The following is a 209,385-nucleotide window of genomic DNA, read 5'->3' as shown; positions in this document are numbered from 1 at the left end:
CCCCCAACCCGGGATGCCCCTCTGCTGGGCCCCTCTGCCAGAACCCTCGTGGACGCAGCTCCTAAGGCGGTCCGGGAGGTTCAGGCCACAGGTGTTCCCCTCTGGGCCCACCTCCTCTCCCCGAGTTAACCCTCTAGGTCTGGAAGGGAAAGGCTATATGTGTCCTAGGGACTCCCCTGCCTGTCCCAGAAACAAGCCGGCTTCTTCTAGGGGGCTGGGCGGGGTCACAGTGACAAGGATGGCAGTGCTTCGGGGCAGCTGGCAGCTGGTGGGAGGGGACCCTGGGTCCCGACAGAGGGGCATCCTGGTGAGGGGCCCATGGCGCAGGCCCCCAACTGGGAGAGGACACTGGGTGGGGGAGGGGCCGCTGTGCCGAGTCAGGCGGAGCCCTTCGCACCTCCAGGCCCCAGGCCGTGGGCGCCTGAAACACCTTCGCGGAGCAACCCTGAGCCCGTGGTCCTACAAGGCCTCCTGCAGCCTGGCACTTAGGGTGTCATCACCGGCCCTGCTTCACAGGCCCCGGGAGGTCAAGCCACCCATCCAGACTGCATGCCTGGACCGGGAGCCAAGACTCATGCTCAGGTCCTTTCACTGGGGAGTGGCCTCCTGGGTCCTGCCTGTCGCCTCTTCCTGCTTGGCCGAGCCTCCTTGCCCCCTCACCGCTGCCCCCCGGGGCAGGAGCTGGGAGACATCTGAGCACCCCCCAGAGCCCCTGAATGTTTGCTGTGTGGATGCCAGAGGTGCTGGGCGGCTTCCAGGGAGCTCAGTGGATGGGGCAGGAGATAAGGAAGCGGAACCATGAGGCTCCCCGCTGGCTTCCCAGGTTGAAAGGGCAGCTGGGCGTGGCCACGGTCCTAGAATCCCGAGGACGGGTCTCTCCTTCCCTCTGGCAGCCCTGCCCTGCAGCGGCTTCCTCGATGGTACCCAGATGGCGCACAGAGCAGGCTCACAGGGCCAGGGTCTGAATTCCTCCTTTATTGGTGCCACCTGCAACCCCCCCCCCTCCCACCCCCTCCCCTGTCCAGGCTCCCCGTGGGAGGTTGCTTCTTCCTCAGGGCCTCATCTGCATCCCCTCAGCAGCAGGGATGGCCGGCTCCGACAGCATGACCCCAGCCCTCAGTCCAAGAGGCACCTGGGGAGACCAGGCCTGATCCCCGGGGGGCCTCAGGGGCATCCTGCAGAGACAGACAGGTTAGGGGTTGGGGGCTTGGTGCTGGAGACCGCTGCCCACCTGGCGAAACTGGGCCTTCTCTGGTCACCAGCGCTGACGGTTTCACCCTCCCAGACCCCTGGGCCATTGCTGTGTCCAGTTGTGCCCGGGACCTAGGGTGCCCCAGGGAGGGAGGCTATGGGGCAGGGGATGGGGGCTGGGGGGCTGGGGCTGGTGCTCACCAGGCCTGCGGGGTGGGCGCGTCCGACCACAGCAGGCAGAGGTGGCCCTCCGCAGAGTTGGTCCAGGCTGTGCTGTTCTCTGTGTCCTGCTCGCTGCTCCCCACCCCAAGTCTGAGTTAGTCTGGAGTTGGGGAGCCCCCCCGGCAGGTCCCCCCCGTCCCGCCGCCCCTCACCTGCGCTTCCCCACCAGGCCCTGCAGCAGCCGCTGCAGCCGCGCGCTCTCCCGCAGGCGGCTGAGCTCGCTGGTGAAAGTCCCGTCCGAGTGTCGCGGGGCCCTGCGGAGGGGACGCGGAGGGGGCCGCGGGGGGTCAGGGCCGGGGCGGGGCGGGGGGGGGCGGGCGCGGGCCCCGGGGCCGCGGGCTCACCTGGGGGGCGCGGGGCGCGCGGCGCAGCCCCGGAGCGGCGGCGGCGGCGGCAGCAGCATTAGCAGCAGCAGCAGCAGCAGGGCCCGCGTGGCCATGGTGGGCGCCGGGCGGGGGCTGAGCGGCCGTCGGGCCGCGGCCCCTTTATAGCGGCGCCCGGGAGCGGGAGCGCGAGCGGGGCGGGCGGGGGTCAGCGCCGCCCCGGCTCCGCGCCGCCCGAGCCGCGCCCCATCGATCGCGCGGGAAGGTCAGGGCCGCCCCCCCAGCTGTCGCCCCGGCCGCCCGCCCGCCCCCACCGCCGCGGTGGCGCCCCTGGGCGGGCCCGCTGGGGTTGGGCGACCGGGGACAAGGGGACCCCCGCTGGGGCGGCGGGCGGGACCTGCGGGGGGTCGGCCCGTGCAGTGACCTTTCCCAGTCGCTGGGCGCGGGGGTCGGGGGAGCGGCGGGCAGGTGGGGCGGGGGGTGGGGGTGGGGGTGGGGGCTGATGCCGCGCAAGACCCGGGCCTGGGGCGCCTTGGCCTTTGGGTGCATTTTTGGAGGCGGGAGACCTGAGCCTGCTTCCGGCCTTTTACAGCCAGCACCCATGAAAGCCTTACACATAAATTACAAATCGAGTAAGGGGACTTCTTATAAACCAGTAGTTCTTGTGTTAAACTTTATATGCATTTTAAAGATAATTAGTATACTTTCTTTAGAGCAGTTTTAGGGTTACGGAAGAATGGAGCTGAAAGTACAGGAGCTCACACACGCACGTGCCCAGCCTCCCCAGCACCAGGCATTAGTTTGGGACATTCGTTACAATTGATGAACCAGTATTGTACATTATCATTAACTAAACCCATGATTTACAGTATGGTTCACCTTGGTGTTGTACATTCTGTGGGTTTTGACAAATGTACGATGACACGAGTCTGCTATTGTAGATAGTACCACCCAGGGCCCTGCCCTAAAAATCCCCTGCTCGCCAGCTGTTCACCCCTCCATCATCAGCCCCTGATCTTTTCACTGTCTCCATAGTTTTACCTTTTCCAGAATGTCATAGGGTTGGAAGCATACAGTCTGTGGCCTTTTCCTATTGGCTCCTTTCACTTAGTTATATGCATTTAAGGTTCCTCCATGCCGTGTCATGGCCTGATAGCTCATTCCTTTTTAGTGCTGAATAATATTTCATTGTCCGATGGACCACAGTTTATTTATCCACTCACCTATTAAAGGACATCTTTGCTGCTTCCAAGTTTTGACAATTATGAATAAAGCTGTTGTAAGCATCTGTGTGCAGGTTTCTGTGTGGACATAAGTTTTCAGCTCCTTTGGGTAAACACCAAGGACCATGATTGCTGGATCCCATGGTAAGATTATGGTTTGCTTTATAGGAAAGCAGCAGACTGTCTTCCAAAGTGGCTGCACCGTTTTGCATTCACACCAGGGCGTGTGTAGTGGTATATCATTGTTGTTTTCTGTACATGTAGTTGCAACAGCTGCTGTGGCCTCTTCTTGCACAAATTTGGCAAATTAAAACCCCTAAACTTTTTTTTTTTTTTAATTTTTATTTATTTATTTATTTTTGGATGTGTTGGGTCTTCGTTTCTGTGCGAGGGCTTTCTCTAGTTGCGGCAAGCGGGGGCCACTCTTCATCGCGGCGCACGGGCCTCTCACTATCGCGCCCTCTCTTGTTGCGGAGCACAGGCTCCAGACACGCAGGCTCAGTAGTTGTGGCTCACGGGCCCAGTTGCTCCGCGGCATGTGGTATCTTCCCAGACCAGGGCTCGAACCCGTGTCGCCTGCATTGGCAGGCGGATTCTCAACCACTGCGCCACCAGGGAAGCCCCAAAACCCCTAAACTTTAACAACATTGACCGATTAATGACATTCATGAGAACACTCAAAATTCTGAGTAGTCGTTTAACCAGTCAGATGTCTTAGCACCTCAAACACTTAAGTGACCAGGCAGATCTTCATAGGAAAGATCTTCCTATTAAAAAAATTTTTTGCATGCAGTAAAATTGACTTCTAAAAAATTAACATACTGTAAAAATTGAATTTCAACACATGTACGGATCCATGTAACCACCACCATAATCAGGATACAGAGCAAGTCCATCACCCCAAAGAACTCCCTCCTGCTGCCCTTTGTGGTCACATCCACTGCCCTGAGTGACTTCAGTCACACCTGCTCGAGGTCCCCAGCAGTCACTAGCATAGAAGGACAGACCCGGGTGGAGCCGAGGCAAGCAGAGGCGGGCTGTGTCCTGCATGTGCACGGCACAGAGGATTTTGTAACTAGCTGCCTCCATCACGTCTGAATGGCTGTCGCCAGTTGTCTCTGCTGCTCAGAATCTCTCCAGAGACAGTCCTGGCCTGTGTCCTCCACACCCACGTGTGGCTGCCTCAGCGTTTCCTGCTGAAATGCGACAGGTAACGAGGACCGGACCCTGATGGGAACTGGAGCAGGAATGGACGGGTCCGCTCACACCTTGCCTCGTTTGGACCCTACTTTGAAACACACAACACAAGCTACATGACAAGACGCCACGTTCAACCCACAGATTTCAGGGAGAGCCCCAGGGATTTCCAGGACGTCAACCCTGGCTGGGTCCTCGTTACAAACGCACAGAAAACAGTCAACGTATGTGAATAGCTATTTGAAGCCTCTAATCGGACATCACTCTGTGTGTGGGATCCTAATAATGGCCAATTTCAGGATTCAGGGTTCTGAGGAAGAATATGCAGCTTTATTTTTTCACAGTAGAACATAGGAGGGAGCATTTTCGAAGCAGAAGAATTTCTCTCACTGTGACACAGTTTTATTCTCTGAACACTAAAGCACAGAAAATATTCTCTACTCTTTTTTTGTTTGTTTGTTTTAACCAAGATTTAAATGTCAAGTTTAAGTTAATTGTATCTACTCTTAGTTCTACATTAGGAGTGTCATAGGAGGGTATTGAAAATAATTAATTTCTCTCAAATCTACGACCACTCTGCTCTTCCCCGCCTTCCACAGAACTGCACACTCCAGTGTGACTTAAGTTATGTTTGGCTGGGTGCTTTCACAATGTCAGCCTGGGACCCACGGTAATAGAGTGCAGCCTTTCTGTGGCCTTAAGGACTGGAAAAAGAAAAATAACTTTTCTTATTATAGAGAATTAAAAACATACAAAAGTAGACAAACGCCCATGTACCATTACTCAGCTTCAACAATTTATGATAAATCTTATCTATCCCTGTTGATTTTCTCCATTTTTTTCAAATTAATTTTGGAGCAGATTTCAGAACTTGTATCATTTTACCTGTAAGGATTTCAGCATATGTCTCAAAAACTTAAGGACTGTCAATTGAGATCGCCAAGGGAGCCCGTTGATCAAACGAACCTGAGTTAACAAACCCAACCCAGAAAGAGCATGGTCTGAGAATGGCTCAAGGGGTGTCGTTATCAGGCTTTGGGATAAGGGCGCAATTGCTCTAAGAAGGGTCCTTCAAAGCAGGAAACTGGCCAGGATTGAGAAAAGGTTGTAAATAGTTTAGGGCTGGTGAACACAGGGAGACAGCATTCTTAATATTAATATGGTGAAACTTACAGTGTTTTCCTATTTCTTGTCTCCTGCTTAATTAAGATAACAACATAATATATGGGAGATAACCCCATATATTACCTTCCAAAGCATCGTTATTTTATGTTCCAGATATAGATCTGGAATTTATGTTGCACATGGTGTTAGGTAGTGACTGAGTTTCGTTTTTTCTATGCGGCTGTCCAGTTGTCCAGCATTAGTTACTGAAAGACCATATGTCTCCACTGCTCTTCAATGTCATTGTAATTGTGAGCCAACCATCTATGTGCACTTAGGTCTAAGTCCACGCGCCCTGTTATATGCCATCAGCCTGATTGTCATCCTTCGTACTGTCTTAGCTACAATGCCTCAATTACTTCACTATCTTAGTTACAGTACTTTTATAAGTCTTCATAGCTGACAGATCAAATCTGTTCACCTTGTTTTTCTTCAAGAGTGTTTTAGCTATTTTTGACCCTCTGCATTTCCATGTAAATTCTAGGAGCTACTTGTCAAGGTTTACAAAAAGATACTGTTAGGAGACTAATGAAAACTTCATCAAATTGTTAGATCAATTTTAGAATTCTATGAAATTGTGCTTCTGAATCGTGATTCCCCAATGACGAGTGACGTAGGGCATCTTTCACGTGCTTCTTGGTCATTTGTGTACCTTCTTTGGAAACCATTGCAAATCCAAAGTCATGAAGATTTGCCCCTATATTTTCTTCTAAGAGCTTTATAGGTTTATTTTAATTTTTATTATTTTTCTTGTAAGACTCTTTTTTTTCCACCATACCATGCAGCTTGTGGGATCTTATGTTCCCAACCAGGATCGAGCCCAGGCCCCCGGCAGTGAGAGCACAGAGTCCTAACCACTGGACCGCCAGGGAATTCCCAATTTTATAGTTTTAGATAAAATATTTTAGACTTTGATTCGTTTTGAATTAATTTTTGTATATGATGTGAGGTAAGGATTGAACTTCATTGTTTTGCATGTGGATGTCCAGTTGTTCCAATGCCATGTATTGAAGAAACTCTTCTTTCCCCATTAAATAGTCTTGACACCCCTGTTAAAAATCAGTTGATCACACCAACACGCCACAACTAGAGAGAAGCCTGTGCGCCATAACAAAAGATCCTGCGTGCCGCAACTAAGACCTGACGCAGCCAAAAATAAATAAATAAATATTTTTAAAAAAGAAAATCAATTGATCACAGATGTATGGGTTTATATCTGAACCCTCAATTCTATTCCATTGATCTTTATGTCTGTCCTTAACACCAGTACCATATTGTTTTGATTCCTGTAGTTTTGTAGCAAGTTTTGGAATCAGCAACTGTGCCAACTTTCTTTTTTCCTTTTCAAGAATGTTTTGGTTATTTGGGTTTCCTTGCAATTCCATATGAATTTTAGGGTTGGATTTTCCATTTCTTAAAAAAAAAGTCACTGGAGTTTCAATTGGGAGCGTATTGAATCTGGGGATCATTTGGTGAGAAAAGACATCTTAACAGTATTAAATCTTCCAATCCATGAACATTAGATTGACTTATTTATGCCTTCTTTAATCTCTTCCAGCAATGTTTTCTGGTTTTCAGTGTACAAGTCTTTCACCTTCTTGGTTAAATTTTTTACTAAGTATTTTATTCTTTTTGATGCTATTTCAAATGAATTACTTTCTTAATTTCATTTTTGGATTGTTCATTGCTAATATATAGAAATATAACTGATATTTATATGTCAGTCTTATATCCTGAAACTTTGTTGAATTTGTTTGTTAGCTCTAACAGGTTTTTTTTTTTCTTCAGTATTTTCTATACATAAGATCATGCTATCTGCAAATAGAAATAGTTTTACTTTTTTCTCTCCAATTTTGGGTGCCTTTTATTTCTTTTTCTTGCCCAGTTGCTCTGGCTAGAACTTCCAGGACATGTTGAATAGAAGCAACAAAGGTGGGTATCCTTGTCTTTTTCCTGATCTCAAGGGAAAGGTTTCAGTCTCTCATCACTGAGTATGATGTTTTGTGTTTTTCATATATGGCCTTGATCGTGTTGAGGAAATTTCTTTCTATTCCTGGTTTATTGAATCTTTTTATCATGAAAGTGTGTTGGATTTCATCAAATGCATTTTTCTGCATCAATTGAGATGATTAAATTTATTCCTCCATTCTATTAATGTGATGTATTACATTGATTGAGTTTTGTCTGTTGAATCACCCTTGCATTCCTGGGATAAATCCCCATTTGGTCATAGTGTATAATCCTTTAAAAAGTGCTGCTGGATTTGGCTTAATCATATTTTGTCGAAGAGTTTTATATGTATATTTATAAGGGATACTTATCTGCAGTTTTCTTTCCCGTAGTATCATTACTGTTGAGTTTTGAGAGTTCTTTATGTATTTTGTATACAAGTCATTTGCTAGAAATGCAATTTGGTGATATTTTCTTCCATCCCATGACTGAAAGTTTTTAATTTTAGTGAAGTCCAGTTTATCTATTTTTTTCATTTGTAGATCCATGCTTTTGGTGTCATGTCTAAAACTCCTTGCCTAATCCCTGGTCACAAAGATTTTCTCCCATCTTTCCTTCCAAATTTTTTATAGTTTTAGGCTTTACATTTAAATCTATGATTATATATATATCACTTTGCTGTAAACCTGAAAATAACACAGTATTGTAAATCAACTACAGTGAAAGAAAGAAAGAAGAAGAAGGAAAGAAAGAAAAAGAAAGAAAAGTCATCCAGATAAGAAAAGAAGAAATAAAATTGTCTCTATTCATGAACAAGATCATTATCTATGTAGAAATCCTGAAGAAAGCCAAAGGAAAAAAAAAAATCCTTGAACTAATAGTGAGTTTAGCAACATCAAAAGATACAAGGTCAATATACAAAACTCTGTTTCTGCTCATTGGCAATGAACAACTGGAAACCAAACATTTTTTAAGTACCATTTACAATCGTACCAGAAAACATAAAATACTTAGGTACAAATCTTATAAAATATGTGCAGGATCTGTATGCTGAAAAGTACAAAATACTGATGAAAGGAATCAAAGAATATCTAAATAAATGGAGAGATATACTATATTCATGAATTGGAAGACTCAATATTGTTAAGATGTCAATTTCCCCCAGTCAAATTCCCAGCAGGACTTTTTTGTAGATATAGACAAGCTGATTCTAAAATTCATACATACAAAGGAACTAGAATAGTCAAAACAATTTTGTGAAAGAACAAATTTAGAGGACGCACACTACCTGATATTATGACCTACTATAAAGCCACAATAATCAAGACTGTACTATTGTTGAAAGGAAAGACATTTGGATAATGGAACTGAATAGAGAGTCAAGAAATAGCCCCACACAAATATGATCAAGTGCTTTTGGACAAAAGTTCAAAGGCAATTCTGTGGAGAGAAAACAGTATTTTCAACAAGTGGTACTGGGATAACTGGACATCCATAGGCAAGAAAAATCAATCAATCAATCAATCACCTCAGCTCATACCTTACACATAAAAAAAAATTAACTCAAATACACTGTTAGGAGAATGAAGAGACAAGCTACAGTCTGGGAGGAAATATTTTCAAATTACATATCTGACATTTTCCCCCCATTTTAGCGTGCAATGACATGTCTTTGTGATTTTTTTTGGGGGGGTGCCTGTGCCGCACGGCATGTGGGATCTTAGTTCCCTGACCAGAGATCAAACCCGTGCCGCCTGCAGTGGAAATGTGGAGTCTCACCCACTGGACTGCCAGGGAACTCCCTCGTTGTGATTTTTATTGTCATGTCCCCGATGGCTAAGGACGTTAAGCACTTTCTCATGTGCTTATTTGCTTATTGACCATTAGGATACCCTCTTTTGTAATGTGGGTACAAGACTTTTACCTTTGTTAAAATGGGATTGTCTTTCTTTTCTTGTTGATTTGACAGAGCTCTTTATATATTCTGGATCTGCATCCTTTATCAGAGATCTATATTGCAACTATATTGTATCCTTTCCCAGTCTGGACTACCTTTTCACTCTTAATGGTGGCAGATGTCTGAGGACCAGGAGAGACCCAAAGCAGATAGGAGGCTAGGCTGGACTCACCACTTGGCACCCAACCCAAGATCACAGAGCCAACCCTGCCTTAGATTTTTGTCTTGTGAGAGAAGAAACTTCCTGCCCTAGTCACTAGTATTGTGAGTTCTCTTGCTCAAGGCTTCAGAAGGGAAGGAAGCCTGCCTGTCCCTTTACTGATCCACATGAAAGGGATGGAGGTGTTGAATGCAACTCAGACCTGGATGCCCATATGCACCACGTCCTGCACACACCTTTCCTTTATCAGACCTCAAGTGATTTTGCCCCTTATGAGTATATCATGACATCTGTCTCTTCAGAGTCCTTGTTTTCTCTTTAATACACACACTGCCAGTCCATCAAGCTGGCCCCTGTGTCTCCTGATGTCTTTGAAATCAGGATCCTTGATTCCTGGCAGCACCTCTGCGCTTCGGGTGCATCCTGAGTTTTCTGGCCCTCCCAGGGTGGAGGGAGTCACAGATGCAAACGAGGGGCCAGGATGTGCATTAGATGGTCCCACCGAGTGATACAGTTACATAGCCCACTTCTTGGCTCCGTTAGTGACCAGGCTGCGGGTCACAGTAAGTCCATGATGAAAATTCTCACTGTACATTTTCCTTGCACGTTCTTTCTGTTCACTTTTATAATCTGAGAGAGACGGTCTGGGCTGACCTCTCTGTCATGCACAGCCATCTCTGCCAACTCTGTGTCCCATGGATACGATGCAGTCTTTCCTGCATGGGTCTGGGACCCGGTACCCAGAGCCCCTCAAGCTCCTACAGTCCTATGTTGGCAGGTGGAGGGTGATGGGCACATGGGGCCCCAGGCTCATCCTTGGCAGGGAGGGAGGGAGAACCACCCCCAGTGCTCCAGGGGGGCCCGGGGTCTAGTGAGTTTGTAGGAGTGGAGGGTGCAGGTTGAGAGGCTTCTCATTTGGGGCTTTTCTCTGTGAAGAAGGAAGCGACTCAGGTAAAACATGTCTGAAGAGCACGCAGAACTCTGGCAACTGCTAAGCCCCCTGTGGGCTTATCATGGCCTTTCCTCCTGTTACGGCCTTTCAGGCTCTGTGGGGTGAGCTCATTTTCCAGGCTCAGAGGGGTGCACAGCTTGCTCAGGGTCACAGGCTCGGAGGTGATGGAGCCGGAATTGAGGCTGACCACTCAGCTGCTGGGGGGAAGGTGAAGCGTCAGGCAGTGGATGTGGGTGGAGGAGAGTGACTGAGTGTGGTCCAGACTGGTGGAGAGGCTGCTTTGGGTGGGGGGAGTGCACGGCCCCTGGTTGGGGTCTGCAATCATTGCGGGGGGACGCAAAGGGGCCCAAGAGGCTGGGTCGGGTGGGGTGTAGAGGGTGCAAGGGTGAGCATGGAGCTGGCACCGCCGATCATCAGGGGGCCGCAGGGGGGAAGCTGGGCTTGGTGGCCTGAAAAGGTTGTCCTCCCCAGACGCTTGAACCGGATGGAGTGAGAAGTGGCTCCACCTCCGCCTCGAGGGCCTGCAGCAGGATCCCTGGGGAGGCGACGCCCAGCTTGGGTCCATGTAGGGACGCGGGGGCTCTCTGGGGACGGGCGGGATGGCGCTGGCATGGGCGACAGCGAGTCTCTCGAGGGATGGTCGGGCCGACCTTGCATTCCCGTCGGTTTCTCGGGGCTCAGACCAGCGCGTCGCCCCCCAACCCTTCCAGGCGCAGAGCGATGCTGGGCCCGCCCGTGCCAATCACATCGCTTCATTCGGGTCGCTTTGGGCCGTTGCATTTGTCCACCTTGCCCGTCTCTCGGAGCGCAGAAGTCCAAGATGGGCAAAGACTGGATGCAACTTAGAGCGCCCCGGGGTCCATCGAGCCGGGCGGACAGGGCGGGACTAAGACCAGGCTGGGCGGGCCGGAGGGGCGGGGCTCCGGCTCACGACCTGGGCACTGTCCGCGGTGCTGAGCGCCCGCCGGGGCGCGCGGGGCCGTGCACCATGGGGAACCGCAGCGCCGCGGACGCGGACGGGCTGCTGGCTGGGCGCGGGCCCGGCACGGGCGGCGGCGCGGGGGGCCCCGGGGCGGCGGCGGCGCTGGCGGGGGGCGTGCTGCTCATCGGCGCGGTGCTCGCAGGGAACTCGCTCGTGTGCCTGAGCGTGGCGGCCGAGCGCGCCCTGCAGACGCCCACCAACTACTTCATCGTGAGCCTGGCGGCCGCCGACCTCCTGCTCGCCCTGCTCGTGCTGCCTCTCTTCGTCTACTCCGAGGTGAGCCCGCGTCGCGACCGCACGCGCACCCTCACCTGCTCCCTGTTCCCTGTGCCGAGCCACACCGAGGACCCAGCGTGACCCTGCCGCTTGGCCTCTCAGGAGCCTCGAGCTGGGCGCCGCGCCTGGTCCCAGGACGACCGGAGCCGCCAGCACCTCCGAGCCTCACTCCCCTCCCCCATCTCGCTGTCCAGCTGCCCTCTTTGCTGTCTGTCCGCCCTCCCTCTTCTGCCCCTCTCTCCTCTTCCCCCTTTCTGTCTTGGTGTCTGTTACCCAAGAGATGCCTCTGTCCTTCAAGCAGAGACCCCAGAAACAGGAGACTTTGGCAGTCCAGCCCCCCACTCAGCCCCCTCAGCCGGGTTCCACTCCCCCAGGGGAGCCTGCTGGACGGACAGGCAGATTCAGGCTTACCCCCATGCCGGCTCCCCCTGGGGCACAGGGACACACACGCCACTGCACGAGGCTACACCATAGCCAGGCAGGGCCACAGGTGCGCACACACCAGCATGCTCCAGGGCAGGAGACCCTCACTCACGCACCGACTGGGCTCCCAGCAGGAGGGACGCTCAGCTGCCAGGAGCTGCAGGGCAGCGGGCACAGCTGGAGCGAGGGGACACCCGGGCCTGACAGTGGAACCAAGGGAAGGTGCAGGTGTGGGGTCCAGAGCCCCTGCCAGAACCTGGGTCCAGGAGCCTCCGGCCCCAGAGCAGGTCTGGCCCTTGGGTCGGTCCCCCTTGGTGCCAGCCATGTCCACTCTGCAGAGAGTGGGCAGAGAAAAGCTGCTTAGGGCTGAGTTGGGGACACAGCGTCCTGGGCTATGGGGGAGGGGAGGCTTGGTTTTTCTAAGGTGGACACAGTGAGTCTGGGCAGGGCTGGGGCAGAGGCTAGCAGGACAAGGACAGACATGACCTGCCGCTCCCCCGAGACGTCACAATGACAGCTCTTAAGCTCCTAATCGCCCCAAATCAGCAGGAGGGGATTTAGAGGGGGACGGCTGTCTGCTCCTTTGCCCTTGGTGGGACCGCCGGGCACGGTGCCGGGGACTTTACTTTGTAACAATGCTGTGGGTGCCATCCTCACCCTCTCTTACGGGTAAGGGGACAGGAGTGAAATGGCCCGTCTAGAGGCCCAGAGAGTGAGTTTCCGCAGACACCAACTCTTAGCTGTCTGCGGGGGCGGGGGCGTGGATAAGGGTGCTGGGCTCACACTCTAGGGCCGCAGGGTCCCCCCCTGCGCAGGGAGGGGCCCCACGGTACCCTGAGCCCCACAGCATCAGAGACCACAGTCCTCAGGTGACTATGCCCCCCAGGATCCCCCCCCAGGCCTTTCTCAGCTCTAAGAGAAAGGAAGGGGGGGCGCCTATTGGCGCCCAGCTTGAGGGGCGGGCAGGACTGCCCAGCTGCCTCCGGCTCACTCCCCTCCCCTCTCATATTCAGCCCCCTCCTCCGCTCCGGGACCACTGGGGGTCAGAAAGACAGCTTGGGCAGGCGGCTGGGGGAGGGTAGCGTCCTGTGTCTGTTGTTGCTACGGGGCCCCTCCCTGCGCCCAGGTCCAGGGCGGCGTGTGGCTGCTGAGCCCGGGCCTCTGCGACACGCTCATGGCCATGGACGTCATGCTGTGCACGGCCTCCATCTTCAACTTGTGCGCCATCAGCGTGGACAGGTAGGCCGCCCCCGCCGCCCCGTCCCCTGTAGGGCCGCCCCGGCCCCGCCGCCCTCACCACGCTCCCCGCAGGTTCGTGGCGGTGGCCGTGCCGCTGCGCTACAACCGCCAGAGCCGCGGCGGCAGGCAGCTGCTGCTCATCGGCGCCACGTGGCTGCTGTCGGCAGCGGTGGCGGCGCCCGTGTTGTGCGGCCTCAACGACGCGCGCAGCCGCGATCCCTCCGTGTGCCGCCTGGAGGACCGCGACTACGTGGTCTACTCGTCCGTGTGCTCCTTCTTCCTGCCCTGCCCGCTCATGCTGCTGCTCTACTGGGCCACGTTCCGGAGCCTTCGGCGCTGGGAGGCAGCCCGCCGCGCCAAGCTGCACGGCCGTGCGCCCCGCCGCCCCAGCGGCCCCGGGCCGCCGCCCCCCGACGGCAGCCCGGCCCCCGATGCCGCCGTGCGCCCGGACGCCATCCCGGCCCCAGACTGCATCCCGGCCCCCGACGCCACCCCGCCCCCCGACGGCATCCCGGCCCCCGATGCCGCCGTGCCCCCCGACGCCACCCCAGCCTCGGATGCCGTCGTACCCTCGGACGCCATGCCGGCCGAACCCCCGCTGCGGGCCCGCAGGAGGAGACGCGCCAAGATCACGGGCCGGGAGCGCAAAGCTATGAGAGTCCTGCCTGTGGTGGTCGGTGGGTACCGGCCGAGGGACGTGGGCGGAGGGGAAGACTGCAGCGCCCGGGGTGTGAGGCGGCGCCCGGGGCGGGGGGCGTGGCAGGGAGCCGCTCACGGCAGCCCCAACCCTGCCCCCAGGGGCCTTTCTGCTGTGCTGGACGCCCTTCTTTGTCGTGCACATCTCCCGAGCGCTGTGTCCCACGTGCGCCGTGCCCCCGCGGCTGGTGAGCGCGGTCACCTGGCTGGGCTACGTCAACAGCGCCCTCAACCCCGTCATCTACACCATCTTCAACGCCGAGTTCCGGACCGTCTTCCGCAAGGCTCTGCGCCTCTGCTGCTGAGCAGACCGCTGGCACCGCAGCCCCTCGTCAGCGCCCCGCCTCGCCTGGGGGTTTGTAGGAGTAATTAAACAGATCCCCAACACCTGCTGGGAAGGCTCTTGGAGGCGGGGGAGGGGGCAAGGAGGAGCCCAGGCCTCCACTGACCCTCATCCGGCCAGTTAACCCCTTCCTTCCTTCGGAGGAAGCCCAGAGAAGAGACCCCACCAAGCCAGGTCCTGGCTCTGCCCCTGGGGTGGGCGGGGAGGCTGCAGGGAGGTGTTTTCAGCTCCGCCCCGCCCCAGAAGCCTTGGGAACAGGGGCAGCCGTTGCCTGCGAAGACTGCCCCGACTCACACCCTCCCGTATCAGGTTCCCTCCCCCACACACCCGGCCAGCTGCAACCCACCGCGACCCGACAGCTGTTCCCAGGCCAGCAGCCTCCTCCCCTCGTCCTGGTGGCCCCACCCACTGTCCCTGCAAAATGCAGCTGAGCTGCCCTGCCACTGCTTTGGCAGCTGCCTCAAGGTCAGAGCACAGCTCCCTGCCAGCTCCTGACCTGCCGATAGATGCCCAAAGCCTGGAGGAACAGGGGACCTGGGTGCTGGGTGGGCTCACGGGGGCAGCCTCCCTCCAGGGAGGGCCAGCGCAGGCCCACAAGGCGCTCAGCCATCCTCTGCCCACTTGGCTGGGAGCAAGTGGGCAGAGCAGGGAGGGGCTGCCCCTCTCCCGCCCACAGCGTGCCCCCCCCCAACCCGAGACGGCCCCACTTGGACGTCACCTGGACCCTCCCAGTCCCCCGCCATGGGCACCCGCTGTTCCCAGTACTGAGGCTGAGCGCTCCTGTCAGGAACTGTGACCAAGCCGGCCACTGCCGGGTGCCAAGTTCGCCTCTGGACATGAGAAACTACGGGCTGTGAGGGCCACGGCATCAGGCCCAACCTCAGCGTGCTAAAATATTCCGTGGAGAGAGGGGCCGCCCTGTTCCCCTCCCTGGGTGAGCACCGTTTCCTGCTCAGTCTCAGCTGCCGCCTCCTCTGAGAAGCCTCCCCTGACCACCCCCCAGGACCAGCCTGCCCCTATCACCCTGGGAGAGACTTGCCCTCGAGGAACCGAGTATTGATGGACTGAGGGCCAGTATGGGGTGCTGTGTCCCTGCACCACACAGGGACCAACACAAAATGGGAGTGGGGGAGGGGGCCCAGGGCCGGACCCCAGGTCTGTTGGCTGCTTCAGCTTCCAGCACCTTCTTGCCTGTGAAGCATGAGGATGGCTGCAGCGGATACCCTGTGTCTCCTCCCGGGAGGAGCCCCAGATGGCACAGCCTCACCCAGGCAAGACACTTGCTTCAGAGCTGGGCTGGTGGTCCCTCCCGGGAACCTCAGACTTGAAGGGACCATCAGGCTGATGTCAGGGGCAGGGGCAGGGGCAGGGGCAGGGTCGGAGCAAAGGGCCCCTGAGTGTGGCCGCTGGCCCTGCCACCTGGCTCGTCCCTCAGGTCCACACCCCACGCCTGTGCCCTGCCACCCACCTCTGATGTGCCCCGACATGCGCCTGCTGGGCCTTCCGTGGTCACTCCAGGTGGTCAGAGCTGGTGTCTGCCACTGCCAAGAGGGTCTCAACTAGCAGCACCCCTGCCTGCCAGCCGTGGGCACCAGCCGCCATGCCCACCCAACCCAGCGGTCTGTGTGGAGCAAGGCCACGTCCCCATCCATGTACCCTTCTCATCTCCTATACTAGGGATGGGGTGACCGTGCCCCTGACAGGCCAGGCCAGTAAGTGCACCTCTCTCGGAGGTGGGGCTGCAGATGGGCTGGGATCTGCTGGTGTCCTGCGCCGTCCCCACTGGCCCTGTGGGCAGACTCCTGTGTCCCCCAAGAGGGGGACAAGGCGGGCACGGGGGGACAGGTGGACACAGGGGAGTGACAAGGTGGGCACAGGGACAAGGTGGGCGGGTGAGGGACAAGGTGGGCACTGGGGGAACAGGGGCAGATAGACAGAGCCTGGCTGACCCGGGGGCTCAGCAGGTGCCTCGAGGGTCCCAGGCCCACTGATGCCAAGTGTCGCCGCAGCCTCAGCTCAGAGGACCGGCGGCACCCGGACGGCTGCCGCACCGCACACTGTCAGAAGCCTTGGCCTGGCCCCCGTGGCTGCGTCTGGCAGAAGATGCCATCGCAAGTGCTGACACAGAACTGAGGGTGTCAACGCACCCTTGGCGCCTGGATGGCAATTTCCAGGAGCCTCCTGATGTCCAGGGTGATGCAGAGATAGCTTCAAAGGCTTAGAAACGATACACTTTGGAAAACTGCCCCCAACACGTGCGGTCCCCAGGCTTCTACTTTAAGGAGAAGGGGAGGAGAAGCCACCCCCGATCCCAGGAAACCCTCACCCAGGATGGCTTCCCTGCAGGGCCTGGCCCCGAGGCCGCCGAATCTGCTCACAGGGAGGCCGCTGCCTGGAGCTGGACGCCAGGGAGGGACCTGGAAGCCTTTCCCTGTGGGCTCTGCCCACCTAAGTCGCCATTTTAGCCTTTTCAGGTTTGGGGGGGTTCCTTCTGGGGGTGCAGCCCCTTCTGCTGAGGCCGACGTGGCCCCCACCCCGGTCCTCACTTCCCACCACCTTCATGCTGTGCAAACCCCAGGGGCCGGGCCTGGACTTCCCCAAGGTGGTGGAGAGGCAGGACGACAAAACAAATAAAACCCAAATAAACCCGCTTAGTCCGCAGAGGCCGATGGAACGGAGGCAGAGGGGCTTCTGGGGGCAGGTCCTCCCCCACCTGGAGCCAGGCTGGGCGCGGGGGGATGGGCGTGGGTGCCACCCCCTCGGCTCACCGGGGAGCCCGTGGCCCAAAAGGCAAGTCTCCCGTGTGCTATGAAGAACCTTCTGGAAGCAGGAGCCGGGAGGTGCGGGGCCGGAGGTGTGAAGGAGATGGAACAGTGAGGCGAGCGTCGGGGTCAAAGTCCACCTCTCAGCGCACAGAAGACGGGGCAGCGCAGGCTTTCCTGGAACCCAGGCTTGGAGACAGGCTGGGCAGGGCGCCGGGAAGGGCAGGGACGAGGCCCCCAGCCCGTGGGAGCTGGGCTAGCATAGCCGGGCGCAGGCAGGAGCCACCCTGGGCGGGTCCCCAGGGGTCCCGGGCGCGCTCTGTGCACAGGGAAGGTGGCACGTCCGGATGCCGAGCCATCCCCGAGACTGGACGGCGGCTCGGCCTTCCCGGCTGGCAGCTCTGGGGCCCCAGCTCCCGGGCAGCAGGTGCCGGCCTCCCGTCCCGCCGGGCTGGGCCCCGTCCGGTCTCAGCTTCCAAACTGCACGACCGGGCCCCCGGGCCTCGGGGCGGTCGGAGCTTGGAGTCACCAGTCCGCGTGGGGCAGGGGCGCCAACTTTACTGACAGACACATGTACGTACACGCGTGTTACAGAACACGACACACCCGTAGGGAAGACCGGACGCTCATGATCCAAGGGATAAAAAAAGCACCGTGAGCAGGCATCGAGGGCCCAGGCCGCGTCCACCGGCCGCCCCGGAGAGGCCCGCGCCCCCCGCCCCGCTTCGGGGCTTGGCGGCAGGAGCGCACCGCCAAGGGCGCCGCTCACGCGACGTCCACTCATAACTTGGCCAGCGAGTTCCTCCTCGTCCTCAGCGCCCCCGTCCTCGAGGGTCCTTCCTGGCCACAGAGGCCCCGCGGGCGCTCACACGGTGACCTTCTCGATCACAGCCTCGGCGACGTGGACGTCGTCCCCCTGCGCGGTGACGGCCGCCGACCGGCCACACACGTGCTGGTGGTCCTTCCAGTCCTGAAAGGAAGGACAGACGCCGTGTTACGGTTCCGAGTGAGAGGCCGTGCCCGCGAGTGGGTCCGCACGCGCTGAGCGGCCAGCCCTCCGGGGCAGGGGGCTCCCAGCCTCGCCCACCCTGCTGTTTAGGGAGCCACTCCAAAGGCAAATACCCGGGATGACCCTTGAGCCACGTCCACGCTCTGATCCTGCTGCTGCCTCCCTGGGACCTAAACAAAGACACTCACACCTGCAGAGGAATACTTGTCTCTGATGTTGCTGCCCACCGTGTTACTTATCATCGCAGAAGTGAAAACACCGAGCGGGAGCCAGCCACGTGTCCACAGAGGGGCTGGGAGGCCGTGGCCCCCAGGGAGGTCGGGCAGGACGTCCACCCGCCCCCCCCAGCGCCCCCCGTCAGGGCGGGAGCTGCCGTCGCCCGTTCACAGGCGGGAAATGGAGCCGAACTTGGCTTGGAGCAGGGCTCGCTCTGGGGGCCCGATGGGGCGTGGTTAGTGGAGACACGGACCCCAAGACGCACGGAGAGGTTAGGGTTTGGTGAGCCACGACAAGACTTGAATGAACATCACACACACTCGGAAGAACAGAGACCAGCGGTGACCCCCGGAGGGCAGGGTTCCAGCTGCCTATCTTCATGCTGTCCTATGTCTTCCGAATTTTCTACAAGTGTTGCCTTATTTTTATAATAAAAAAGTAAAATTTCAAATCATTACAGGCATACCTCGGAGACATTGCGGGTTCAGTTCCAGAATAAAGCGAATGTAGCAATAAAGCGAGTCACACAAGATTTCAGGTTTCCCGGGGCTTATACAGATCACGTTTACACTACACTGTAGTCTATTAAGTGTGCGACTGTACGAACCTAATTCAAAGACACTCTATTCCTAAAAACGCTAACCATCACCTGACAAGGCAGGATTGCCGCACACCTTTAATCTGTAAAAACGCAACATCTGAGAAGTGCAATAAAACGAGGTCTGCCTGTATATCAAAAGAATAAATTTTTTGAATTTCTTTTTTATTGAAGTTTAGTTGATTTACAGTGTTGTGTTAATTTCTGCTGTACAGCAAAGTGATTCAGTTATATACATATATTTTTTCTTTTTCACATCATTTTCCATCATGGTTTATCACAGGATATTGAATATAGTTCCCCATGCTATACATTAGGAGCTTGTTGTTTATCCATCCTGTGTATAATAGTTTGCATCTGCTAATCCCAATCCATCCCTCCCCTACCCCGCTCCCTCTTGGCAACCACAAGTCTGTTCTCTATGTCTGTGAGTCTGTTTCTGTTTTGTAAATAATTGCATTTGTGTCATATTTTTAGATTCTACATATAGGTGATATATGGTATTTGTCTTTCTCTTTCTGACTTACTTCACTCAGAATGCTAATCTCTAGGTCCATCCATGTTGCTGCAAATGGCATTATTTCATTCTTTTTTATGGCCGAGTAGTATTCCATTGTATGTATGTACCACATCTTCTTTATCCATTCCTCTGTTGATGGACATTTAGGTTGCTTCCATGTCTTGCCAATTGTAAACAGAGCTGCTATGAACACTGGGGTGCATGTATCTTTTCGAATTAGTTTTCTCTGGATAAATGCCCAGGAGTGGGATTGTTGGATCAAATGGCAACTCTATTTTTAGTTTAGTAAGGAACCTCCATACTGCTCTCCATAGTGGCTGCACCAATTTACATTCCCACCAACAGTGTAAGAGGGTTCCCTTTTCTCCACACCCTCTCCAGCACCTGCTATTTTTAGACTCAAAAAAATAAATTTTTAATTTGTAAATTACCTGACTAGATTACCTGACTCTGTAAGTCTATACAGTATGTAAAACTTCATGTGTGCTGGGCTCAAGTCCACAGTGTTTCAGGCCATACATAAAAGTTAACTCAAGATGGGTCATAAATCTAAAAATAAGAGCTTAAAGGGAGTTCCCTGGTGGTCCAGCGGTTAGGACCCGGCACTTTCATTGCCATGGCCGAGGTTCTATCCCTGGTTGGTGAACTGAGATCCTGCAAGCTACGCTATGCGGCCGAAGAAAAAAAAAAAAAAGAGCTAAAATTATAAATGTTTTAGAAGAAAATAGGAGATTTTCCTAACCTTGAGTCAGGCAAAAGTTCTGAGATATGACACCAAGAGCGTGATCTCCATTAAAAATGTTTTTTTTAATAAACTGGACTTCTTGGGACTTCCCTAGTGGTTAGGACTCCACGCTTCCACTGCAGGGGGCCCGGGTTTGATCCCCGGTTGGGAACTAAGATCCCATAAGCCTTATGGCACGGCCAAAAATAAAAAATAATAGATAATAAACATTTTTAAAAAGTAAACTGGACTTCATCAAAATGAAAAAAACTTTTGCCCTTCAAATGACACTATTAAGAAATAAAGAGACAAGTCACAGACTGGGGGAAAATACTTGGAAATCACATATCTGATAAAGGACTTGTATCCAGAACATACACAGACATCTCCACACTCGATAAGAAGAGAAACGATCCCATTTAAAAACGGGCAAAAGATTTGAATAGACATTTCCCCCCAAAAGATATACAACGCCCAATAAGCACACACAACGATGCTCGACATCTTTAGACATCAGGGAGATGCAGACTAAACGCACTGATGTCGCTTCACACCCGGTAGCAGGGCTACGAAAGGAAAGCAAGAGCAAGCGCTGTGGACGTGGGTGGACCCGCCGCTGGAGGGGGTGCAGTCACCTCGGAAAAGCTGGGAAGTTTCTTACTAAAGTTAAACACAAGTTTACCATATGACTCAACAAATCCATGTACGCATGTAGCCAAGACAAACAAAAAGCTGTCTCCACCCTGGAGCTGGCTCGTGAGTGTTCACGACAGCCACGTGGCGGGAACCACTCCGATGTCCGCGGGCTGAGGACTGGAGGACAAGACGAGGTCCAGCCACACCGTGGATGCAACTCAGCCTCCACGTGGACGAACCTCGGAAACACGCTGGTCAGAGGAAGCCAGATGCGGGAGACCGCGTGTTATACGACTCCTGCTACGTGAAATGTCCAGAAGAGGCAAATCTACAGAGAAAGAGATTCGTGGTTGCCAGTGGCTGGGGTGCGGGCCCGAGGGGGCTTTTGGGGGCGATGGAAAGTTCTAAAACCGAACTGTCATGTTTGCACAAATGCAAACTTACTAAAAACCACTGAATCGTACCCTTAAAATTAGTGGATTTTATGCTATGTAAATTCTACCTCGACGAAGATGTAACACATACACACACACACCTCACATGGGATTTGGAAAGAACATAAAGTCTGCACGTAAAAGCCAAAACAATTCATGGCCCTTGTCCAACTTGTAAGAAGGTGAGTAACATTAACTACCTTTCCAGGTCTTTGGGGAGCACACAGAATTCTGGGGAGCACAGTGGGCAGGCCCAGAAGCTGCAATGTCGGCACCACCATTTACTACAAGGAGCCTATGGCTTAGGTTTTTTCAGGTCCTACCGAGTGTTCATGATGGATCCCACGTGAAAACTACGGTTTTTGAACTTCACTGTACATTGATTTTTGTAAATATTGGGTTGGCCAAAGAGTTTGTTTTTTTCCACAAGATGGCTCTAGTAGAGCTTAACTGTCTTTAACTTCATTCAAAACAATTTTGTTAGACTGTATTGTGACAGCTGTCATATCAGCATGCATTTAAAAAAAGGGTATCAAAATTGGTGAATTTTTGTGTAGCCATTTTAATACTGAAGAAACAAAAGCAACATTTTCCGCACATTATGCTTTCCTATTTCAAGAAAGGTAAAAACGCAGCTGAAACCCCCAAGAAAAAGACTTGTGCAGCGTATGGAGAAGGTGCTGTGACTGATCAAACGTGCCCGAAGTGGTTTGCGAAGTTTCGTGCTGGAGATTTCTCGCTGGACGATGTTCCACGGTCAGGTGGACCAGTTGAAGTTGATAGAGATCAAATCGAGACATTAATTGAGAACAATCAACGTTATACCACGCGGGAGGTAGCCCCCATACTCAAAGTATCCAAATCAAGCCTTGAAAATCATTTGCATCAGCTTGGTTCTGTCCATCGCTTTGATGTCTGGGTTCCACGTAAGTTACGCGAAAAAAACCTTCTTGACTGTATTTCTGCATGCGATGCTCTATTTAAACGTAATGGTAACGTTCCATTTTTAAAACAAATTGTGACGGGCAATGAAAAGTGGATACTGCACGATAATGTGGAACGGAAGAGATCGTGGGGCAAGCGAAATGAGCCACCACCAACCACACTAAAGGCAGGTCTTCCATCCAAAGAAGGTGATGTTGTGTATCGGGTGGGAGTGGAAGGGAGTTCTCTATTATGAGCTCCTTCCAGAAAACCAAACGATTAATTCCAACAAGCACTGCTCCCAATTAGACCAACTGAAAGCAGCACTCGACAAAAAGCGTCCGGAATGAGCCAACGGGAAACGCATAATCTTCCATCAGCGTAACGCAAGACGGCGTGTTTCTTTGACGACCAGGCAAACACTGTTACAGCTTGGCTGGGAAGTTCTGATTCATCCGCCGTATTCACCACACATTGCCCCTTCGGATTTCCATCGATTTCGGTCTTGACAAAATTCTCTTAATGGAAAAAATTTCAATTCCCTGGAAGACTGTAAAAGGCACCTGGAACAGTTCTTTGCTCAAAAAGATAAACGTTTTAGGAAGATGGAATTATGAAGTTGGCTGAAAAATGGCAGAAGGTAGTGGAACAAAACGGTGAATACGTCGTTCAATAAAGTTGTTGGGAAAAATGAAAAATGTGTCTTTTCTTTTTACTTCAAAACCGAAGGAACTTTGTGGCCAACCCAATAAAACCAAAGCCTATGCCTTGATCAGGGCAGCGTGTCACAGGAGCACAAACCTAACACAATCAACAGAAGAAATGGAGTCTCTGTCAACAAGGTTATACCTGAAATATAACTGCCCAATCCACCAAGAGAGGTTCCAAGACTGCAGCTTGCATTTAGACAAAATGTTATCTGGCTAAAACGACTCCATCAAGAAATAAACCCACGAATCTTCCTCTGATGGTTCAACGTCAGGGAAGAGTCACCGATCAGCCGCCCTCTCGGATCACGAGCCGGCAGGAGCCCGTCCACCCCGCCGGCTCCTCCTGGCTGCCTGGGCTCCTCCCAGCGTCCCCGAGCGCAGCAGGCATGCGGGCCCTCTCCTCAGCACACGAGCCATAGGTGACACCAGGGAAAGCCGACCCGCGGGTCTCCTTCCCAAGTCTCCCGCCGCGGGAACGGGCCAGGGCTCAGGAGCATAGCTGGGGGCCCTTGGACACGCTTTCCGTGCTGTGCTGAGCCCTGCAGCCCCCCGGGACGCCCTGAGACGCAGGGGAGGAAGGTGTCATGTCCCACACACCCTGGTCTTGGGCGTCATTCCTGCCCACCTCCCACCCGAGGACATCTGAGGACGGGGCGCTTTGGGAAGCCGCCAGGCACAGGGTCCCCTGCGCGGCAGAGGCTGTGTCCGCAGATGCAGCTCCAAGTCACAGGCACCAGGGATGGGGTTTTTTACTATTTGTCCACCCGGCAAGTTACCTTTTTTAATCATGGAAAGTTTCTAAGAGGAGGGGATAACCCCACAGGCCCCAGTCAACGGCTCGGCCCCTCACTCTGAGTAAGGGTGAGAAGAGTGATAAACACCTGCACTAGCAACTGCCACTCCAGAACGCTCTCTAATCTCCTCAGAATCAGAGGCCTACATGGACGACTAGTCGCGCTGACTCTCCGGATCTATGACGAGGCGTCCAGGGCTGGGGAGCACTGACCGCGACAAGGTCAAGGCCGTGGGGGAGCAGCGGCCTCCATGGCCGTGGCCCCGGCCTGCGTGGCTGCCTCGGGGCTCTGCCGGAGCCCAGGGACAGCGCAGAGGCGGTGCGGGGGGCGCCTACCTTGCGCTGGCAGAAGGTAGAGCAGTAGTTGACCTTGTGGCAGCCGGTGCACTCGCTCAGGGCCTCCCGGCCGCAGTTGACACAGAACTGCTGCAAGAGGACACAGGCGTCAGTCGCGGGGACAGGCTGACCCGCGTCCCCGCCCCCCGCTGCCCAGACGCGGGGTGGGCGCCTGCTGAGCGGGAAGCAGGGCTCCGGATCACACCGATGCGCCAACCTTGCTGCAAATACCAGGGGATTTCATCGCCACCAAGTACGTGTCGGAAAGCAAACTGAGGAAGGCCTGGATTCTCAGTTGTCAGGACCGTCTCCTGAGCGGTCAGGCCCTGCAGCCCCCCAGCCGGACCCTCATCCACAGCCCAGGCGCCCCCGGCCCGGCCACGCGGCTCCGTAAGATGGGTCTTCTGTGCGCCTTCCCCACAGGACGTGAAGGAGCTGCTCCTTCTAACCAGCCCGGGAGGGGGACTCCAGTGGCACCACCAGCGCTGGTGCGTGCAGCCGTGGCCCGCGCTGCCCGGCGCACCTGGCTGCACCGACTGCAGGCCGGGCCCCTGCTCCCGGCCAGCGGGTGCGTGTGTGACCTGCACGCCCATGAGCCACGCCAGACGCCCGTCTAGAACACTGCTGGCCGCCCCCCACCGCCACTCCCGAGAGTACATGCAAAGCAGCGAACCGCTTCTTGGTTCCGGTTCTGGACTGCAGCTCCCTTCTCAGCCCGGCGCCGACTGACACGCTCCACCCTGAAGCCCCGCCACGCCACCCGCCTCACTCGCTTCCGGAAACATGCGCGTTACGGGGACCCTGAGGGACTACTAAGTTAGCCTGTCCCCTGTCTCTACTTTAAAGAACAAGATACTTACAGAAAAAAAACGAAGTCTGTAACCACACACAGCAATTCCTCCAGGGAGAGCAAAGGTCTCACAGTTAGTGGGAGCAGAGGTGCGGCTGCCCGTGAGGCTCGGGGGCCCCACGGACCCTCCTGCCTCTCAGCTCGGAAGCCCTCAGGGAAGCGCGAGCCCCGCTCACCTGGACCTGCCACGTCGGTGCTCCGGCGCCAGCACAGGTCTCGGAAGACAGCAACCACTCAGTAAATACCTCTTAACTGCACCAAAAGCCTGGGTCGTGACTAGACCTCGTGGGGCGGGAGCCGCTCTTGTGTGGCAAGTACTTCTGACCCCAGGCTCCCAACACATCCCCTCGGGAATAACTTCTTAACCCAAGATAACTGGGAGCAGGAGATCCGGGTCAGACACGCCAGCTACCGTACAGACGGAGACGGACGGGCACAGCCCTCGGGCTGTGTCTGCACACACCGGTCAGGACCCACTGCTTCCCTGCTGCCAGCCGAGAGCGCCCAGATCTTGGTTCCTAAGAGCACTCGTTCTCCAATAAAGGAACCAGGCTCCCTGGAGAAACGGCCGATTCCAGGGCTGGGGCGGGGAACCCCCAAGATGGGCCTGGAGTGTCTTCTAGCACCAGAAAGGAGGGAGGTGCTCTGAGGGGCAGGTAAGGGACGCGGGAGCCGACTGAGAGCTCCAGCCGCCAAAGCCAAACCGGATGAGCAAAACAAGTAACACAAGTGCCATGAGCCCATCTTGATACAAACAAAGGTACAAACAAACGTACAAGAGACAGATCCCCCGCGGAGAAGAATTCTGGAAATATTCCTAGATCACCCCTGTCCAGGAGGGGGACCCCCACCCAGGGTGACTACGGGAGGAAAAGGGGAAATCACTTCACAGATGGAAACCTCCGATCTGCCCCAAATGCGCATGCTGGGCCTTGGGCCCTGGGGCCCTGGAGTGAGATGAGTCTGTGAGGGGGGGCGGGGGGCTTATGAGAAGAGAGCAACCAGAGACCTCCCCCCGCCCCCCGCCCCGGCAAGGCCAGGAGGCACGTCTGCAGCCTGGAAGAGGTGTCACTGGACCGACCCGTGGGCACCGGCTCTCTTCCGGCGCTGAGAACAGTGTCTGCGGTGCAGCCAGAGGTGCCGCCCAGACCGCCCACCGCTGCTACTCTTCGGGCCACAATTCCCTCTTGAAAAGGAAGTTGGGAAGATCATCGAAGGCCTGAGAAGGAGCCGGGAGACATGAACTCAGGCCAGAGCACAGGGATGGGGCCCAGAGTGCGCGCGGTCCCCCAGCCAGGGGCCGTGGCAGGCGGCCCAGCGCCCTGCAGCCACGTGGCTGGCTTGTGCTGGACACGGCGCCCTTGACGGGAAGGGCATCTGGTCTTCCGCCCTGTTTAATCTCTGCTGAGCTAACTATATACACACAACACAAATGCCCCATGGTTAAAACTGGCAAAATCTCCTTAATAGTTCAGCAGGGCTAAAACTTGATTTTTCAAGAAATTCCACATAAAACGTCCAAGCAGGCAGCCCTGCTTCCCTCCCTGGGCCGCGAGCACCTGCGCCCTCACAGGGAGCCGGGGAGGGAGGGTCCAGCCTCCTCCTCGGGGTCCCGAGGCCTCGCTCGTCCGGTCTTCCCCACCAAGCCCCAGCGCTCTAAGGAGGACGCTGTGGACAGGATCCTCCAGAAGAGCTCTCCGGGGCGGCCCTCCCCCGACCATCCAGCTGGGGGGCTCCGTCTCACCCTGGCGACGTCAGGGTGTCCAGCAGCCTCTCCACAACAGCCACCGGTGCTCCCCACCTGGCCTCCTGGCTCATCGTCCCCCAGGCCCCGCCGGCCGCTTCTCGCTGCCATCACCTGCTTCAGGGACACGTTTTGCGTCCCCTCACTCACACGTGACTCAAGTCAGGGCCTCTCAGCCCCCCCGAGTCCCCTGAAGCCCCCGGAGGATCCTGGGGAACAGGCTCTCTGAGGAGTCCGGTTCCCAAGAACCCAGCGTCCAGGCGCTGTGGTCATCACGGGCCACAGGGATCAGACACACTGCCCGTTACGAAGGGTGAACACAGCGGGTGCACAAGGTGGCCACCCCACGTCTGCACGCAACTTAACCAGGTCACCCGAGGAGCCTCGCGACACCAGCACACACGCAGGGACACTGGCGTCCACCCACCGGTGGTACCCGGAAAGGACGGATGCCCAGCTTCCCCCCGCCATGTGATCGATCAGCTTACAGGAAAACTACTGGAGGACACGTCACACCTATAGCTCCGGAGAGAGGAGAAGCACACCTGTAAGAGCTCCAGCCATTTTCAAAGCTCAGGATGCGGGAACGTGTCGGATGCCTTGGCGGGGGAAGTGGGCTCAAGCCCCTCACTAAAGGCTGAGCATCCTTCCGCCAAACAGGATTTTAAGGATAAAAGGATTTCACGTTGTATTTGTTCCTTAAAAATTCATAAAATTACAAATGAAATGCAAAGCCCAACCTTTCATGGTGGGGACCTCAGCGATCCAGCTGCGGCAGACGCTCCTGGCTGACCCGACGGACACGCACGTCAGCACGTGTCCCACGGTGGGTCGAGGGGGAAGTTCTGCACAACAGGAATTCAGCTTCTGGACCCTTAAATGTGGGGTGAGCCTGGCCGTGACTGTGGGCTTTTCCTACGTGAAAAACAAAACCCACGCAGCTGACTCAACACGGTGCCCTGAAAGTAACCTCGGGACCGACCAGGTGGAAACGCCTCGCTCCGTCTTTTTCATGCCACCCGTCTTTGGAGAATTTTCATAGAGGGGAAGAGATGTGTCTAATTTACTTGTAATTTTATTCGGTGAAAGAAAGGTCCACAAAAGTTAATGAAAAATGTAAAACTGAAAGTTAAACCGTTTCCCCGTTGCACTTCCCTGCTGGGATGAGTTTCAGCTTTCTGTGCTGTCGGCGCCACGCCAGGCCCAAGCCGCCCGCCCGCCGTCCAGCCGGCCTGACCGGGGGGACACAGTGGTCTCCCCACTCCCACAGTCTCGGCAAGGGGGCGTCCTCGCCAACCCCCCGGGGAAGTGAGGGTCGCCCCCAGCCGTGCTCAGCAGGGACAGGTGGTGGTGAGGCCGTGGGCACAGCACACGGCACACACGGTGGTGGATGCAGGACGGGCAGCCGCCCTGGCAAACAGCCTGGCGGCTCCTCAGAAAGTGAACCCTGAGCCACCGTGGGACCCAGCGGCTCTGCTCCCAGGTACACACCCAAGAGAAGTGACAACACACGTCCACACAAACAGCTGTGCAAAAATGTTCAGGGCATTGTTCACAACAGCCAAAAAGTAGAAACAACCCAAATGTCCACCAATGGTCGAGTGAAGAAACACGTGGTGTGACGACTAATGTTAAGCCATAAAAAGGAAGGATGCTCTGGCCCAGGCGACAGCGCCGATGGGCCTTGACGACACTCTGCTCGGCGAGAGAAGCCGACACAAAAGGCCACATGTTGTGTGATTCCGTTTCCAAGAAACATCCAGAACCGGCAAAGCCACAGAGACAGAAAACAGGTTGGTGCAGCTGGGGCCTGGGGGTGGCAGGGAGTGACGGCTAACGGGTCCGGGCCTTCTTTGGGAGGGGAAATGATCTGGGATCAGATGGTGGTGATGGCTGTACAAGTTTGTGAACAAACTACTGGACTGTGCACCTTAAAGGTGTGAATTCCACAGTATGTGAACCATATTTCAACGAAGAAAAAAATGCCCTTTCGTTATGCATACTGGGGATTTTTCTAAAGTATATGATCAGAAACATGTGAACATATGAGTGCATTTTGTGATTAAGACGTTGGTTATAACTGCAAAAACCAGATACGATTAAGTATTTTAAAAACAGGACTAGTAAAATGTTTACAAACATGAAATATGCAGAAATTAAATTTTTAAAAAATTGGTCGCCAAGCAGCAAGAGACCACTTTTGCTCCGCATGTGCAGCCTCCAAAACCAAAAAGAATGAAGGAACAGTTGCCGTTCTGGTGACCAGAGCAGCCTGTAGGGCTGACCCTCCCAGACAGTCACCACGGGGCACAAGACACAATGACCTGAAGGCTTGAAAGCAACTAAAGCAAGCAGGAATGGGGGTGGGTGGGTACTGAACCCCGGGGAGGGGCGGGGAGAAAGGCCCAGGCAAGTGGGGCAGGAATGGGGGGGGGCGGATCCAACCCTGGGGTTGGGGAGGTCCTCGCAGGTGGGGCAGGAATGGGGTGGGGTGGGGTGGACCCAATCCCGAGGGGGAGGGGGGAGGGGGAAGGCCCCCGGCAGGTGGGGCAGCTTTTCCCTCAGGGCCTCCCCTGCCCACCAGGTGTGTGCGGCCACAGATGGCCACAGGCACTTGCTGCCCCCAGGCAGCCAGCACAGGGCTGAGCCAACAGAAATAGCAGCCCAGAAGGCGGCGCTGAGCAGGGACCTTGGTGGCCCCCCTCCCCCAAGAAGGGCCTGCATTCCCGCACGTGAGGGGGCAGCAATGCCCACCCCCCCCCCCACCCCCACCCAGACCAGGACTAGAGATGTGATGGGCGGAGGTAACCGAGACAGACCCCCCCCCCCCCCCCCCCCCCCCCGCCTCACACAACAAAGTTCAGGAGACCAGCCAGGAGCTCAGCTGCTTCTGAGAACCAAGTCCAGCACTTTTCAGGGGAAGAGAGAGAATCCAACAGAATTCAGAGCTTCTGCCGTGAATAACCCAAAAGGTCCAAAAAGCAATCAAAATGACTGGAACGTGAAGGAAGGAACAGAGCTTCCACAGTCAAGAGGAAAGGAGCGAACAGAAGCAGATCCTGAGCTGACCCGAAGGTCAGGATCGGCCAAGGTATTAAAGAAGCGATGATGAAGATGGTCAGTGAACTGCAGGAAGACGCGACCATGCTGAGCGGCTGGCTGGGGCACAGCAGAGTAAAGGAAGTTCCATAAAAGACGCACGTAGACTCTCGATCCACTGCCTCTTGGCGACGAAAGCCCCCCTACTTAAGATCCAGCAAGCCGGGTGGCGCGGCCAAAAAAGAAAAAAGAAAAAAAAGGAAAGTTGCACCTGAAAAGCTCTTCTTCCCCCTTACCTATAAAAAGTAGTACTAACTGAAATTCTTTTTCTTATATAGATTTGGTGGAAACAAACCAATTCGACTCACCTACAAACCAGAGTGACACTGAAGACGCGTCACTGTATGTTCTCCAGCCTCCAGCCGCCCCCAAGAGGGCTGTGGGCGCTGAGCAGCCCCGCCCGCCCTCCTCCGGCCCCACATGAGCCCTGGGCAGTGAGGACACACCTCCTCTCGGCTTGGGCACCTGCCCCGCGTCACCTGGAAGACTGCATCCCAAAAGGCGCCACAGGGCTGAGGGACCCCGTGCTGCAGGAAGCGCTCTGGGCGCAAGGCTTCCTGAACCACGGGGACCTCATCGGCAGCGAAATACCCGTGACGGCGCCTCTGGGGCTGAGAAGCCGGTCCCCGCGGGGCCAAGATGCGGGCACAGAGCTGGGCGCCTGGAGGGGCTGGTGACTGCAAGACACACACCTGCTCCGACCTCTGCCCCAAAGACACAGCAGAGGACGCTCCTCCAGATTTGATAACACACGAGACCCGTTTCCCCGGGAGGAGGACGGCCTGACAGGGTGAGTGACATCTACAACAGGCGGGCACTCAACAACAACGGCTGGTGTGTGTGAGGGACAAAAACGCCCGACAGGTAACGGTGGCCACCTGTCTATCAGAGAAGCTTCACTTGTATGTGGGCCTCCGGGTCCCCCTGCCCAGGAAGGTGGGCGGGCTCTGCAGGTGGCAGCCACAGACCCGCTGCGCAAATGGTACCTCTTTCCGCTCTGCATCCGCCTGGACTCTGGCCTGGGCCGCGGCGGCTTCTCGGTAGGAGCTGGCCTGCTTGGCCTGTTCAAACAACGTCTTCAGCTGCTGCGCGGTGCTGAGCAAGGAATTGACCATCTCCTCCAGGTACAGCCAGCTCCGCTGTTCCGACATCTCCAGCCCACTGACCACAGCGGGAGACACGGTTTTGGTGGGGGTGGAGGGCGGCACCGCCAGGGCAGGCAAGGATGTCAACACTAGCGTGTGGAAAGCAAAACACAACAAGAACTTAACCCACCTCCTGGCTTCGAGGTGCCTCCGCACGCCCATCGAATGTGGGAAAGTAGGGTGGCGAACAGATCACACCCACGGCCCCCCCTTCAAGCCGCCCGTCCGTGGACGACACAACAGCTGCAGGTGAGGTGACCACGGAGCTTGTGCAGAGCCAGTGTGGGGGCGGGGGCTGTTACATCCCACAGAAAGTAAAGCAGACTGAAGAACTAAAACCTCCTGGTTTCGTTTCTGCTCACACAGAAAGCCTTTGGGGATGTCTGTGGTCCCCGGGGGGGCTGATGAGGGATGCAGGAGACAGGGTCCCCTCAGCTGGAGAAGAAAGTCATGGAGGCGGGAGGGAACCTCAAAGGGACGCTGTTCTGGACGGGAAATGGAGACTCGCACACGCGGATGCGAGAGGGCTCCCCACCCCTGTCCCGGGGGGCCTGGGGGCAGAGACACCCAGGCTGTGCTGCTGAACGTCTAACATCCTCCCAGAGAAGAACCCCTGACTGTAGCGTCGGCCAAGTCCTTGGTGTAAAAGCCCCACCAAGGCCCGTTTCCAGCCCCCAGCGAGAGGCCACTGGACACAGGCTGCAGGAGACACACGGGCAGCGCTCAGGAGCCGGACAAGCGACGCCTGCCCCCCTCGGCCATGGCCAGACCTTGCTGTGAACCCTGCCCCCCGCCCCCGCAAGGGCAGGGCCCTGGAGCCGGACATAAGGAAACGGGCAGCGTGACAGGGTGGACAGAGGACGCAGCAGCCGCTCTCGGGGCCCCCGCCAGCCAAATCAGGGACCATCCCAATACAAATCATCCCAGTAGCAGGTTGCAACGCCCTGAATGAAACAGGAAGCCACGCGTCCACGCTGAAACAAGCAAACAAACAAGTAAGCAGACGGGGGACGGGTAGGCCAGGCCTCGCAGCCCTGCTCAGGGCACAGCCGACCACAGGGTGCGGACACTCCCCATCCAGGCCCCGCCCAGACCCCGCAGTCAGGAGAGCCGCAGCCCGGCCAGGAGGCTCACCGGGCCCGGGCCAGGGTCTGAGGCAAGGTGTGGGGAAGAGGCAGAACGGAGGCGAGCTTTAAGGGTGGGAGGGGTGTCACAGCAAGAGGAGACAGCGTGAGACAAGCAAAGGAGAAGGAGAAGGGGCGTTTTCTAGAACTCGGGGACAAGTTTCTATCTTGCTGTCTTGTCTCTGGCGGAAACTGTAAAAAACACAAAGGTCCACCAGCTGGGATACCGATTCTCCCCGTAAAGAAGCGTCCTAACATAGAAACGTGTCCAAAACGTGCCGTCAGTGACAAATCGCTCAAAACGCACACGCGGGGCGATGTCCCCGTTAAGCTTCAGGCGGGGCGAGTCGCAGACGTGCACACACCCTCTCACCTGGGGCCGCCCGGACGAGTGTCCCCACGGGACGGACCCCAAGCACGGCGTCCTGGTCAGAGCCTGGCCGCAGCTCAGGCTCTGCCGGTCACAGGTCGCTACGTGAACAGCCTCACCCCACACAGAAACGGGCGGCAGCTTCCAGTGGAACCTGCTTTACACACACAGGCCCGAAGCCCCACACCCCACTTCACCCAGGAAGCCTTTCGGAAGGGTGAATCTGCGCAGGACGGCCACTCGCGGAGAAGTCTTCCACACTGACCTATTTTGGGATGAGACGTTGGCAACGCGGCCTCCGGGAACGGTGCGATCTGACAGCTGTCCTGATACCCTGGGTAGTGGGGCTCCGGGTGGCCGACCCTGCATGGGGGCTGCACGCCTGCCTCTTGTACTGTCAGGGGAGAGGGACACGGTGGCGTGAGACCCAGCTGTGCTGCACGTCCCGCAGGGCAGCTCCTGAACCGCGGAAGTGGAGGACGTGAGCTGTCAGAGGGAAAGTATCTGGGACGTTCTGGGTGAAACAAAACGCAGCACAAAAGCCAGTTTCCACCGTTCCCTTTCACTTTCCTGAGGCGGCTACCAGAGCATTACGCGTGCACGTGGGGCGTTCCTGCCCCCCGGCGCCCGTCTAGGCTCCGCGAGCAGCCTCAGCCTTTCAGGTCCTGGTCCCGCCGCCCCTGCCCGCGGGGGTCCCCACAGCTCCTGCCCATGACCCCGCTGGGGCCGCGTCGCCAGGCGCTGCGACAACTCGCCTGTGGCTCCCGCGAAGACGTCGCCCTGGGCCGGACTCTCCGAGATGACCGCGGTGGCCTCCACGGTGGACGCCCGGTCGAAGGTCAGCGCGCCAGAGGTAGTGATCTGTCCTGAGGGGGTCACGGTGACTGGAAAAGCAGGAGAGCTGTCACTGCGTGCTGCGCCCACCGGGCACAACGCAGGAAAACCCCGGGGCCGGGGCGGGGTGCGCGGGGGCCAAAGCAGCATCCGCCGGCCCACCAGCCACCTCTGCAGGCGCGGTGCCTGGGGGGGACCAGAGACGCCCACCCCCACCAGACGCAACTCCTGCTGTGTGTCCTGAGCACCTGGATGTACTGTCTCGTCAGAAAGCAAGAAATAAAATTTAAAATAACGTAAGAAGGACTTCGTAGTTTGAATTAAGAAAACGATTTTCGTCAAAGCTGAAGAGAAAACGCAGCGGTGTCCCCAGCATTCTGGGGGCTCCGTCTCCTCCTGCCAACCAGCACCAAGGACACGGGGCGCCTCACCTGCAGGAGTCGTCGGGCTGCCGAGAGCCCCTGGCGACTGGGCGCCCCCCAGGCCTCTCCCGCCACCACAGCCCTCCGCCACCAGCCGCCCCACACGCCTTGCGGTCTCAGAAGCGGGCGCCCCCCCGTCCCCCCCTACACGTGCCCCCGCCGCGCCTGCCCCGGGGCGGGAGGCCGGGAGGGCCCGGGGGCTGCGCGGACTGAGACCCAGGCCTCCAGTCGCGAGGTGAAGCCCGTGCCGAGGACAGGCCGGGGCCGCAGAGGCCAGGGAGCCCCCGTGAGCGGGAGCCGCGCCTCCTTCTGACCCAGACCCCTCGGCCGCACGCGTGAGCGGGACACGCTAAGGGCGTGGCGCGCGACGACAGCTGCTTCACCGTGACTCACAGGTGGTGGCGGCTGCGGCGGGAAGCAGGGTGATGTTCTTGGGGGCGTCCTTCTTGACGGGCGTGGTGGGCAGCTCGCTCTCCTTCTTGCGCCTCTTGTAGGGGACGAAGAGCCTGACGGGCCCGCTCTGTGGCGAGGGGGGTGGGCGGGAGGCAAAGTGAGATGCGTGGAAATGCCACCCGGCCACCCGGGACTGTTCTCCGAGGCGACCTGCCTGGAGACGTGCCCAGACTGCGGCCATTAGACGGAACCGCGCGAAGCTCCCTTGGCTCCCTTTAGGCCCCAAACGGCTTAAAGTAACAGACAAGGGACTTTCGGAGAGAACATGTGGGTAAGAGCGCCTCAAACAGGAGACGGGTATCAACACCAAATTTTTAGGAATTCCCGGAAGACAGAAAGCAAGTGGGGACCAAGGAAGGAGAAGGGAGAGGGCCCGTAGGGAGCAGGGGGCGCCCCGCAGACCCCGAGGCCCTGACACGCGGGAGGAGAGAACCTGGAAGCAGAAACAGCAGGAAAACGTGAAGGTCCGGGGAGCCTCCCAGCTCACGCCCAAGACCCCCGCGGGCTCGCGGGCCCTTCCTGCTGCCCGTTCAAAGCTGCTGTGGACCCGAGAGCGAGCTTCCGTCCTACGCGCCAACCCCAGAATCTCCCTCAGGCTCTCCCGGTGGCCCCCCCTTTACTGATTCCCTCCACGCGATGAGACACTGCCGTCACCTTCTAGGCTGAACTGTGTCCTCAGGACCTCCTGTGAGGCCCTGCCCCTCAGGGTGGCCGTATCTGGAGTAAGGAGGCAGCGGGGGTCTTGAGGGCAGGGCCCTGACCCGCGGGGATTAGTGCCCTTGTAGGAGCAACTGTGTAAGCGAGAGCCTACAAGCCAGGAGGAGCCCCGCCAGGAACCAACCAGCACCTTGACCTGGGCCGCCTGCCTCCACAACTGTGAGAAAGTCAACGCCTGCTCCTGAAGTGCCCTGGCCTCCTGCCCAGCCCCGCAGACTGAGACCCGTGCTGACAACCCTTTGACATGTTTCCTTCAGCCCCGAAGACACAGAGGCTGCTTGGAAGCCTCGTCTGCTGCCCCCATGATGGGCAGTGCCTGCCGCGTGCTGCTTTTCTTCTGCGTGGCTCACACATCCCTGGCCCTTTACATGTCTCACGATTTCTGTTGAAACTGGACATTTTAGGTGCTGTACTGAGTGGCTGTGCGGATGACTCCCCCTCCCTCCAGGGCTTCCTGGCCACAGTCCTGGACAAAGTCTCTCTCACCCCAGTGTGGCCCTGCTGGCCTCCAGGCGGCAGTGACCAAGCCACCGCACCGGCTGTTGGACTCAGCCGACTGCTGTACCCTTTGCAAACTGCTCCACTGTCAGATCCAGTCACATGAGGCTCCTGGACTGGGTGGCTTTTAGGACAAACCTTTGAGGAGGCTCCTGTGGTCACTGGCCCGGTGCGAGGTTTAGCTGGCTGCCCTCCCGCACTGCCGGCCTGCTCCCCACGGGCTGCCCTGGAGCAGGGCAGAAACGGCACTCAGGCCATCAGCCCTGCTCGCCGAGCTGCTTGGTCTTCTCGGCTGGCCTCGGCGGCTGCGTGGACCTCCACCCTAGGGGCAAGCGGGGCCAGGACGACGGAGCTTCCCTAGGCTGAGCTGGAGGGATGCAGGGAGGGAGCAGGGCCTGACTCGAATGCCAGACTCACAAGATTTTCCTGGATAAATGTTTCTTTTTTTGTTGTATGCCCCCAGGACGATCTCCAGAGACCTTAAGTGGTTGCTTTTTATCATTTTCACCAGTTAGGGTCATTTATCGACTTAACGGGGGGGGGGGGGTGTCCCTGGAGCCCTGCACAGCACCACTCCTGAAGCAGAAGCCACAATGCTTCAATTTGATGAAGTCTGACCTATGAGTTTTCATTTCATGGATTGTGCCTTTGGTTCCATGTCTAAGAAATCCCTGGTCTAACCCTAGATCACAAAGATTTTCTTCTACAAATTGTAGTTTAGTTTTGGACACATTTGGTTGTATGATCCATCTTGAATTCGTGTGTATATAAAGTGGGGTGTTTAGGTCAAGGGTCACTTCTACGCCTGTGAGTGTCTGACTGTCCCCACACCTGCAGGTCCGTGTGTGGACGGTGGGTCTGCTCCTAGATCGATGGGTTCCCCCCCGCCAAACACGGTCTTGACCGCGGAAACAATACAGCAAGTCTGAAAGTCAAGTGCTTGATTCCTCCCGTTGCAGTCTTCGTCCTCAAAACCGTGTTGCTACCCCTTTTCCTCTGCCTTTCGATACAAATCTTAGAATCAACTTGTTGATGTCTACAAGATCCTGCCGGGGCTCTGAAGAGACCCGTGTTCAACCCACAGACCAGTGTGGGGAGAAGGACATCTGCACTGCATCAAGGCCTCCAGCCCGTGGGTCCACATCTTCTCGGAGTTCTCTTGCTGGCAGTTTCTAGCTTCAGTGCACACGTTCCATACATGTGCCGTCAGGTGACACCTGAGGATTTCGGCGTTTGGAGTGACCCTAAACAACCCTACCAGGTACTCCATGCTTCCCGATGGTGCTGACCCCCAACTCTGCTCCTCTTACCCTTGAAAGTTCTCCAAGGATGTCACCTACCAGTCTTCCCAAGCAAACTTTAAAAGTATTTTATTCTCACACAAATATCGTACTGGTCATTCTACTAGACTCATGTGTGATCTACACACGAACTAGACAATTTTAGAATATTTGGTTTTCCCACTCAACAACATCTCTCCAATTAAGTTTTCTTCCATAGCTGCTGCTAATTAACCAGGTGAGTAATCAAAATTAAAAAAAGAAATCTCATCATGCAGCTTCTTAGTTAATTTTAAGACATTTAAAAATAATATTCAACAACAGGAACATTGAAACAAAACTGGTACTTCACACATAACAAATTAGTATCACACTTTGAAAGCTATACAGCAACATACATTAAAACTAATGCAAATATCCCTTTTTTTTTAACAGTTAAGAATTTAGGATAAGAAAATACTTCAAAAGACATTAAAAGTTCTCTATATAAATCAGCTCACTGTAGTACTTTTTACGACGTGACGTTAAAAATGAAAAACATAAAACAGCACATATATACTTGTCACCACACACAAAAAAAGTGCGGTTAAGACAATGACATTATAGGGACTTCCCCGGTGGCGCAGTGGTTAAAGAATCCGCCTGCCAATGCAGGGGACACGGGTTCGAGCCCTGGTCCAGGAAGATCCCACATGCCGCAGAGCAACTAAGCCCCTACACCACAACTACTGAGCCTGCGCTCTAGAGCCTGCAAGCCACAACTACTGAAGCCTGCGTACCTAGAGCCCATGCTCCGCAACACGAGAAGCCACCGCCATGAGAAGCTTGCACACCGCAATGAAGAGTAGCCCCCGCTCGTCGCAACTAGAGAAAGCCTGCGCGCAGCAACAAAGACCCAACGCAGCCAAAAATAAATAAATGAATAGATTTATAAAAAAAAAAGACGGTGACATTATAGGAGCTTTCCATCATTTAAGAAAGTTTCCCTTAACGTTCTTTGAGCAGCCCCGGGGCCCACTTGAGGCCTCACTCATCAGAGTAATGTTCAAAAACCAGAATTTGAGGGAGAAGCTAAGCTGGAAGCAGCCCTGAGAGGAGCTGAGGGGAGCAGGGGCCCACTCACCAGGGTCATGTCATCACAGCAGGCGGCACAGGTGCAGGAGGCGGCATGAGGGTTTAGGATCCCGTCCTGAAGTTTAAAAAGTACCGCGACATGTGAGAAAGTCGGCTCTGAAGTGAGTCAACAGCCCCAGATCTCAACCAGTTTCACCCCGATCCCCCTGTGAAGCTAAAATCCCACCATTTCCAGAACCTTCTCTCTTGTACACGTCTCCGCTGGGGGCAGCGTCTACCTCTCCCCTGCCAGGGAGTGTAGGCTTGACTTCTCTATCAACGTCCTAGAGCTAAACCGGAAACAGCAATGAGGAGCCCTCGCCTCTCACGGATGAACTCAAGGAGAGAGAAGTCAGGTGTCTTTTAAAAAGTCACAGGCAGGGCTTCCCCGGTGGCGCAGTGGTTGAGAATCTGCCTGCCAATGCAGGGGACACGGGTTCGAGCCCTGGTCCGGGAAGATCCCACATGCCGCGGAGCAACTAGGCCCGTGAGCCACAACTACTGAGCCTGCGCGTCTGGAGCCTGTGCTCCGCAACAAGAGAGGCCGCGATAGTGAGAGGCCCGCGCACCGCGATGAAGAGTGGCCCCCGCTCGCCGCAACTAGAGAAAGCCCTCGCACAGAAACGGAGACCCAACACGGCCAAAAATAAATAGATAAATAAATTAAAAAAAAAAAAAAAAAGTCACGGGCAGAGTTACTCAGTTTTCCTCGGTCCCTCCCGTGTATACGTGTTAATTAAACTTCCGTTTATCTCCTGTTAATAAATAAACAAAAGTCACACGCACTCAAAGGGAAGCTGTTACGTTGCCTCATCCACTGCTCACAACAAGGTATGGAGCAAACACCCTCAACATCCCATTTGGAACATCAGGAAGCAGATGGAAAGGTGAAGTAACTTGCCCCAGGTCACACCGCAAGTGAGCGGGGGACTCGAATCCCATCTGTCTGACTCCAGCCTGTGAGCCCTGGAAAGCCCTGCGGCCGACGCCCCAGGAGCCAGGCCTGCAGCTTGCGGCTCTGGGCAGGGAGGGTGGGGAAGCGCGGCACCTGGGTACCTGGATGAGGCACTGCAGCGGCCGCCCCGCGTAGCGGATGCTTCTCTTCCAGTCTTTGCTGCTGGCCCTTCCTGCCATGGCTTCAAACTCGGTAGGGCTGTACCAGTTCTCCCCCTGCTTAATGCAGCGCCCCCGGCCTCCTGAAAGGACGAAGCCCCCCCCTGCAGTTCCCGCTGACACCGGGCCAGGCCCATCTCCCCTCCCGCCCACTCCCCCTCGGCGTCCAGGGCCTGCCGGCTCTCAGCCGCTCCCTCGGTGCCCCACGGCGAGCCCACATCTGCGGGCAGCGCTTCCCACCGCATGCCTGAGCCCCGACCTGCTGCCCACGGTCACCGCACACTCCACCACATCCCACATGGAGCTCGTGACCTCTTCCCACTTGCACAGCCTTCTGCCTACGGGCCACCCAGCTGACCCAGGACCTTAGGGAACATGGTCCAGCCCCGCCCCCACACGGGCCACCCCATTCCTCAACCTGCCCGTTTGCTCAACTGGTTTATGCGTCATTACAGCCATCCTTGGCCCCAACTTACAGTGGGGGATGCAAAAGGAAGGCGATCCTCGAAACAAAATAAGCAGCAGCCTGGGCCCACCCCACGCGAGCCCACCTGGGCCCACCCCACGCGAGCCCACCTGGGCCCACCCCGCGTGCGCCCACCTGAGCCGAGCCTGCTCTTATACAAGGTGCCACTGATGTTCCGACAGCGCACAGGCAGCTCACTGTCGTACACCGATGGGTCCCAGTTGTACTTAGTTCCACCTTTCTCTTGGCCGGGAGCCAGAGGAGTCGGAGGAGACTGAGGGCCTTGAGCAAAGAAAGCATCATGAGCATGAGACCCCGAACGCACCCCGAATAACAGAAAGGCACAACAGACCGCTTGATTCTAACAGGTTCTTCCCCCAGCTCAGCTGCATCGCCCCCTGCAACTCTGGGCAACTCTTCTGTTGCCTGAAAAAATCCACTTTTTATACTTAAACTAAACAGTATTTGAAATTTGAAATTCACCACAAGATAAAGTTCACCCCCAGGATAAACTCCACCAGCTCTCGGAGCGTTTTGCCCCCGAGGCCTGGAGCAGGAGGGCAGTACCGGGGGTGAGAGGGGCAGCGGGTGCCTTCAGCCCGGCAGTCTCCACGATGCTCCCGTCCGTGTGCACGACGATCAGCGTGGCCTTCTCGGTGTTCAGACTGTCCCCGATCTGAAGGGCTGTCCTGCCCGACTGGAGGAAAGAACACCAGTAGTCTCAAGTGACAGCAGCTGCCGCACACCTGCACGCTGGGATGTGGTCCTACAGAGAGGTTCCAGCTGACACCGCCACCGGGGGGCCCACCATGCCTCAAGCTTCTCAGATGCAGAGCCAAGGCCAAGAAGAGGTGACACTAGGTCTGCATGGCTCTGAGCGAATGCTCACATGGCTTGTCCAAGTTAAGGGATGAATGTGTTCCTGGAACAGGAAATGCCCTCCCGTGTGCCTGGGCAGCCTCTGAGGTTGCAGGCCTCAGGGGAGGGTTTCCGACAGGCCAAGTTCATAACCACAGCCAAGACCCAGTGCAGGACCCCTTCTCATGCCCGAGCCCACCCAGACACGGGGCCTCCCAAGCCACGCTGCTTACGTGCCTCTCCACTGGGGCTGGATGCTGCCGTGACTGCGCCTGCCTCCTCTGGGCCAGCCAGATGCCCCTTTCCTATCCCTGCGGGCGCTGAGCCCACCCCAACTGCCCCCAGGCGCATGCTCATGGCCTCACTCAGACAGCCCTGGAGTGGACTAGAGACCCCGGCGCACCCCGTCCACACCAAGGCCTGGGACACTCTCATGCTTTCACGCTGAGAGGATAAAACTAAGACAAAGACCTTTTCTTACATGTGAAAATGTGGCCTTCAAACCAGGGGAGGTGAGTAGAAGTTTATCGTGGGGTTGCGGGTCCCCCACCCGGCGTGCACATGCACACACCTGGCCTGCTCTCACAGACCTGCAGGGTCAATGCCTCAGTAAGGGCGTCTACACTGCTTGCATCTGAATCACTGAATTCGTACAGCTCTCGACCGGAAAAACAACGCTTTGTGTTCATTCGAGAACCACAGAGTATTTTTCTCATGAAGGCGTGTGGGACATGTAGATACTTGAGACCCCCTCTCCTTGTCAGTTTCCAGAAGGATCACACTAGTTTCTGGGTCTTCTTGTCCTCAGAGCCCGCTGACTCGGGGCCGCCCCTAACTCCCCGACCCTCTGGCTCCAGCCCCTCCTAGAAAACGAGAACGTGACAGAGTCTGCTGTCAGGCAGGACACCCGCTAGAGGCACCAAGTCACTGCCTGGCTATCAGCTTGTGGGCATCCTGATGCCGTAAGAGATAAACCAAGACTCTTAAATCTGCACCCCTGAGTCCTTCACCAACCTGCTGCCCTTACACTCAGCAGCAAGAGTTTTCTGTCCGTCACTATCTCAATAACAACCACTTTGCTTTCAGGTGTACAGCGTCCCAGGTGTGTGATCCAGGCTAAAAGGAAACCGTGCGATCTCCCCTCCCCTCCCCTCCCCTCCCCGGGCAGTGGGCAGTGGGCACAGGGCAGGCTCAGGGTCTCTGGGGGATGGGCCACCCCCCTTGGGGCTGGAAGCGCTCCCATGGTGGCTTACCAGCACGTGGCCCGAGAGCGAGGCGGCGTTCGCCACCGACGTGGTGAAGACGTTGTCCGCCGAGGCGCCCACGTTGGCCACTGTCACGGTGGTCACCTCTGCAACACAGGAGCCTGACTCAGGGCCCAGCCAGAGGCCACCGGGGATAGGGCGGGGGTGGGGGGCGGCCCACGGTGGATCCAGGTCAGGTACCTGCACTACTGTGGGAGGCCTCACGCTGTACACGAAACGCCCGCCCAACGTTTCTAGACCAGTCTGAATGACCTGGTCCTTCCAAGGACAAGAGGCCACCTCTCCCTCCCCACAGAGCCTGCCACACACAGTGAAGACCACAGGGCACGCCCGCCCTCACGCACCCACTGAGCCGGCCACGGCTCTGCCCTGGCATCTCGCTCCCTTCTAGTTAAAACCATACCCCAAAGAGGCCACTAAAATCCTACAGTTCCCTTCCTTCCAGGTGGGGATCTTCCTGGCCCCTCTCCTGCAGGTCAGCGCAGGAAGGCTCACGTCTATCCCTCCCTCCCCTTCCTTCACCTCCACCTGCCACGGACCTCTTCCTCCTGAAAAGCGGCAGACCTGCCTGTGCCCACCCCACGCGCCTCCCAACTCTAAGCCCGGCCCCTCCCAGCAGCGTCTGTACACGGGGGCGCCGCCGCGCCCCGCCGCCCCCGTGCTCCCCCAACTGCCCATGGCCCACTCCTGACGGGCTGCCCTGGACAGCCCTCCCTTGATGCTCCCCCAGCCACCAGGGGTGGCGCTGCCTTCTGGAATGTCCCAAGCCTAGAGCGCCTGTGACCTGGGGGAGGTGCTCAAACTGACCCAGAGTCCTGCACATTCCATCAGCCCGAGCTCACTAAACTGCTCTAAAAACACCTGCTCCCCATCTGTCTCCTCCACCGTGTCCCAGGGAGCCCGGGGCCGGGGGGTCTGAACACACGCTCAGGTCTAAAGAGCTCGCCAGCAGCCCGGGAGGCAGCCTCAAGCCAGCAACGTGTCCTGCTGAGTTACAGAAACCCGGGAATCACCTGACCTCGGTAATTCACAACCAACAAGTTTTAACACGCTGGAAAAACACAAGGATAAAACTCTGCAGGAAAGAAACACCTGATGTCAATACGCGTCTCCAATGTTGCCACGAATAGCATCACATTCCCTTTCTGCATTCAGAAAAACACGTGCAAAAACAACACAAACCTGAAGAAAAGCCTCACCATCCAAAATCTCAACTTTAAACCAGAGTTTAGCAACGAAAATAGAACCCTTTAAGGTCCACAAAGCCTTCTTTCTCTGCTTTTTGGAGGATCCCGGACAGACCACAGGCACTGGGGCAGCGAGGGAACGGGCTGCAGGCCCCACCCAGCTCCTCCAGGGCCGGAAAAACCGGAGCACTGGGTGGGGAGGCCGCTGTCCAGTTCTGAAACCCATGAAACTCCCTAGGGGAGAAGAGCCTTAGGATGCTCCCCAGGGGTTCCAGTGCCCAGCTCTGCCGGCCACACGGGAGCCCAAGTGGGAGGGAACAACGCTTAGGAAAGTCTCTCCCTCTTTCGGGACGGTGCCCTGGGGAGACACAACCTCTAAAGGGCACTTTGGGGCGTGGCTCATGAACCTTGAAAATGAGAATGTTCTGTGCGACACGAACAAAAGCGTGGGCCAGCAGCCCCGGTGGTGCCCGCAGAAGGGAAGATCTGTAAAGGAAATGGGGGCCACGCGGACAGGCCAGAGGGGAGACTGAGGAGCGCGGTGCTGGCTTCCAGGGCCACTGTCCCCAAGGGCTGCGGGCCCTCCCAGGCTAAGTGAGATGCCTTGCTCCTCAGGGCTAAGGTCACACCTGAACAGGCCCTCAGGATTCTGGGTGACCAGATGCACCCAACCCCGGGCTCCTCCAGGACAGGACCCGTGTCTGACCCCTGTGTCACCAGCACCCAGGACAGAGGAGGAGAGGACAGGCAAGGCAAGAGGCAGGTGCTGAGAAGGTTCTGGAAGTAGCGCAGAGCGCTGAAAGGAAGGAAGGGAGTTCAGGGAGCAAGTATGCGGCAGGGCAGGGCCAGGATGCTCCCATGGGGCAGGTGTGCAGGGACCACACGGCACACGAGGTAGGTGCGAGGCATGTGCTGGGGGAGGATGGGTGTGCCAGTCAGCCAGGCGTGCGCAGGGCAGCTGCGCGTGGAGGACAAGTGTGAGGAGCAGGTGCGCGCGGAGCAGGTGCCGGCAGGTCGTGCGGGAGTGTGCGGGGCAGGCGCGCAGGGCAGCTGTGGGGCAGGCGCGGACAGGTGCGCGGGAACCGCGGGCGGGCGGCACTTGCCTGCGAAGGCGGCGGCCGCGGCGGCCTCGTCGGGGCCGGGCAGGGCCTCGGCGCCCATGTCCATGTGCCCGGGCTCGGCGGCCATCACCGCCACGGCCGTCACCCGCCGCGTCTCACGCTCCGCCTCCGAGTCTCCGTCCTCCTCCGAGTCCTCGTCCCTGCTAAGCACCGGCTCCTCCGCCTCGCCTCCCGCCGCGGCCGCGGCCGCCGCCGCCACAGCGGCCGCGGCCGCCACCGCCGCCGCCTCGGCCAGGCCCAGCTGCTTGGCGGCCGAGTCCGAGTCCTCCATCCGGACTCCGCCGAGCCCGCCCGAAGGCGCCGGCCGGGGCCGCCCGAAGGCCGGGACGGAGCCCGAAGCGCTCTGCCCGAGGAGGCCGCCCGAGCCGGGCCGAGCCGGGCCGAGCTCGACCGAGGAGGGCTGCCCGAACCGAGCCGAGCTGAGCCGAGCCCGCCCGAAGCCGGCCGCCAAGCCGAGCCGGGGCTGCCCGAACAGGGGCCGAACCAGCACGAAGAGGCCCTGTCGAGTCGAGCCGAGCCGAGGCCTAGAGTCCGGAAACGAGGGGGGCCGAAGTGGTCCGAAGTGCGGAGCCGAGTCGGTCCGAATTGGTCCGAGGCCGCACGAGGGTTTCCGAGAGGCTCTGCGCTAGCCCTCCTCAGGGCCTAGAAGGCCGCGCCGGCCGTGGTCCCCAGACAACAGGGTCCCCTACTGTGAGACCGACTCCGCCGCCCTCCGACGCAGCGCGACCCGGCCTAGAGAACCTTGCGCTGCAGGCTCTGCCTGCACCCGCCGCCCGCGGGAGCCGAGCCCGCCCGAGGAGGAGCCGAGCGGAGCCGAACGCTCCCGAGCAGGGATCCTCACGAGCGAGCCTCGGCTCTCCGCTTCCTCCTGTCCGAAAGTGCCCGAGCGCTGTCGGACGGGCTAATCGGGCCTCGGCCACGGTTCGGAATCAAGTCCCGAAACGCGGCACCGTCGAGCCCCTTCGGGAGCAGAAGCGAAAATGGCCGAAGGGACGCCGTTTGCGTCCGGCGCCGAGAGGCTGCCGGGATCGCGGCGGGCGGGATCGCGGCGGGGCGCGGGGCGGGGGCGTGGGGCACGGGGCGGGGCGCGGGACACGGGGCGGGGCGCAAAGATGGCGGCCTCGCGGCGAGGTGAGGGGCTGGGTGTGGGGTCGCGGAGGCCTAGGGGCGTCTCGGAGGTCGCCCCGGGAGAGGGGTTCAGTTGGTTCGGTTCCTCCTGGTGCGGGGAAGGCCGAGCTGCGGGCGCAGCTCGCCGGGGTCGTTAACCGGTAGACTTCATGTGTCCACAAGGACCCTGGCCCGGAGAGCCCGTCCCGGGTCCGCGCCGCCGCTTCCCGTGGACGCGCGGGGCGGTGGAGCCACGGCGGTGCGGTCACGGCTCCCCCGAGGGGACGCTCGGCGCCCTCCGACCCAGATGAGAACCCCTGCGGGGCCAGTGGGCCGGCAGCGAGCGGGACGGGCTCGTCCGGAGCCGGCAGGAAGGGGACACCCCGGTTTGGAGTGGGCCCTGCCTGCGGGCCCAGTGGGACCGGCTTCTGGAGCGAAGGTTTGCATTCTCGCCGGGATTGCCGGCTCACGGGTTCGTCCTGTCTCGGTGGCGCCCTGCGCGGGGCGGCGGGGGGTCGGCCGGTCGGCGGCCCATTCGAAGTCCTGGTCGCTGGGTCTGTAAGAGACCGCGCCGCAGAGCTCGTGGAACCAAAGCGAGGTATGCGGGCGGCCCGGGGAGCTCACTCGGCCGGACGGAAAAGGCCAATTTCCACATCTCAGCTGTCAGGTTCCGAAATTACTCGTGCGAGGAGAGGCTGGGACTAGACGGGAGCGGTGAGCTGGGCAGCTAGCTGACAAAGAAGCAGACTGTGGTCTGAGCTTCAGACAGAGCTTTCCCGGCACCGGGGTTCCCAAGCGCCAGACCTTTGTGCAAGGCCACGGGTACTGAGGTTCGCGCGTTTTCATTTGGTGGAAAAGTACGTTTACACCAGAGCGATCCGCTTCACACCCCTCGTATATCACGCAAGGAAAAACATTCTTTCTCTTTGCTTTCACATTTAACTTCTGACCGCCACATTGTTATTACAGTGAATCATTGACAAAAAATGCGAAGTTCTAAAAGCCACGGTTGGACTTCCCTGGTGGCGCAGTGGTTAAGAATCCGCCTGCCAATGCGGGGGACACGGGTTCGAGCCCTGGTCCGGGAAGATCCCACGTGCCGTGGAGCAACTAAGCCCATGCGCCACAACTACTGAGCCTACATTCTAGAGCCTGTGAGCCACAACTACGGAGCCTGCGTGCCACAACTACTGAAGCCTGCGCTCCTAGAGCCCGTGCTCCGCAACAAGAGAAGCCACCGCAATGAGAAGCCCGGGCACCGCAATGAAGAGTAGCACCCGCTCACCGCAACTAGAGAAAGCCCGCGCACAGCAAGAAAGACCCAACACAGCCTAAATAAATAAATAAGTAAATTTATATTGAAAAAAAAAAAAAGCCACGGTTATCTTTAGTCAGAATGAGCCTCTTTCTGTAGGTCTGAAATCGTTAGAACAGCATATCTGATTGTAGCTACCCTTCATGTCAATTATTTAAATCCTGTGGCGCTGAAGGTTTTTCAACAGCATTTTTTCCCTGAGCCCCATCATCTCAAGCATAACAATGGGCAACTGGCAAATAGATCTGAAGTTCTGAAGCGAACTGTCAAGAGAAGGGTCAGAAGGGAGCAAAGTCCTGATTACCGTGAAATCCACCCAAATAATTACAGGTATCGAGGCAGCCTAGTTTAGCTTGGGCCTGGAAAAGAAGGGGTCGGGTTTAGAGAGCACCCTCCCCATGTCGCGATGGAGGTTTATTGAGGATCCGTGCTCGGCACCCTCCGAGGCTCCCCGTGCTCAGCACGTGCTGCCTCTCCATCACCCGTGTCCTGTGCTGACCCACGTAAGACCCCCACCCAAGTGAGACTCCCAGAGGACCTCGAATCTGCCGAGGAAGCAAAGGCTCACCCAGGCTGGGAGTTTCTCTCTTGCCCCCTGGGGACTAAGGAGGAAATGGAGTAGGAGAGGGCACCGTCCTACTCGCTGCTGGCAAATTCTGAGTCGTTATTGGCGCGTTGCCGTACACTGTCATCTGAAGACGTGGGCAGAATGTGTCACTGCTGTGTGGCGGGAGAGGGTCGGAAAGAGACTAGATTGCTGGCTTAGGAGATTCTTATTTGGGGAGGGATATTTGGGGCGATGAATAAAATTCCAGAGGAAAGCAAACATCTATTATCAATGATAGAGACTTGTAACCTGAATCAAAAAACGTTTTCATCTGTGTACGTGTGGCACATATGAGATGAGAAAAGCTGTGTGTCTGGTTTCTCTCCTGGCATCTGGCCTCAGGTGTGGATCTGGGCTTCGCCTGTGGGTACGCCCTGACTCCCAGCCTCAGGTTCAGAAAAGCAGATGGTCAGATCCTCCCTGGAGGGACAGTGGGTGCAGAGGTGCCGGAAAGGAACCTAGCTGCGGGCCATAAATCCGCGGCAACAGGAGAACAGGCCTCTGGAGCGTCCTGGTAGGACTCGGGGCCTCTCTGACTGTACCTTCTCTTCCAGGCAGAGCTTCCTCCACGGTGGTATCCCGCTGCTGCATCCCTGTGGCCCTCCGCCAGCCCAAGACCCAGGCCTCCCAGGCACCTGAAGTCGGCTCTTGGCTCCCGCTTTTTACTGCTTTAAGCCCCCAGCCCCCAGCCCCAGCTTCCCTGTAAGTTTTGAGTAGTCATTCCACCTGAGTGGGAAGGGCGTCCACTAACAGGTGGAGAGAGTTGATATAACCTCCTGCACTGGTGCCTCCTGCTCAGCCCCACGCCGAGGGGTGGCTGCCTGACTCCCTCCGGGCCCGGGGGGGCAGGAACACGAAAACCCCTCACTTGGAAAACTTACAGACTTGTTTTAGCATAAACAAATACGAAGTGTTCAGAGCTCAGGAAAGTTGCAAGTGGGTATTTAACTGCCCCCCAAAAGAGAGAAAGACATTTTCTTTGAAGAAAGTGAAAAAGGTCACTTTTTGCTCTCTGTTATAACTGGGACCTAGGTCAGGGTGATGCCACCTGAGGAAGCCCGGGGTGCCGAGGCCGTCCTGCCTGCAGTCACCAAGGATGTGCCCGGTCCTCTTGCTCCAGGCTAGGACGTCCCCTGGGGGGAAGCCCCAGCCCCACCCCGGAGCCCACAGGAGCCCTGCCAGGTGTGGTGACACCAGGAGGGGTGTCAAAGGAAGCCAGGCAGGGGGCCGTTGGCCGGGTCTCCGTGGCCACCCGCAGGTGCCTGGGCTGGACCCACGTGTTTGCAGGGCCTCTGGTCAGGTGGCGGAGCAGCCCCTCCCGTCCGTCCTCCCTCCCCAGGTGGGTGCCCTCGGGCAGGGCCATGTGCTGGGCCTGAGAGTCCTTAACCGCTGGCCAGCTCTCGTCGCTCCCTCTTCAGATGCTGCTCTATCTCAGTGGGACGTACTATGCCCTTTATTTCCTAGCTACGCTCCTGCTGGCCGTGTATAAAAGTAAGTCTCGTGTGAAAAGGCAGCTCAAAGGTGTGGGTACCCTGTGTCCTGTAACAGGAGCTCAGCTTTGTCGCCCGTTTTTCTCCAGGTCAGGTTTTCACTTATCCTCACAGTTACCTGGTCCTCGACCTGACTCTGCTCTTTCTGATGGGGATTCTGGAAGCAATTCGGTTATACTTCGGTGAGTTGACTGGAAACCACATAGTACTTGGGATTGTTGCTAGCTTTACGTGTGAACCTTTACATGTTGGTCATCTTGTAACACGGTTCTTAGAGACACTTTTGACTGAAACTGCTTACCCATGGTTTTGCAGGCCTTTCCTTACAGTGTCATTAAGTATTAATTTGTTTATGCAGAAGCTTCGTCCACAAGACGAAGAATATTGGCCACGTCCTTGGTGGGAATGCTCCCTGTTTGGAAGCATATCGTGCACAAGCTGCTGGGTAACAAACAGCACTGAGGTTAGAAGCCAGCTCAGTCATCAACCCTGGGGCCCTAAAACACTCACCCGCACCTCCCTCCTCCCCTTCCGTTGGCCTCAGTGGTCAGGAGGAGAAAGATCTGGAAAGTTCTGTCAGGTCCCCACCAGGGCAGCAGGGCCTGGAGGGTGGAAGGCTCCCCAGCCTCCCCAGTCCGGCTCCTGGAGGCCCCCAGCCAGAATCTTGCTCGGCCGACTCCCCTCACGTCCTGAAGCTCAGACAGTATAGGAGCCCCGAGAGAGCTCCCCCGCTCCCTCCACAGCTCACCATCAGGGCCCATGCCTCCCCGTTCCCAGTCACAGGCACTCGGACACGAGCACATCTCTTCTAAACGGGATCACGCTGTGGGTTCCGCTGACACGTCTGAGAAACGCTCCTGCCTCTGGAATGGCTGATAGGACAGCCGGCACGTCCCGGGCCCCTGCACATGCACACCCACGACACAGACGAGCCCGTGCCCGTGGGAGGGTGGCAAACGGCACTAGAGTCGCTGGGCATCCGCAAGCCCCTCATGCTCCTGGGGCACCCTGGGCACCCGTGGCCGGGACAGCTGGAGATCAACGTCTTCCATGCTGACCCATTTGTTTGTAAAACGTGCAGTTGCTTTGTTTTTTGTAAATATGCGTGAAATTTTCCACAATGATCTTAGCCCAAAGTGAACTATTTTTGGAAATTTTAAACAAAATCTTCTCAGTCAATGTGGAATTAGGAAAAGGTGTCAGAATGCAGTTGGAATTGTCTTTAGAAAACCAAATTCTGTCTCCCACCCACGCAACTGACCCAAAGACCAAGAGTAGAACATCACAGCCTCGGTTGGCTTTCTTCCTCACTAAGGAAGACATGCCCCTTTTTGCGTTTGCTTTCCGACACTTTGAAGAGTCCCCTGCAGTGGTCACAGTGGGATCTTTCACTCAAGTCCTCAAGCATCACATGGTGGTCAGCGCTGGCACTGGTCTCACGGCTGAGATGCCGGGGCCCTCCCGGGCCCGTGCGTCCCAAAGCCCGGCGCTCACCCAGCACGTCTGTTCTGCTTTCCAGGCACCAAGGGCAACCTGATGGAAGCCGAGGTACCGCTGGCCGCCAGCCTGGTCCTCACGGTGGGCGGTGCCCTGCTGTCCGTCTACTTCCTGCTCTGGCAGACCCTGGTGCTGTGGGCCGACTCGGCCCTCAGCGCCGTGCTCCTGGCGCTCCACGGCCTGGAGGCCGTCCTGCAAGCGGTGGCCATCGCCGCCTTCGATAGCTAGGTGGGCGGTGCCCGGCCCGCGGGACAGCCCTGGGCAGGAGACCCTCCTCAGAGCCAGACTGTGCCCCAGCCGTCACCTCCCCCGCTGACGGTTGCTGAGCGGGAAGGACATCTTCGTGCTGACCTGCCTCGGTGTTTGTGTTTGTTAGAGGGTCAGATGGTGTGGAGGGTCTATGAGGCGGAGGTGGGGTCGGGAGCCAGGGCAGAACAAGGCGCTGGGCAGGGGCTGGGTGCGGCGGAAGCAGGGGTGGGGCTGTCCCGGCCGGTCTGCGGGGAATCGCGGGGGCGTTTCTGGCTGGCGGGGATCTGGCTTCAGCAGCCACCGACATCCGGGGTGCAGAGGGGGACGAGGCCTTCGGAAAGCAGGCAGCTGGGCCAGTGCCCTCGCGGTGTCCGTGGCATCTCCCTCTCAGGCCGGGATCGGCCGTCTCTGCTCTCCCTGCAGCTTCGGGGTGGCACAGGGACCAGGGGTCCTGCTCTGCGGGCCGAGCCCCGGGCAGGCGGTGCACTCTGCCGCGCACAGGAGGCGCCTGCCGAGGGCCAGGCAGCTCGGGGCGGGGGGGTTTCCCCTCAGCCGTGACACCTTTCCCTGGGGGATTCTGGAGAAAGGCGAAGGTGACCTGGAAGCCCCAGCGCAGAGCCGGGGAGGAGAGCTGGAGAGTCCCCAGTAGGGGACCCCAGCCCCTCTGCAAGTGCTCCTGGAAGGAGTCTGCGCCGATGTTTTCTAGTGACTTCCCTTGGTCTCAATTTCACATTTTCTACGTCTGGAGTAATGTTGTGTTTGAGCATCTGGATATTCTCTCTTCACGGTATTTTTAAATAAAGAAGCTTCTCTACCTCTCTGAACTGCTCCTGACTGCAGCCACCTGTCTCCTCCAGGGTTCTCCCTTCATCCCTCAGGGCACAGGCCGCGTGCCCGCTGCGGGCCCCACACAGCAGCCCCGGAGCTGCGCTCCCCCAGCCTGGGCCTCCACGGGGCTGGCCTCAGCGAGGGGCACTGGTGGTGTCAGCCTCGTGGGTCTTACCCTTAGGGGGCCAGTGGGAGCAGAGAGCTGTCTGCTCAGCCAACTTCTCTAGCTCAGGACCAGTGTGCGCCTGTAGCCCCGAAGGCCAGTGGGGGCGTCCTGCTGTTTACCCTCTGTGCGCTCCGCAGGGCTCCACCCTCTCCCGCCCACATGGGCTCAGGGAGGCCGCGATGGGTGCACCTGCTGTCTTTGGGAACCTCAGCCCCTCCCCTGCAGACCCAGGCAGCAAGATACCTGTGTCCTCCGCGTTCACAGCCTGCCCGAGAGTCTGGGCCAGGCCCTTGACATCCGCATCGCTTTGGCCACGGGGCATACCACACTCAAGGTGACCACCAAGCAGCCTGGCACTCCAGGCCCCCAACTGCATTCTTGAGGGGGTCAGTGCTCCCGATCTGATGCCAATCACGTTGATTTCAGAAGCAGAGAGCGCCCACCTCGGCTGCTCCCCTCCCTGCGTGCCTCCCACGTTTTGCCCTTTCAGGCTCAGCCTCCTGGAAGGGCTGGCGTGCCGTCCCCTCTGCTGACGTTGTCAGCAGAGGGGAGACAGAACCAGGAAGCCAGGCCTCGCCAGGGCTCTGCGGCAGGGCGGGGCCGGAGGACGAAGGCCACTCCCTGCACCCCTGTGCGAGCTCACCTGTAACACCCCAGACAGGCAGGAAGGTCCTAGCGATGTGGGGAGGGACAATGCCGCTGGCCTTCCAGGACACTGTGTCTCCTTAGCTGGGGCTCCTGGCAAACACCAGCTGCGTGCCCTTCTAGGACCACGGACCTGGGACCCTGCGTCCTGGCACACCTCTCCTGCTCCCCCCACCCCAGGACAACAGCGGGAGCCTTGGGGTGCCTGGGGGTGCCCACCACCACCCGGCCTGACCTCTTCACCCAGCTTGGTGGGCACGGCCATCCTGGGGGTCAGTTCAGGAGAAGGAAAGACAGAACCGCGGGCAGAGCTTGGGGCCCGGCCTAAGGCGGGGGTCACTGCCCGGAGCGCCCTCACACCAACGCTGCCCTGGCACTCAAGGACAGCGTAGGCCACAGGCGTCCCGACACACCCCCTCCCCGGCCATGGGATAACCCCACTCCTCAGGGGGTGCCCACACTGGGCTTGGCGACACAAAGAAAGAGACTTTAGGAGCTCCTAGATCGTGGAGGAGGTACCCCCGCCCCGGACCTGGCAAGCTCAGGGAGCAGGGCTGCAGAGCCTCTGGCCCATGGTCCTACCTTTGAGACTCACTCAGACTAAAGCCTGGCCCTAGCACTCCCTCCAGACCCGAGGGGCCCCAGTGGAAGAGGATGGGACTCGGCCCCGGGTCCTGGGGCACCTGAGGCTGGGGGCACCTGGCAGGGGCAGGTCTGACCTCCCCAGGGCTCCACGCCACCCCTCTGGGGTGCAGGCAGCTGGGCTTGCCCCGGGAAGATCTCAGAGCAGCGTCGGGGCGCGCTGCCGCCCTGAGCACCCCAGCGAGGGATGGGCTCCCGGCCCCGCCCACCCGTCCACCAGCGCCCCCGCTTTAGGGGTGGGGTTTGCGCAGAGGGACCCGGGTGGCTGTGGGGACCGTCCGCGGGGAGCCGCGGTGGGGGCGGGGTCCTGAGCGGGGGCGGGGTGGGCGGGGCATCCGCGTCCCACCCCCGCCCCTGCCCAGTGCCCGGCCGCACACGGTGACTCTAACCTGCAGCTCAGGTTCCTCCCAGCGCCCCGCCCCGGCTCCTCCGCGCGTCCCTCTCTCCTCGGGAGCCAGGCTCCGACAGACGGGCGGACGGACGCGCGTACTAAGCGACCAGTGGGCGGCCAGGCGCGGGGCCGCGAGAGGAGCAGGTGAGTGCCCCGCCTGGAGCCCGCACCCGCTTTGGCCCTGGAGCCACAGGGGAGCCGAGCGCACGGAGGGCGGGCTGCCCGGGCCTCAGTTTCCCCAGGTGGCAGCGCGACGCGGGGCTCTGGCCTGGGTCTGCAGGCCGGGCCGGGGCGCATGGGGCATCGGGCGCGAGGGGCCTCGCCGGGCCCGCGGGCTTTCCCTGGGCTGGTGGCCGCAGCCGGGTTCCTGCGGCCTGGCCTGCCCCGTCCGGTCCTGGGGCGGCGCCGTGCGCTGGCGATGTTTGTAAGCCAGTGGCTTCTGAGTCAGCCGGCCGCCTCCCAGCCCTGGGGCTCGGTGGAGGGAACCCCTCCTCCAGTGAAGCGGTGTTGAGGAGCCTCAGCCCCTGCCCCTCAAAGGATCTGCACCAGTGTTGCCGGGGCGGACTGGGGGCTCCTCTGGCGTGCTAGCCGGCTTCCTGTGTGTCCGAGGCAGGCGGGAACGCAGGGCCAGGGACGCATCAGGCCGGGGTCAGGCTCTCGGTTAAGGTTGGGGTGTGGGAGTTTCAGGGAGGAGGCTGGGGGCCGAGCTGCCGGGGCCTGTGTGCCTCCAACCTGGGCTGGGCTGGGCTGGGCTGGCCTGGGGCAGCCCCTGTGCCTCAGGTGTCCCGGTGGCAGGGGAGGCGGGTAAGCAGGGCTCCCGGTGCTTCTGAAGTGCGCCACCGACCATCTGTGCCCCACCCAGATGTGGTCAGCCCCAGCTGCGCTGGGAGGCCAAGCCCAGCTGGCGCCGCCTCTCCTCCCTCTTCTGCACCTCCCCCACGGCCTGTGGCGGGGCCTCTCCTGGCCCTGCCCAGTGCAGTCAGGGGTCCAGCGCCGCCCAGCTCTCTGCCTGCCTCTGTCTCCCAAGTGCAAGCTCGGCGCCCTGTTCCCCACCTACAGCTTCCCAGGCTTTTCCCTCCCCCAACCCGCAGGGCCCAGACCTGGGCACAGCCAGAGCCCCAGAGTCTCCCCCATCCCAGGGCCCCACCTGGCTCCCTGGGCCTTAAGCTGACTCCTCCCCAAGGTCGTTCAGCTGCGAGCTGGAATTTGAACTTGGAGCTGGTCCCTCTGCCCTCCCTGCCCTGCTGGGCCTCCTCCCCCTCCCCCTGCCTGACCAGGCACCATACCCGGCCTTCCTTTGCACCCGGAAAATGGCCACAGTGAAACCGAAGTGCAGCCTGGGCCCTGGGGCCCTCAGGGCTAGTGCCATCCCCACCCCAGTCAGCTGAAGAAGCCCCCTTACTCCCCGCTGGAGCCGGCCTGTAAGCGGCCCCTCCCCCAGCTGCTCCCCAACCCAGATGCCTGGACCCACCTCCCTGGCTGGCCCTGAGGCCCCCCACCCCGCCCCCTAGGGGAGGCCGAATGTCTCGACCTAGGTGTCTGTGTGCTCACAGGCCTGGGTTTCGCCCAGGTGTGTGTGTGTATCTGGATGCACGTGCCCAGCACCCTCGGCTCAGCCCGCCAGGAATCCCATTAAGCAAACACTCGGGCTCACCCACTGAGGTCATGAGCATTCCGGACATTCTCCACGGACAGATGGACAGAGGAATCTGGCCAAGCCCGGACCCTCGGTGGCATGTGGGAGGGGGTAGCCTGAAGCCCCCGGGTCCCTCACACCTCCTGGGAGCCTTCCCTGTAGGTAGTACCTGCTCAAGCTACCAGGTACTTGTACAAGCTACCAGGTACCAGGTACTACCTGCCCTGGATACCAGCACCCCTGGCTTGCGACCCAACCCTGCAACCCCCTAAACACTGAAGCCACAGATGGATGGCATCACTGGTGGCATCTGATGCGGCACAGTGTGGACCCAGAGGTCCCCACGGAGCACAGAATCCCACAGGACATGTCAGCCTGGCCCAGGGGTACCAGGCTCTGCTCACCCCTCAGATGGTGGGCTCCGTCTGGACTTCACCCTGGGCTCTGGGTCCCCGGGCCCCCTACCCTTCACCCTGGGCTCCAGCCTCATCTTTTGCTGCCTTTCTCCCTTGTCTGGCTCCCACCTGCCTCAGGGCCTTTAAACATGCTGTTCCCTCTGCTTGGAAGGTGCCTCTTCCCCCGACCCCCCTTCAGAGCCCCCAGGACATCTTCCTCGCAGCCCCACTCCAGACAGCCTCTGGGGGTGGGACCCCTCTGCTGGCACGTCCTGGGGGTCCCTGTAGAGGACCGAGGGTCCAGGGGGAGATGGGGCTGCAGTGAACACCAAGTGGGATGTGGAGCAGGGGTGGTCCTGGTGTGTCCAGAAGGCAGGGCTCTGCTCCCTGAGGACTGCCTGCCCAGGCACCCTGGGGAATCTGGCCAGGCCATCGGGGCCCCAGGCCCTGCATCCAGGGAGGGATGGGGAGGAGACCCAGGCCCTGTGCTGGGGTAGCAAGGCCCCGGCCAGGTCACGATAAGGTGTCAGCTTGGCTCCCCTGTGCACTTAGGTGTGGGCCAGGCACTAAGCCCTGGACCCAGGCCACTCTGAGGTCTGCCCTCTCACCGCCAGCCACCGTCGAGGACGCCATGAGCCAATCAGGGTCTGTGAGCTGTTGCCCGGGTGCTGCCAAGTGAGCCCCCACCCACTAGGCCCCCACCACCCGCTACCCACCCGTAGTCCCCAGGGAGGGGTGTGGCATGGGCCCCACCCTCACCAGCCCCTCCCCTGCAGTGGCAGCCTGGGCCAGTCTGACGGTGTGGCCAAGATGAGTGCCAAGGACCTGTTTGGTGAGTGAGGTTTGAGGACAAGAGGCCTCGGGGACCAGCTCGGCTGGGAGGGTTTCGCCTACTCCCTTCCCCAGGGCTGTGCCAGGCCCCCACCCAGGGAGACGCGGGTCAGCCCTGGGCACCCAGAGAAGGCCCCTGGACCCTAATCAACCAGCAGGTGCTCAGGTCCCTCCCCCAAACTCTGGCCACTGAATAGCCCTCCCCACAGTGAGCCAGTAAGGGGAGAGGCCTTACTAATAATTCAGGGAGCATCAATATTGATTCTCTGTGCTCTTCTCCGCCACCCGATCCTCCAGGGGCGGGGGCTCCTGCTGGACTGAGTGCCAGGTGTCTACTCTGGGAGGGCGGGCCCTGGCCGGCCCCCACCTCCCCCAGCTCTGACCCTCCCCCAGCCATGCAGTGCCGCCTCTGGAATGCAAGGAACCCCAGGGAGGGGCAAGAAGAGGCAGGGAGATGGTAGCTGGCAGCTCTTAGAGTTGGGGGAAGCCCTGGACCAGACCCCTCCCCAGGAAGGTGGGCAGGGGGCCTCCATGAAAGGAGGCCGAGCCTCCTGCGTCCGCTCCAGGACAGACCCCGGACACAGTTGTGCCATCACCACTCTGAGCTGGGGGTCCCTCCTGGGGACCGAGGGAGCTCCGTGTTCTGCCAGGAGGGGCCGTCCCTCCATTCCGTGCCCTTGTGTCCTTCCTGGCGGCCACAAGGGGTCCACAGAGCAGCCCTCCTCGCCTGCACTCTGCCCTCCCTGCGGCCCCACCTGGGGTCCCGCCCTCAGGGGTGAGTGACTGTGTCTCCTTATTCAGCTCAGAGGAAGAAGTACTCCAACTCCAATGTCATCATGCACGAGACCTCCCAGTACCACGTCCAGGTGAGCCCCTCACCCCACAGGGCACTCCTGTCCTCTGTGCTCCGGGGTCCCCGGGCCTGTGGGGAAACTGAGGCCCGGGGAGAAGTGGTCCCACAGCAGGCGGCCTGTTCTGGGCTCACCGCCGGTGGGGAGCCTCCCTCCGGTCCTGGGGAGCTCCCGGTCTGAGGGGCACAGGAACCCTGGAGCTACATCGGGGAGAGGGATGCCAGGGGCAACACAGGAAGGCAAGGACAGCTCTGGGTGCCCCCGGAAGCCCCAGTGGGAGGGAAGCTGTCATCCTGGCCTCACAACAGGGAGCTAGATTAGGAGGGAGGAGGTGGAGCAGACGCCCTTTTCTAAGCTCCTGCAGGGACGTCCTCGATGGCTAATCCCACTAAGCCTGGACAGTCAAGATGGGTAACTGCACTCTAGACGAGCCGCCAGCTCCGGAGGCCTTTGCTTTTAGGTCACTTTTAATTCACACTTAGAACTCAGGAAATATGTTTTTAAAATGACCTTCCTGCTCCTGGCAGCCGGCCAAGTTCCTGGTTCCTGGTCATCGTCCAAACCTGCAGGACAGCAGGGCTGGGAATGGCTGAAGTGGGAGGAGGGAGGGGGACCCAGGATCAGGAAGGTGGGGGGCCTGGACCAGGAAGGTGGGGAGCCTGGACCAGGAAGGTGGGGAGCCCTGGACCAGGAAGGTGGGGAGCCCTGGACCAGGAAGGTGAAGGCCCTGGACCAGGAAGGTGAGGGGCCTGGACCAGGAAAGTGAGGAGCCCTGGACCAGGAAGTGGGGAGCCCTAGACGAGGAAGGTGGGGGGCCTGGACCAGGAAGGTAAGAACGTCCCTCCCCTTAGAGCCCTCCATGCCCACAGAAGCCAGGTGAGTCACTGCTTTCTGAGCCTCAGTTTTCTCATCTATACAGTGGGTGCAATGAGACATGGGAGTCTCTAGGGCTCTTGCATTGGGCTGTGTTGGTGATCAGCCCTCCCTGCCAACCTGGGCAGGCAGGGGCCGTCTCGTGTGGTCAGCTCATGACTGCTGCAGGCTCAGCGTCCAAGGGCAGCTCTGCCACCTCTCTGTGGGAGGGACTTTGCCCTCCTTGGTGAGGAGCCACCTGTGCCAGCGGGGCCTCCCAGCCCTTCTCCTAGACTTTGGTCCAAGCTAGCCTGTGGAAGGACCCAGGCTGGGGCCACGTCTCCTGCCTGCCCAGCAGCCAGCAAGGCTGGGGATGTGGGCAGGTTTGCTGACCCCTCCCAGATGAGGAAGCTGAGGCCAAGAGGGAGGGTGAGAGGTGGTGGCAATGGGAGGGGGGGCACCAAAGCCTTGTGGGTTTATTTATTTATTTATTTATTTGGCTGTGTTGGGTCTTCATTGAGGTACGCGGGCTTCTCATTGCGGTGGCTTCTCTTGTTGTGGAGCACGGGCTCTAGGCGTGTAGGCTTCAATAGTTGTGGCACACTAGCTCAGTAGTTGTGGTGCATGGGCTTAGTTGCTCCGTGGCATGTGGGATCTTCCCAGACCAGGGCTCGAACTCGTGTCCCCTGCATTGGCAAGTGGATTCTTAACCACTGCGCCGCCAGGGATGTCCCAGCATTTGTTTTATACAGTTGAATTTTTGTATAGTGATTGAGTATTCTGAGACCATGCTGAATTCATTTACTTGTTTCAGGAATTGCTTATAGATTCATTGGATTTTTTTATGTACGCAATCATTTTGTCTGAAAATACAGTACTTAATTTCTTAATTTTAGCCACTTTGTTTTTCTTGCTTTATTGCCCTGGCTAGAACTACCAGGACAGTGCTCAATAGAAGTAAGGATAGTGAACATCCTTGCCTGTGTCCAATCTTAGAAGAAAGTATTCAGAATTCCCCATTTTATAAGCTGTATGTTTTTGTAGATACCCTTTACTAGAATGGGGAAGTTCCTTTCCATTCTTTATTTGCTGAGAGCTTTTATCATGAAAGTTGTCGAATTTTATCAAATGCTTTCTCAATTGAAATGTATTTACTATTGTTAATGTAATGAATCATGCTGATTTTTTTAAATGTTGAACCAACCTTGCATTTCTAGGATAAACTTCATTTACTAATGGTTTATTATCCTTTGTATGTATTGACAAGACTAATTTACTACTATTTTGTTAAGGATTTTTTTTGCATTAATATTTATTAGAACATTGGTCTATAATTTTCTTTTCCTGCAATGCCCTTGGCAGGTTTGGGTATCAGAGTTATGTTGGCCTTATAAAATGAGTGGAGAAATGTTCCTACTCCTCTAGTCTTCAGAAAGAGTTTATGGAAGATTGTTGTGATTTCCCTCTTAAGTATTTGTTAGGATTCACCTGTGAGGCCCTGAATATAGGGTTTCCTTTGTGGGAAGTTTTCTTTTATTATGAATTCACTTTTATGCCTGTATGATCTGTAGTGATGTCCCCTCGTTCCTTCTGGTTATTGATCATTTGTGTTTTCTCTATTTTTTTCTTGATCAGTCTTGCTAAGGGTTTATCAATTTCATTGGTCTTTTCAGAACCAACCTTGGGCTTTGTTGATTTTTCTCTGTTGTTTGTGTATTTTACTAGTTCATTGGTTTCTGCTCTTATTTTCCTTCTTTTCCACTTACTCTGGGTTTCATTTGATTGTCATTTTCTAGTTTCTTAAGAGGAATGCCCAGACCATTGATATTAAGTCTTTCTTCTTTTCTGACATTCATTTAAAGCTATAAAGCTCCTCAAAGAACTGCTTTAGCTATCTTCCACAAGTTTTGATGTGCTTGCTTTTATTATTGTTCAGCTCAGAATATTTTCTTTTTTAAAATTTTATTTTATTGGAGTATAGTTGATTTATAATGTTGTGTTAGTTTCAGATGTACAGCAAAGTGATTCAATTATACATATACATGTATTCCTTCTTTTTCAGAGTCTTTTCCATTATAGGTTATTACAAGATATTGAACGTAATTCCCTATGCTACACAGTGGGTCCTTGTTGGTTATCTATTTTATATATAGTAGTGTGTGTACGTTAATCCCAAGCTCCTAATTTATCCCTTCCCCACCTTTCCCCTTTGGTAACCGTTAAGTTTTTTTTCGAAATCTGTGAGTCTGTTTCTGTTTTGTAAGTAAGTTCATTTGTATCATTTTTTAAAATTAGATTCCACATATGAGTGATATCATATGATATTTGTCTTTCTCTGTCTGACTTACTTCGCTTAGTATGATCATCTCTAGGTCCACCCATGTTGCTGCAACTCAGAATATTTTCTAAATTTCCTTGTGACTTCTTTGACCCATGGGTTGTTTAGATTTTTCTTCTTTTTAAGCATTTAACCATGTAAGCATTTATAGGTACAAATTTCCCCTTAGTGCTGCTTTTGCTGCATCCCATAAGTTTTGATATGTTGTGTTTCTATTTTCATTTGTCTCTAGGTATTTTCTTATTTCCCTTGTGATTTCTTCTTTCACTCATTTGTTGTTTAAAAGTGTGCTGTTTAATTTCTACAAATATGGACCCATGATTTATTTAGAAGTGTGTTGCTTAATTTCCAATTAATAGGGTTTTGTAGTTATCATTCTGTTATTGATTTCTAACTTAATCCCATTCTGGTCAGAGAATACACTCTGTATGTTTTCAGTCATTTGGAATGCATGGACGGCATGGCTGGGATGGTTTGGCTGTGCAGTATTTTGCTGACAATGCGCCTCATGCAGACAGACCAGCTGCCTGATAGTCACTGCATGTTTCTGCCCACTCTCTTTTCTTTTTAAAAATATTTATTTATTTATTTATTTATTTATTTATTTATTTATTTATGGCTGCGTTGGATCTTAGTTGCTGCATACGGGCGTCTCTCTTGATGCGGCATGCAGACTCTAGAGCACGTGGGCTTAGTTGCCTGCGGCATGTGGGATCTTAGTTCCCCCACCAGGGATGGAACCCACGTCCCCTGCATTGGAAGGCGGATTCTCAACCACTGGACCACCAGGGAAGTCCCTTTTTTTTTTTTTTTTTAATATTTATCTATTTATTTACTTACTTATTTTGGCTGCGCCAGGTCTTCGTTGCGGCATGCGGGATCTTTTTAGTTGCAGCATGCAGGCTCATGGTTGCAGCATGCTAACTCTTAGTTGCAGCATGCATGTGGGATCTAGTGCCCCAAACAGTGATCGAACCTGGGTCCCCTGCATTGGGAGCGCCCAGTCTTATCCACTGAATCACCAGGGAAGTCCCCTGCCCGCTCTCTTTTTTTTTTAGCGTTTTATTCATTTATTTATTTGGCTGCGTCGGGTCTTAGTTGCGGTGCTCGGGCTCTCAGCATGTGGGATCTTAGTTCCCTGACCAGGGATCGAACCTGTGTCCCCTGAATAGGAAGGCGGATTCTTAACCACTGGACCACCGGGGAATTCCCCTGCCCAGTGTCTTTCTAACCTGCCCATGGACATGTAGGCTGGCCTCCAAGAGTTGTGCAGGGAGCAGCCTTGTACCCGTGCCACATTCTACACGTGTGCAGGTTGCCTTGGGATTGTAAGAGGGAAGCATGTGGGCTGGTCCAGTGTCATCAACTCCTCCCCAGAGCAGCCAGGCGAGTGCGGAGCAAGGGCTCCTCCTTCTCCACGTCTTTAACCAGCCAGTGTAACCCACAAGGGCTTGTTAGTACTGCACCACAGAATAGGTGAAAACTCATTCCTAAAGTCATAGTCTCCAGCTTCAATTTGCAATTCTTGTATTGAATGAGTCTGCAGATATACGTGTGTGTGTGTGTGTGTATATATATATATATATATATATATATATATACACACACACACACTTTTTGGCCACACCGTGCAGCCTGTGGGATCTTAGTTGTGGGATTTTAGTTCCCCAACCAGGGATTGAACCCAGGCCCTCGGCAATGAAAGCACAGAGTCCTAACCTCTGGACCACCAGGGAATTCCCCTGCATATAATTTTCTATATTAAAAGGTTACTTATATTTATTTTCCTATAGACTCTCTGTTCATACCTTTTGTCAATTTTTCTATTGAGCTGTTAATCTTTTACTTGTTTATATATTCTTTCATTCTTTATTCATTTATCGTTGGTATCCTTAATTATTGAACAAAATAGAGCTTTTAACAAAGTAAGAACTATCATTGTAATGCATGTTGGCCTTTTCCTGTATCAAGAAAATTAGCCTACATCACCTCCATTATATCTATTATTATATCTGTGTGGTTTTTAAAATATTTTGTATGTGGTATTTTTTTCTCAGGCAGAAACTTTTTTTTATTAAGTCAGATTTATTGGTCTTGTCTTTTTATTCCCTTTTTTTTTTTTTCGTGGCCCCACCACGTGGCGTGCGGAATCCTAGTTCCCTAACCAGGGATCGAACCCACGCCCCCTGCAGTTTAAGCTCGGTGTTTTAACCACTGGACCACCAGGGAAGTCCCGGTCTTGTCTTCTGAGCATCTGGATTTTCCTCTTTGCTTAGCAAAGTCCCCCGGTGAAGCAGGCCTTCCTGAGATTATCAGAAATTACCTAGTATTTCCTTCTAGCACTTTCACGCTTCCATGTTCTGTGGTTAAGCCTTAACTGCTTGGAGTTGCTGTGAGTGTGTTCACCCAGCTGTCCCAGCATTGTTTACTGAATTCAGCAAAGGTCAGCGAGGACACGTCGGGGATCCTGGAAGGAGGAGGGGCCTGAGCCAGGCTTGGAGAGAGAGCAGCGGGGCGGGCCAAGAGTCCCCACGGGCTGCTCATTCATTCCCGTCACAGTCACTGGGCGCCTGCTGGGGGCCCAGCACTGTCACAGGCACCGGAGAGACAGCAGCCAGAAAGCAAACAAAGACGCATGTCATGTCCAGCATAAAGTCGGACGATGATAAACACAGGGCGGGTCAGGGACGTGCTCACAGTGAGGCTGTGGCCAGGCAGGCGGGGAGGTAGTGCCCGAGCACAGTCCGGAAGGAAGAGCGAGCTGGGGGAGACCGGACTCGGGCAGAGGTGGCACATGCCAAGGCCCTGTCGTGAGCCTGCACCAGGGCTGCTGGGGGGGCAGGGAGCCTGGTCCCGGAGCCCAGTGGCAGATGTGGGTGGGCTGGGGGCTGTGTGTGTAGGGCTGCCAAGGGGTTTGCCAGGGCATGTCCATTGCCCCCACAGACATCCCCCGAGGAGAGCAGAGAACCCCCCCAAGGTGGGGCTTTGTCTCTTCAGACCCCCAGGGCAGGGATGTTCCCCTCAGACCCCCAGGATTAGTTGTGACCCCCTCAGCCCCCCAGGGTTGGCCGTGGCCCCCTCAGACCCCCAAGGTTGGCTGTGGCCCCTCAGACCCCCAGGGTTGGCTGTGGCCCCCTCGGACCCCCCGGGGTTGGCTGTGGCCCCCTCAGACCCCCAGGGTTGACTGTGACCCCCTCGGACCCCCCCAGGGTTGGCTGTGGCCCCCTCAGACCTCCAGGGTTGTCTGTGGCCCCCTTGTACCCCCGAGGGTTGGCGTGGCCCCATCAGGCCCCCAGGGTCGGCCGTGGCCCCCTCGGACCCCCAAGGTTGGCCCTAGCCCCTCAGAGCCCCAGGGCGCAGCCCCTTGGCCCTGGTTCTTAGCACCAGGAGGGCTCCACCCAGAATGACCCCCTGCCTGCCCACCCAGCACTTGGCCACGTTCATCATGGACAAGAGTGAGGCCATTGTGTCCGTGGAAGATGCCATCCGGAAGCTGGTGCAGCTGAGCTCCAAGGAGAAGATCTGGACACAGGAGGTGCTGCTGCAGGTCAACGACCAGTCGCTGCGGCTGCTGGACGTGGAATCCCAGGTATGGTGGCAGCAGGAGGGAGGGCGTTCGCCCATCCTGCAAGGCAGGCACAGGCAGTGACCCAGACACGCTGGGCCTCTGTGGGAGAGGGAGCAGGACGAGTACAGGGGAGCCACGCCACGCAGGGGCATGTCCCCCTCGCCAGAGCTGCTCCACCGGCTGTACCGAGGCGGGGCCCGTCGTGTGCACGCTGCCCCGTGGGGTCCGTGTCCAGGCCACGTTCCTTTTCCGTGCCATATCCGTGGCGTGAACGCCACAGGCCACGCCCACGGTCAGCCCATGTCCCCGGCATCCGCTCCTCGGGTCTTCCCCGTGCCCATGGCCGTGAGCCCTCATCCGTGTCTGGGACTCTCGCCATGCACCGTGGCAAGCCCGGTCCCGGCCGCCTGTCCCCCAGGAGGAGCTGGAGAACTTCCCACTGCCGACCGTGCGGCACAGCCAGACCGTGCTGAACCAGCTACGCTACCCGTCGGTGCTGCTGCTCGTGTGCCAGGACTCAGACCAGAGCAAGCCCGACGTCCACTTCTTCCACTGCGACGAGGTGGAGGTGAGGGGCGGGCAGTGGGGGGCGGGATAGGGGCGGGGCGGGGAGCGCAGATCCCCCGAAGAGCCAGCCTGACGCCCCGTCCCCCCAGGCGGAGCTGGTGCATGAGGACATCGAGAGCGCGCTGGCCGACTGCCGCCTGGGGAAGAAGCTGCGGCCACAGACCCTCAAGTAGGGGGGTAGGAGGGGCGGGGGGAGGGGCCGGGCCTGGGGCTGGGGCTGCGGCCAGGCTCAGCCGCCCTTCGTCCCACTTCAGGGGCCACCAGGAGAAGATCCGGCAGCGGCAGTCCGTCCTGCCCCCGTCCCAGGGCCCGGCCCCCATCCCCTTCCAGCGCTACGGCAGGGACTCGCCTTCCACCAAGAACCGAGTGGGCCTGCCCACGCCACTCGGAGACCCAGGTGGGCCGAGGGGGATGGGCTGGGGGCGGCAGCAGGGTTGCGGCGGGGGGGAGGCTCAGTCAGCAGCAGCTCTGCGCCCGTCCAGGCTTTCGCCGTTGGGAGTCGCAGGACGAGGAGCCGAGGGCCGTGCTGGCTCAGAAGATCGAGAAGGAGACGGTGGGTCTCGGGCCGGCAGGACCTCCCACCCACTCCGGGCGCCGGGGGCCAACCCCCAGCCAGCACCCACCCCCTCCCCCAGGCCAGGGGCCAAGAGGCAGCAGGTGGGGGTGTCCCTGCAGCGGGTGGGGCGCCGGAGGCTGACCCCTGCCCCTGCTCTGACCCCAGCAAATCCTCAACTGCGCCCTGGACGACATCGAGTGGTTCGTGGCTCGGCTGCAGAAGGCCGCTGAGGCTTTCAAGCAGCTGAACCAGCGCAAGAAGGGAAAGAAGAAGGGGAAGAAGGGGCCGGCAGGTGCGGGGACGGGGGTGGGGGGCACCGGGCAGGGGAGGGGCATCGGGGCGGACACAGGAGTGGAGGTGGGGAGCACAGTGGCCACTGAGCGGAGCCAGGTCCGGTCTCAGCGGGTGGGCGACATCAGACTGAGGCCAGACCCACCAGGGCAGCGACGGGCCGGCCAGGCTTACCCGCCAACCCCCTGTCCAGAGGGCGTCCTCACGCTGCGAGCACGGCCCCCCTCCGAGGCCGAGTTTGTTGACTGTTTCCAGAAGACCAAGCTGGCCATCAACCTGCTCGTGAGTACAGCGGCCCACCCCATCCCTCCGAGCTGATATTGGGGGGGGGGTGCCTTGTCCCTGGTGCCACCCCACAGGTCGGCCTGCTCCCTGCCCACAGGCCAAGCTGCAGAAGCACATCCAGAACCCTAGCGCAGCTGAGCTGGTGCACTTCCTCTTCGGGCCTCTGGATCTGGTGCCTGGGGCTGGGGGGAGGCAGGGGCTGGGGTGGGGGAGCGGGGGCCTGGGGGGCTTGCCCCTGACTTGGTGGGAAGCAAGTGCCCACCTTGGGCAGTGGGCTGGGGCCGGCGTCTGCACTCTGAGTGGTGGGCGCAGTGGGCAGGCCAGTGGTGTTGCGGGCAGGCGCAGGGTGGGAGGGGGGGCCTCTGACGCCCCGCTGTGCCCCAGATCGTCAGCACCTGTGGTGGCCCAAACATTGCTCGCTCCGTCTCCAGCCCCCTGCTCTCCCGAGACACTGTGGGCTTCCTGCGCGGCCACCTGGTCCCCAAGGAGATGGCGCTGTGGGAGTCCCTGGGGGAGACCTGGACACGACCCCGGTAGGGCGGTGGCACGGGGCGCACACCAGGATGGGTCCCTTGGCGGGCGGGCTGGGGGTCCTGGGTGGGGCCAGCTCTGGTCGGTGGACACAGCTCACCCCAGGACCTCCCACCCCAGCTCCGAGTGGCCTCGGGAGCCGCAGGTGCCCCCCTATGTGCCCAAGTTCCAGAGCGGCTGGGAGCCACCCCTGGACGTGCTGCAGGAGGCCCCCTGGGAGGTGGAGGGGCTGGCATCAGCCCCCGGTGATGAGGTCAGAGCGCCCGCAGCCCCGCCTGCACCCCACCTCCGCCCACTGCCCTCACCGCCCTGCCCTCCTGGCCCAGCCCCTGCTTCACACCAAGCCCCGGTGTCCGCTTCCCCACAGCCAACTCCAGTGAGCCGCACGTCCTTCAGAAACTCCCCAAAGCATGGCCTCACATCTGAGCCCACACCCCAGGGAGACGTCAGCTCCCCACATGCTCACAGGTAAGCTCTGCTCAAAGTGACGGAGTGTGACGCCCACCCCTCAAATCCCGGAGGCTCCGCTGTGGGTACACTGCCACCAGGTGGCAGCAAATGCCTTTTTCAACGACGGTCAAAATAACGCTTTCCACACTAGAGCCGGGTTTCCTTTCAACTTTGTGGTGTACGATTGAGGGGAAAATGTCGAAAGCACCCATAAAGTGCTTAGATGACGTACCTAATACGTCATCTCTTTTTGTTTCTCCACGTTTATGCTTTAGAATCATGGTCAGAAATTTACTAAACCACTGAACTTAAATGGTCTCAATGATCCCAGTTGCCCTGTTGGGGCTGATTTAGGCCCAGCCGCAGAGCCGGAGGAGGAGACTGATGGTCTGGGTGGGAACGGCCTCTCTCCCTCTGGCCGCACACATTTCCACAGACCATGTCTTACAGCCCCAGGGCCTGGGGGAGTCCCCGTCCTTCCTCCCCTCCCCTCCTACTTTCTGTTCTCAGTCCTGGCCCAGGACCTGCCTGGGGAGCTCATTACCCACCAGACCCCAGGATTCAGTGTCAGGAGGGGAGGGGGCTGGAATCCATGTTTTGAATAAGTGTGCCCCTCCCTTTGCCCCACCAGCCTGATGCCCTGGTCCCTGGCCTAGGGCCACCTTCAAGAAACATTTTCATCCTTTTACCTCCAGCCCCTGACCGGTCCACCCTGGCCAATCCTGACACAGCCCCCCACCGGGGCCCCAGGGGCTGCCCCAGCCCCAGAGCCCCCACTTCCCCAGGGCCCCGAGCCCTGCACCTGTATGAGGGGTGCCCTCGTGATCAGGGGCCAGACTGACCAGAAGGGATGGCCCAGCACGGGTGGCAGGCACAGGCCTGCTCCGTGCAAGGGCTGGGACACCCTGGGACCCTGCAGCTCACGGGCGGCCCTGCGTCGTCGTGTCTGCAGTGCCGGAGGGACTACGGCTCTGAAAGCATCCGGCCCTCCCCCATGGTCAGCCACTTTCCAGGGATGGCCTGTCGTTTCTCGGGTACACGCCTGGCTCTAGATCCCCTGGGGGGCTGGGCCTGGAGACCCTTAGGCCTCCAGGGCTAGGGGCTAGGGCAGGGCAGGCCTTGCTGTGCCCACAGACCCTTGCATCCCATCCGCCTCCGCTGCCCCCCCACGCAGGGGGCCCCAGACGCAACGGGGCTGTCACAGTTTCCATCCCAGCTGACAGCCGCAGCCGCTGTGCTGCAGAACAGGACGCAGCCGTTCACCTGGGAAGCTGCTGCCCCCAGCGCTCCCCCAGGCCCAGGAAGAGACCCCAGCCCAGCCCTGAGCCTCAGCCCCTCCCATTCCACACAGGGGCTACGAACCCGCACCGGCCATGGCCAAGTACGTCAAGGTCCTCTACGACTTCACAGCCCGCAACGCGAACGAGCTGTCGGTGCTCAAGGACGAGGTCCTGGAGGTGAGTGGGGGCCAGGGAGTGGCTGGCGGTCCAGAGGAGGGGTCCGCCTGACCCCAGGGCTCCGCTCTGGGTCCGCAGCCTGGCACCCGCCCCAGCACAGCCTGGCTGAGGGGCCTCCCTGTCTTGGGGATCTCGGAGGGAGCCCAAGGGCCCCTGGGTTGGGCTGGGCTCAGGCTGAAGGGTGGGGTGGGCCCTCCCTGTGCCGAGTGGGGGACCCCCCAGTCCAGCAGGGGCTTGTCACACATGCCCACCCCGGGAGCCCCCTCAAGGCACTTTCTGAGTTTTGTGCCCGTCCTGAATCCAGGCCACCCACTGGGGGACAGAAAGTGGAGCAGCTGGAGGGGGTTGGTGATCTATATCCGCAACCAGGCTAGAGGCTTAGGGTGCTGCTGGGAGGGACGGGGGGGGGGGGGGCGGTGGCCCCTATGGATGGGTGGGAGGCCAGGTGGGCCAGGGGCACCTGGAGGAGGTGTGTAGAATGGGGAGGGGGGAGCAGGCTCAGGGGGGACTCCGGAACTCTCTCTGGCCCATCAGTAAAGAGGGGCTCACACCGGTGGTCCCAGCACCCAGCACTGGTGCCTATGGTGGGGGGGGGGGCGGGCGCTGTGGGTCAGGGGTGATGGCGGAGATGCGGCGCCCACAGGTGCTGGAAGACGACCACCAGTGGTGGAAGCTTCGAAATCGCAGCGGCCAGGCAGGCTACGTGCCCGGCAACATCCTGGCCGAGACCCGGCCGGAGGACGCCCTCCTGGAGCAGGTGAGGCGGAGGTCTGCTCCGTCCTGCTGCAGGGTCAGGCCGGGTGGCTGGGGGTTGGTGGGGGGGGGCGGCAGAGAAAGACCGGGCCCGGAGCCTGGACCACTCGGCTATAGGGGCTGGTGCGGGGGCTCCCTGGCTCCGGGCCGAGTCTGGGAAGGTGGGGGGCTGGGCAGGTCCTGGGAGGTGGGGGAGGAGGGGCGGGGAGGGGTGCCGGGAGGGGTGATAAGCTGACCTAATGGCGCCCCCACCCCCCCCTCTTGTTCACCCTGCAGGGGGTGAAATACTGGGGTCCTGCCAGCCCAACCCACAAGCTGCCCCCAGGCTTTGCCGGGAACAAAGGCGGTGAGGGATGGGGCCGCCAGACCCTATGGGCGGGGGGCCCAGAGCCAGCGGGGGAGGCGGTGGGGAGGGGAGCCCCGGGTACGCGGGTACGCGCGGGCAGGCCTGAGCCGCCTGGCGCCCCGCAGAGCTGATGCAGCACATGGACGAGGTCAACGACGAGCTCATCAAGAAGATCAGCCACATCAAGGCACAGCCGACGCGAAACTTCCGCGTGGAGCGCAGCCAGCCCGTGCACCTGCCGCTCACCTACGAGTCCGGCCCCAGCGAGGTCCGCGCCTGGCTGGAAGCCAAGGCCTTCAGCGCCCGGTGAGCGAAGGGCGCACAGGGCGGGCAGGGGGCGGGCGCGGCGGCCGCCACGCCCATGGCCGGGGCCCCGCCCTCACGCCCCCGCCCCGCCCCCTGCCCCCCGCCCCCAGGATCGTGGAGAACCTGGGCATCCTGACCGGGCCCCAGCTCTTCTCGCTCAACAAGGACGAGCTGCGGAAGGTGTGCGGGGAGGAGGGCGCCCGCGTGTACAGCCAGCTCACCGTGCAGAAGGCCGTCCTGGAGGTGAGCCGCCCCGCCCTCCGCTCCCCGCGCGCCCCGGGAAGGGGGGCTGGCGGGACACTGACCTGCGGGTTCCCCGGCTCCCCCAGAAGCAGCAAGGTGGGTCGGAGCTGGAGGAGCTCATGAGCAAGTTCCATTCCAAGAACCAGAGGCGGGCGGAGGAAGACAGCTAGGCCCGCGGCAGGGCCCACGGCCCGCGGCAGGGCCCGCCCCCGCGGCTGGAGTATTATTTTTGTACGTGTACGGATTTCGGACCGTGGACTCGGACGGAGAGTCGTGCCGGCTGGGGACCGGCTCGCCCGCCTCGTGGCACGTGGGGCCTGTCCTCCGGCTCAGCGGTGCCCCGGCCCACACTCCCCACCTTCCCCGACGCCCACCGTAGCCAAACTTGCCACCAGGTGGTGCCAGCCCCTCGTCCGCCCGCCCGCTGAGGCCAGAGCTGTGCCGGTCCCAGACCCAGCCCTGCCCTTCCCCACAGCTCTCCCTGAGGCCTCAGAACCCACGCACACACCCTGGGAGGGGGCAGGGACCTTTCCTCTGGCCGCCTCCGTCCACACAGGGGTTCCTCCCGGCGCAGGTGACTCAGGCCCTGCCCCTGTCCCCACGGCCCCCTGCAGCCACTGCATCCCCATACCTCCAGGTGGCCGGCTGCGGGCCACCAGGGCAGCAGACCTCAGCCACCCAGCTGCCCTTGGCTCTGAGCTGGTTGGGCTGGTGCCCTTTGCCCCCAGAGATTGCCCTCAGCGTCCACCCAGCACACGGCACCCCCAGGGTGGGCTGGGGGACTCCGGGCCCCACTGGGGTGGGGCGCATGCCGTTCTCCCTTCACCACCTGGAGGATCAAGGATGGACTGAACACCACTCACCTGAGTTCTGGCCTTGGGCACCCCTCACCCCCACCCCAGCCCTGCCCGCTCCCCCACCGCAGAGCCAGAAGGGAACCTTCTCTGAGCAAGTCTCAGGCCAGCCTTGCCTGGCGTGCTGTGTGCTGGGGGGTGAGTCTTGGAGCCCTGGACTCTGCGGGTCGCACCCCAGCGAGGAAAGGTGACCGAGGCTCAGAATCCATATCATTAAACCACTTAAGTCTCCCAGCAGCCCTATGTCTGTCTCCTGGAGGTGGGGTGGGGTCACTGTGGGTCCTGGAGCCCCCCGGGATTGCGCCTTTGGAAGAGCTCCTGAGCACAGACAGGCTGCGGCCAGGCCGGGCTGGGGGGGTTCCCGGTGAGGCTGCTCAGCCCTGACCCAAGTGGGGGGCCCAGGACACCCTCCCCTCCACACCCTTGTGAGAGGGCCCAGAGGACGCTCCTGGGAGCTGCGGCCTGAGAGGGGGGCCCTGCCCACTCTGTGCCTGGGGCTCTCCCAGGCCTGATGTCCGTCCGGAAGGCCCGAGTGGGAGCGGTAGGGAGCAGGGCTGCCAAACCTCCAGGGAGGGAGGGGGCATGAGTCACAGGAGAGAGACGGAAACTAGATTTAGAGAGCTGAGCCCAAGCTGAGGGAGTTGCCCCAGAAGAGGGCGTGGGCCTGCAGGGCCGGGCAGATGGCCAGCTGGGACGGGGTCCGTGCAGGAGCGGAGGGGTCCCTGAGCGCACAGTGGGCAGCTCTCCGCACCACGCAGGCTCCCAGCCACCTGGCCACGAGCGAACTTGGGCCCCACCCTTGGAGGCCTCTGGTGCTCTCTGCTGGCGGTGCTGCCTGTTGTGGTGTGTGACGGCCGGGGTGCCCTAGCACCTGGCCAGGTCAGGGGCGTCTGACCTGCATATCCCCAAAGCAGCCGGTGGACCCACCCTGGATCACGGTGTCCAGAGGGCTCGGTTCCGGGGGTCTCTACCTGATGGGCAACCACAGGAAGCTTGGACCCAGAGGCAGGTTGTGCCTTTCACGGTGGGAGATGGTGGGCCGACTGTCCCTCTCTGGGCCAGGCCTCGGAAGCCCCGACTCCCAGCTGGCACAGGCCACGCTGGGCCGAGTCTGTCCAGCAGAGCCCAGTCAAGGGCAACTGGGGGTGTCTGGTGCCTTCTGGGCCACACCGAGACTTGACCACCACGGGCCCCTCTCCCTGGGAAAGGAAGGTTGTCCCCCCCAACCCCAGGCCACGAGAGGAGGCTCTGTCCTCCCAGGCCTGGGCAGGACCCCACAGACAAGGAGCCCAAGATGAAAAGGGAGAGCTGAGGGCATCAGCCTTCCTCCAGAAACCCACAGACCCTGCTGGTCCAGAACAGCCAGCAGTGGGGAACCCGGACCGGACAGCCTCCCCACACCCTGCCCCACGCTCTGCTTGGCTGAGCCCCTCCCTCAGAACCCTCTCCCCCGGGGCCCCAGGCCAGACTTCACTACCCAGGAGCTGCTCTGAGATGCCCCGGCCCCGCCTCTCTGCTCAGGCCTCTGGGCTCCCAGGAGGGGCTTCCCCACCCTCCCAAGAACAGGCAGATGTGAGGGGCCCAAGTCACACAGCTGTCTGGGTAGGCATGAGGAGTCACTCTGCTTTCCACCCTGAGGGCATCACTCTCCAGGGCCCCCAGGTCAGGGGGTGACTGAGCACCACCTTCCCTGGTGACCCAGTGATCTCAGTACCCGGGAAGTAGGCGCAGACAAGAACAAGGCACAGGGCTTCCCTGGTATCACAGTGGTTAAGAATCCGCCTGCCAATGCAGGGGACGCGGGTTCGAGCCCTGGTCCGGGAAGATCCCACATGCCACGGAGCAGCTAAGCCCGTGCACCACAACCACTGAGCCTGTGCTCTAGAGCCCGCCAGCTGCAACTACTGAAGCCCACGTGCCTTGAACCCATGCTCCGCAACAAGTGAAGGCACCGAGGACCCAATGCAGCCAAAAATTTAAAAAAATAAATAAATTTACAAAAAAGAAGAAATTTCAAAAAAAAAAAAAGAACAAGGCACAGAGGGGCCAGGTCCCCCGCCTGGAGCCCCAGAGTGGGTCAGGGCCTGGGTTCACATGCAGTTTGGCCTGATACGTGTCCCTAACCACTCACGTCCCCACCTCCCACTCTGCCCTGGTCAAGCAGGGAAGAGGGAGGGTTGGATGGCACCAGCCCCAGTGGAGGCTGCGGGGGGTCTGACCATGGGTGGAGCGGGGAACGTCACACCGGGGAGCTGCCCGCCCAGCACCCGCTCCGCACCCAGCTGTGCCGCCAGCAAATGTTCCCCCCAACAAGGCCGTCTCTGTCTTGGGGACAAGCTCGTCTTTGTGGCCCTCCTCCCACCAGCGTGGCACGGCTCTGAGTCCCCTCCTCTCCTCCCGTACACAGGCCCGGCCAGGAGGCAAGAGCGGCTTCCTGTGACATTTTGGGTGGAGCTGCTGCTTTTTCCTTTCTTTTTAATGTTTTCAAAATATTTGATTCACCAAAAGGTTACTGCACAAAATAGCATAGGGTGTGAGACGTCTTCACACCTACATCACGCTGCTGGGAACAGAATAGAGGTGAGGGGTACACCTGTCACCTGTGGAAGGTGGTGCTCGGCAGGGTCGGCTTCCAGGTGAGGACGGTACCGAAAGCACGAAAAGGGTCCCTACTAACCACCCGGCCCCAGAGTGATTGACATCCTGAAGTATCAGGCTAACGCGAGAGGCAGAATTAGAGCTGAGGAGCTCTCGACCTGTTCAATAGTTAAACCGCACGGTGCGGCATTCCAGGTGGGGTCCACAGGTCCCTGGGGGGCCCTGAACACTAAACAAGCTGCATAACAAGACAGCAGTACATTACAGGTTGAATTGTATCCCCCCAAATTCATGTAGGATAGGGTGATTAGGGTGGGTCCTGACCCAACATGACTAGTATCCTTATAAATAAGGGACATTTGGACATAGACACACACACACAGATGTCTAACCCTAAAATGAAGATGGAAGCAGAGATCAGGCTTCTGCTTCTACAAGATGAGGAGCATCTAAGATTGCAGCAAGCCACCAAGGCTGGGGGAGGGGCCTGGACCAGATGCTCCCTCACAGCCTTAGACGAGCTAACCCTGCCGACACCTGACTTTGGACTTCCAGCCTCCAGGACTGGGAGACAGTGAATTCCTGGTGTTTAAGCCGTGCAGGTTATGATACTTTGTTACCGCAGACTCGGAAACTAACGCAAGGTGAGCTGCCTTTTTCACTGGGCTCCCGTGGCACAGACGGTGCAAAAGCCCCAGTGTGTAAAGCTGTTGGCTCCTCAGCAAGGATCCCGGCGTCGCCACCGGGCAGGGCGCCCCGTCTTCGCCACACACTCTCCCAGGGAAAGAAGCGCTTTCAGCAAACGTTCCTAATTTAACTGACTTCAGTCTGGGCCCTGGCGCGTGAGGAGTCGGGTGGCGCGACCGTCCCGCTGTGCTGGGCTCGGGCGACAGGCGAGGGGTGAGAACCACTGACCGACGGGCCGTGGTTGTTCACACCGGGGTTCTTGGTAGACGTTTTCTCCAAAATGAGAAAAACAGCGGACGGTCTTTGTTGCCACGGTAAACTCGAGCTCTCTAGCGGGAATGAGAATTTTGGAACCTGCCAGCATCAGCAAGACAGCTTCCCGACCTGAAGGCCTTTCTCTGAGCTTGTGATATAGGTGTGAGTTCCACGTGGACACGGAATGGGAGACTCTGAACCAGTGTTTTCCAAACGACCGATGCGCGATGTTACAGCATCACGGCGGCCAGAGACCCGTCCACGGGGCGAGATGGACCGAGGGTCCCCGGGGCCCCAGTGAGCCGTGCACGGGGTGGGCTCCCGGTCCAGACTGCAGCCGCCCCGAGAGACGCCACGTGCCGGGGTTTGGTGTCGGAGCAGAGGAGAAAGTCCGCGAGGATCCCAAAAGGCTGTTCACGTGCTCCTGCCTTTCCAGCTGCAAGTCTGGGCGAGGCCGGATTTTCTCCGGATGCTTCGACCAAGACGACATTTCCTAACTGACCAAAGGCAGACGTCGTGACGACGTCCAGCTGCTGCTGAGAAGCCTGATGTCAGGGAGATTCGCAGAAACGTGTATTCATGCCACTCTTCTTACTGAATTTTTAAAAAACTATTTCTCATAGAAATCTATGCTTTATGTGTTGAATGCTGGCTCCCCAAAATGCTACCAAGGGACAGATCGATAAAGCTACGCGGCTTAGCTACCTTGAGAGTCTTAGCAGGATCTGGGGGGCAAGGGTAAGGTGTGTGTGAGGTTTGGGGTCTGGTTTAGAATTAGGCAAATTCAAGACCTAATTCGTTCAGGATTGGTGAGCACTTAAAGGGTTGGAAGTGAGTTTAGAGGATCAGCTGAGGTAAAGCATGGTATAGATGGTTTCTACAAGTCTGTCATCAGTATTTTAAAAGGAAGAATAAATGCAGGTCTTTAAATTTTCATAGTTTTATTTTCTAATACAGTAAATATGGATGGATAACACACATAAGTAAAAGTTCCTTTGGGGGCCTTAGTAATTTTTAAGTGTTTAAAAGTGTCCTGAGGGGACTTCCTTGGTGGTCCAGTGGATAAGACTCCACACTCCCAATGCAGGGGGCCCTGGTTCGATCCCTGGTTGGGGAACTAGATTCCACATGCATGTCGCAAAGAAGATCCCGTGTGCCACAGCTAAGACCCAGTGCAACTAAAATAAATAAATAAATGAATAAATATTTTATAAATAAATAAATTTTAAAATAAATAATAAAAGTGTCCTGAGGCCCAAAAGGATAAGAATCATTGATATGGAATCTACTGGGAGACTGACAACCAAGGACAGAGCCAGGAGCTGGGCAAAGCTGGGGAGGGTGTCCTCTGCGACCACCCCTGAGCGGAGACTTGAACTCGGCCGTCAGAAAAGGCACAGAAACCACTTTCACCTCTCAGATGGGCAGAGTGGATGCGGGCTGAGTCCCAGGGTACCACCAGACCGTGCTGGGATGTCCCCAGAGGACACCCCCAGGGGCGTGAGGAGCGGGAGAGACAGAAGCCGCAGAACCCACAGGAGAGGTGCTCAGAGACGAGAAAGAGAGGCCCCACTTCAGCTGCCAATCCAAGGTCACCTGTGCTTCTCACGAACTGACTACAGATCGGAGGTTCCCACGACCCCCTCCTCTGGTTGGATTCACTTGCTAGAGCGGCTCACAGAATTCAGGAAACCAGTTTACTTACTAGATCGCGGGTTTATTATAAGGGATATTAAAGGATATGAATGAACAGCCAGGTGAAGAGATATGTATATAGGGCGAGGTTTGGAAGGGCTCCCAACAGAGGAGCTTCTGTCCCTGTGGAATTTGGGGCCTGGCACATGGAAGGCCCCAACCTGGAAGCTCTCTGAACCCCCACCTTTTGGGTTTTCATGGAGGCTCCAACCCTCTAATCGTGGTTGGTTTCCCTGGCAACCATATCCCCATCCTTAGGGGATTTCCAATAGTCACCTCATTACCATAAACCCAGTAGTGGTGGAAAGAGACTTGTTATGAATAATAAGACACCCAAAAAAAAATAAAAATAAAAAAAATAATAAGACACCCATTTCACTTCATGGCTCTGAAGGGATTTCAGGGATTGAGGCCAAAAGACCAAATATTGTAACAAAAGATGCTCCCATTGCTCTTAGGAAATTCAGAGGGTCTGGGAGCTGTCTGCCAGGAAATAGGGGCACAAAGTATGTATTGATTGTAAATCACAATATCATATACGGTTGTACCATGTGTCTTTTATCCATTCATCCGTCATCAGACACTTGGGTTGATTCCAATTTTTAGCTGTTGTGAATGATGGGTGAACATGGGTGAAGACATAGCTCGAGGCTCTGCTTTCAAGTCTTTTGGGGATTGTGGAAGGCAAATAAAAATGGGGTGGGGTTTGCTAAAAGCACACTTGAAAATTGAGCCGGGGAGCCATTGAGGTAGTGAGGCTTATGCACATCTCAGCCTGGATGGAATCTGACCGTTTGACCACTCACTGGCCTAATGCAGGCATCCAGAGCATCTGCCAGAAACTCACAATACGGATTGGACCCTCACCCTAAGATAACTCGTGATTCCTTAAGGACAAATATTTCCTGACTCACGTCAGAGTCAATCACAATTCTCAGCAGACAACTTTACAACCTGGTGGCTTTTGTTTTTATAAGGCCCTGACTCTCCCTCTTCCCCAGAACACCCTTTCAGTTTTACCCGAGTCTGTATCTCCTGAACTGCAACCCTTAAGACCCACGTAAACTCTCTTTTCTAATTTGCAGCTTCCTGCGCTGATTTTTGGTCGACAGGATACTCCCAGAAGTGGGATTGCCAGATCGCGTGGTAGCTCTATCTTTTGTTTTTTAAGGAACCTCCATACTGTTCTCCATAGTGGTTGAACCAGTTTACCTTCCCACCAACAGTGCAGGAGGGTTCCAATTTCTCCACATCCTCGCAAGCACTTGTTGTTTTCTGTTATTCTGAGAATAGCTGTCCTCATGGGTGTAGGTAATATCTCTCTGTGGTTGTAGTTTGCATTTCCCTGGTGATTGGTGACATCAGACATCTTTTCATGTGTTTATTGGCCACCTGTGTGTCTCTGGAGAAATGTCTAGTCAAGTCCTTTGCCCATGTTTGAATCGGGTTATTTGGTTTTTGTTGTTGAGTTTTAGGAGTTCTCAATACATTCTGGATATCAATCCCTCATCAGATATAGTGATTTGACATTTTTTTTCTCCTATACTCATGGGTTGCCTTTTCTTTTTTTTTTTTAACATCTTTATTGGAGTATAATTGCTTTACAATGATGTGTTAGTTTCTGCTGTATAACAAAGTGAATCAGCTATACATATACATACATCCCCATATCTCCTCCCTCTTGCGTCTCCCTCCCACCCTCCCTATCCCACCCCTCTAGGTGGACACAAAGCACCCAGCTGATCTCCCTGTGCTATGTGGCTGCTTCCCACTGGCTATCTATTTTACATATGGTAGTGTATATATGTCCATGCCACTCTCTCACTTCGTATGGGTTGCCTTTTCACCTGGTTGATTGTGTCCTTTGATGCGAAGTGTTAAATTTTTTTAAATTAATTAATTTATTTATTTATTTTTGGCTGTGTTGGGTCTTCGTTGCTGTGCACGGGCTTTCTCTAGTTGCAGCAAGCGCGGGCTACTCTTCATTGTATGGGCTTCGTTGTACGTACTCTTCGTTGTACGTACTCTTCGTTGTACGTTGCTGTGCACGGGCTTCTCATTGCGGTGGCTTCTCTTGTTGCGGAGCACGGGCTCTAGGCGCAAAGGCTTCAGTAGTTGTGGCGCACAGGCTTAGTTGCTCTGCGGCATGTGGGATCTTCCTGGACCAGGGCTCGAACCCGTGTCCCCTGCATTGGCAGGCAGATTCTTAACCACTGCGCCACCAGGGAAGTCCTGAAGTGTTAAATTTTGATGTAGTTCTGAGGCAGGAGATAGATGGGCCCCCGGCTGCGCAGCTGGAGTCTGTCCCCTGTGGACAGATACTCCAAGATAAAGAGAAAGGCTGGAGCAGAGAGGAGCTGAGTCCTGTCCTGTCTCAGAGGAGCTGAGACGGAACACACAGGGCAGAGATAAGAGATAAAGACCACATATTCCTCATTCTCGAGGTCAAGGAGACCTTCCTGACTCCACACGTGCAGAAAGGCTCCTCAGGGACCAAAAAGGGAGGGGGCGCCACCCCATAATAGGTGGTGTCAACCTACCCACATGCCTCTGCGCTAGAATCCATCTTGGCTAAGAGATGCGCACACAGGGGAGGAGCCTGAGATAAACCAAATACAGACTCAGAGCCAGGCAAAGCGAGATGACTGACCAGAGGAAACCCGGAAGAAATGCCCCATATAAGTGATTCAAACCACCACGCGGGCACGACTCTCACTCTCAGCCCGCCCGTGTGTCTATCCACACGCACTCTTTTTCCTCCTAATACACACTTTTCTGTACTTTCTGTCTCTTTGTGGAAATTCATTTCTACCAAGCAGACAAGCCAGGGCCTTTTCACTGGCCATTGGCCCTCGTGGTCTAGTGGTTCGGACTCCACACTCTCACCGAGATCCCACTTCAAGCCTCTGCAGGCCGAGGCCACCTGAGATCAGTTCCACTTACCTTTTTTTTTTTTTTTTTTAATTGCCTGTGCTTTTGGTGTTATATTTAAGAAATCACGGTGCTCCTGTATTCTTGGCCTGTAGAAACCGAGAAAAAAGAAATGTTTGCTGTTTTAAGCCACTCTGCTCCAGGACAATTTCTTAGGCAGCGTAGACAACTGAGCTCTGGTTCCTTTCCTTCGTTGTTACTACTGCCGTTGCCTGACTGACTCACCTTCCACACCCGCCCTTGCTCACCTGACTCTCAACCCCCCACCCGACCCCTCCCCCAGGACCTGCCCTTCTCGCCTCACCCGCTGTGTCCACACGGCCCTCCTCTCCCTGAGCAGCTCCCTTTCCCCCACTGAACCCCAGAGGTTAAATCCACCTTCCGGCCCGCCCACACCTGCCCGGCAGAGCCGGAGGAGGAACGGGAGGCTGCACCCACCAGCCACATCCAGGTCTGCCCCATCTCGCCGGCCCACACCCCGTCCCCCCTCCACCAGCGCCCCGACCATCTTGGCTGGTGGACTTGCTTCCTGCAACATCCCTGAGGATGCAGAGTGGTCTGCAGAGCCACCCCCCACCCCCTGTGCCACAGCCGTCTGCCCACTGCCCGTCTCTGCCCAGGTTGCTGCCCTTCCCACCACCCCTGACGTCCTGTCTGGTGACAAAGGCCATGCTTGCATGCGTGCCCTGGATTCCAGCCCTCACTAGCCCTGCTCCCTTCACAGCAGACCCCCAAAAGCCTCGAGGGTCCACCCCATCCCTCCTTCTCCCTCCCACCCTCCACTGCAGCTGCCCTGGGCAAGGTCAGCACTAAGGTCCCAACTGGAGGCCACACCCCAGGCTCTGGAGTGCCCCTCCCCCACCCCAGGGCATCCAGTTCTCCAGAAGCTCCTCCCAGGTCCAGGCCCGACCTTGCCCTGGACCCTGTCCTTCTCCATCTACCCCCTCCCACCCCTGGGTGGTCCCTCCAGCCTCCTGGCTTCGGATGCCCCACCCAGTGCCCCTCAAACATGTTTCTGCAGCCCAACCCCCGCCCTGAGCTCCAGACCACTAACCCCCCTGCTGCTTCGCATTCAGCACCAAGACCTCCCCAAACCAGAGACCCCTGCCCCCACCTGATGCCCTCCCTCCCCGACAGCCTGCGGGACTTCAGCAGCTGGCTGTCCTGGTGTTGCAGGGAGGGGGACCCCTTCCAGGGCCCGAGAGTGGGCTCTTGTCTAACACTAGGAAATGGATTGTCCGGGGAGACACACGTGCCAACAAAGCAAGAGACTTTATTGGGAAGGGGCGCCCGGGTGGAGAGCAGCGGGGGGAACGGGGTGAGGGAGCCCAGGAGGAGTGCTCTGCCACGTGGCTCGCAGTCTCGGGTTTTATGGTGATGGGGTTAGTTTCCGGGTTGTCTCTGGCCAATCACTCTGACTCAGGGTCTTTCCTGGTGGCGTGCCCAATGCCCAGCCAAGACGGATTCCAGAGTGGAGGATTCTGAGAGGGTGGTAGGACATGGGGACTGGAGTCTCCTCTCTCCTTTTGACCTTTCCCGAGGTCTTCCGGTTGGTGGTAGCTTTTTAGTTCCGCGTTCCTTACCAGGACTTCCTGTTGCAAGATAAGTTGTGCAAGTCGTTACTGTCATGCCTGGCCAGGGCGAACGGGCAGTCAGTGGTTGCCTAGAACACATCCTCTCCCCACCGTGCACCCACCCCATCATGACCAGCCTCTGGTCCCTGTCCCTGCCCCCAGGGAGAGCAGTGGCCCCTCACGGCTTCCAGTTTCCACCCTTGCCCCTAAGTCTGTTCCCAACACAGCACCAGAGGGATCCTTTAAAACCTGAGTCCTATCCCTCCTCTGCTCCCAGCCCTCCAGGCTCCTGACACGAGTCTTCAGGGAGGGCTGGGATCCCCCCACTCCTCCAGACCTCAACCTCGTACAGTTCTTACGACAGGTGGCGACTCTGGCCTAGGGCCATTGCACTGGCTGTGTCCCATCCTCAGCGCCCTGCCTGGCTCTCCCCCAGACCCTGGCATCTGCTCAAAGGCCAGCTTCTCAGGGGGGCCTTCCCTGTTGCCCCCACCACTCACAGGCCCACGGCCTCTGCCCCATGTGCTCCTGGTTGGCGTCCATGCAGCCACTTCTCTTGTCCCTGCCACCCTCTCTTTGCCTCCAGGCATCCGATCGGGTTCCCAGTGGATGGTGCCATGGCCCTGGCTGGGCCACAGGACAGTCCTGGCGCTGCTGGAACAGGAGTCCTGGAGCCCTCCCTGTACACGCCGGCCCGTACGGCCACAGTGAGGCTGGACCTCCCCAGGGCAGCCTCCTGCCCACTGACCCAGCCTGACCCTTGGCCTGTTCCCAGGGATCAGTGGGGTGGGCACCTGGGTGGGGACCCCTGGGGGGCACCAAGGCTCCTGGGAGGTTTCCTGCAGCCCATGCAAGAGCACCTTGGGGTTATCCCTACCTTCCACCACCTGGGAAGGGGCTGAGCCAGGCACCGGGCCCCCTCTGGAGCAGTCAGAGCCTGCCAGCTGGCCCCCCGAGGCCCTTATCCCCAGCCCCCGCTCTTGCTCCACACCTCGCTCCTTCTGTGACCCTGAGGCTTTAGCTGTACCTCGTCTCCCCAAACTTACACCTGACACTGGCCCAACGCGGCCACCATCTGGGTTTGCGTTAGAGCGTCCATGTAGTGGTACAGCACCCGTGGGTTCTCCAGGGCTCCAGAGGCCCCTTCCTGAGCCACACCAGCACCCTAAGGTCATGGAGTCGGTGGAGGGGGACGTCAGCCATCACTCCTCACCATCTTCACGGCCACCCCCTTGCTCCTGGCCTCCTGCTGGGCACACTCTCGGTCCAGGCCTGGCACTGCCGGCCTTCCAGCCGGAGTTCGGACCCACAGAGCAGCCCGAGGCCAACATACGTGGGAAGCGAGGTTCCCAGTGCCCCTGGGACGCGTCCCGGTGACTGGCAGTGTTGGTGGTGATTTGGGGGTTTTAATGGCAAAGCCGGTAATCATGGGAGGATGAGGGGAGCTGTGGAAGGCGTTTCAGGTTTGCAGACGGATGCATCCCACCTTCTCTGATTCAGTGCATGGTAAACACCGGCCAGGGTGCGGTTCCCTGGGCATCACAGCCCTCCACGTAAGTGTCAATGAAAAAATTAATCAATAGTCAATCTAAGAATGACATAGAAAAAGAAATTTTTTGAGCCAATCTGAGGATTATAACCCAGGACACAGTCTTTCAGAAAGCTCTGAGGACTATTCCGCCCATTAGAGGTCAAAGCACAGTTAGACCTCTGGAAACTTGAAACTTGAAACTTTGGCTCAAGTTTTTGAAACAAAGGGTTACATGATGTGTTGACAGTTTACACAACCCAGATCTGCACGGATAAAGCGTACAAAGCAAGTAATGGGTCATGGGTGACCCTTTACAAGATTAAGAAGGAATGTGGTCTCCTGAGGAGGTCTGGTTAATGCAGATGCACAACACACCTTAAAGGGGAGGGAGGAGGCCCAAGCGGGTGGAAAATAGTTTTATCTTTAAATTTTTCTTGTCCTGCCATAAAATATAGATTGTATTTCATCACAAGGTTGGAAGGAACTTCTGGTGTTCCCTGAGTCATCACGGTGTCAGGGGCCAGGTTCGTCGACACCTCCCTCCTGGCCCGGGTCCCACAGCGCCTGGAAGTGACCATGGCCCCGGGAGCCCCTGCCTGGCCAGACCCCCTCCCCCTGCCTGGCCCAGCTACTCATCTGCGCCTCTGGGAAATGGGCCGCCATCAACTGTTCTCAGCCCACAGAGACCTGAATCACGCTGAGGACCTGGCTGAGGCCAAGGGGGTGAGTGCCCGCTGGAGCACAGCCAGGGTGGGGCCTCCTGCAGGCAAACAAGCCCACGCCTTCTCCTGGAGTCTCCCGTTTCCCCCCTCCCCTGGGTGGGGCCCATGTGGGAAAAAGGCAGAGAGCGGGATCCCTGGAGAGACGCCCTGCCAGGCAACTGCCCAGCAGACTCTGCCCCACATCTTTGCAACCTTCCACCCCAGGATGTCTTGTATTGGGAACCAGTAGATGCCAGGCAGGTGTTGTTTCCGAGGGTCTGTATTTTGTTGTGTTTTGTTCCTTGCCTACACTGAGTGACCACTACCCTTTAAATATACAGAGCTGAGGTTCTCAGACCCTGGCCTGCACCAGAATCAGCAATGCCTTGTGGGCGGCTGGAAAACAGACTTTTCGGAAAGTTCCCAGGGGCAGGTGATGCAGGTGGTCCCGCCTCACTCCGAAACCTCGACTGTAGAACACTCCCACCACCCCAGAAAACTCCCTGGTCCCCCTTCTGAAACCAAGCAGGACCCTGCGGGGCCCTCCCGGGTACAAAAGCCCCTCTGTGTCCCTCATTTCTTGTTTGTAGAAAAAGGCTCTAGCCTCCCAAGCCCTTCCTGAGTTCGAAGAGCAGGGACAGGCAGTTACTAATTAGGGAAGTGAGGGAGAAGCAGCTAAACAAGAAGAGTAAAGACAACAGTCAGTTCAGGATAAAACTGAACCTTAGCTCCTCCTCAAGGGATTTTCACAACAATCTGATGGAATTCTTTTGAGTTGTTACCCGCAACCCGCAACCCGGGTGGATGGTGACTTACTTGCAGACCACAAGCTTGTAGACCCCAGACTGGTTGGAACCAGAAGGTTGATGACTGAGATTTCTGAAATGTCACCCTGTTACCTCATCACCAACCAATCAGAAGAAAATCTACACGCTGATCCTGCCTCCGGAGAGTTGGGGTCTTGGAGCAGGAGCTGCCCGTTCTCCTTGCTTAGCCCTGCAATCAACGCTGTACTTTCCTTCACCACAACCCCGTGTCAGGTGATTGGCTTTGCTGCGCAGCAGGCGAGCAGACCCAAGTTCGGCCGGGTAACGCTTCTCCTTCTGTTCTGGCCTCCCCTGAGGCAGCCACTGTGGGGACTGGTGTCACCGTGAGCAGTCAGCCCGTCCTTGAACTTCACAGAAATGGAATCTTTAGTGTCTGGCTCCTTTCACTCACCAGAACACTTGTGGGATTTTTCTGAGTTGCTGCAGGGGTCACTAGCCCATTACTTTTCATGGTCAGGTAGCTCCCTGGCATGGAGCTTCTGCTGATGGACATTTGGGTTGTTTCCAGTTTGGACCTTTAATCAGTGAAGCTGCTGTGATTATCTGTGTGTAAATCTTTGTGCAAATGTTTTTCTCTGAGGAGTGAGAGGACTGGTTCACATGCTTAACTTTTTTTTTTTTTTTCTGACCACGCCGCGAGGCTTGCGGGATCCTAGTTCCCTGACCAGGACCAGGGATCAAACCCGTGCCCCTTCAGTGGAAGTGTGGAGTCCAAACCACTGGACAGCCAGGGAATTCCCAGTACATGCTTAACTTTATGAGAAAACACCCAATTGTTTTCCGAACAGTTCTTTTTGTGCCATTTTGCATCCCCGACAGCAGTGTGTTCATTCCAGTTGCGCCACGTCCTCACCAGCACTTGGTATTGTCAGTTTTTAAAATTTTCACCATTTAAGTGAGAGAATGGAGACATCTCATTGTGGTTTTGATTTGCATTTCTCTGATGATTAGAATATCTCTTCTTCTGTGAATTGTATTTCCCATTTTTGCATTTTAGTGAAGAAAGGAAGGTCCTTTCAACGAGTGATAAGACAGGTGGAGAAAAATGACTCTTGACATCTACCTCGTAACACAGAAAAAAACAATTTGAGATTCATCAAAGACCCTAACATCAAAGACAAAACTGAAACGTCTCTAGAAGAAACCACAGGGGGACTTCCCTGGTGGCGCAGTGGTTAACAATCCGCGTGCCAATGCAGGGGACACGGATTCGAGCCCTGGTCCGGGAAGATCCCACATGCCACGCAGAGCAGCTAAGCCCGCGCGCCACAACTACTGAGCCTGTGCTCTAGAGCCCACATGCCACAACTACTGAGCCTGAGTGCCACAACTACTGAAGCCTGTGCTCCTAGAGCCCATGCTCCGCAACAAGAGAAGCCACTGCAATGAGAAGCCCGTGCACCGCAACGAAAAGTAGCCCCCGCTCGCCGTAACTAGGGAAAGCCCACGCGCAGCAACGAAGACCCAACACAGCCAAAAAAATAAAAATAATAAATAAATACATAAATAAATTTATTTAAAAAAAGAAACCATAGGTACATATTTTTGTCACTTTGGAGTACACAAAAGCTTTTTTTTTAAGAGAAAATACAAAAAAAAGCACTAACCATAAAATTAAAAATTGATATATTAAACTTCAGCAACAGTAAGACTCATCAAAGACACTGTTAAGAAAATGAAAAGGTAAGCCACAGACTTGGAGGAAATATCTGCAATACATACACATCTGACAAAAGACTTAATCGAGAATATACAAAGAACTCAATTCAAGGAAAGAAAGACAAGCAATCTCATAACAACCAGCAGTTACATTTCCTATGACTGATTTCGTACTTAATTCTCTTGGGACACCTTCTGTTGATGAAAAATTAATCAGTTGATCTAAGAAAGAAATGGAAAATTTTATTTGAGCCAAATTGAGGATTACAACCTCAGGAATAGTCCCTCAGCTCCAAGAACTGTTCCACCTGTTAGAAGTCCAGGCACAGTTTTACAAGTTTTTTGAGACAGAGGGCTGTATATTAAATGATGTATTATCGACAGTTTACACGATCCAGACCTAAGTGTCATTGTGGCCCCTTATAAGGTCAAGAAGAAATGTTATCTTTTAAGGAGTTGTCTTGCTGATGCTAGGAGAATGTTGCTCATTATGGTTGAGCAGGTATTTCGTTCTTTTTTTAAAAAAATTAATTAATTAATTAATTTAATTTTTGGCTGCGTTGGGTCTTCGTTGCTGCACACGGGCTTTCTCTAGTTATGGTGAGCAGGGGCTACTCCTCGTTTTGCCTTGCGCGGGCTTCTCATTGCAGTGGCTTCTCTTGTTGTGGAGCACGGGCTCTAGGCACACAGGCTTCAGTAGTTGTGGCTCACGGGCTCAGTAGTTGTGGCACACGGGCTCAGTAGTTGTGGCACACGGGCTCAGTAGTTGTGGCTCATGGGCTTAGTTGCTCCGAGGCATGTCGGTCTTCCCGGACCAGGGATCGAACCCGGTGTCCCCTGCATTGGCAGGTGGATTCTTTTTATTTATTTGTTTGTTTGTTTGTTTGTTCTTGGCTGTGTTGAGTCTTCGTTGCTGCACGCGGGCTTTCTCTAGTTGCGGCGAGCAGGGGCTACTCTTCGTTGTGATGTGCGGGCTTCTCATTGCGGTGGCTTCTCTTGTTGTGGAGCACGGGCTCTAGGTGCACAGGCTTCAGTAGTTGTGACACGCAAGCTCAGTAGTTGTAGCTTGTGGGCTCTAGAGCGCAGGCTCAGTAGTTGTGGTGCACGGGCTTAGTTGCTCTGCGGCATGTGGGATCTTCCCAGACCAGGGCTCGAACCCGTGTCCCCTGCATTGGCAGGCGGATTCTTAACCACTGCGCCACCAGGGAAGTCCCTGAGCAGGTATTTCTGCCTATGGGGGAGGATGGTCCATGCATAATGCGGATACACAATGCACAGTGGGGGGAGAGGGGGGGCCAAAGGGCAGAGAAAATTTTTCATGTTTAAATTTTTCTTGTCTTGCCATAACACGTGAATTTTATTTCACACTTCTGAACTTAGTACTACTTCTCTGGGGCAGATTCCCATATGTGGGTTCCCAGAATCAAAGGCCCATCCTGGGGCTCTGGATCTGCAGGAGAAAATGAAACCACAGGCCCTGATTTCAGGCCGCCTCACCTCTCCCAGCCCCTCCCCAGGCACCAGGCCCAGTTTGACCTAGGAGGGCTTGGAGGAGCAGCCAGGCCTGAGGGGAGGGCGTGCACCCTCCGCGCCCCAGGCCTCAGGAGGGCTGGGAAACAGGGGGGGGCAACCCAGACCCAGGCCCACACCCCCAGCGGCCCTTTTCCTGGTCCCCGAAGGCCGTGGCCCAGATGCAGGGTCTGGGGCGTCTAGCTCTCCCTGTGACTCCGCTTAACCCTCAGCCTTAACTCCTCGCGGGGGGCGGGGGGGCACCGCCCAGGGGGTGCTTCGCTCCAGAGGGGGCACCGCTCCAGGGGGGCGCATCACTCCGGGTATCACTGCCCCGAGGGGCGCATCACTGGAGGGGTGAATCTCTGGAAGGGGGCATCACTTCAGGGTCACAGCTGCGGGGGGCCGCATCCCTCCGGGGGAAACCAACGCTCTGAGGGCACCGCCCCGGGGGCGGGGCACCGTCTCCGGGACGCTTCTCCCGGCGGGACTCGTCGCTCCGGGGGCGCCGCCCTGGGGACACATCGCCCCGGGGGGGCGTATCTCTCCGGAGGCACCGCCCCAGAGGCGCATCTCCCGGGAGACCTCAGCCGCACAGATCAGGTACTGCTCCGGGGGGCGGGGCGCCGTCTCGGGGGCGGGGCCTCGCCCGGGCGCCGGCGCGCAGGCCCGCCCTCCCGCGCCGCGCTTGGATTGGCCGCGCACGCGGGCAGGGCCCGCGGGGCATTGTGGGCCGTCCGCTCCCGCCGCCGCTCGCCATGTCCGGGTCCCCGGTGAAGCGGCAGAGGATGGAGAGCGCGCTGGACCAGCTCAAGCAGTTCACCACCGTGGTGGCCGACACGGGCGACTTTCACGGTGAGGCTGCGCTGGCCCCGAGCTCCAAGAGAGGGGCTTCGTGCGCGCCGAGCGCCGGCCGGCCCCGGGGTGAGGGGAGGCGGGGCGAGGTGCAGGGGGCGCGAGCGTGCAAGTGAGGGGCGGGGGCGGGCCGGGCCACCAGGCCTCCCTGGCCGCGAAGTCGGCCCCGGTTCGCCTCGGCGCCTCTTACCCGATCCCTCCGCTCCCTTCTCCCTCGCCTCCCGCCCTCTTCACCCCGGCTCCCTCCTTCGCCCCCCCATTCCCGGTACCCCTTCTCTTTCGTCCCCCGCCCCCGGCCCCCTGTTCCCGGTGCCCCGACCCCTCTTCGCTCTCCGCCCCCGCGTTTCCCGCCCGCCTTCTCCCTCGCTCCCCGCCCTCGGCGCCCATGCTCGGCCCCCCTTCGCCTTCGGCCCGGGGCCGCCGTCCCCTCCGCGCTGCTGGTAGCTCGCGGGAGCCCGCCGTGAGCCGCCAGTGCGTCAGGGGACAGTGTCCAAATGCTTTGATTTGGGGAGAGACTCCAGGTCCGCCTTGGAGCTGCGGACCGTTTGTGGTTACACGGGGTAGTTTTGTTGCGCGAATGTTGACCGCTGAGCAGGAACATGAGTTAGTTCTGGGCCCAGAAAGACCAGAAACTGCGAATGACACCACCTGCTTTTGAAACCTCGTGTTGCACACACTTTCCACCCCTACCCAGGGGACAGCTGAGCACGCTGGTGCCTGCGGCCGGGTGCGGGCCAGTTAGACGTTCACCACGTTGGGCCAAGGAGCTGCGGGGATAAAACCCCATGCGCCGAGGAAAGCAAAGCTTGTCCCAGATTTAGATTTTCCTGACTTTGAATCATGTTCCTTGGAGGCAGCTGGGGGACTTAGCTTTTCCTCCCTCTGCAGTGGAAACACAGACTAGGTGAACCTCCGTTCTGTTAGGCTGTGAACAATTAAGACTTTCAGGAAAATCATGAAATTCTCTAGGTATGAGTGCTGTGGGGCACACAGTACGGAAAGGACTTCCTCTCTTTTCTGCTTTCTCATGGTGACTTGAGAAACAGGCTTTAATTCCTCTTTGGTAAGAGTAAGTCTTTATCTAGCAGAGCCTAGGAGGGTGAGTAAGCATGTTTAGCTGCTTCAGTATAAAAGCTGGAAACAGTGATCGGCTTGAGTCCAACCTGTACTTTAAACCATCTGCCAGAAGGTCCCCGCCTGGTCAGAGCTGGGGGCCCTGGGAGATTCCAGCTCCTGCTCACCCGGGAGGCCACGGTCTTCTTTCTACCCCCTCCCTGCCTCCCTGATCCAGGCCTCTGGCAATGACATCACTAGGATAGAGGGTGCTGGAAAAGTGGCTGCATGTATTTCTGCACCTTCTTAGCATGGAATATTTCCCATTTTTGTGAGTTGACAAAGCCCTGGTCTGTATTGTTTCCTGTCTCACCAGGCAGCAGCCGCAGGATGGCTGGTCTTGTTACACCTTCTGTCAGTGTAGGGCCAACAAGGCGGGGGGGGTCCTGAGGAATGCTTGCTTTTTTTTTTTTTTTTTCCCTCTTTCTTTTTAGAAATATCTAAACCCAAGTGCTGACATTTAAGATTTCTAAGTGAGGGCTTCCCTGGTGGTGCAGTGGTTAAGAATCCGCCTGCCAGTGCAGGGGACACGGGTTCGAGCTCTGGTCCGGGAAGATCCCACGTGCTGCGGAGCAACTAAGTCCCTACGCCACAACTACTGAGCCTGCGCTCTAGAGCCGGTGAGCCACAACTACTGAAGCCCACACGCCTAGAGCCCGTGCTCCGCAACAAGAGAAGCCACCGCAATGAGAAGCCCGCACACCGCAACAAAGACCCAACACAGCCAAAAATAAATAAATTAATTAATTAAAAAAAAAAAAGATTTCTAAGTGAATGTTAAGAACTTTATTAAAAAATACATTTGTTGATAATGTATATCCATAAATCTTACATAGTTGTAAATTTGTGGGTTTTTTGGTTTTATTTTTATTTTTTGGCCGTGTCGCCTGGCATGTGGGATCTTAGTTCCCCGACCAGGGATCGAACCCACGGCCTCCTACATTGGAAGTACAGAGTCTTAACCACTGGACCACCAGGGAAGCCCCTGTAAATTCAGTTTGTGGTCACTTTATGAACTGAAGGTTCTTACCTTCGGGGAGTCGTGGGCCTCTTTGAAAATACAATCAAAGCTGTGGATGCTCTTCCCAGAATGATGCCCCACACCCGGTTTTGCGTTCAGTTTAAGGGTCCGTGGAGTCTGAAGTCCATCTGTTGACCCCAGATAGGTCTTGGTTTTGTTTGTTTGTTTTTTAAATAAATTTATTTATTTTTGGCTGCGTTGGGTCTTCGTTGCTGCACGCGGTCTTCCTCTAGTTGCGGTGAGCGGGGGCTACTCTTGGTTGCGGTGCACAGGCTTCTCATCGCGGTGGCTTCTCTTATTGCAGAGCGCGGGCTCTAGGCGCGCAGGCTTCAGTAGTTGTGGCACACGGGCTCAGTAGTTGTGGCTCACCGGCTCTAGAGCGCAGGCCCAGTAGTTATGGCGCACAGGCTTAGTTGCTCCATGGCATGTGGGATCTTCCCGGACCAGGGCTCGAACCCGTGTCCCCTGCATTGGCAGGCAGATTCTTAACCACTGCGCCAACAGGGAAGCCCCCTTGGTTTTGTTTTTAATTTTGCTAAAAGTCAGCTTTATCAAGGTATAATTTTATATGATGAAAGGCACCAGTTTCAGTGCATTACTCTGGGTTTTAACACATCTGTGTAAGTTCTGCTCCAGAGTACTTTTTCTTAACTTGTCATTTTGAAATAATTATAGACTTTTAGGAAGTTGCAAAATTAGCCCATAGAGTCCCATGAATCCTTCACCCATTGTCCCCCAGTGGTGACGTTTTGTGTGGCCGTGGTGTGACATCAGAAGCAGGAAATTGGCACTAGCATGACACCGTGAACAGGCTTCATGCCGGCTCCGTGTCCACCGGTTTCCACCTGCACAGAGGAGGGGGCATGCTCTGTGGCGGTTTTATAGTGCATAGGTTCTTGTAGCCACCAGGACGGGTAGGACACGGCTGTTCCCCGGCCACAGAGACCTCCCTCGGCCCTGAGAGCCACCCCCCCTTCCCTGTTCCCGTTCTCCATCTCTGTAGTTTTGTCATCAGAGGATGCTCTGACAATTCTAACTCGCCCAATCAGCTTACTGAACCAGCTAATCCTGGAAGCTGAGGTTGGTGAACCTGAGCTCTGTGCTACCCCGTGAGCCTGGGCCGCAAGACTCCTTGGACTTCCTGGCCTGGTTACCAAGAAGGTGCTAGTGTGTTAAAGGAGAATACAGACCTGGGTGCCCACGCTGTCGGGCGGCCACCTCCCTTCTTGCTCCGGCGCTGGGCGGCCCTGGGCCCTCGGCACATCTGCTCCCTGGCTTTAGTCTCTTGTCGCTTTCTCATTGTGCACGCAGCTGCTTCTTGGCCAGCCTTCCGTGTGAAGTGCGGCCACACGCTGGCTCAGAAGACATGCTGGACTCTGTTTACATGTTTAGGGCTTACAGGGGTTGGCTCGGGTTGCTGGCTGGGGGTTGCTGGCTGGAAGCGAGCACTCCACTTACTTCCCCGCTTTCCACAATTATTTCCCTAGCCATCGACGAGTACAAGCCCCAGGATGCCACCACCAACCCGTCCCTGATCCTAGCCGCGGCGCAGATGCCCACCTACCAGGAGCTGGTGGAGGAGGCCGTCGCCCACGGCCGGAGGCTGGGCGGGTGAGTGCGGGTCCGGGCAGCAGCCCTCAGCTGGTCTGGTCGCTTCCCTCCCTCCCTGAGTTTAGTTGTCAGGTGTCTTAGACTCAGGGAGGGAATGCTGTCTGCTTTCCTGTTTCTTTTTGTCAGGAAAGAAATAGCCGACGTGTTATTTACACGTAGCAGGCAATACCCATTGTGCGTGTACAGTTCGTTGAGTTTTATTTGCAGGAATGTGTAGACACCACCCCAGAAGTCCCTCCCCGCTTTTGCAGTCAGTCTCCCCAGCCCTGGTGACCGTGGACCTGCTTTCTGGCGTTTTGTTATGTTTTAGCAGTTCTGCTGGAGTGAGATTCATTAAGTGCACTGTCCGATTCATTCTGGTCAGTTTATGCGGTGGTGCAGCCACAGTCACAACCCAGTCCTGGAGCCTCTGCACCTCCTAGAAGGTTCCCTGGAGCCTCTGCCAGCGACCACAGACTGGCTCTCCTCTCCGCAGATTGGCCTTTGCTGGATGTCATTTTAAGTTTTCATCCGGGCGATACTGCCCAGCTGAGAGTGAGCCTGCAGGGGTCAGTGGCCCCTGGCAGGAGCCACGCTGGGCTGGCCTGTCCCTTTCTGGCGCTCCTGTGTGCTGAGGTCAGGCGGTGTGCAGGTGCGTGTGTGACGGCTGCTCCGTGCACTGGGCCGCCCTGCCCCCACCATGTGCCACCCGCTGCCCCCCCCTGCCCATCCTGGCTGCTTCCCTGTCCCTTCTTGGTATTCCTGGAATTGGTGACAAGTTGGTGCCCTTAGTGATCACCAGACTGGCCCTGCTCCCGTGTCCAGCCCGTGACACGCGGGCTGGAGATCTTTCTGGTCCGTTTTGGAACAGCATCATGTACCTTACTCATCTGCCCAGGTGGCTCCAAAGAGGTTGGAAAGACTGTTTTGTTCAAGTCCCCAAAGATGAAGGGGTTCAGTTTGGGAGGATGAAAACGTGGAGAATGGAAGGCAGGGATGGTTGCACCACAGTATGCCCCTAACTAGTCACTTAAAAATGGTTAAGATAGGGCTTCCTTGGTGGCGCAGTGGTTGAGAATCCGCCTGCCAGTGCAGGGGACACGGGTTCAAGCCCTGGTCCTGGAAGATCCCACATGCCGTGGAGCCACTCAGCCCGTGTGCCACAACTACTGAGCCTGTGCTCTAGAGCCTGCAAGCCACAACTACTGAGCCCGCACGCCTAGAGCCCGTGCTCCACAACAGCAGAAGCCACTGCAATGAGAAGCCCACACACCGCAACGAAGAGTAGCCCCCGCTCGCCACAACTAGAGAAAGCCGGCACACAGCAACAGAGACCCAACACAGCCAAAAAATAAATTAATTAATTAAAAAAAAAAAACCCCAACAAATCTCATTTAAAAAAAAAAAATGGTTAAAGATGGGGAGAGTTCCCTGGTGGCCTAGTGGTTAGGACTCTGCAGTCTCACTGCCGTGGCCCAGGTTCAGTCCCTGGTCGGGGAACTGAGATCCTGCAAGCTGTGTGGCATGGCCAAAGTTTAAAAAAAAAAAGGTTAAGATGGTAAGTTTTATGCTATGTGTGTTTTGCCACAATTAAAAAAAATTATTTTAAGAAAAAAGATGGAGGGAAAAGAATTTGGGAAATGAATAACAGAATTTGTTTTGTAGAATCCTGTGCATTTAAATCTAACAAGCTTCTAACCTAATTTTTTCCCTGGAATTTCAGATCACAAGAGGAACAGATTACAAATGCTACTGATAAACTTTTTGTGCTGTTTGGAGCAGAAATACTGAAGAAAATTCCAGGCCGCGTATCCACAGAAGTGGATGCAAGGTAAGGACGCAGGGCTGACAGGTGACGTGGGCCGAGGGCAGCAGCTGCTTTTCAGTCCGTGGCTCCCCACGTGGCGCCCAGGTGCTGCCGTGGCCGCTGATCCCCGTGAGCTGCTTGCCTCCGGCCCCTGCTCGAATATCAGTCCTGCTAAGCTGCTCCGAGCCGGGCACGCCACGCACCCCCTGGCTGGCTGCCGGGCGCCCCTGTCACGGCCCTGCCCCCGCAGGCTCTCCTTCGATAAGGATGCTATGGTGGCCCGCGCCCAGCGCCTCATCGACCTGTACAAGGAGGCTGGGATCAGCAAGGACCGGATTCTGATAAAGCTGTCGTCCACCTGGGAAGGAATCCAGGCTGGAAAGTAAGTGTCCCCCCGTGAGGAGGGAGCTGGTGGGGACTCTGCCCGTCCCGGGTGGGCCTCGGGGAGCAGGCCCCGTGCGATGCCACACGTTGTCCTCATGTCGTCTTCCGTGTACAGAACATAAGTCGTTTCCCAGCAGCCGTGCTCAGGGCAGAGGAGGTAGAAGCAGGTGCAGACAGGGAGCTGCTCTGGCGCCGCTCCCCACCCCCCGCAGGGCCATGCTCGGCTGTCCTGGGAGCACCCCTTGTGCACCAGCGGGGTCCCTGTGTTATCTGTTCCACTCCTGCAACCTTCTGCCTCTGGACGTGCCTGTTCTGGACTCTTCCGCGTGATGGAATCGCGCAGTACGTGGCCTTTGTGTCTGGCTTCCCTTGCTGGGCATGTGTTCAAGGTTCACATGTGCCGTGCGTGTGTTGGGGCTGCATTCCTCTTAAAGCTTTTGTTCGCTCGTGTGTATACACTGCATTTTCTGAGTCCATCCTTCAAGGGACGTGTGGTTGTCCTGCCTTTGGCGCTGTCGAGGGTAGTGCTGCTGTGAGCACGTGTGCTCGAGCTTTGGTGCCGTCTCTGGTGGGCACACACTGGAGGGCGGAGTTGCTGCTGCTGTGGTCATGGTGTCGGCCATCGAGGCTGCCCTGTGCCCCCTCAGCTGCACTTCGTGACCACCTTCCTGCGGCCAGGCAGCAGAAGTGCCTCTGAAGCTGTCCGTTGGGACAGGGACACAGCTGTTGCAGAGTGGGGCCGGGGCCCTGTTCTCACGGTCGACCCCAGGACGTCACGTGGGTGACTGACTTTCTGCAGGGTGGCCCAGAAGGGCGAGGGGGAGCAGTGGGGCCGGGAGGCCACGGGCTCTGGGCGGGACCGAGGCAGGATGGCGCCGTGGTCAGAGCTGATGATGTGACGAGGTGAGGGACCGGGTCTGTGGCTCTCGGGGAACCTCTCGCCTTTGTCCCTGTTTTGAATTGCCGGTTTGATGAAGGAAGTTCTGGTCACCCACAACTCACTAGCCAGAGAGAGCCCTGGTGAATGTTCCAGAGTTGTTTTTTTTTTTTTTTTTAGTAAAACGAACTAATTTCAACTCCACACATTTTTGTTTTTAAATATCTATTTATTTATTTTTGGCTATTCTGGGTCTTTGTTGAGGCCTGCGGACTTCTTAGTTGAAGCATGCGTGCAGGATCTAGTTTCCCAACCAGGGATCGAACCTGGGCCCCCTGCATTGAGAGCGTGGAGTCTTACCCACTGGACCACCGGGGAAGTTCCTCCAGAGTTTTTTGGAGGGTTTTTCGTTTTGTTTTGTTTTTGAATTATTTTATTTATTTTTGGCTGAATTGGGTCTTAGTTGCGCGTGGGCTTTCTCTGGTTGTGGCGAGCGGGGGCTACTCTTTTTTGTGGTGCACGGGCTTCTCATTGCGGTGGCTTCTCTTGTAGACAAGCACAGGCTCTAGGCTCATGAGCTTCAGTAGTTGTGGCACGCGGGCTCAGTAGTTGTGGCTCGCGGGCTCTAGAGCCCAGGCTCAGTAGTTGTGGCGCACGGGCTTAGTTGCTTCGCGGCCTGTGGGATCTCCCCGGACCAGGGCTCGAACCCGTGTCCCTTCCGTTGGCAGGCGGATTCTTAACCACTGCACCACCAGGGAAGCCCCCAGAGTTGTTCTTAACGAGGGTGGGGCGACCCTGTTCCTGCCTTTTCAGTTGCTGAATCGTGAGCGTTTCTCGCTGTGTGTCCACTGCTCATGCCGCCCCCCCCCCCCCCCCCACAGGCAGCTGGAGGAGCAGCACGGCGTCCACTGCAACATGACGCTGCTCTTCTCCTTCGCCCAGGCCGTGGCCTGCGCCGAGGCGGGGGTGACACTCATCTCCCCCTTCGTGGGCCGCATCCTCGACTGGCACGTGGCCAACACGGACAAGAAGTCCTTTGAGCCCCTGGAGGACCCCGGTGAGTAGCACTCGGAGGCGGGGGCGGAGGAGTGCCGGAGTGCCGCGCCGTCAGCTCCCGGCGGCGGGCGTGGCAGCTCCGGGCATGTCCCCCACCAGGAGTGAAGAGCGTCACCAAGATCTACAACTATTACAAGAAGTTCGGCTACGAGACCGTCGTCATGGGCGCCTCCTTCCGCAACACGGGCGAGATCAAGGCCCTGGCGGGCTGCGACTTCCTCACCATCTCACCCCAGCTCCTGGGGGAGCTGCTCAAGGACCACAGCAAGCTGGCGCCCACGCTCTCGGTCAAGGCAGGTAAGAAGCCCCCCCGACCCGCTCAAGGCCCCCATGGGGACACCGGTGCCTCCGTCACCTGAGGGTGTGGAGCCTAGAGCCACAGGGCCAGCCTGCACTCACCTGCTGTCCAGCCCACCTGCCGTGGGGGCGGTGCCAGGCAGGGGCCTTAGGGCGGCTCTGAGCCCAAGGCCCCGGCGCGTGCCCTCCCCCAGCCCAGGCCAGTGACCTGGAGAAGGTCCACCTGGACGAGAAGGCCTTCCGCTGGCTGCACAACGAGGACCGCATGGCCGTGGAGAAGCTCTCAGACGGGATCCGCAGGTTCGCTGCGGACGCTGTGAAGCTGGAGCGGATGCTGACGGTGAGAGCCCAGGGTTACCAGGGTTACGGTGGGGGGGGGCCTGGCGGGGGGTGGGAGGGGGACGGGGAGGGGACGGCGCACCGGCTCACACACCACCCGTCTCTAGGAACGAATGTTCAGCGCGGAGAACGGAAAATAGCTTGGCACCTGAGGCTGGACCGCAGATATGCCGCCGACTTTGAATTGGGGCCTAATTGCACATGCATTGCGACGAATCTTGGATTTTTTTACTAATCGGAGCGGGGATGAATCACAGATTTCCGATTTTATGTAAAATTCTGCTCAGCGCATTAAAGGCGTCACTTTTCGTTCCCGTGTGTGCCTCCTTTCCCCTCCGCCGGCTGCAGCCTGGCCCGATGGAGGCAGGGTTGGGTCAAGAGCCCCCTGGGGGCCTCCAGGCAGGGGTGACAGCCCCTCACCTGCTTCTGGGAGCCTTGACACAGAAGGCGGGGGGAGCCGCCTGAGCACTTCCTCTGTGTCTGGAGCCCGACGGCCCCCGGGGCTTGCAGGCTGTGCTTGCGGAGTTGGGTGGGAGGGTGCCAGGGGCCCTCTGGAGCTGTGCGGGGGCCGGGCCCGCAGAGAGGAGCCTCTGCGTCAGCGCCTCCTGCTGTCGGGACGGCCCCCGTGCCCCTGAGCCTCTCCACGCTGCCCTGGGGCAGAGGCACAGCCGGGACCTTCCACAGGCCCCGGGTTCCTGTGGGGCGATGGCGCCACCTTGTGGGGACAGCGTAGCGTAGCGTGCGCTGAGCAGGGCTTCCAATCCTCAAACCCCGAGCAGAGGCAGGGCACAGCTTGTGAAGACACTTTACTTGCACCCTCTGGACTTTTCAAGCGACAGGTGTGCTGCACTGGGAAGGGGTTGGTGGGGGGCGGTGATGGGTGGTCCACAGGGCAGCCCCTTCCTCTCCCCTGGGACCAGTCTCTGTTCCTGGATCAGTGAAGCAGTTGGGGCGGGGGGGACGATGCAGGGTCTGGGTGAGACTGCCTGGGGGCACGAGGTGGGTGGAAGGGGCCCCGGCTGGCCCTCCAGGTCTGCGCCAGTGGAGCCAGGTGTCAGGACAGGCCTGTGGGACGCTGCCCTGGGTCTGGCTGAGGGTCAACGGGGAGGCCCTGTGCCCCCCACCCCTGCCCTGGGGGCCCCTGCTGGGCCGGGCTTGTTCCCCATGGCTCCCTGCGAGTGGCGCTCCCAGAACCCCCGTCTGCTGGGGTTGGAGCAGGTGGCTGGGGCTTGTGGTTCTGCAGCTGCCACCCTCCCCAAAGGCAGGGGCAGTGCTGAGCAGGCAGGGCTCAGGGGACAGGCGCCACCCTGGGCCACACCCCTCAGGCCACCTAGCCTGCCCAGGCTGCCCCACCCATCCTGGTGCTGAGGGGGTGGTCTTGGGTTCGGTGGGGGTGGGTGCCACAGCACAGGGACCTGCTGAGGTGGGCAGGGCTTCTCGCCCCCAGCCCCCCAGCTGCCTGGCCAGGTCGGGTCAGGGGGCTAAGGCTTCCTGCAGCCCCCTCCCCCTGAGCTGATCAAAGGGCTGTGTCCTAGGAGGACGTGGAGGTCTCAGCTCACCATCTTGCCTGGCCTGGGGCCTCAGGATGGAGACCGTGGATGCCAGTGACAGACATGAAGCCCACCTGCTCACAGGTACAACCCTGTGTAGCCAGCACCTTAGAACATGCTTGTCCCCCGATCTGCCCCCATTCCCAGCCACAAATGACTGATCCACTCTGAATTTTTGGATTTTTCATATCTGTCTGGTTTCCTTTGCTGAGCATGACGTTTCCAAGGGTCCACCACATGGACATTAATATTGTTCAGTAGTAAGAATGCTCCTTTTATGGAAGCTACAACTTACCGGGAAAAACACCACGGATGTTCACGCATTGTTTCTGTGGAGTTGTAGGGTCTTTCTTTCTCTTGGATAAACCTCAGGGTCTATTTTAAACACCCCGGGCATGTGGGGAACCCCCGGGGGCACAGGCACCTGCACCAACCCAGTGGCCACCCCAGTGCCCTGGACCTGGCATACCCAGGAGCAGCCAGTGGGGCAGACTCAGAGAGCACCAGCCACCAGGGAGCAGGGCTGTGGAGGGGCCCCCGCAGAGCCCGCCTGGGTCTTGGTCTGCACAGTCAGAAGGCGTCATCATGTGAAAAAAGCTTTTTGTCCAGAGATGTCCGTGACTCCGTGATGTGAGGACTGCAAGCACGGGATGACCGATGGGGCTGCCCAGGCCCCACGTGTGCACACAGCAGGCCAGCAGGCGGCAGGGGCCCTGACACGGGGCGCCCCGCTTCCTCCTCCTTTGTTCTGAGGGGTTGGATGCGGCAGAGCTAGTCAGGCTGAGACAAGGATGGTGACACACACGGGGCCAGAGCAGCTCCAGGAGGCCCCAGCCGAGGGCCGCAGGCCAGGACAGGTGCCCTGGGGAAGCTGGAGCGCGACCAGGCTGCACTGGGACTCGGCTGGCCGGACAGCCACCTGGCATCCCCAGGACTGTCCGCCGCCCCTGCCAACCCAGCCCAGCCAGCCACACTCAAGGCCTCCTTCCAAGTGGAACTCGGCTCCGTCACGTCCACCTTGAAACAGGCAGAGCAGCTGCAAAACCAGGCTCGGCCATCAGGACCCGAGGCCACCTGGGCAGGGCCGTGTGTTGTATCCACAATTAAGTGTTTCTCTCAACATCAGAAGGGACGCGGTGACACTGCAGCAACCACCCCAAGGTCCATCCCGGCCTTAACATGGGGTCGCCATCACGTTTGAAACCGTGCACTGGGCAAGGGTTAGGGTGAGAGCAGGTTCTTCAGCACCAGCCAGCGGGGCCCTCCCCACCCAGCCCCCCCCAGGGCCCAAAGGCCTGGGGAGCCCGCAGGGAGGCCTGGGAGGAGCCTCAGCACAGAAGCGGGACCCTGGGATCCCAGCCGGCAGGCACCCACCTTCCAGGAGGGCTCAGCCTCTGCTCCCCCCGCCAGGGTGAACAGGGATGGGCAGGGGAGCCAAGACCCCAGCCCGGACCCACAGCTGACCCTCTGTGGGGCACTCAGAATGCTCCAGGACCACCCGGCCGCCAGCGGGCCCCTTGGCGCTCCCCACCCCTCCCTGAGGAGACTCTGCAGGGTTGGGGGCTCAGCCCCTCCCCCAGAGCCTTCACCCCTCAGGGAGGATTCTCAGAGCCCCCAGCAAGCCAGGCCGGGGTGTCGTGGAGGCGGGGTCCCCGGAGGCCTGAGAGTCCAGCTGCCTCTGGGGACACCTGGGACATCTGGAGGTGGCGGCATCCGCTGGCGGGCTCAGCTCGGGGCCACCTCACTTCCTGTGGGACGGAGGCCGGGTCAAGGCAAAGGGGCCGGTCACAAGGCAGCGTCCCACCCGCCACCCAGGCCAAGCCCCTCACCGGCTGCCGCAGAGGAAGAGCAGGTTCTGCACGGCCGGGACGGTGGAGCCGGCGTTCTGGCCAGTGACCAGGTGGCGGTCCAGCACCACGTGCACGGCGTCGGGCTCGCTGGCTGCAGGAGACCCCCGGGGGCCCAGGCCTCAGGCCGCGTGCTGGGCCGGCTCCCGAGACGCTCCCGCACCTGCCCTCCCGGGCCGGGGACTCGTGGTCAAGGGCTGGCCCCCCAGGTCCTTGGGACACTCAGCCCCAGCAGGCGGGCCTGGCCAGGGCCCCCACTCACCACTGAAGCAGGCCCCCGCGTCCTTCACGAAGTCCTCCACAACCAGGGGCAGGTGGGCGAAGCCCGGCGCCCGGACGAGCTCGTACACGGAAGGCTGCGGGGGAAGGGCACCCAGGCTCAGGGGGCCACGCCCGCCACGTGGGGGCTGCTGAGGGTGGAGGGGCCCGCAGCAGGGGCCGGGGCTGAGGCTCTCCCGCCGTGGGGTGGCCTGAGGTGACAAGGCCACCGTGGGGCGGAAGCTGCCTGTCACCGCCTCGCCCAGCATCGGGGCACACGGGTGACCAGAATGAGCCGGGCAGGTGACCTCAGGGCAGAGCCCTTCAACGAGCAGCAGGGCTGGGGGTCGAGCACAGAGCCACGCGAGGGGTGGTGACTGAGGTCCCCCCCAGAGGAGAGCCCCTGCCCCTCTCCTCCTGTCCTCTCCCAGCCACCGGCCAGGCCGGCCCCGTGCAGCCCCCACGCCTAGGCCTCAGTCCTCGCCGGGCAGACCTCCCCAGACCTGCCCCAGGACCCGGACTCTGGCTCCACGTCCAGCCAGGCCCTCTGCGCAAGTGGCGGCACCGCTTCCTGGGCCCGAAAGGAGTGACACACTCAACAGGCACGAAACAAGGCCCCGAAGGACCCCTGCTCCCCACCCCCTGCCCCGTGCTGGTAACCAAGAGCCCCATCTGGGCAAACGACTGCTGCCACCACCAGAGGGGACCCTGGGCCCCCCAGCAGGCCCCCAGCCAGTCCCCCTGCTCTCAGATGCGTGTGCACATCTTCCATCCCCATCCACAGCCCAGCACCCCTGCAGCGCACTCACCCCCGTGACGCTGTAGCCTTGGAACACCCAGGACCTGTCCTCATTGGTGGCACAGCAGAGGGCAGCAACGCCGTGGCCCACAGCACAGATGGGCTCTGGAAGCAGGGTCAAGGCCAGCGTGAGACGCTGGAAGCCGCCCAGGCCCCTGCCAACACGCCCACTCCCCTGGCTCCCCTCCCCAGACACAACTCAGAACTAGGATTTGTTTAGAGCCCAGATCCCCTCAAGCCGTTCTCGTGGCCAAGAAACAGGTACAACAAGGAGGAAGGCGGGTGCCAGGTGCACCTGTCATACCGGAGCGCTGCCACCCTCTGCCCCGCAGAACCACCCGCCCGGCTCCAGGCCCCGACTTGGCCTCTAGGCACCGCGGGGCAGCCCGCCTGGGAGCCCCCCGCCTCCGAATGCAGCAGGGGGAGGCGCCCCGGCCCTCCTCTTGCCCCGCAGGCCCCTGGCTCCGAGCCTCCCTCTCAGGGCAGCCTGGCATGAGTGAGTTCCCACGGCCGAGGCGGCTCAGACAATCGCTGCCTGGGGAGAGGAGGCCCCATTCCCACGAACAAAGGACGCTGTGTGGAGCCCCTGGGTTTGCCTGTTGGGCCCTAACGAGCATCCCATCCCCATCGCGGCGACTTGCCCATCACCGCCAATGCCAGGCCAGGGCAGTGCGCCATGTCTCCACAGAGCAGAAGTCCTCCCAGCCGCCCCACCCCACGGGCCTCCGAGCCCAAACCCCACCGGGAACAAAGCCAGCATCCTGCCTGCCCATCTGGGGGGGTAAGCATCCCCAGCCATGAGCCCCCGAGGGAGCCAGGCAGAGGGACCACAGGGGCAGCGGCCTGATGCGCACAAAGTCGGGGAAGGAGGCATGGGGAAGGGATGCCCCTCCTGAATGTGTGTGTGTGTGTGTGTGTGTGTGTGTGTGTGTGCGTGCGCGCGCGTGTGTGTGTACACATGCTGACTAAACTTGTCTGCTCACTGGTCAGAATCATGGCTCCTGAAATGGCCTGGCAACTCCAGCAACAAAACCTGAACCCCGCAGTCCATGGCCATCACCTCCCACGCCCCTCACTGGGCATCTCCCCGCCTCTCCTCCCTGTTGGTGGAGCCCCACTCCCCGCGAATCTGCGTACACGCCCCAACCCCAGTCCCGGGGGCCACCTACTGCTCTCGGAGCGGAAGTGCTGCAGGATGCGAGCCAGGGACCCGCTGCTGGCCAGGTCAGCCAGAGCCCCAGGACAGCTGGGAATCAGGAGGGCGTGGTACCGGGCACCTGGCGGGAGACCACAGCCCCGTCAGTCACAGGCGGCAAGGTCGCCAGCTGGGACCAGGCCCTACACGGCCACCAGCCCAGCTCCTCTCTGCTCCTGCCAGCCACCGTGTCACAAGGATTGTATCACTTATCCCCACGTGGGCTAAGGCTCCCGAGGCCCACAAACCACCTCTGTGTGCCTGCCAACTCCCTCCCCCAGACTGAGCTGGAGAACTCTGGCCACAGGACGCAGGACCGGACACGGCCCTGGATGGCCACAGTGCTTCGTGACAAGCCCCTGGATGCTCCAGGAACAGAGTGAGCGAGCACTTTGGGGCCATGACCCCAGCTGGAACCACCCCCCCACCCAGACCCCCAAGGCCCCGCACCGTCGATGGACTCGAGCTTGGCGGGGCTGGCATAGGCCTTGAGGCGGAAGTCCTGCACCCAGCGCGCGTTGCTCTCGTTCACGTCCACGAAGTCCATGGTCTTCCCCTGCAGGAGCCCAGCATGAGACGCCCCGCTATTGGCTCAAGAAAATGCTGACAAGGGCTGGGACTGACAGCAGTCCCTCGGGACAAAGGGACCCGACCGCCCAGCCCCTCGGCAAGCCTCGCCACACCGAACCCCCTCCTGCCCCTGGGTGGCCTCAGTCTCCTGCTTATAAAGTGGAAGCAAGTGTCCTACCCACCTCAGGGGTGACCCTTAGTGCAGTGAGAAACACCTGATGGGTCACTTCTGTGACCCTGAGTTCCACACTATCGAGGGCCGAGAAGTCCTCCCAATGGTAGGTCTGTGCCACCCTCACTCACACGTGACCAAAGGTCTCAGAAAATGGGGAAGAGAACTAGATGGTGCCACTGGGGTCCTGGGCCCTCAGCCCAAGCTGGCTCCCGGCTCCTCCCGGGGCGTGAAACCCTCTCCTGGAGAAAAGGGTGGCTGGACTTACCCCGGGGGTGGCCACCTGCAGATTGAAGGCGGCGCTGGCCAGTGTGAAGCAGTGGAGGAAGGACTGGGCCGACACGCCTGCGAGGAGATGCGGCCCGGTGGGTGCAGGGCTCCTCCCGGCCTCGGACCACTCTGGGGAGCAGCCCCTAGCCCCACCTCCCCCCGGGGCCCACCCCTCACATGGCTGGGGTAGCAGCCCTAGCCCCCCGGCCCCCCTCGGGGGGCTGTCTCCCCAGCCTGACCACTAAAGTCCTTTCCAGAAGGCAAACCCACGCACGAGGTTCCCTGACACTCTGCTTGTCTGCGCACCGAACCACACGGGCTGAGCACCAGCCCCACCCCCGAAGGCAGCCACAGAGCAGCGGCAGTGAGCGAGGCCTGTGCCCGTGGAGGTGGGGCCGCAGCAGGTGTCAGCAGGAAGCGCGGTGCGTCTGGTCTCCTCTGCACAGGCCGGGGGACGCTGGCTCCTTTTCTCACCGAGTTCCCGGGTCCTGCCTACCGTCCCGGCCCCGGGGCTGCGTGCAGCCTCTTCTGCGCATGCCCGGTCCGAAGGCTCCCGGCTGCTGGGAGCTGAGGCCCCCACCAGAGACGCCTGCTTCTAAAGGGACTTGATCTGCATCCCTCCACCTTTATTTAATCGAGGGACCCAATCCCGAAACCTCGCCTTCACCTTTATTCACTCTTACAAATTAATACACATTCATCGTAAAGAGTCCACAAATAGGGCAAAGATGGTCTCCCCAGTTCTGCCCAGTTCCTCCAGCCCTCCCACCCCGACCTGCCCCGCCCCAGGGTCCCCTGAAGGGACTCTGGAGGGCCCGCTCGTCCTGCCCACAGAGCGCAGGAGCCTTGTCAGAGCTGTGTCCCACCCCATGTCCTCAGCACCCCTTCCCCGTGGCACAGCCAAGCCAGTGCGGCCCCTCCTCACCCTTACCCCACTCCGACCAGCCACCTACGTCTTCAGGACTGAACCCCACTCTCGATAGCTCACCCTTGAACTCCCCATGCGGGGGCGGGGGGCGTCCCTCAGTTCCTCCATCCCTCATTCTGGGGACAGCTCAGGGGCCCTGGGGCTCAGCACACTGTGACCCCATGACCCGCGGTCCTCACTCCCTCGCCCACTTGGGCAGCTACAGAAGTCAAGACGGGGACAGACTCCAGAGTCGGATCCTGGGTCCCAACCCTGGTTCTCCACCTCCCCGCCATTCGACTTTGGGCTCATCACTCCTCTGCGATGGAGGCAGCAAGGGGAGGACCCAGGAAGTGCGCCAGCCACCCTCACCGGCTCGTTCCTCCCCTGCTGACCCTGAGCACCCGGAGGCCTTGGCGGAGAACCGGGCCCCACCAGCCACGGCGCCCGCGAGCCCACCGGACTCGTCCCTCCCCAACCCTCGTCCTCCGGGCCGTGTGCCGGGCCGGCGGGCAGCGGAGAGGGTGCGGGGAGGAGACACCACTGCCCTCGCCGCCCCGCCTCCCCGGCTCCCCCAGGGCGGCGGCCCGGCGTACTGACCAGACCCGCGGCGGGCCGTCATCCCCGGTTCTCGTCTCCACAGAGGTTCGGCCCGGGCGGAAGCACTCGCGGCAGACGGCCCCCGGCCCCGCCCGCCCCGCCCTCTCGAGTCTCACCTTCGGCGGCGCCGCTGGCCACGAGGAGGCAGGCTGGCCGGTTCGGGAGCCGCTCGGACGCCATAGGCCCAGCCACGGCCTGTGCGGCCTGCGCGTGCGCGGAGCGTGGCAGGGGCAAGGTCAAGGGCCGCGGCGGCCTGGGGGCTGGGCTGAGCCGCGCCGGGCGCATGCGCCATCCCGCCTCCCGCCCCGCCTCTCCCTCCCAGCCCTGGTCCGGGTCGGAGTCCAGGTCAAGGTCTGCCCGGGCTACTCCTCCGACGCTGTCCGCCTCTTGGCCCCGGCGGGCCCGCAGAGAGGTCTGAGCGTGGGCACGGGGCCGCAGGAGAGGCCTCCGAGGGTCTTCTCGGGCCAGATCCCTCAGCAGCTCTGAGCAGACCCCTGGCCCGACTCCTGCCCGCGGTCAGAGGCACGGTTCCTTCCCCTTCCGAAGCCCAGTCCAGGGCCGCGCAGGCCAGCCTGCGAGGGTACGGGTCCCACGTGGCATGTGGAGTTGGGAGGGGCATCCTGCACAGAGGCAGCGGTGGTGGCATGGGGCCTTACAAGCCAGAAGCCTCATTCTGGGTCTGGCAGTGGCCTGCCTCTCCGTGTCTGCCCCCGTGTCCAGTGGGGAGGACACACACAAGATGACCTGTCATGATGACTGGGGTGCCCCCCAGGTGGGGTTGCAGTCTCGCTGCCCTTTCCTGAGTGGGTTCCCATCCCAGGGGGCGGCCCCTGTCCCTCACACCCCACCCCCTGTGGTTGAGGTGGGGCCTGTTACTCAGGCCCGGCCTCAGGACCCACATCTGGGCCAGGTGGCCGTGCACACCTGGGGGTGATGGCGGCTGCTGCAGGGGAGTGACTGGCAGGTGACTCCTCCTCTCGGAGCAGATGCAGGAGGGCCTGGGGACCAGACAGATCTGCAGCCAACAGCCCAGACCTGGTGACTGTCTCCTGGGAAGGATCTAGACCTGAGAGGTTGGGGCTCCCCCTTCAGAGCCCCCACCCGTCCTGCTGAGCCCCATCCCACAGCCCTTGCCCTGGGTCACACCTGAGGTGTAGGCTCACCCACTTCCCCCCGGCATCATCTACACGCTATTCAGGTACCTCCTTGTCCAATAGCGAGCGCCCGGGTGGGGCAGGTGAAGGTGGGGGAGGCCTGGGGGCTGGGCACAGGGGCTCTGCTGTTGGGGGTTGTGACGCCCTTGAACCTGGGCTCTTGCACTTGTTTGGGACCCTGAGGCACAAGGTACGTGGGGATCACAGGTCCTATTGTCCTGCACCAGCGTTTCACTCCTGTCTCTGGAACTTGCTCACCCTGGAAGCCAAGGCCGGGTGAGTGGGGGGCCATTCCTGGGGGGCTTGGTGACCAGTGCTTCAGGTCACCTCTGCTTTTGCTCCCCTGGCAGCTTCCTCTTTTCAGAGCACGCCTGAGCCTTTTCCTGGGAGCCTTTGCACTTCCTATTCCTACCTCTGGAATGCTGGAGTGCCTCTCTGCCCATCAAACTCCTAACCATCCGTCAAAGCCCATGGGCACTAAGGCACTGTCTACCCAGTTCTCCCGTTCTGAGAACACCCCATGCAAGGACTGCCCTGAGTGCCCCTTTGTTAGCTCAGCCTGACTGCCGAGTGGGCCTCCCATATAAGGACTTGGGATTGGGGCTCTCTCAGGGTGGGTGTGTCATGGGCAGGCCAGCTACCCAGGCAGCAGGCAGAGTGGCCCATGTCCCAGGCCCAGGATGCATCCCTCTTCCCAGCAGGGCTAAGGCCCCTCAGTTCCGGGTTCTCTCTTGGCCGAGGCTGGGCAGGGTGGGATCCAGAGACTTAGACCTCAAGCACCTGTGGGTTATGCAGACCCTGCACCAGCCCCTAAAGCCTGGGGCGGCTGAGGCCAGGGCAGCGGGCTGGGCACAGGGTCCCTCTGCCTCGGGTGGGGCTTCAGCAGTACTGTTGAGAGGACAGATCAGCTGGTTCCACTGTCTGACCCCAGGCTGCCAGGGCCTGGCCGGAGGACATCAGGCAGTTGGGCAGGCAGTGGCGATCTGTGGCCTGGAGTGGGGTGATGTGACAGGGAGGTGGGTTCTGTCTCAAGCTGGCCCATCCCAATGCCCAGGACATCAGGACGGAGCAGCGGTCACCTGGAGGATCCAGAGGAGGGTCTGAATGGGGTTCCCCTCAAACACACCTCCGGGTACCACTGGGCTGGAGCGGGGGGCCGACTTACACCCAGGCTTTGTTCCCACGTGCCGGGGTGGATCCCAGGGACGTCCCCTCAGCGCTCTCTGCAACACACAGGCGTGCACTTCTCTCCTGCCGGGACAGGTGCCTGATGCCTGGGCCAGGAGCCGGGAGCGTGGCATGTGGGCCGGGGGCGGGGGGCGTGGCATGAGGAGGTGGTGAGGCTTTCGCTCTGCTCAGCAGCCCTCGGGCAGCCAGCACTGGCTCCAGGGGCCGAAGGCACCAGACAGGAAGCCCAGGCACGGCCGGACCAGTCACTGGGGCGCAGGGAGCCTCTGCCTGCCCGGCCCTGGGACCTCCCTGAGGTCAGGGAGCCTCGGGGCCAGGGGTGCGCTGAAGGCCCAGGAATCAGAGAGGCCCGATGCAGCAGCCAGGGGGAGGGTCCGCAGTAGTGAGCCGCCCGCACCTCCGCCCTCCCCAGGCCTCGGTTGTTCTGCCCTGCTGGAGGAAGAGCGTTTCCAGAGGCCCCTACCTGGCCATGCCCATGTCTGCAGAGGGCAGGCTCCTGAGGCATTGGCATCCCCACCCCTGGGCACACCGAGGATGCGTACCAGGGTGGGGTCCCCAAAGGGAAGTTACGCTCGGGAGAGGAGAGGGTGCTAGAGAGGAAAGCAAACTGGATCCCTACACCTTTTGCGTCCCTATACAGTGACCCCATGTGTGACACAGCTTATCCTGGTAGCCCCTCCCTCAGTGCCCAGCCCAGTGGGGCCTCCGTCCCTGGAGACACTGCTGCCATCTGAGTTCTCCTGGTTTTCAGGTGTCCTTGTAAGTTCGAGTGGGATTTACAGTGTGTACTCTTTATACACTGAATACTTTTTATAGGTGGTATTTTGTTTAGACCTTAAAAGTAGTTCTGGGACTTCCTTGGTGGTCCAGTGGTTAAGCATCTGCCTTCCAATGCAGGGGATTCGGGTTCGATCCCTGGTCAGGGAACTAAGATCCCACGTGCCGCGGGGCAACTAAGCCCACATGCCGCAACTACTGAGCCCGCGCCCTCTGGAGCCTGCACGCTGCAACTAAGACCCGATGCAGCCAAATAAATAAATAAAAGTAGTTCTGTAATAAAAATAAAGAAATAAAAGCAGTTCTGTAATAACAGTAACTTAAGTTAGCCTGGGCATCCCCAAGATGTTGTTTTTGTTTGTTTGTTCGTTTTGGGGTTTTTTTCTCATTTTGGAAGCATGCCTACACTCCTCAAGCTTAGAGATGCTGTGAACGAGAAGCGGAGCCTCAGAAGAAACAGGAGATGGTTACAAAGTGATATCACAAAACTACAGTGTGGCCTTGGGGCAGGTGCAGGCAGACCCAGGCTCAGGATAGGCCCTGGCTGTGTGGGAAGTGACAGCAGGAGACAGAGTCACCGTGGGGCTAGGGGGACCGTCCACCGCCTGAGGCTGGCCCATCACACCTGCTGGTGAGAAAGAAAGACCACAAGCTCTCCAGCTTACTCCACACGAAACCTAAGGTCCAGATGCGTTAAAGGCCTAAATGTGAGTAAATGCCAAGAGTATTAGACTACAACAAGGGAGAATCCTTCTAACCGAGATTCCAAAACTTGCGTGGTAAAGGGAACAACAGTTCTGTGTGATAAACTGAGATTTTGGAACTTCTAGATGCAGGAAACAGAGTGAGGTGTAAGCCAGCCACTGAATGCAGATAAGTGCCATTTGATGAAGACTTGGAATATAAAACACATAAAGAGGACTTCCCTGGTGGCGCAGTGGTTAAGAATCTGCCTGCCAATGCGGGGGACACGGGTTCGAGCCCTGGTCCGGGAAGATCCCACATGTCGCAGAGCAACTAAGCCCGTGTGCCACAACTACTGAGCCTGCGCTCTAGATCCCATGAGCCACAACTACTGAACCTGAGAGCCACAACTACCGAGCCTGCGTGCCTAGAGCCCGTGCTCCACAACAAAGAGAAGGCACCGCAATGAGAAGCCCACGCACCACAACGAAGAGTAGCCCCCGCTCGCCACAACTAGAGGAAGCCCGCGAGCAGCAACCAAGACCCAATACAGCCAAAAATAAGTAAATAAAATAAAAATCTTAAAAAAAAAAAAAGAAATCAGAAAAGGCAAGGCCCAGATGGCCAAGAACCTGGTGAAAAGTAGCAGTTGGATCAGTGCAAACAGAAACAACCAGAAGTGGCCAGCTTCCCCCGTTCAGACGGACTTTATTTTTATTTTTTATTTTATTTATTTATTTTTGGCTGTGTTGGGTCTTTGTTGCTGCGCGTGGACTTTCTCTAGTCGCGGCGAGTGGGGGCTACTCTTCGTTGCGGCGCGCAGGCTTCTCACTGCGGTGGCTTCTTGTGTTGCACGGCGTGGGCTCTAGGCGCACGGGCTTCAGTAGTTGTGGCATGCGGGCTCAGTAGTTGTGGCTCGCAGGCTCTAGAGCGCAGGCTCAGTAGTTGTGGCGCACAGGCTTAGTTGCTCCACGGCATGTGGGATCTTCCCGGACCAGGGTGCGAACCCTTGTCCCCTGCACTGGCAGGCGGATACTTAACCACTGCACTACCAGGGAAGTCCCCAGATGGGCTTTAAAACCTTGAGTGCTTCACCTGCTCCTGTGTCACCAAGAGAGGGGAGCTCTCCTCTCGTGGCCGACTCATAGGCACGAGACAGGGCAGCCGAGTTTAAGGTGCACACACAGTGTGGCCTACCTCTGGGCGAGTCCCAGGAGAACCGCAGGGAGGGCCTCAGGTGTGCACACACCCATGTTCACAGCAGCCTTACAGGTAGAGGCAGCCCAGTGCCCATCAGCGAATGACGGACACACAAAAGGTGGTCCATGCATATGATGGGATAGTCAGCCTTAAAAGGAAGGAGATCCTGACACAGGCTACAACATGGATGAAGCTTGGGGACATTGTGCTCAGTGAATAAGCCAGACACAGAAGGACAAATCCTGTGTGATTCCACTCACATGACGTCCCCAGAGTCGTCATTCATAGAGACAGAAAGTAGATGGTGAGGGCTGGGGGTGGGGGTGAGGGAATGGGGAGTGAGTGTTTAATGGGGACAGACTGTCAGTTTGGGACGATGAATGATTTCCGGAGGCAGATGGTGTGATGCTAGCACAGCAGTGTGGATGTGATTAATGCCAAAGCCCTGTGCACCGAAAAGTTTAAGATAAAATGGTGAATTTTATATAATGTACATTTTACCACAATAAAATAAAGGTCAGATGTGCATGCAGGATGCCCAGAGACACAGGGCACCGGGGCAGGACAAGGATTTCCATTACTGCTTTGTCTAAAGTTGCAAAAATCCTGAAACAACCTAAACATCCTTTAATAGAGAATCGAAAAGTAAAATGAGGCAGCAACACGGGGAGAACATCACCGCGTCGGGAGGACCGAGCCCTGGGTGTCCAGCTGAAGGTGACAGAGCTCACCTTCACAGTCACCTCCGTCCTGCCCCAAGTCCCCTAAAATGGCAGAAGAATTCTCGTTTGTTTGCATTTAAGGTGCAAGCAGAACAGAGAGAAGGGGAGAGGGGGCTGGCTGGCTGGAGAAGGGAGGCAAGTGGCAGCCCTGGCGCCCGTGGGACAGGCGGGCTGGAGGCTGCGGGTGTGGGCACCGCCCGCCTGCTCTTTGTGGCCAAGCTCAGGCCAGATGGCTCAGGGCAAGGGTGTCAGGTCTGTTTGGGGTGTGTTCACCCCAAGGAAGGGCTCTGGACTTGTCTGGGCCTGAGGTATGGGTGCACCAGTGGGGGATGAGTACCTGGAAAAGAAGGGAGAGACGTGCCCCCAACCAGCTTGAGGAAGTCCGTGGGGCCCAGGGTGACAAAGCCCGCAGAGCACTTCTGGAGCCTGGGGGCCTTCCTCCCCATGAGCCCACGCCCGCCCGCGCGACTCCCCCAGTTGGACACCTGGCCATGGTGGGCAGGGAGCTGCGGGCGGAAGGTGATGAGAGGAGGGACCCCCCCCTCCCTGCAGCGACCTCCCCACCCCCCCAGAGTGGCGACCTCACCGAAGAGAGGGGTGGAGAAAGTCCCCAGCTGGAGAGGACGACCGAGGGCCAAGGTCCCCGTTCCCCTCCCAACGTGGCTCCAGTACAGCTCGACCCCACGCTGCGGCCGGCAGCCTGGGCCTGGGGGTGGGTCCTGCGGCCCCTGGGTGTCCATCTAGGGTCAGGGCCTGCAGGAAGGCCTGGCTGTGGCTGTCTGGGAGGGGCCAGGCCCTGGGCGGGGCTGTGGGTAGAGCCCACCAGGATCGAGGGCACGGAGGTGGCAGGAAGGGCTGGTGAGGGGCACCTGGGGGTCCCTGCCCCTCCCTGGAAGGCCCTCGGTGTGGATACATGACACCCCACACACCCAGACAGGCAGCCCCAGCCTGTCCCGGCCGCATGCAGGTGAGGACGCCAGCCCAGCCTTTAGATAATTAGAGTTTATTTCAGACTCGGCCTCCTCTCAGGCCCGGGGTTCCAGTGGCCGGCTGGCCAGGCAAGGGCATATCAGGCTCCCACAGCGCCCACTGCCACCGTGCCACGGGCCCAGCAAAGCATGGTCTCCCTGCAGGCACAGTGGGGCAGTGGACGTGGGTGATGGTCACCCGCCAAGCGGTTCTACTCTACCTGTGTTATTGCATGTATACGCTTGTGAGACTCTGAGGACGCTGGGTAAGGCAGGAGGCGCCGTCTGTGGGGGGCTAGGCCGGCACAGCTCCCTCCCTGCCAGGCCCTCAGCTGCCCGCAGGACAACTGCCGCAGGGTGGGATGGGGGTCAGGGCAGGAAATGTGGGGGCCCAGCTAGAAGGTAAACTTGGGGAGCCCCTCCCGACACCAGCCTTCGGGCTGTCTGTCCACCCAGCCAGGGCTCAGGCGACCGGGCAAGTGGCTCGGAAACTCCGCCCGCCTGAGGTCAGCCCCCCGGAGTCAGCCCCCCCAGATGAACGCCCGACCCCCGGCTGCAAGCAAAGAGCAGAAATGGGGAGAGTGAAACAGCCACACGCTTTAATGTCCCCACGTGGGCTGGACCCAGGTCAGAACCCATCCCAGACCCCTGCCCAGCCCTGGGGGCACCCACCCTGGGGGCTCATCGGGACGTTGCTGCCAGGAAGCCCACAGAACCACTGGGGCCCGTGGGCAGGTGGGCCACACTCGGCCCACTCCTTCCTCCGCCCTCAGGTGCCCTGGTCCAGGCTGAGCCTCCACCCCATGTCAGGGCTCCACCCGTGCTGCTCTGTAACCCACAGAGCCTGGGCTCCTTCTGCCCCCAGGTTCGGAGGGGAAAGTGCTGGGGACTGACCGACCGAGGGAGGTTGGTTTCCACTGTTGGCAGGGGGCCTGTCCCTCTCTCTCTTCCTCTGCGTGTATATGGGGGGTACACAAGTATATGTATTACGTATGTATAGATAGCTGTGTGTGAACTTGGCATGCACTAGATTCCCGAGGTCTGTACAGGAAGTGGCTGTGCCCCCACCTGGGCACCAGCCATCATTTCTTTCGGACCAGGAAGGCCACACCAAGAATCAGGGCTGCAGCTGCCACAGCCATGCCCCCAGCCACAAACAGGGGGGTCAAGTTCTCGAAAGGGCAGGGGTCTTGGCCCCCTGGGCCCCCGCTGGGGGCCTCGCCCTCCTCAGCCCCATCCCCAGGGCCCTTGGGCTCGGGGGCTGCATCGGGGCTGCTGGGGGCTGCGGGGGCCGGCTTCAGGTTGCTGTGGTTGTTGAGGAGGGCAGGGTCTGCCTTGGCCGGGGTCTTCTTGGCAGGTGGCAGGGTGGGGGCCGCCGGAGGCTCCTGCTTCTCCACTTGGGCCTCCTTCTTCCCTGGCTTAGCCGAGGGGGCTTTCCCATCTGCAGCGGTGGGTGCTCGGGCCTCAGCAGCAGCCTTGGTGTCGGCCTTGGGGCTGCTGGTCGACTTCCCTCTGGACTCCATGGTGGGTGTGCTGGCGGGCTGCACGGGGTGTGCGTGGACAGGCAGGTGTCTAGACCGCAGCAGCTCAGGACAGTTCACCCCTGGGCATCCTATGAGCCTGGGTGGGGGGGAGACCCAACGAGGCTGGGACAAGAGACTTGGCGTCCTGTCCAGCTCCCACCTCCTTGTCCCTATAGAGACCCTGTTCAGTTCTCTGGACCCTCTTCTTCCAGGGCTCGGCCTCCTTCCGGCTTCACCCACCTTCTGAGAAGCCCCTCCAAGCACACAAGCAGGGGCTGTGGGCCCCTTTGGGCTGGGGTGTCGGGATGAGACCAGGCAGAGGCTTCAGTTTCCTCATCTGTGACATGGTCTTGCCCACACGTGTGCCGTGTCCATCACGGTGGCCCAGCATGGGGAAGAGAGCCCACCCAGCCCTGAGAAGGGTGTGCGGTCAGGGGAGGTGGACAGCAGCCCCGTGGGCCTGGGCAGAACTGACTGTGTACCCTTCTCAGGGCTGGGTGGGCTGGGGGGTAGGCAGGGCAGGGTGGGAACCCAGAGTCTGGGCTCTCGGGCCTTGGTGGGGTAGGAATGGGCCCAAGGCCGCCAGGACCTGGATGTGACAAAACCAGGGTGTCTTCTCAGAAGGCTGGAGAAGCCAGGGTGGCAGTGACAGGCCTGTGCCTCCCAGCCAGCCATCTACTGCCCCCAGCGCCGGGCACCCACCCCCATGGCCGGCCTTGCCTGCTCCGGCCTAAGAGCGGGAAGTCCTCCGTGACCCTGAGGCCACGCCTGCCTCTGGGAGTGGAGGGAATCCCTGGTGTGAGTCTGGGGTGGGCAGGCCCCCTGTCATCAGCCTCAGCGTCCCCGAATCTGGGCCGGGCAGAGGACGGGGGCTCTGGGCTGTAGGGAAGGCCTGGCCCAGATCCTCAATGTCTGGGGAGGGCAGGGGGACTGCGGGCCTCGCCACTCTGGACCTGAGTCTTCCCTCCCTGGACACCCAGACACCGGCGGTCTGCCGCTTCTTCAGGAGGTTGAGAACTCCCACCTCCACCCTCAGGGAGAGGGAGCCTGCGTGGGGGGTGGCAGCCCCAGGTCCCCACCCTGGCAATGCACACTAACCACAGTGAAGGTCGCCTGAAGGTCACGGCGTGATGGGGGTGTCCTGATGAGAGGCCCAGCTGCTGTCCTACTTCCCGGGGAACCCCAGCAGCCCCTCACCCCTGCCATTCTGGAGGGGCACCCAGCTGCTGGGCATCAAGTTTGCAAAGGGCAGGGGGTCCACTCTCCACCTCCCCCAGACCCTTGGTTATTTCTGGCTCATACTAACGTCACCCGGCTCCCCCTCCCCCTCCAGGCCGCTGTGCCCGAGAGAGCAAGGGCCCCGGAGGGCCCCCGGTGACCTTCACAGCGGAGAACCGCTGCTTCTTCCTGCGGGGCCCAACGCCCCCGCCCCACCCCCGCCCAACGCCCCCACCCCGCGGAGTCCCCGCCGCCTTACGCTGCTGCTCCCGGCGCTCCCACCTCGGCGCAGCGCGCTCTCCGCGGGACCACGGCGGGCGGCGGGCGGCGGCTGAGGATGAAGGACTGGGAGTTTCCCACAATGCACTGCTTCCGGTGCAGGAAGGGGGGCGGGGACCGCATCAGCGCTGGCTCCGCCCACCTGCTCTCGGCCACCACAGCGCCCCGGGCTGGCTGAGACCTCTGGGGCCCCCAAACCCAGCTCCGCTTTTGATCCCAAGGGCAGCTTAGAGTCAGGGAGGTGAGGGGCCGAGGCTGGCTTTTCCACAACCCCATCCCAGATTGTGAGGGAGTCAGGAGGCCACTCCGCCCAGGACCCCCTCCAGCCAGTGTGCCCGTCAGTGGGTGGGCAGACGGACCCAGGACTGCCGGGTGAGGGGAGCCAGTTACCAGGAGGGCGCCCTTCCCCTCCTCACCCCTACCAGAGTCTCAGAGAAGAGGCATCTATTTAGAATATTTATTTATCTTCTTACATGACAAGACACAAAAAGTTACAACTTCTTAAAACTCTTGAATTTGAAAGAAAAAAAATATAATTCTGTAAGCAGCAGCAGCAGCAGCTTCCAAGGTACAGATGTGACGGGAGAGGGCAGCTCCCAGGAACAACCGTGAACTGGGGGGCCCAGGCCTGAGCCCCAGGTAGTGTCACTGGGAAGGGGCCTCCAGGGAGGGGGCCCGGGGGGTGGGGGAACACAGCACCGGCACATCAGATCAATCACCAACACGATCACGTGGCTGGGGACACCGCAGGGCAGAGTGAGCCTCTGCCTCAATTCACAACATCAGTGGGGGGGGGGGGCGCTGGGAGGGCGGAGCTTTACTAAGTGTGGGGGGGGGGGCCGTGTGCAGAGGCCCAGAGAACGAGGTGGGCCCTGGGAAGACTGGAGGGGCAGCTCCTGGCACCCCTGCAAGAGGAGCAGATGCTCCCAGGCTCCAGACTGGTCCTCGTGCCTGCCCTCCCCTATGGCCAATCCTGCACCAGGGTGGTGGTCTCAGAAGAGGGGTCTACTAAAGGTGCAGCAGGAGGGGGCAGGCCGGAGAGATAAATTTCTGGACGGGGGCAGTGGGGAGTCTAGGGCACACACAGCACACGTGCGTGCGCGCGCACACACACGCACGCACGCACGCACACACACACGCCTGGCCACGTGGGGAAGGGCAGCAGTCCCCCCAACAGCCCCATCCCTGAGGGGCCAGGCCAGCAAAGGGCTGCCACCAGCTGCTCCCCACAACATTCGTACATGCGCCCCGACGACTTCACACGCTCTGGGTCCCCAGCCTGGGGTGGAGGCCAAGGGGCCTACCAGGAGGGAGGCTGGGTCCCACAGTGCGGGCGGGGAACCTGTCCTGGGAGTCAGAACGCAGGGTGACCCCCAGCCTAGGATTCCTGGCTCAATATGGGGGGCAGGAGAGCCCAATCCTCCCGCAAGGCTGGCCAAGGCGAGAACAGCAGCAGGGGAGGCTGGACGGACAGACGGAGGGATGGACAGAGCCACTTGTGCTCAGCAAGTTAATAAATAGGTTTGGGCAGGGTCCCCTCTGTGGACTAGGGGCCAAGCCTCGGGGACGGGAGCTGGTAGACTGGAGGGGAGGGTCCAGCTTGCCCAGCCCAGGCCTGGGGGCCCCCAGTCCAGAGACCAGCTCTGTCCCTGGGGGTCAGGCGGGGGCAAAGGTGGGCAGGGCTGGCTCCAGGAATGTAAAGATTTCTGAGTTTTCTACGTAAGTAAGACATTGATCCCAGCGGTCGCGCAGGCAGGACCCCACCAGGCCCACGTGTGCACACTGTGTGGACCCTGCACCCCTTCCTCCCCCACCCCAAGCCCATGTGGGGAGAGACTCTCTCGCATCATCCGGGGGGGTTGCCTGGCCCTGGCCCTGGCCCCACTCTGGTCCCGCTCAGCTGGAGGGCGTGGGGTGGCTGCCGGGCTCAGGGCTGGACTCGCGGCAGCCCCAGCAGGGTCTCGGCGATGCCCAGGAAGTAGACCACCTGAGCAATGCCGAACAGCGGGGCAATGACCAGGGCGCGGCAGTAAGCACCCTTCAGGAAGGCTGTGGGCCCCTCGTTCCGCAAGATCTTCCTGTGGGGAGAGGGGGGTCAGAGCCGCGGGGCTGGGGCCGCCCCACCCCCGCCCCGCACCCCCCGGGGCCTCGCCCACCTGGCGCAGTCCAGGAACCCCGAGTAGGTGTCCTCGTTGACGCCGCGCTGGAGCGTCTGGAGTCGGGTCTTCACCACTGCAGGGGGCGTGCGGGTCAGTGTGGGCCCCTCTCCGCCGACCCCACTCCTCAGCCCCGTCCCCGACCCGGGCCCAGGCCTGGGCACTGACCGTCACAGGGGTTGACAGCCACGGCAGCCGTGCTCCCAGCCACGCAGCCGGCCAGGAAGGACACGTAGAAAGGAGACTTCTCCCCAGATGCCGGCCGGCCCAGCTGGTTCAGGTTGGCAAAGAGGGGGAAGTAGACGATGGAGAAGGGGACGTCCCTGCGGAGGGAGGGCGGTGGTGACTGGCTGGGAGGTGGGGGGCAGGTGGGCGGGCCGCCCACGACCCTCCCTGCCCCCCCACCTGAGCAGCGTGGCCCCCAGTCCCTTGTAGAGGCCGGCGATGCCGTGGCTCCGCAGCAGGTCCCGGGTCAGCTGAGTGGCTGTGGGCCGGGGTGCAGCTGGAGCCTCCATGGAGGGCTGGGCACCCCGGCCGCCGGAAAGCTGGGCCTGGCCAGATAGGGTCTTCCTCTGGGCGGCTGGGGAGAAAGGGGACGGCCTGCTGGTCTCCCTCTCGGCACGAGGCACGAGGTGGTAGCAGGGCAGGGGCCGGGCTAGTTCCCCCGCCCGGCTGCCCTGCCGCCCCGCGCCCTCACCAATGCGGCCCGCGTCCTGGAGCTGGATCTTTAGCATCTCCATGGGGGTGGTCACGATCACCTGGCAGGTGCCGGCCCCACAGCCCGCCAGCATCTCCTTGAACAGGGTCAACTTCTTCCTGTAGTAAAGAGGGTGGGGCTTCAGGGAAGAGTCAGAGGCCCCTGCTGCCCAGGGGGCCTCCCAGTGCGCCCAGGAGTGAGGAGGCCTGGGAGGGGTGGAGGCGGAGGCAGCCCTGTGGGGTACAGATCCCCACAGCCTCAGACACCCTCCAGGCTCTCCAGCAACAGGCGCTGAGCCCAAGAGACAGATGGCTCCTGGCAGGGCCAGGGAAGGGCCAAGGGGCCGGCGTTGAGCAAAGAGAAATGGAGTCGGGGGGGCGGTTCAGGTGCTCCAAGGGACTACTGCCCTTTCAGCCCCACCCTCGGGTGATGGGGAAAACTGGTCAGTGCCCCCCAAATCCCAACCTACAAGGGGCATCAGGCAGTGGCTGGGGGCCAAGGACCCCTGGGGCTTGGGCACCAATGACTCAGCATCTGGGGACAGAGGAGGAGGGGGAGGAGGGGGAGGAGGGGGAGCAGAAGGAGGGGGGGAGCAGGATGGGAGGAGGAGGAGGGGAGGAGGAGGAGGGGGGGAGGAGGAGGAGGGGAGGAGGAGGAGGGGAGGAGGGGGAGGAGGAGGAGAGGGAGGAGAGGGGAGGAAGAGGAAGAGGAGGCCCTGCAAGGTCAGGGAGAGGGGCCCCAGGAGGACAGAGCCTTCGTCCTTTGTCTGGAAGCACAGACCCCTCCCCCTCACGACCCTGGCCCCCAGCAGCCGGCCGAGCCCCTCACCCGTCCTTGGAGAGCTGATATCGGAAGAAGTCATTGGCTGCCAGCTTGATGGCCTTCTCGGGGGTGACGAGGGTCAGGTTCACGGCGGCGCCTGTGTGGCAGACGGGGGAGCACAGACAGGTCAGTGGCCTGGGCTGGGGAGGCTCTCCGCCGGCAGTCGCCTCCCAGTTGAAAAAGCCTGCCCCCCGTCACTCCTGGGCTGCGTCCTCCTGCCCTCTCGCCCACATTTGTGCCTGGCGGGGGTGGCACCAGCGGGCCAGGCAGTGCCTTCTTCAGGCACTCCGCTCAGCCTCCCACATAACCCTCCCAGTCCAGTGGGCGGCCTCCCTGAGGGACACCTCCCCTGGGCTACAGACGTGCTCGTGTTGGGGCTCTGGGTAAGGCCACGTCCGGCCTGGCGCAGGTCAGAGCTGGGGAGGCAGTGGCGAGCCCCTCTCAGCGGCGAGGACTCAGGGCTGCACAGCATCTGGGCAAATCCAGGCTTGGAGATTGTCTCCTAAGCTGCTTTGCAGTAATGACCCCATCCCTCCCGATCTCCTGGCACAGACAGGGTCCCACCCATCCTGGGAGGCAGGGGAGGGGGCTGCGGCCACTGTGGTAGAGTGTCCTGCCATGCTGTGCACTGGTAGTGAGTGGGGGACGGGGCTGAGAACTGCTGTGCCCCAGAGATCCCACCCCCTGTCCCCCCGGCACCCAGGGCCCGGCTGATGACCCCCGGTGCAAGTGCAGCCAGCCCCCACGGGACAGGTCCACACTGTCACACCAGGCCCAGGTACGCTGCCCTGCCCTGGCTTCCCACCTGCCTCCCCGCCGCTATGGTAGGACCCCTCTGGGGCTGCAGGAGGGTGCTACCCAGGTCTCCCCCGTGCCCAGCCTCACCACGGTACATCCCGAAGTAGCCCTCTGAGCGGATGGTCTTGATGAGGCAGTCAGACCTACAGCCCAGGGGGTGGGAGCGAGCAGGGGATCAGCCTGGCATCCAGCAACGGCCCCAGCCCTGACCCGGGGAGGAGCTCCCCCAGGCCTGCCCCCCCTCAGTTTCCCCTTTGGTTTAACAGGACGGGGAGGGGGGGGACACGGGAGCAGAGCGCAGAAGTCTGCCCCACACCCATGGCTCCACGCCCGCTACCCCCCCCGCCCGGCAGGCTCACATGCTGGTGTACAGACGCTGGCCATTCTGCTGGTTCTGCAGCCTCGTCTTGGCCAGGTCGATGGGGAACACGCAGGTGACCCCGATCAGCCCAGCGATGCCGCCATTGATGAGCTTGGCTGGCAGACTGTGTGGGCAGAGGGAGTGTCAGGACGACCTCCTCGGCCATAGGTCGGCGGGGAGGAGAGGGCAGGGGTGGGGTGAGGCTGGGTCGGGTTCTGACCTGATCTGCTTATCAGCCATTTAACTCGGGAGCACTCAGGTAGGAGCCGCAGAGGTGGATGCCAGACAGGGGAGGTGGCGCTGGAGGAGGGGGAGGGGCGGTCCTCTACTTCCAGGGGAGCTTGAAAACCAACACTTCTGTCCTAGAAGAAAGAGGGGCCTGGGATCAGCGGGGGTGGGCAGACCCACCACTCAGAGGCACACCAGAGGAGTAAGCCCCCCCAGCCTCCCTCCCAGGTCTCCTGAAGGGGCACCGAGCCCCTCCCCGCAGCGCCCCCTCCCAGGCTGGGGCCCTCCGCACGTCCTGGGCGTGCAGTGTGCGGTGAAGCGCTGCCGCTTGGCCCCATCCCTGGGCCACCCGGCTTCCCCTCCAGGCCCCCTCCACCGGCTGCGTCCTCCCAGCTGGCCTCGCTCGCTCACGTGCGCGGAGCCCTTTAAAGGGCCAGGCGCCTCTGGGGAGGCAGCAGCAGGGGACGGGGCCAGCACTCTGGTCAGGGCACCTCCACCCCTGGACTGGGCTGTGACGGCCCCCATCCTTGAGCAGAGGCAGCGGGCGCCTGCCCTCTTCAGGAGGGGGGTGAGAGTGCCCCAGGATCCACACTGGGGCTCAGCTCACAGCTGCCCGGTAGATGCTGCCCCCACTCCCGTGGCAACTCCACGCTGGACCCCCAGACCATCCGCTCCCCTGGTGACCGGAGAAGTGCCAGTGCAGCCACAGCCAGCCCTGTGCCCACCCTCCCAGGAATTTCACCCCCAGACTCACACCCACACACACACCCACACACGGAGGAAGCCAGCGACCAGGACCTCTGGGAGGGGGATGGCTGACCTTCCGAGGCTCCCTGGGGCTAGTCCCCCAGCTACTCCAGGGGTGCAGAGACAAGAGGCCCCTCTCTCTAGGGGCAGGGTTGGGGAGCCAGAGCCAGCCTCGGGGGCCTCCTATGGGGGGGCACAGCCATAAAAACTGGGCTGTGGGGTCCTCCCCCCCCACTCTGGCCCCCTCAGAGGCCAGCTGTCACAGGCTCCCACCCGAAGCTCCGCCACCCAGGGTCACACGGCTGGCTCACACCTGTCGTCCCTCCGAGGGCTGGTGACCTTCACCTCAGCCTTCCTGGGCCGGGATGTCCCCTGCCTCCTCATCAGCCCCTCCGCCCCCCGCCGCGGTCCCGCTCACCCCAAGGTGCACCGCACCGGCTCCTCCTCCGAGACTACAGCCCGCGGGCGGGCGGAGGAGATCCAGCGGCCGAGGGCGGCGCCGGCTGCGGGGATTGGCTGCGGGGCGAGGCGGGGCGGGGCGGGGCGGGGCGGGCCTGAGGGGGGTGGTGACTTTCTCTTTCACTTTGGGCGGGATGAGGCTCCCTGCCCCTGTGGGAGAAGGGATGAGAAGGGGGTGTGACAGCTTCTGGGAGGCAGGGACGGGCCTCGGAGCCCCCTCCAGCCCGTGGGGCAGTGGGTCAGACTCGGGCTGACCCAGCCAAGCCACGCAACCGGTTCACAGGGACCCCAGACCCTGACCACCGTGCCCCCAGCTGCCCCATGGGTTTCTGTCTGCAGCCTGCAGGCTGCATCTGCCTAGGGCCCTGGGACCCCAAGGATAGGGCTCTCTCTGTGCCCAGGCATGGGGAATCTGGTGCCATGGGGTGGAGATGGGTCTGTGTCCACTCGTGCCTGTGGGACTTGTGGGTCTTTTGGGGGAAGGTGAACTTCAGGGAAGACTCACGCTGGAGCAGAGAAAGACATGCTTGTCTGCTGGAAAGGCCAGGGAGGGGGTGGCTGGGCCTCAGAGGCCACTGGCTGCCACCCATAGGCCTGTTCACCTGGCAGGTCCAGAGGGCATGGGAACCAGCACTCCCAGAGCCCTCTGCCCTGCCAAGCTGCACCCCCCCCCCCCACTCGCCCAGGGCCTCAGTGCCAGGACCTGCTTCTCCATGCCCCACCCTGCAGAGAGGAGTCTGACCTCTGCACTTCAACCTGACCCTCTCTTCCCACCCCCACCCTCCCCCACCCTCCAGGTGTAGACTGGCCACAGCCGCCTCTCTCCGCTGTCCCAGACCCTTGGGGGCAAAGTCCACATCCTGCCCTATGGGGACTGAGTGAGCCCTGCCTCCCGTCTGGGGTAAGGGACATCTGGATGATGGGGGCCCCGGAAGTCAGACAGACTATCCAAGGTGGGGAGGAGAGCAGTTGTCCCAGGAAGACAGGCAGCTCTGGGGTCCCACATCACACTCTGCCGGCTGGAATGGGGAAGACGGTTGCAGAACTGAGAACAGTGGGGCGAGTGGGCTCTGCCGGGGGACGATTGGCAAGGGGTCCTCCGGACCCTGAACGCTCCTTTTTCTGTCCTCACTCAGTGTTCCCACACCCTGCTCATGAGACAGCTTGGAGGGCCCTCCCCTTGCGCCCCCATGTTGCCATAGAAACCTGGCAGCCACAGCCAGGCCTGAGGCCCCAGGGCTGTCAGCCCTCCCTGTACCCCCTCCGGTTCCCCGCAGCCTGGTAAAGTGGGGTTGCAGGCAAGGCTGTGGACATCGCAGCTCACAGAGACCACCCACAGGACGATGCTGCTGCTTCCAGGCCCCCCAGAGGTAAAATCTCCCACAAATGAAGCCGCTGAGCTCCCCCAACCCCCCAAAAAAAGGCAATGGGGGTGAGGCTCAGAGTCTGGGGCTGGCCACTTGCTCCCCATTCAATCTCCCCCAGCGCCTTCCCCCCGGGGAGGCGCTTTCTGTCCAGCCGTCTGGAGGGGCGCCAAGCCGGTGACAAAGGAGGTGCGGGGTGGGAGTTCAGGGCTCCGCTTGGAGGACGGCTCCACTCCCCGTCTCGCTGGAGGGGGTCCGGACGGGGCCCGGACGGCCACGCTGTCCCCCTCCAGGCGATGGCGACTCCAGCCAAGCACGTGTCCACATACGTCCAGCAGGGCCCCACGTGTGTCCCCCCTACGGCCGGGCTTCTGTTCCTTGGCCACCGGCCCCCGTCTCCTACCCCGCGGGGACACGTGTGCGCGGGGAGCGCGCCCGGCACCGCCCGGGGCCGAGCACGGCCTCCCACACTCCAGCGGCAGCGGGTCGCAGCATCCGCCGGCGCGGGCCCCGCAAGAGCCTCCTCGTCCGGGCAGATGTCACCTCCCACAGCCGTCGTGGTGCCCCTCGCCCCCGTAGCCGGGCTGCACTCGGGTGGGCGCCGCGGAAGGGAGCCGCCCCGCGGGCACTCACCGCGCGCTCTGCCGCCGCCGCCGCCGCCGCCGCCGCTGCCGCTCTCGCCTCCCCGCCGCGACGCGCGCCCGGCTTCACCTAAGCGCGGGGGCGCGTCCGCTCGGCGCCGCGCGCGCTCCGCCCCCGGTCCTCGGCCCGCTCGCGGCCTCCGGCTCCCTCTCCCGGCCGCCGCGGCCACTGCGCCCGGCGGGCCACAGCCCAGCGCCAAGCCCTCACCCTAGGTCCCCAAGGGTCTTCCCTGCGTGTCCGGCCTCGCGCCCGTCCATGGGCCGGGGACCAGGGACTATTCCCGTCGGGCCAGCGGGTGGCGAGGTGCGCTGGGACGAGGTGTCCTAGGGGAGGAGCGGTGCTGGGACTGAACTGGCCAAGCACCCGCCCCTCACTGCCACCAAAGGGCAGATGTGCAATCCCGCACAGGGTGACTTTGTATCCATCGGGGCTGCGGCCGTTACTTTGTAGCTGGGGCCCCCTCTCTCGCAGAGATCAGGACCAAGAGGAGGCGCTGGGCCGGAGACAAGCAGGAGCGAGGGCTGCGGGGAAGCCCGTGCACAGGCCGCCTCGCAGCAGGGGCCAGGCCTCTGACCTGGCCTCCGCGTGCCTACCGCCTGCCTTCCGCCTGCCTCTCCACCCAGCAAATAAACTGAGCTCTGAGACAGCAGCCAGGATGGTGCACGTTTGTTACACAAGGAGGAGAGGGTCACTGTCCCCATACCCAGGGAAGGTTTGAAAGTGGGCACCTCTAACTATTGGCCAAAGGATGTCAGGGACCAGCCCAAAGTCGGTAGGTTCTAGGCCTGGGCAGGCTCGGCGGATTGTGATGCTGAAGAGCCAGGTGGGCCAAGGTCCCCGGGGGCCAGGCTTGTGCGCTGGATGCCCTCCTGGTACTTGCGGCGGCCAAGCTCCAAGACAGCCCGCACCTCTTCGGCCACGTCCCGCCGGTCACTCTGCTCCAGGGCCTGCACGAGGAGCCCCACGGCCCCTGGCTGCCCAGCCTGGCGCTCAGCCCAGGAGAAGAGCATATGGCGGATCTGCCCATCCAGGTCGTCCCTGGGGGGACAGGGGAATGGTGAGGGAGGGGCCCAGCCCAGGACCACCCGCCACACCCAGGGTCTTGATCACCCTCCCAAGGTGGGTTCCTTTCTCCCCGGGCCAGGGGTGGCCAGACCCTCCCTTTTCTGACTATTTGCCCTGCCCCCACCTCCCCTGCACAGAACTTCAGCCAGCCTCCAGTAGGCAGGCCAGCAGTGGGAAGGGAGGCTCAAAAGAACTCACCGGAACTCATGCCGGATGCGCTGCAGCTCACGGTAGGGCAAACCCAGGTGCAGGGCCACGGCTGGCCAGTCAGGGCCCAGGCGGCCGGCCACATTTAGCAGGTTGCTCTGTGTCAGGAACCCAGTCTCGGCGTCGCCCAGGTTCAGAGGTGCCAGGGAGAGGCCAGCCCCCTGCCCTGGGCCCTCGGATCCCCGCAGTCTCTGTGGGGAGGACGCAGTGGCAGTGAGCCCTGGCCCCGCCAGGAGCAGAGGGCACCCGAGCGACCACCTCTGTGCCCAGGCACATACCCCTGGCCACCCCCTTCCCCCTTCACACACGCTCCCCCCGCCAGGCCGCACCGGCAGCTTGATGGGCAGAGTGGCCATCCACGGGGTGTCTGCACCCCTCTTCTGCCGAGCAGCCCCCGCCTCCTCAGGCACCTCCTCTGGCACCTCTCCCCGGTAGAAGGACACCTGTGGGTGGGATGAGGTGGGCTTCAGTGCTCCGGCCTCGGCCCAGGCAGCCCGGGGGGCCCTACCCTGTTGGCCCACCTGGCCCCTCACGGCCTGAGCCCGCCGGTCCAGGGTTGTGGTCACGTACACCTCCTTCAGGTTCTTCAGGTGTGAGTAGAAGACGAAGCACACCCTGCCCTCCACACAGTCTGGACGGTCTGGGGGCAGGCGGTGGGCTCAGCAGGGACTGCGGGGACAGGCCCCAGGGTCCCTTCTCCGGGCGCAGGGAGCCTACCGGCATCCACTTCGATGCCCCTCTCGAAGGCAGCGAAGAACTTCTCACCCTCAAACATCTCCACGGTGTCTGAGGGCTCCGGGCCGCGGTACCGCTCCAGCAGCCGCCGCAAGGTGCTATCCACCTGCGAGGACGACCCACTGGCTGGGAGCCCGATGCCCTGCCCTGGCCCCCGGCCCCCGCCCCGCCCTCCCAGCCCTCCCAGCCCTCTGCCCCCGCCCCCACCTTGTTGCGGGGCAGGCACTGCAGCAGGACCTGCTCGGGGTCCCGGCGCCTCTGCAGCGCAATGAGGTTCACGCGGTGCAGCCGCAGCCGCTCCCAGGCCTTCCGTGCCAGGCCCCCCACGCAGGTCTTGGTGGTGTACCAGAGCCAGTACCTGGGAAGGCTGGGGGTGAGCGGGGTGCGCAGACCGGGGCGGGGGTGGGGGACCGAGGAAGCGGCGGGGGGGGGCACTGACCAGGAGAAGCGCGTGACCTGGAAGCGAGCATACAGGTGGGTGAGCTCCAGCGCCACCTGCGCCGTGATGTCATCCCAGGTGGCCGCGGGAGGGGCCCGGTACAGCAGGTGCAGGTGCGAGCGGTCCAGACTCAGGCCTGTGGGTGGCAGGGGGCCACAGGCTGAGGCCTCCCTGCCCGGGGCCCCCCTTCTGAGAACTGTCCCCCCCACCCCGTGGCTACAAGTCCAGGAGGCCACACAGCCGCCTCTCACCTGTGACGCCGGGGGGCAGAGGCAGTTGCACGGTGACCGGCCGAAGGAAGCTGGGGGGGCCGCTCTGGGAGAGGTAGAGCAGGGGGCTGGTGGCCGCCTCAGGCTCTCCCAGCAGGGCCGGCAGTTCTCTGCTGCCCACGCGCACCACCTGGAGCAGAGGGCACCCGAGCGATCACCTCTGTGCCCAGGCACCACCCGCCACCCTTGGCAGCTGCCCTGCCCGTACCTGCATGCGGACATGACGGGGCTCCTCAGTGGCCCCAGGGGGGAATGTGACCTTGACCCCAGGATGTCCTGAGGAGCACAGCAATGTCCCCTCTGGTGGCACCAGGCAGGCGTCAGACACAGGGCGCGAAACCACGAGGAACCAGGAGAAGTGAGGCACCTGGCAGCGAGCCCAGAGCCGCTGGGCGTGGGGGGTGCAGAGGGACAGGGTCAGGGACAGCTGGGCGAAGGCAGAGATGCTCCCTTCCCAGATGGGCCTGGACAGCCCTCACCTTGGGCGCCTCTTCCTCCAGGTGGGTCTCCAGGTCACTCCAGCTATTGTCACTCAGGGTCCTGACCACCACCTCACGGCAACGCCGGGCCCGTGGGGGCACAAAGAGCAGCCACAGGCCCACCTCCTGCCAGGCAAGCGTGGTGTGAGTGCCAGGGTCACGCCTGGGCCCTCCTCACCGGCCCCGACCCGCCCTGGCCGTGCCTTCTGGAAGGCCACCCCGTGGGGCTGCAGCTCCAGGACACCACTGAGCAGAGAGTCATGGGGACCCAGGGGGACGAGGCGTGGCTCTGGCAGCCACAGTCGATAGCGGACGGTAACAGGGGTAGCAGTGGCTCCCACGGGGAACTGCAGGCGGACACCGCAGGCCAGGGTCACAGAGCAGCCTAGGGGGGTCACGGCGAAGCTGAGGGAAGACAGGGTGGACATCGGGTCAGACGCAGCAGGGTCCCATATGTCTGAGTCTGGCACCCTGGGCAACTCTAGGAGATCCCCGAGGCACGGGCAGGTGTACAGAGTGGACAGATGCTTCTGCAGCCCGGCCCCTCCTCCACACCATACCTGTCCAGATCTGAAGTCAGCAACAGTCTGGGCATTTCTGGGACCACGGGTGTCCCTGTGGAAGGGCAGATGGGTTGTTAGGATGGTGGCAACACCTGCGCCCTGTCTGTGGTCTGCCCCCGTCCCCACCAGTGAGCCTACCTGGAGGACTGTGGGGGGCAGGGCTAGGCCCACCCAGGGGGTTTCCTTGCAGGCGCACGAAGGGGGCATCCAGTAGCTCGGGGGGCACGTCCTGGAGCTGGTTGTCCCTCAGGTCGAGCCGGGTGAGCAGCGGGAGGCGAGCCAGGCCGGCAGGCACCGAAGCCAGAAGGTTGCTGTGCAGAACGAGCAGCCGTAGGGACCGCAGGCCCGCTGCAGGAGCGCCAGCTTAGGGCCAGCGGAGGACCGCACAGGGCCAGCCCACCCCTGGAGCGCCAGGCCAGGCCGCTCACGCTGGGGCCTCCCAGAGAAGCCCTTTCAGTCTCTGCCCTTTGCCTGGACGAGAGAGCTCGGGCAGGCCTGCGCAGGGAGCCTCGACAGCCAGGGAAGTGGGGGGCAAGCAAGGGCTGCCGAGGGGGGCGAAGGCTCAAGGTGGGCCAGCCTGTGCGCGCGAGGCCCTGCGGAGAGAGGGCTGCGGGACAGGGCAGGTTGGGCAGTGGCCGACAGGCCGTCAGGCCCATCAGGCCCAGGGGCCAAGGCTGCGACTCACCAAGGGAGGCAGGGAGGCCCTGCAGCCGGTTGGAGGCCAGGTTGAGCTCGGCCAGGCTGCTCAGGCCTCCGATCTCCGGGGGCAGAGCATCCAGCAGGTTCTCAGAGAGATCGAGGCGCTGCAGGGTGGACAAGGACCCCAGTGCTGTGGGCAGCGTTTGCAGGCGGTTGTGGGTGGCAGCGAGGAAGGTGAGGGCGGGGAGGGCCCCCAGGGCCTCAGGCAGCTCTGAGAGGCAGTTATGAGAGAGCAGGAGGGCACCCAGGCCACACAACTGCGGGACACAGGCTGGCAACGTCTCCAGGCTGTTGAAGCTCAGGTCCAGGTGGGCCAAGTGGGCTAGGCCACTCAGGCTGGCGGGCAGCGTGGCGAGGGAGCCCCGGAGGCAGGCACCCAGAGCATCCCGATGTTGCCCACCTGGGTGGGGGAAAGGCAGACATGGCCCTCAGAGCCAGAGTCCCAGGTCCCAGCTCAGCCCTGCCAGCCAGGGAAACAGGTGCATGGAAACACAGACCTCCACCCCAACCCCACCAAGACAGCGAGAGATGGACACAGATACTGGAGAGTCACCAGCAGACGAAGGAGGCAGCGACAGACAACACAGGCTCGACTCAGCTGACAGTCATCACCTGTGACCCACCCCAGGAAAAATACCCACACTGGGGTCTGCTGGAGACCCCACTGGCAGCTGCCAGGTCCAGGAGCCCAGGCTCAGCCACCTTCCTCTTGGGGGAAAAGGGGTTGGGTAGCGCTGTGCAGAGAACAGTGATGAGGTTGGGACCGGGGTTTGCCTTTCAGGACCAAGAAGCAGAGGCAGGAGCTAGCGACGAGGCTGGGACCAGGTGGGGCTCACCTTTGAGGACCAGGGAGCGGAGGCGTGGCAGGCTCCAGGGCAGACGCGCCAGGGTGGCCTGCAGCAGCTGAGGGTCCTCGTGGCCACTCAGCCGCAGGAACTCCACCTCCAGCAGCTGACGGACCTGCCGGGCACACAGGTGCAGCAGCCGGTGGCAGCCCCTGGGGTATAGGTCCAGGCTCAGCCGGTTCCCAACCAGGAGAGGGGGTGCCCCCAGTCCTGCATCCGCAGCATCTGTAGCATCTCTTACAGCATCTTCTACAGCCGCTGTCTCGGGCTCCAGCCCCTCCGCCACCGCAGCCATCGCCCACCGGCTGTCCTCGGGGGCCAGACATGTCCCAGCTCGCCAGGCAGGCCTGCTCAGGCAGGGCCCAGGGAGGCTGCAGAGTCAGGGGGAGGAGTGGGTAGGAGGGGGCTGGGCGTCCTCCAGCCAGAGGAAGGGGGACGCTGGCTGGGGGGAGCTCTTGAGCCAGGCCAGCTGGTCCAGAGCCCAAAGCCTAGGCTGGACAGATCATCGCTGAAATGGGGCCGGGGAATAGGACTTCCGCTGGGAAGGCAGCAGGCAGGGAGACCTCTGTGTGCAGAGGGGCCTGGGGACGTGCTTGAGGGAGGGGGGAAAAGTGAGGCTTCACGTCCCAAATCTGGAAACTTGACAAGGGACTCCTAGAGATGTCAGGTCCTATTCCACCCCCCACCCCCCACCCCCCACCCCCCACCCCCTCTGGGTCCAGCCCCACCTCCAACCTTCACATTCCTCGGCTTTGACCAGAGGTCCCGGCTCTCATCTACCACGTGGGGCCGGTGTTCCAGGCAAGGGCCGGGTGATCGTGCCCGCGTATGTCAGAGCAGTGAGTGTGAGGGGGTTCCTAAGGACCGGACCCCACTTCCTGGCGCCTGGAGGTGGGCTCCCCGCCACTTCCAGCTCGCACCTCGGTCCGCGGAGGAGGTCGGTGCACCGCGCAGTCGCGGCCCCCACCGCTCGGGGCGGGTCCCGGGCGGGAGAGCACGCCCTCCCCCGCCGCCCTCCCCACGGCGCGCCCGCGGCCCGCGCGTCACCTGCGCTCCCGGCGGCGCGTTTCCGGGCCCCGCCGCATCGGAAGCTCGCCTCATGTCCGGCGAGGGTCCGCAGGCCGGGATCTCAGTGTCCCTCCCGCCCGCCCGCCCTCCGCCGGTCGCCGCCCTGCTGCACTCAGCTTCCTGTAGGCCTGCGTGCCTCTGCCGTCCAGCCTTCCGCGGGAGGGCCCGCGTTGCGCGCCACCAAACCCAACCTTTCAGAGGTTCTCGGGCCCCGGGCCCGCTCTACTCTAGGGCTGTGCATTCCCGGCCCCATGTTGAAATGAGCTAGTGCAATCTCTGGCTGCAGGGCGTACTGGGTGCTGATCAAAGCTGCTGCCCCACACCTACCTCCTGCCAGAGGACAGCTCTGAGAATGTCCCAAGCCAGCCCCAAAGGCCTCCTCTCAAGCCCTGCAGAGCCTGGGCCCCAGCTCCAATGGCCCTACTTTTATGGTGATCACTGTGGGTCACATGCCCCCAGCAGTGGGCTTCCTCACATGCTGCCTCCTATCTTTCCGCATCTCACAAGGAAGGAAAAGGCGGCTCCGAGAGATCAGATGTTGCCCAAGGCCACTAGCTGGTGAGCGCCAAAGCCAAGGACCTCAAACCAGGTCTGTCTGACTCTCAAGAGAACCTTCCCCACTCCTGCTTCCTCACCCCGCACAGTCGGTGCCTATAAACGGACACATGAACACATCTGCTCCTGCCTGTTCTGCCCCAAATGATACTGTGTGCACCCTCTTTCCTCCACCCTCCCCAGCTACCGCCATCCCTCCCACCCAGATGGGCAGTTCCCGCCAGGCCTCCATTCTCCCCAGCTCCTATCCCCCCTTCAGTTTCCACATAGCTGCCAGAAGAATTTAAAACAAACAAAAAAACAATCACAGGAACATTACTCAGCCTTAAAAAGAAATGAAATCCTGACACATGCTATAATGTGGATGAACCTTGAGAGCATTACTCTAAAAGAAATAAGCCAGACACAAAAGGACAAATGCTGTATGATTCCACTTCTGTAAAGTCCCTAGAGCAGTCACATACATAGAAATGGAAAGTAAAATGGTGGGGGCCAGGGGCTGGGGGAGGGGAATGGGGAGCTACTGTTTAATGTGTATGGAGTTCTGTTTGAGAAGTTCTGGAGCTAGATGGGGGTGATGATTGCACAACAATGTCAATGCACCTAGTGTCCCTAAATTGCATGATTAAAATGGTAAGTTTGGGGCTTCCCTGGTGGCGCAGTGGTTGAGAATCTACCTGCCAATGCAGGGGACATGGGTTCGAGCCCTGGTCTGGGAAGATCCCACGTGCCGCGGAGTGACTAGGCCCGTGAGCCACAATTGCTGAGCCTGCGCGTCTGGAGCCTGTGCTCCGCAACAAGAGAGACTGCGATAGTGAGAGGCCCGCGCACCGTGATGAAGAGTGGCCCCCACTTGCCGCAACTAGAGAAAGCCCTGGCACAGAAACGAAGACCCAACACAGCCATAAATAAATAAAATTTTTAAAAATGGTAAGTTTTACGTTATGTATTATTTTACCATTAAAAAATTTAAATAAAAACAATCACACTTTGTGTGATTGCAGTTAAGTCCCATTCTTCCCAAATGGTTTCCCCACTTTACCGCAGCTGTGTGACCCTGAGCAAGAAAACCTTTCTACGCCTGACCTCATCTACACGACGGCGGGGGGCGGGGGGGGGGGGGTGTACCGTGTGGCTTGCGTTAACAAACCAGTGCTTGGCGCTAACACGTGGGTTCACCTGCTGTCAGAGCCCGAATGGGCTGGCTGCTGCCTCTGAACCCATCTCCGGCCACCTTAGTTGGGCCTTTGCATCTGACCCCTGGGGCCCGACGCTCGCCCCACATCTTCGCAGGGCCGGCTCCTTCTCATCCTTCAGCCCCGTGGCAGTGTCAGCCTGGGACTGCCTCGTTTATTTACTTTTGTGTGTCCCCGCACTAGAACCTGAGTTCTGCGGAGGCAGAACCGGGCCTGTTCCCTCTCAGGACCGACGCCAGCCTGCAGCAGGGTTCCTGACACGGAGAGTGAATGAGTGACGTGTGCTACGTCCGCGTGGACCCTGAGATCTGTCCCGAGCCGACAAGGCCAGGGCGGGGTGGCGGGGTGGCGGGGCGGGGGGGGGGGGGAAGGGGAGTCACGCGGGCTTCAGCACTCCTGGCTCCGCTCCTCGGGGCAGCGGTGACAGGGCCTCCCAGCTTCGGCCAGAGCCACCACCAAGGCGCTGGGGGGGAGCAGCGGCTCGGTTCCGCGGTGTGAGCGCGCGGAGCGGCTCGCCCACCCCACTGGGCGGGCCGGACAGCGAACTCCTGTCCCCGCGGCTGGGAACCACCTGAGACCCAGAAGGTCAGCGGGCTGGACCAGTGCAATAACGCCCGGGCCACGTGCGGCCAGCGCAGGCATCAGCGTACCCGCGCTTCCGGTAGCCATGCACCATGGGACTTGTAGTTCGCCGGCCGCGTCGGCCTCTCCCGCAGAGATGCGTCCAGGGCGTGGAGGCTGCGCTGCATGGTGGGAACTGTAGGCGCCGCGTGGCATCCTGGGAGCCCTAAAGGGAAAAACGCTGTACTTCGTACTCGCGCCTCGCTTTACCCCGCTTCCCCCAGGGATCTCGAGGGGCACTCACCCCACTGTATACAAGAAGGCGGGCCGGAACTGCCTTTCGCCTTTGCGGTGGTGGCTGCGGGACAAGACGGGATAATGGCGTCACCTGCGTCCTCCTGGGCTAGGCACCGTCTGACATCACTAGGAGGCGCCCTCAAGGGGCGCTGCGCGCAGGTTCCGGAGGCTTCTGGGTAGCGAATTACCCCCGCCCCCCCGCACCGGCGCCTTCCTTTCCGTCGCTGACGCCGCTGAAGTCGCACGCGCGAGGCTTCTCCGCCGCCGCCAAGTTAGTGGGGCGGGCAGGCCGGGGCGCGGGCCGGGCCGGGAGTGCAGCGGAGGGAGGGAGGGAGGGAGGGAGGCCGGGCGGGGCAGGGCGCGAGCCGAGCCTCTGCGGGGTCCCCGGGCCGAGCCACGCGCGCCCGCGCACGGGCCGGGGTCGGGGTGGGAGGTCTCCCTGTAACGCCGCCGCCTTCTCCTCGCGCCGCAGGATGCGCTACGTCGCCTCCTACCTGCTGGCCGCCCTCGGGGGCAATTCCTCCCCCAACGCCAAGGACATCAAGAAGATCCTGGACAGCGTGGGCATCGAGGCGGACGACGACCGGCTCAATAAGGTAGCCGCCTCGCTGGGGCCCGAAGCCCCCGGTGTGCTTTGTACTCGGCACAGGGGGACCCCTCCCTTACCCGACTCGGCGTTTCCCTTTGGGAAAGTGTAGGTTCCCGCTGATATCTGCCAGCCCATATGGTTTTGGGGTTGTCCTGATGTACCGGTACAGCCCGGAAGAAGAAAAAGTGGGGGTGAAGCCAAATCTCAGCGTGGCTCAGTAGAAACACAAGTCACGTGTAATTGAAGGTTTCTTAGTAGTTTTTTTGTTTTTTTTTTTAATGAAAGCGGTGACGTTTATTTTGATCTTATTTCACCCAACTTGGTGAAACTTACTTTGACACATACTGAGTGTAAAGTGAGATATTTTGCATCTTTTCCCAGCAGTAAGTTTTGGTGTTAGTTTTTATATGCAGGGCGTCTCGGTTCACCTGTCCTGAGTCGGTGGTGAGGGCTGTGTTGGGGGCAGGGGTGTGATGATAGGCCTCTCGTAAACTAGGCCACTTCTCTCTTTTAGGTCATCAGTGAGCTGAACGGAAAGAACATCGAGGACGTCATTGCCCAGGGTGAGGTTGTGTCCGGGGCTTTCTTTTTCACGGTCCATCCTAATTCCTGCCGGTCAGCCTGTGACCTGCCAGGTTTCGCTTGTGGACCAGAGCACCCTAGAAGCCTTACCCAGAGGAGTGAGCGGGGTTTCGGTGGGCTCATGCCACGGGCGCTTCTAGACAGCCCCGGGACAGGGCGCCCATGCTCTCACTGGGCTTTCATAAACGAGTCTCTCCACCCCTTCTTGGGGTGCTAGGGCTGACCACAGGCCCCTGCCCTGTGGTGTCAGACTGGAGTAGGTGAGACTTGTCTGGAAGTTGAGCTCTTGGGGAACTGTTCTGTCCTTGGGTCCGTGACGGGGCAAAGCCAGCTCAGCAGACGGCCTGGTGTGTGAGCTCGCTGCTGGACACTGGGGCAGCGGACTTTACCTGCCTGATCGTAAACATGTTTGCCTAGCTTACTTCCAGGGTAGGGCGCTGTGGTCTTGTAGCCCTGCTGGAGGGATTCCTAGAAGCCAATTTCTGGGAGTGACAACAGACCCTCCTGTCTGGGAGAACAGGAACCTATGATGTGGATCCTAATACGTTGGACTAAGTGTCTCGTTACTCTTGAGTAACGTTGAGGCCAGGCTCCTGCTGTGGTCTCACCTCTCCTTTCTGGTTTCTGTAGGCATTGGCAAGCTGGCCAGCGTGCCTGCTGGCGGGGCTGTGGCCGTCTCTGCGGCCCCAGGAGCTGCAGCTCCTGCTGCGGGTTCGGCCCCAGCCGCAGGTAAGTGGAGGCTCAGGCAGCTGGCGCTGCAGACGCACTGGGGTCTCTGCTGGGAGCGTGGCCTGCACCGCGGGCGTTTCTCACCGCTCGCTTTCTCTCCGCAGCAGAGGAGAAGAAGGAGGAGAAGAAGGAGGAGTCAGAAGAGTCAGATGACGACATGGGGTTCGGCTTGTTTGACTAGAGTTCCCCTCCTGCAAATAAAACCCTGTTTACGTATTTCTTGAGGTGCCTGTGAGCCCTTTGTCGGAGTGTGGTCTCTGCATCCTAGTCTCATCCCGGGACGAACAAAGGCCCTCGCTCGATGAGGTGGAGCGGGGTGCCTGAAGAGCCAGGAGTGGAGTGCCTGGACGGGGGGCACTTTCTGTGGGTCTTGAGTGTGGCCAAGCCTTGAGCCCCCTTCTTGGGCATGGTCCTGGCTCCTGTGGACTGCCAGGGCCTTCCTAGGAAATGAGGCCTTCAGGGGGACACCCATGAACACTTGAAAAGCCGGAGTGGGTGGTCTCTGCGAGGTGGGTCTGGCCAGTTGAGGCCAGCAGCTCCCACAAGGCTGGGAGAGCCCTCAGTTATGCACAAGAGGAGATGTGGTGGTGGGTGTGTGGTCCGCAGATGTCACTGTGGGGGTCAGTGCCCTGGCTCCACCTAATCCCCTGAGCAACTTGGACTTCCTCCTCTGAGCCTGTGTCCCTAGCTGTCTGGTGGGCCAGTACCTTTGCTGGGCAGATTCAGAAGTGGTTTGTGGGCAGCGGTGTTGGGCTGCATGCTTGCTGTGTCCTTTTGTGTTGGGCCTGCCCATGCCCTTTCTGCCAGGCTCTGGCCTAGAATGGGGGGCAGAGGGGAGAGGCCCTCGCACTGCCCACCCAGGCGCCATCCTGGCCCTACAGCTACTGGCAGTTGCCCACCAGTGCCAGGCCACCCCGTAGATGCTCAGCTTTGCTTTCTGAAGGCTGTGGTGTGGTGGGCACCTGCCATGTGCCCACCACATGGTAGGCATGTGTGAAGGACTTGCCTCTATGGGCTTGTAGTTCTGGAGGAGAGTAATGAGCGTAGCACGAGACAGCAGGGCTGGGTGCGTGGGGGGCCCTCCCTCAGGAAGAGGCCCCAGGACAGGGGTGTTCATGGGTGGAGGGAGAGGACTGATGGCCTTTTTGCTATCCAGAGGAGTGGGGATTAGGACAGGGCCTCGGGGGAGGGGGTGTGGGACATGGGGCTAAGGGGGGATGAGGGGTCCTAGCAGTGTGGGCTGCAAGGGGAAAGTATGAGTGGGATGAGAGGTGGGGCTGTGGGTACCCAGAGACACAGGTGGCAAGGGGCCATGGTCCAAGGTTAGGGTAGAGACGGCCCCCCAGAGGAGTGATGCAGGGTCCAGGGGCAGAACTCACAACCCCAGCCTTGGAGGCTGAAGAGAAGGGCCCTGTGTGGGCCAGAGGACACCATGGGAGTGGGGGCATGACACCTGGCTGGCAGTCATCAGACACCAGGGCTTCTCTGTGCAGACTGGGAGGGGGGCAGGTCCACTCCCACCCCCAGCCAGGATTCTAGGAAGGGCCACCCTGTTCCTGGCTGCAGAGCTCCTGGGGCCTGGTGGGAGGGATATGTACCCAAAACAAGTCAGCCAGGGTGTGGAAATGGGAGCAGAGGTCTCCCCGCGCTGGGGTAGCGCCACCCTTCAAGCCCCACAGTCCCTTGGAAACGGGGAGGGCATGGGCTCTGGCCTGTCCTTGGAGCAGATTGTGGGGATGGCCTGCTTAGGTTCCTGGCTCAGCTTGCACCGTCCCGGTCCTCCTTGGTGGCACCCTGGTGAACCCCTGAACTTTGCAGGCTGGCCCTGGGGGTCTGTTCCATCCCCACTGTGTCACACCCCTTGTCCCCTGCTGCATCCAGCAGCATCCCCAAGGGCTCAGTCACCCTTATGGGGCCACATCCTCTGCACTGTGCCGCCATCCCACCCAACCATTTGGGGTTCTAAGTCAAATTCCCTCATACCCCTGCCTTCCCCATTCCCAGCACCCACAGCACCCAGACCTGGGCTCCCCTCTCCTAATTCCCCCACCCAGGGCCTTCGAACGTCCTGTAGGTGGGTGGCCCTTTGCTTTCCCATGTTAATAGTGTCCACACACCTCTTCACCCTTCTCAGTCCTTATTTGAACTTAATAGAAACCATCTCTCCCACCCCCTCCCCCAAGTGGGGCAGGGTTTGTGTTGACTTTGCTCCCTGCTCATGGAGACCCGTGCTGGTCCCCATGCCAGGTGCACATGGTGCTAAGTATGGGTGGCTTGGAGCACAGAGGCTGAGGGCTGGGTGGCATGACGCCAGATGGCCCTGTCCTGGGGAGGCCCTGCTCTGGCTTCTCCACCTGGGCCTCGGGGCCAGGTGGGGTGGGGGGGGAGGGGCGCAGCCCCAAGCTGGGTCCTGAGCCAAGCTCCAGCCAGAGGAGCTAGTGTTCCTCGGGAGACGGATGCACACTGGCCACCCACTGCCCAGCATAGACAAGCCCCTCGTTTGGGAGGTGGGGTGAGGTGCAGGGCTGGCCCCTGGATCCAAGCCAGGGTAGGCCTGCCCTACAGTCCAGGAGAAAAATGCGGAAGAGGGGCGGGAGGGTGACATCACCAGGAGTGCTCCACCTGTTGGGGCAATTAATGAGGCGGGACAGAGCTTGAGTCATACCCACGTAGACCCCACAGCCTGAGGAGCTGGGGCAGGACGCAGGTCGAACCCAGGTTAGCGCCAAGGTGGAGCTGGGCGCGTGGCGGGCAGGGCTGGGATGTCCGGTGTGGGTCTACCACGCCGGTGTTATCTCTAGAAGTTGTCTGTGTGTGATTCGCGTGCAGCCCTGTATGTTTATGGGTAAGTCTGTGGATGAGTCGGTGGGTCCTTCAGGTCCCTGACCCTCGGCGAGCTCCTCAGTGTCCTGGGTTGGTGTTGTAGGCTGACCCCCGAGGGAGGGGGCGGATGCTGCCCAGACAGCAGGGCCCTCCCCTCGTGGGTATCCAGCTCAGACTGCGGTCGTCCCGGACCTGAGCTCGACCATCCCCACACCCCTGGGCCACTTGGTGTCCCCTCCCGCCGTCGACGATGGCGGGGTGGGCAGATGGGGAGGCAGCGGGAGGTCGAGGATGTGGACTCTCGTCCGGGCCTGGCCAGTGTCTTTGGCGGGGCCGCAGGTGTCGCGCCTCAGGGCCCAGTGGCCTGGACGGCGGGGGGGGGAGGGGGGAGGGGGGAGGGGAGGGCCGGGGGCGGGGTCTCTGGGTCGAGACGGGCTTCCGGAGAGGGGCGTGGTCTCGGGGCCGGGCTTCGGCCTGGGTGGGGCCTCGGGGCCAGGGACCGGGCTCCAGGGCCCGCCCCGAGGGCGCGGCCGTTCCCCGCGCGCCCCAATTGGGCCGCGCGTGCCGGCTCTGCCCCGCCCCCCGCTAAAATCACCGCCTCCGCCTCCTCCCCCGGCAGCTTCTCCAACTCCGCTGGCTGAGACCCCGAACCACAGTGACTGCGGGGCCGGCCGGCCGGCTCTGGCCCCGGCTCCAGAGCGAGCGGCGAGCGCGCGGCGCACAGCGAGGCCGGCCGGCCGCCCGCGGAGCCCGGGAGCCCGGCGGTCCGCCGCGATGTTCCCCAAGGAGACGACATGGAACATCTCGTTCGCAGGCTGCGGCTTCCTCGGTGTCTACCACATCGGCGTGGCCTCCTGCCTCCGCGAGCACGCGTCCTTCCTGGTGGCCAACGCCACGCACATCTACGGCGCCTCGGCCGGGGCGCTCACGGCCACGGCGCTGGTCACCGGGGCCTGCCTGGGTGAGCGGGGCCGGCGGGGGCTGGCGTGTGCTCCTCGTGAGCGCGGAGGGCCCCGCTCCGTCCGCACAGAGCAGCGGGCTGGGCCGCGGGGGCCGTGGGGCTCTTGGGGTCTCTGCCCGGGACCCCGACCGAGGCTCCAATCCCGGACGCCGACGAGGGGCGGGGCCTGCCTTGTTTTGCTCCGAGGGTGCCCGGGGATTGCGGTAGGGCCCTGCGCGCCTCTGAGCGGAGGCTGCCGCCTAGGGCCCGCCCCTCGGGCGCAAAGGTTGGGGGGAGGGCAGGTGCAGCATGAGCTATTTCGTTGGAAAGAGAAAGCAGTTCGTGGGCGGGACCGCGAGAGTCGGGGGAGGGGCCTAGGCCGTCCTCCTGCCCCGGGCATCCGCCCGGGTGGCAGCGGTCACTGTCTCCTGGGGCTACGGCATTCCGGACTGCCATGGCCCCGGGGCTGGGAAAGGGTTGGCCTGTGAGGAGCGCGTCTGGGCACTGTGGCCTGGTGCCTCCCGAGGGACCCTAGAGGAGGAGCCGGCAGGTCATGCCTGGGCCCGGCCAGCGCAAGCTCTCTGCCGCCCTCGCCTTCCTGGCGCCTGGGGCCCTCTGTGGACTGCGGCCAGACGTTTTTAACCACTCCGTGGGGTGAGAGGTGCTTTAGGACTGTGCAGCCCCGGAGTCGGCTTCCTCCACCCACACACTTCCGGCGGGCCGTGCGAGTGATGTTTACAGCACACGGAGTACCGCGGGAGTCCTGGGAATGCTGCCCGGCCCCCAGCCGACTAGGGCAGCCAAAGTAACAGAGGGGTCATTAGCTTCTGGAATGCCCTGCCCAGCAGGAGCCTGTCCAGTGTTCTCCTCTGCACCCTGCCGGTGACCTTTCCCCTGAGGAGGGTGGGGTGGAAGGAGCACAGCTCTGCATTCTTGGGACCTGGGAATTCACCACTGTGGCCCTGCCTCCCCTACTCACGGAGGCTTTCAGGCAAGTGCTTCTCAGACCGCCGTGCTGGTCTCAGGTCCGTGGTACCTAGTTGAGGACATGGTCCCATGGCGCCTCCCCCACCCCACTCCCAAGAAACCTCTTTCTCACGGGTGGGAGTGGTCTTGGGCAGCTGGAGTCCCCACAACTTGGCAGGTGTTGGCGCCACCCTGCCCCACTCCTGACCTGGGGGATGGTCCTCGGCTTCTCCCCAAGGCCTTGCTGCTCCCTGACTATTCCTGGGCCTGCTCCCACCCTGGCTTTGTCCTAGGCCAGTGCCCACGGGCCCCCAAGAGAAATGTCGGGGGGTTGCTTGCTCTTGGCTGCAGTGGGATGCGAGCGTGCTTCCCCAGGAGTCATGAGGCCCCACTACGTCCAACCTCACGCCCCTGGGCCTGTGGGACCCCTGGGCTGCACTGGGGTCGGTGCATCTGGATCTGGCCAAGCGGGTGAAGGCTGAGCCTGGTCAGAGTTGAGCCTCTGCCTTCTACCCTTCCCCGGGGTGGGGGCTGGGTGCCATGTCACGCCAGGCCCAGTGACTCACAGATCAGGGCGGGCAGTTGGGAAATACTGGGCAGAGGGTAAGCCGTGGCCCCAGCTGTCTGCCCTCCCAGGAGCCCCTCTCTCCCCAGGAGCAGGTGGCAGAAGCCCCAGCTGTGGGCCAGGCTCCACGGTGGACGCTGAGACTCCTCTAGGGTAGAAAGGGGTGCCGAGAGTCTGTGCCGTGGACCCTGGGTCTGGAGCCCTGGGGAGTGTGCAAAGCCCAGGAGTGCCGGCCCCTGACCCTTGCCCCTGCTGCTCCAGGTGAGGCTGGTGCCAACATCATCGAGGTGTCAAAGGAGGCCCGGAAGCGGTTCTTGGGCCCACTGCACCCCTCCTTCAACCTGGTGAAGATCATCCGGGGCTGCCTGCTGAAGACCCTGCCTGCTGATGGCTACGAGCGCGCCAGTGGCCGCCTGGGCATCTCCCTGACCCGCGTCTCCGACGGCGAGAACGTCATTATAACCCACTTCAACTCCAAGGAGGAGCTCATCCAGGTGGGCCCTGGGGGCCACACTGGGGGTTCAGTAGGAATCCCAAAGCCCCTGCTCACTGTTCCCCTCTGTCCCTGCCCCACAGGCCAACGTCTGCAGCGCTTTCATCCCTGTGTACTGTGGCCTCATTCCTCCTTCCCTCCAGGGGGTAGTGAGTATCTCCTGGGCACCTTTCCTGGGTGACGAGAGTCGGCTCCTCTGTGGGCTGTGGGTCAGGGAGGCGGGGAGGAAGCCATCTGTGCCTCCCCACCCCAGCCCCTCACTCCTGCCACTGCCCGTTGCCTCACTTCCCCCAGAGTTACTCCAGAGCCAGGCCAGCCCTGCGCAGATGCACCTTTCCTGTGGCTGTTCCCCAGCCCCCCACTGTCTGGCCATCTGCTCAGTGGCCAGTGCCCAGTGGGTGAAACGCCCAAATGAAATAGCCACTGGGGGGGGGGCCTGAGGCGGCTGGGGGGCAGCCCAACTCACCCTGCAGGCCTGTCCCCGTGTGACCCTGTGTCCCTGCCACAGCGCTACGTGGATGGCGGCATCTCAGACAACCTGCCGCTCTACGAGCTCAAGAACACCATCACGGTGTCCCCGTTCTCGGGCGAGAGTGACATCTGCCCACAGGACAGCTCCACCAACATCCACGAGCTCCGTGTCACCAACACCAGCATCCGGTTCAATCTGCGCAACCTCTACCGTCTCTCCAAGGCCCTGTTCCCGCCCGAGCCCCTGGTGAGACCAGACCTCCCCACCGGGCACCGGGGACAGCTCCCCGGGGGCCTCTCCTGGCTACGGCCCACACAACCTCTCCACTGGGGCAACCCATCCAGCCTCTGTCCAACCTGGATCTGGTCCTGAATCCAAGTTAGCTTGGAGTGGAGTGGGGTGGGGTGGGGTGGTGGTTCAGGGACACTGGGGACTCTATCAGGCACGTCTGGCTCCTCTGCCCCAGTTTATGCATCCCCCTGCCTCAGGTGCTTCGAGAGATGTGCAAGCAGGGCTACAGGGATGGCCTGCGCTTCCTGCGGCGGAACGGTGCGTGGGGGCTGCCTGGGCAGCTGGGTGGGCTCTGCGTGGCCGTCCTCTGTGGGCCAGCTGGCCTCAGCCGTGCTGATCGCGTATCGGGTCCCCCCTGTCCCTGCCCCAGGCCTCCTGAACCGGCCCAACCCCTTGCTGGCGCTGCCTCCCACCCGCCCTCCTGCCCCCGAGGCTGAGGACACACAGGAGGCCGAGGTGGCCACAGAGAGGACCGGAGTGAAGGAGCACTTGCCGCCACCTGGGGAGGATCACATCCTGGAGCACCTGCCCTCGAGGCTCAACGAGGGTATGTGGGGTTGGCGGGAGAGGGGGGACCTGGCGGGACGGGGGGCAGAGGAGCAGAGGAGTCCTGGGCTCCACCTCCCTCCCCCACCGACCTCCTACCAACCTCCCTCCTGCACCCACAGCCCTGCTGGACGCCTGCATGGAACCCACAGACCTGCTGACCACACTCTCCAACATGCTGCCCGTGCGTCTGGCCACGGCCATGATGGTGCCTTACACTCTGCCGCTGGAGAGCGCCGTGTCCTTTACCATCCGGTGCGGGGCAGGGGGAAGGGGTGCAGGGACCAACTCTGGATCATTCCCGGGTGGTGGGCACTCAGGGAAGAGAAAGGCGGCCGGTTTAAGGGGCTGCAGAGATGCCACGTCAGGGTCCCAGAAGCCAGGCACAGACGGAGGTGGGGTGGGGTGGGTGTGAGGTTTGGGCCACAGCCCCTGAGGCCATGCCTTGTCCCCCGCCCCAGCTTGCTGGAGTGGCTGCCCGACGTTCCCGAGGACATCCGCTGGATGAAGGAGCAGACGGGCAGCATCTGCCAGTACCTGGTGATGCGCGCCAAGAGGAAGCTGGGCAGCCACCTGCCCTCCAGGTGAGCTCCTTGCTGCCATGTCCACCCCGGCCCGCAGCCTCCGGGGCCCCCACGAAAGCCCTCCCTCCCTCGGTCCTTTCCCCACCCGCAGGCTGTCGGAGCAGGTGGAGCTGCGCCGCACCCGGTCGCTGCCCTCCGTGCCACTGTCCTGTGCCGTCTACAGCGAGGCGCTGCCCAGCTGGATGCGCAACAGCCTGTCGCTGGGGGACGTGCTGGCGAAGTGGGAGGAGTGCCAGCGGCAGTTGCTGCTGGGCCTCTTCTGCACCAACGTGGCCTTCCCGCAGGACGCCCTGCGCATGCGCACCCCTGCCGGCGCGGCCCCGGCGCCCCCGCAGCACCCGCCCGGCTCGCCCCCTTGCTGAGAGCTGCCCGCTCGGCCTTGCCCGCCCCCGGCGCCGAGGGCCGGGCCCCCCAGCTTCCTTGCCCCGTGAGGCGGGGCCCCGGGGCCAGCTGAGCTCCCCCTCCGCGGCCTCTCTCCGTTCCCCCTGCAGAGTGAGGAGATGGGGGTCCCTCACGCTGCCCGAGGGGGCTTTGCTGTCAACCAACCACTAACTCGCTGCACTGAAGAGGGAGGGGAGTGGAGTAGCCCTCCCCTCGCAGAGGGTCCCCTGCCTGTGCCTTAACCTCCCCTTCCAGGCCCCGCCGCCCTGGGGCTGGGGAAGGCGGGCTGGGGGCTCCTGCACCTGCGGCCCCTGCCGACGCCCACACCCGCGAGTGCAGTATTACTCCTGAGAGCTTTGCCCCTGCTCCCCCCTCCACATTTTTCTCGTTTGGCTGAAGAATGTGTGTGAATTATTTATTTTTGCCAAAGCAGATGTAATAAATGCCATCGCTCAGCCTTACCTCCTTCACTCGTATGTGACGCCCCCGACCCCCGCCGCCCCCAGCTGACCCCCCCAGTGTCCAGCCTCAGGCCAGTCCTTCCTGGGCTCCCGCTCTCCTCGAGCCTGGCACTCCGGCCCTGCCAGCCGGGCCTGGGACTCCTTCCTCAAAGCACTGCGGGCTTCCTAGGCTGCAGCGCACTCCTCTGGCTGGGACCCTTGGGCACAGCTTTCCAAGGGCCAGCGGAAGTACTGGGGACCAAGATCCTTGCAAGATAAAAACGGAACTGTTCAGTTTCTTACCAAGGTGGTGTCTGCACCTCTGCTCCATGGTGCCCTGGGGGCGTGGGGCTGATTTCCCAAGCTGAGCGCTGGGGGCCTGCTCCACTGGGGGTGTTTGGCCCAAGGTTCTGTGGGTGGTGCGGGTCTTGCCCTTGTCACCAGGAGCCTCGTTCCTGGTGCACACACCTCGTTCCCCTGTCCCCCTCCCCCCCCCACTGTGTCCCCAGTCTCCTGCAGGTATACAGGAGGGATCTGTGAATGTTGGGCGGGGCGAGGTCTGCGCCAAAGGGGGCTGGATCTTGTTCTGGGGGAGACGTGATTTCCTGAAGGCCTTCTCTGCCCTGCCTGGGCAGTCTGAGGGGATGTAACCAGCCCTCCTTGGTGATCACAAGGGCACATGGGGTGACGGGCGCCTGAGCAGAGCTGGGCACTTGGCTGGAGGTCCAGAGCTGTTAGTCCTGCCAGGTTCAGCCGGCACCTGCCCTTCTGCCCTTTCCCCTCGAGGCATGGGGCGGCGGCAGTAGCCCCCAGCCAACAATAACGGTCGGTAGTGGGACTGCAGGACTGGGAGAGCCGGCTCAGCAGGTCCCCGTGCACCTGTGCCAGGGGCCACCCCCCCTTGGTCTCAAGGTCCTGTCCTATAGGCCCAACCTGTTCTAGTTCAGCAGGATCCCAGGCCCCTGAAGAGGCAGAGGCCTCCAGCCCCCCAGCGCTGCCGGGACAGCTCTGTGAGGCCAACCCCTCCAGGTGGGTGCCAGGCTGGGGCCGGGGAGGAGGACCCCTGGGAAGATGATGGGATTTTCTGCCCCCCTCCTCCCCTGTAGGAAGGTCACACACAGGCCCCACCCAGAACCTTCTGGCAGCCCTACCCCAACAGGAACCTGAGTCAGGGCTATGCCCCCAAAGGAGAGCTTGGGGCACCTGCTGAGACGAGGACCCCCTGCTCCCCCCCCAGCCACTCACCCTCACACGCACAGGCATCTATGCCACTGATTTAAGTACCATTTTCTTGTATAGTATGCGTTTATTGTTTAAAAATGGAAAAAAAAATTGGAGAAGTACAGGGAAGAAAGGAAAGTCACCCCACTTCTAGAGAAAACCATTGAAAATATTTTGGTCTATTTCCTGCCTTTTTCCTGCACACACTTTGGCGCCTTAAATCGGGATCCTCAGGACTGCCCCCCAACTTTGGCCCTGTGCAGGAAGGGTCCCCAGGGTCATCCCCCCACTATGCGCTCGGACTCTGCCAGGACAGACACTCGGGGGTCGGGCCGTATGCGGGGGGGGGGGGGGGGCGGGCTATGAGGCGAGCGCTGGGCCACCGGGGCAATGCCGAGAGGCGGGGACACGGCGGCGGCTCCGCCCGGGCCGGCGCTGCCGGGGTCCTGGTGCCCGCAGGAGAACAGCCTAGTGTGTGGCGGGTGCGGTGGCGAAACTCGCAGGTAGGCGCCCGGCCCGTCCGCACGCCCGCATTGGCTCCGTCCCGTCACCGCAAGGCGCGCCGATCCCCGCGTGTCGTGGTCAGGGACTCCGGGGCCCCTTGGGGCACACACTGGCGGGGGCAGAGTGGGCTAGGCCCCAGGGTGCGGGGGCTCAGGCAGCCCTTCCCCCCGCTCCCCGGCCCGGCCACAGCGCAGCTTCCGGCTGGGATGGCCCCCCCGGTCCCGTGGAGCCGGCCCCGTGGAGCCTGCCCGGGGAAGGCGACGGCATGAGGGGGAGATGTCTCCGCCCCTGTGTCCCCTCCTCTCGGCCTTCCTCAGACCTGCCCTCTTTGGAGGTCGCCTCCTGCATCCCCAGGAATGGGTGGGGAGAGAGAATCACAGTCCTGGACTGGGGGGCGAGGACCCCAGGGTCCCAGGTGGGGGGCTGTCGCCACGCTGGGGGTTAGCTTTGGGAACTCTGGGGTCCAGGTGTCGTGGGAATGACAGGTGGTCTGATTAGGGGGCAGGGCGCCCCCATGGGGAGGGAGGCCAGTCTTGTGGAGAGCATAGTGCCAGCAGGAGGGCCTGTTAAGCTAGACTCTGGGCTTGTTCCTGACAAGGGCCACAGAAGGCATCGTGGCCCAGGCGGGACCCTGCACCTGCACCCCTTGGAGCCTGGTACTGGTGGGCGGGGCTGCAGGCAGGGAGGGAGGAGCTCACCCGCCTGCCAGCTGGCTGGAAGCAGGGCCCAGAGGCCCAGGCTCAGAGGCTAAGGACTTAGCCGGGATTGGCTGATACCCCCACTGGCCCAGCCAGGTCCGCCCGGTCTCCAGGCCCCGACTCCAGGACCTGTTCAGCTTCTCGGCAGCTGACCATTCATTCTCTCTCTCTCTTCACCCAAGCCCCCACCTCCTCATTTTCCATCACAAGAGCTATAGCTGCCCCCCTGCCCCCTCCCCCCAGCACATCCTCTCCTGCACCGGCTGGCTCCCTGGGTGGCCCTGAGCCTGCAGGCTCCACCCATGCCACCTCGCGCCAGCCCCACCACCTGCAGTTGGGCCACACCTCCCCCAGCTGCCCCTCCTCTCTGGGCCTCCACCTTCCCATGGGGGCAGGGAGGCTCCTCTGCTCCCCACCGCTCCAGCTTAGCCCTCAGCCACCCTTGCCCCTCACCCTCTCTGCCTCCGCTTCTCCTCTCCCCTCATTTCTCAGTTCTGCTCAGGCCCTGACTTCTCCTTGGCTTCACAGCGCCCAAGGCTGAGACCCCCGCCATGGCCAGCCCCGGGAAGCCTGGGGCTGGGGAGGCCCAGGAGGAGGAGGGGTGGGATGAGGGGCGCGGCCCAGGGCCACTTGCAGCGACACTGGAGCAGGCCCAGGAGCTGTTTCTGCTGTGCGACAAGGAGGCCAAGGGCTTCATCACCCGGCACGACCTGCAGGTGAGCCCCCAGCCCCAAGAGGCCTTCCACCCCAGGGCTGACCTTGGCTACTCAGCCTTGCCATCCTTGCCCGGCCAGGGCCTGCAGAGCGACCTGCCCCTCACGCCCGAACAGCTGGAGGCTGTGTTCGAAAGTCTGGACCAGGCGCACACCGGCTTCCTCACCGCTCGGGAGTTCTGCCTTGGCCTGGGTGAGCCCGGCCCCTGAGCCCCACCCCCTACCCCACTGCTCAGACACCCTCCGCTGGGACATGTGGGACTCTCTGGGGCCCACAGCCCACATGGGTGGAAGCCCGTGCTTCTCCCTGGCCTCCCTCCAGAGCAAAGGCTGGTGTCTGTACACTCAGGCACCACGGGAAGCCCCCCAGATGCTGTGGCATATGTGGAGATGACCTGCTCCCTGAGCCAAACCCAGGTGGGGCTGGGAGCCAGGCATGCCGCATTTTGGCCTGAGCCCAGCTGTCACCTCCCATTCCCAGGACAAGAATTGGACCAAAATAAGGAAGAAAAGCAGGAAACTGGGCTCAGAGAAAGGGCAGGATACGCGGGGGGCGGGGGTGGGCTGGGCTGCGGGTGGTTAAGCCACAGCCCGGTGATCTCTCCCTCCCATGCCCGCAGGGAAGTTGGTGGGGGTGGAGCCTGCCCCGGGTGCTCTGCCCTCCCAGGCTCCAGAGGAAACCTTCGAGGCGGGCTGGTCTGATGTGCAAGGCACCGGGGGCTCCCTGGAGGAGGAGGACGAGGAGGAGGAGGAGGAGGAGGAGAGATTCTGCTCTGCACTGGTGCAGCTGGGGGTGGCCCGGGTCCTGGGCGAGTGAGTCGGTGCTGGCCCGGGTCCCATCACCCTCACGTCCACCTGCATGCTGCCTGTCCGCGTCGCCTGCGTGTCTGTTCCCAGGCAGGGTCCCTAGGCCGGGTCTGGGCCGGTCCTTCCCTCTCAGCTGCAGCTACTGCGTGCCGGGCGTGATTTCCCACAGAATTTGCATTTCAGGAGGCAGCAGCCAGGGCTGCGCCCAGCACAGGCACAGCCCTGTGTACACAAGGACACAACCCCACGCACACACACCTCCTGGCCACACAAGCCCCGCACAGGCACAGACCCCCGCAGGGGTGAAAGCACCCAGGAGAGGGATGCCCTGCTTGTGCAAGACTACGGGGGCCTCTGGGGGCTTCTTACCCTGCAGGGTGGGGTGGGGAGTCCCCGCTTCAGCTTCAGCCTCTGCCCTCCCCACCCACCCCCAGGCAGCGGGCAATTCGGACGCTCTGGACCCAGCTGCAGCGTGAGCGACCCGAACTGCTGGGCTCCTTCGAGGACGTTCTGATGCGGGCGTCGGCCTGCCTGGAGGAAGCGGCCCGAGAGCGGGAGGGCCTGGAGCAGGCGCTGCGGCGGTGAGGGCTGGCGGGCTGGGGGCGGGCTGGGGGCGGCCTGAGGGCCAGGTGGAGGGGTTCTGCGAGGTGGTAGAGGCGGGGCCGAGGGCTGTACTGTTGGCAGGTTCTAAGCAGCTGTCTCACCCCCGGTTTCCCGAAGGCGGGAGAGCGAGCACGAGAGGGAGGTGCGATGTCTGTACGAAGATACGGAGCAGCAACTTCGCGAGCAGCGCCAGCGCCTGCGGAGTCAGGTGGGCCCGCAGCGCCGCCCCGCGCCCAGCCCAACCCCGGACGCGCGGGCCTCCCCGGCCCCGCCTTCTCCGAAGTGGTCCCACCCGCGCCCCTGCCGCTCCGCCGCCCGCGGGGGCTCAGGTGTCCCCGCCCATCCTAGGACGTCCCCCGGGAGGAGCGGAGAGGCCGCCTAGAGCTGGAGCTGCAGAGTCGCGAGCAGGAGCTGGAACGCGCGGGGCTGCGGCAGCGGGAGGTGAGCGGCTGCCGGGCGGTCCCGGCCGGGAGGCGTGCACAGCGGTCCAGCCCAGGCCCCATCCTCACCGTCCCCCATGCACTCCCCGGCGTCCTTGAGGCCCTTGGGCCTATGTTCCCAGCCCCGGAATTGTTGGGAGTCAGGGGCAAACGCAGCATCCCGGGGACGTGGGGGGGTTCTCTCCAGCCTCGATCCCCCCACACCCCAGTTGGAACAGCAGCTGCAGGCCCGGACCGCCGAGCAGCTGGAGGCGCAGGCGCAGAACGCCCAGCTGTGGCTGGCCAACGAGGCGCTGCGGGCGCAACTGGAAGTGGCGCAAGAGCAGCTCCGCAGACTGGAGAGCGACTTGCTGGGCCGTCGGGAGCAAACCCAACGGTGCCGGGGGTGGGAAGGTGGGGGGCGGGGCTGGGGCGGGCACTCAGGGGCGGACCCCGAGAAGGGTCGGCTTGGAGCTCAGGGCTTCCATCCCACCCTGTCCCAGCCCCGCCTCCAGGGTCTCCGTGGGGCAGGGTCCTCCAGGGGGTCGTGGGGCACCCCGAGGAGCCTCCCTGCACCCAAATCACCACCTCCGTCCTGCAGAGACGTGGTCGCGGTCTCGAGGAACATGCAGAAAGAGAAGCTCAGCCTCCTGCGGCAACTGGAACTGCTCAGGTGCGTCAGGAAGGGGTCAGCGCAGCTCCTAGCTCCCAAACAGTCCCGCTCACTGCCCCATCCCACTGCGAGGAAGTCCTTCCTTGTGTCTGCCCTCCATCCCTCATGCTGCAGCCCCAGACAGACACCTCTCTTCTGGTCTGAGGGAGCACCAGAGCCCGTGCCTGCATTCCCCACCTAGGAATGCTGCCTCTTGAGACCTCTCAGAGCCCTTGGACTCCTATTCCTCAGGGAGCTGAACACGAGGCTACGAGACGAGAAGGACGTCTGTGAGGCCAAGCGGCTGGGCAGTGGCCGCAGGAAGGCTCTGACCACGGCCCCGCTGCTGGGGCCCGCCTGCTGCTGCTGCTGTTGTAGTAGCTGGGCTCGCCCCCCCAGACGCGGCTCTGGCCACCTTCCCAGTGCCCGCTGACCAGCCCGAGTGACTCACTGGGCGTTACTTGGTTACTCGGAGAAGCTGCCCCTTGAAGGCGACTCCTCGTGGCTGGGGGCTGCCCATCCAGGACGTGGGCTCTACCCAGTAGGCTGCCTGGCCTGCCTGACTTGCAGACGTGAAGGAACTAATCCTGGGTGGTCAGGGTCTCACCGTGCCTCCCTGCCAGTCCTCACCCTACCCCCATCCCATCAAAACCAGCAGAAAACCCCCTCTTCCAAATAAAGTCCACTGACTTCGACCTCCTCGGCCTCCTGTGTGTGTGGGAGCCACAACATTTGAGAGGTACACGCATGAGGTTTCCATCGTCCACGCGTGTCCCCGGTCATGTCCCCAAGCCCTCACTGTCCGTCAAAGCTGTAGGAACCAAGGGACTGAGGCCACTGACTCCCAGGAAGCAGCAGGCGGGGTTCCCTGCCCGCCCCCAGCCTCAGTCAGCCAACCCCTCCCCATGCCAGTCCTCACACAGTCCTGGGTGGGCTAGCTCAGCCCACTGGAGTCCTGAGTGGAGGTGCCGGGGGTAGGCCTGAGCTGTCCCCCGTGCCCCTCCGCCCTGCCAGCGCGAGCCTCGGGCAGGGAGCTGGGGATGAGTGCTGCCCACTGGCCACGGAGAGCCGCTCCCAGCGACTGTGCCGCCTCAGGGCCCGCCTGGGACTCCCCTTCCCCTTCTACTCCCGCTCTCAGCTCCCCAGCGCAGCGGGTCGGCAGCCTCTGCCCTCTCTCCTTCACCTCCCCCCACCACTCCCAGGCGATGCCCTCCAAACTGGACTCTCTCTCACGCTGACCCCAGGCCTCCCCTCCAGGCCGTCCTCCCAACGGCGGCCAGAGAGACTCCAGTCTGCATCTGACCGCACCTCCAGAGCCTCCTCCCAGGCCCGCATCTGTTCCGTCGACTCCTGCAGCCTCCCGCCCCGCCCCCAGCGCAGCTCCTCCCGAGGGCATAGGCCGGCGGGGCTGTGGGCGCCCCCTGGCCGGAGCCCTCCCGGCCCCCGCCGCCTCGGGCGGAGCCCCGGGCCCGCCCCCGCTGGTGTTCCGCCCGCTCGCGCCGAGCGCTGTTCTGACCTGCCCCGCGTCGCGGCCGTGGGCGGGGCCTCCGGGCCCGGGGCGGGGCCCTGAGCGGCCCGGCGCGTCTCGCTCGCAAGCCCCCGGTCGGTCGCGCATTCTCCGCGATCCGAGCCGCCGCCGCCTGCGCCGCCGCCGCCGGCCCGACTCGGACGCGTGGCCGGTGAGTGCACCGCCCGGCCCGGCCCGGCCCGGCCGGGAGAAGCTGCGCGCCTGGCGGCCCTGCAAGCCGCTTCCGGAGGGAGGCGGGCGCCCGGAGGCCGGGCGGGCAGAGGGTCCGCCGGGCGAGGGCGAGGCGCCTCCCGGGTCTCCGGACGGGCCTGGCGGCCCCTTCCGGCCAAGAGCTCCTCCCGAGCACCCCGCTCACTGTGCGCAGACACCGGTGCCCTCCCCTCCGCCCGGTGCGAGTGGGCGGGCCGTTCGCCTCGCCCGGGCGTGGGGGGCGGCGGCGGCGGCGGCGGCGGCGGCGACTTCATCGCGAATTCCTCACGCGGCCTGGCTGGAGCCGAGTCGGGGTCCCCCACCTTGGGCCCGGTTGGGCTGCGGGGGACGTGGGTGGGGCGGCTCTGTCCCGGGCCGCGGGAGCTATTTCTGGCCGGCCCTTTCCCTTGGGGATCATCTCCGCCAAGCACTCCCGGAAAGAGGGGCCCCTCCTCAGCCGGTCGCCCGCGGGCGGGCCGTGGGGGCCGGATCTGTGTCTGGAAGCAGCCTCCCCGGGAGGCCTGGAACCCCAGGGCAGGCCCAGGTCTGCGGCACGTGGGGCTTCCACACCCCGTCTGTGTTAGCGGTCTGCGCCTCTTTTTCTTTTCAGGCTGCAGCTACTGCTGCTTGGTGGGGGAAGGGGCAGTGACAGGCCTGGTGCCAAGGCTCAGGGTGGGGGCCTGGAGAAGGCGTGCGGTCACTCCCAGGATCGGACTGTCCAGAAACGTCCTCTGCCCTGCCCCGCTGTGCCCCAGACCAAAATACCGGGCCTGGCCGCTCCCCTCTCAGCCACGGGCAGGGGGTGGACGCTGCCTGCTCTGGAAGGCCAGCTCGGGTCCAGTGCCTGGGTCGGCCAGAAAGAGGGGTGGCGGGATCCTGACCGTCCAGGTTGAGCCAGACCTGTGACCTGTCCCTGCCCTTCTAGCGGAGGCTCCTTGGGCGGGAACTTCCATCCGCCTGCCTTACAGACGAGACATCCCCACCAGCCAGGTGAGTGCTGGGCGGGGTGGATAGAAGTCTGGCTCTGGGAGGCACTGTGTCTGTCTGGAAACATGGCCCTGGGCGCTCAGCTGTCATCTGTGTCCCACAGCCACTCCCCCCACAGTGCAGACACCCCAGAGCAGAGTGGGTGGGGTGGCGCTGGGGTGCCTCTGGGGAGGAGCACAGCCGGTAGCTCCACTTCTCCCTGGGGTCGGTGTGGCTGTCCCCATTCCCGTAATGAGGACCAGCACAGGAAGCACCCCCCAGGTCTGGGCGGGTGTGTGTCTGCCAGCTCCACTTGCCCCCGCTGGGAGGAAGGAAGGCCTGTCCTTTCACAGAGCCCTGAGGGGCTTTCCTAAGGCCTCGGGACTAGGCTAGCGAGGGGCAGGTCGGTCCATCTTCGAGCGGCCTCCTCCCCCCCAGCAGCCGGTGGGTTCCTGCCAGCCTGTGACGTGGGGCCCGGGGAATGCTTGGGGCGGGGTGGGGAGCCTGCATGAGCTCACCCCGAGGTGCCTGCTGGGGCTTCCTACCCTGGCTGCCAGAGGGGTGAGTCAGCCCGTGATGGTTGGGGGTCCTCCAGGCCCCCCCGCACCGTGCTTGGGCTCTGGTCAGGGAAGCCTGGCCCCCCGGCCTTCAGCTAGGCTGTGGGCACCCCATCTGCCCTCGCTGCAGTGGGGGTGGAGGCTCCTGAGCGGCCTTCGCAGGAAGTGTCCTGGTTGCCCTGGACATTCTCCCAGAGCCTTCTCCCGGGCAGGCAGTTGGCTTGGCCCCAACCTGGGGCTGGTCTGGACATCTGTGTCCCCTCCTTCTGTCCCCGCTGGTGTCTGGCCGTCCTCCCTGCCCCAGGATGGGCGAGTTCGGCGAGAAGACCACGACATGTGGCACCATCTGCCTCAAGTACCTGCTCTTCACCTTCAACTGCTGCTTCTGGGTGAGGCACCCCCTTCCCCAGCCTCGAGAGGAGCCTGGCCTGGGGCTCAGACCTGGGGCCAGGTGTGGTGACCGGTGTGCACTGCCCACAGCTGGCTGGTCTGGCCGTCATGGCCGTGGGCATCTGGACACTGGCCCTCAAGAGCGACTACATCAGCCTGCTGGCCTCGGGCACCTACCTGGCCACAGCCTACATCCTGGTGGTGGCGGGCGTTGTCGTCATGGTGACTGGGGTTCTGGGCTGCTGCGCCACCTTCAAGGAGCGGAGGGACCTGCTGCGTCTGGTCAGCAGGGTGTGGCTGGCACTGGGGGCGGGGGTGGGGCTGCGGGTACCTGCCAGGGCTCCCTGCCAGGCTGCCGGGGGCTGGCTCTGGGTCCCTGAGGGAGTTAGGAGGGACTGATGGGGGTCGAGTGTGACACCGCAGGATAGACTCTGCTGTGCTCACCTGGGGGGCGTCCCTTCCCACCTGCCCAGTCCTGTGGGTCCCCACATCCCAGCTGGGCCAGCGGAGGGAAGACACCTGAGAGAGAGCATCGGGGGTCCTGGCGGTCCCCCAGCCCTCACCTGCTCCGTCGTGCCTGGGCCCGGGGAGTCCTCACGGACCGGGGGTGTCCGTGTCCCACCCCATCTCACTGGGCCCTGCCCCTCCCCCCAGTACTTCATCCTGCTCCTCATCATCTTTCTGCTGGAGATCATTGCGGGAGTCCTGGCCTATGTCTACTACCAGCAGGTGAGGGGCTCAGACAGGCCGTGAGGCGACGTGGACGTGCACGGGCACACACAGGGACACGCACGTGCAGCGAGATGGACACGCACACGCAGGCGACGTGTACGCACACACGGGGACACAGACACCCACACACGGGGACACACACATACACAGGCGAGGCACGCACATGCACACAGGACCCCACAGGCTCCAGCGCTGAGCACCGTGTCATCAGGCCCTGGAGGTGGGGACTGGGTCCTAGGGGGAGGGGTGGATCACGGGGATGGACAGCCTGCCCGCAGCACCCAAGCTGCCTGCTTGGGGGCCCTGGCGGGGGAGGCAGGTGTCCACGGGATCTGGAGCGCCCTCCCTGCCCGCGACCCTCCCCATGGCCATCTGAGCCATGCGTCTGACCCCAGCCCTGACCCTGCGCCTCTCTCCCGTCTGTGCCCACTCCCATCCTGCCCCACCTTGGAGAGTCTTAGACTTTGTGGCTGAAGCTGTCACCCCCTCACCCCAGCTGAACGCAGAGCTCAAGGAGAACCTGAAGGACACCATGACCAAGCGGTACCATCAGCTGGGCCACGAGGGCGTGACCAGCGCTGTGGACAAGCTGCAGCAGGAGGTGGGTGGGTGGCGCAGGGAGGCACCTCCCCAGACGTGTGCCGGAGCCCCAGCCGCAGGGGCGGGCGGTCAGGGCTCAGCCTGGGCCGTGTTCTCGCTGCAGTTCCACTGCTGTGGCAGCAACAACTCGCAGGACTGGCGGGACAGCGAGTGGATCCGCTCGGGCGAGGCAGGCGGCCGCGTGGTCCCTGACAGCTGCTGCAAGACCGTGGTGGCCGGCTGCGGGCAGCGCGACCACGCCTCCAACATCTACAAGGTGGAGGTAGGCCGGCGGGGGCCTGCTGAGACGCCCAGGGCCCTGGTGCCCGGGATGCTGGGGGCTGGTGTGGCCCGACACCCGAGGGGGCCGGACGACTTGCTGCCTTCAGCGCACACCCCCTGCCCCGCTCCCGCAGGGCGGCTGCATCAGCAAGCTGGAGACCTTCATCCAGGAGCACCTAAGGATCATCGGGGCCGTGGGCCTCGGCATTGCCTGCGTGCAGGTGCGGGCACGGCAGGGCGGGCCGGCGGGTGCTGGGACGCGAGGTGCTGGCGGCCACGTCTGCTCATGCTGGCCCCGTGCTCAGGTGTTCGGCATGATCTTCACGTGCTGCCTGTACAAGAGCCTGAAGCTGGAGCACTACTGACCCTGCCCGCGGGCCGGCCCTCCGTGTGCGCTGCAGCTTCTCGCGTGCGCTGACTACTGACGGCCAGGGAGCTGCGGTCCAGGACGTGGCTCCGCCCCTCGCCTGCCAGGGTCTCCCCCTGGTGTTCTCGTGGCTGGGCCCCCCACCCGCACCGTGCCATCACCGTGACCTCTGGGGACCCCCAAATCCCGGAGGCAGCTTCAAGTGCCTTTAGCTGCACACCAAAGTCCCAAGGCCTGGGGTCGGCCCCGCCTGTCTGCCTGTCTGCTGGGCTGGGTGGGTGCGGGCCGGGGTCGTGGCCTCGGGTTGCTCCCTGAGGCCTGGGTTCGGTCAGAGGGGCCGAGTTGGGCAGAAATGGGCTGGCCCAGCGGGGAGCCCCGTGTGCCTGTCCCCAGGCCCCTCAGGTACTGGGGGCTTCTCCTCAAGCAAGCCACCTCCAGCCCCTGGGGAAAACCAAGCAAGAGTTCTCCCGGGCCAAGCCTCTGCCGCTCCCCCTGCTGTGTTCTCGCTGCTCTCACCCCCATCTAAAGGCCTCGTGTCACTAGTTCACTGTTGTCACCTCTTCCCCGGAGGCAGGCGTCCTGCGCGTTTTATTCACTGCCGCCTGACGATGCCTAGGACTGCTCCTGCTGTGTGGTAGGTGCCCAATAAACGTCTGTGGAACGGATGGCTGAACTTACTACGGTGGTGACAGACAGTTCTGGTCCCCAGGGCCACAACAGAGGACAGGGGGCCAGCTGTGGGCCAAGGGGACTCAAGGAAGAGGTGGCTGGGGACAGGCCTTGATGCAGCACCTCAGCCGTTCTCTGATGCAAAGCTGGTGGTGTGGCCAGAGCCCCAGAGGAAGTGGGGCTAGACCTCGGGGAGTAGCCGGGGCTGCTTGTGGTTTCCAGGGGCCTTTCTGGCCACGGCGCAGGAATCAGGAACGGGAGAAGGTGCTGGGGCTGCTGTCTCAGGAGCGACTCCGGGCCATGTCTGGCAGGACGTGTGCTGGCAGTGGGAGCCGGGGCCGGAAGGGGCGCTGGGCCTGGAGGGGCAGCCAGGGCGTGGCCCTCGTGCCCTGTCGCCCAGGGGCCGCCCAGCTCCTCACACCGTTGCGCAGACCCCATCTCCCGCCCGTGGTCCCCTCACCCGCATTCAGGGGACCCTGCTTCAGGCGTCCGGGCAGCTGGGCCAGCCCTGAGGAAGGTGCCCGGGGAAGGGTGCCTCCCTCCCTAACTGCACGGCCCTGCCCCCTGCCCGCTGCAGGGCACCAGGGCCTGTCTGACCCCCGCCAAGGCGGCAGCTTCCCGTTCTGAGCCTCAGCCTGAGCCGCAACAGGACAGAGACCCCCGAGAGACAGCTCTCTGGCTGGTTCACAGGGTGGCACGTCAGTGCCTGGGGCACCGAGAGCCCGTCCAGCCCAGATGGCCAGCAGAGCCTCCTCAGGGCCCCTCCACCCGCTGTGGGGATCTCAGGGCTGTCTGTGGAGGGGGGCGGGCTGCTGGCCTTGGGTGCAGCCTGGAAGCTGCTGGCAGCAGCACCCTCAAGATGGGCGTCTGTGCCCACAGCGGGCACTCTACTCAGAGCTCAGAAGACCTCGAGATTCTTTAGACACCGGGCGGGGGGTGGGGGGCAGGGGGGGAGGAGGTGAGGGCCTCTGTCCTCAGCCTAAAGGGCGCCCGGAACACCGCTGTGGGGACGCCAGTGCCCCCGTGCCCCCAACCCAAGCACTCCCGACATCTGTGCCTTGTGCCTTGTGTGGAGCCGAGTGCAAGCCCTGGAGGAAAGCAGCCCCAGGCTGAGCGCTTCCGTGGGGATGGCCCTCCCTCCTCCCAGGCTGTGAGGGCCGCACCTACCCCCAGGCGGCCTCATGCTCGAGGCAGGACACAGGAACGGGCGGCGGGGAGTCCCACAGAGCCAGGCCAACTGTCAGGACCTCCTTCTGGCCCTCAAAAACATTTACTGGATGGTTCTTTCCAGAGAGGGAGACCCATGCCAACAGGGCCACGGGCGCGCAGGCGGGCCTTGATTCCGGCTCCCCACACCTCCAGGGAACGAGCCGTGGGCGAGACGCGGCCTGCCGGGCCGGGGTCACTTCTCCAGGGGCGCGTAGTTGAGCAGCTTCTCGATCAGGTCCACGTGGGCCAGCAGCATGCGGCGGCAGCAGTAGCGCTTCAGGCCCAGCGCATCCAGGGCGTCCCTGAGGGCGAGGAGAAAGCTGGCTGCAGCCTGTTCGTCCTGGCAGATGGAGGACCTTGCCTCGGCTGCAGCAAGCCCTGCTCAGCTGCCGTGGGCTCTGCTCCCCATGTCGGGGAGGGAGACACCTCTCTCATTTTCCAGAGACGCCGCCCGTCACCCTCAAGGCTTCTGGTGTGCAGACAACGCGGTGGCTTGGGAAAGGGGAGGCCAGGTCGGGTGGCCCCTGCTTGGGGCATCCTGGGGAGGGGTCCCGTACAGGCTGCCAGCATTCACTTGCACTCTGGTCATTTCAGCAGCCTCCTCGGAACCTGGCGCAAATACTAAGGCCATCCATCGCTTCCCCATTCATCCGACACACTTGCACTAAGAGCCTACGCCTCCCTGGCACACCCTGGGACCCAGAGGTTCAAATGTGATGAGGATGGGGCTGTCCACACAGGGGCCCAAGGTCAGACTCTAGTCCAGGGTAGAGACTCAGACAGGCACGGTGGTAACTGCAGTGCTAAGGGGTAAGTAAGCACAGAAGAGGGACCCCCACGATAGCCTGATGATGAGGCCTATGTGGTCAGGAAGCGTGTCCTATGTCCTAAAAAAAGCCAGTGAGTCTGCAGCACACGGGGGTGGGCCTAACAGCGGGGAGAAGAAGTTAGGGAGCAGGTGGACAGAGGCGGCTGAGGGCTTATTTGCCGTGGAGGCGGCGAGACTCGCCAGGATACCTAGGAGTCCCCAGACAGCAGCAGCTTGACGCCCGACTCCCTCCCCTCCCCAAACTAAGGGGGCGGGGGGGGGCGCTTTCCTGAGAGCAGATCCGGAGAACAGGGATGGAAAAGACTCCGGGACTGAAAGCTCCCCCGCCCAGGGTCACCTGGAATCTGATGTGAGTAGCCCCCGCCCCCGCCCTGCAGACTGGGACCCCCCGACACCGGCCCGACACACCGACCCCGCGGGCCGGGACCCGTCCCCCCTGCCCCGCAGGCTGGCGGCCCGGGGAGCGCTTCCCGACCGCGCTGGAGGCCCTCCCAGGCCGGCCCGGCGCCTCACCCCTCGGTGTACTCGGCCTGCAGCAGCCCCAGGTAGGCCTCCCACTTGTTGCCGACGATCTTGCCGCACGTGAAGCAGCGCACAGGGATGATCATGGCGGCACCGCAGCAGTCAGCAGCCAAAGTCCTCGATCCTGCGGCGCTTCCGCCCTCGGCTCCAGCCCCGCCCCGGGCGCGCCCATGGCGCGGGGGGGTCCCCGGCCGTCCGCCCTCCCTGGTGCCGTTGGCATCCGCTTTCCTCCGCGACGAGTTTCCGAGGCCCGTGCGGCCGCGGCAGGAGCAGGCGGCGCCCCCCGCCTGCCACTTTGGTACATCCCGGCCTACGGCGTCCGGGCGGGGCCGTAAGGGCCCGGCGGCGGCGTTCGCGTTTCTCGTGTCCGCATGACTGACAGCTGCGCGACGAGCTGACGGCCCGCAGGTATAGCGCCCCCGGCGGGGATGCAGTCCGGGTCCCGCTGCCCGCGCGCCCGAGCCGGGCCCAGGCCCAAGCCGAGCCGGCGCGAATTTCAGGCCCCGAGCGCAGAGCCCGAGCCGAGTCTCAGCAACAAGTTGCGGGCCGGGCCGGGCCGGGGCGCGGCGACCCCGCTGCGGGCGAGGAGAGCGGCCGACCGGCGGCCAGTGGGGACCAGGAAGGGGGGAGGGTCTCTCCACCTGGAGCCGCTGCCCGTGGACACTCGGGGGTCTTTGCGCTGAGTTTGGAGGACCCTCGGAGTCGCCGCCCAGCCCGATTGCCCCCACAGTAACGGTCCCGGCCCGGTAGTTGCCCGTATCCCTGACGGCGGGAGGGCGCGGTGCGAGTGACCCGGCGGGTGGCGGGCTCAGCTGGCCGCTCCAACCCCCAGCGCCGCTTCGGTCCGCTTCGCCCCTGTCCCTCCTGCCTTCTTCCCGGGGGAGGGGCTGCGAGGGGGTGCGGGATGGGGCTGGCTGCACCCGTCCCAGGCCAGGCTCTGATGAGTCGGGCGCCTGCGATCTGGGAGCGTCGGATCTCTGAGGACCGGGAGGGTGGTCAGGGGGTCGTCGTGGAAGTGGTGTCCTTTGAGCTGAGCCTTGACAAGGGATCCCGAGTGTGTGTGAAGGAGCAGGACAGATACCGGCAAAGGGGACCCACGGGCTGAGGCCTGGAGGCTGTACCTGTGGGACGGAGTAGGTGTCGGAGCTGGAGGTGATGGAGCAGGAGCCATGAAGGATTTAAAGGGAGGGGAGGCTGGGTCTCTGGAGATGGCCTGGGGTGAGCCCCCCGATCCTGTGGCTGTGTGCCGTGAGAAGCAGGGAAGGCTCCCTGGAGGAGGTGAGCTTTGGGCTGAGGAAGGTGGATGTGTCTCACAGTGGCCCCTGTAACCTAGGCACCTATGCAGAGTCTGGGCACATTTGCTGGCCTGGGACATCTGGATTTCTGGTTGGGGTGGGTGGGGCCTGACAGTCCTCTCAAGGTGGGTGACGGAGTCTGGATTTAGTTGAGGGGCAGGGAGATGGGGGTCCCCAGGGTCCTGGAGAGGTTGATCAGAGCTTCTGCCCGCCTGAAGTTTGGGCCCTGACAGCCTCCCCAGTGACGTTTGCCATCCCCCACCCTGCCACGTGCGGAGCCACGAGCAGAGGCCACCTCCCTGCCCAATGCCCCCCCTTCCCAGGCTGACGGGACACATCCTGTCCCCGGCCGGGGCAGTGGCCTTGAGTCACAGTGGCCTGGGGTTGGAACCGGGCTCAGCTGTAGAGGCTGCCGCACCTGTGGAGGTGAGGGAAACAGGGGAGGGATCTGGGATGCCATCTGGGTAGCTCTTCGGGAGCAGGAGCGGGTGTGGGCAGAAGGCTTCCTGGAGGAGGGGCCCATGGTCCGCCTCACCCTGCTCTGGCCCCAGAAGTTGTTTACTCCCAGAGACTGAGGGGCCCGAGAGCCAAGCTGACATTCCTGGAATTCTGAGAGCTGTGTGTAGATTGGGGGGAGTCTCCTCCCTCCAGCTCCCTGATTTCCCAGGAGAGGCCACGGGGAGCAGTGTGACTGCCTGTGTGCAGGCCCCCTACACACATGTGCACAGAGGCCCCTTGGGGCACTTGGCCCTCCGTCTCCACGCTGCCCTGGCTCAGGCCTGGACAGGCTAGACCTGAGGACCCAGAGGAGCCTCAGAGGTCAGCCCTGCCCCCTGCTCGGCTGGCCCCCTCGTGTGTGTGTGTGGGGGGGGCAGGCTGGGGCACGGACCTGGCTCTCCTCAGGGTGGGCAGGGGCAGGAGGGCGCCCCGGGAGCCCAACACACGGGGTCGGGGGTAGCGGGGCCAGGCCTGCCTGCAGGGGCAGTGGGGTGTGAGCACAGATGTGGCCCAGACCTCTGGGAAGGGCCGGAGGTGGGGCAGGGAGAGTGAGGCGCTGGTTTTCCGAGAATGCGGTGTCCTGCCCCCAGGGGCGGGGGCACAGGGAGGGAGGGCTGGACTCACATGTGGTCTGGAACCCAAGAGCCCTGTTTCCTGCTAGAGGAGGGTCACTTCAGGGCAGGCAGGGGACAAGGGGAAATCAGTGATTGAAGTTTTAGCTGCCGAGAACCTCTGGCCCTGAGTGTTGTCCTGGAAACAGGCTGGGAGTCAGCTGACCCTGCCCCCTGGTCCTGGATTACAGCCTCCGCTTCCCCATCTGTGAAGCGTGGGTGGAACCAGACGCTGCCCAGCTGGAGGGTCCCCATACTGGCTGTGTGGGCCTGGGGGTCCCAGGCTCAGCCCGGAGCCCCGGCTGCTTTGGGTAGACGCGTGCTCACGCGGTGGGGTGAGCGGGGTGCTCGGACGCTTCCCCAGGGTCCGACGGGGTCGCCTGCCTGCAGCACCTATGGTAACCCTCTGGGCCCTGGGGGCTGGGGCCTCGAGAGTGGTGGTATTTGCAGGCGTGCTTGAGGCTGAGCTGGCCCAGCCTAACGACCCTGTGGACAGGCCGGGCCCAGGGCCTTTGGGAACGTGATCATGTGTTCGTCTGCCAGCCTGGCCCCACATGGGGCTCCCCGAGGGCACCGCTCAGGAGGGGGCGGGGGGGGGGGTGTCAGCGCTGAGGTGGGCGCGTACACTGTGGGCACCGGAGAAGGGTGTTCCTGGGGCCTGGGGTGCGCGGGAGCTGCAGGCTGGTAGGGGAGGGCCCTGAGCTTGGGCTTGGCCTCGGTGGGCCCAGGGAAAGCCTGGGGGCCCCTCGGCGGCCTCTTCCTCGCGGACCCCGCCCCTGGAGGGGGTGTCTCCCAGCCCCAGGGGCTGCAGTTTGGGTGGGGGGAGGTGGGAGGGTGTGCGGGCCGGAGTGGCAGCAGGAAGGCCGACACCACGGGCCTGTTTGTGTTGGCGGGGCCCTCCTGGCTCCTCAAAGCCGCCTCAGAGCCGGCTTGGCCTGGGGGCCGGGGTGGGCGGGCCGGCTCAGCTCTCCACCCCGCGCTGCCCGCTGGGGTGTGCGCTCCGGGCCGGCCCGCTGCTGAGGCTCAGGGCGGCCACGCCACTGGGAGCTGCCCGCCCACCCCAGGCCTCCAAGGCCGCCGGGGCAAGCTCTGTTTCGGCGTTCGGGGAGGTCCTTCTCTGAGTTAGACCTTGGTCTGGCCAGGTAGGCACCCATGACCTCCGTGTGGCTCACGCTCCCCCAGGGTCCCCACCTGCCCCCGCCCTGGGGCCCCGGAGAATTCAGAAGGCCCAGCCTAGGGCTGGCAGGCTGCGGGAGGGTCTGTCATGGGGTTCTCATTCAGCCCCATCCCGATTGCCGGCTGCACGTGCCATTCCGGGGGACGCAGGCCTGTCGGAACCTGTGCTCAAAGGAAGCCCAGAGCAGGGAGTGGGGCAAGGAGGCTTCCTGGAGGAGGAGGCTGGGCCTGGGTGAGGGAGAGAGCCAGCCCGGTGCTGTCGGGCCCTGCACCCATACCCTGACCGCAGGCTTGTGCCTGGGCTGCCCGAGATGGGGCTGGGGGCCCCGGACTCATGCAGGGGCGCTGTGGGGGCCGGAAGGCGGGGAGGTTATTCTTGGAGGGTCCAGGGGTGCCTTTGGGGTGGGGGCCAGGAGGGTGGGCGGCCGTGAGGGGTGCTGGTGGAGCTGCCCAGTAGGGCCTGACGGGGAGGCCCGTCCCCCCGACGCCCGGGTCTGGGGGTGCGGGGCGTGCAGACGCAGCCTTGGGCCTGGAGGGTGGTGGGCTGCGATGCGTGGTCCTTTGCTTCTGCGGTGTGGCTATGGGCTTTGGGCCCCTCAGTTCCTGGGGAGGGGGTTCATCAAAGAACATGGGAGGGGCACATCGCTCCCACTCATTGCCCTCGATGTGTCACTGGGCCTGAAACCCCTCCACGGACGCGTCTTTCCCAGGCACAGCGGTTGCTGGGGGGGCAGGGGGGGTCCCGGACCCTGGGCCCACGTGCCTCCTCGCCCCACCGTGGTGGGTGCCGTTCGTCCCCCTAAATGAAGGGACAGGTCTCAGGTTGCCGGGGCCTCCACCCGCTCAGTGGCTTCATGTCTGCCCCAGGTGTGGGTGTGAGTGGACCGGCTGGCAGTGGGCTGCCCACGAGGGCATGGCTGTGAGGGGGTGGGCATGTGCCAGTGTGGCTGTCCCCTCCTGCCCCTGGGCCGCTGGAAAGACACCTGCCCCACCCCCAGGCTGCAAGGAGCCTCTGGTCTGAGGGGTGAGGTGTGAGGGGCGGGGCGTGTGAGCTTGGGGCCCCCCCCCCACGCAATCCCTGGCTGGTAGGGGAGGACAGAATCCCCCTTTGAGCGCCAACGGCAGATCCATGGGCCCCGTGTGAGGCATCGCCTGCTGGCTCCCTGGGGAGAGCGTAAGGCTGGTGGCTCATGGCATCTGTCTGCTGGGAACCCAGGAGGGCGTGGGGTGCAGAGCACCTCGGGATGAGTGGACAATGCCAGCTGGTCTCAGGGCTCCAGGACCGCTGGGGGCTGGATGGCCCTCAGTCCGCGTGTGTGTCCACATCTCTGGACATGTGTGTCCTCTGTGTGCACGTCCCCATGTGGGCACTCTTGTGTCTGCCAGGGCATCTCAGAAGGCTGAGTGACCAGAGGGCGGGGATGCAGCCCCCTGGTCTGGGCCGCTGGTTGGTGCTCTGGTCCCCTGAGTCTGAGTGCACCACCACCCAGCCCCCAGCTGCCCCTGCAGGGACCCGGTCCTGAGTGGAGAGCCCCACAGAGGCTGGGGATGAGGTGCGGCACGGCCTCCGTTCTGCCCGTCTTCCTTCCACAGAGCTCCGGTTTTGGCCTTGCTGACTGCTCACCTGCCGCCTGGCCGGCCTTCAGGGGCGCTGGGCACCGCCTGCCTTCTTCCCTGCCACAAGCCCAGGTACGTCGCGGCCCGTGGGGCAGTGGGGGCAGCGCTGGGTGGCCTCCTGGTCTCCCCCACGCCTGGCCCAAGGGCCTTGCTGGCTGGATACTCTCCTGGTCCCGGGACAGACCGAGGCTGAGCCAGCCAGCTGTCACCCTCTCAGCATGTCTCACCGGGGTCCCACTGCTGGAGGAACGGCTGGACTTTGAGGACAGGTCCCTGGGCTGGCTGGGAAGCACCCCACTTGGTGGCCTTGATGTGCTCACGTCCTCATTGCCATCGTCCCTGGCATCCTTGGTGGTTTTCTGGTTTAATCTCAGCTCAGACTCAGGCTCACCTGAGGTGATGGGTACAGGTTTTAGAGACAGGAGAGGGCTTGGCAGGAATTTGGGGGCGTTGGCATGGTGTTGGCTGAGTGAGGTGGGGGAGAGGGCAGCCTGGGTGCTGGGCCCCATCGTGGGAACGCAGGCCGGCCTTCCACCCCTGCCCTGAGCTGCAGTGTGATGAAGCGGAGGACGGGCAACGGGGGGAGGACCCCACCCTTGTCCTCAGAGGCCCTGCCCTGGGGCCAGGCTGGGGAGACAGACACATCCTTCAGCCCTCCTCAGCCCTCCTGTGTCCAGTGTGCATGCTGAGCGCAGGCCCTCTCATGCATTGTGACTCTCGGGGCCCTGAGTGTCCATCCCTGGCTTGGGCGTGTGGGGCTGGCTGAGCTGGGCCAAGGGAAAGTAGCCAGAGGCTGCTGGAGTTCACCAGGATCTCCAGGGGTCACCGGCTGCCACTTGCTCTCTGGGCAGAGCTGCGGCCAGTGGTCTCTACAGGGCCCAGATGGGGGCCCTCCAAGGCTCACTTCTCCACTGGGCTCCTGGTGCGTGGTCACCGTTGTATCCCTTTCCAGGGGTCCAGACACGCCAAAGAATCCTTGGCGGAGGACAGGGTGGAGGGACTGTGGGAAGCCCCAGGCTGGCTGGCATGTGGGCAGGGCAGGGACGCTGGGGCTCTCCTGTCCCCACTCCCTGCCAGGGCCAGCTGGGCTCAGGGAGGACCTTGCTAGGACACCGCCCTGGGGGCTTGAGCTGCAGTTCTCCTCAGAGCCCGCCGGGGGCAGCGCAGGGCTGGTGCAGTGGTCCTCAGGGCCCCACAGGGCTGCCAGACCTCACTGGGCCCCCAGCCCAGCAGACGTCCCCCAGACGTGCTACCTCAGGCACCTCTCAATCTCTCAATCTGTCACTTTGTCACTGACAGTCCTCCTCCCCCGCCCCCACCTTCCTCCTCCTTCTTATTCCCCCACTTCTTTTCCTCTCTTCTCCCATCTGAGTTCTGCTGACCTTGGGCGAGTCCTTCCCTCTTTGGACTTCAGTTTCTGGGACCATCCTATGGTGTGGACGCCACCAGTGGGCGGCCTCAGTGACTGGGAAGACCCAGTCCAGGGTGCGGGGTGCATCCAGGCCTGCGGCCACTCTCCCCCAAGCCTGGCTCCCCTGCTGAGCTGAGAGGCCCAGGGCAGATGGGGAGGAGGCATCTGGGCCCCATGCTGAGGTCCTCCCCACACACCCCAGGGCCCCCACCAGTGGGTGGGCTGTGGAGGCACAGCTGAGGGGAGTCTCCCCCACTGTGACTTCTAGGCTGCTCCTGGCGCCTGTCTGTCTGCACGGCAGCACGTGTGCACACCACACCGCCGGTGCAAGGGGCCTTGGAGCATCATGTGTCCCTGTCACCCGGCTTGTGTGGATGTGTCTGGGAGGGCCTGGTGCCAAATGAAGTTCAGGGCCTCTTGGTCAAAAATCATGGAGAGTTTCAAGACAGTGGCAGCAGAGCGTCAAACCAGAGAGGGGGTCCTGTGTGACATGTGTCACGGGCACATGTCACATGCCGGTGAGGCCGGGCCTGCTCCCTGCCCAGCGAGATGGGACCATGGCAGGAGGACAGGGGGGCCTGCGTGAACTCTGGGCCTGGAGTGGGCCGCCAGCCTTGCATGCGGCCTGTCTCTGGGTGCCCAGTGATGACTCCTGCACTCCTGTGTGTCCGGCCCCTCCCTTTAAGTCTGAAAACCTCCCCTTATGCCTTGCAGAGTGACCCACCCTCTGGGCACCCAGGGTGCCCCAGAGCACCCTCCTCGCTTGTTCTCCCTCGCCCTGGCCCCTCTGAGGGGCTTGTCCTTCAAACCGCAACTCTGCTCCCTCTCCCAGGACCGCCCCCCAGGTTGGATCCCCCAGGCTGACCCCTGTCCTATGTGAGCTGCGGGAGCTTTGGGGTCCCCGCGCAGCGCTCGCTCAGCCCAGGGTGGGCCGCTGGAGAGTGTGCACCCCGGTGGGTTCCAGCTGCATTCCCCGCGCTACTTCGATCTGGGCCGGGGGCCGGGGCCGGAGCTGCCGCTAGTCGCCACCAGACAGCAACTGGGTCACCCCTCATTTGCATAGCGCTTTGCGTTTCGCTTGCGGTCGGAGGCCTCAGAGCCCAGCCGGCAGCGGGGTCCCGGCGCGCTGCGGCTTCGGGGCAAGGCCCGGGCTGTCGCACCCGGGGCTGAGAGCTGCCTGGACGCCCGCCCGTAGCCCCCTACCGCGCTTCCCGGGCCGGGCGGGGAAGGGGAGGGGAGAGCGAGGGGCGCCGGCGCGGGCCGAGGGCCGAGGGCGGCGCGGGGACACCGTCCCGGGGCTGCGATTGGCCGGCGCGGGGCGGGGCGGCGAGGCGGGGAAGGGGCGGGCGGGGGGGGGGGGGGGGTGTCCGCGCGGGGGCGGGGCCGGCGCGGATTGGCGGGCAGGCGGGCGGGCGAACGCGGGGCGGGGCCGGGGCCGGGGCTGTGGCGGGCCGGCCGGTGTCCCGGGCCCGCCGCGGGTCCGAGCGGAGCGGCGCGCCTGGTGCCAGCGCGGGCCGGGGCGCGGAGCCTGGGGCGGCCCCGGCGGCCCCGCGCGATGCGCCGCTCGAGCACGGACGAGTCCACGTACCGGCGCAGCCCGTCGCCGCCGGGCAAGGAGCCGGGCTTCGCGCGCGGCGGCCCCTTCTTTGGCCTGCACGCCAACCCCGGCCCCAAGGCGGCCCAGGCGCGCTACACGTCGCCCAAGGGCAACAAGTACGTGGTCTTCTACTTGGACCTGTCCTTCATCTTCCTCCTAGAGCTGAAGCGCTGCAGCATGGCGCGCGGCTGCCTGCAGGGCGTCAAGTACCTCATGTTCGCCTTCAACCTGCTCTTCTGGGTGAGTGGCGGCGGGGCCCCGGGGTCGCTGCTCGCGCTGGAATGCGGGGAAGACACCCGCGACGCAGACTGGGGGGTGTGCCTGGGGTCGCCGGGGGCCAGGGCTGGACCGGCCCCTGGGGAGGGTTTCCGGTGCCGCTGGGGTCCGCCGGGCCTCTGCACTCTGGGCGGCCGCCCCGCGTCCTCTCCCCTCTCTGTCTCTTCCTGAGACCGGCCGTGTCCCGCACCTGCCGCAGGTCGGCGTGGGGCCCTGCGCCTGGCCTCTACCGGGTGTGAGCCCCTGTCCGTGCGCTGAGCCGCTGGTGCCTTCCCCTCCGGCCCCTTCTCTCCCTTTTCGTGGGCGCAGACCATGTCCTTTCTGCACTCGCCTCCCCGGCAGACCGGCCTCCCTGGCTCCAGGGACCGCACTTGGGGAGGGGCTGGGCGGGGGGTGGGGGAGACGGTCCCCAGCCTCCCGAAGCAGGGAAGGGAGAGGGAGGGTGTGTGGGTGAGCCCTCCGGCTGGACCAGACCCTGGGAGGGATGAGCAGTCGGCAGGAGACCGGGGCTTCCATAACTTTCGCTGAGGTGGGTTGGGTTTGCTCAGAGGAGGTGCCTGTGTCCAGAGTAGAGGTGTTGGCGCTACATGGTGGCCCCCGTCCCCCCAAACTGGAGGACACAGTTGCCACCCAGACCCAAACGGCAGGGAGGGTGTTGGGCTTGGGCTGTGGCAGGTGTCACACCTGACCAACTGGAGCACGCCTGGCCAGGCCTGGGCCCCACTGGCTGGGCTGGGGGAGGGTTGGTGGAGAGCTGATGCCAAGGTCACTTCCTGCTCCCACCCTTCTGCCACAACTGGGAGTGAGGGGGCGTGGCTTTCGCTCCGGCCTGGGCTCTGGACCCCAGAAGGAGGCTGTCAATTGTAAGCTCATTTGCATGAGGTCCAGTTAAGGCGAAATGCTCAGAAACCGGGGCCGCATTTCTGCACATCCCTTCTCTCCTGGACCCTGGCCTGGGAAGTGGGAGGGTCGCTGGGAGGGGTGGCCAGCCTGGGAGGCTCCTGCCCCAGTTGCCCCCTCCCGAGGCAGTCACCCGAAGAGTTGTTCTCTGCAAGGGGCTCCTGGGAGGGGCAAGGCCCGGGCCCAGAGCGGAGGAGCCTCCCGAGAGACCAGGATCCAGCAGCAGAGGTGGGTACAGCTGGAGCTGTGCCCAGGCATGTGCAGAGGTGACTGTTTTCTCTTGGCGGGGGACACTGACCGATGCAGTGGGCGCAAGTGTAGTGAGCGGTGCGCTGCTGGCAGGGTCAGTGTGCCTTAGGCAGTGTGACAGGAGAAGGCTGCAGGTGACAGTGTGACCAGAGCTGGCAGCCGTAGGTGTGATGGTGGGGAGCAGTGAGGGTGGTGGACTGACTGGGGGATGGGCAGTGGGTGTGGGGGATGGTCCCAGGTGGTGGGCAGGACCTGCTTCTCCCCTTCCCTGACCTCCCCAGTGACCCGGGTACCTGCTTGCCCGGAAAAGGAGAGGGGGCCCCTCGAGGGGGCCTGTGCTTTGAGAGCAGCCCACCCTAATGGGCCCCCAGGCCGAACTGTGTCTGCCCTGTGAACCCTGAAGGAGCCTCCGTACCAGCTGCAGGGCGGACGCACTCCGCTGATTCCTGCCGTGGATGACGTCCTCAGCCCAGGAAAGAACAATTCAGGAACCCCCTGGGATCCCCTCCTGGGCTAGAAAATCCAGTTCCCTTTTATTATCCAATTACACTCCCCAGCCAAGCAAACTGGGCCCCTGCCAGTGTGCTGTCTTGGCCTCTCCACACCCCACCTTGGTGCCCAGCGGGGTTCGAGGCCTGGGGGTCAGAGCGGGGACCCACGGGAAACACGCTGAGGCCAGGGGTGGTGAGCATGGTCGAGAGGCTGGCGGGACATCCATCCCCCCCGGTCCCTGTGCAGGTGTCAACTAGGCCATTGCTGCTGGTGACAGAGGCTGCAGGTGGGTGGGGTGGGGCTAGAGCACCCCTTCCCCGGGAGCCTGGCTCGTTTGCTGTCTGGGGGTGCGGAGTCCCCGCAGGAGGGGTAGGTCCCCCCCCATTTCCCACTTGGGAGGAGCTGAGGCGAAGTGGGAATGAGGATCCCGGCCCGTGGACCTGCTTGGAGGTCAAGATGCACTGACCTCCCTGTGGCTTCCTCCTGCCCCCAGGCCCTGCCAGGCACCCCTTTCCTTCGGGAGTCACCTCAAAGCCCCCATTGTCCACAGGCAGACCCCCGCAAGGCCCTGTCACCCACACCTGGCCCCGTTAGGCCCCTGCACGCCTGGCAGATCTCTCTTCCCGGGCCTAAGCTCGCCTCCTCCAGCCACGCCAGCCCACCCCTCCCCCTCGGTCCCCAGTGCGGCAGCGCCCCTGGCTGAGGATGGGGGAGGGGCGGGCTCTGAAGTTAATTGGCTCTGTGTGCCCTGTTTGCCGGGTTTTCCCTGGGGGCTTCTGGAAGGGCAGGGTTGAGGCCTCCAGCCTCGGGTACCAGTAGGGCTGGAAGACCTCACGCATCTGTCCTGGTCCTGCGTGGCCTGTGGGTCACTGGCCCATCTCGGGAGAGGAAACACGCCCGCCCGTTGTCACCAGGGACTGCAGCTCGGGTGCCCTGAGACGGGGAGCCAAGAAGGTGCCGGCGGGCAGCCGGGGCACCCAGGGGAGGAGAGGCCCAGGTGCCGACCGACCCCCAGACCTCCACCTGCCCTCCTGCGGCAGCCAGGCCCTCACGGGGCAGGGACAGCGCCACTGGGGACACAGCTGCCCTCCTCCGGGCGTGCACAGGTGGTGGGCCGCTTCGGGCCGGGGTCCTTGGGTCAGCGGTGTCTCCCGGTGAGTAGGGCTGTGTGCGGGGGCGGGGGCTGAGCCGCCCCTGGGGTGCCCTCCCTCCCCTCTCCAGCTCTGGGTGGGTGCTCAGGGCTCCCCCAGGGGCAGTTTCTGTGGCCCCAGGGGTGGTCTTGTTGGTCTGGGGCGGTCCTGGGCAGAGGCAGGGCTGGCTCTGAAAGGGGAAGGTGCTTCCGGGCTCCGTGGCCGGGGGGCCGCACCCAGGCCTCAGCCGTGTAGCCCAGCCCGCATCTGCCCAGCTGAGGGCCTGGTGCCCTGCTTCCCTGGCGGGGATGCCTCCTGGTCTTGCCTCTGGGCTCCTCCCTGCTCCGCCTCCCCCTGCAGTGTGGGCAGGGTCTGTGTGTGTGGCTGGGCTGGGGGTTGAGCCCTGCCTGCCGCCCAGGCTTCCGGGCAAGTCCTGCCCTCCTGGGGTCCTCAGTTTCCCCAGCAGCACCACAGGGGGGCCTTGGTTTTCCCCTTTGATGAGCTACAGACCGAGGCCTGGCCTGCTGTCGCTGGCCTCTGGGCAAGACGCCCTGAGACTGGTGGAAGATGCTGGCAAAGGGCTGTGCAGGGCTGGGGGACCACCTCCCCCAGCCCCGCCGCAGTCGGGGAAACAGGCACATGCAGGGTGCCCTGCTGGAGGTCACGGTGCAGGGCCGGGGACCTGCAGACCTGACCCCGTGGCTCCTCTTGGCCCCAGCCTTCTGGAGGTGCTGGGGGCGTCTGTGTGTTCTGGCTCCGGTTTCCTCCTGCAACAGGGTGGGGCAGGGCAGTGGGGGTCCTGCTGCCTGGGGACCCCGAGCCGGGGTGGGTGGGCAGCTCGAAGCGGGGGTCCTTGGCCGTCCTGGTCAGGTCAGGGGTCAGGATGCCACAAGATGTTGGCCCTGCATGAGCGTCCATTTCGGAATCGTCCCACTCCCATTAGGAAGTTGGTGGCAGCAGTTGGTCGGGGGCCCTGGGAGTTCTGTCTGGGGCAGAGAGGTGTGGCCTCAGCCACTAAGCGGGGCAGGGGGCAGGGGGCAGGGGAGAGGCCTGGGGGCCCGGCCCCACCTCCCCATCCGAGGCCCTGCCCCCTGTCTGCTCCCCGGCTGCCCTGGCAGGGCACCGCTCCTCCTCCTTGGACACCAGCCTCAGGGGGTCCCTGGTCAGTGGGGCCTCCTCCCTGATGGGCCGGAGCCAGTCCTCTCATCTTGGAGCCTGGGGGGATGTGGGGCTTGCTGGAGTTTAAGGAAACTAATTACAGTCAGTTGCATAGATTTCAGTGGACAGCTTGAGGAGATGTCACCTGGGGAACGACATCCAGCCAGGATGGTCCCTGAGCCCCTGCATTCAGTCCCCCCAGCCCCTGCCTTGGGCCCTTGCAGACCTGACTTCTGGCACAGGGGATAAATTTTGCCATTCTTGAACTTCATAGAGATGGGTTCTCCCCGTGTCCTGTGGCTGTTCTTGGCCGGGAGGGGCGTGTCACCCCACCATGCCCAGCCCCCACCCCAAGATTGTGCAGGCTGCCGGGGGAGGGGCTTCTGGACACAGGCTTGGCCCCTGTGGGCACCCAGCCCTCCACCCCGTTCCGAGGACCTGGCCAGCTGCCCGGCCATCTGCCACCCTGAGCCATGTGGTTGGAGGGGCAGCAGCGGAGGGCCGGCTGGCACCCTCCCCACATGGGCCTCACCAAGTGGCCCCACCTGCCAAGACCTAGGCCAGCCCCCAAAATGTGTGGACAAGAAAAGAGCAGGAAGTGGGGAGAACATGCCAGGCGATGGGCTGGGTTCCGGTGGGGACAGGTGGGCAGGGTGTGCGCCCTGGCGGCCGCAGGGATGGGGGACCCCGATGGGTGGGCTGGGCTCCTCTCCCAGGCTGTCGTGGGGTTGGGGTCTGCTCCTGGGCCCCGCCTGGGCCTCTGTCTGGCCCAGGCAGCGATGAGCGGGGCTGGGGAGGTGCAGCGTGGGACACGGGGAGGGTGGGGTGGAGTCCCGGCCGCCCTGTCCTGGGAGGGACCTGGAGTGCCCAGCCTTCCCGGGACTTCAGCCCCACCTGTCCTGAGTTTGATGTTCTGTCTGGGTCTAACAGGGCCCATCTTCTCCTGTACTCGGAGGCTGTAATTTTCCTGGAAAATGTTTTAAAAGCTGCCTACGCAGAAACAGTTTCTAAATTACAGGTAGTTTTATTAGCCACGTGCATGCATCCCGTTAGCGCTGAGTTTCTGGTGACTGGATGTGCTTGAACAGGGGGCGCCTGGGGCTTCGGGGCAGCATGTCGGTGACGTGTGTGCGTGTTGTGGGTGAAACTGTGTGATGGTGAGGGACGTGGGCTGTGTGTCCGCGTCACAGTGCATGTGACGGCAGCACCTGGGTGACAGCCGGCGGGTGTCTCTCCTGCCATCTCGGAGCTGGAGGTGAGGATGCTTTGTGGGGTCTTAATTGAAGAAGTCTGTTTGCACCAAGGCTGGGGGCAGCGCCCAGCCCCTCCAGGATACCCCCGACCCGGACGCCCCCCCCCCCCCCGCCGCCTCCACAGCAACTTTGCCGCGGTGTCCTCCCCGTGCCCTTCCACGCGTCCCCACGGGGCCAGGGAGCTCGGAGGGGCTCATTTTCCTGCTGACAGTAGCCATCCGCGCCGCCCTTGAAGGCAGAGCCATCTGGGCAGCCGTTTGGTTTTAAATAACAATTCTCCTCTCTGCTCAGAGGCAGCCCCACCCACCCCGCCGGGGCCCTGGCCTGGGGGCTCAGCCCGGAGACGTAACCCTCCCAGAGGGGGCGCTGCTGGGCTCTGCAGGGGACGGACGTGTGTGGGCTGGGTGAGGGCCCAGGACAGCCTGGCCGGTCGCTGTTTCCTGCAGCCAGAGTGGCCCGACTTCAGCTCCCTCCAAGGGGAGGCTGCCCCCACGCTCACCCTCCCTGGCCTCTGCCCCAGGGTCCCTCCCCTGCCCCAGGGTCCCTCCCCTGCCCCAGTCCCGGCCAGAGGCCAGGGGAGCCCTTTCTGCCTGCGCAGGTCTGCAAGGGCCCCGCTGGCTGCTCCCAGCTCCAGCCTTACCCCGGCGTCCTCGGAGCGCCCCTGAGACCGGGGACGGCCCCTCGGCTCCCCGTTCCTCACCTGCAGGCCGGGTGGGAGGGTTGAGGGAGCCAGCACCTGCCCCAGCCTCTTCTGTGTCCCATCATGGCACGCCCTGGGCAGGTGTGGGTGCCCAGCGGCGCTGGTGGCCGGTCTTGCCTCCCTCACGGTGGCCTTGCCGGCGGTCAGCACCGTGGACAGCGCTGTCCCCGCACCGCTGGCCGGGGCCTGCCACACGGGGGTCATCCCCATCCCACAGGTGGGGGGCACACACATCTCCGTACAGCCAGCAGGCCCCACCATACCTGGGGCTGTGCCCAAGCCCAGCTCTGGGGTGAGGCTGGATCCTCTGGGCCGTCACCTGCTGCCAGTGTCCCCAGCCTGGCTGCTGGTCCCCTCGCCACCGCCCCCCACCCCGGGCACACGCCCAGAGCTGCAGCCCCCACCCCGCCCCGAGGAGGGCTCAGATGGGCAGGATGAACAGGCCGGGGCACGAGAGCCCCGTCCTGTCTGGGGTGCTTAGCGCTGCCACCCAGGCCCCACCCTCAGCCAGGAGCATCCAGAGTGGGTGGTTTATAATTTTTAGACAGAAGCTCTTGTTTTGGTGGAAGGTGCAAAGAGGGATGGGGTGGGGGTCAGAGAGGAGCGCTGTGTTTGCCCTGAGCTGACCGGACCCCCATGGGGGGTTATCATTCCAGCCCGGGGGCTCTCCTGGCCCACTCAGCCAGCCCCGGCGAGGCCCAGAGGGACCTTAGACGCCAGCAGGAGGCCTGGGCCAGAGCCCCTGGCGCCCGCCCACCCCTCGGGGACCCCGCGGCTGCCCCTGCTCTTGGGCTGGGAGCTGCACCACCGCCCCCCCGCCCCATAATTGCAGTCTCTTGCCGGCCCGGCTTCACGCACGGTGTGTGCTCCCCGGTGGGTTAGTGAGAGCAGAGCAGCGTCCCCCATCCCCACCCCTGTAGCCAGGGCTGCCTGCTGGTGGGGGCGGGGAGGCGGAAGTCTCCTCAGGCAGGGGTCTCAGGGCCCATCCGGCCCGAGTCCGGGGTGGGGGGTCCCTGCCAGGGTCAAGGCCAGATGTCGAGGAGGCTCCTGGGCCCGGGGGGTGCGGGGCCCCATGTGCTGCCCAGTTCTGAGTGGGGCAGGGCCCCCAGGGCTGCCAGCCCGTAGGCATCAGTCCCCAGGTGGTCTCCTAAAGCCCAGGTTGCCGTAGGTCCAGGGGCTGGTCAGCCATGTGTGGGGCTGCCCGCCCGCAGCCCGGCCCTGGACACGTGCTCCCGTTTCATCTGGAGACGACCCAGAGGCTCAGAGCCCCGGGGGCTGGAGCCACAGCGCCCTCGGCGGCCGCACTGGCTCGCCCCTGTCCCCCGAGGCCAAGAGCCGTCCCCGGATTCATCACCGCCTGCCCTTCTCTGCCTCTTCCTCCTGTTCTAATCGATTTTTGTGATAATGAGCAATTACGAAGTTCAATAAAAGCTCCAGTAGTCGAGGGGAGGGGGCCAGGGAGCGGGCCAGCAGGGGCTCGAGGGACTGCACCTCCTAGGGGACAGCTGGGGCCGAGGGCGTGTTGGGGGGGATCCAGCCCGGGTAACAGGACAAGACTGGGAGGTCAGCAGGGCAGCGAGGGTGCCCGGGGTCTGCCACAGGGGTCTGGTGGGCTTCTCACCTCCTGCTCCCGCTGTCCCTCTCGCCCTGTCCGGGGCCCAGCTGGGCGGCTGCGGCATCCTCGGCGTCGGCATCTGGCTGGCGGCCACGCAGGGGAACTTCGCCACCTTGTCCTCCTCCTTCCCGTCCCTGTCGGCCGCCAACCTGCTTATCGTCGCCGGCACCTTCGTGATGGCCATCGGCTTTGTGGGCTGCATCGGGGCCATCAAGGAGAACAAATGCCTTCTGCTTACCGTGAGTCCGGGGGGAGGGGCACGCCGGGCGGGACGCGGTGGGGGGGCCGGTGCGCGGGGGAGGCCTCCCCTGACGGACACGGACACCACCCACACGTGTGCCGGGCAGGGCCCCTCCGTTTCCTCCAAGACCCCCTCTCCCACGACCCCCTCTCCAGCTCCTGTCCCAGCCCTCTTGGCCCCCCAGGACCCTCAGCTTTGGAGATGGATTTAGAGGCGGGAACGTTAATCACAGATAATGGAGGAAAATGATCCCTGGGCCGGGCTCCCTACCTATTAGTGTGCCCAGCACAGAGGCCTCTGGCGGCCACCCAGGTCCTAAATCACCTGCTTCAAATGGAGACTTTGTCACGGGTGGGGCCTCCAGAGGGTCTCAGAGGGCACGTCCCCCATCTGTGCAGCTTCTGCAAGTGTCCAGCACGTTCCAGATGTTCCCGTCGGGGCTTGGACCCCTCGGAGCAGCGGGTAGGGTGTGGCTTCGGCCCCTTGGACGAAGGAGGAAGCTGGGGTGTGGGTGGGGCCCCGGGGCCCCGACCCTGGCCTTTCCCACAGGGTGACTTGGAGTTCGGAGGCTGGTGCCTCCTGGGGCAGCGTGGGCCCAGGTTTGAGGGGGGACAAGATCGGGCACCCCAGGAGAGGACCGGGCCCGCTCCCCTGGCCCTGTCCCTTCTCCCCACTCTGTCCAGGGGCCCCATGGGGCCAGTGGGGCTTCAAAGAACGGTGTGCCCCACTTACCCTGGCTTCTGGCCCCACCCCCCCGCCCTCCTTTCTTGGGGAGCGACGTGGCGGGAAAGGAGGTGCCGGCAGGCTCCACTGCTCAGCCCGGTCATGGCGCCAGGGCTGTGCCTCTGGGGGTGCCCGAGTGGAGTCTGCCACCCTGTGAACGGTCTGAGCAGTCAGGGGTGGTGGCTTCTCCAGCTTGGTCCTGCTTGAGAGGGCACTGCCCCCCCGGCTGCCCTTGGGGATGTGACCTGGGGGCTGGGGGTCACTGCAGTTGGACCCACTCCCTGGATGGGGCCACCTGGGGCATCGCTCCACCTGGCTGCCCATCACAAGGACACAGGCGCGGGCCACACACGTGTGCTTCAAGGTGTGAGGCTTGTGCTCAGAGGTCGGGCGAGAGATGACGGCCCCTGGGATGGAGACGGGAGGGTTCCGAGGGAGGTGGGGCAGCACGAGGGGCCTGGTGGTCTCCAGGCTGCAGGCCTGGCTGGGGGCACGCGTCTGAGGTTTGCGGCCCTGCCTGCGGGGGCGGGGGGGGGCCGGCTCGCTGAGGCTGCCTCCTCGCCCTCAGTTCTTCGTGCTGCTGCTGCTGGTGTTCCTGCTGGAGACCTCCCTCGCCATCCTCTTCTTCGCCTACACTGACAAGGTACCGCTGCCCCCGCTGCGGGTGTGGGTGTGGGCGCTCCACCCTGTCCACCAGCGAGGGCCAGGTGCTGTGGGCAGCGAGGAGGCAGGAGGGGCTGAGAACCCAGGCCAGGGACCCCCAGCTCTGCGTGCACAGACACTGGGACCCGGGCCGTGGGTGTGCTTCTAACTGCAACCCCAGGAGGCCAGGCCTGGAGGCTCCGGAAGGTTTCTGAGCTCCCAGGTGGCCCGGGCTGGGTCCCCTGCTCCTGTCTCAGCTGCGTGTCAGCTGGAGGGGAAAAATCTCCCATCCCCCACTCCCATACAGTTGTTCATTTACACAAGCGAGGGCTCATTTACGTGTGTTTTATTCTCTGGGTTATACTCCAAGACTTGTCTTTTGCTCATCCTGTTTGGCTTCGGCGGCTGGAGCTCTCAGTTGGCTCCCGCGTCCCTGACCTGCCCCTCAGAGCACCTCCCTCCTCTCTGGTGCTAGAAGACACTCCAGGCCCATCTTGGGGGTTCCCCGCCCCAGCCCTGGAATCGGCCGTTTCTCCAGGGAGCCTGGTTCCTTCATTGGAGAACGAATGCTCTTAGGAACCAAGATCTGGGCGCTCTTGGCTGGCAGCACGGAGCCGTGTGGGTTGTAACCGGTCTGTGCAGACACGGCCCCAAGGGTTTCTGTGCCCGACCGTCTCCCTCTGTACATTAACGGACGTGTCTGACTTGGATCCCGTGCTCGGCACCGCGGGAGGCCCAGGGAAACCTTGGGGCAAAGGCCAGAGCCTGGTGGGGGCTTCTGGGAGGAGGTGACTGCAGGCAGGGGGACAGAAGGCACAGGGGGCCGGGGCGGGCGGGGCTCTGGACGAGGTAGGTGGAGCTGGCTGCTGGGTGGCCCCGCTGTCCTGCAGATCGACAGCTATGCACAGCAGGACCTGAAGAAGGGCCTGCACCTGTATGGCACCCCGGGCAACGTGGGCCTCACCAACGCCTGGACCATCATCCAGACAGACGTGAGTCGGGGGGGTGGCCGGGGCGTGTAGGCGGGGGGCGTGGCCGGGGCGGGGACGTGCCCCCCTCCCGCGCGCAGTCCCAGCCCACCCCTCCCGCAGTTCCGCTGCTGCGGGGTCTCCAGCTACACGGACTGGTTCGAGGTCTACAACGCCACGCGCGTGCCCGACTCCTGCTGCCTGGAGTTCAGCGAGAGCTGCGGGCTGCACGCGCCCGGCACTTGGTGGAAGGCGGTGAGCCTGGCCCCGGGGACTGCGGGTGGAGGGCCGGCCTCGCAGCCCCCCCCCCCCCCCCCCCCCCCCGTGACGCCTGCTCTTCCTGCAGCCGTGTTACGAGACGGTGAAGGTGTGGCTCCAGGAGAACCTGCTGGCCGTGGGCGTCTTTGGGCTGTGCACGGCACTGGTTCAGGTACGCGGGGACCCACCCCAGCCCCGGCCCCGGCTCCCCAGCACCTGTGTGAAGGCCCTGAGCCCAAGGACAAAGCAGCAGAGGAGTGTGGGTCCCCACGCGGAGGTGGGGCTCACAGGGGATAGTCAGGAACGATGTCCGTGGGGAGGTGGCCTCGGACGCCTCAGAGGGCAGGCCGCCCCGGACTCCTGGGCAGAGGGCCCTACCGTCTCCTCGTGGACGGAAGCACAGACCGGATGCCGCTGCTGAGGGCCCACGTGCCAGCCCTATTCCTGCAGGCCCTGCCCAGTGGCCGTGGTGGGCGGTGGTCACAGGACTGCCCAGTGCAGAGTGAGGTGGGCGGCCCAGGCCCTGGTGTGAAGTCCAGCCAGCCCGCCCCTGCTCCCCAACCCCCATGCAAGACCCGAGTGCCAGGACCCTGGGGGAGCTCGAGGTCAAGCAGTGTCAGGGCAGCCCCCGTTTCTGGGGTGCAGACAGGGGTCCCAGACAAACACTCCCTAAGGGATGATGGCAGTCTGACAGAGAGGCAGAGGGCAGCTGCTGGGGGCCTAGCCTGGAACCCGTAGGCCCTGAGACCACCAGCAGAGCCCAGGGTGGCCAAACCCAGCCCAAAGGGAAGGCGGGTCTGGGGCTGACACCAAGGGGCCCGTGGGGGGCAGGCCCTGCCGGAGGCTTCCCCAGGGAAGGGTTGCTCCAGGCCACCTGGGAAGCTGTGGTGTGGGGTTGGGGTGCCTGCCGCGGGCTGTCGCCCCTGGAGCAGCCCTGCCCAGCCCTGCCTCTCCCCACAGATCTTGGGCCTGACCTTCGCCATGACGATGTACTGCCAGGTGGTGAAGGCTGACACCTACTGCGCGTAGGCTGCCAGCTGCCTGCCACCCCTGCTTCGCTGCCGAAGGACGTCGCCCCTGGGGAGACGACCGTGTCCCCACCTGCCTCTCCCACTACAGGACCTCTCACCAGCCCAGGCATGGGCACGGGAGGAGCAGGCAGCCAGAGCCCCCGGGGCTCCCAGCCAGGCCTGTGAGCGCAGCCGGGGCTGGGGCCAGGAGGGGCTTCTGGCGCTTCTTACACCCGGCCGTCCTCCAGAGCAGTGTCTTCCCCCGCAGCCCTGTCCTGGGCAGGGGGCTGGGGTGGGAGGTGAGGGGTTGACCACTGGTCCTGGTGCTCGAGGCGGGTCTGCAGCCCCGTCCACCCACATTCCACAGCGGGGCCAGGGCCGGCTCTGCGTGCGTCTTAATAAAGTTGTGTGGGCAGCAGCCCCCCAGCCGTGTCTCTCACTGCCCTGACCCCGGGGGGGCCACACCAGACAGGCCCTGTGTGGCCCTGGGTCCTCTGCCCACCGATACCGGCCTGGTGCCCGAGTGGGGCTCCGGGATGTGCGCGGGCCCAGCAGGGGGAGCTCCCTGACCAGACAGACGGCGGCCCCTGCGCTCGCAGAGGTTGGCAAGAGAACCTCAGTGAGGCTGGCTCAAAGCCGTGGCGGAGAACGGCCCTGAGCCTCAGTGACCCGCCCACGGCCCGTGCTGCGGACACCCCTCTCCTGACGTGGGGGGGCCCCCATCCAGCCTCAGGGCCTCCCCCTCCCCCAGGGCTGTCCTCCCAAAGCGGAGCTCAGCTCCATCTTTCCTGTTCTCTATTCCTATTTCGTTCCTGGGAACTCTGTCCCTTAAGTGTCACTCACGGATTTTGCAAATAAGTAGGCTGTTGGCAGCGAAGCAGTTGTCACAAGGCCCAGAATCAGAGAAACGGTCAAACTGCTCAAACTGCGTCAAACCACCTCAAAGGTGGGGCGGGGCTTCCTGAGGACACGACTGATGGGGAGTGAGGAGGGTGGTGGGTCTGGGGGTCCAGGCTGGGGGATGGGCCCCTCCCAAGGGCCTCACTAGCTGTGGGGCATCTGACCCCCCAAATGGCACCCCATACTCTGTTTCCAGCCCGTACGCCTGCCGGCCCTGTGGCCCCACCCCCTCTGCATCCTTGCTGTGTGGCAGACCTGCCTGGTGATGCCTAGCCAGACACTGACCCCGGTGCAACCCAGACCACCAGGGTGCCCGGCCCCTCCTGGCCCTTGGACCCCCACCCCACGCCCCACTGGCCTCCCCAGTCCTCAACTCCATGGAAGCCACCAGAAGGCCGGGGACCGTTCGAGCAGAAGTAACAAGAGTTAGCGAGCGGTTCAAGCACCAAAACCAAACCGTTCTCAGGCACCACGGCAAACAAGCAGGAAGGAAGTGAGCAGAGTCCAGCCAGGCCGTCCCCCCAGCCCTGCCAGCGCCCTCTGCCCTCTGCCCAGGTCCCCATCTGCACCTCTCCAGCTCCGCTCGGTGAAAGCCGCTGCTCGCCTGTGCTCGGTCATCCCCGCGCGTCTCAGGCGCAGACTTGGGGCACCAGACCCTCGCGCCCAGCCCCGACTCAGCTTCTCTCATGGCCCCCGAGCTGCCTCGGCAGCCCCGGCTCTGCTGAGATCCCAGTGGCACACGCGGGGCCTGTTTAACCCGGGGCCAGCCCTGCCTGCTGCCACGCGCTGGCCCGCGCCGCTGTGGGGTTCCCAGGCCCCCTCCCCCTTCGCTGGTTTCCCCGTCCTCCAAGCCTAGGCTGAGGAACCTCCCAGGCACCCGGCATCCGGTCACCCAGCTGGCTGCACGTCCACAGACACCGAGCACGCTGTGGGCCCACAACTGGCCTTGCCCCCTCACGCCCCAACTCCTGCAGACCGCCCCGCACCACAGCCCAGCGCCCACTCCCGGTGCGACGGCCTCCTTGCTCCCCTCCCGACCCGGCCTTTGAAGCTGTGGGGACTGGCCTACAGCCCTGCCCTTGGGACCACAGCCAGGGGTGCAGCAGGCAGCGTGGGGCTGAGGGCCTTGGGGAGACAGGCTGGCACAGGCAGGTGGGGGGGGGGGCATCTGACCTACCATCCCAAGTGCCCGCCTGAAGCCCACGCTGGTAGAAGTGGGGTGTCCAGGTGGGCTGCCGCCAGCCAGCCTAGTTGCCGCTGGGGGGCCACGAGGCCAGACCTCCAGCCCCACCACGAGCAGCAGGGTTCTCCCTTGGGACAGGTGCCGAGGGCCCCGCCAGGCCCTGACCCCGAGGACAGATACACGTCCCCTCAGGACCCTCCCCCAGTCACGTCCCACAGCCGCTGCACCTGGGCTCACGCACAGCGTCTGACCAGCGGGTCCAGCAAGCAGCACCGTCACAGACAGATTTGTCTGCTTGGAGCCAGCGGGCCCACCGAGGGGGCGAGGGCTGGGGGTTAGCTGTCCTTCGACTCCCGGCAACCCAGGGCTTCTCCCAGTGCTCCCTCCTGGGAGCAGGGCCGTTCCCAGCGGCCAGCGGGCAGCGGGCCTGCGGCAAGCTGTCGTTCCACAGTGACCACCCAGCCCACCGCACCACTGTGGGGCGGGGCCAGCCTCTCGGAGCCCCGGTCTCCGCCGTGGCGCCCCCACCCTCGCTGTGTGGTGCCCATCGGGCTCCCAGGCAGGCAGGGTGAGCCAGCGCCCGCAGGGGGAGGCTGGGGCCCCTCTGCACGGCCCTGGGGTGATGCCCACTGGAGCGCCCAAGTGTCGGGGAGCCTGGGGCTGTCCCGGAGCCTCCCGACCCGCAGCGATCTGCTGGCCGTGCAGGACCCCCTGCCAGCCTGTGGGGTGGGGACTGTGGGTCCCGCCCTCACCGGCCACCAGCGGACAGACAGCCAGGGCTGGGCCAGAGAGGCCTGCATCCTCAGGGCCCGCTGCCCCCCACCCCCCACCCCCCACCCCCGTCACTGATGAGGAGCCCGGGGTCCCAGGCCGCCCTGCCCCCGCCCGAGGCTGCAGCGCACACAGCACGGGAAATGGAAGAGTCTGTATTTCGCCTGTCAGTCCCTCCGTCTCTTGGAAAAGCTCAGGCCGGCTCCAGGCCAGGCCTACAGCAGGTCGTAGAAGTAGTCCAGGCCCTGGCCCAGCTCCCAGATGGATAGCCCGACGCCCAGCTCCCTGGCCAGCTCCAGCCGCACCTGCAAGGACTGAGGCAGAGGGAGTGTCGGCCCCACCCTGCCCCCGTGGGCCACCTGCCGACCCCTGCCCACCGCAGCCCAGCTGAGGGCCAGGGTTGCTGGGGGAGGGCTTGCGTCTGCTGCCCCCACGCCCAGTGTCAGGGCCCACACGCACCTTCAGCGTCGGGTAGAAGACGACGTGCCTCCCACCGCGGCTTCTGCAAGACAGCAGAACCCTCAGTCCGCCGGCCCCGACTCCCACCCGCCTCTGCTTCTCCCCGCCCCGCCTCCCCCTCCAGCCAAGGCCTCAGGTGCCCCTCCTCGGGCCACGCCGGCCCTCAGGGGCAGAGGCAGAGCTCGAGGCCCGCATCACCCGGGGCCTCCCCCAGACACTCACTTCTTGTACTCGAAGAAGTGCTCTGCGGCCTGGCTGTCCCACACCATCTGGGGCCGGTGGTCCTTCAGCGTCTGGATGTACCTGGGGGAGGCCGGGTGTGGGTGCGGGGGGCCCTCCCCTGCCCACCTGAGCACCTGGACGGGGTGGAGGTGGCCTCTGCCATCACGGAAGGGGTGAGGCCACCCGAGGGCAGCAGGACGCGGGGTGCCATCCCCCGATGGTCTGCGGAGTGCCTGCAGCACACCGGGCCAGGTGGGAGGGCTACACCTGTGGCCCAGACACGAAGAAAAGCCAGGAAGCGGGACCATGGGACGGGGTCTGGAACACTCGGGCCGGGGCCGCGGCGGCCGGGTCCTCACTGGGGGTAGGGGGAGGACAGAGACCCCGAGAGGCTGCTGAGATGTGAGCAGAGGCCGTGGCTGTGCTTCAGAGCTCACTGCCGCACCCCGAGCTGGCGGCGCTGCGTGCAGGTGGAGCGTGGGCCCCGCGCTGTGGGCGCGGCGCCTGCTGGGCCGGTGGTGCGGGCAGGCGCTCCCGGGGTCGGCCTGGGGTGCTGCAGAAGCAGCAACTTCTGCAGTTGCTGGGGAGGTTCGGGGCCAGCCGCAGGCCTGAGGATGAACGAGAACTGGGGGCAGCCTCGGCACTGCCCTCCCCCGTCCCCCCCCCCCCCACCGGGGGGACAACAGTCCAGGGCAGTGGTTTCCGGGCCCTTTCAGAGGCCAAGTTGTCCTCGGCCTGCCTCCTTGCTGTGGACACAGCTGCCCCGAGCCCACGGGAGGCCCCGCCTCACTGCCAGGAGCAGGGGTTGGGAACCCCTCCCCGCCCAACAGAGGACACACAGAGGACAGGCCGGTGCCCAAGGTGCCGCGTGGCCAGGACAACTGGGGTCTCCAGCTCACCCCGTGTCTTCCTGGCACGCAGTCGATGCCCAGACAGGCCGGAGACCTGCAGCCTGGGCCCAGGGAGGGGGCTGCGATGCCGCAGGCTGCAACTTACGCATCGGCAGGGGGTCGGGGCTGGACAGAGCAGTGGGAAACGAGGTGGTGGCCGTCCAGGGGACGTCCGGGTTTGCTCCCACGGGGCCTGGGCCAGGGACAGCCACGACCCCCATCAACCAGCTCGAATCGTCCAAAATTATTGCGGTATACTCAATTAGCACAACGCTCTTGGGATGCTTGATGTCATCCGCAGCTTTTGATCCAACGTCGGCTACGTGGCTGAGACAAACGTGGGACGTGGGGGGACGGGATGTGTGGGGAAGGGCGGGGCATCCTGACCCAGCCTGACCCTGAGCCCCCGAGTCCCAGGGCAGATGCTGGCGGGCAGGTGGCTCTGGGCCCTCACGTCTGGGGAGCTCTGGCTGTGCACTCCTCCTCCGGGGCCGCCCCTCAAAGTCTGCTACCTGCTGGAGGTGGTGAGGCTGCGGGGACAGCCGAGGCTGGGGTCTCTGTCGGGGTTCAGCCAGACCCCTGAGAGCACCTGGTCCCTCCCCTCTGAAGGCCGAGGCTTGGCGGTGCCAGGGCTGGGGCCACACAGGCCCTCACACTCGCCTGAGTGCAGCCCCGGGAACACGGAGCAGCAGAGTGGGGTGTGAGCCAGGGTGGGGGCGGAGGGACAGCTGTGCAGACGGCCCCCAGGCAGGCGGTCCAGGAGGAAGAGCAGGGCCACGGGGGCTGAGGGTCAGGGTGGCAGGGTCCTGCCTGGGAGGAGGAGGAGGAGTCCGGGGCGGGGTGGGGCGGGGTGGGGGGCAGGGGGGCAGGGGGGCGGGGATGAACGGAGGGAAACGGTACAGATGGGCCCTGAGCGTTTCCCCGAACTAAAGCAGAAGGCCTCGGCCACACGCCGGGTGACCGTTTCCATGAAATGTCCGGACGAGACGAGTCCACAGGCAACGCAGATTAGTGCCCCAGGGGTGGGGGGCTGCTACCAAGCGTTCCGGAATTGGAGGTGGCGGCTGCACGACCCTGAGAACGGACTAAATGCCGCGCAGGTGTGCGCTTTGCAGTGGGGGGTTTACAGTGTGTGACTCATACCGTCCCCACTCAAAAAAGTTCTCGGGCTTTGGAGCGAAGGGTTCAAGGAATGGCGGACAGAATCGTAGACGAAGACACACCCAATGGGTCGGTGGAGGATCCAGGGCACCGAGACGAGGTGCACGTCCCCCAGTTTCCAGAAGAGCGAGCAGAGGCCAGCTGAAGAGAGGTGATCAGGCTGTGTGGGTGAGGGGGAAGAAGGGAGATGGGGGGACGGAGGAGGAAGGGGGCACCCCGCCCCAGGAAGAAAGCCTAGTGAGGCCTCTGCCTCGGCTGGCGGGGCCTGCGGTGCCCGGTGCTCTCCGCTGTGACCCCACGAGAACTGAAGGGCCTGACCTCATCTGGCCAAGTCTAAGCCACCTGGGTGCCCTGGGCGGAGAGGCCACTGGCACTGTGACCCACGGCTGGAGCCTGCCCCGGATGGCACCGCTTCCGAGCCGGCCTGAGGACCTGGGTCGGGCACGCCCCGGGGGGGCACCTGACTTGCTGGCCCACCTTCTGGGCAGGTGACCTTCCTGGGCACCGAGAAGGGCGGTCAGCCCTGACCCGGTTTCCCCTGCAGTCCCTGCAGCATGTGGCCAGGATTCCACGGCCCCTGGTGACGGCCTTCCCAGGCTGGGCCGGAAAGGGGCGTGTGGAAGGGGCAGGGCCCCCCCGCCGGAGGCCCACACAGGGGGTCCAGTGGGTGCCGCTGCGGGTGACGAGAGAAGGTGCCTCCCGCCCCTGGGTCCCAGGCCCCCACCTGCAAGCAGCGGGACCGTTCCCAGCTGTGCCTCCGACGCAAGGGCTAGCAGATACGCTGAGCAGAGGCACCGGGAAAGCGGTCAGGGTCAAAGGTGCACGGGGAGACCCCGGCTGGGAAGCAAGAGCGGGATGCTCGCAGAGGACCAGGACAGGCTCTGGGATCACACAAGCCAGTGGAGAAGCAAAGGACCTCAGCAAGGAGCGCGGCGCAGGGACGGAGAAGGCCCAGAGCCACGGGACAGGGCTGCAACAGGCAGCCCTGGGACCAGGCGCCACCAGTCGCCCCTAGGCAGAGCGAGACCCCGGCGCAGCACGGCCACACAGGGAGAGCTTCCCCGAGCCTCTGTGCCCTTGACTGGTGCCCTGGCCCAAGAAGAGTCCTCTGAGCAGGGGCAGGAGGTCTGCCAGACGTGGCCCACCCTCGGGGACCCATCTGGCCGTGTTCTGCTGGGGCTGGCTCTCCTTGAGGTCCCTGGGAGGCAGGGGCAGGGGAGGCCAGGCAGCGTGGGGCTGTGGGTCCCAAAGATGCAGGAGTATGGGTGCCCACTTGGCTTGAGGGCGCTCACGGGGCTAGCCGGGCACCCTGGCCGCCAGGGCAGTGGGAGGGCCTCCCAGAATGGGGGCTTGGCAGCCGTGGGGACCCACGGATCAACACCCAGAACTGCACGTTGGGTGACGTGAGCCTGCAGGCAGGGGAGCCCTGGCCCCTCCTGGGGTGTTTCACAGCCGCCCAGACTCCTCAAAGTTGGGGAGTGACGAGGCCACGCACACAGGAGCCTGGCCGTGGTCACGATGGGGTCTGCGTGTCACCCAGAGAAGGCGAACAGAAGCTGGGGGGTCAATGGAGAACCCAGAATGTGCACAAACAGCCTGTCCTCCACCCCCTCCCCCCCGTGGCAGGCACAGAATGTGGTCCTGGCTGGTGGAGGCCAGAAGGCCAGCCCCGGCCTGACAGAGCTGGCCTCCCGCCCCTGCCTCGGGGTCCTGGCTCCGTGTGCGCGGGAGCAGATGGTGAGGCCGCTAATCCCCCACTGCCTGAGGGGACCGGGGACACCTGCCACAGAAGGCCAGGGTCTCAGCGTTGGAGAGGCTGAGGCGGGAGGGCAGGTAATCCTTGGCCAGGCTGGCCTGGGCTGTCAGCGGAAGAGATGGAGAGACTCCGGCAGCCACAAGGCTCACCTGCCCCTCACACCTGGCCTGTCGTCTGCCCAGTGAACAGAGGCCGTTGTAGTGAGCTCCGGGGTGGAGACCGGCTGAGGGGCGCATCCTGGTGAGCTGTGTTTCTGGGGGGGGCCGGACCTGGGTAAGCATGCTCACCCGCTGCAGAGGCAGCCCTCCCCTCTCCCACGGAACAGGCATCCATCTGCAGGCGGCCTCGCTAAGCCTGCCCATCTGGTTCCCCAGATCCGAATGATCTGGCCCTGGGAGGGGGAGGGCTGCTGACCAGCCCTGGGAGAGGCCTCTCCCCACGACCCCCAGAGCCCCAAGGCCCTGAGCCCAGGGGTCAACCCCGCCCTGCACGCCGGGGAAGGGCTGGAAGAAATCAGGCTGTGGACAAAAGAGGTCAAGTGCAACCCCAGGGGCCAGCTGGGGGCCCCATCCCCTGTCCAAGGCTCACCCAGGGTGCGGGCAGCAGGCGGCAGATGGCCGGCCAAGGCCCTGGGAGGGAGGAGGAAGCGGTGGGGTGGGGGCACCCGGGCCGCGGGAGGGCGAAGCCTTGGTGCAGGCTCCGGGTGTGGCGGGTCCTGCGGCGCCCACCCACCACGGGATGAGGAGCGTCAGGGAGCCACCGCCAGACGCACAGTGCCCCCGGCCTGGTCTCACTGCACCGGCCCGACCTCTGCCCCATCCCGCGGAGCGGCTGAGGCCTGGGGAGGAGAGGGGCTCGGCGACGTCCTGGTTCCCCAGCTCAGGCCGGCAGCAGCCCCACCGCCCACGCACGGTGGGGACTCCGGGCATCCCCACACCACGCCCCCCCTCCCCCGACGTCAACACGACCCCCGGGGACAGCAGTCAGCCCTTCACGGGCCTGTCGACTCCATCCGGGCCCCCCTCAGCCCCTCCACAGGACAAACTCACCGGGTAGGACCTGAGCGGGCGCCGCTGCCTGACCTCCACGCGCCCGAGGTGGGAGCCGCAGCCCTGCCGCCCGGCACTCAGCCTGCTCGGACCCTTGGGAGGCCCTGCTGAGCCGGCACCTGCTAGGTCCAGGTGAGGTGGGTGGCGGCCTGCAGGAGGTCTGGGCAGGGCAGTCCCTGACACACAGCCCAGCCATGCCCCCAGGCCTGGGGGCACCCTCTCCACCGCCCCCGCACAGGCCCACCTCCCTCCTCTGCCTCCAGGCCTGGCCGTCAACAGTGGGGACATGTCTGGTGGGCGGACCCGCTCAGCTGGGGTGGGGCCCGGATGGGGCAATGCAGCCTTCCGTCCCTGGCTGGGGGCAGTCTGTATGCGTGTGTGTACGTGCGCACCTGTGCTCTCGCTAAACACACGTCTTCATAACCAGACTCCCCCCGCCCGCCTCCCAGCCCCTCCTCAGAACCGGCAGGGGCCGCGTGGTGCCTTTGTCGCCGGGCCCCACGAGCTGGGTTAATGGCTGCAACAACTCCACCTCGTAAGTTACTGCTGGGCCCACATTTAGTGAGGAAATTACAGCTCTTCACTCCTCAAGCGGTGTTAGAGATGAACCGTGTCCCCCCAGTCCATATGTTGCGTCCTAACCCCCAGAACCTCAGTATGTGACTATATTTGGAAGTGGGGCCTTTAAAGAAATGTTTAATGTAAGATGACTGAGGTACCCTGGGATGGCCCTAACCCCACAGGACTGTGTGCTTATAAAAAAAGGAAGTCAGGAGACAGGCACACACAGAGCAACGACCCCACGAGGACACAGAGAGGAGACGGCCGTCTACATGCCGAGGAGAGAGGCCTCAGGAGGACCAGCCCTGCCCACACCTGGGTGTGAGACTCCAGCCTCCAGGGCTGGAGACGACGTATTTCTGTGGCTCAAGCCCGGCCGTGGTACCTGTGTGGCGGCCTGAGCAGAGGTGGGTGGCACCCCAAGGCCAACACCTCCTGCCCTGCCCATAGGCCCTGGCCGGCAGAGTCGGGGGCTGGAGAAGTGGGGCGCCAGGTCCCTCTGGCTCTGCCTCACGCAGGCGGCCCTGGCTGCTGACCCCGCCTCTGCAGCGGGAGAAAATGCCCTCCTGCTCCATATCCTGAAACCCTAGGGCCTGGTGCTGGGAGCCCGAGCTCCAGACGCAGCTCCGCCCGACGCCCCCCCCCCGAGCCGGGGACCCTGTCAGGGACGCTCCCAGGAGCCCCACGTCCGGAAAGGCTGTGGTGGGGAAGGGGCAGTGCACAAGGAGCAGACAGCAGCCATGACCGGGAGGACAGATGGGCGGGGCGGATCCGAGGCACAGGCGCCGGGGGCCGAGAGCCCCTCTGCTGCGGGGACATGGGGTAGGCTTGGGCTGCTCCAGGGCAGTGCCTACCTGCCTGGCTCCCGCCATCCACAGGGCTCCCTCAGCAGAGGGGCAGGCCCTAGGGAGGAGGGGCTCCCAGGCCTGCGCTGGAGCCCAGGCCCTAGCACCAGCTGTGCGCACGGGGCAGGGTCCGGAAGGCACGGCTGACTCCGATGTCCCACCCCTCCGATGTCCCACCCCTGGAGGGGCCCAATCCGCTCCTCCTTGTCCTGGAGGCCCTGCCTTCAGCACAAAAGGGACCCAGGCAACGGGAGCCCCACCCCACTGGGGGGGCGGGCTGGGAGCAGCCCTCCCGGACCCACGAGTCCAGGCACGGGCCAACCCAGCAGCCTCTGTCCCTCCCCCAAGGCAGACATGAGGGAGTCACTGTGGACGACGGGCGCGGACAGCCCGGCGGGCAGCTGGCATTCGGCGCCTGACCCCTGCCTGGGCTGACACGTGTGTCCCCGCGGCGAGTGGGCCTGCAAGTGACCCTGCAAACGGTGGGGAACAGTGGGCACACGCGCTCAGGTCACGGCCTCGGGACCGTCTCTGCTGACGGAACCAGGTCCCTGAGAGAAGCGTACAACTCTTGGTGTCCAGGGGACGTGACAGCACCCAGCGCGAAAGCAGAGGGTCAGGAACCCCAGATGCCCAACACCTAGCCAAGCGAAACTCACAGCGTCCAGCCCGGAGCAGAGGCCCACAGAGAGCTGGCTCGACGGGACCATGGGAAGGGGACAGTGCTGAGTGGACCCCAGACGGGCCCAACGCCACGCAACCGTCCTCACCCGGTGCTGAGAGGAGACGCAGAGGCTCAGCCCCACACACACTGCCTGACAAGAGAGCTACTACGACACGTGGGAAGGAAAAGCCCCGGACGAGGCGTGACCAAGAAACGGTCTGTGGGCTTGAAGACAGCAAGGAAAACTGAACAGAAGAAAACAGAGGCCAAAAAAATAAAATGAGTGTCAGCGGATGGGGGGACAAACAGACTGGCCTAACACACGAGTACTTAATGGGCCTGGAAGAAGAGGAGAGAAAGGGAGGGACAAAAAAATAGTAGAAAAGATAGACTATAATCTTCCCAAATATGATGAAAAGGATAAATGCACAAATCTAAAAAACTCAACGGAGACCAGGAGGAAAAAATGTAAAAAAGCCTACGTGGAGGCACCTGGTGATCACAGCCCAGTGGTGCTTGGTGGTGATACGTGTGGAGAAACCGGGTGACGAGTGTCTTGTGGGACAGAATGCACGGGAAGATGGCGAAGCAACACCGTCAAGGTCCTGGAACAAGCTGGCAACCCAGAACCCCACATCCAGCACAAACATCTCCCCAAAACCCAGCAAGATAAAATGGAAGAGGATTCAAACACTGGTAGAAATGCACAGCAAGCAACGCAAAGGGCGTCCTTCAGGCTGAAGGAGAGGAGGCCGGGGGGCCCGCATGCTGCTCCTGCCAGATGGGGGCCACACCCCCGCCGACCCAGGGGACGAGAGGGCACTGCGACGGCACCCTGCAGGCGCCCGGTACGTGGTCAGACCCTGCCAGGCCTCCTCCTCGCCGCACCCCCTCACCTCTGGGAGACGCACACCTCCTGACACGAGGGCGCCGTGGCAGACGGCACAGGAAGCCACCTGGCACGGGCCAGCCGCCGGCTCACCTGGCCCCGATGACGGGCTCGCGGGTGTCCTTGGAGGCTGAGTAGTCCATGCCGTAGAAGTTGAGTCCCAGCAAGATCTTGCTCCGCCACTTGGACTTGGGGTCCAGGACCTGGACGCAGGCTCGCACCCAGGACAGCGGTGCGCTGGGGCCGGCCCTGCAGGGCCAAGGAGAAGTGGGTTCAGCGGCAGGCAGAGGCCTCAGGGTGCCCCAGGTTGGGGTGGGGCCCACACACGGAGTGGGAAGGACGGCAGCAGACAGGCGGGCCCCTGCAGCCAGCCGAAGGCTCAGGTGAAGGCCCGAGATGGACAGAGGCAGCAGCATGACGCCCCCGGCCACGGGAGCACCTTCTCCTGGGCGGAGAGGCAGGCCCAGCACCGCAGCCACCACGTGGCGGCCAGGGTCGCATAGGCGTGGATGGACACCCCGGGATGGCATTCCCATGGGGGTGCCCGCTGCCCTGTGTCATGTGACCCCAAAAAGGAGAAGGTCGCCCAATGCAAGGCTGACTGTGGGCTTCGGGAAGAAGAGACCGGGCCCTTCATGTGCCTGGAACCAAGAGCTGACACAGCGTGGCCCTGAGCAGGCTCGTGGGAAGCTGGACCTCGCCTGAGCGTCCAGGCCCCCGGTTGGGGGAGCATCTCTGCGCCAAGCCCGAGCGCACGGGGCCCCGGGGTGCCCCCACTCACTGCTGCGCTGTGGAGTAGTCATAGGTCATGAGGCTGAAGCCATCCAGCACGGGGGCCAGCTGCTCAAGCTCCTTGTGCGTGAACATGCCCAGCTTGTTGGTCCTGCAGTGAGATGGCGCGGTCACCACACCCAGCTCGCATAGCCCCTCCAGCCCCGCCCCAGCTGACACCTGGGCTCAGCAGAGGGCACGGCAAGCCGGCCGTGCGGGCTCCCAGCTCACGCCCCTTCCTCCCCCACGCCAGGAAGACACCTCAGGTCACTTTCCCCGGAGAGTGACCCGGCGCTCGGTTACAGGGGATGGCCCGCAGCTGGGTCCCAATGGGCAGAGCCTGCTGCCGGAGGTCCAGCAGAGACCCGGCTCCCCTCCTGCCCAGTGCACTGGAGATCGCGATCAGCCCAGCTCCGGGAGGGCCCATCCCTACGTGGGCACAGGAGGCCAGCCCTGCTTCATCTCAGCTGTGAGCACGGTGCCATGAGCAGAGCGCCCTCCCTCCCGAGGCCTCAGGCCTGGGGCAGGCGGGAGCCCAGGTGGCCTGTCTGCTGGACACACCTGGTCCGCTAGCCCACCCGCTCTGCCTGCAGCAGCCCCTAGGACTGCAGCCTTGTCCCAGGGTGGCGGGGCTCTCTGCTCCCCCGGACAATGTGGGCAGAGAGAGAATCCCTCCTCTCAGCCAGCACCTCCAATCCTGGGGCAGGGGCAGGGGCAGGGGCAGGGGCAGGGGCGGCCCACTGTGTGGACCTCAGCCATGGTCACCGGTTCCACGGGGTCCAGGCAGCCCTGAGATACCCCATCTCAAGGCTGCCCACTCCAGCTGAGCAAAGCCTGCCCGGGCTGCCACCTTTGGAGGGAGCAGCCAGGAGGCCAGGCCCAGCCCCCTCCCGAGACACGAGGCACCCGTGGAACCTGAGGACCCGCAGCACCAGCCAGCGACCCCGGGACCCCAAAGCCGCCCCTGAGTGGGACAGAGCAAGACTCAGTGACGGGCACCTGCCGTGGCAGGGAGCTCGCGGACACGCCTGGGGAGCAGATGCTTCACCGGGCAGCGACAGCCATGCTCCCTGTGGCCACACTCCAGACCGGGCCCCTAAAGTCAGCTAGAAGACACCAGGCCCGGCAGATGGCGTTTTCCTCCCGGCTCAGCCCCAGAGATGGAGACGGGCCTGTGTGAGGAGGGCCTGGGACCTCAGGGCCTGGGGCACCCCAGAAAAAGCGGATGCCATCAGCTCCAGGAAAATGTTTCCACAATTCAAAAGCTCACCCATCCCCAGGTGGACGTTCGCTCAGGAACCCATGGACATCCAGCCCTACCGTTTCTGGATTCAATGGCTCACAAGGGGAGGCAGGGTTGCGAGCTGAGCAGTGCAGTGGCCCAGCAGGGACTATGCCCCTGTGTCCCATGTCCTGGTCACTGCAGCACTGGGGCCTTCCAGGAGGCGTTCCCTGCTCAACTGGGAGAGGGGACCCCACCCGCAGGGGTCCTGGAAGCGCTGGTACCAGGTGTGAAGGGGAGGCCGGCGAGGGACAGGACTAAGGCAGGCAGAGGGGCAGGGGGCAACGAACTCCAGGCGGGGGCGGGCACCAGGAGGCCTGCTACCCTGCCGGCCTCGCTCACCCCATAAAAAGAAACTCTTCTGCTCAAAGCCGCTCAGCACAGCAAACAGCCTCACTTTCACTGGCCGATTATTTCTTAGACACACTCTCAACACGGCCACGGGGGTCAGGGAGGGTGGAGTTTTCCAAGCCCCTTCTCCCAGTCACACTCTGTTCCAAGAAGTCCGCTGCTGGGAGGAGGCTGGTGCAGGCTCCCATCCCGCATGACTCCCCGAGCCGCCGCCTTTGCTGGTTTCAGCTGCAGCCCCGTCAGAGGCAGGCTCTGCTCTGTGCGGCCTGCGCCCACCAGGCCGGGGGCCGCGGCTCCTGCCGACATCAAGCGCGCGGCCCAAAGGGCTGTAGGGGCCGCCCTGGCCCATCAGCCCCTCTGCTTCCCAAGGCTCTGACCACCTCATGGCCTCTGGCTACGCCTCATGTCCGGGCGCCCCGGGCTGCCAGGTGCTTCTCACCGAGTCACCGCCCGTCTGACTGCAGGCACCCCTCCCATCCAGAAGGCCGGGCTGCCGTGCGGGATCCTTTACCCCGAGACCCTGGAGCTGCCAGAGGCGGGGCTGGGGCAGCACCCGCGTCTCCTCCGGCGTTGCAGAGTGAGAGGTGGCCCTGGTGGACGTCGTGTGGCCTGGCCTCCCCTCTCCACGTGGCCACGGACAAAGGACAGCGTGTGGCCTCTAGGCCAGGCGTCCCCAACCCCCCGTCCTCGGACGGCTACTGGTCCGCAGCCTGTCAGGAACGGGCCGCACAGCAGGAGGCTTCGCCTGCCGCTCTGCTCCCTGTCGCTCCCACGACCGCCTGAGCCACCCCGTCCCCCGCCCGTGCAAAAACTGTCCTCCACGAAACCGGTCCCTGGTGCCAAGAAGGTTGGGGACCGCTGCTCTAGACGGTTTCCCCCCAGACACGAGGCGGCTCGCCCACACAGGGGACACTACAGCCCTGCTCGGGGGAGAAGGCACAGGGTCTGTCAGTCCCCTCCCCGGCCTGCCTCTAAGGGCCTCGCCCCTCCCCAAGACCCCTAGCCCCCTGCCCCTCCTGCTTCACCCACACGGTGGACGCCTCCCTCTTCCACTGCCCTAACCAGCGCCATCTCAGGGCTTGGCCCCCTCACTGGAGCGGCGTGGGCCGGGCATCAGGGCCACAGGCGCACATCAACCCCTCGCTGCCCCCGACCTGCTGGAGACCCCTCCTTATGCGGTGCTGAGTGCCCCGCCCCAGAGAATCCCATAACAGCTCCCCATTGCTTAAACCCACGGCTCTACCCTCTGTCCCCTCTCCCCTACGTGCATCCCTCCCGACACCACGAAGCCACCCCCACTATCCACCCTCGAGGCCGAAACACTGCCTGTTGAGCTGGACACCCCAGTCCTGCCCCAGCCAGCCTGCTCCAGGCCGATCACCCTCAGGACCAGTGCAGGCTCCGTGCACGGTCATTGGCCCTGCCACCAGCCACACTGCCTGACCTTGTCTGGTCCCCAGACACCGCCTGCAGGGCCTCGCGCACAGTGGCCCAGGTGGGCACCCAGCCAGGCATGTGCAGAAGGCGGGCCTGCTGTTGGCCCCCACCGCTGCTCCCCGCGGGCCCAGTCTCCCAGGCCCCAGGCCCCGCGGCCTGCTCACTCCCTGCAGCACCTCCTGTGCTGCCCCTCCACGGCTGCTCTGCTTGGCAGCACGGGGGCCTCCAAAACACGAGCCCCCCCGGCCCCCAGCTGCCCTACAGGATCGGAGCAGAACCACCGGCCCGCAGGCCCAGGCCCGGCCCCACCCGTCAGAGCGCGGCCCCCAGCCCTCCAGCCTAGACCGCCAGCGTCTGCGCCTGCCCGCTGCCCCGCCGAGCCCACGCTCTGGTTGCAGGCCACCCCTGGCCCCCGGGGGATGCCAACGGGGGTCGGCCTCCGTGGAGAGGAACCCCACCCAGAGAAGGACCCCCACCCATCCCCTTCCTGACTGTGGGGAGGTGGCCTGCCCGAAACCACGGGAAACCACGGGGGTGGCCGCAGCACCCGTCAAGGTGGGCACCTGCCCGTGAGGATGCGAGCTCACCGCAGGGCAGGTCCTGGGAAGGAAGCTAGCCCTCCATGCCTGAGGCCAGTCCTTTCCCGAGGGTTCCAGGAGTGCTGGATTCTCAGAAGACACAGCCTGAGAAGCCGGGGGCGAGAACTAACTCAGAGCCCCCTCCGGAGCGAGGACGGCCCAGGGCTCTGATTAAACCAGCTGACTGGTGCTGGAACGTCGATGTGGGCCAAGCCGCGACCTCGGGAGCAGGGCTCAAGGTCAGGATGGCCGCTGTGCCAGCAGCCCCTGGAGGGAGGCCCCAGACCAAGGCACACAACAGCAAAGGCACGCCGGCCCCAGCGCCACACACATAGCCCCTCCTGGGGCTGCTGTTCCCGTGGGGGGCAGCGCAGCCTTTGTGAGGCGACTGATGCTGCAGAAAACCCCAGAAAGACTGTTTACGGCTCCCTGGCTCCTCTGCTGGGGCTGCTGTCTAGAAGCATGGCAGAACAAAAGTCAACGATGAGACAAACTCCGAAGCCGCCAGAGCCTCTGGAGAGAGCAGGGCTTGCTCGCCAGCCACGGGGGTGCAGCCCAGGCCTGTGCCCCCCCAAACACACCTCTGGCTGCCAGCAGGGGTAGGCCAGACTGAGCCACAGCTCAGCGGCAGTGCCCAGGACCCATGCCTCCAGCCCTGGCCACGGTCTCCTCCCGCCGGTCACCTCCTCAGCTGCCAGGTGGATGGCACTTCCTCCCCTGGTCTCCGCAGGGTGAGAGAGCGGCCCTGGCTCACACCATCTACTTCCTGCCTAGGGGACAGGAGCTCAGGCCGGATGCCTGAGCAGAGAGGGTGCCAGCCGGAAAGCTGCTCCCCACCCTGCCCCGAGCCCTCCTGCCCTTCCAGGCCAAGCCCAGAGACCAGCCCCTCCATGGGCGTCCGGCCCAGTCACCCCCCTCAACACATACACACACACTCTCTCCAGCACGTGGGCTGGGAGTCTGCTCTCCGCACCATCAGAAGCTGCGAGGCCCGAGGCTCTGGGGAGTGGAGGGGTGTCAGCAGGGAGGGGCTGCAAGCAGGGCCCCCGGGTCCCACCCCCAACCAGGCAACCGACCTCTCCCCAGCCGAGCCTGAAGGGCTGCCCCAGCTTCCAAGGAACTTGTCTCTACCGACGGCCCCCGACCACAAAGGGCAACCAGGGCTCCACCGGCCACAGCATCCCACCCCGAACCATCACAGAAACCAGGAGACCCCGGAAACGGGTGCCCGCATCTGCAGCCGAGCCCACAGGCTCTCTGAGTGTCCGCCACCCCCGGCTCTTCCAGAACGGGGCCCCCCATCCTAGGAAGACTGTTGGCCCCTGCTGCCTCCGGCCTATCACACGCGTGTGTTGCACACAGGAGCACACACGAGGCTGAGGGCCCTGGAAAGGTGGGGAGAAAAGTCGGGGGGGAGGCTGAGGCCCCTGGGCTTGGGTGGGACCACAGCCCAGGCCTCCGGTGATGCGTGGGGGGCCCGGGGGCGTGAGCGCCAAGCAAAGGGCGGGCAGCCAACCTGGGAGCGGCAGGGACCTGGGACCACCTGCTGTGGTGGCCGCGGCCTTGGCCTCGGAGCGCCTGCAGGCTCCTCTGCGCGGGGCTATCGGCCTGTGAGCGTCAGGCTCGCCAGAGAGCTCGGGTCCCAGAGCTGCCCACCTGCTCCTGTTAACCGGCCCGCACTGCACAGCGAGCCGACAGCCAGGAGTGACGAGATGCATGGACAACGGTCCTTCCAGAGCAGTGCACTGAGGGCCCAGGCTGCCCCGGGAGCCAGCGGAGACCAGGCAGAGCGCAGGCAGCACCCCTGGGCCTCTGTGCGCCATCGACCCGCCACTTGGCTCCGGGCCTGCCCTCGGTCCTCACTTTGTGATCCGGCCTCCTCTGCGCCCAGCACAGGCTGGACGTGGGAGTCAAGGCCACCTGACTTGGCACCCGGGCCCCGCACCTCCCTGTCCCAGGGGTTCTGGAAGAGCTGCCTCACCGGGCTCTGTGTCCCGGTGTGTGCAGGGCTGGGGGTGGCTGTGAGAGGGGGCTGGGCCGGCTGCCGCCCTGGGGTGGGAGGTCAGGGCCCCCTCATCACAAGGCCTCATCAGTGGAGCCGCCCCCAAGTCCTCATCTCAAGGCAGGACACGAGCAGCTGGGCTAAGTTGCGGGAGCCCTGACCCCCTGGGGCCTAAAGCGGCACAGGCCCTGCACCGCGGTGCTCGGGGCCTCGCCGGGGACCAGCGGGAGCGGGGAGCGAGTCTAGACAACACGGCTTCAAGTGCTCAGGTGTAAGGACGCAGCCTTGACCCGTTGACCCATGAGGGCATGCTGAGGCCACTGAGGTGTCCGAGTGTGCTGATGGAGAGCCCCGGCCACACACGTGGTGGCCAGTATGTACCTGGACGGGGCTAGACACTGACCAGGAAGGGCCTCCCCTGGCCAAGCAAGCACGGCACTTACCCAGGGGCGACAGCGGGCGGGATGACCAAGAAGGCGAGCAGCCGGGCCTGGTGCAGTGCCTCGGCCATGTGGGTGAGCAGGTGAATGAGGCCCCTGCAAAGAAACAGAGGACAGGTCAGGAGCAGCTGGGCCAAGACCCGCTGCGGGCAGATGCCCCTCATGGCCACGTTCTGCCTTGGAGGTACGAGCTCCAGGGTGGAAGCACCAGGGGAGCCTGGCAGACACCGCGGGGGTCGCCCTCCACCTAAACTGCCTGCCCAGCCCCCATCCTTCCTCACACTCAAGCCCCCTCCCTCCCCATAAGAGCAGGGTGGAGAGCAGAAGGGGGTCGGTGTGGTGCCCCATCACCTCTGGACCCTCCCAGACACACAGCCGGGCAGGGAGTGAGGAAGGACCCACGTGGACCTGGCCTGCTGGCCTGCTGGTGGCCAGGTCAGTCTGGGCCACGAAACGCCTCAGGCCGTGCTGAGGGCCCTGCTGCACCCGGGAGGTGCCTTGAGATGAGGACGCTGGGGTGGCTCCACTGATGAGGCCTTGTGCCCAGGGGGTCCTGACCTCCCACGCCAGGGCGGCGGCCGGCCCAGCCCCCTCGCACAGCCACCCCCGGCCCTGCAGACACCGGGACACAGAGCTGTGTGCCTCAGCCCCAGGGGGGAATAAGGAGGGGGCACTGGCGTGTGCTCGACCGGGAGTGCCTGGACGCGGGGGAGGAGCGTCTCTGTGGGCAGCGGGCCACCAGGCTGGGGGCAGAGGAGACAGCAGCGTCACGGGGTCGCCTGGACCCTAGGTGTGTGGGATGTGGCAGTATCTCAGGGCTGGCGGGACAGTGGAGCACTCGTCAGGACACCCCAGTCCCGGAGGCCCTCGTCACTGTGCCTGGGAGGCTGTGGGCCCAGTGACTGACCTGGGTCCTTCGCTGCAGCCCCTCAGGAGCCACCTCCGTCTGGAGAACGGGCAGCAAGTGCCCCCCTCGCTACCAAGTGCAGGCAGGTCAGAGGAGCTGTCCCGGCCCCCAGCCCCAGAGCAAGTCCGCAAAGAGCAAGCGGGGTGGGGCACGCATAGCTGCCGGTCATCCTGCCAAGGCTGCCATGGGGCCCGGTGTGCACTGACCACTGGACTGCGGCAGCCTCTCAGAGCCTCCCAGGTGGCCCCCGCTCAGCGGGAGCGATCCCGGGCCAAGGTCACTCCACTCTGGTTGTGACTGTAGGTGATCAGGGGTGCCCTCGGGGGAGCACACAGGCTGGAGGGGGCCGGCACCTCCCTGAGGCCAGAAGCTGTCAGCACCTGTCACTGTTGGGTGCCTTCCTGGCTTTTGGGACCACCCAGGGGACTGCCTCTCTGTGAGAAGGGGGAGGTGGTCTCATGGCCCGGGGGAAGCACCTGCTCGGCGGGGACTGGGGGTGGTCTGCTGGGACGGAGTCCCTGGCGTTTCCCCTCGGTTGCCCGCCCGCCCGCTTGCTGGGTGTGAACACAGGAGGCAAGCCTCTCGCCAGCGCCAGGCAGCCCCTGCACGCTCCTCCCCAGGAGGCTTTCACGGGAGGGCCTGGGGGACCCGCAGCCCAGGGTGGCACGTGGACAAGGCGCCATTGCCTCGCATCACACCAAACAGGCCTTTCCAGGGTGACCTGGCACTTTGGGTAGGAAACAAAAGCCTAAAGAGGGTGACAGGTGGGCACAGGAGCATGGACGTCCCTGTCACGCCCGCCATGGCCAGGCCTGTCCTGGGAAGCAGCTCCCAGGCGGCAGTGTCCAAAGCCAACCAGGCTGGCCAGCCTCCGCCCTCCTCCGCGCCCACCGCCCCCGCCCCCGCCAGGAGCCCCCGGGGTACGGAGGCGCTGCCGGCTGCTCCGGCACCTCCTTGCCCAGCTGCACCCCCTCCTCAGAAAGTGCCATAAGGTCTCCTCGGCAGGGCCACCACCCAGCAAGCACAGAGGCAGAGCCGGGGAGGTGGGGAGATTGTCTCTCAGCCAAAAGCCAGGGCCCCCAACGTGCAGGTGCCACGTCAGCTCCCGACAGACATGGGTATCCCCCATGCTCTCAACCTGGCTGTCTCCACCCACCCTCCTCCTGAGCTCCAGCCTTGGGGCTCTCCCGGGGCAGAAGTGGACAGAGAGGGAGCCTTTCAGAAGCACCCACCAGGGCGAAGGTCTGAGCACCGAGAAGCAGGCGCCGTGGCTGGGGGCCTGGGCCCAGGCCACCCCCGTTCCCGAGGCCAATAGCGGAGTCTCCCTACCCCCACCCAGGCAGGGAGCCCCCGGCACGCCTGGCTCCAGGCGCAGCTTCCTCTGGGCCTCGGGCAGGCCTGTCCCCCCGCACAGACCCCTCGACAATGCGCCTCCCTCTGCACTGAGAGGCAGGAGACCCCACGGACGCCGTCTTCGAGCAGGCAGAGCGCCGCCTGCAGCTGCAGGAGAGTAGAAGAGGAGCCCTGCCCAGGGCTCCCCCCGGGGGCTGGCACACGTGGAGGAGTTGGGGCTCAGGTGCAGGAAAAGGAGCGCACAGCCAGTTCCGGAACCGGCTGCAGCCTGTCCTGCCCCGGCACCAGCCGCTGGGCGGCACCCAGCACGCAGGCTGCCCCGGGCGGAACTCAGTCTCTCCTCCGCCTCCCGTGGGGCTGACCCCATGGCCCTGACAGAACCAGGGGCAGTCGCTCCTGCAGGGGACCTGCCCCCCTCCCACCCTGCCGGGTCACTCTGGCCGTGAGCCTCATGCGCAGGGTGGATACTGCTTCGAGGGGACCATGCGACACCCTCCCAGGCCGGCTGATGCAGAGCCTGTGGGACTGGGTGGCAGATTCCTTTCCCAGAGGACTCCGTGGCCACCTGTTCCAAGGGCCCCTGGCCCTGCACGGCCACCTCTTCTCAAAGTCCCCTGGAGGCTCCACCAGGCCAACCACATGGGCTTCTCAGCCGGCCACCTGCCTGCAGCTGCTCCCAGGCCTCTTGGAGCCACTGTCCGACTTTCTCGGGGTGCCATCCCCACCCCCAGGGGCAGACTGTGGGAAGCAGGCCCTCCTCCCACACGAGGTCCCCCCACATCCTTCCTACAGCCTCTTCCTGACACCTGGGGGCCCGCACGCCGCCCACAGCCCGCTCACGCGTGCTTCTGGATCAGCAGCTGGTTCCACACCTCCACCACCAGGCCGTCAAAGTGCTGGCTCTGCGAGGAACGGGAGCTGGTGAGGAGGGTCCCAGGAGGAAGGGGCGGGAGGGAGGCGCAGGGCCAGCCCTGCTTCCTCCCACCCAACCTGGCCTCAGCCCGAGGGCCAGGTGGCAGGCGTGGAAGCCCCTCTCTGAAGGAGGCGGCGTGGGGGTCCCCAAAGGAGCCAGGAGCAGAGGGGCTGGGGCTCTCGTGTGCCCCGTCCACTGGTGTGCCTCCCCCAAACCTGACCCCAGGGTCCTGAAGAGTTCTCCCCTCCCTGCAGCCCAGCACCAGCTACCAGGATGGGTTCCCTCCCAGCCGGCCGCTGGGCATTGCCCGAGGGAAGCCCCTGCCCCCGAGACGCACGGTGGCCAGAGGGAGCCCAGGGCAGCCGGTGGTGGCCGCGCAGGCACCGCGAGTCACCTTGGCCACCTGGACGACGGTCCTGCTGAGCTCCTCGATCTCGTCCTCGCTGTCCAGGACGTTCTGGAAGTCCTCGTACGTCCAGTCCTCGAACCGGAGCCGAGGCACTGGGGACAGACCCGCAGACTGTGACCCCCTGTGCCGGCCCTGCCCACAGGCTGGCCCTTGGCCTCCAGAGCAGAGTGACCACAGCCAAGCACCCAGTGCGGTCATCCCAGTGCAAGGTGGCTGGGCGAGGGAGGGGCACCAGGGGGCGCTGGGGAAGGACGGAGATGCGCACTGTCTCCTCCCGACACACCAGGCCTCCGAGTGCCCAGATGCTGGCTCGTCCGGCTCCTCGCTGCCCACCTCTGGCTGGACCATCCTCCACCAGCTCCCTGTTGATCCAACTGCAGGTCCCCTCCTGGCCCCTGCCCCCCCGGCTTCTCCTGCGCAGCTGTTATGTGCCCCTAGACCCCCAAGCCTCCCTCCCCAAACCCCACTGCACTTTGCAATGGGTCCCTCCCTCGCCAGCCATGAGCTCCCGGACGGGCAGGGCAGGGTGAGCGTCACCCTTGGGCGCAGCCCCCAGGGGCCCTCGATAAGCACTCGTGGGTGAATGAAGCGACGGGAGGGCAAGACCACAGGTGAAGGCGGGCTGGCCTTGGTGGGCTGAGCTGGGTGGGCGGGAGGGCCACAGGGCTCTGGCTGGACTGAGGGCCACGAATGCTGGGCTGGGGCGGCCTCATTTCTGAGCCGCTGGGAGAGTGACCGACGTGCTATAGGCAGCATAGCCTGGGTTACCAGACAGGCTTGGAGACTCTGGGGCCACTCACCCACCCACAGGGAGCTCCAGGACCTCCACCCGTGGTGTATGGCCTAAGGGCCCACAACCCTGACCCCGCAGGCCCACTGGACTCACCCACACGTAGGCCCTTGGCCTGCTTCCTGACTGCCCGCATCCACCCTGTGGGACGTGGAGAAGCCAGTCAAGGTGGCGACACAGCCCCCTGCCCACGTGAAGACTTGACCTACCCGCAAGGAGGAGAACAAAGGGAGGGGGCAGGGGAGAGTCTGCGGGCCCTGCACTGCCCCTCCTCGCCCTGCAGGACGGCCAGGGCCAGGGGCAAGTGGCTGCTCCAGGGGCGACGACTCCGAGGCGCCTGGGACCATCTCGCAGAGCTGAGGGGCATCCAGAGGCCAGGCCCTGATGCTGCCCGGCCGTGTCCTCCAACACACTGCCCTCCCAGCTCGGGGAACCCCACCGCCAGCTAACACCTCCTCCCTCTGAACCCGAAAGGGAGGACATCTGTGCAAACGAAGGTGCAAAACACGGCTGTCAGGACAGCCAGGCCTCGCGCCCTCCTGGACACCGTCCTGGACGCCTCCTCTCTAGACACTGCGTACAAACCCCCAAGGGCAACAGGGACGCGGGGTCGATGCCAGGGAGTCATCGCGCTCGCACACACTCACACCCTCCCCGACCCCTGGGGCGAGCGCAGACGAGCAGCGGGGCGAGCACCTTGGTCCACGTCGTCAAGGCCCGTGACCTCAAACATCTCGCGGCCGTGCCTCTTCAGCTGCAGCCACACGGGCGCGATGTGGGTGAACTTGCCCCCGAAAATCTTGGCGACATCGTAGCCGTGTCTGTTCCACTGGCAGAGAACGGAGAATGGGTGAGCCTGCTTGCAGCTGGGGCAGAGGGCCTGAGAGCCACCTTGGGACTGGGGCACTGCAAGGCTGCCCGCGCCATGGGGAACAGGACGCTTGGCGCGACCCCGGCCGCTTCTCTGGGAGGCATGGCTCCCGCCGCACCCCCACGGCGGCGGCGGCCAGGGGAGGTGAGAACGAAGACAGACCCGAGCAGCCACCTTGTCCTTGGGACCTCCCTGCCCACCCCAGGGCCCGGCTTACTGGCGTGACGTAGCCCAGGATGTCCCCAGCAAAGTGCCTTTTGTGGGCCTTCGCTGAGCAGTAGCTGCGATGCTCGAGAACCACATCCTCGGCTCTAAGGTCTGTCACCACCAGACCCCGCTCGTGGACGGGCTTGCCTGAAAACTGAGTCTGAAACAGAAGGAGCAAGGAGGAAGCTGTGAGGGTTCGTCCCCAGGCAGAACCCCAGGGACAGCAGCGGTCCTCTTGTTCAGCAGGGGTGTGTCCCAGGATCAACACGGAGCTGCTGACCAGGAGACCGCAGGGAAAGGCCTGCCTTGAGGAGCTGACAGTCCCGGAAGACTCACTCTGCCCCCCCAGGGCTGCCCCAGAAAAAAGGCACAAAGACACAGCCAAACCCGGCGTGGCTCTTGTCTGATTTGCTCAGTGAAGCAGGGAAGAGCGCAGGGGTCAAAAGAAACAGAAGGCAGGGTGAGGGCGGAAACGTGGCACGTCACAGAAGGCCAGCCCAGCGGGGGCAGGCGCACCCTCGGGCCCCAGCACCAGAAGCTGCTCCCGCCGAGGCCAGCCAGCCAGCCAGAGCCCTGGGGTGGCACAGTGCAGGCTGCCCAGAGGCCAAGCTCTCGGCTCACAGCCCCAGCGGGCAAGGAGGCGCGATGGCTCAGCCCTTCGGCCTGCCTCCAGACTGCCCCTACCTTCTCCAGCAGCGTTTTCGAGGCAGCCTTTTTGGCATCTGACTTCGACAGGGTGGCGTGAACAGAGCCGCAGGCCAGGGCAAGCCAGAGCGTGCCGAGCAGCACCCGCATGGTGGGCGTGTCACAGCAGGGTCCAACCTCGGGGTCCAGGGGGCTGCAGAGAGAGCAGAGCCCGTGGAGACCCCCAGCAGGCAGGGTGTCCCCTCCGCCTGCTGCAGCAATGGTCCTAACGGTGCCTGGGGCCTCCCAGCACTAAGCTGGGCACTGAGCCAGCCTCAATGGCCAGAGTCCAGATGTCAGCACTGCTGGGCCCTGGCACCCCTCAGACACCAGGAAGGGCCTTCCTTGCTACAGGCCGGTGAGCCCTGCCCCACTGCCTCAGGGCCGCCCTAACCACAGCCCGCCAGCTAGGAAAAGATTGGCTCTCCACCCCCCTCAAACCCAAATATATTCCGGCTACGAGCTACTGGCTTAAGTGCAAAATAACAGAGCCATGGAAAGGACTAGAAGAAAACACGGGTGCCTGTGTACGTAAACTCAGGGACGGGGGCTGGAGGGGGGAGGGGAGGCTTTTCCACCTCAGTCAGCAAAAGTAAAGGTTACGATAGGAAACATCAATAGAGTGTACTACGTAAAAATGCGAAGCTTTCACTTAGAAAACAAAAAGCAAATTTATTTATTTGATTTTTTAAAAAATATTTATTTATTTAGGCTGTGCAGGGTCTTGGCTGCAGCATGTGGGATCGTCGTCGTGGCATGTGGGACCTGTTAGTTGCAGCATGCATACTTCTTAGTTGAGGCATGTGGGATCTAGTTCCCTGACCAGCCATCGAACCCGGGCCGCGGCACAGGGAGCACGGAGTCTTACCCACTGGACCACCGGGGAAGTCCCAACAAAAAGCAAATTTAAAGAAATGATACGCAAAACAAGAAAACACTTGGACCACACTTGACAGTGAATTTCTACTCCTCATCTACACATAACACGCAAAGAACTCTTACAAGCTGAAAATAAAAGACACTCCAATAAAAAATGCCCCACTATAAAATACAGAAAGGACGGGAAAAGGTGTAACACACAGAGACACCCTATAATACAGACCCCACCATGACACACAGACCCCACCCCCACACCCAAGCCACAGAAACAGCACTGCAGCATCACCAGCAACCAAAGGAACGGACGCTGAGATAAGACGGCACAGCGACCTGTGCGTTTTGGTCCCCACCCCCCTCACCGGCCCCCGGGCACTGGCAAGGACGAAGAGAATGATGCAGCCTGAGGACCTGGGGCACCTTCACTCTCAGAGCTGTTCCTGAGAATTCAAGTTGATCAGACCTTTTCGGGTGACAACCTGGTCCCAAATATTACACTTTCCAACATGTGTTTCTTTTTTTCCAAAAATCCCACTTTGGGGGACATCCCGCCTATGTCGAAAACGCTCGAAGATGCTCACCGCAGTGGTTTGATACCCTGCACTCCCAGATGCCAGAACACAGAGGGCACCGCGGTGCTCATGACCCCCTAGTACAACCAGCACAAAGTGCACACGCACAGCAGGGTCCTGTTTACTTATTTATTATAAGTTTATTTATTTATTTACTTTTGGCTGCGTTGGGTCTTTGTTGCTGTGCGCGGGCTTTCTCTAAGTTGCGGCAACCGGGGGCTGCTCTTTGTTGCGGTGCGCGGGTTTCTCATCGAGGTGGCTTCTCTTGTTGCGGAGCACGGGCTCTAGGCGCGCGGGCTTCAGTAGTTGTGGCTCGTGGGCTTCAGTAGTTGTGGCACGCGGGCTCAGGAGCTGTGGTGCACGCGCCCAGCTGCTCCGCAGCATGTGGGGTCTTCCTGGACCAGGGCTCAAACCCGTGTCCCCTGCGTTGGCAGGCGGATTCTTAATCACCATGCCACCAGGGAAGCCCTCCACTTCATTCTTAAGATACTGGTTTTAATCCATCAAACCTGTCTCTGCTCAGTGACATACAATTTGAGAAATGCTGACCACCATGCCCTGAGCGACCATCACCAACACCTGGTAGGACCCCGAGCCGACTGTCCCGTGAACAGAATGCTGCCGTCCCCACAGCGCGGGTAAAGTCCGTCACAGATTCTCGCCTGTGAGCACAAACTCTGGAGCTAGCTATGTTCCTGCGGGGAGGGCCGAGTGCACTCGGAAGTGAAGGCGGCGTAAGAGCAGGAAGACCCCAGCCCCGGCGGACGCTAACCTCGGGTTCTGTCCACACTGCGGGCCACCGTCTTGTTCCCTCAGCGGAGGAAGCCCGAGGCAGCCTGCCATGCGCAGGGGGAGCGGAGGACACTAGCTCGACGGGGTTCGGTTCGCCGCCCGCCCGCCCGCCAGCCAGCCCACCGCCCCCTGGCCTCCGGGCTCAGGCCTAGGCGGCGCCTTCCAGCGGGCAAAGGCCGCAGCTTCCAAGGACCGGGGTCCGAGGTCAAGAAGGAGCCAGCCCGGCGCGGCCCATCGCGCCCCGGGTCCCGGCCCCACGCCGGCCACGCCATGTGCTGCCGCTCGCGCCCGCAAGCTCCCGCCCCGCGTCCTTCGTCCACACCCGCTCTCACATCCCCTCTCGTCCACACCCGCTCTCACATCCCCTCTCGTCCACACCCGCTGTCACACCCACTCACACACCGCCTCTCGTCCACACCTGCTCTCGCACCCACTCTCGTCCACATCCGCTGTCACACCCCCTCACACACACCCGCTCACACACTCCCTCTCGTCCACACCGCTGTCACACTCCTCCCTCGTGCCGCGCCTCCTGCTCTCACACGCACCCCTCACGCGCTCACTCCGCGGAGGGGAACGGAGGCCGTAGGAAGCGGGGAAGCAGACGCCGGAACGCGGGACGCGGACGCCACCCTGGCCAGCCGCCGCCGCGCCGCTCACCTTCATGTCCCGGAGACCGGACTGACCTCCTTCTAACGTTGCCGGAAGACGCTCGCGAACGCCGTCGGAAGTCTCGCCTCAGGAAGCCCACACGCCGCCGCCGCCGCGCCACGCCAGCTTCCGGGCCGCCGCCACGCAAGGCACGCTGGGGGCGGGGCCGAGCGGGAGGGTGGGGGCGAGCCGAGGGGAGGAGCCTGGACGGGGAGGGCGGGGCCGGGGCAGAGGGGCGGGAGTGGGGGCGGAGCGAGGTCGAGGGGCGGAACCGGGGCGGGGCGGAGCCTGGTGAACAGGGCAGGGCTGATGATGTGGGCGGAGGAGGCTAAGGGGTGGGGTGGGGTGGGCCGGGCCGGGGAAGCGGGCGGAGAGGAGGAGACGCGCCCGGGGCGGGTGGGGTCCAGACTTGGGCGATGGGGGGACCGAGAGGTGGTTGCGCGCGCCGACCCCGGCCTTCCGCGGGCCCCGGACTCTCCCAGGAACCTAACGCCCTCGCTCGACAGCTGGCGCGGGGGTCTGGGTTCCAGGGAGCGCGCGGTCCCCACGCCCCGCCAGCGCACGCTCAGTGGAGGGCTGGGCTCCCGGTGCGACGTCCGCGTTGCGACCACGTGGGTGACCACCAGGGAGCGCCGTGGGTTCCAGGGCCGCAGGTGGCCCGGAGGGCCGCGCAGGTTCGACATCTGGAATTCCACGTTCTCTCTTGAACGCGGGAATCGCCTCTCCAGGCTTTCCTCCTACCGCCTGGTGGCCGCCCCCCAGCCTAGCCCTCCTCCGTCAGCCCGCACGTCTCCCTGGGTGAGCTCTTCTCACTCTTTGGTTTTGGTCACCATCCAGGGGCCGGTGGTGCCCACAACGCTGTCTGGAGCAGGGACAGGTGCTCCAGGCCCTCTGGATGGCCCCTGAACATCGTAAATCCCACATATTCTAGAGTCAGTGCTCTCTCTGTCCTCGCCTCCAGGAACTGTGGCACTTCTCACATGCAGATCCCACAAAGCTGGAACCCTCCAGAGGCTAACAGTACCTCCCCCCCCCCCCCCCCCGCCAACACCTCAGCCCCAGCAAGGGGAGTCAGTGCGCCTCTGGGACGGATTGAGGACACAGTGGCCAGCAGTTTTAATCACAAGGCATTTTACACCTGATACATGCTGACAGATCCTCCACCCATCCCTAGCTGTTCCCAGCAGTTTCCTGCAGAAAACCGCATAGCCCGTCCCTGCTCGGCCAGCCCTGGGACCTGCTGCATGGCTGTTTCCCCATTTCTGCTGCTCAAGAGGCTACTCCCTAAACTGAACTTCGTTCTCTTTCTTCCTTCTCAGGTTTCCTTCTTTCTCTTCCTCCTATTTCTGCCAGACGACCCCCACGGTCTTCCCAGGGAGGGGCTGGGGGCTGGTGGGTGTGATGAAGCATGTCATGTACCAACCGTCAAATGTCACTGGGCGTCTCTGCGTTCCTGGCACCCAGCTCAGCCCTGAGGCCTGACCTGTGGGTAGTGACCCCAGGTCAGGCAGAGCTCTGGAGAGGGCCCCAGGAGGCAATGCTGGATGCAGCCCTAGGAACGCCAAGGAGATCCCAGCAAGGGCAAAGTTCTCTTAGTGAGGAAGACATTTAGTCGCCTTAGGATCCCTTGAGAGCAGAGATATTTGGAGCTAAAGAACTGCAAAGTTGGCCTTCCCTGGTGGTCCAGTGGTTAAGAATCCACCTGCCAATGCAGGGGACACGGGTTCGAGCCCTGGTCCGGGAAGATCCCACATGCCACGGAGCAACTAAGCCCATGCGCCACAACTACTCAAGCTCGCGCGCCCAGAGCCTGTGCTCCGCAACAAGAGAAGCCACCGCAATGAGAAGCCCGTGTACCTCAGCGAACAGTAGCCTCCACTCGCCACAACTGGAGAAAGCCCAAGCGCAGCTACGAAGACTCAGGGCAGCCAAAAATAAATAAATAAAAATTTAAAAAAATTAAAAAATTGCAGAATCCACTCAGGGTTCATTCTGGTCCAGCACGGCAGACCCCAAGAGCAGGCAGGAAGGAGTGACAGGGAACCTGGCGCCAGCCCCCCTCTCCAGAGCCCCCACTGGGCAGGGTTTGGGGGTCTTCGGAGTTGTGAGCACAAAGCTGTCCGCCTCCCACCTGGCAGAGCTGGTGCCAAGGGGCCCCAGCACCTGGATTCAAAGGTGACTTCTTTAAATGGGTCCAGCCACAGGAAGATTTAGAATGAAGCATAGGAAGGTTTAAGAGAATCTGAACCAAAGTGTTAGCATTTACAGATGAAGTGAAACTTGAACACATTTGGTAGTGCATGTTTCTGGAACATCTGAGACAACTTGGGGTTCACCATTTTAAATATTTAATCTATTGAGTGTATGCGTTCTTGAAGCACCCGAGATTTTGTTGTCAGTTCAGACAAGCTAGAGTACATAAATGAAAGTGAAAGATACTTAATTTATAAATTCAGTTTGAAATGCTGAGAATGCTTGAGTTTGTCGATGGGACCAAATATTATTCAGAGGCCCCTTAAAAACAACTATAAAATCTGCTAGGCTTATGAAGGGAATATGGACTTGTAAAACTGAACTTAGCAGGTTAAAAAATTAGGTTTTGAAATTATAACTTTAATAAATTGAATCCTAATTATTTAAATTTAATGTAAATCTGAGTATAAACTCCTCGCTCAGGCTCGAAACCCTAACCCTCAGACCCCATCCCTGGCCCTCTTGCCTGAGGAGCAGCCTGCGCTGCCAGGTCCAGGCTCTGAGCTGCGAGCCCAGGTCTGGCCCACCCTTGCTCCATCCTCCTCCTTATCCCCCGCCTGTTGCAATGGGCACCAGAGGACACGCAAGGGCAGATACAGGCCCCGTGGAGCAAGAGGGCCTTCAGAGGCAAGCTCTCCTGCTGCCACTGGGCCCCTCCCCCATGTTCTGGGGACACCTGCAGGGCCAGAGCACCCCACCTCGGGGGCATCTGGCCAGCCGAGGATCCCCAGTCTGAGGCTGCCTCTCCAGGAGGGCCTGGAGGGCATCCCTGTCTTACTGTGGGGAGCCCAGTACCTGGTCGACACCCCAAGAGCACTCATACCTTGTTGCTGGAGGTGCCCGGTGGCCGTGGGGCTTCTGGGGTCGGGCTTGTGTCTTCCCTGGGGTGGCCAGTGCTCCCGGGTAGGGCAAGGGTGGGGTCCCTGGCCCCGTGGGCAGCCCTGAGCCTCTCTTGATTTGCCAAGTCAGCACAAGGTAAGTTGTTTTCCTGGCAGGGGCCACCCGTGACTTGTCCTATTTTAATGGGGAAGGCTTGGCTGGGGGTCACGCCAAGGGCAGGGCCCAAGCCACTATCACTGTCCTATCACTCCTGGGCCGCAAAACATTCAGCTTTGAGGCCAGAGGGCCAGGAAGAGGGACGCATGCAAGGATTTCCTGCTGCCGAGCCCTCCTCCAGCTCGTGGATGGAGACACCCTCCCTGGGTGCTGGGATAAGCAAAGTCCAGAGCAAGAAGGGAGAGGGAACAGGGCGTGTCATGTGCAGCGGAAGCTTCCAGATATGGCTCCAGAGCCAGCACAGCAGATCTGCTGTGTCGCACCCCCACCAGCCCATCTGGCCGGGACTGGGGTGACTGCCGTGACTTGGGCATCGTGTGCTGTCTGGCATGTAGGTGTCCAGTCAGTGGCTGGGCAGGTGCTAAGCCCTGAGGTAGGCTTCTGCGATGGGCAAGTGGCCGTGCACGGGGTTGCGTGCTCTGTGGTGTCAGTCATGGGTTTTAATGCTTCTCGCCATCCCACAACCCATGTGAAAATACCCCATAACGAAGGGGAGGGGTGGTACGTGTGTCGACGAAGCCAAATGGGCAGCGTTTCCTGGTGGCTGTCACGGGGCACGTGGAGTGGTGGACCCTGGAAGGTTGTCCACGTCCCTACCCACAGCACCTGTGACGGTGACCTTCTTTGGAAACAGAGTCACTGCAGATGTGACTTAGGATCTCGGGAGGAGTCCATCTTGGATTTAGGGTGAGACCTCAGTCCAATGACTGAGATCCTTGTAAGAGGAGAGAGAGGAAGGTCCAAGATGCAGACGCAGGGGAGAAGGCCACGGGCTGAGGGGTCCCGCAGCCACCAGAAGCTAGAGGAGGCGGGAAATGGAGTCCCCCTCAGAGCCTCTAGGGGAACCAACCCTGCACACATCTTGATCTTGGACTTCCGGCCTCTAGAACCGTGAGAGAATCCATTTCTGCTGTTCCTAAACCATCAGCTTGTGGTTATCTGTTATAGCAGCTGCAGGAAACTACTATAGTGGTGCTGAAAGGCCTGAACTGATATTTTTAGGTATGTTTTCTTTCCTAAAGCTGTTTTTCTCAGGCTAATCTTAAAATTGGCTTATATTCCATCAGCCCACCCTGGCTGGGCCCTTAGAGGAAGGAGCTGCAGTGGGTGAATGTCGGCCTGAGATGCCACAAAACACCCCACAATATGAGGCCCATTCAGTGATGGACGGCTGGCTGGCTACCAGCATGGCTGATCCAGCCTTTAAGGTCAAGGGGTGTATTTTTCAACAGGTACCTTACGGAGACTGGAGGTCATGATTCCCTGCTCTGGGGGTGAACAGGATGCCTGAACTGGCAGCGTCCTGGGGGGATGCTCCCCCCCTCCCCTGGTTGGCGTCATCAGCTGCGTTGCTCCTGAGGCTGATGATTGACAGTGCTTGTAAGGCCCCTTCAAGCCCAAGGGGAATGGACGTGAAGTGGTCTTGATGACAGGCCACAGGACAGGATGGTGGGGGGCATCCCGACATGTCCTAGGCCCCTAGAGCACCAGAAACCCCAATGACACAGCACCCTCGGGCATGGGAATAGGTGTTAATTAGTATCTAGGTTTGGCCGGTGTAGCAGAGCCCCCAGCCACAGTGGCACAAACACGGGCAGCTCGCGGGCTAGCGCAGTGCAGGGTGTGGTCCAAAGTGGAGCTTCAGCCATCAGAACCGTGCTCCAAGTAGGTAGGATGGAAAAGGAGGGGCAAGGATTCAAAATCATGTCGCCAAACATCTGTTTTGGGTTGAATTGTGTCCCCTGAAAGTTCACATGTTGAAGTCCTCAGAATGGGACCTTATTTGGGGTCCTTGCAGATGTAATTAATTCAGATGAGTTCGTGCTGGGGTAAGATGGGCCCCGGGTCCAACATGACTGGTGTCTTTGTTAAAAGGGGAAATTTGGACACAGAGAGAGACATGCATCGAGGGAAGATGGTGTGAAGAGACACAGGGCAAAGATGGCCGTCTACAAGCCGAGGACAGAGGTCTGGGTCAGATCCTCAGTCACAGCCTCAGAAGGAACCAGCCCTGCCGACACCTTGATCAACAACTTCCAGCTTCCAGAACTGGGAGATAATACATCTCTGAATTCCTTTCTCTACATCATATGCCGGAATTTCTGGCATCTCAACCTTGTTTTAACACAGGGCCACCGAGTCCAGCTTCCAGGCAGTCGGCTGCCCAGGCAGACTCAGCTGACCCAGATCGCTGGGTGCCCTGTGGGACTGGTCCACTCTCTCAGAATCCATCCTACACACATTCTGCAGAGTTTGGTCAACAGAAACTCAACTTCCTGCAGTTCTCCTGGCAGCTAAGCCTTTCCAATCCGGGTGTGACTTTTTTTTTTTTTTAAATAAATTTATTTATTTATTTATTTATTTTTGGTTGCGTTGGGTCTTCGTTGCCGTGCGTGGCCTTTCTCTAGTTGCGGTGAGTGGGTGCTACTCTTTGTTGCAGTGTGTGGGCTTCTCATTGCAGTGGCTTCTCTTGTTGTGGAGCACAGGCTCTAGGCACGCAGGCTTCAGTAGTTGTGGCACGCAGGTTCAGTAGTTGTGGCACATGGGCTTAGTTGCTCTGTGGCATGTGGGATCTTCCCGGACCAGGGCTTGAACCCATGTCCCCTGCACTGGCAGGCGGATTCTTAACCATGGCGCCACCAGGGAAGTCCCCGAGTCTGACTTTGTGTTGGGACTTGACTCTCTCAGGTCGTAAGGGATGGAGCCGGGCCAGGGAGCTTTGGGGGGGAACTGACTTTTCTCTTACAAAGTAACCTCTTCAAGGGATGTCATGACAGGGTCTTCAAGTATGGGGACAACTTTGCCCAGAGAGGGGAAAGGGGCCGTGAAGCGTGATGGGGACTCCTGGAAAGTAGGGGTTGGGGTCCCCTGGTCTGCCATATTCCCCCTACCCCCCTTCTCTGGGCCCCACCAGTGCACCAGCTTTTCCTGAGTGCAGCCGGGGAGGCCACAGATTCACCTTCTGTGTCTCTTTTTTTTTTTTTTTAATAAATTTATTTATTTATTTATTTATTTTTGGCTGTGTTGGGTCTTCGTTGTGGTGTGCGGGCTTCTCATTGCGATGGCTTCTCTTGTTGCGGAGCACGGGCTCTAGGCGCATGGACTTCAGTAGTTGCAGCACACGGGCTCAGTAGTTGTGGCTCACGGGCTTAGTTGCTCCGCAGCATGTGGGATCTTCCCGGACCAGGCCTCGAACCCGTGTCCCCTGAATTGGCAGGCGGATTCTTAACCATTGCGCCACCAGGGAAGCCCATCTGTGTCTCTTTTGTAACAATCTGAATCTGCCGTGTGTGGCTCTGGGCTCAGTTTTATGGCTGCGAGAGATGAGACCCGCTGTCATAGGCAGGTTCCCACCTCCCTAAGGTGAGCGGTCAGGGGCTTGAGCCCGTCCCTGTCCGCTAGGTGGTTGGGCTTCCTTCGAAGTCCCCACCCACCACAGAGTTCATATCATTGGCATATCATTCCTGGTCAGCACAGGTAGCCACTGGGGGCCCAGGACGCCACATCCTGTCCCTGAACACGCATGGCTGCTCAGGGCCTCTAGCCACGCCTGGACCAGGCTGCCAACCCCAATTTTCTGGAAGGTTATTGTCTGCAACGCACTCCAGAGATTATGGAAAGGAAACTGGGTCACTCATAAAACTGACAGGCCCAGGTACAAGTGGAGACACAGCCAGCTAACGCCACAGGAGCCCCCTGGACACCACGGCTCCGGGCTCTGGGCTCCCTGGCTTTCATTTCTTCTCCTTTACGATGCAAGTGTTGGGGCCCTCCCCTCCTGCTAGACACAGAAGGAGAGCCGGGGAACCAGCAATGGCTAGAATGGGACACATGTCCAGTTCAAACAACCCAAGAAACGAAGCACTGCATGCTGCTGAAAGTGACCTGTCCCTCGCTGAGGAGTGACCGTGCTCAGGGAGGGCCGCATCGACTCAGGCCCGAAGCCTGACGACTAAGTGATCTGCAGGGCAGTGAAGGCGGGGCAGGAGGCAGGAGGTTGGGGGCTTTCGCACAGCCAGCTGTGTGTCTCATCAGGCTCTGGGACCACCCCACACATACACACACACTGGTGGGAAGG

At 61.9% G+C, this 209,385-nt stretch overlaps 17 protein-coding genes, 1 long non-coding RNA gene and 1 other non-coding gene across 56 annotated transcripts; 11 read left to right on the top strand and 8 right to left on the bottom strand.

Annotated features, from left to right (window-relative positions):
- Positions 1-1,051: 1,051 nt before the first annotated feature.
- On the bottom strand, positions 1,052-1,852 carry SCT (secretin). Its single transcript, XM_068554262.1, has 4 exons — positions 1,758-1,852; positions 1,566-1,667; positions 1,393-1,485; positions 1,052-1,175 (listed from the first exon to the last, which is right to left on the bottom strand). The coding sequence occupies exons 1-4, from the start codon at positions 1,850-1,852 to the stop codon at positions 1,052-1,054; spliced, it is 414 nt and encodes a 137-aa protein (XP_068410363.1).
- A 9,475-nt stretch (positions 1,853-11,327) lies between these two features.
- On the top strand, positions 11,328-14,260 carry DRD4 (dopamine receptor D4). Its single transcript, XM_068556628.1, has 4 exons — positions 11,328-11,597; positions 13,147-13,259; positions 13,332-13,936; positions 14,058-14,260. The coding sequence occupies exons 1-4, from the start codon at positions 11,328-11,330 to the stop codon at positions 14,258-14,260; spliced, it is 1,191 nt and encodes a 396-aa protein (XP_068412729.1).
- A 3,340-nt stretch (positions 14,261-17,600) lies between these two features.
- On the bottom strand, positions 17,601-44,581 carry DEAF1 (DEAF1 transcription factor). 5 transcript variants are annotated; one of them, XM_068556764.1, is made up of 12 exons: positions 43,602-44,581; positions 41,300-41,397; positions 39,756-39,885; positions 39,324-39,470; positions 38,666-38,805; positions 37,620-37,685; positions 33,942-34,068; positions 33,048-33,176; positions 32,558-32,686; positions 30,640-30,887; positions 23,961-24,047; positions 17,601-18,030 (listed from the first exon to the last, which is right to left on the bottom strand). In XM_068556764.1, the coding sequence occupies exons 1-12, from the start codon at positions 43,888-43,890 to the stop codon at positions 17,926-17,928; spliced, it is 1,695 nt and encodes a 564-aa protein (XP_068412865.1). In that variant the 5' UTR covers positions 43,891-44,581; the 3' UTR covers positions 17,601-17,925. The 5 variants fall into 5 exon arrangements, with proteins under 5 accessions (XP_068412865.1, XP_068412864.1, XP_068412868.1 ...); XM_068556763.1 differs by having other exon boundaries at positions 23,961-24,050; positions 43,602-44,580; XM_068556766.1 differs by lacking the exon at positions 17,601-18,030 and adding an exon at positions 21,740-22,922 and having other exon boundaries at positions 23,961-24,050.
- A 122-nt stretch (positions 44,582-44,703) lies between these two features.
- On the top strand, positions 44,704-50,708 carry TMEM80 (transmembrane protein 80). Of its 5 annotated transcripts, none has more exons than XM_068556772.1 (5): positions 44,704-44,750; positions 47,203-47,350; positions 48,067-48,139; positions 48,228-48,320; positions 49,658-50,708. In XM_068556772.1, the coding sequence occupies exons 3-5, from the start codon at positions 48,067-48,069 to the stop codon at positions 49,861-49,863; spliced, it is 372 nt and encodes a 123-aa protein (XP_068412873.1). In that variant the 5' UTR covers positions 44,704-44,750; positions 47,203-47,350; the 3' UTR covers positions 49,864-50,708. The 5 variants fall into 5 exon arrangements, with proteins under 5 accessions (XP_068412873.1, XP_068412872.1, XP_068412871.1 ...); XM_068556771.1 differs by having other exon boundaries at positions 48,046-48,139; XM_068556770.1 differs by having other exon boundaries at positions 47,988-48,139.
- Positions 50,709-52,503: 1,795 nt separating this feature from the next.
- Positions 52,504-69,903, top strand: EPS8L2 (EPS8 signaling adaptor L2). Of its 3 annotated transcripts, none has more exons than XM_068555407.1 (21): positions 52,504-52,700; positions 55,140-55,262; positions 55,364-55,419; positions 56,220-56,284; positions 62,887-63,048; positions 63,446-63,595; positions 63,684-63,763; positions 63,849-63,991; positions 64,077-64,147; positions 64,316-64,442; positions 64,635-64,723; positions 64,824-64,898; positions 65,111-65,259; positions 65,378-65,510; positions 65,625-65,725; positions 67,059-67,164; positions 67,808-67,921; positions 68,194-68,263; positions 68,389-68,569; positions 68,680-68,812; positions 68,899-69,903. In XM_068555407.1, the coding sequence occupies exons 2-21, from the start codon at positions 55,219-55,221 to the stop codon at positions 68,980-68,982; spliced, it is 2,133 nt and encodes a 710-aa protein (XP_068411508.1). In that variant the 5' UTR covers positions 52,504-52,700; positions 55,140-55,218; the 3' UTR covers positions 68,983-69,903. The 3 variants fall into 3 exon arrangements, with proteins under 3 accessions (XP_068411508.1, XP_068411507.1, XP_068411506.1); XM_068555406.1 differs by having other exon boundaries at positions 64,590-64,723; XM_068555405.1 differs by lacking the exon at positions 52,504-52,700 and having other exon boundaries at positions 55,144-55,232; positions 64,590-64,723.
- A 16,439-nt stretch (positions 69,904-86,342) lies between these two features.
- On the top strand, positions 86,343-95,284 carry TALDO1 (transaldolase 1). Its single transcript, XM_068556788.1, has 8 exons — positions 86,343-86,488; positions 90,110-90,233; positions 91,936-92,043; positions 92,270-92,401; positions 94,162-94,337; positions 94,436-94,633; positions 94,828-94,973; positions 95,080-95,284. Exons 1-8 carry the CDS (start codon positions 86,392-86,394, stop codon positions 95,110-95,112), a joined length of 1,014 nt encoding a protein of 337 aa, XP_068412889.1. The 5' UTR covers positions 86,343-86,391; the 3' UTR covers positions 95,113-95,284.
- A 1,406-nt stretch (positions 95,285-96,690) lies between these two features.
- GATD1 (glutamine amidotransferase class 1 domain containing 1) lies at positions 96,691-103,389 on the bottom strand. Of its 5 annotated transcripts, none has more exons than XM_068556789.1 (8): positions 103,257-103,384; positions 101,632-101,708; positions 101,072-101,177; positions 100,596-100,703; positions 99,437-99,531; positions 98,632-98,725; positions 98,352-98,463; positions 96,691-98,270 (listed from the first exon to the last, which is right to left on the bottom strand). In XM_068556789.1, exons 1-8 carry the CDS (start codon positions 103,318-103,320, stop codon positions 98,264-98,266), a joined length of 663 nt encoding a protein of 220 aa, XP_068412890.1. In that variant the 5' UTR covers positions 103,321-103,384; the 3' UTR covers positions 96,691-98,263. The 5 variants fall into 5 exon arrangements, with proteins under 5 accessions (XP_068412890.1, XP_068412892.1, XP_068412893.1 ...); XM_068556791.1 differs by lacking the exon at positions 103,257-103,384 and adding an exon at positions 103,141-103,245; XM_068556792.1 differs by lacking the exon at positions 100,596-100,703 and having other exon boundaries at positions 103,257-103,387.
- A 757-nt stretch (positions 103,390-104,146) lies between these two features.
- Positions 104,147-106,246, top strand: LOC137772631 (uncharacterized). Its single transcript, XR_011075507.1, has 3 exons — positions 104,147-104,338; positions 104,522-104,570; positions 106,123-106,246. It is a non-coding gene; the product is annotated as an uncharacterized lncRNA (long non-coding RNA).
- Positions 106,247-110,444: 4,198 nt separating this feature from the next.
- Positions 110,445-112,912, bottom strand: CEND1 (cell cycle exit and neuronal differentiation 1). The gene is made up of 2 exons (XM_068556278.1): positions 112,834-112,912; positions 110,445-111,453 (listed from the first exon to the last, which is right to left on the bottom strand). The coding sequence occupies exon 2, from the start codon at positions 111,354-111,356 to the stop codon at positions 110,916-110,918; it is 441 nt and encodes a 146-aa protein (XP_068412379.1). The 5' UTR covers positions 111,357-111,453; positions 112,834-112,912; the 3' UTR covers positions 110,445-110,915.
- Positions 112,913-113,296: 384 nt separating this feature from the next.
- SLC25A22 (solute carrier family 25 member 22) lies at positions 113,297-121,183 on the bottom strand. 3 transcript variants are annotated; one of them, XM_068555801.1, is made up of 10 exons: positions 121,119-121,183; positions 117,908-118,049; positions 117,686-117,811; positions 117,414-117,469; positions 116,535-116,625; positions 115,707-115,825; positions 115,415-115,589; positions 115,178-115,332; positions 115,010-115,085; positions 113,297-114,931 (listed from the first exon to the last, which is right to left on the bottom strand). In XM_068555801.1, exons 2-10 carry the CDS (start codon positions 117,925-117,927, stop codon positions 114,781-114,783), a joined length of 969 nt encoding a protein of 322 aa, XP_068411902.1. In that variant the 5' UTR covers positions 117,928-118,049; positions 121,119-121,183; the 3' UTR covers positions 113,297-114,780. The 3 variants fall into 3 exon arrangements, with proteins under 3 accessions (XP_068411902.1, XP_068411904.1, XP_068411905.1); XM_068555803.1 differs by lacking the exon at positions 121,119-121,183 and adding an exon at positions 119,081-119,116; XM_068555804.1 differs by lacking the exon at positions 121,119-121,183 and adding an exon at positions 118,976-119,007.
- A 595-nt stretch (positions 121,184-121,778) lies between these two features.
- Positions 121,779-130,242, bottom strand: PIDD1 (p53-induced death domain protein 1). Of its 8 annotated transcripts, none has more exons than XM_068554934.1 (16): positions 130,113-130,242; positions 129,898-130,034; positions 126,420-126,799; positions 125,570-125,983; positions 125,023-125,232; positions 124,882-124,936; positions 124,525-124,726; positions 124,322-124,447; positions 124,051-124,230; positions 123,825-123,972; positions 123,342-123,709; positions 123,117-123,240; positions 122,921-123,039; positions 122,729-122,842; positions 122,391-122,590; positions 121,779-122,165 (listed from the first exon to the last, which is right to left on the bottom strand). In XM_068554934.1, exons 2-16 carry the CDS (start codon positions 129,921-129,923, stop codon positions 121,907-121,909), a joined length of 2,925 nt encoding a protein of 974 aa, XP_068411035.1. In that variant the 5' UTR covers positions 129,924-130,034; positions 130,113-130,242; the 3' UTR covers positions 121,779-121,906. The 8 variants fall into 8 exon arrangements, with proteins under 8 accessions (XP_068411035.1, XP_068411036.1, XP_068411040.1 ...); XM_068554935.1 differs by lacking the exons at positions 129,898-130,034; positions 130,113-130,242 and adding an exon at positions 127,476-127,559 and having other exon boundaries at positions 123,342-123,492; positions 123,574-123,709; XM_068554939.1 differs by lacking the exons at positions 129,898-130,034; positions 130,113-130,242 and adding an exon at positions 127,476-127,559 and having other exon boundaries at positions 123,165-123,240; positions 123,342-123,492; positions 123,574-123,709.
- Positions 130,243-130,250: 8 nt separating this feature from the next.
- Positions 130,251-132,221, top strand: RPLP2 (ribosomal protein lateral stalk subunit P2). Of its 2 annotated transcripts, none has more exons than XM_068554943.1 (5): positions 130,251-130,376; positions 130,578-130,701; positions 131,209-131,257; positions 131,907-132,005; positions 132,113-132,221. In XM_068554943.1, exons 2-5 carry the CDS (start codon positions 130,579-130,581, stop codon positions 132,184-132,186), a joined length of 345 nt encoding a protein of 114 aa, XP_068411044.1. In that variant the 5' UTR covers positions 130,251-130,376; position 130,578; the 3' UTR covers positions 132,187-132,221. The 2 variants fall into 2 exon arrangements, with proteins under 2 accessions (XP_068411044.1, XP_068411043.1); XM_068554942.1 differs by having other exon boundaries at positions 130,252-130,376; positions 132,110-132,221.
- On the top strand, positions 131,288-131,422 carry LOC137772730 (small nucleolar RNA SNORA52). The gene has a single exon (XR_011075536.1). It is a non-coding gene; the product is annotated as a small nucleolar RNA SNORA52 (small nucleolar RNA).
- A 3,243-nt stretch (positions 132,222-135,464) lies between the features above and the next one.
- PNPLA2 (patatin like phospholipase domain containing 2) lies at positions 135,465-140,527 on the top strand. Its single transcript, XM_068555474.1, has 9 exons — positions 135,465-135,789; positions 137,561-137,793; positions 137,876-137,941; positions 138,301-138,510; positions 138,753-138,813; positions 138,926-139,102; positions 139,224-139,356; positions 139,563-139,685; positions 139,777-140,527. The coding sequence occupies exons 1-9, from the start codon at positions 135,603-135,605 to the stop codon at positions 140,045-140,047; spliced, it is 1,461 nt and encodes a 486-aa protein (XP_068411575.1). The 5' UTR covers positions 135,465-135,602; the 3' UTR covers positions 140,048-140,527.
- Positions 140,528-143,407: 2,880 nt separating this feature from the next.
- CRACR2B (calcium release activated channel regulator 2B) lies at positions 143,408-146,818 on the top strand. Of its 3 annotated transcripts, XM_068556725.1 has the most exons (9): positions 143,408-143,645; positions 143,724-143,835; positions 144,263-144,455; positions 144,884-145,030; positions 145,170-145,260; positions 145,401-145,493; positions 145,702-145,868; positions 146,073-146,144; positions 146,376-146,818. In XM_068556725.1, exons 1-9 carry the CDS (start codon positions 143,481-143,483, stop codon positions 146,554-146,556), a joined length of 1,221 nt encoding a protein of 406 aa, XP_068412826.1. In that variant the 5' UTR covers positions 143,408-143,480; the 3' UTR covers positions 146,557-146,818. The 3 variants fall into 3 exon arrangements, with proteins under 3 accessions (XP_068412826.1, XP_068412825.1, XP_068412824.1); XM_068556724.1 differs by having other exon boundaries at positions 145,680-146,144; positions 146,326-146,818; XM_068556723.1 differs by lacking the exons at positions 143,408-143,645; positions 143,724-143,835 and having other exon boundaries at positions 144,253-144,455; positions 145,401-145,868; positions 146,326-146,818.
- Positions 146,819-147,686: 868 nt separating this feature from the next.
- Positions 147,687-152,378, top strand: CD151 (CD151 molecule (Raph blood group)). Of its 3 annotated transcripts, none has more exons than XM_068555276.1 (9): positions 147,688-147,802; positions 148,766-148,830; positions 149,668-149,752; positions 149,844-150,035; positions 150,408-150,482; positions 150,982-151,086; positions 151,189-151,347; positions 151,481-151,567; positions 151,652-152,378. In XM_068555276.1, the coding sequence occupies exons 3-9, from the start codon at positions 149,669-149,671 to the stop codon at positions 151,709-151,711; spliced, it is 762 nt and encodes a 253-aa protein (XP_068411377.1). In that variant the 5' UTR covers positions 147,688-147,802; positions 148,766-148,830; position 149,668; the 3' UTR covers positions 151,712-152,378. The 3 variants fall into 3 exon arrangements, with proteins under 3 accessions (XP_068411378.1, XP_068411377.1, XP_068411379.1); XM_068555278.1 differs by having other exon boundaries at positions 147,695-147,802; positions 149,576-149,752; XM_068555277.1 differs by lacking the exon at positions 150,408-150,482 and having other exon boundaries at positions 147,687-147,802.
- A 1,239-nt stretch (positions 152,379-153,617) lies between these two features.
- POLR2L (RNA polymerase II, I and III subunit L) lies at positions 153,618-155,081 on the bottom strand. Its single transcript, XM_068554399.1, has 2 exons — positions 154,934-155,081; positions 153,618-153,893 (listed from the first exon to the last, which is right to left on the bottom strand). Exons 1-2 carry the CDS (start codon positions 155,026-155,028, stop codon positions 153,785-153,787), a joined length of 204 nt encoding a protein of 67 aa, XP_068410500.1. The 5' UTR covers positions 155,029-155,081; the 3' UTR covers positions 153,618-153,784.
- A 163-nt stretch (positions 155,082-155,244) lies between these two features.
- TSPAN4 (tetraspanin 4) lies at positions 155,245-175,188 on the top strand. Of its 7 annotated transcripts, none has more exons than XM_068554391.1 (9): positions 155,245-155,350; positions 160,116-160,211; positions 163,308-163,387; positions 170,968-171,159; positions 172,453-172,527; positions 173,417-173,518; positions 173,618-173,749; positions 173,841-173,924; positions 174,713-175,188. In XM_068554391.1, the coding sequence occupies exons 3-9, from the start codon at positions 163,325-163,327 to the stop codon at positions 174,779-174,781; spliced, it is 717 nt and encodes a 238-aa protein (XP_068410492.1). In that variant the 5' UTR covers positions 155,245-155,350; positions 160,116-160,211; positions 163,308-163,324; the 3' UTR covers positions 174,782-175,188. The 7 variants fall into 7 exon arrangements, with proteins under 7 accessions (XP_068410492.1, XP_068410498.1, XP_068410493.1 ...); XM_068554397.1 differs by lacking the exon at positions 155,245-155,350 and adding an exon at positions 155,376-155,688; XM_068554392.1 differs by lacking the exon at positions 155,245-155,350 and adding an exon at positions 156,364-156,663.
- A 2,567-nt stretch (positions 175,189-177,755) lies between these two features.
- Positions 177,756-202,134, bottom strand: CHID1 (chitinase domain containing 1). 4 transcript variants are annotated; one of them, XM_068554387.1, is made up of 14 exons: positions 202,008-202,131; positions 200,712-200,977; positions 199,108-199,261; positions 198,434-198,583; positions 198,042-198,174; positions 197,442-197,486; positions 196,541-196,647; positions 196,074-196,135; positions 192,977-193,069; positions 186,894-186,995; positions 186,206-186,361; positions 178,298-178,378; positions 178,076-178,118; positions 177,756-177,930 (listed from the first exon to the last, which is right to left on the bottom strand). In XM_068554387.1, the coding sequence occupies exons 2-14, from the start codon at positions 200,804-200,806 to the stop codon at positions 177,832-177,834; spliced, it is 1,320 nt and encodes a 439-aa protein (XP_068410488.1). In that variant the 5' UTR covers positions 200,807-200,977; positions 202,008-202,131; the 3' UTR covers positions 177,756-177,831. The 4 variants fall into 4 exon arrangements, with proteins under 4 accessions (XP_068410488.1, XP_068410490.1, XP_068410491.1 ...); XM_068554389.1 differs by lacking the exon at positions 200,712-200,977 and having other exon boundaries at positions 202,008-202,134; XM_068554390.1 differs by lacking the exons at positions 200,712-200,977; positions 202,008-202,131 and adding an exon at positions 201,896-201,960.
- Positions 202,135-209,385: the final 7,251 nt, after the last annotated feature.

The sequence above is a fragment of the Eschrichtius robustus genome, chromosome 11 (genome assembly GCF_028021215.1).
Source record: "Eschrichtius robustus isolate mEscRob2 chromosome 11, mEscRob2.pri, whole genome shotgun sequence".
Lineage (NCBI taxonomy): Eukaryota > Metazoa > Chordata > Mammalia > Artiodactyla > Eschrichtiidae > Eschrichtius > Eschrichtius robustus.
Note: the sequence above shows the minus strand (reverse complement) of the source record. Positions and strands in the feature narration are given on the sequence as shown.

Coding starts and splice junctions, on each gene's coding strand:
- PIDD1 (XM_068554933.1), bottom strand. CDS start 127,513: ATGCGGCGGGGCCCGGAAACGCGCCGCCGGGAGCGCAG. Junction 124,448..124,524: donor ACGGGGTGGCCTTCCAGAAG/GCACGGCCAGGG, acceptor CTTGCCTGGCAG/GAGGTGGGCCTGTGGCTGCT. Junction 123,241..123,341: donor AGTGCCTGCCCCGCAACAAG/GTGGGGGCGGGG, acceptor TCGTCCTCGCAG/GTGGATAGCACCTTGCGGCG.
- CRACR2B (XM_068556724.1), top strand. CDS start 143,481: ATGGCCAGCCCCGGGAAGCCTGGGGCTGGGGAGGCCCAGGAGGAGGAG. Junction 143,836..144,262: donor GGAGTTCTGCCTTGGCCTGG/GTGAGCCCGGCC, acceptor CCATGCCCGCAG/GGAAGTTGGTGGGGGTGGAG. Junction 146,145..146,325: donor CGGCAACTGGAACTGCTCAG/GTGCGTCAGGAA, acceptor TTCCCCACCTAG/GAATGCTGCCTCTTGAGACC.
- SLC25A22 (XM_068555801.1), bottom strand. CDS start 117,927: ATGGCTGATAAGCAGATCAG. Junction 115,826..116,534: donor TATCAGCTCTCCAAGGACGG/GTGAGGGGCTCG, acceptor TCTTTACTACAG/GAAGAAGTTGACCCTGTTCA. Junction 115,590..115,706: donor CCAGGACGCGGGCCGCATTG/GTGAGGGCGCGG, acceptor CTTTCTCCCCAG/CCGCCCAGAGGAAGACCCTA.
- POLR2L (XM_068554399.1), bottom strand. CDS start 155,028: ATGATCATCCCTGTGCGCTGCTTCACGTGCGGCAAGATCGTCGGCAAC. Junction 153,894..154,933: donor CAGGCCGAGTACACCGAGGG/GTGAGGCGCCGG, acceptor CCTCGCCCTCAG/GGACGCCCTGGATGCGCTGG.
- CHID1 (XM_068554387.1), bottom strand. CDS start 200,806: ATGAGAAACCCGCGCACCGCAACAAAGAGCAGCCCCCGGTTGCCGCAA. Junction 196,136..196,540: donor CCGTCGTCCAGGTGGCCAAG/GTGACTCGCGGT, acceptor CGTTCCTCGCAG/AGCCAGCACTTTGACGGCCT. Junction 186,996..192,976: donor CCGCCCGCTGTCGCCCCTGG/GTAAGTGCCGTG, acceptor ATCTCACTGCAG/GACCAACAAGCTGGGCATGT.
- PNPLA2 (XM_068555474.1), top strand. CDS start 135,603: ATGTTCCCCAAGGAGACGACATGGAACATCTCGTTCGCAGGCTGCGGC. Junction 137,942..138,300: donor CTCCTTCCCTCCAGGGGGTA/GTGAGTATCTCC, acceptor TCCCTGCCACAG/CGCTACGTGGATGGCGGCAT. Junction 139,357..139,562: donor GCCGTGTCCTTTACCATCCG/GTGCGGGGCAGG, acceptor CCCCCGCCCCAG/CTTGCTGGAGTGGCTGCCCG.
- TALDO1 (XM_068556788.1), top strand. CDS start 86,392: ATGTCCGGGTCCCCGGTGAAGCGGCAGAGGATGGAGAGCGCGCTGGAC. Junction 92,044..92,269: donor TCCACAGAAGTGGATGCAAG/GTAAGGACGCAG, acceptor CTGCCCCCGCAG/GCTCTCCTTCGATAAGGATG. Junction 94,634..94,827: donor CACGCTCTCGGTCAAGGCAG/GTAAGAAGCCCC, acceptor GCCCTCCCCCAG/CCCAGGCCAGTGACCTGGAG.
- RPLP2 (XM_068554942.1), top strand. CDS start 130,579: ATGCGCTACGTCGCCTCCTACCTGCTGGCCGCCCTCGGGGGCAATTCC. Junction 130,702..131,208: donor ACGACGACCGGCTCAATAAG/GTAGCCGCCTCG, acceptor TCTCTCTTTTAG/GTCATCAGTGAGCTGAACGG. Junction 132,006..132,109: donor GGGTTCGGCCCCAGCCGCAG/GTAAGTGGAGGC, acceptor TTCTCTCCGCAG/CAGAGGAGAAGAAGGAGGAG.
- SCT (XM_068554262.1), bottom strand. CDS start 1,852: ATGGCCACGCGGGCCCTGCTGCTGCTGCTGCTGCTAATGCTGCTGCCG. Junction 1,486..1,565: donor GGCCTGGTGGGGAAGCGCAG/GTGAGGGGCGGC, acceptor GGTGGGGAGCAG/CGAGCAGGACACAGAGAACA. Junction 1,176..1,392: donor GCGCCCACCCCGCAGGCCTG/GTGAGCACCAGC, acceptor CTGTCTCTGCAG/GATGCCCCTGAGGCCCCCCG.
- TMEM80 (XM_068556768.1), top strand. Junction 47,223..48,045: donor GCAGAGCTTCCTCCACGGTG/GTATCCCGCTGC, acceptor ACCGCTGGCCAG/CTCTCGTCGCTCCCTCTTCA. Junction 48,140..48,227: donor CCTGCTGGCCGTGTATAAAA/GTAAGTCTCGTG, acceptor GTTTTTCTCCAG/GTCAGGTTTTCACTTATCCT.
- GATD1 (XM_068556789.1), bottom strand. CDS start 103,320: ATGGCGTCCGAGCGGCTCCCGAACCGGCCAGCCTGCCTCCTCGTGGCC. Junction 101,709..103,256: donor GGCCAGCGGCGCCGCCGAAG/GTGAGACTCGAG, acceptor ATCTCCTCGCAG/GCGTGTCGGCCCAGTCCTTC. Junction 101,178..101,631: donor TGCAGGTGGCCACCCCCGGG/GTAAGTCCAGCC, acceptor GGGCTCCTGCAG/GGGAAGACCATGGACTTCGT.
- CD151 (XM_068555276.1), top strand. CDS start 149,669: ATGGGCGAGTTCGGCGAGAAGACCACGACATGTGGCACCATCTGCCTC. Junction 149,753..149,843: donor CCTTCAACTGCTGCTTCTGG/GTGAGGCACCCC, acceptor CACTGCCCACAG/CTGGCTGGTCTGGCCGTCAT. Junction 151,087..151,188: donor TGGACAAGCTGCAGCAGGAG/GTGGGTGGGTGG, acceptor TTCTCGCTGCAG/TTCCACTGCTGTGGCAGCAA.
- EPS8L2 (XM_068555406.1), top strand. CDS start 55,219: ATGAGCCAATCAGGGTCTGTGAGCTGTTGCCCGGGTGCTGCCAA. Junction 64,724..64,823: donor AGCTGGCCATCAACCTGCTC/GTGAGTACAGCG, acceptor CCCTGCCCACAG/GCCAAGCTGCAGAAGCACAT. Junction 67,165..67,807: donor TCAAGGACGAGGTCCTGGAG/GTGAGTGGGGGC, acceptor CGGCGCCCACAG/GTGCTGGAAGACGACCACCA.
- DRD4 (XM_068556628.1), top strand. CDS start 11,328: ATGGGGAACCGCAGCGCCGCGGACGCGGACGGGCTGCTGGCTGGGCGC. Junction 11,598..13,146: donor CTCTCTTCGTCTACTCCGAG/GTGAGCCCGCGT, acceptor CCCTGCGCCCAG/GTCCAGGGCGGCGTGTGGCT. Junction 13,937..14,057: donor AGTCCTGCCTGTGGTGGTCG/GTGGGTACCGGC, acceptor CCCTGCCCCCAG/GGGCCTTTCTGCTGTGCTGG.
- CEND1 (XM_068556278.1), bottom strand. CDS start 111,356: ATGGAGTCCAGAGGGAAGTCGACCAGCAGCCCCAAGGCCGACACCAAG.
- DEAF1 (XM_068556762.1), bottom strand. CDS start 43,890: ATGGAGGACTCGGACTCGGCCGCCAAGCAGCTGGGCCTGGCCGAGGCG. Junction 39,886..41,299: donor CGCTCTCGGGCCACGTGCTG/GTAAGCCACCAT, acceptor TCTTTCCTCCAG/TCGGGCAGGACAGCCCTTCA. Junction 34,069..37,619: donor GCTGTGATGACATGACCCTG/GTGAGTGGGCCC, acceptor CCCTCGCCACAG/AGCGGGCCCGTCAGGCTCTT.
- TSPAN4 (XM_068554391.1), top strand. CDS start 163,325: ATGGCGCGCGGCTGCCTGCAGGGCGTCAAGTACCTCATGTTCGCCTTC. Junction 163,388..170,967: donor CCTTCAACCTGCTCTTCTGG/GTGAGTGGCGGC, acceptor TCCGGGGCCCAG/CTGGGCGGCTGCGGCATCCT. Junction 171,160..172,452: donor ACAAATGCCTTCTGCTTACC/GTGAGTCCGGGG, acceptor CCTCGCCCTCAG/TTCTTCGTGCTGCTGCTGCT.